The sequence below is a fragment of the Salvelinus alpinus genome, chromosome 32 (assembly GCF_045679555.1).
Source record: "Salvelinus alpinus chromosome 32, SLU_Salpinus.1, whole genome shotgun sequence".
Lineage (NCBI taxonomy): Eukaryota > Metazoa > Chordata > Actinopteri > Salmoniformes > Salmonidae > Salvelinus > Salvelinus alpinus.
Window position 1 is genome coordinate 3197896 of NC_092117.1, and position 209018 is coordinate 3406913.

At 43.9% G+C, this 209018-nt stretch overlaps 2 protein-coding genes and 1 long non-coding RNA gene across 4 annotated transcripts; 2 read left to right on the forward strand and 1 right to left on the reverse strand.

Moving 5' to 3' along the window:
• Window positions 1–894: 894 nt before the first annotated feature.
• ptk7b (protein tyrosine kinase 7b) lies at window positions 895–177803 on the reverse strand. The gene is made up of 20 exons (XM_071379737.1): window positions 177244–177803; window positions 69879–70175; window positions 49503–49605; window positions 46903–47087; window positions 44544–44691; window positions 29971–30101; window positions 17815–18081; window positions 17467–17603; window positions 17174–17309; window positions 16680–16799; window positions 14613–14762; window positions 12998–13142; window positions 11519–11646; window positions 9390–9590; window positions 7641–7799; window positions 7156–7388; window positions 5459–5539; window positions 4905–5056; window positions 3514–3692; window positions 895–2688 (listed from the first exon to the last, which is right to left on the reverse strand). Exons 1-20 carry the CDS (start codon window positions 177362–177364, stop codon window positions 2528–2530), a joined length of 3234 nt encoding a protein of 1077 aa, XP_071235838.1. The 5' UTR covers window positions 177365–177803; the 3' UTR covers window positions 895–2527.
• A 15860-nt stretch (window positions 177804–193663) lies between these two features.
• Window positions 193664–199929, forward strand: LOC139562582 (uncharacterized). The gene is made up of 3 exons (XR_011672409.1): window positions 193664–193771; window positions 198796–198856; window positions 199022–199929. It is a non-coding gene; the product is annotated as an uncharacterized lncRNA (long non-coding RNA).
• A 23-nt stretch (window positions 199930–199952) lies between these two features.
• LOC139562581 (golgin subfamily A member 6-like protein 22) lies at window positions 199953–203022 on the forward strand. 2 transcript variants are annotated; one of them, XM_071380372.1, is made up of 2 exons: window positions 199953–202694; window positions 202840–203022. In XM_071380372.1, exon 1 carries the CDS (start codon window positions 200003–200005, stop codon window positions 202058–202060), a length of 2058 nt encoding a protein of 685 aa, XP_071236473.1. In that variant the 5' UTR covers window positions 199953–200002; the 3' UTR covers window positions 202061–202694; window positions 202840–203022. The 2 variants fall into 2 exon arrangements, with proteins under 2 accessions (XP_071236473.1, XP_071236474.1); XM_071380373.1 differs by having other exon boundaries at window positions 199953–202261; window positions 202576–203022.
• Window positions 203023–209018: the final 5996 nt, after the last annotated feature.

A 209018-nucleotide genomic window follows, 5' to 3' on the forward strand; every position in this document is an offset into this window, starting at 1 on the left:
TGTTCTCAACTAGCCTACCTGGTTAAACAAAGGTGAAATAAATAAATAAAAACATTTGTGACGCTCAACGCGGTCCATGTCCTGTCTCTCAAATCTCCTCATTGGTTTTTAGGAGCATATACCCATGTGGGTGATAGAAAGATGAACTGAAGTCCACACTCCAGTCGGTTGTAGTAATGCACCGTAAAGTTGGTTGCCAACTGCCATATAAAGTCCAAAGAAAAAGAAGCCGGAAGGAAGGAGGAGAGAATTCAGTTTCATCTGAAACTAATTCGGTTTACTGTTTTATTTGTGGATTAATTGTCAGAGTAGAGGATCTTGTGTATTTCAGGTAAAATAACAACCCAATGTTTATATCCCAGGACAAATTAGCTAGCAACAGCAAGCTAGCTAGCTAAATTGCCATAAATGTTTAATGCTTTTCGAGCTGTCCCCAAATAAATATAATTGGTTCAGAGTTTGTTTTGATATTTCAACCTGCGTGGCCTGATCGTGTCTGGTGTGGGGGGGCAAAATCAACATGCGCTCGATGGCGCGCAAGCGGTTTGGTCAGCATGTTACAGTGTTAGCTCTTCAGTATCTCCAATCTCGCCAGTCTACATGGCCCTGTACACATTCAGGTTGGTAAACTGTACAACGCATTTGACACAATGTCTGTGGCACAACTGATATTTTTGCAACACAGTGGAGAGTTTGTCTGCACAAAAATGTTTACACAACCATTGTGTGGTGTCTCCACAATTCTTGTGTAATAATGTTTGTGTAGAAAAACTCTCTGTTGTATCACGTACATGCAAAATGCGTTGTACATCAGTTGTACAACTTGAGTGTGTACGGGGCCAATCAGAGTGAGTTCTATGTTACACAGCAATGAAGACAGCCAAGACTCCTCAGTTTAAAAAAACGTGATCCTTTATTGAGAGCAGCTTGTATACATTGAGGTTACTGTAATTATTAGCTGAAGTGGATAAAAAAAGAGACCTAGGTGTGAGCGCCTAGCATTCGTAAAACAGTTTTGCCCTAAAAACAATATATAAAAACAAGGTCTTAGCAAACAAAAAAGACCATTGCATTTTGATTAGATATTGAGAAAAAAGGAAAGCGGAAAAACAGCTAATAATCCTTCATTTACCAGGCACTTAAGAGTCCCTTGAAGAGCATTGGTGATTCTCTCTCATCCATCTTTGCTCATGGTAATAACACATGTATTACCAAACTGACTGTGTTACTGAGATGTATCGTAAGAGACTGAATACATATGCAACTGCATTAAGTGATCATCAAAGTACCTTTTTACGAAGAAGGAAAAAAATGGGTAAAAAAGACGGGACCTTCATAATAAATAAAGAGGTTCCCGTAGGTACATCCTTCTACAATATGATAGTAATAAAAAGGGATATTTTTAAGTGAAGTTAGTGCATGGTTTCTACATTATGTACACATTGCCTTGTGGGATGGTCCACATTACAACATTGCACAAAATCATTGGACCAGCTAGAAAGAAAAGGGACTTGTGATTGGACCTCTGAAAATACAGCATTGCCGGCCATTTAATAACGACAGACTGATAAAGTGATAACATGGTTATACAGCTAATATGTGGTCTATTATATGGTAATCCCATCAATGATGGTCAACATCGAGCACTTCAGAGTTAAAATGACACTTGTAACACACTCATTAAGAGATTTTTTTTTGTTTAACTCACTCACTCACTCAAAATATTCCTTGGCTATAAATGTGATAGTACATTTGTTCCTGTGAAGTATATAATTAACACAGACAAGTCAATCCACTGAGTTCCCCATACACAATGAGTAACAGACTTTCAAGTTTAAACTCTGTAAAAATCTGGTCCATTGGTGCTTATACTCAGATCTTGCCTCTTCAATAGATATCAGAACAACAGCTCAGACAACAGCGTCAGTGGCACACATTAGAGGCTACAAAATTCCAAGTCTGAAACACACTAGATACAGCTTTCAGGTGGTGAGTCCAGTCCAGCACATACAGAAAGTTCCCCCCAATGGATAAAAGTAGCTTAGGATCTCCTGGATTGGTTGGGGGGACTTTAGAGTTGGTAGATTGAGGTTCAGGTAGGCAAGGAGAGGCACTTTAGTTTTTATGGTTCCTGTGCTGCGCGGTCAAAAAAAAGAGAGGGAGAGCGGTCTCTGGGACAAACCAGCCCTGAGAGACCCATGCCAGGCATGGGCCCACTGGAACCACATGGGCCAAAAGGGACAGCGTCAGCGGGCATGCCTTCCATGCTGCAATTAAGGCAAATGTAAACTCCTGGCACTCGTGTCCTCCTCACATGAAACCATCTACACACACTCAACGGTATGTATCCAATCCATTGGTATAACAAAAGTGTTTTGTTCTTATCCACACGCCCTTTTAAATAATAACTCCTGGTCCCTGAAATGTGTGTGACTCAGAATCCAGAATTTCTGTGTTTATTTTTTTGGGGGGGGGGCGGGGGGAGATGTCACTCCTTGGGGTGGGGGTGGGTTCAGTTGTCCTCCTCTCAGACATTGCTGTCGGAGGACAGATCCCCCAGGGTGTTGACGACCTCGCTGAAGGAGGGACGCTCTTTGAGACTTGGGGCCCAGCAGCGGCACATGAGCTTGTAGACTTTGGAGGGGCAGCCGTCAAGCGCGGGTAACTTCATCTTGCCGGCCTGCAGACCTGGGGAGAGAAGAGTGGAGCAGAGAAACAGGGGAGGTTAGACTTGGGCGACAGAACATACAGGTCAAGGTGATTTGACTCATTCACTCGTTTCTTATGGAACAATGAGTGAAATCATCATAAGAACGGTGTAGAGCCGTTTCTGGTATGGGATTCATAAAAATGATTGGACAGAAAGCCTGCCCCCGGCTTGATAATAACATGATGATACTGTACGTGCCACTTTCTTTGTCAAGGTGACCTATAGTGCAGTGCATCTCAATACAATGTCAACCAAATACAACTTGTTCCCCGAACAGAACCATGAAAATGATTCATCACAGTTGAGACTGAGAATAGCCACTTCAGTATAGCTTGAAGTTACCCCAAGAATAGGAGAGTGGCCATGTCTGAAATCTGTATTAACATACTAGGCTTGTCCATACTGAGAATGCATCATCTAAATGCACAATTGTGTTGTTTCCCTCCATTCGTTCATTTTGGTACAGCGCATCACCTTATCTGATTATAGGCTGTTGTCAAACACATGTGGGTCTGGAAAGACGATTCTCTTCCTCAATTGTGTGCAGCGAATTCATATTGGATGAAAAGCCCAGATGAGTATGACATCTTTGCATTTAAAGCATACTACATTTTTGAAATTTTCACACACTATAAAACATTCTATTTTCTCATACCAAGTCAGCCTACTATGTAATACGCACGTATGGGTATTCGGACAGGCCCAGTACCCTTTGCAAGATTGATATCTGAACAGTGATTGCTCAGCCATTGGAGCACACAGATTGGTGGGCACGGAGTACATTTCTATTGGTTTATACTGACCCTCCAGCACCTCGTCATCACCAAGTTTGGTGTATGGCAGTTCCCCGTGGCTGAACACCTCCCACATGAGCACCCCAAAGGCCCAGACATCTGACTTGGTGGAGAAGTCATCCTCAAACACAGACTCGGCCGGGAGCCAGCGCAGGGGGATCCACGCCTGCCGGTAGTGGTAGTACTCACTGCAGACAGACAGTCGAGACAGAAAGACAAACAAACAGAGAGAGAGAGTGTCAAGATGTTATCATGTACATAATTAAACTATGTTACTATTTTGTCTTGACTTTACACTTAGCAATGGCTGCATAGATCATCCTAGTACACTTTTGCTATACTTTCTTCTCGCATGATAGACCGTAACTACACACGTCATACTATCCAGGTCTGTACCCAAACAATTCGAGCTTCTACTTTTAAAAATCCACCTGTCCAGAAACAAGTCTCTCACAGTTGCCGCTTGCTATAGACCACCCTCTGCCCCCAGCTGTGCCCTGGACACCATATGTGAATTGATTGCCTCCCATCTATCTTCAGAGCTCGTGCTGCTAGGTGACCTAAACTGGAACATGCTTAACACCCCGGCCATCCTACAATCTAAGCTTGATGCCCTCAATCTCACACAAATTATCAATGAACCCACCAGGTACAACCCCAAATCCGTAAACACGGGCACCCTCATAGATATCATCCTAACCAACTTGCCCTCCAAATACACCTCTGCTGTTTTCAACCAAGATCTCAGCGATCATTGCCTGCATCCGTAATGGGTCTGCGGTCAAACGACCACCCCTCATCACTGTCAAACGCTCCCTAAAACACTTCAGCGAGCAGGCCTTTCTAATCGACCTGGCCCGGGTACCCTGGAAGAATATTGACCTCATCCCGTCAGTAGAGGATGCCTGGTTATTCTTTAAAAGTGCATTTCTCACCATCTTAAATAAGCATGCTCCATTCAAAAAATGTAGAACCAGGAACAGATATAGCCATTAGTTCTCTCCAGACCTGACTGCCCTTGACCAGCACAAAAACATCCTGTGGCGTTCTGCATTAGCATCGAATAGCCCCCGTGATATGCAACTTTTCAGGGAAGTTAGGAACAAATATACACAGGCAGTTAGGAAAGCTAAGACAAGCTTTATCCTACCTCATTTGCACATGCTGTATATAGACCTTTTTTACATTTACATTTACATTTAAGTCATTTAGCAGACGCTCTTATCCAGAGCGACTTACAAATTGGTGCATTCACCTTATGTTTACTGTTCTTTTATGTGTCAAACTGCTTTGCTTTATCTTGGCCAGGTCGCAGTTGCAAATGAGAACTTGTTCTCAACTAGCCTAACTGGTTAAATAAAGGTGAAATAAAAAATACAATTGCAGGCCCCATCTCTTACCTGTTGTAAACATCCTTGCTGAGGCTGGGAGCTGAGATTTTGACGCTGCGTTGGCCGCTGATCAGGCAGTTACGGGCGGCCAGGTCTTTATGAACGAAGCGGTGATTGGACATGTGCTCCATCCCATGAGCCACCTGGGCACAGATGGATACCTGCGTAGATGAAGAGAGACCGAGAGAGAGAGAGAGAGAGAGAGAGAGAGAGAGAGAGAGAGAGAGACCGAGAGAGAGAGACCGAGAGAGAGAGAGACAGAGAGAGAGAGAGAAAGAAAGAAAGAGACAGTGACAGAGAGACCGAGGGAGAGAAATGGCATTAGCATATAATACAAAGCTGCTTAACACGGGATGGCCTGAATCAAACAGGTTTTACATAGTAGGGTTTTTTAAAGTTGTCAAAAGAAAAAAGGACTAGTTTGCATCAAAATGCAGACACCTGTGTGCCCTCAAGCTGGAACAGAATGATTCCATTAAAGGAGGCATAATGGCATGTGTCGTGTGCTTGTTTTTCAAATGAAATGAGGAAATTACATCCAAAGTATAGTGAACGCCACTTACTCTGGTCTTGGTGGTGATAGGTTGAGACTTGATTTTCTCATCTTTGCTATTGGAGATTCTCAAGAACTGTTTCAGATCTCCCTATTTCCAAGGAAGTAGAAAGAGAGAAAATCAAAGGTCAAAAACATGTTCACTTTGTAAATGTAGGAAGCATAACAATAAAAAGAACACACTTGGAGGCATGTACCAAATAAAACTTCACAACTTCATCAACGTTGCAAAGACAATTGTTATAGTCTACATGAATATAAAGCATGGATAAGAGTGTTACACTATGCTCTATGGTTATGTAATCGTTCAGCATCTATCATGTAGTGTGTGTGTGTGTGTGTGTTCATTTGCTTGTATATGTGTGTGTGTGTGTGTGTGTGCGCATGTGCCTGCTCACGTGCGTATGTGTGTGCGCTCGCTCATGTGTGCATCTACAGTTGAAGTCGGAAGTTTACATCCACCTTAGCCAAATACATTTAAACTCAGTTTTTCACAATTCTTGACATTTAATCCTAGTAAAAATGCCCTGTATAAGGTCAGATAGGATCACCACTTTATTTTAAGAATGTGACATGTCAGAATAATAGTAGAGAGAATGATTTATTTCAGCTTTTATTTCTTTCATCACATTCCCAGTGGGTCAGAAGTTTACATACACTCAACTAGAATTTGTTAGCATTGCCTTTAAATTGTTTAACTTGGGTCAAATGTTTCGGGAAGACTTCCACAAGCTTCCCACAATAAGTTGGGTGAATTTGGGCCTATTTCTCCTGACAGAGCTGGTGTAACTGAGTCAGGTTTGTAGGCCTCCTTGCTCACACACGCTTTTTTAGTTCTGCCCACAAATTTTCTATGGGATTGAGGTCAGTGCTTTGTGATGGCCACTCCAATACCTTCACTTTGTTGTCCTTAAGCCATTTTGCCACAACTTTGGAAGTATGCTTGGGGTCATTGTCCATTTGGAAGACCCAATTGCAACCAAGCTTTAACTTCCTGACTGATGTTTTGAGATGTTGCTTCAATATATCCACATCATTTTCCTCCCTCATGACGCCATCTATATTGTGAAGTGCACCAGTCCCTCCTGCCACAAAGCACCTCCAGCATATTCACAAGGTTCTTTGCTGTTGTTCTGGGATTGATTTGCACTTTCACACCAAAGTACATTCATCTCTAGGAGACAGAATGCGTCTCCTTCCTGAGCGGTATGATGGCTGCGTGGTCCCATGGTGTTTATACTTGCGTACTATTGTTTGTACAGAACGTGGTACCTTCAGGCGTTTGTAAATTGCTCCCAAGGATGAACCAGACTTGAGGACATCTACAATTTCTTGAAATACATCCACAGGTACACCTCCAATTGCCTATCAGAAGCTTCTAAAGCCATGACATAATTTTCTGGAATTTTCCAAGCTGTTTGAAGGCACAGTCAACTTAGTGTATGTCAACTTCTGACCAACTGGAATTGTGATACAGTGAATTCTAAGTGAAATAATCTGTCTGTAAACAATTGTTGGAAAAATTACTTGTGTCATGCACAAAGTAGATGTCCTAACCGACTTGCCAAAACTATAGTTTGTTAACAAGAAATTTGTGGAGTGGTTGAAACACGAGTTTTAATGACTCCAACCTAAGTGTATGTAAACTTCCGACTTCAACCGTATGTGTGTGTGCGTCTTTCTGCGCACATGTATTTGTGTGTTTACCAGGTCATAATACTCCAGGATCATATAGTGGGGCTCGGCCTCCCTACACAGTCCCAGCAGTCGCACCACATTGCCGTGGCTCAGCTTGGAGAACATGTCGGCCTCACGGCGGAAATCCAGCTGTAGCTGCTCATCCTTGCTCTGCAGGCTCTTCACCAACACCACTGTCTCCTCCTCACCCTCCTCGATGCCCTTCGCCTTGGCCAGCAGCACCTCGCCAAACTCACCCTTCCCTACACACAGGCAGACGCAGGCAGGAAGACAGACGGACAGACAGGTAGGCACGCACACGCACAGGTCAGAGGTTAGACTCAGATATGCCAACATTTTCTTCCAGGTTTAAGAGTAAAGACAAACCTGGTAAATAGAGGTGAAATTAAGTAAGTGTATGAAAATGTGCTCAAGCATTTACTCCAGTTACAGTGCACAGCTGTTCGGCACGCTCTCAATTAGCTTCACTCCTCATACCCGCGTGACCATCTTACCCAGTGTAGTGATGGTGTGTAGGTCTGCCCGGGGGAACTGAAGCTTTTCGTTGGCACTGCTATGGCGTTTCTCTGCTGCCGCCGTGGTGCCCAAGCTGGTCAAAGCCACCTCTTCCTGGATCTCAGCGGTGGTGTGGCCATTCTGCTGTACAGCCCCTCCTGGTGGACATCAACCACATTACACAATGTGCATGTTTGAGATTGACTACATTGCAGTTGGACTGCACAGAATCACCGATGTACAAATCACCTTGCATCCCAAATAACTACTCATTGTGTGGTCAGGATAAGCGATTCTGCACCTCGCCTTGGTCAAAATGATCCCCTGAAACACACCGAATGTTGTGTCATAAAATACCAAAATACCGAAATGTGATGTGAAATCCACAAGAAAATGGGCAGACAGTAATGTGGGCAGATATTGCACAACACAATTCAAACATACTCCAGTTTGATGATTAGAAATATTTAATAACCCTTTTATAATAATGCTAATATTTTGAAATCAGAGAGAAAAGTTCCCTGAGTCTGTAACCCCTACTTTGAGCACTTCAGTGCCAAAACTGAGATTTTTATTTTACCAGGTAAGTTGACTGAGAACACATTCTCATTTACAGCAACAACCTGGGGAATAGTTACAGGGGAGAGGAGGGGGATGAGGGAGCCAATTGTAAACGGGATAATTAGGTGACCATGACACTCACATTGGGAATTTAGCCAGGACACCAGGGTTAACACCCCTATTCTGACAATAAGTGCCATAGGATCTTTAGTGACCACAGAGAGTCAGGACACCCGTTTAACATCACATCCAAAAGACAGCACCCTACACAGGGCAATGTCCCCAATCACTGCCCTAGGGCATTTAGATATTTGTTTTTAGACCAGAGGAAAGGGTGCCTCCTACTGGCCCTCCAAAACCACTTCCAGCAGGATCTGGTCTCCCATCCAGGGACTGACCAGGACCAACCCTGCTTAACTTCAGAAACCAGCCAGCAGTGGGATGCAGAGTGGTATGCTGCCGGCCTTAGATCAGTGTCTGGTTGTACAGATGAGAGGGAACAAATGGAGCCATTATATGTGGATTAACTTCACAAAGATAAGTATTTAGTTTGTAAGGAGAGCACCCCCGTTTTGCTTACTTAATCTTAAAGACTCTTACCAAATTATATAAAACAACTCAAAACCCAGGTATTTGACTATGGTGACTTTTGCACTTTCCTTGCAATGCTCTTGGCAGCCACAAGGTGGTAGCAAGTCAACTGGGTATGAATGAGCTCAAAATGTTCAACATGTACGGACAGAGCATGATGTAGGTATGAGCATTCAGACACACATCAGACTCATAAATAAATGTTTCTTCTGTGACTCACAAAGACACAACTACTTGCCAGACATGTAGCCTACACAAGATTATAGCAAACAGTGAATTTACTCAGAAACCCACCTGGAATTGACGCTTAGTCTGGAAAACCAGACCCTAGGCAACAGTGAATAGGGTCTGGTTTCAACGAGGGACTCTTTTGGCATAGAGGAACTACGTCACTGTCTACGAAGGGGGGGGGGGGGGGGGGGGGGGTCGGGGAGTCTCCTAACAAATCAAGAGGCAGACATGCCAGAACGTCGCGATTCCAAATTTAGCCACTTGTGAAAATTAGCCACTTGTGAAACATGCCCACCCACCCACCCACCCACCAACCAACCCCCCGACCCCCCCCCCACCCCACACCCCTATCCCCCCCGACTCACTGTTAAGACACTCCATCTCGGGCTCCTCTCCCTCCTGGCCCTTCTGCAGCCTCTTGGCGTTGCGTCTCTTCTTGCAGTAGAACATGAGGCCCAGCACCACGATGATGTAGGCCACGGCCGCCCCCACAGACAAACCTATAGTCTGAATCATTTTATAGGGTGCCTTCTCCTCATGGTCCACCAATGTCTGCACCGGTTTCTCTGCCAAAGACAGAGGAGAAAGGACATTATGGTTATTTATTTGATTTATACCAGGTAGGTAGATGAGAGCAAATTCTCTTTGTTTATCAGAATGAGCTGTGTTAATTAAAGTTGAAGTGATAGTTCATCAGATGTTACTTTTATTTATCCATGTAGGTTATTGAGTATACAATCACTTGAACAATAACAGCCTGGTTTGCTGTAACAGAGGAGTGAGTTGTGGGAGTTAAAATTTGGGATTGAGACATATACACAACAGATGGTATTGAACATGGGTAGACACATCTCAGCTTGGTATGTTCTTCAATCTGGTACCCACTGGTACCCACTGCAATCTGGTACCCACTGAGACAATAGTGCTGTGTGTCCATCCAAGTAATATTGAATACACATCATGTGGATCATTAACCCTTTACACTTGTGGGGAATTGGCCTATATGAACAGGGTTCAATTAAAATGTTTCCTACAGAAGAAGTATGAAATGCATGAGCATTGTAGCAATTGAAAGGGAACAGTTTGGAGATTCTGGGAAACCAAATTTAAGGTAACAACATTTCACCTGACACGTTGATTTTATGAGCATTTTACATTTACTGTACTTTTCGCCGCATTTATTGATAACGAAATCTGAAAATAATGTGGATACATTCAGTAACATGATAAGAATATTCCTGGAAAATATGGGGTAGGTGCAACATAAGAAGAAATGTTAAGTGAGAGGACTAGCTGGTGTCTCCAAGTGGCTACACACCTCTCCAAAGTATGCACAGTTGCTAAGTAATTCCAATGCACGTTTATGACTCAAAGAAGAGTCTTCAACTATAAGGTGCTTTTTTGAGCTCTCCTACCTGTGCCGTTGAGGAACTAGAGCAAGCACACATGTAGTTGTTTTGTTTGGAACACAACCCTGTATCCCCGCCATCACACAATTACTGTTGTTGTTTACGCAATCCAAAAACTGATCATTATAAATTGCATTCTGGGTCAGGTGGGCATCATTTGAAAGCTTGTTCTATTGTCAACAAGACCAGCTAAGTTACAAAATACCACCTTACAGTGATAGGCTTTCACAAGGCAATTCAGAGAAACAGATAGTAATTTATTGCGCATTGAAATGAGTCATAGGTGCATTCTGCAGCGTATTAAAAAAAACTATAATAATTTACAGCATTTCCCTCACTCAGACAAAAAAAATATTAAAACGTTTCCCAGTCAGTGGGAGGGATGGGGGCAACTTCTTGTTGCGTGCGGTGCTCAAGTTCAGAACGGCTGTCAGTCAAAACCCCTACAGCGCTGTGAAGAACAGAACCTGAGCTCTGACGTCACGTATGGCATGTTATTGTACAGCCACTGCGTTCCAATTTAGGTGCTTATCAGTGCCCAAATTCAAATTTCAATCCGTATACGGGTACAGTACGAGTGTAAAGGGCTACAGTTCCAAGCTGTCAGTTCCAAGCTTTCTTTTCTTGAATGTTTTTGTTAAGGAAACTCGCACAGAAAAAAACATCCAAAGATTTCACACTCACATCATCCATTTCTAACCAGAGCCTTAGAAACTGGAACAAAACGCTGAATGAAGTCCTCTGTCCTACAATGAACTACTTCTGCGAACTAAACGGTCTGCCTCACTTAACCCCTCGCAGGGAGAGGTTTGAATAATACAAAACCCCATCCTATTTTAAACTACAAGCCCAAGCACAAGGAGGAGCCACAGTGTATGTGAGAAAGGGTTGATTCAATCTAAAGTCTGTCCCCGTCACTTCACCGATGACTCTGGCGAGACAGGTTATTAGAACGCTCAGATGGCTGAGTGGTTAATTACAGTCCTCATCCAGTCCTCGTGATTGCTACACACAGTAACATGGTGGGGGTGGCATCAATTTTGTGTGTATGTGTGTGCATCTGTATGAGAGAGAGAGACACTTACCCACTACGTAGAGCTGTGCCACACGGTCACTGATGCTGCAGCTGTTTCCGGCAATGCAGGTGTATTTGCCTGTGTCGTCCGTGGTGACATCTGTTATCACCAGAGAGCCATTGACCATTAACTGGAACCTGAGAAAGAGAGAGAGAGAGAGAAAAAGAATGATAGAGTTAGAGGGAGAGAGAGAAAGAAGAAATAAAGGAAGAAAGAAAGAAAGAAGAAAGAGCGTGAAATAAAGATTCATTGATTCCCTCCTTCTGAAACACCAGCATTCTGGAGTCGCCTCTTCACTGTTGAAGATGAGACTGGTGTTTTGACAATTACATGACGTTGATGCAAAGAGTCAATATTTGCAGTGTTGACCTTTCTTTTTCAAGACCTCTGCAATCCGCCCTGGCATGCTGTCAATTAACTTCTGGGCCACATTCTGACTGATGGAAGCCCATTCTTGCATAATCAATGCTTGGAGTATGTCAGAATTTGTGGGTTTTTGTTTGTCCACCCGCCTCTTGAGGATTGACCACAAGTTCTCAATGGGATTAAGGTCTGGGGAGTTTCCTGGCCATGGACCCAAAATATCAATGTTTTGTTCCCCGAGCCACTTTTGCCTTATGGCAAGGTGCTCCATCATGCTGGAAAAGGCATTGTTCGTCACCAAACTGTTCCTGGATGGATGGGAGAAGTTGCTCTCGGAGGATGTGTTGGTACCATTCTTTATTCATGGCTGTGTTCTTAGGCAAAATTGTGAGTGAGCCCACTCCCTTGGCTGAGAAGCAACCCCACACATGAATGGTCTCAGGATGCTTTACTGTTGGCATGACACAGGACTGATGGTAGTGCTCACCTTGTCTTCTCCAGACAAGCTTTTTTCTGGATGCCCCAAACAATCAGAAAGGGGATTCATCAGAGAAAACGACTTTACCCCAGTCCTCAGCAGTCCAATCCATGTACCTTTTGCAGAATATCAGTCTGTCCCTGATGTTTTTCCTGGAGAGAAGTGGCTTCTTTGCTGCCCTTCTTGACACCAGGCCATCCTCCAAAAGTCTCTGCCTCACTGTGCGTGCAGATGCACTCACACCTGCCTGCTGCCATTCCTGAGCAAGCTCTGTACTGGTGGTGCCCCGATCCCGCAGCTGAATCAACTTTAGGAGACGGTCCTGGCGCTTGCTGGACTTTCTTGGGCGCCCTGAAGCCTTCTTCACAACAATTGAACCGCTCTCCTTGAAGTTCTTGATGATCCGATAAATGGTTGATTTAGGTGCAATCTTACTGGCATTTGATGTTATTTTAATGGACAATTTTTTTTGCTTTTCTTTCAAAAACAAGGACATTTCTAAGTGACCCCAAACTTTTGAACGATAGTGTATGTTATGTTACAACTTGTGTCAATTACATTCCAGTGTTTTTTTATTCCAGAGCACCACAAAGGAAGACAATGTTGTCGTGTGTGTGATATTATCATCTCTGTGGGTAAAGCCTTACCTTCTCCTGCTGGTGTCCAACACCTTATCCTTGACCATCCACTGGACGCGGGGCTCAGGGTCTGCTGTGGCCTGGCAGTGTAGGATGGCTGTGTGGCCCTGGTACACTGTGGTGTTCTCTGGCTCCAGCTTAAAGCGGATATACACTACACACACACACACACACACACACACACACACACACACACACACACACACACACACACACACACACACACACACACACACACACACACACACACACACACACACACACACACACACACACACACACACACACACACACACACCACAGTTAATATACCACACTCTATCTCTAAACAAAGTTCAGGAAACTGATTTCCTATAGACTCACTGTGGTGACAGTGTTGTAGAGCTGGGACAAGAAACCCGAAAATGATCGACGCCGACCACACAGATAACTTATCGCAGGCATTTTGCTGATATCGTTCGTTGCGATAAGTAGCCTGTACTAGAGAAATGTTACGTTTGAAATGAAATACTTTTGCTGATATGGGCGATTATTAATGGGACAATTGATGGCTACAATCATCAAAGGAGTAGTAGTAGTTTAAATTATAATGATACAAAAAAACTGTGGTGCACATTAATGTTTTAAACTTATCGTTCTATTTATCGTTATCGCATCAATTCAGGCAATTTATAACAATATGGCATTTTTGTCCATATCGAACAGCTAGTTCTACATTGTGGTGGGCCTTCTTTGTGTCAACCACAAGTGTCTTCAACACCTAATGGAGTTTCATTACATGGATGCCAGATGGCCTTCTAATGCACGGATGAATGAAATAGACAACCACATCGACAATGGTCATTAGAAAGCTGATTATAAACAGTGCATCAACTAAAAGAAGAGACAAACAGTAATCAGAAAGGATTGCCATTATGAGGACGGTGAGGAAAATACAAACCTAAACCTAGTGTAAAAAACGCACCCCAGTAGACGAATGTCCGTGACTTTTTTCATTTTTTATTGCAAGGTGCATGACTTAAATGTTTTATTTGATTGAAGTCGAGGTCAGTCGTCAATTAGTTGCTCCAGCCAAAACCAGTTCAATAGCCATCACTAGCAGGCTTCCACCCGGTTACGCAACCCTGCACCTTAGAGGCTGCTGCCCTATATACATAGACTTGGAATCACGGGCCACTTTAATAATGGAACACTAGTCACTTTAATAATGTTTAAAAAAAAATTACATACTGCTTTACTCATCTCATATGTATATACTGTATTCTATTGTTCTGTATTTTAGTCAATGTCACTCCGACATTGCTCAATCTAATATTTATATATTTCTTAATTCCATTATTTTACTTTTAGATTTGTGTGTTTTGTTGTGTATTGTAAGATACTACTGCACTGTTGGAGCTAGGAACACAAGCATTATACCTGCAACAACCCACAATCTGCTAAATATGCGTATGTGACCAATAAAATTGGATTTTGATTTGATTCGAACCAGCACCTGGATCTCCTCGAGACACACTGCTGTGCACAGTCTCTTTTGCTTTTGCAAAGGAAAGTACAAAGTGAACTACAGTTAATCAAACACGCACACTCAAACGCACACACGCACAAAAATACACACGCCTACCTGCCACAGTGAGGCTGACCATGGCTCTGATCTCCCCCTGTAGGCTGTTGGAGGCGATACAGGTGTAGTTCCCTGCGTCGCTGCGCGTCACTTTGGTGAAGTGGAGCTGGCTATTTCTCATCTCCACATGAGGAAGCAGCTCTCCACCATCTGTACGGGGCGACAGAGTGTCAGAGAGGAGCTCAATGGGGGCTGTGAAACTACAATACCGCGATACCCTTCTCCCACTATCGTGCTGTGCCGAGACATACTTGGTTGGCTCGGATATGTTCCTTTAATACGGTCCTTTCCAGTGCAACTGTGGTGGATGTGTAACCAGGCCAGTGCAGTACAGCTTGGCTCAGTCGTGTGAAAAGGTTATGAGTGTAATGGATGTAGGCTTGGACGATATACCATCCGTCTATTGACAATTATTGACAGCCATCGTCGATGGCGCCGACTAATTGACGTGACAGACGATGGTTTGGCCTATTTGAACGATACTGGCGCTGCACAGGAAAAAACGGAGACTCGCAGCGCACAAGTGGCATTCCGACTAATCTATTCCTATTTGCTATAACCTATTTCAATAAATAAGTTATATAGCCTGCAGAAAGCAAGAGAGGAATGTAGGCCAGACAGAGAGAGGAGAATTCCACCAAAGCAGCACAAAAATGTTCAGTCAGAAAATAGTATTTCTCTCTCTCTGTCGGATTCATGGGCATTAGGCTATATCATAAACGTATATATTTAAAAAAAATAAAAAAATAATGGACACTCCTTAACTTGTGTATATCTGTTTAAAAAAACAACCTATATTCCTTTCTCTCTCCATTTGATAGGCTATGACTAAAGGCTACGCTTCATCGTTTCATGCATCCTAATCAAACAAAGAATGCAACGGAGTTCCATCTCAAAAACGTATCTGAATAGCCTAAAAAGGCAAGGTAGCCAAGAGGACTAATAATGTGAGAGAGGGAAAATCCTTGCATGACAGGTTGAAAACCAAATGGCCAATTTCCTATGCTTCTTCTAGGCCTATAATACAAGTTAAAGGCATGAACAGTAAACTGACCTACAAAGGCAAAACACAGTAATTACATAACTTTTTTTACAGCAAAATCTGACTTCAAAGTATTTTTCTGTCTAGACAGACAGCTATTTCTGATACTCAATGATATGTTCTGATCAACTGGATTGTTCTCGTGTCAGGAAACTAAATACCACATTAAATCAGATGATCTACCTGACCATTCCAACAGATCAAAGACTTTTGACCAAATTCGTAGTTGCGTTTGAAGGGCAGAGTAGCATATTTCCCAAATATTCTAGCCTACGAAGTTGTGGCTTTAACAAAGAACAAGAATGAGTCTATAGCCTAAGCCTAGGAATAGGCTGTTCTCAATCACAGCTTTATGAGAGATAGAACAAATAATAGCATTTTTATATTATTTTATGAGGCAAATAAAGCTGTTCTCAATCACAGCTTTATGAGAGATAGAACAAACAATAGCATTTTTATATTATTTATGAGGCAAATAAAGCAATTATTATCCAGTTCTGAAGACGGTAGACTGCTTCTATACAGCCAATAATGTAGGCCCATAACAAATAGGGGTGATAGCATTGTATTTCACAATGTTTCTTGGGTACATAATCACAATAGGACAAACCCTAAATGGATGAAGTAATCTCCTCTAACGTAGGCAATGCAAATGATGGGAAATTATCATATGTAATCTTGTCTTCACTTTTCATTCATCTGATTCTATCTACAATGCATTCCTTCTGTAATGATTCTGTATTCTAACATTATTCATAATCTGATGTTATGAGAAAATTTGATTGTCTATCGTCACAGGACATAGATTTCTATTTATTCTTTCTGTGACCTGTGACAATGGCTTTATCCCAACCCCTGGAAACACACATACACACACCCACGGAGAGCTTGGAACACAGGGCCGGTCTCAGTCCTGCGCCCCTGGAGCAGTTTAAGGGTTAAGTGCCTTCCTCAAGGGCACAATGGCAGGAAATGGCATCTAGGATATTGTGGTCTAGCACTGAGTAGGACCACCCTGCACTCACCTGCTTTGGTCCATTTGATGGTGGGGGTCTCTCTGCCTGTAGCAGAACACTGGATGTTGACCTCCTTGTCCAGCTCCAGGCACTGAGATGGCTGGGGCGTAGGGGTGAACTTCAGTTTCTCTGGGACACACAGATAAAAAGGTCAAACACACCATTACCCACACAGCTAAGAGAGAGTAGCCTGGTCCCAGGTACACCCCATGGTACACTATACAAAGCTATTTTACAGCATGCTCAGACACATGTAAGAACACGCAGATGCACGCACACACGTTCACATGGCTGAACGAAGAATCACAAGGGTATCAGGATCTCAGATCGCCAAAACAAAGACAAGGTAGACAAAGCAAGTCAGGAATTAGACAATCCATGTTGACAACTCTAGAACAGCAGCACCAGAGGGAAATCTAAGGTTAAACTTAACTCAACTGGCTGATCACGTTCACACACACATGCTCTCTCCCACGCGCGCACACCATGTAGTTCCAGCTCACCCAGTACATAGACTCTGGCATTTCCAGACAGCTTGCCTCCCTCTGTCCTGCTCACACAGGCATACATCTGACCATCATACACCTCCACATTATTGATGCGCAGAGTACCATTGGGGAACACTGTAAAGCGTGGGTCCTGATGAAGAAGAGCGGGAGAAGGGTAAGAGAACGGAGAGGAATGGCCTAGATACAGTATTTGTATGTGTGTGTGTGTGTGTGCACGCCTGCATGCCTGTGTGTGTGTGCATACGTGCATGTGTCTGTGTGTGATAGAAAGAGAGAGAGATACTGACCTCAGGCATGACCATAATGCTGTTTCGGTGCCACGTGACCTCAGGCTCAGGGGTAGCCTGAGCGTGGCAATGGAGGTAGCCTGGTCTTCCCTCCTCCAGGTAGCTGTCCTGGGGCTTGGTTACCCACACTGGGGCAGCTGAATCACACACACAAATGAAGAATTATTACTGTAGTAGAAGCCAGCGTCAATCATGCTGAATCCCAAATTGACCCCTTGCTTAGGAACAGAATGGACAAGTAACGACTAAAGCACAACCCTATAATAGGGACCAGAGTTTTGCATGGTCAGGACACACTGCTGGCCCTAGCCATGATGTAATAGGTCAGAAGACGGTGGCCTGACTCACTGGCCACTGTGACGGTCAGCTCCTGGGTCTTGCGGCCCGCCTTGTTTTGGGCCACGCAGGTGTAGGAGCCTGAGTCGCCCTGCTCGGTGGGGCTGAAGACCAGCTCACTGCCCTCCTGGTACACCCGTCCCTCCGTGGGGACGCGCACCCCTTCCCGCTCCCACCATACCTCAGGCTGGGGCTTTCCACGCGGGGCCGTACAGGACACACGCTGCATGGTGTCTGCTGTGAAGACCCGGGACTGTCTGGGGGACATATCCTCGATCTCTGTAATAGGGAGAGAGGGCAAGAGAGAGAGACAGAGAGAGAGAGAGAGAGAGAGAGAGAGAGAGAGAGAGGGCAAGAGAGAGAGAGAGGGCAAGAGAGAGAGAGAGAGAGGGCAAGAGAGAGAGAGAGAGAGAGGGCAAGAGAGAAAGGGCAAGAGAGAGAGGGCGAGAGAGATCTCACCCGCGAGAGAGAGAGAGAGGGCGAGAGAGAGAGAGAGATTGAGAAAGAGAGTATGAGGCATTATTTTGATGCTCAAATTGATTTCCATTTAAACCACTGTAGTCTCAGGAGATAATAATCAAAATGTGTTTCATGCCAATGAAGCAATTTTCGAATAAGAATTTCAGAGGCATTAGCATACTTGTCTTCAGTCTGAAATGCTATTCAGGGACGCCGAAAAGTCTGAAAGTATTCAGACCACTTGCATTTTTCCACATTTTGTTACGTTACAGCATTATTCTAAAATTTATTCAATTATTTCCCCCCCCTCAATCTACACACAAAAAGTGAAAACAGGTTCAGAAATGGTAGCAAATGTATAATATAAATATAAAACAGAATATACCTGTTTATATCTCAAGGATGATCAATTGAAACAAGATGCACCTGAGCTCAATTTCGAGTCTCAAAGCAAAGGGTCCCAATACTTATGTAAATAAGGTATTTCTGTTTTATATTTATAAATAAACTGAGGCAACAGACTTTGTGAAAATGTATATTTGTGTCATTCTCAAACTTTTGTTTTAGGTGTAAATTGAGTGCATTACTTTTGACCAGAACCCTTGTCAAAGGTAGTGCACTATATAGGGAATAGGGTGCCATTTGAAGTAAAGTAATTAGAGTTAAGAGGGAAGAAACGCACCACATTCTTCAGCAGATGAAAGAGAGCTTTGTGTGTGTGTATGCCTGTGTGTATGCCTGTGTGTGTGTGTGTGTGTGTGTGTGTGTGTGTGTGTGTGTGTGTGTGTGTGTGTGTGTGTGTGTGTGTGTGTGTGTGTGTGTGTGTGTGTGTGTGTGTGTGTGTGTGTGTGTGTGTGTGTGTGTGCGTGTGTGTGTGTGTGTGTGTGTGCTGGGGCTGACACAGAGGGACTGTTTAACCTTTTACACTTGTTGGAATTGGCCTATATGGATAGGTGTAAATTGATATGTTTCTTACAGAAGAAATATGAAAAGCATATGCATAACCATGGTAGCAATTGAAAAGGGAACAGTAGTTTTGAGATAATTGGTGAAATGATTAGACCAAACATTCCACTGTTGATTTTATGTGCATTTTACATTGACTTGACTTTTCGCCGCATTTGTTGATAACAAAATCTGTCACATAAGACTATTCCTGGAAAACGTGGGGTTGGTGCAACATAAGCACAGTTCCTAAGTCATTTCAATGCACTTTTATGACTCAAAGAAGAAACTTCAACTCAAAGGTACTTTTTAAGGTACTTTTCTAAGGTACTTTTCCATCACACAATTACAGTTGTTGTTTACGTAATCCAAAAACAGTCTATTATAAATAACAATCTGGGTCAGGTGGGCATGCCTTCAAAGCTTGTTCTTTTGCCAATATGACTAGCTAAGTTATAAAATATGATCTTACAGTGTTAGGCTTTCACAGGGCAATTCAGAGAAACCGATGGCAATTTTGGTGCGCATTGAAAGGAGCCATGGGTGCATTCAGGTGCGTGCCCCACGGATAATTGTCTTCACAACAAACAACAACCCAGGGTATGATGCCATGTCATCTTGTAACTGCAAATTTGGACTCATGGGTGTTTGGCTTGCTTATATGACATCAAAGCGGCATTTATTATAATCCTCAACGTCTCATATTTCAAAATACATAGAGTCCTCTGAATTTACAGCATTTCCCTCACTCAGACAACAAAACATTTGCAAAAGTTGCACAATTACCGGGAGGGATGGGGGTAACTTCTTGTTGCGCGCGGTGCTCAAGTTCAGAACGGTTGTGAAGCTCAGAGCGAGAGTTCTGATGTCATGTATAGCATGTAACTGTATGGCCACTACGTTCCAATTTAGGAGCTTATCAGTGCCCAAATCGGCCATTTTCAACCTGTATACACGTACGAGTGTGAAGGGTTAAACTTGTCCCATAAACGCTGAACCCGGATCGGTGTGACACAATTCCAGTTTAATGCCTTAAGGCAGGGGTTCCCAAACTTTTTCACTCTGGCCTCCCTTCCAGCATTGTAGAACATACAGTTGAAGTCGGAAGTTTACATACACCTTAGCCAAATACATTTAAACTTAGTTTTTCACAATTCTTGACATTTAATCCTAGTAAAACTGCCCTGTATAAGGTCAGGTAGGATCACCACTTTATTTTAAGAATGTGACATGTCAGAATAATAGTAGAGAGAATGATTTATTTCAGCTTTTATTTCTTTCATCACATTCCCAGTGGGTCAGAAGTTTACCTACACTCAATTAGTATTTGGTAGCATTGCCTTTAAATTGTTTAACTTGGGTCAAACGTTTCGGGAAGCCTTCCACAAGCTTCCCACAATAAGTTGGGTGAATTTTGGTCCATTTCTCCTGACAGAGCTGGTGTAACTGAGTCAGGTTTGTAGGCCTCCTTGTTCGCACACGCTTTTTCAGTTCTGCCCACACATTTTCTATAGGATTGAGGTCAGGGCTTTGTGATGGCCACTCCAATACCTTGACTTTGTTGTCCTTAAGCCATTTTGCCATTCAAGTATGCTTGGGGTCATTGTACACTTGGAATACCCAATTGCGACCAAGCTTTAACTTCCTGACTGATGTCTTGAGATGTTTCTTCAATATATCCACATCATTTTCCTCCCTCATGATGCCATCTATTTTGTGAAGTGCACCAGTCTCTCCTGCAGCACCCCCACAACATGATGCTGCCACCCCCGTGCTTCACGATTGGGATGGTGTTCTTTGGCTTTCTTTTTTTCCTCCAAACATAACGATGGTCATTATAGCCAAACAGTTCTATTTTTGTTTCATCAGACCAGAGGACATTTCTCCAAAAAGTACGATCTTTGTCCCCATGTGCAGTTGCAAACCGTAGTCTGGCTTTTTAATGGCGGTTTTGGAGTAGTGGCTTCTTCCTTGCTGAGCTGCCTTTCAGGTTATGTCGATATAGGACTCAACTTACTGTGTATATAGATACTTTTGTACCCGTTTCCTCCAGCATCTTCACACGGTCCTTTGCTGTTGTTATTGGATTGATTTGCACTTTTCGCACTAAAGTACGTTCATCTCTAGGAGACCAAACGCGTCTCCTTCCTGAGCGGTATGACGGCTGCGTGGTCCCATGGTGTTTATACTTGCGTACTATTGTTTGTACAGATGAACGTGGTACCTTCAGGCATTTGGAAATTGCTCCCAAGGATGAACCAGACTTGTGGAGGGCTACACTTTTTTTCTGAGGTCTTGGCTGATTTCTTTTGATTTTCCCATGATGTCAAGCAAAGAGGCACCGAGTTTGAAGGTAGGCCTTGAAATACATCCACAGGTACACCTCCAATTGACTTAAATTATGTCAATTAGCCTATCAGAAGCTTCTAAAGCCATGACATCATTTTCGGGAATTTTCCAAGCTGTTTAAAGGCACAGTCAACTTAGTAAACAACTTTGTAAACTTCTGACCCACTGGAATTGTGACATTGAATTATAAGTGAAATAATCTGTCTGTAAACAATTGTTGGAAAAATTACTTGTGTCATGCACAAAGTAGATGTCCTAACCGACTTGCCAAAACTATAGTTTGTTAACAAGACATTTATGGAGTGGTTGAAAAACGAGTTTTATTGACTCCAACCTAAGTTCCGACTTCAACTGTATTTCAATTCCATTTTAAATCAAATTTTCTTGCAATTATATACATTTCGCCATGTCTAATGTGTGTCAAACATTACAACAAAATCTATGGGCAAAAAAAACCTAGCTAAAAAAACGTTAGCTGACATGGGGCTGATCTGGACATTTCTGACAAGTTATAAATAGTTCTAAGGTATGCAATGACTGACATGATAAGGAAAACGGATTATGCACTATCCAATTTCGAAATTGTACCTTGTGAATTCCACTATTACAACTTTCCAAGAGTAAATTGAAAGCCGGGAATGAGCCCTCTCCCCCCCTGCCTGCCCCACAGTTTGGGAACCACTGCCTTAAAGGATTAGGTGAATTAAGGTATTTAAATGGAGCTTTGGTTCACAAGGGTTAAGACTGCAGAGACCCCCTGTATGAGACCCAGTTAGGGCCCAGGTACAGAAAATGGACTGAAACAGGGAGGTACTACTACTACTACTACTATTTAGGTCATATCTCACCTGCTGTCAACTTGCCACATGCCACCCCATATCTCCCACTAACCGCTCTATTCAAATCAGCCCACATTCTCTTTTCTAACAAAGCCATACATGATAGTGTGTGTGTGTGTGTGTGTGTGTGTGTGTGTGTGTGTGTGTGTGTGTACATGCATGCGAGCTCCTGCGTGTGTGTGTGGCCTCTACAATGAGTCTGAAACAGCTGGAAGGCGGGAGGGAGGAAGGAAGTAGGGGAGGAAACAGCTTCTGAGGGAGGAGAGGAGAGCAGGAAGCAGCACACCGCCTCTGGAGGATATAGCTGGGGAGTATGTCAACAAGGGAATGAGATTATCACAGGAGATATCTGCCCCTAAGTGAAGGAGTGATAAAGTGCAGGAGTGAGAGAGAGGGGTAGAGAAAGAAAGAAAGAAAGAGGGAGGGGCTGACACTGCCATATATCATCCATTCCAACTGGCAGGCAGCTCTGTATACAGTAAGTGGAATGCGATCAGGAGCTCTACAGTTAAGACTCACAAGACTGCCTCTCTTTCTTTCATTACTACTGTGAGCTACTACAGTAGGTGCAGCTCCTAACTGGAAGTCATTAGCTGTGTATTGCCAAACATGCCTCTCAAAGCAGGTCACCAGTTTGATCCTTACCAGGTTAACATAAGCACAGTCCCAAATTGCCCCTACACAGTGCACGACTTTTGACCAGGGATCAATGGGCCCTTCGAGAGCTTGGGACGTTACGGTTCTATCTGCAAAAAGATGATTCTGAGGTAATTGGCTTTACATTTCTGAACCCTCAGTGGTTTGAATGGTGTCAGAAATGTTTATCTTGTATTCTTTTGAACTTAACATGAATTGGGGTATTTAGAGTCCTGTCTAGGTAGAGAACGTAGAACAGAACAAGCCTGTGTCAATCACAAAATTTAAAAAAAAAATGGAGATAGAACCTTATAGTCCCAAGCTCTCGCCTTTTCAAAGGTAGTGCACTATATAGGGAATACGGCTCTGTCTAAAGTAGTGCACTATATAGGGATTAGACTGCCATTTGAGACTCATTATAGTTAAGATGTAAAGAACGCACCACATTCTTCAGCAGATGAAAGGGAGTGTGTGTGCGTGCGTGCCTGTGTGTGTGTGTTTAAACAGAGTGACTGTTTAAACTTGTCCCAAAAACGCTGAACCCGGGTCGGTGTGACACAATTACAGTTTAATGCCTTCAGGGATTAACAACAGATTAGGTGAATTAAGGTATGTAAATGGACTGTGGTTCACTGGGTGAAGACTGCAGAGGCCCCTGTATGGGGCCCAGTTAGGGCCCATGCAAAGTCCCGGGGGCCACAGTAACCGAGGTACACTAGGGACTGGGAGGGGTGTGACACTTGATCCATCATCAGAAAACAAACGTTACCTGGGTCATGTTCATTAGGCCCAAAATGGAAGAAAATGGACTGAAACAGGGAGGTACTACTACCTGGACTTGTCTAATCAGAAACTTTCACTTTAGTTTTCCGTTGCGTTTAAAAACTTTTTCCATTGTGTGCCCTAATGAACACAACTCAGGTTACCTGCTTAATAGATGCATCTCCAGTGAAATGTATGTTTATACACAATTACTAAAATCCATACGAAAGCTGCCAAAGAGCGTGGGGACATGCATACATCCGCTACGACAAGCTCATTGTCCAACCTCCCTCCCAAAATCATGGGAGGAGTAAGAGAGCTAAGCTTCCGGGTCAGTAGCTTCAGCCCAACATTACAAACACACACATACACACACACACACACATACCAACTGACACTCAAGTGCCTGATTGACTGACTCTATTAGCCAAACAATGTTTGTATTTTTATTTTATGTTCTTCTCCATATTATGTCTATTTACGATAAGCTACCCAGGAAAGGGTAGCCCATATTAATAATAGCCTATATGAATATATGTAGTCATTAATGAAATCAATAACATTCATATACTGGCCATCTCTGAAACTCACGAAGATAATTTGATGTTACAGCAGTAGCAATACAAGGATATAACATCTACAGAAAAGACAGGAATGCCTATGGGGGAGGTGTTGCTGTATATGTTCAGAGCCATATTCCTGTAAAGCTTAGAGAGGATCTCATGTCTAATGTTGTTGAAGTGTTGTGGTTGCAAGTTCACCTGCCTCATCTAAAGCCTCTTCTTTTGGGGTGCTGCTATAGGCTACCAAGTGCTGACAGTCAGTATTTTGATAATACGTTTGCAATGCTTGATAATGTGTGTGATGTTAACAGAGAGGTTTATTTTCTGGTTGACCTGAACATTGACTGGTTAGGAACAAGCTGTCCTCTCAAGCTTCTAATTGTGACTAAGGCCTGTAATTTACATTTACATTTTACATTTAAGTCATTTAGCAGACGCTCTTATCCAGAGCGACTTACAAATTGGTGCATTCACCTTATGATATCCAGTGGAACAACCACTTTACAATAGTGCATCTAACTCTTTTAAGGGGGGGGGGGGGGTTAGAAGGATTACTTTATCCTATCCTAGGTATTCCTTAAAGAGGTGGGGTTTCAGGTGTCTCCGGAAGGTGGTGATTGACTCCGCTGACCTGGCGTCGTGAGGGAGTTTGTTCCACCATTGGGGTGCCAGAGCAGCGAACAGTTTTGACTGGGCTGAGCGGGAACTGTACTTCCTCAGAGGTAGGGAGGCGAGCAGGCCAGAGGTGGATGAACGCAGTGCCCTTGTTTGGGTGTAGGGCCTGATCAGAGCCTGAAGGTACGGAGGTGCCGTTCCCCTCACAGCTCCGTAGGCAAGCACCATGGTCTTGTAGCGGATGCGAACTTCAACTGGAAGCCAGTGGAGAGAGCGGAGGAGCGGGGTGACGTGAGAGAACTTGGGAAAGTTGAACACCAGACGGGCTGCGGCGTTCTGGATGAGTTGTAGGGGTTTAATGGCACAGGCAGGGAGCCCAGCCAACAGCGAGTTGCAGTAATCCAGACGGGAGATGACAAGTGCCTGGATTAGGACCTGCGCCGCTTCCTGCGTGAGGCAGGGTCGTACTCTGCGAATGTTGTAGAGCATGAACCTACAGGAACGGGTCACCGCCTTGATGTTAGTTGAGAACGACAGGGTGTTGTCCAGGATCACGCCAAGGTTCTTAGCACTCTGGGACACCAGTGGTGAGAGCACGTGGTGCGGAGACAGATTCTCGCCACGCCACCTGGTAGGAGCGACCTGTCAGGTAGGACGCAATCCAAGCGTGGGCCGCGCCGGAGATGCCCAGCTCGGAGAGGGTGGAGAGGAGGATCTGATGGTTCACAGTATCAAAGGCAGCCGATAGGTCTAGAAGGATGAGAGCAGAGGAGAGAGAGTTAGCTTTAGCAGTGCGGAGCGCCTCCGTGACACAGAGAAGAGCAGTCTCAGTTGAATGACTAGTCTTGAAACATGACTGATTTGGATCAAGAAGGTCATTCTGAGAGAGATAGCAGGAGAGCTGGCCAAGGACGGCACGTTCAAGAGTTTTGGAGAGAAAAGAAAGAAGGGATACTGGTCTGTAGTTGTTGACATCGGAGGGATCGAGTGTAGGTTTTTTCAGAAGGGGTGCAACTCTCGCTCTCTTGAAGACGGAAGGGACGTAGCCAGCGGTCAAGGATGAGTTGATGAGCGAGGTGAGGTAAGGGAGAAGGTCTCCGGAAATGGTCTGGAGAAGAGAGGAGGGGATAGGGTCAAGCGGGCAGGTTGTTGGGCGGCCGGCCGTCACAAGACGCGAGATTTCATCTGGAGAGAGAGGGGAGAAAGAATAATATATAATATAACCCAGGTTATCACTAAACCAACTATAGTGCATACCAACAGTGTTTGATCTGTGACATCCACTTGTATTGATCATATCTTCACAAATGCTGCAGAACTTTGCACCAAAGCAATATCAGTTCCCATTGGCTGTAGTGACCACAACATTGTGGCAATAACAAGGAAAGCCAAAGTGCCAAAAGTTGTACCTAAAGTCATTTATTAAAAAAACATACAAAATGTTTTCTCAGGGCTCTTTTGTTGAAGATGTAAAACATTTACAGTACCAGTCAAAAGTTTGGACATACCTACTCATTCAAGGGTTTCTCTTTATTTTTTACTATTTTCTACATTGTAGAACAATAGTGAAGACATCAACACTATGAAATAACACATATGGAATCATGTAGTAACTTGAAACACGAGTAGCGTACAGACATGGAACACAAACAGAGTCAATAACGCCTAGGGGAAGAACCAAAGGGAGTGGCAGCTATAGGGAAGGTAATCAGGAAGGTGAGCCTGATGAGGCGCTGGTGTGCGTAATGATGGTGACAGGGGTGCGTAACAATAAGCAGACTGGCTACCTCAAGCAACGGAGGGGGAGTATACGTGACGGTACCCCCTCCCTGACGCGCGGCTCCAGCCTCAGGACGCTGACCAGAGGGACAGTCCCAGGGACCAGGAGCGGCCCGATCGCTTCTGCTGAGGTGTGGGAACTTGTCGAGCCAACTGAGGCATGGGAGCCTGACGAACCGGCTGAGGCATGGGAGCCTGACGATCCAACCGAGTCTCGTGAACCTGTCGAGCTAGGTGAGGCAAGGAAGCCTGACAAACTAGATGAGGCAACCTCGGTAACTTCGGCCACGGACAGGTAACGGGCCAACCGAGTCTTGTAAACCTGACGAGCCAGCAGAGGCATGGAAGCCCTACGAGCCAGCCTAGGCATCCCTGGTAGCTCCGATAGCGAAACCCGGACCCAACGTCACCTACCAAAACAAAAACCAAAAACCACTACCTGATGCTCCCCTTTGGTGAGGCGTTATTCTGTAACGTGTACGCTGGGAGTCGGGAAGCAAGTACGGGATGTGTATCGAATAAATTAACATAGAACAAAACAAGAAACACAAGTAGAATACAGACATGGAACAAAAACAGAGTCAATAACATCTAGTGAAAGAACCAAAAAGAGGGAAGGTAATCAGGAAGGTAATCAGGAAGGTGATGGAGTCCAGGTGAGTCTGATGAGGCGCTGGTGCACGTAACGATGGTGACAGGTGTGCGTAATAATAAACAGACTGGCCACCTCGAGCGTCGGAGAGCAACTATAAACAAAGGAGATGATTGTTGACTACAGGAAAAAGATGACAGAGCACACCCCCATTCTCATCGAGGGGCTGTAGTGGAGCAGATTGAGAGCTTCATGTTCCTTGGTGTCCACATCAACAACAAACTAGAATGGTCCAAGCACACCAAGATAGTCGTGAAGAGGGCACGACAAAACCTATTCCCCCTCAGGAGACTGAAAAGATTTGACATGGGTCCTATATAGTCTCGTTGTTATTTTACTGCTGTTCTTTAATTACTTGTTACTTTTATTTCTTATTCTTATTCGTACTGCATTGTTGGTTAGGGGCTCGTATTCGGCGCATGTGACTAATAACATATGATTTGATATGTGACATAACTAAAAAAGTGTTAAACAAATCAAAATATATTTTACATTTGAGATACTTCAAAGTAGCCACCCTTTGCCTTGATGACAGCTTTGCACACTCTTGGCATTCTCTCAACCAGCTTCATGAGGTAGTCACCTGGAATGCATTTCAATTAACAGGTGTACCTTGTTAATTTGTGGAATTGATTTCCTTCTTAATGCATTTGAGCCAATCAGTTGAGTTGTGACATGGTAAATGGTGGCAACTTTGAAGAATCTGAAATATAAAATATATTTTGATTTATTTAACACTTTTTTGGTTACTACATGATTCCATATATGTTATTTCATAGTTGTGACGTCTTCACTATTATTGTACAACGCTGCGACAGAGCCTGGACTCGAACCCAGAATCTCTAGTGGCACAGCTAGCACTGCGATGCAGTGCCTTAAACCACTGCGCCACTCGGGAGGCCTCAGGCATTCTTCTTAACTCTGTTGCCAGAGAGGAAGGAAACAAACCGCTCAGGGATTTCACCATGAGGCCAATGGTGACTTTAAAAAAGTTAGAGTTTAATGGCTGTGATTGGAGAAAACTGAGGATGGATCAACAACATTGTAGTTACTCCACAATACTAACCTAATTGACAGAGTGAAAAGAAGGAAGCCTGTACAGAATACAAATATTACAAAACATGCATCCTGTTTTACATCCTGTCGCAGCGGGCCGCTAGCTGTGCCACTAGAGATTCTGGGTTCGAGTCCAGGCTCTGTCGCAGCGGGCCGCGACCGGGAGGCCCATGGGGCGGCGCACAATTGGCCCAGTGTCGTCCGGGTTAGGGGAGGGTTTGTCCGGCAGGGATATCCTTGTCTCATCGCGCACTTGCGACTCCTGTGGCGGGCCGGGCGCGGTGCACGCTGACACGGTCGCCAGGTGTACGGTGTTTCCTCCGACACATTGGTGCGTCCGGGTTGGATGGGCATTGTGTCACAATACTGCAAAAAATGTGGCAAAGCAATTCATTTTTTGTCCTGAATACAAAGCGTTATGTTTGGGGCAAATGCAATACAACACATTACTGAGTCCCACTCTCCATATTTTCAAGCATAGTGGTGGCTGCATCATGTTATAGGTATGCTTGTAATCGTTAAGGGCTGGGGAGTCTTTGTAGAATAAAAAAGAAATGGAATGGAGCTAAGCACAGGAAAGATTCTAGAGGAAAACCTGGTTCAGTCTGCTTTCTACCAGACACTGGGAGATGAATTCACCATTCAGCAGGACAATAACCTAAAATACAAGACCAAATCTACACTGGAGTTGCATACCAAGAAGACAGTGAATGTTCCTGAGTCGCCGAGTTACAGTTTAGACTTCTATGGCAAGACCTGAAAATGGTTGTCTAGCAAGGATCAACAACCAATTTAACTGAGCTTGAAGAACTTTGAAGAGTAAAAATGGGCAAATGTTGCACAATCCAGGTGTAGAAAACTCTTAGAGCCTTACCCAGAAAGACTCACAGCTGTAGTCGCTGCCAAAGGTGCTGCTACAAAGGGGTGTGAATAATTATGTAAATTAGATATTTCTGTATTTAATTTTCAATACATTTGTAAACATTTCTAAAAACATGTTTTCTCTTTGTCATTATGGGGTATTGTGTGTAGATGGTAAGCATTTATTTTTTAATTTGTAATTTTTTTTATTCAGGCTGTAACACAACAAAATGTGGGTATGAATACTTTCTGAAAAGGCACAGTAGCCATGTTATTTTTGATCGTTTTTGTTATTCATTACTCACTGCATAATTATTCATTGAGCCATTATAATAAAATGTATTAAAAAAAACATTTATCTTCAACTCTGCATTGTTGGAAAAGGACCCGTAAGTTAGCATTTCACTGTTAGTCAACAACTGTTGTTTACGAAGCATGTGACAAATAAAACATTTCATTGATTGATTTGATTCTATCAGTGTATCGGTGTTTTGTTACTTGTCGTGTTTTATGTTTTTGTGTGGATCCCAGGAAGTATAGCTGCTGCTTCGACACTGCCATATATCCTCCATTCCACACATTCAATCAGGTGTGTGTGTGTGTTTACGTCTGCATGTGTGTGTGTGTATCTGCGTGTATGTTAGTGTAGTACCTGCTATGAGGAGGGAGGCCTCCAGCGTGACGTCGGGGCCCCGGGGCCCTCTACCCACACACCTGTAGGAGCCAGTGTTTCTGGGCTTCACCTGGGTGATTATCAGGGTGCCGTTGGTGTACAGGATCACTCTATGGAGAGAGGAGAGGAGAGAAGTCTCAGATGAACATCAATAATGCCATTCACTTGCTGATACTCTCAACCAAACCAGAGTACGAATGCAGAAACTGAAGAAGGTACTTACATTAAAGGACAATTTCACCCCAAAATTGTCCCAAAATGCATCATACAGGGATGATTTCTGTATTTTGAAAATGACATATCTTGAAAACTTGAGTGCTGACAAGCAAAGCATTTTGGGACTATGTCAACAACGGACTAATGAAACAAATACCAAAAGATAGTTTTTGGGTGGAGTTTTCCTTTAATATAATAGGTTTAGCTATGCAAAGACATATTTTGAAAAGGGGATTTTACAGTATGCACTCAGGGTAATACCCTTTTCACACTACCATGCCGACCTGAACCATACTGTGTTGGCTTTGCTGGCTTGGATATTTTCTTTTCAAACGGTCCTTTCCAGCAGGGTTCCAGCTGTGGTGGATTCGTAACCAGGCCAACTCAGAACAGCTTGGCTCGGCTCAGTGCGAAAAGGGTATGTGTCTATTCTATCGGGCCCAGTGTACGCCATGCCACTTTTCTGGCCCCAGGTAGGGAAAGAGGAGTATCGGTGTGTGTGATGGAGCGGATAAAGACTCTTAACTGTCTGACCTTTTGTCAGCTCAAAGTCTGACAGCCAAGGAGCTTCACATCCAATAACAACACAGAGAGCAAGACAGACTGGCACACCATTGTTATCTATTCTTCCCTCATAGCAATATGATACTAGGTTTCACTGGCTAGCTACTAGACGGACTGCCATTTAAAGCTACAGCCTAAGATTGGTATATCTGTTTTTAAACTTTTAAATGAATGATATATAGCCATTGATTCTTGAATATTAGTTTATTTTTTTAAATACCAGAATGTAGCTTTAAAAGAAGTGAAATGTGCAGTGAAAGAAAAATGCTATCGCCAAGGCTAGTGCCATGTAATACACATAGGTGCCATTTTTAGGTCCCACATAGTACATGTATGTAGTATGACTTGCACGTAAATGATTTGTGAAGAATTTATGTTGTGCTTATGCATGCTTCGTGAATTGCCTATAATAAGCCTTTATATTATATACGTTTTTGTTCGTTTAGAGTACATTCGAGTATTACTTTATTGATAGATACAAATGATACAAAAGTAAGGACTATTTTCAACACGGTCTGTAACCTAAAAAAAGTCATCACCCAGCTCCCAATCTACCTGTCTGCATGACTGCCTTGTGGCTTCTCTGGGGAACAGGGATATTTCTACATTATATTCAGGCTTTATTCACTGGTAAGTGGGAAATGAGCTTTGGGAAATGAGCTCTATTTTTGAGCACAGATATGGGGGTGAACGTTCGGGAGGGGGGGGGTGGTGCTGTCGTTCCAAGGAGACATCTTAAAGAACAGGTGAGCATAATGAGACACAGACATTATAGGTTCTCTCCGATAGGGATGTGTACGGCAGTTCCACCGTTCGTTATGATCTTAACTCCAACCCGGAAGGACTCTCGACATTGTTTACGCTGCTCGTTCCGTGGGGAAGCGAATGCTCCTACCACTGTCTCTCCCAAGCATCTTTTACCGGTGTTTGGCTTACTGCCCCACATATTGCTTGTATCCACAGCACTAACTTGCGAGGTGGTAATCTCCCACTCGTTTAGTAAAGTGCATCCAGGGTCCATACGGTGAGCAAGTTCCCCCTGCCTTCTCTCTGTTTATCGTACTGGTGCGTGTGTGATCAAGTGTGTGTTGATTGTGTGTGTTTGCCATTTCACTGGCGGAGCTTGTTTTCGGGAAGGCGGGTGTGGGTTGTGTTTGCGAACTCATTTTTAGCTCACAACAAGCTTGTAGCATGGCTAATACTAGACAGAAAACCACTGCAAAGCTCAATGTGGAAGAGGAATATGACCTGTATCGAGCACTACACTCCACCACCGATCAACAAAACTAGTTCTATAAAGAGCTAATAGATCTGCAGGAAAATAACTTTAAGTCTGTCCTGCTTATTTCTCTCCAATTTTGTGCACACATTTGATTACATCCCTGTTAGTGAGAATTTCTCCTTCGCCAAGATAATCCATCCACCTGACAGGTGTGGCATGTCAAGAACCTGATTAAACAGTATGTTCATTACACATGTGCACCTTGTGCTGGGAACAATTAAAGGCCACTCTAAAATGTGCAGTTTTGTCACACAACATAATGCCACAGATGTTTCAAGTTTTGAGGGAGTGTGCAATTGGCATGCTGACTGCAGGAATGTCCACCAGAGCTGTTGCCAGATAATTAAATGTTTCTATCTATATGAAACTGAGGAGTATTTCTGTCTGTAATAAAGCCCTTTTGTGGGGAAAAACTCATTCTGATTGGTTGGGCCTGGCTCCCCAGTGGGTGTGCCTGGTTCCCAAGTGGGTGGGCCTATGCGCTCACTGCCCATCCATGGCCGCACCCCTGCCCAGTCACGTGAAATCCATAGATTAGGACCTAATGAATTCATTTCAATTGTCTTAATTCCTTACATGAACTGTAACTCAGTAAAATTATTGAAATTGTTTCATGTTGCATTTCAATTTTTGTTCAGTATATGATGTACACAGTCCGCCCCATAAAAAGACTGGTAGCCGACCTTCACGTGTGTAGCTTGTTGCTTATGTTGGCCAATCAAAGCGGCAAAGAGGCTCAATGTGTAGCAAGTCGAGTGAGAGTTCACTAATGCAACGCAAGATGGAAGAAAAAGAAGGAATTGAGAAGGAGATAAGGAAATGAGAAGGAGTAGGCGACAACGAGACACCAACAGGTAGGCTGTTGTTTTATCTGAATAGGTTTGGGGAGAAAGCGCGAAATATGGCCTCAATCAGCCTAGCTAGATACAGCTGGCTTCCTCTTCCTCCATCTGCTCACTCCTTAGCTCGCTCCCATCTCACACATACCACCCCCCTTCGCATAGAGTGCCTGCCTCTCTCCCTCGCGCAGCAGTACCAGTCAAAAGTTTGGACACACTTACTCAGTCAAGGGTTTTTCTTTATTTTTACTATTTTCTACATTGTAGAATAAGAGTGAAGACATCTTAACTATGAAATAACACATATGGAATCATGTGGTAAACCCACAAAGTGTTAAACAAATCAAAATATATTTTATATTTGAGATTCTTCAAAGTAGCCACCCTTTGCCTTGATGACAGGTTTGCACACTCTTGGCATTCTCTCAACCAGCTTCACCTGGAATGCTCTTGAAGGAGTTCCCACATATGTGACCGACCACCTTAAATCTGTCTTATGTAGGGGTAGCTGCTTTTATCCAGTGTTTTTTACATTGGATAAAAGCAGAGACAGAGCTACAAAGTGGTATATCATACACTGCATTTGAGGAACAATGGGAAAGTCATTCTGCTTTGAAAGTTGATAAACTTGTAACTTCCCTTTTGAGAAAATGGCCTTTGAATGTTTTGGTACACACTGGAAAGCTCATCTTTGCCGGATATCCGACAAAAAAATTATGATAATATTTAATTATTTAAAACCCCCATCCCTACTCTCTGATAACACACCATGTCTACACAGACAGACACACAGACACGCAATCATGCACGCATGCACACACACACACACACACACACTTTTCAGCAGCTTAGAACAAACCCTTCTATTTTGGTAGCTTTTATTTTGGTACACCAATGATCTCACCCATGAGGCTAAAATCTTATTTTTTTCTCAACTCTAAACAACCTTGAAAATCCAGTGAGATTCCAGGTTCTCCTGGTTTCAAACATCTGAATCAAATTAACATCAAATATTATTCACATATATCCCCTTCAGCTGTGTCTACCATCCAGGTACAAGGCCAGCAGTCAAAACCCCTACAAGAAAGAAGTGCTCCCCAGATATTACACCAGAAGAGATCAAAAAACCCAGATACCCACAAACACACACAAACCCCTTAGGCTGCTCTAAGACACCGCAGCCTGAGATCCCTGTTCACTTCATTGGAGAGAGCAAGAGATGTGTGTACAGTACAAACACAGCTGAACATATAAGCTGTGTGTGTGTGCGCACATGTGCGCGTGTGCCAAGGTTATTATAGTAAACAAAAACTAATCATAAAAAAAAAAAAATTGCGGGGCCTCCCGAGTGGCGCAGTGGTCTAAGGCACTGCATCGTAGTGCTCAAGGCATTACTACAGACCCAGGTTCAATCCCGGGCTGTGCCACAGCTGATCGCAACTAGGAGACCTATGAGACGGTGCACAATTGGCCCAGCTTCATCCGGGTTAGGGGAGGATTTGTCCCATGGCGCTCTAGCGACTCCTGTTGCCGGCCGGGCGCATGCACGCTGACTTGAACCCTGTGGCACCCACATAGAGACTGCCAGAGGTCCGGACAACATGCCCTCCGATTTGACACACTGAACTCTATCTGAGAAGTAGTTGGTGAACCAGGTGAGGCAGTCATTTGAGAAACCAAGGCTATTGAGTCTGCCGATAAAAATGCGATGATTGACAGAGTTGAAAGCCTTGGCCAGGTCGATGAATACGGCTGCACAGTACTGTCTCTTGTCAATGGTGGTTATGATATTGTTTAGGACCTTGAGCGTGGCTGAGGTGCAGCCATGACGAGCTCGGAAACCAGATTGCATAGCGGAGAAGGTACGGTGGGATTCGAAATGGTCGGTGATCTGTTTGTTAACTTGGCTTTCGAAGATTTTAGAAAGGCAGGGCAAGATGGATATAGGTCTAGAGCAGTTTGGGTCTAGAGTGTATCCCCCTTTGAAGAGGGGGATGCGCCCGGCAGCTTTCCAATCTTTGGGGATCTCAGACGATACGAAAGAAAGGTTGAACAGGCTAGTAATTAGGGGTTGCAACAATTTCGGAAGATAATTTTAGAAAGAGAGGGTCCAGATTGTCTAGCCCAGCTGATTTGCAGGGATCCAGATTTTGCAGCTCTTTCAGAACATCAGCTGTCTGGATTTGGGTGAAGGAGAAGCGCGTGGGGTGGGTGGGGGGGGGCAGATGTTGGCCGGGGTAGGGGTAGCCAGGTGGAAAGCATGGCCAGCCGTAGAAAAATGCTTATTGAAATGATCGATTATCGTAGATTTATCGGTGGTGACAGTGTTACCTAGCCTCAGTGCAATGGGCAGCTGGGACGAGGTGCTCTTATTCTCCATGGACTTTACAGTGTCCCAGAACTTTTTGGAATTAGTGCTACAGGATGCAAATTTCTGTTTGAAAAAGCTAGCCTTAGCGTTCCTAACCGACTGAGTATATTGGTTCCCGACTTTGCATATTACGGGGGCCATTTCGATGCTAATGCGGAATGCTACAGGATGTTTTTGTGCTGGTCAAGGGCAGTCGAGTCTGGGGTGTACCAAGGGCTATATCTGTTCTTAGTTCTAAATTTTTTGAATGGGGCATGCTTATTTAAGATGGCGAGGAAAGCACTTTTAAAGAGCAACCAGGCATCTACTGACGGGATGAGGTCAATATCCTTCCAGGATATCCGGGCCAGGTCGAATAGAAAGGACTGCTCGCTGAACTGCTCGTGTTTTAGGGAGCGTTTTACAGTGATGAGGGGTGGTCGTTTGACCGCGGACCCATCACGCACGCAAGCAACTAGGCAGTGGTCGCTGAAATCCTGGTTGACAACAGCAGAGGTGTATTTAGAGGGCAAGTTGGTCAGGATGATATCTAAGAGGGTGCCCATGGTTACGGATTAGGGCTGTACCTGGTAGGTTCCTTAATAATTTGTGTGAGATTGAGGGCATCTAGCTTAGATTGTAGGACGGCCGGGATGTTAAGCATATCCCAGTTTAGGTCACGTAACAGTACAAACTCTGAAGATAGATGGGGAGGCAATCAATTCACATATGGTGTCCAGGGCACAGATGGGGGCTGAAAGGGGTCTATAACAAGCGGCAATGGTGAGAGAATTGTTTCTGGAAAGGTGGATTTTTAAAAGTAGAAGCTCGAATTGTTTGGGCACAGACCTGGATAGTATGACATAACTCTGCAGGCTATCTCTGCAGTAGATTGCAACTCCGCCCCCTTTGGCAGTTCTATCTTGTAGGAAGATGTTATAGTTAGGGATGGACATTTCTGAATTTTTTGTGGCCTTCCTAAGCCATGATTCAGACATGGCTAGGACATCAGGGTTGGCGGAGTGTGCTAAAGCAGTGACTAAAACAAACTTAGGGAGGAGGCTTAAACTGTTAACATGCATTAAACCAAGGCTTTTACGGTTACAGAAGTCAACAAATGAGAGCCCCTGGGGAATGGGAGTGGTGCTGGGGGCTGCAAGGCCTGGGTTAACCTCTACATCACCAGAGGAACAGAGGAGGAGTAGGATAAGGGTACGCCTAAAGGCTATAAGAACTGGTCGTCTAGTGCGTTCGGAAGAATAGATTCAAGGCATAATGTACAGACAAGGGTATGGTAGGATGTGAGTACAGTGGAGATAAACCTAGGCATTGAGTGACGATGAGAGAGGTTTTGTCTCTAGAGGCACCAGTTAAGCCAGGTGAGGTCAATGCATGTGTGGAGTGGAACAAAAGGGCTATCTAAGGCATATTGGGCAGGGCTGGGGGCTCTACAGTGAAATAAGACAATAATCACTAACCAAAACAGCAATAGACAAGGCATATTGAAATTAGGGAGAGTCATGTGTAGCCGAGTGATCATAAGTTCCAATGAGTAGCACTAGATGAGTCAGGGAGCCAATTCCGTAGTCGCTGCTACGCTAGGCGAAGCTGGAGACACGGCGATTCAGACAGCTAGCGGGCCGAGGCTAGCAGATGGGCATCTGTTGATGTCGCAGCGGAAGAGCCTGTTGAAACCACCTCGGACAGTTACGTCGGCAGACCAGTCGTGATGGATCGACGGGGCTCCGTGTCAGCAGTAAAGGTTCCAGGCCAATTGGCAAAAGAGGTATTGTAGCCCAATAATTGGCTGGTGGATGTTTTTGGCTAGCCGGGAGATGGGCCTAGCTCCAGGCTAACTAGTGCTTGCTTCGGGACAGAGACGTTAGCCATGAGTAGCCACTCGGATTGCAGCTAGCTAGCTGCGATGATCCGGTGTAAAGGTTCAGTGCTTGCAGTAGGAATCCGGAGAAGTGATATAGAAAAAGCAGTCTGATATCCTCTGGGTTGATTTCGCGCTGTGCAGACTGGCAGGAATTTACCAGGTTGAGGCTGGCTGATGTCCGAGTTAACGGCAAGGACGGCTAGCAGTGGCTAACTGACTACTAGCTAGCAGCTAGTTAACTAGCTAGCTTCTGAAGGGGGTTACGGTTCTAAAGTATAAAAATAGCAGATCCGTACCACATTGGGTGAGGCGGGTTTGCAGGAGAGTATATTCAGTCCATAGATGGAAAGTGAGATTAAAATATATATGAAGAAAACGATATATACACGGGACAAGACAAAAACACACGTCCGACTGCTATGCCATCTTGGATAAGTGGGCATGGCAAAGCAAAATGGAGTGATAGCCTTCCTTCTTCAAGATCCTTTTTACCCTGTACAAATCTCCCACTTTACCACCACCAAAGCACCCCCAGACCATCACAGTGCATCCACCATGCTTGACAGATGGCGTCAAGCACTCCTCCAGCATCTTTTAATTTTTTCTGTGTCTCACAAATGTTTCTCTTTGTGATCCGAACACCTCAAACTTAGATTTGTCTGTCCATTTCCAATCTTCCTCTGTCCAGTGTCTGTGTTCTTTTGCCCATCTAAATCTTTTATTTTTATTGGCCAGTCTGAGATATGGCTTTTTCTTTGCAACTCTGCCTAGAAGGCCAGCATCCCGGAGCCGCCTCCTCACTGTTGACGTTGAGACTGGTGTTTTGCGGGTACTATTTAATAAAGCTGCCAGTTGAGGACCTGTGAGGCGTCTGTTTCTCAAACTAGACACTCTAATGTACTTGTCCTCTTGCTCAGTTGTTCACCGGGGCCTCCCACATCTCTTTCTATTCTGGTTAGAGCCAGTTTGCGCTGTTCTGTGAAGGGAGTAGTACACAGCGTTGTAAAAGATCTTCAGTTTCTTGCCAATTTCTCACATGGAATAGCCTTCATTTCTCAAAAAAATAATAGACTGACGAGTTTCAGAAGAAAGTGCTTTGTTTCTGGCCGTTTTGAGCCTGTAATTGAACCCACAAATGCTGATGCTCCACATACTCAACTAGTCTAAAGAAGGACAGTTTTAATGCTTATTAACTCAGCACAAAAGTTTTTAGCTGTGCTAACATAATTGCAAAAGGGTTTTCTAAAGATCAATTAGCCTTTTAAAATAATAAACTTGGAATAGCTAACACAACGTGCCATTGGAACACAGGAGTGATGCTTGCTGATAATGGACCTCTGTACGCCTATGTAGATATTCCGTTAAAATCAGCCGTTTCCAGCTACAATAGTCATTTACAACATTAACAATGTCTACACTGTATTTCTGATCAATTTGATGTTTTTTTTATTTTACCATTATTTTACCAGGTAAGTTGACTGAGAACACGTTCTCATTTGCAGCAACGACCTGGGGAATAGTTACAGGGGAGAGGAGGGGGATGAATGAGCCAATAATGGACAAATATAATTGACATTTCTTTCAAAAACAAGGACATTTCTAAGTGACCCCAAACTTTTGAACGGAAGTGTACTTTAATCTATGGAAGATGGAATTAAAATTGCAGAACTAAAAGTTAAATGAGGACAGGCTACAACACCAAGAAAAAGTATAAGTCATTTCAACCCAGACCAGGCACGCGCTTGCTCCCTGTTACATGCTGACCACACCACTTGCATTACGTGTGTGAGCGTTGCAAAATAAATCTGCATAGCCAGGCGCTAAAATAGAACTTGGTTCTATTTTTGACACTTGATGCGCTGCAAGTCCCGCCTCTCACATCTCATTGGTTTTTAGGAGCATGTACCCACGTTGGTGATTGAAAGATGAACTGAAGAAGAAGAAGACTGAAGGAGGAGAGATTACTAGAAACAAACTAGTTTTACCCTTTTATCTGTGGATTAATTGTCGGAGTAGAGGACCTTGTGCATTTCAGGTAAAAATAACAACCCAATGTTTATATCCCAGGACAAATTAGCTAGAAACGGCAAGCTAGCTCGCGGAATTGTCATGAATGTTTAATGCTTTTCGACCTGTCCCCAAATGAATATAGTTGGTTCAGAGTTTGTTTTGATATTTCAACACGCGTGTCCTGAGCGCTTCTGGTGTGGGTGAACAAAATCAACGTGCGGACGCTTTGGTCAGCATGTTAGGAGTGGGACGATTTTTGGGCGACAAATATGGGGGATCAACATTTATTTCTAGGCAATGTAGTAAACCATAGCCCAGGGTTCCCCAACTGGCAATTTGTGGTTTTATTTGGCCCCCTAAGCCCGCAGCTGTATCTAGTTGATGATCCCTGCTATAGCCTAATCAAATTTATGACGTAAAATTCTGCCCTGTGTTTCTCCGCCCATGCATAGGCTATAGCAGGGATCATCAATTAGATTCAGCCACGGGCTGCCACCCACCCATTTTTTCTTGAGCGGACGGTCAGGAGCCGGAACTTAATTACAAATCATTTGTAGAGTGCAATTTTACCCAAAGAATCCCAAACAGACCAAAATCATTTCAAACCGTGCCTACATTTGTATACGATCACGTGTCTATTATGCGTGGGAACACTTAAGAAAAGATTTCCAAAATTAAAATCACGTGGCGCTGATTTCCAGGTGTTTTTACAGTCTTATGTCCAACAATGAAAACGCAAAAACAATATATAACAATTTTTGCTCAGAAATCTTGGGGTGCCAAATAAAATTGGCTCCAGTTGTGGAACCCTGGGCTACTCTATTTAATTGAGACCACATGCGCACCTGGTCTCGCATGTATGGCTACTGACCTTGAAGCAGCAAGAATGATAAGAGCGGACACTTGCACTTTCTCTTGAGCTACCTTCTGCATATAGAATATACACTGAGTGTACAAAACAGTAGGAACACCTGCTCTTTCCACGACTGACCAGGTGAATCCAGGAGAGCTATGCTCCTTTATTGATGTCACTTGTTAAATCCATTTAATTTAGTTCAACTGAAGGGGAGGAGACAGGTTAAAGAAGGATTGTTAATTGAGACTTGGATTGTGTATGTGTGCCATTTAGAGGGTAAAAGGGCAAGACAAAATATTTAAGTGCCTTTGAACTAGGTATGCTAGTAGGTGCCAAGCTCACCGGTTTGAGTGTGTCAAGAACTGCAACGCTGCTGGGTATTTCAGCTTCAACAGTTTCCTGTGTGTATCAAGAATGGTCCACCACCCAAAGGACAACCAGCCAACTTGACACAACTGTAGGATGCATTGGAGTCAACATGGGACAACATCCCTGTGGAACGCGTTAGACACCTTGTAGAGTCCATGCCCTGACAAATTGAGGCTGTTCTGAGGGCAAAAGGGGGTGCAACTCAATATTAGGAAGATGTTCCCGAATGTTTTGTACACTCACCGTATAGTCTACCATTTAGGAGGACGATTTGCAGGCAGAGACAAATAATTGGGGAATCAATATTTATTGAAAATTAAAAGGTGGAACGCTCGCTCACCACGGTAGCCTATTCACACATTGCACCTCGACTCACGTTGGTTGAGCACCCTCCACTTATTTCCATTGTTGGGTGGACTACTACTACTTTTGTGATTTAAATGTTTTATTATTATTAATTTTTTTTCAGCGTGTGGTGCAGAACCCTCAGCACCCCGACTTCCCGCGGCTATGAGGAGAGGTAACCCACTGGGCACACACTGGTTGAATCAACATTGTTTCCATGTAATTTAAATGAAATTAGGTTGAGCCAACATGGAATAGACGTTGAATTGACGTCTGTGCCCAGTGGGAGGCTACTGAACTTGAAGCAGTGAATTCTGAGTGTGTGAATAATGTGACAAATACATTTGAAGTCGGAAGTTTACATACACTTAGGTTGGAGTCATTAAAACTCCTTTTTCAACCACTCCACAAATGTCTTGTTAACAAACTATAGTTTTGGCAAGTCGGTTAGGACATCTACTTACTTCTACACAAGTAATTTTTCCAACAATTGTTTACAGACAGATTATTTCACTCATAATTCCCTGTATCACAATTCACTGTATCATAGGTCAGAAGTTTACATACACTAAGTTGACTGTGCCTTTAAACAGCTTGGAAAATTCCAGAAAATGATGTCATAGCTTTAGAAGCTTCTGATAGGCTAACTGACATAATTTGAGTCAATTGGAGGTGTACCTGTGGATGTATTTCAAGGCCTACTTTCAAACTCAGTGCCTCTTTCCTTGACATCATGGGAAAATGTAAAGAAATCAGCCAAGACCTCAGAAAAAAGTCTGGTTCATCCTTGGGAGCAACTTCCAAATGCCTGAAGGTACCACATTCATCTGTACAAACAATAGTATGCAAGTATAAACACCATGGGACCACGCAGCCGTCATACCGCTCAGGAAGGAGACGTGTTCTGTCTCCTAGAGATGAACGTACTTTGGTGCGAAAAGTGCAAATCAATCCCGGAACAACAGCAAAGCACCTTGTGAAGATGCTGGAGGAAACAGGTACAAAAGTATCTATATCCACAGTAAAACAAGTCCAATATCGACATAACCTTATAGGCTGCTCAGCAAGGAAGAAGCCACTGCTCCAAAACTGCCATAAAAAAGCCAGACTACGGTTTGCAACTGCACATGGGGAAAAAGATTGTACTTTTTTCCATCGCTACTTTCTGTCCCTAACCCTAACCCTGAAACTAAATAATATCAACAAAAAAAAATTATAAAACATAACTAAATAAAAACCAGTAAAGTGGATCTGAAAACTAACTGAAACTAAACAGAATTTCAATTAAAAATCTTAAAACGAATAGAAAAAAAAGAAAAAAGAATAGAAAACAATATAATATTAAAGTTATTCCCCACTTCAGTCTCACTGCTGAGTCGACATCAGCAGGGTCGCCTAGCCCCATTCTGACAATCTCATTACAAAATAATGCCTGTTGATATCCTACTCCATCTCACCCGTTCAACGCACACAATCGGTTCCTTTAATCAGTTTGCTATAGAAAGAACCAATGACTTAATCACCCCATGTAACAGGCTGCTTTCAGTGCCTATCATGCACTTCATTTGTGCTAGGCTACATTGCCTGAAGGTATACTCAGGTTGCGTCCCAAAAGGCACCATATTCCCTATTTATTGCACTCATTTTGACCAGGGACCATAAGGCTATGGTCCAAAGAAGTACTCTGTATAGGGAATAAGGTGCCATTTGGGACAGCGTCACAGAGAGGTGGATGTTAGACGTAAAATGAATTGGTGAAAATCCATCACAACATCACATGTTGACATAAAACATTCTGTCAGGCTGTTTGTATCCACAAGGCCTCAGGTTTACTAGCCTGGCTGATGTGACTCACCTGTTACACAGCGAGGGAGAGTTGTGACACACTGGTCTGGACAGAAATGTGTTTGTTGGTGCAATATTCATGCAAAAATTGTCTTGAGCTTTGATTGGTTCTCTCAAATGTGAATTTTTCCTGGGGCGATTTGAAAATCCAACAGTTGTTTTTGAAAGGGGGCAGTGCTCTGGGGTTGTCCATGTGGGTGTTTAAGTGAGAAAGACACAGAGGAGAACTAATCAGTAACAAAGCACGGCATCGTGCCGACAATATCAAAACAGCCTTTCCAGAGTTTGGTGTCAGCCAGACTACAGGTTTGCCACCAGTGATGAGGAACCTTTGAAAACTCCTTCAAATCCCGACAACCTGCCCACTCGACCCAATCCCCTTCTCCAGACCATCTCTGGAGACCTTCTCCCATTTTTCACTTCCCTCATCAACTCATCCCTGACTACTGGCTGCGCTCCCCTCCTCAAGAAACCAACACTCTACCCCTCTGACGTAAAAAACGACAGACTAGAAACCCTTTTTTCTTTTCCTTCCAAAACACTTGAGCATGCGGTCTCTGACCAACTCTCTCATTATCTCTCTCAGCACAATTTTCTTGACTCTAACCAGTCAGGCTTCAAGGCGGCTCACTCGACTGAGACTGCTCTCCACTGTGTCACAGAGGCTCTCCGCTCTGCCAAAGCTGACTCTGTCCTCATCCTCCTAGATCTATCTGCTGCCTTCGACACCGTGAACCATCAGATCCTCCTCTCCACCCTCTCAGGGTTGGGCGGATCAGGCTCTGCACACTCCTGGATTGCATCCTACCTGGCAGGTCGCTCCTACCAGGTGGCATAGAGAGAATCTGTGTCTGCACCCGTTGCGCTCACTACTGGTGTACCCCAGGGCTCAGTTCTAGGCCCTCTAGGTCCTCTTTTCTCTTTACACCAAGACACTCGGTTCCGTCATATCCTCACATGGTCTCTTCTATCATTGCTATGCAGATGACACTCAACTACTCTTCTCCTTCCCCATGCTGACACCCAGGTGGCAACACGCATCGCTGCGTGCCTGGCAGACATCTGCGCTTAGATGTCGGCCCCCCAGCTCAAGCTCAACAAAACTAAGCTGCTCTTCCTCCCGGGAAAGGCCTACCCACTCCAAGACCTCTGCATCAAGGTTGACAACTCCACGGTGTCCCCCTCACAGAGTGCAAAGAACCTTGGCATGACCCTGGACAACACCCTGTCATTCTCTGCAAACATCAAAGCAGTGACCCGCTCCTGTAGGTTCATGCTCTACAACATCTTGGCCATCCCACCCTTACGGGAGGGAAGCGTCCGCTCAGCCCAGTCAAAGCTCTTCTCTGTCCTGGCACACCAATGGTGGAACAAGCTTCGCCCTAAAGTCAGGACAATGGAGTCCCTGCCCATCTTTCGAAAACGTCTGAAACCCTACCTCTTTGAAGAGTATTTTAAATAACTCTCACAGCGCCCCCTGGTCAAAAGTAGTACAGAGAAGCAATAGGGTGCCATTTGGGACGCAGACTGAAGAGTATGTTAAATAACTCTCACAGCGCCCCCTGGTCAAAAGTAGTACAGAGAAGCAATAGGGTGCCATTTGGGACGCAGACACTGTACAATTGCATTACACTGCACAGTTCCAGAAATAACATTCCTTAGCATGCAACATTACCCTTCCAATTCATTAAGGCCTGAGCTGTGATAACAAACAAAGAGCTATAGACGCCAACACAGGAGTTCCACCTCACCGGGGTTCCACCTCACTGGGCCTCAAAGAACTCCAGTTACACATACGCCACACAGACAGACAGAGGAGGACAGATCGCCTTGGACAATGGGCTACTTGAAGAGGAGGTGGAGGAAGATCGAGGTTGTGGAGGAGGGGAGGGGGTGGAAGAAGAGACGGAGGAAGAGGTAGAGGGAGAGGAGAGGGGGAATGGAGGGAGAAGGCGTAAACAAGGTGAAAAGGAGGGTAGAGGACGGGTGTCTACCGGGACTTGTTGGTGAGAAGTTCAGTGTCATAGTACCACTCCACAGTGGGCTCTGGGACAGCGGTGAACTGACAGTGGAAGACAGCCTCCTCATTCTTCAGGACAACCTGGTCCCTTGGGGTCACTACTGGCCGGGGGAAACTCTTATCTGAGAGAAAGAGACAGAGAGACACATCACTACATCTGTGGGCATCAGTCCATAAAAACACAACACACACAACGCATGCACGGGCATGCCGCACAGATGCACACGCATCACAGACTCATGCAAAACACCCACACTCACACACGCAAAACACACACACACACACACACATTTCATACCAGGTTTTACTCAACGTTGCTAACAGCAGTGTGAGGTAGGCAGGGGGCCTTCAGGAGGTTCAGGATGTCAACACCTCTCGGCCCCAGGGAGACGTGATGAGGTCAGTAAGCACATTCCATAACTAGGCTCACGGCAAAACCATGACAGGGCATCCACCCCCCCCTACATCACCAGAACCAAACAGGCCATTCTCCCCTATCTTCTCTCCCCTATACCAATAGGTCCTTTGATAAATTAAATTAATCTTGTAATTGTTAGAAAGATTCCAGAATGTCTTCTTTGATTAGTTGACAGACATACTGTAATTAAAGGCAGGCCCAGATTCTAAACCCTGTTTTTAGGCCCTAATGGTCTTATGTCAGTTAGCACAACATTCGTTTAGGGACTGCGGATCGTGTAGCAAGACAATGGGGCCTAACAGGGCATCCTCTCTCCCCTCCTCCACCACCAGAACTTGTCTGCCAGTCAAACACACCCACTCTCCAGGCCCTGTTTTGGGCTGCAGCTGGCTTGGCGGTGCCCAGTGAGGTGTCAGAGTCAGGGTTTACCTCTAAATACCTAGCCACAGCTTAGGTCAGAAAGTGCAGACTGCAGCGCTTTAAATATGATTTTGGACATTCGTGTCTAATGCCCCTAATCCAGGTCTATGGATAAGGCTCTTCAGATTTCACAGCCATAAAGAGATGTGGGTGCCAGAAATCCCATTAGGGTGTTCTAAACAGAGCAAAGCTGAACGCTAACTGGGCAGAGCAGCACACACCTGGGCAGACCTTGATTAGAATACTATTTGAAATGTTTGCTTAAGCCTGCCTTAAGAGTGCCAGGTGGACGGAGTTTGGGCTTTTGGGAATGTTATATTGGTTACATTGCGACAAGCAAGCATTGGAAATGATTTCAAAAATCATTCAAAAATGATTATTTGAACCCAGGTTTGTACTTGTGCCACCCACAATGTGAGCAGGCCATACTGTACTTAGGGACCTGTCCAAAGCTGTCTGTCAACTATTCGCTCATACTGAAGGACTATGGGAGTGCACTGTGCAGCAGGTGGAAACTCAACAATTATCTTTTTTATTTATTTATTTATTCTCTCCATCCAAGTGCTAATCCGGTGTGCGTGCGGTGTGGTGTGTCTATGCGTGCATGCGCGTGTGTGTTTAACAGCACAGGTGGCTAATTGGAGTGGAGATCAGGTTCCTCCCATAGATGTGCTCCTGACTGAGTACTCTATTTTGTGTGGTGATGTACTCCGGGGCACATTTCCACACACACATACTGTGTAATGAGCAAAAATGTATACAGAAACCAGGACAAAAACACAGGGACTCATACTGTGAAATTGTGCTTATTGAAACACAACAGAATCACCAAAAATTGAACAAAACAGTGAAATGGAATTCCGGGCAATAAACTGAGGAAGCTAATGTTTATATGTACAGCACCTTTACAATAACTGGATTTGTGGGATTTATAGTGCGTGTGAGAGAGTGGCTGTGGCTACTTACATAACGGTAGGCCCTGTAGTAATCCCATTACAGGCTCTCTCTTCACACTAACGGTCCACAGCTACACATTCACTGCAGAACAAATCTCATACTGCCGCCAGGCCTCTAACAGGCCTATCAGGTGACTAAACACACCATGACAGGTGTGAAAATATTTAAGAAAAGTGGAAAATATGCTAACACGCCATAACCTTTCCTTTGTTTTTATTAACGTCACACTGTTGCCTGGCTCAACAGAGCAGCAGGCACACATTGTGTGTGTGTGTGTGTGTGTGTGTGTGTGTGTGTGTGTGTGTGTGTGTGTGTGGTTCTTTTGAAGACCATGCTGCAAAGGTAGGAACGAGAAAATGCAACTCAGTAATGGGGCCAGATTGCCAGGGGTACCAAAGTGTGTGCGATGTCAACAAAGAGAACAGGATTATGAAGCAGCATTTACTGAGAAGCGGAGCCCACACACACATATACTAAAACACACACACACACAGGATAAACGTGCACAGACAAAAACGATGCATGCACACACACACACCTATGATGTTGAGGGTGAAGTTGGCGTTGCTGCACACATGGCCGGCTGCATTCTTGGCACAGCAGTAGTACAGGCCGTTGTCGTCGGGGCTGGCGCTCTTGAAGGTGAGGGTGCGCTCTTTGTTGTTGATTTGATGGGTCTTCTCTGTCAACCTCATCCCATCCCGAAACCACTGGCACGTAGGCCTGCGGAGGAAGGAGAATAGAGGAGGCAGATCAGTGGAAAGTAAAATTACGTATTTCATATTACAATACACACACTGTAATATACAGTTGAAGTCGGAAGTTTACGTACACCTTAGCCAAATACAGTTAAACTCAGTTTTTCACAATTCCTGACATTTAATCCTAGTAGAAATTCCCTGTCTTAGGTCAGTTAGGATCACCGCTTTATTTTAAGAATGTGAAATGTCAGAATAATAGTAGAGAGAATGATTATTTCAGCTTTTATTTCTTTCATCACATTCCCAGTGGATCAGAAGTTTGCATACACTCAATTATTATTTGGTAGCATTGCCTTTAAATTGTTTAACTTGGGTCAAATGTTTCGGGTAGCCTTCCACAAGCTTCCCACAATAAGTTGGGTGAATTTTGGTCCATTCCTCCTGACAGAGCTGGTGTAACTGAGTCAGGTTTGTAGGCCTCCTTGCTCGCACACGCTTTTTCAGTACTGCCCACAAATTTTCTGTAGGATTGAGGATTGAGCGGCCTTTCAGGTTATGTCGATATAGGAGTTGTTTTACTGTGGATATAGATACTTTTGTACCCGTTTCCTCCAGCATCTTCACAAGGTCCTTTGCTGTTGTTCTGGGATTGATTTGCACATTTCGCACCAAAGTACGTTCATCTCTAGGAGACAGAACACGTCTCCTTCCTGAGCGGTATGACGGCTGCGTGGTCCCATGGTGTTTATACTTGCATACTATTGTTTGTACAGATGAATGTGGTACCTTCAGGCATTTGGAAATTGCTCCCAAGGATGAACCAGACTTTTTTCTGAGGTCTTGGCTGATTTCTTTAGATTTTCCCATGATGTCAAGCAAAGAGGCACTGAGTTTGAAGGTAGGCCTTGAAATACATCCACAGGTACACCTCCAATTGACTCTAATGATGTCAATTAGCCTATCAGAAGCTTCTAAAGCCATGACATCATTTTCTGGAATTTTCCAAGCTGTTTAAAGGCACAGTCAACTTAGTGTATGTAAACTTCTGACTCACTGGAATTGTGATACAGTGAATTATAAGTGAAATAATCTGTATGTAAACAATTGTTGGAAAAATTACTTGTGTCATGCACAAAGTAGATGTCCTAACCGACTTGCCAAAACTATAGTTTGTTAACAAGACATCTGTGGAGTGGTTGAAAAACGAGTTTTAGTGACTCCAACCTAAGTGTATGTAAACTTCCGACTTCAACTGTAAATACGGTATCAAAGCAAGTACTGTGTAATGACACATAGTATAAATACCGTAAAATGTACTACATCATACTGTAAAAAAGTTAATGATAGCATAAACAGAATGAATGAATGCATTACAGTTAGTGAGGGGAGGGGTTTGTATTTCACAGTATTTTACTGTAATTACAAGGGATTGGTGCAAACAGGTTGGCTGCTTGGTAAAGTGTTTACAGATTATAGAATATTAGTGAATATTTTGTGTTTTATATCACTTGCACTTCTAGAGGCCCTAAACGGGTTCCAAACTGGCAGCGACTACAGAGCAAAACAGACCAAAAGGACATGGCAAAATGTTGAATCATTTTAGGTTTAAAACTTGCTGCCACTCCAACCTGTCCCCTATACATTTCAAAATGATAAAGCACTACAACCACATAGGAGTTAAATTGGTACAGCATTCTTACTCACAGCTGTAACAAATATAGCCTCTTACAAGGCACACCTCAAAATATGTTGATGAGACAGAAACAACAATACCATGAATTCACTAGTGGTGAAAATGTTTTTGGTGATCTAAAGATACGGTACATCACTGTATTCTGTGGGTGGAATTACAGTACCATTCGAAATAAGGCAATTATTTCACCACCCGCAACATTTTCCCACAATGCACCATCATTTACAGTATGCTGCAGTAAAATGTTTCAGAGTATTTTATTGTTGACAATTCCCCAAATGACTGTATAAATTACAGTTTTCCATTATCCGTTTTCCGTTAAAGAGAGTGAGGAGGGCATGAGAAGGTATTTTACAATAAAATATTTACATAAAAATGTTACAATAAAATTTAAAAAAATTCTACAATGTAAATTTGGAATCTGTAATTCCCTGCATCACAAGCGGGAAAAGCATGGTTATGTGCGTGTGTAACAGTTTAGCTTCCGTCCCTCTCCTCACCCCTACCTGGGCTCGAACCAGGGACCCTCTGCACACAACAACAGCAGCCACCCTCGAAGCATCGATACCCATCGCTCCACAAAAGCCACGGCCCCAACATTTTTGATTTAATACATTTTAGAATAAGGCTGTAACGTAACAAAATGTGGAAAAAGTCAAGGGGTCTGAATACTTTCCGAAGCCCTGTACATGCACCCCTTGAATTCTGAATTCAAGGTAAAGGAAGAGAGGCGGAGAGGCTCACCGCGGGTGTCCGTCAATGTGGCACCGCAATGTCACTGGTGCAGAGCTCTCGATCTCTGCCTCCGTGGCTGGCTCCTTCAGGGTCACACCCCCACTTTCCAACCCTGTTAAAGGGGGGAGGGGGAGGGGGAGGGAGAGAGAGAGAGAATGACAGAGAGAGAGAGAGAGAGAGAGAGAGAGAGAGAGAGAGAGAGAGAGAGAGAGAGCACGCATGACAGAGTTAGAGAGCGAGAGAGAGGGAGAGAGAGAGAGAGCAGAAAATAGGGAGAAAGAATGAGAGGGGAAGAGGGAGAAAGCGCAGAGAGAGAAGAGGGAGAGAGGATGAGAGGGACAGGAGGAACATTTCGTTAAGTGGTATTCTTATGCTGCGTCTCTTCTCATGAAACACACTGTAACACAGTATCCAGGCTAACTGTGACGTTGATGGTAGCAGCCACACTGAGAAAAGTTCCTTTGCAGTTTTGACCCAATTCCAAATGGATAAGGAAAATTCAACAAAAATAGCACATATCTGTCATTATATCAGATTAATCCACCATACTGGCATGTATCTATGATGTATGATGAAATGAGACTGGCAGATTCTAGTGAAGCATGACTAAACTTCCCTCACAGCTCTTCTTTTTTTAATTTAACCTTCATCTAACCAGGGGAGTCAGCAGAGATTGACAACGTGAAGCAGTGAGGATCTCCCTCACGGATCCATTCCCACTGAAGTGGAACCAATTGATTTTCATAACGACAGCGCTTATTAGTCTTTGACTGTCCCCTGCTGTGTTGTGTGACAGGCTGCTTCCCAATGGGAACAGGGTTCTGGTCAAAAGGAGTGCACTATATAGGGAATATAGGATGCCATTTGGGATGCAGGCTCTTTATTGGCACCAGGCTAGGCTAATCGTCATTCATATGATGGTATGTACAGTAATACGTGCCTTTATATCTGTCATGCTTAAATGTATGCATTTGATGTAATGAGGAGGAGATTACTGGGCACATCCATTTAGCCAGAGTGCCTGTTCGTTTCTATACAGTCTATGGTTTGTTGGGGCTGCGTGGATTTCTAATCGTGTGTGTGTGTGTGTGTGTGTGTGTGTGTGTGTGTGTGTGTGTGTTAGTAGCAAGGCTCAAGTCACACCCACCTGAGAATACAGCACAGTTCAGCTTTCATTTGGCTGTGTTGGCAAAATGGATAATCCATTTGTCAACTATTTGTAATGTCACAGACTGCTTTCAAAATAGAAACTGACAAACAGATTTTACTGGTAAAACCTTGGATCATTGTTATACTAACTTCCGCGACGCATATAAGGCCCTCCCCCGCCCTCCTTTCGGAAAAGCTGACCACGACTCCATTTTGTTGCTTCCAGCCTACAAACAGAAACTAAAACAGCAAGCTCCCGCGCTCAGGTCTGTTCAACACTGGTCCGACCAATCTGATCCACGCTTCAAGACTGCTTCGATCACGTGGATTGGGATATGTTCCGCATTGCGTCCAACAACAACATTGGCGAATACGCTGATTCGGTGAGCGAGTTCATTAAAAGTGCATTGACGATGTTGTACCCACAGCAACGATTAAAACATTCCTAAACCAGAAACCGTGGATTGATGGCAGCATTCGCGTGAAACTGAAAGCGCGAACCACTGCTTTTAACCAGGGCAAGGTGACCGGAAACATGACCGAATACAAACAGTGTAGCTATTCCCTCCGCAAGGCAATCAAACAAGCTAAGTGCCAGTATAGAGACAAAGTAGAGTCGCAATTCAACAGCTCAGACACAAGAGGTATGTGGCAGGGTCTACAGTCAATCACGGATTACAAAAAAGAAAACCAGCCCCGTCGCGGACCAGGATGTCTTGCTCCCAGACAGACTAAATAACTTTTTGGCTCGCTTTGAGGACAATACAGTGCCACTGACACGGCCCGCTACCAAAACCTGCGGGCTCTTCTTCACTGCAGCCGAGGTGAGTAAAACATTTAAACGTGTTAACCCTCGCAAGGCTGCAGGCCCAGACGGCATTCCCAGCCGCATCCTCAGAGCATGCGCAGACCAGCTGGCTGGTGTGTTTAAGGACATATTCAATCAATCCTTATCCCAGTCTGCTGTTCCCACATACTTCAAGAGGGCCACCATTGTTCCTGTTACCAAGAAAGCTAAGGTAACTGAGCTAAACGACTACCGCCCCGTAGCACTCACTTCCGTCATCATGAAGTGCTTTGAGAGACTAGTCAAGGACCATATCACCTCCACCCTACCTGACACCCTAGACCCACTCCAATTTGCTTACCGACCCAATAGGTCCACAGACGACGCAATCGCAACCACACTGCCCTAACCCATCTGGACAAGAGGAATACCTATGTGAGAATGCTGTTCATCGACTACAGCTCAGCATTTAACACCATAGTACCCTCCAAACTCGTCATCAAGCTCGAGACCCTGGGTCTCGACCCCGCCCTGTGCAACTGGGTCCTGGACTTCCTGACGGGCCGCCCCCAGGTGGTGAGGGTAGGTAACAACATCTCCACCCCGCTGATCCTCAACACTGGGGCCCCACAAGGGTGCGTTCTGAGCCCTCTCCTGTACTCCCTGTTCACCCACGACTGCGTGGCCATGCACGCCTCCAACTCAATCATCAAGTTTGCGGACGACACTACAGTGGTAGGCTTGATTACCAACAACGACGAGACGGCTACAGGGAGGAGGTGAGGGCCCTCGGAGTGTGGTGTCAGGAAAATAACCTCACACTCAACGTCAACAAAACAAAGGAGATGATTGTGGACTTCAGGAAACAGCAGAGGGAGCACCCCCCTATCCACATCGACGGGACAGTAGTGGAGAAGGTGGAAAGTTAAGTTCCTCGGTGTACACATCACGGACAAACTGAATTGGTCCACCCACACAGACAGCGTTGTGAAGAAGGCGCAGCCTCAGGAGGCTGAAGAAATTCGGCTTGTCACCAAAAGCACTCACAAACTTCTAGAGATGCACAATTGAGAGCATCCTGTCGGGCTGTATTTTCAGCGAAAGCATAAGATGCTATTATCTGATGATAGCACAACAGTAAACAAAGAGAGTATAGCATATTTCAACACTGCAGGCACGACACAAAACGCAGAAATAAAATATAAATCATGCCTTACCTTTGACGAGATTCTTTTGTTGGCACTCCAATATGTCCCATAAACATCACAAATGGTACTTTTGTTCGATTAATTCCGTCCATATATATCCAAATTGTCCATTTATTTGGCGCGGTTGATCCAGAAAAAAAACAGCTTCCAATTTGCGCAAAGTCACTACAAAATATCAAAAAAATTACCTCTAAACTTTGCCAAAACATTTCAAACTACTTTTGTAATACAACTTAAGGTATTTGTAAACGTTAATAATCGATCAAATTGAAGACGGGTTCTGTTTTCAATACAGGAGATCTGTTTTCAATACAGGAGATCAACAAACTAACGCTACTTTTCTAGTCTTGCGCAACTCTCAAACAGTACACTTGACGTTACACTGTTTCCAGGTGGCCTCACTTCTTCATTGCACAAAGGAATAACCTCAACCTATTTCCAAAGAGTGGTGACATCCAGTGGAAGCGGTAGGAACTGAAAACAGGGTGATTAGAAATCCAGTATTACAATGAAAACTCATTGAACAGACAGTGACTTAAAAAAATTATAATAATAATGGTTAGTCCTCGGGGTTTTGCCTGCTACATAAGTTCTGTTATACTTACAGACATGATTCAAACAGTTTTAGATACGTCAGAGTGTTTTCTATCAAAATCTACTAATAATATGCATATCTTATATTCTGGGGATGAGTAGAAGGAAGTTGAAATTGGGCACGCTATTTATCCAATAGTGAATTTGCTGCCCCCTATCCTAGAGAAGTTAACATTCACAAGGCCACAGGGCCAGACGGATTACCAGGACACGTACTCAGAGCATGCACTGACCAGCTGGCAAGTGTCTTCACTGACATTTTCATCCTCTCCCTGACCCAGTCTGTAGTACCAACTGTCTAAATGACTAATCGCCCCGTAGCACACACATCTGTTGACATGAAATGCTTTGAAAGGCTGGTCATGGCTCACATCAACACCATCATTCAAGATACCCCGGTTCTATTCCAATACCATCCAAATAGATCCACAGACGACGCAATCTCTATTGCACTCCACTGCCCTCTCCCACCTGGAAAAGAGGAACACCTATGTGAAAATGCTGTTCATTGACTACAGCTCAGCAGCGTTCAACACGATAGTGCCCTCGAAGTTCATCACTAAGCTAAGGACCCTGCCATCCAGGACCTCTATACCTGGCGGTGTCAGACGAAGGGCCTAAAAATTTTCAAAGACTTCAGCCACCCAAGTCATAGACTGTTCTCTCTGCTACTGCAAGGCAAGCGGTTCTAAATCGTTAGTTAAATAGTTAACCAAAAAGCTACCTGGACTATGTGCCATTACCCTTTTTGCAATCACTTTTTTGACTCATCACATACACTGCTACTGTTTATTATCTATCCTGTTGTCTAGTTACTTTATTCCTAGTATATGTACATATCTACCTCAATTACCTCATACCTCTGCATATCGATTTGGTACTGGTACCCTGTGTATATAGCCAAGTTATCGTTACTGATTGTGCATTTATTATAACTTGTATTATTATTATTTTCTATTATGTCTCTATTTTCTGTCTCTCTGCATTGTTGGGAAGGGCCCGTAAGTAAGCATTTCACTGTTGTTTTTGAAGCATTTGATTGAATTAGCTAACCGTGACAGAGCATGCCCTAGTGCTACAGCTCTGTGTGTGTCTTGTGTGTGTGTGTGTGTTTGCAGTATGTCTGATGATGGACTTAGGGATGCTGATTGGCTATGGCTTTCAGTCAAGTCCTCTACTGTGGGTGAGGCTCTCACTATGATCTGGGGCCAGACACAGACAGACCTGTCATTAGGGGTGCTGAGAAGGAGGGATGAGGCAAACCTCCCAACCAAGAGGAAACAGTGGGTCACAAAGGGAGAGAGGAGAAAGTAACAACACCACACAGTCCATAAATACTCATCATATGGCTGCCATGCGTTGTCAGTTTGCTTGGTAATATGACCGAACACCCTCCACCTGTCACCTTCCCTCTATAAAATACATCCGTTACTACAGACAGATATCATCTGACTTTTAAACTCTATTGACAATGAATGCTCAACCAAGACAGGAACCAGAGCAATGAAAAGTGGGGAAAAGAGGAGAAACCTGGCAACCACAAGCCATTAGGAGAAACAAGGCTTTATGAAAGCTAGGAGTCAGGCAGAACGCCAGGTCTGCATCGCTAGTGTTAATAACAGAGATGAATGCTAGGACATTGTTAGGCCAGAGGCTTAGGGTTATTCACGCCTCGGCGCACCAAGGGACCAATATGTGTGTGTATGTATGGGTTTACACTCAACGTGCTGATTTGTTGCCATGGTGAATGGTTTCCCTGATGCAGTCAAACCACAGTAACCTGAGTTACGGGTGGATTTGGTCAGAAAAACAGACATAACTGGCTACTGTATTATGGTCAAATGAAAAACATTTCAGATGGGTATGGACATGATGAATACAGACTCTCCTGCAACTATTCCCCAGGTCGTTGCTGCAAAAGATAATAATGAACAGTTTCTTTCCAAAACACTATATATCCCTTTTCAGAAATGTTGGTAAATTTGCTTTTATTGTTTAAAGAACTTATGAAAGAGATTGCCTACTGGGCACACACTGGTTGAATCAACATATTTTCCACGTCATTTCAATGAAATGATGTTGAACCAACGTGGAATAAACGTTTAACTGACGTCTGTGCCCAGTGGGTGTTGTGTTTTTTTTCCACCATCTATTCATCACATGGGGTTGTTCAATGACAGACATGTATTTGTTTGAAATCTGTCACTTGATGGTTTCATTTCAGAGAGACAAATAATCATTGCCAAACGCTATATATCCGCCTCACTCTCAGAGAAATAAGTAGTACTGCTAGGTTTTACACGGTCAAATGTAACAAATAACTACATAAAGAACACTGTGTTAAGTGATACATTTGTGACATCAGCACAAAAACATTGTTTAAAAAAAATCTAACTGGTAATATGAGATCTATATGTAAAACATGTACATTTGACATTTAGTCATTCAGCAGACGCTCTTATCCAGAGCGACTTACAGTTCATCTTAAGATAGCTAGGTGAGACAACAACATATCACAGTCAAATATACAGTATACGAACATTCCATTCCAGCTAAACAATAGATGTGTAGCTTTTTGCAACAAAAAAAATCATTTTGACGCACACCTAAAATCTCAGAATTTAAAAATCTGAGAACAGCAATATTTTACACAAACACATGAATGTACCCTTAAGCAATATTATGTGGTGAAAAAACACAAAATGTGAAAAATTTGTGGATATGGCATTTTGGAAATAAACTCTTCATATGTTCTTACCAGGTAAGTCAACTTACCTGGTAAAATAAGTGTTAAAAAAGAAGGATAAACATACAGCTTTCTAAACATGAGACGTGAAACTACACTAAACAATATAATGTCTTAAAACATACTGTACGCTATGTATCCATACAATACTTCGATTCCTCACCTTTTCCCAAAAGTTCGATTCCTCACCTTTTCTGTGATGGTTTCATACTCACGAGGTAGCCAATAGGCCTACAACAAGGAAACCATTCGTCCCATCTCACGTTTAATTGGATCCACTTCAAAGTAGTAAACAGATAAGCTAGTTGAAATATTTTGCTCTATGTCATCTGATCCAAACAACAGTTTATTAACGTGGAACAGACGGTTGTAGGCTGCTTCTGTAGCTTATAACGTCGGAATACTTTCACTTCAAATTCCTCGAGTAGACAATATTGCACTTATACACATACAGTGGCAAGAAAAAGTATGTGAACCCTTTGGAATTACCTGGATTTCTGTATAAATTGGTCATCAAATTTGATCTGATCTTCATCTAAGTCACAGCGAGAGACAAATATAGTGTGCTTAAAATAATTACACACAAATTATTGTATTTTTCTTGTCTATATTGTCCATCATTTAAACATTCACAGTACAGTGTAGGCTGGAAAAAGTATGTGAACCCCTAGGCTAATGAGTTCTTCAAAAGATAATTGGAGTCAGGAGTCAGGAGTCAGCTAACCTGGAGTCCAATCAATGAGATGAGATTGGAGATGTTTTGCCCTATAAAAAAACACTCACAAAATTTGAGTTTGCTATTCACAAGAAGCATTGCCTGATGTGAACCATGCCTCGAACAAAAGAGATCTCATAAGACCTAAGACTAAGAATTGCTGACTTGCATAAAGCTGGAAAGGGTAACAAAAGTATCTCTAAAAGCCTTGATGTTTGGGCTCCTGAGGGGCGCAGCGGTCTAAGGCACTGCATCTCAGTGCAAGACGCGTCACTACAGTCCCTGGTTCGAATCCAGGTTGTATCTCATCCAGCCGTGTTTGAGAGTCCCATAGGGCGGCGCGCAATTGGCCCAGCGTCGTCCGGGTTTGGCCGGGGTAGGCCGTCATTGTAAAAAGGAATTTGTTCTTAACTGACTTGCCTAGATAAATAAATAAAAAATAATTAAATGTTCCTCAGTCCATGGTAAGACAAATTGTCTATAAATGGAGAAAGTTCAGCACTGTTGCTACTCTCCCTAGGAGTGGCCGTCCTGCAAAGACGACTGCAAAAGCACAGCGCATTATGCTCAATGAGGTTAAGAAGAATCCTAGAGGTTCAGCTAAAGACTTCCAGAAATCTCTGGAACATGCTAACATCTCTGTTGACGAGTCTATATTCAAAATATTCACAGCGCTACCGGCAAAATATTCTGTGGACAGATGAAACTACAGTTGAGTTGTTTAGGATCAACACACAACACTATGTGGGGAGAAAAAAAGGCACAGCACACCAACATCAAAACCTCATCCCAACTGTACAGCATGGTGGAGGAAGCATTATGGTTTGGGGCTGCTTCGTGGCTGAATGGAAGCAAGTCCGCGCCGTTAGCATACACTACGGTTCAAAAGTTTGAGGTCACTTAGAAATGTCCTTGTTTTTGAAAGAAAAGCATATTTTTTGTCCATTTAAAATAACATCAAATTTATCAGAAATACAGTGTAGACATTGTTAATGTTGTAAATGACTACTGCAGCTGGAAACGGCAGATTTTTTATGGAATATCTACATAGGCGTACAGAGGCCCATTATCAGCAAACATCACTCCTGTGTTCCAATGGCACGTTGTTAGCTAATCCAAATTTAGCATTTTGAAAGGCTAATTGATCATTAGAAAACCCTTTTGCAATGCGAAAAATTGCTAAGAAACTGAAGATCTCGTACAACGCTGTGTATTTCTCCCTTCACAGAACAGCGCAAACTGGCTCTAACCAAACTGACTCTAACCTACTTACGGCAACCACCGTCTTTAAAAACTTTGTGTATGTAAGATAACCTAGACCTACAGCAAATATCACTGCAAAAGTTTAACATTCTGCCATCAGCTCCAAAGACATTTGATCAAGTTCGCTATTGCCTCGGCCTAATTCGAATACTACCTAAGTATACAGCAAATAAGGGTAGTTTTAATGTTTGTTCACGCGCGCACAGTTTCAGGACGGGCGTGATTTATAACGGGAAACATGCGTATGTATGGAGTGCACCAAGTTTATAAATCTCAATATTTTTGTACGTGCGCAGTCTTTTCAGAAATGGCACAAGCAAATATTTAGTGTGAAATTTACGCTATGGTTATAAATGAGGCCCCTGGGCCATATCACATAGAGGCAGGCACTGTCTGGATCATTACACCTGTACACATGGGGGACTTATTTTGACAGCCAACCACAGGAAATGAAAGAGCTTGAGGTGTAGGGGGTCCTGGGAGACTCCGTAATTCTGCTATCAAACACCACAGATGCTGATCTCCCAGGTAGCGCTGAGATGCTGTGGTGCATTGTGGGGAAAAGAAAACATGGAATCCTATTAGGGAGAGAGTCCCGAATGTGACGGTGAGGAGTGTGTGTGTGTGTGTGTGCGCGCGCACGGGCACATTTGGGTGTGTGTGCGGGTGCATGCACATACACCGAAGGTGCTGTGTGGAATGAGTGTTTAAAAATCATAATTTGCAGATTACCCATCTTTCCCACTAGTTCCACATGCCACTGTAATTCCACATCTCGGTACAATCAAGTTCAACCCTACAAACCCTAGGACTAACAAACAAGCTGACAATAGGCTTCCTGTCGCCTCCACTCTTTACCAGTGAGATCAAGTGTTGGCCGGCTTGGACACAAAGGCCTGTTCCAGGGCGCGTTCTCAGAGCATGCGCAGATCACCTGGTATTTTCATGGTAAATTTCAACCTTTCTTTGTCCCAGTCTGGAATCACCACATGTCTTGAGATGAATACAATAATTCCCGTTCCCAATAACTCTAAAACTTCACGCAACAATTATTTAAGCCCTGTAGCACTCACTTCTGTAATCATGAAGTGCTTTGAAAGGCTGGTTATGGCACACATCAACTCCATCATCCCAGACACCCTAGACCCATTCATATTTGCATACCGCCCAAACAGAGCCATAGACGACGCAATCTGCCCTCACCCACCTAGATAAGAGGAATACTACATTTGAAGTCGGAAGTTTACATACACTTAGGTTGGAGTCATTAAAACTAGTTTTCAACCACTCCACAAATTTCTTTTTCACAAAATATTGTTTTGGCAAGTCGGTTAGGACATCTACTTTGTAGATACATATGCTCCAGTATCCCTGCACATTGCAAATATGTGACCGACCGGCTCAAATCGTCTTATGTAGCTACATTTGAAATGTTTTTTTTTTTTTTTTTACATTGGATAAAAGTAGAGAACTACAAAATGGTATGTCATACACTGCAGTTTTGAGGAACAATGGGAAAGTAATTCTGCTTAGAAAGTTGATAAACTTGTAAACTCACTTTTGAGAAAATGGCCTTTGAATGTTTTGGTACCTAGTGAAGAGCTCCTCTTTGTCTACAACCATTCAGCATCGTTCACACCCTCTTAAGCTTTAGCTCCACCCATCTCATTTCGCTCTCGGAGCGTTCAGAGCACACACGTTTATCTCTGTTTACCTCTGGATAACATGAAAACAGCCTAACCAGCTCTGCTGGCACCAATTTCATTATGCTTTTTTGTCGACGTTTACTGACACTGGCCATATTCAACGGGTGTGTGCGTTCATAAATTCATCAGTTATTCTGCACTCTGGCATACTCAGACTGAATTTACGAACGCACCCGAAATGGCTACTTGTGTAGTGGAGTCTTTTGTTAAGACATGTAGCTAGCTAGCTAGCTAGGTAAACAACAAACCTAGCTAGGTAAACAACGATCGTACACATGACATAACGTTAGCTAGCGGGCCAGCCAGCTAACATTAGCTAGTTAAACAACAATGAACATAGTGCCAAATCATGTCGTTAGTACCCTGCATGAATCTGCTGGGAGCTAACCAGCCAGGTTCAATGTTAACTAGCTAACATTAGGCTCTAACTAGCCAAGCAAATGGCTCTGGGATACGAATAATAACATCATACACCTTACGTTAGCTAGGGAACCAGCCAACTAAAGTTAGCTAGCTAGCTAACAGTACACTTTAGCTTAAGACATGTAGCTAGTTAGCTAGCTAGGTAAACAATGAACCTAGCTAGGTAAACAACATGTAAATCATACACGTCATGTAACGTTAGCTAGCGAGCCAGCCAGCTAACATTAGCTAGTTTAACAACAATGAACATAGTGCCAACTCATGACGTTACTATGCCTTGCATGAATCTGCTGGTAGTGGTAGCTAACCAACCAGGTTCAATATTAGCTAGCTACGGCTCTGTGATACGGCTCTGAGATACGAATAATAACATCATACACGTAACATTAGCGAGCGAGCCAGCCAGCCAGCCAGCTAACATTAGGCTCTAACTAGCCAAGCAAGCGGCTCTGGGATACAAATAATAACATCATACACGTAACGTTAGCTAGGGAGCCAGCCAGCTAACGTCAACTAGCTAACAGTACACTTTAGCTTGAAATGAAACCACTTTGTCAAAATTAGAAATGTGTAATATCTGAAAATGTAGCAAGCTAGACTATCTTACCCGTATACATCATCATGCATGATGGACGTGTCTCCCTGTCACGGATGCCATGTCATGGTTGCCCTTAGTTTGAAGATGTAATCCGGAGACAGGTGTTTTCTCCATCTCTTTAGCTATCATCCACTAATTGCACTGATTTCAAAACTCGATCCTCCAGAAAGTGGAGATCAACATTTATGCAGCTCCACTACACATAAAAAAAGCTGTGTTCGACAGGACTACCAACACAGAATGACCAGCTCAAAGACAGAAGCCTTCTATATGGCAGACCAATCTGAACTCCTCTCTCGGGCATGTCCAGCCCACTCATTACCTCAGCCAATCATGGGTAGTGGGAAGGTTGCTGTATTTTTCTGTGGCTTAACCAACTAGGCTCGTAATTTAACAATTTTATTACGATTTACAGATGGCATAAAAGTTTGTTATTAAGGCACATGAAATGTTCCAGAAGGCATTTCTGGCAAAAAAAACACATTTTGATAAAACAAAAAGTTTACATTCAAATGGCTCTCCTGTGAAATAGTGACCCGTGACATACGCCTTGTTTCCTGGGTCACATATGGTATCGGAACTGACCCTGTATATGTAGCTTCTTACTTTCTCGTGTTCTTATTTCTTATTTTTATTTCTCGTCTGTTTTTGCTCTACCTTATGATATTTTTTCTGCCACATTGATATTGGTTGCTTTATTGTTGGGTTTGGAGCTTGCAAGAAAGGCATTTCACTGTACTTGTGCACGTGACATTAAAACGTGGAACCTTGAAACAAAGAGCTAGCAGAGAGGACTAGGCTAAGCCTTCATTAGAAAACACAGGGCTTAATTGTACTCTAAATTACTGCTCTGAACTGAAGGGATTAGAGGAGCCTCCATTGAGTCTGAAATAGATTAGTGCTAGGTTGCATCCCAAATGGCACCCTATTCGCTATACAATGCCCTACTTTTGACCAGGGCCCTGGTCAAACGTAGTGCATAATATAGGGAATAGGGTGCCGTTTGGGAACGCAGTTCCACTCTCCCAGACCCCAGCTGCACTCAACTGTATGGCTGGACAAATGGGGGGAGTGGGTTTCTAGGTCTAAATATACTCATATACAATGCACATATGGATGGTAGACTTACAGTACCAGTCAAAAGTTTGGACACACGTACTTGTCTTTATTTTGACTATTTCTACATTGTAGAATAATAGTGAAGATATCAAAACTATGAAATAACACATACGGAATCATGTAGTGACCAAAAAAGTGTTAAATCTAAATATATTTTATATCTGAGATTGTTCAAAGTAGCCACCCTTTGCCTTGATGACAGCTTCGTAAACTCTTGGCATTCTCTCAACTAGCTTCATGAGGTAGTCACCGGAAATGCATTTCAATTAACAGGTGTGCCTTGTTAAAAGTAAATTTGTGGAATTTCTTACCTCCTTAATGCATTTGAGCCAATCAGTTGTGTTGTGACAAGGTAGTGGTGGTATACAGAAGATAGCCCTATTTGGTAAAAGACCAAGTCTATATTATGGCAAGAACATCTCAAATAAGCAAAGAGAAACGACAGTCCATCATTACTTCAAGACATGAAGGTCGTGCACCCGTATTCATCGACCTGGCCAAGGCTTTCGACTCTGTCAATCACCACATTCTTATTGGCAGACTCGACAGCTTTGGTTTCTCAAATGATTGCCTCGCCTGGTTCACTAACTACTTCTCAGATAAGAGTTCAGTGTGTCAAATCGGAGGGCCTGTTGTCCGGACCTCTGGCAGTCTCTATGGTGGTGCCACAGGGTTCCATACTCGGGCCGACTCTCTTCTATGTATACATCAATGATGTCGCTCTTGCTGCTGGTGATTCTCTGATCCACCTCTACGCAGACGACGCCATTCTGTATACTTCTGGCCCCTCTTTGGACACTGTGTTAACTAACCTCCAGACGAGCTTCAATGCCATACAACTCTCCTTCCGTGGCCTCCAACTGCTCTTAAATGCAAGTAAAACTAAATGCATGCTATTCAATTGATCACTGCCCGCACCTGCCCGCCTGTCCAGCATCACTACTCTGGACGGCTCTGACTTAGAATACGTGGACAACTACAAATACCTAGGTGTCTGGTTAGACTGTAAACTCTCCTTCCAGACTCACATTAAGCATCTCCAATCCAAAATTAAATCTAGAATCGGCTTCCTATATCGCAACAAAGCATCCTTCACTCATGCTGCCAAACATACCCTCGTAAAACTGACCATCCTACCGATCCTCGACTTCGGCGATGTCATCTATAAAATAGCCTCCAACACTCTACTCAACAAATTGGATGCGGTCTATCACAGTGCCATCCGTTTTGTCACCAATAAATGTGTCCTACTGTGTTATTGACTTGTTTATTGTTTACTCCATGTGTAACTCTGTGTTGTTGTATGTGTCAAATTGCTATGCTTTATCTTGGCCAGGTCGCAGTTGCAAATGAGAACAAATGAGAAATTAAAAAAATTGTGTCATGACTCTCCTGTGAATATCTGAATGATCAGGTTACAGTGGGTCCACTCTACAGTGCCATCTCTCTCCTGCAGAAGGGGAGAGGGGTGAAGTTGGCAGTTTTATGATGGTCATAAATACCTGCAGGAACTCTCTCTCTCCCACTCTGCACATGGAAGTTAAAAATATCTTTGTTACAACAGAGAGAGATTTTGTAGGACTGTGACATCCAAGATTGGATATTGAAACAATATTTCTGTAATCCAAACAGTTGGAATGGTACGTGGGTGCTGAAAGAACAATTATGTCAGATCAGTTGGTGTTTTGGGATCTCATTAAGGACAGTTTAACAACATAGCTGTATTTCAGAATGTGTATATTTCCCATCTAAATGTTGTGGAACTTATATGAAACTATCTGTGAGAAACACTCTGAAGTTTGGGGAAATGTTAAAATAATATAGAAGACTAGATATGGTAGGAGACAATCCAGAGAAAAACCAACCAGATTTCTTTTTTTTTGAGAGCCCATGCTCTTACAGTGGAAAGTATTGGGAAATAATAAAATCTACCTCCCAGTATGCAATTCCTATGACTTCCACTGGGTGCCAGCACTCAATGTTCAAGGTTTCAGGCTTGTTTCTTCCAAAACGAGTAAGAATAATGAGTTTTAGTACTGGGACACACTATTGGAAATTCGTGTATGCGCAAGCGATGAAGACGAAAAGCACCTGCTAATATCGTTTTCCTATTGAACATACTTCTTTCCGTATGAAATATTATAGTTTGATAACATTTTAGGGTATCTGAGGAGTCAATAGACTTGTTTTAACCAAGTTTAGCGGAAGATTATTTGATTCCTTTTGCTGCATGTTGAAGGAGTGGATTACTCAAATCGATGGCGCCAACTAAATTTACTTTTTGGGGTATAAAGAAGGATTTTATCTAACAAAAATACACTACATGTTATAGCTGGGACCCTTTGGATGACAAATCAGAGGAAGATTTTCAAAAAGTAAGTGAATATTTAATCGCTATTTGTGAATTTATGAAACCTGTGCCGGTGGAAAAATATTTTGATGTGGGGCGCTGTCCTCAAACAATCGCATGGCATGCTTACGCTGTAATGGCTACTGTAGATCGGACAGTGCAGTTAGATTAACAAGAATTTAAGCCTTCAACCGATATAAGATACTTGTATGTACCTACATGTTTAATATCCATAATTTGTATGATTATTTATTTGAATTGCACGCCCTCCAGTTTCACCGGAAGTTGTGCCGCTAGCGGAACGCCTACCCTTAAGATTATTTATAATAGGCCACGGAAGTCTGGATATACTGCAAAATGGGCCACATCTGTAGGCATATTAGATAATTCTAGTCTGGTGGCTTTCCCTCACTTCCCCTCTCTTATCAAACTGAAATTACTACTATAGTTATCTAATCAGTGTTTTCACCCTGGTATCTGTGTCCATGTAATAACTGACTCTCAGCAGTGCATCAGAGAGGAGTACAGGATATGTTTGTGTAGCTATAGTGAGCAGTGAGGGGAAGAGCAGGGCTGTGCTGGGAAGGGCATCGGTCTCCAGACCCACCAGACCCAAACACCATTAGTCTCTCTATTTGGACCCCCGCCAACCCTCACCCTTGTTCTGGCAGAAGCCTCATCCATCCACCAGCCAAACTCAAAAGGGCCTAAGAGATTAGCCCTCAGAAAGGCCTGTTTGATAGGATGCTCTATCAACACTCTCTTGTCCACAGTGTGTAGGACAAGTGCAAATATACATGCACACCACCATAGACACGCACACTCAGAGACGTGTACATACAGTGCCTTCGGAAAATATTCAGACCCCTTGACCTTTTCCATCTTTTGTTACGTTACAGCCGTATTCTAAAATTTATTCAATAATTTTTCCCCCCCTCATCAATCTACACACTATACCCCATAATGACAAAGCAAAAACAGGTTTCTATACATTTTTACTCATTTATAAAACTCAGTACTTTGTTGAAGCACCCTTGGCAACGATTACAGCCTTGAGTCTTCTTGGGTATGATGCTACAAGCTTTGCACACCTGTATTTGGTGAGTTTCTCCCATTCTTCTCTGCAGATCCTCTCAAGCTCTGTCAGTTTGGATGGGGAGTGTTGCTGCACAGCTATTTTCAGGTCGTTCCAGAGATGTTCGATAGGGTTCAAGTCCGGGCTCTGGCTGGGCCACTCAAGGACATTCAGAGACTTGTCCCGAAGCCACTCCTGCGTTGTCTTAACTGTGTGCTTAGTGTCGTTGTCCTGTTGGAGGGTGAACTTTCGCCCCAGTCTGAGGTCCTGAGCGCTCTGGAGCAAGTTTCCATCAAAGATCTCTCTGTACTTTGCTCTGTTCATCTTTCCCTCGATCCTGACTAGTCTCCCAGTCCCTGCCACTGAAAAACATCCCAACAGCATGATGCTGCCACCACCATGCTTCACTGTAGGGATGGTGCCAGGAGAATCTTGTTTCTCATGGTCTGATAGTCTTTAGGTGCCATTTGGCAAACTCCAAGCGGGCTGTCATGTGCCTTTTACTGATGAGTGGCTTCCATCTGGCCACTCTACCATAAAGGCCTGATTGGTGGAGTGCTGCACAAATGGTTTTCCTTCTGGAAGGTTCTCGCATCTCCCCCGAGGAACTTTAGAGCTCTGTCAGAATGACCATCAGGTTCTTGGTCACCTTGGTCACCACCTTGCTGAGAATGTTCTAGGAAGAGTCATCGTGGTTCTAAACTTCTTCAATATAAGAATGATGGAGGCTGTGTTCTTGGGGACCTTCAATGCTGCAGAAATTTATTGGTAACCTTCCCTAGATCTGTGCTTCGAGACAATCCTGTCTCGGAGTTCTACGGACAATTCCTTCAACCTTGTGGCTTGTTTTTTAATCTGACATGCCCTGTCAACTGTGGGACCTTATATAGACAGGTGTGTGCCTTTCCAAATCATGTCCAATCAATTGAATGTACCACAGGCGGACTCCAATCAAGTTCAAGAAACATCTCAAGGATGATCAATGGAAACAGGATGCACCCGAGCTCAATTGAGTCTCATGACACAAAGGGTCTGAATAGTTATGTAAATAAGGTTGTTCTGCTTTTTATTTTTAATACATTTGGAGAAAAAAAATCTAATAAACCTGTTTTTGCTTTGTAATTATGGGGTGTTGTGTGTAGATTGCTGAGGATTTTTACATTTATTTAATACATTTTAGAATAGGGCTGTAATGTAACAAAATGTGGAAAAAGTCAAGGGGTCTGAATACATTCCGAAGGCCTCCTGAACTACAGAGTAGCCTGTTTGATATAGGGTGAACATGTTCTCGCACACCCCTATGTCAAGGAAAAGTGGACTATATACAACTACCACTCAGAGCGTATGCACATACTGTACATGCATGAGCTCTTACAAAAGTTCATAAATACACTTAATGTACTCTCCTGTCTCTCTCACTCCTGAATTCTCCTGTCTCTCTCACTTGCACATACACCAGTATAGAACTTCAGGTCAGGTACACATATTGAACCTTTTATTTAACTAGGCAAGTCAGTTAAGAGCAAATTCTTATTTACAATGACGGCCTACACCGGCCAAACCCAGACGACGCTGAGCCAATTGTGCCCTGCCCTATGGGACTCTCAATCACGGCCAGTTGTGATACAGCCTGGATTTGAACCAGGATGTCTGTAGTGATGCCTCTAGTACTGAGTTGCAATGCCTTAGACCACTGCGCCACTCGGGAAACCCATAGAAGACCATTTTTAATTAAAATAAAACTTTCACTATATTTAACAATTATTTACACATAAAAGCATTCTTGAGTTCTTTGAATTGACAATCGTGACCTGGAAGATCATCTAGTTTATTCTGGGTTGTGACAACCGGTAGTTCATGTTTAACTTGTTTTTATCTCTGTCAGTGAGTCAGTCTAAGCTTTTATTGCAGCGATAAATCACTTTTAATTAAAGGACATAAAAGCATTTTCCTTCAGGTCAGACGAGGGCCTCAAAAATAATATGTTTCTTTGGGATAACAGGCTGTCCTTCATTAATAGGAGCTGAGCCAAGGTAGAAAACGCCACAGCCTCATTGGCCTGTGTGTGTGTGTGTGTGTGTGTGTGTGTGTGTGTGTGTGTGTGTGTGTGTGTGTGTGTGTGTGTGTGTGTGTGTGTGTGTGTGTGTGTGTGCGCGCACGAGCATGCACGTGTGTTCTGTGTGTTGCTCCACTACTCTGCAATCTAATGCTCATCTGCTGCTTCTGTGCTCAGGAGCTACAGAACAGACCTAGCCCTCACCACACAGTCAAAAAACCACCCAGCCTGGCTTTCTGAAGACTCATAACACGTTGAAGGGAAACAGTGGAATCGTCTGGGCATTGCCTTATCCAGTTGCTTTCTAAAAAGCCATCAGTTGTTTTTAAAGGCCATCATGTGGGAAAAGGGACATACGTTCCGATATATCAACTGAGTTCCTGAGAAACAAAGCCTTTTCACCAGTCCCTTCCTGGAGGGCAGCTGGACAGAGGTCCCTTGGTTTTCATACTGAAACACAAGAGGGGCTACTGTGGTTTGGTTATGTGACAGAAACATAGTGTGACAGGACTGGTTATGTGACAGGACTGTGTGCTCTCTTTCTCTGCGGCCGACATGAGTAAGTCACTTAAGTGTGTTAACCCTCGCAAGGCTGCAGGCCCAGACGACATCCCAAGCCGCGTCCTCAGAGCATGTGCAGACCAGCTGGCAGGTGTTTAAGGACATACTCAATTTATCCATATCCCAGTCTGTTGTGCCCACTTGCTTCAAGATGTCCACCATTGTTCCTGTACCCAAGAAAGCGAAGGTAACTGAACTAAATGACTATCGCCCTGTAGATCTCACTTCTGTCATCATGAAGTGCTTTGAGAGGCTAGTTAAGGGCCTACATCACCTCCACCTTACCTGACAACCTAGACCCACTACAATTCGCATACAGCCCCAACAGATACACAGACGACGCAATCGCCATTGCACTGCACACTGCCCTATCTCACCTGGACGAGAGAAATAACTATGTAAGAATGCTGTTCATCGACTACAGCTCAGCCTTCAACACCACAGTGTCCCCAAGCTCATCATTAAGCTCAGGGCCCTGGGTCTGAACCCCTCCCTGTGCAACTGGGTCCTTGACTTCCTGACGGGCCGACCGCAAGTGGTGAAGGTAGGCAACAACACCTCTGCCAAGCTGATCTTCAACACGGAGGCCCCACAGGGGTGTGTGCCCAGCCCCCGCCTGATGGTGAACTACAGGAGACAGCAGACAGAGCACACCCCATCCACATAGACGGGGCGGCTGTGGAGAGGGTCAAAAGCTTCAAGTTCATCGGCATGCACATCACTGACGACCTGAAATGGTCCCTTCACACAGACAGTGTGGTGAAGATGGCGCAACAGCTCCAAGCAGGCTGGCGTGTGCCTTGTACTGAGGAGTGGCTTCCGTCTGGCCACTCTACCATAAAGGCCTGATTGGTGGAGTGCTGCAGAGATGGTTGCACTGTCAACTATGGGACCTTATATAGACAGGTGTGTGTGTCTTTCCAAATCATATCCAATCAATAGTTATGTGAATAAGGTATCTGTTTTTTATTTGTAATACATTTGCAAACATTTCTAAAAACCTGTCGTTGCTTTGTCATTATGGGGTATTGTGTGTATATTGATGATGAAATTAATGTAATACATTTTTGAATAAGGCTGAAATGTAACAAAATGTGGAAAAAGTCAAGGGGTCTGAATACTTTCCGAATGCACTGTATGTATGTATGTGTATATATATATTGCTCGTTCTGATATTTCTTCATTTCTTTCTCTTTACTTTTTGGATTATGTGCATATTGTTATGTATTATTAGGTATTATTACTACACTGTTGGAGCTAGAAACACAAGCATTTCGCTGCACCTGTGATAACATCTGCAAATCTTTGTACACGACCGATAAACTTTGATTTGTTTTAGTAAGAGATCTCTGAGTACTAAGGGGCCTTAAACGGCAAAGGGTTCGGGACTTTTGGGGCAGTCGAGAAAAACATGAATGAATAATATGTCGAAACAAGACACTGTTAATCTAGAACGTAAATAATGATATGGCTGTAAGGTGAGTTTCACTCCTCCGTAATTTCGACACACAAAGGCCTTTTGAGGGGTTGTGGGAAAAGTGAGTGTTACACAACGGAGAAAAGAAACAAGAAACACATGCTTGGTGGCACACATATCAAGTTTCCTTTTGAATGGGAGGGAAGCAACAAAGAACAAGGTACCTACAAGGTATATAGAAACATTTTCTCATCTCGTACAACCTTACCCGACATTCTATATTGAGGCTTTTATGTGGCTTTTTAATTTAGGTAGACTGCTTTGAGACATAACAATCCACCAGTGTTGCATATCTGAAACTTGTATTAACGTCCATGAGGAAAATCTTGCACATGTTCAGCGCATGGTTAAGGGTCTGTTCAAAAGGGTGCAAACGTTGCAAAACGGTTAGATAGAAATGCTTTTTTTTGTAACAGATATGATTTTCTGTCATGATGACCTGGGCATCATGTCAACTCTATTGATAAAAATGTTATCTGCAGCATTTAACATCTATTCTGAATGTTGCATCTCAAGGAACACAACCCCAAGTGTAGGGGGACATGTATTAACACTCACACTTGATGTTGAAAGAGGCGTTAGTAGAGTGGGCCTCCTCTCCTGTGACCGTGTTGGTGGCCACGCACTCAAAGTTCCCAGCGTCCACTCTCCGGTCCACCGCCGTGAACTTGAGGTTGCTGACCTCGCGGAACCGCCTCTCGGTGTCATCCAGGGGCTGACCGTTGTTTAGCCAGCCATACTGGATGTCTGCTGGGTCGCTGACCTCACAGCGGAGCATGGCACTGCGGCCATGCAATGCATCCTGGGATTTGGGCTCCTTGGTGAACTGGATAGGTGCTGCCTGGATGCAAAGAACTGAGGGAAATAGAGGAGAGGGGGGGAGGGGAGGGACAATGTGGGGAGGGAGAGAGAGATAATGTTGAAATGAGTTTACCACTGACCACAAGAGTAACATTTTTATTGCAGTTTCCATTAGTCACCATTGTACCACAACAACATTTGGTCTTGAGTAATGAAGCCATTAAAGCTTTGATTCGAGTCATTCAAGACATTTAAATGTTGTTTAATAGTAGGTCTTAATCCAGAGAATAAACATTGTCAGGAAACTGACAGCTGAATTGAAAACTGAAATGTACTGCTAAAATGTTGTAAGGATAATGACAGCCAAGAAAAGTAGATTCTTATTCTAGCTTCCGAACGTACTGGACAATTTTATTCAAGCCTTTCTATAAAAAAAAATCTGCAGTACAGGCTTGTCTCCTGAATGAGCTGTGTTTCATTAGAACAGATGGAGAAGGAAAGAGAGACTTCTGACACACATATCTTCTCCTTCCTCACGGTCATGCTCCATCAGCTCACAGACATACAGCTCTCACAAACTGAGACATGATGGCTCGCACACACACATTAACAAGCACACACGCACTTAACTCTCAGCACTATAGAGAAATATTTCCTGCCCTATTTACTAATGTCTCCATGATTTGAGGAGCAGTGAAAAGGATGGGAATAAATACAGGCTTGTCCACAGTTGACCTATATCAAAATGTGACAGACTAAATTTGACCATAGGATAAACAGTGAGAAATAAGGGATGGGGTGGGTTGCATTCAAAGGGCTCTGGTTAAAATAAGTGCACTATGTAGGGAATAGGGTGCCATTTGGGATGCAATGTAGGCCTACACTAAATCATGTCCCACTGAGTGTTGTTATGAGTTTTGACGTCATGGTGTATTATCAAAGTGAAAGGTCCAATGGCAGAGTTGACGTAAACTTAAAATACACCTAGTTGAGTGTGTGTATATGAGTGTGTGTATGGTTTCTCCGTTCATCCAGGACTGGGCTCATGTGGGTTAAAGGGCTTTTGTATTGGTCCAATGCGAGATGATTAAGTAACTTCGCTTATATGTGAATTCTAATTCTGAGCATTCTGGCCACGCACCGGATGCCTTTTTTGCCAATTGTATTTGTGCAAGCCATCGAGACCATTATTCATACTGATCATAATTGCTAGTCATCCCGACATTGTCATACACTGAACAAAAATATAAACGCGACATGTAAAGTGTTGGTCCCATGTTTCATGAGCTGAAATAAAAGACCCCAGAAATGTTCCATACAGTACGCACAAAAGCAAGTTTTCTTTTTAAATGTTGTGTACACGATTTTTAACATACCTGTTAGTGAGCATTTCTCCTTTGCCAAGATAATCCATCCACCTGACAAGCGTGTCATATCAAGAAGCTGATTAAACAGCATGATCATTACACAGGTGAACCTTGTGCTGGGGACAATAAAAGGCCACTCTAAAATGTGCAGTATTGTCACACAACACAATGCCACAGATGTCTCAAGTTTTGACGGAGCGTGCAATTGGCATGCTGACTGCAGGAATGTTCACCAGAGCTTTTGCCAGAGAATTTAATATTCATTTCTCTGGCATAAGCCGCCTCCAACGTCGTTTTAGAGAATTTGGCAGTACGTCCAACAGGCCTCAGGCGAGTGGTTTTGATGATGTCAACGTTGTGAACAGAGTGCCCCATGGTAGCGGTGTGGTTATGGTATGGGTAGGCATAAGCTACGGACAATGAACAGAATTGCATTTTATTGATGGCAATTTTAATGTACAGAGATACTGTGACGAGATCCTGAGGCCCATTGTCATGCCATTCATCCGACGCCATCACATTTACATTTACATTTAAGTCATTTAGCAGACGCTCTTATCCAGAGCGACTTACAAATTGGTGCATTCACCTTATGATATCCAGTGGAACAACCACTTTACAATAGTGCATCTAACTCTTTTAAGGGGGGGGGGGGGTTAGAAGGATTACTTTATCCTATCCTAGGTATTCCTTGAAGAGGTGGGGTTTCAGGTGTCTCCGGAAGGTGGTGATTGACTCCGCTGACCTGGCGTCGTGAGGGAGTTTGTTCCACCATTGGGGTGCCAGAGCAGCGAACAGTTTTGACTGGGCTGAGCGGGAACTGTACTTCCTCAGAGGTAGGGAGGCGAGCAGGCCAGAGGTGGATGAACGCAGTGCCCTTGTTTGGGTGTAGGGCCTGATCAGAGCCTGAAGGTACGGAGGTGCCGTTCCCCTCACAGCTCCGTAGGCAAGCACCTCATGTTTCAGCATGATAACGCATGGTCCAATGTCGCAAGAATCTGTACCTAATTCCTGGAAGCTGAAAATGTCCCAGTTCTTCCATGGCCTGCATACTCACCAGATACAGATGAAGTCGGAAGTTTACATACACTTAGGTTGGAGTCATTAAAACTCGTTTTTCAACCACTTAACAAACTATAGTTTTGGCAAGTCGGTTAGGACATCTACTTTGTGCATGACACAAGTAATTTTTCCAACAATTGTTTATGGACAGATTATTTCACTTATAATTCACTGTATTACAATTCCAGTGGGTCAGAAGTTTACATACACTAAGTTGACTGTGCCTATAAACAGCTTGGATAATTCCAGAAAATTATGTAATGGCTTTAGAAGCTTCTGATAGGCTAATTGACATAATTTGAGTCAATTGGAGGTGTACCTGTGGATGTATTTCAAGGCCTACCTTCAAACTCACTGCCTCTTTGCTTGACATCATGGGAAAATCAAAAGAAATCAGCCAAGACCTCAGAAAAAACATTGTAGACCTCCACAAGTCTGGTTCATCATTGGGAGCAATTTACAAACACTTTAAGGTACCACGTGCATATGTACAAACAATAGTACGCAATTATAAACACCATGGGACCACGCAGCTGTCATACCGCTCAGGAAGGAGACGCGTTCTGTCCTAGAGATGAACGTGCTTTGGTGCGAAAAGTGCAAATCAATCCCAGAACAACAGCAAACGACCGTGTGAAGATGCTGGAGGAAACAAGTACAAAAGTATCTATATCTACAGTAAAACATGTCTTATATCGACATAACCTGAAAGGCCGCTCAGCAAAGAAGAAGCCACTGCTCCAAAACCGCCATAAAAAAGCCAGACTACGGTTTACAACTACACATGGGGACAAAGATCGTATTTTTGGGAGAAATGTCCTCTGGTCTGATGAAACAAAAATTGAACTGTTTGGCCATAATGACCATCGTTATGTTTGGAGGGAAAAATGGGGAAGCTTGCAAGCTGAAGAACACCATTCCAACCGTGAAGCACGGTTGTGGGGGTGCTTTGCTGCAGGAGGGACTGGTGCACTTCACAAAATGGATGGCATCATGGGGGAGGAAAATTATGTGGATATATTGAAGCAACATCTCAAGACATCAGTCAGGAAGTTAAAGCTTGTTCGCAATTGGGTCTTCCAAATGGACAATGACCCCAAGCATACTTCCAAAGTTGTGGCAAAATGGCTTAAGGACAACAAAGTCAAGGAATTGGAGTGGCAATCACAAAGCCCTGACCTCAATCCCATAGAGAATTTGTGGGCAGAACTGAGCGTGTGCGTGTGCGAGCAAGGAGGCCTACAAGCCTGACTCAGTTACACCAACTCTGTCAGGAGGAATGGGCCAAAATGTATCCAATTTATTGTGGGAAGCTTGTGGAAGGCTTCCCGAAACTTTTGAACCAAATTAAACAATTTGAAGGCAATGCTACCAAATTCTAATTGAGTGTATGTAAACTTCTGACCCACTGGGAATGTGATGAAATAAATAAAAGCTGAAATAAATCATTCTCTCTACTATTTATTATTCTGAAATTTCACATTCTTAAAATAAAGTGGTGATCCTAACTGACCTAAGACAGGGAATTTTTACAAGGATTAAATGTCAGAAATTGTGAAAAACTGAGTTTGAATGTATTTGGCTAAGGTGTATGTATACTTCCGACTTCAACTGTATGTCACACATTGAGCATGTTTGGGATGCTCTTGATCTACTGGACGACAGCGTGTTTCAGTTCCCACCAATATCCATCAACTTTGCACAGCCATTAAAAAGCAGTGGGACAACATTCCACAGGCCACAATACACAGCCTGATCAACTCTACGCGAAGGACATGTGTCGCGATGCATGGGTCAAACGGTGGTCACACCAGATACTTGACTTGTTTTCTGATGCACACCCCTATTTTTTTTTTAAGGTCTCTGTGATCTGTATTCCTATGTGAAAACCATAGATTAGGGCCTAATTTATTTCAATTGACTGATTTCCTTTCAACTCCGTAAAATCTTAGAAATTGTTGCATGTTGAGTTTATATTTTTGTTCAGTATATAACAGACTCCTGTTTAAAAGTTACCCCAGCGTGAGCTGCCATGCGGCCTCTGTAATGCTTCTGTCAGGGTTGAAGCCAAGAAGTATCTTTCAGGAGGATTAAATCAAGATGAGCTGAGGTAATCTCCCATCCCATCCCCACCTCCTCACCTGGCCTCCCTCATCTCCCCTCAGTCCGGCCTTTGTCTCCTTGCAGCTGGCCGTGGGAGGCAGAAAAAAAACACAGGTGAGCACTGCCAAGTCCGCTAGTTGGTGGGGGAAGGTGGAAGAAGTGGGAGCACCTAGTAAGGTGATAGGGCTGCTTGACTTACCCTTTATACTGAGTGACTGAAGCAGAGTTAATTTTGTTTATTTTTTATTTAACCAGGTAAGTTGACTGGGAACACATTCTCATTTACAGCAACAACCTCAGGAATAGTTACAGGGGAGAGGAAGGGCGATGAATGAGCCAATTGTAAACTGGGGATGATTAGGTGACTGAGGGCCATATTGGGAAGTTAACACCCCTTCTCTGACGATAAGTGCTATGGGCTCTTTAGTGAACACAGAGAGTCAGGACATCCGTTTAACATCCCATCCAAAAGACAGCTTCCAGAAGCATCTGGTCTCCCATCCAGGGACCAACCAGGACCAACCCTGCTAAGCTTCAGAAGCAAGCCAGCAGTGGGAAGCAGGGTGGTACGCTGCTGGCCCAGTGAGTGAGGGGGTCTCCTCCATAAAAATATAATTAATAGAATTTCAATATAGTCTAGAAATAGAATTGTTATTCTATTATACAGTCGCAGGTGAACGTCTACACACCCCTTGCACAAGCTTCACACTTTGCTGCCTTAAAACTCAATAAAAAAACGGATTTACATTTTTTTTTATCCTACTCCACATTTTAAAAGTGAAAGAAAAATTATACAACATTTCCCCCCCCCCTCTAAAAAAAAAAGAGAATGTATTGACAGTGTATGTCTTCACAGCCTAAAATGAATACTTGGTGGAATCACCTTTGGCAGCCATTACAGCTCAGCTGTGAATAATATTCTACCAACCTTGCACAACTCTAAGGACAAAATACACATATCCATTGTTTTTGTCAAAATTGTTCAAGCTCAGTAAACTTGGTTGGGAATCATTGATGGACAGCAATATTCAAATCAAATCAAATTTAATTTGTCATACGCGCCGAATACAACAGGTGTAGACCTTACCGTGAAATGCTTACTTACAAGCCCTTAACCAACAATGCAGTTCAAGAAATAGAGATAAAATATTTACTAAATAAACAAAAGTATTTTTTTTTAATAAAAAAGTAACACAATAAGATTGCATAACAATAACGAGACTATATACAGGGGGTAAAAACAAAGGGGGTGGATCAATGTAAATAGTCCGGGTGGACATTTTATTAATTGTTCAGCAGTCTTATGGTTTGGGGGTAGAAGCTGTTACGGAGCCATTTGGACCTAGACTTGGCGCTCCGGTACCGCTTGCCGTGCGGTAGCAGAGAGAACAGTCTATGACTGCCAGTATGGGTGACTGGAGTCTATGACAATTTTTGGGGCCTTCCTCTGACACAGCCTAGTATATAAGTCCTGGATGGCAGGAAGCTTGGCCCCAGTGATGTATTGGGCCATATGTACTACCCTCTGTAGCGCCTTGCGGTCGGATGCAGAGCAGTTGCCATACCAAGCTTTGATGCAACCGGTCAGGATGCAATCGATGGTGCAGCTGTAGAACTTTTTGAGGATCTGGGACCCATGCCAAATCTTTCCTGAGGGTGAAAAGGTGTTGTCGTGCCTTCTTCACGACTTTCTTGGTGTGTTTGGACCACGATAGTTTGTTGGTGATGTGGACACCAAGGAACTTGAAACTCTCGACTCGCTCCACTACTGTCCCGTCAATGTTAATGGGGGCTTGTTTGGCCCTCCTTTCCCTGTAGTCCACGATCATCTCCTTTGTCTTGCTCACATTGAGGGAGAGGATGTTGTCCTGGCACCACACTGCCAGGTCTCTGACCTCCTCCCTATAGGCTGTCTCATCATTATCAGTGATCACTGTTGTGTCGTCAGCAAACTTAATGATTGTGTTGGAGTCATGGATGAACAGGGAGTACAAGAGGGGACTAAGCACGCACCCCTGAAGGGCCCCGGTGTTGAGGATGAGCATGGCAAATGTGTTGTTGCCTACCCTTACCACCTGGGGGTGGCCCGTCAGGAAGTCTTGGATCCAGTTGCAGAGGGAGGTGTTTAGTTCCAGGGTCCTTAGCTTAGTGATGAGCTTTGTGGGCACAATGGTGTTGAACGCTGAGCTGTAGTCAATGAACAGCATTCTCACATTGGTGCTAATTTTGTCCAGGTAGGAAAGGGCAATGTGGAGTGCGATTGAGATTGCGTCATCTGTGGATCTGTTGGGGCGGTATTCTAATTGGAGTGGGTCTAGGGTTTCCGGGATGATGGTGTTGATGTGAGCCATGACCAGCTTTTCAAAGCACTTCATGGCTACCAATGTGAGTGCTACGGTGCGATAGTCATTTAGGCAGGTTACCTTCACATTCCTGGGCACAGGGACTATGGTGGTCTGCTCGAAACATGTAGGTATTACAGACTTAATCAGGGAGAGGTTGAAAATGTCAGTGAAGCCACTTGCCAGTTGGTCCACACATGTTCTGAGTACAAGCTAGGGATGTTGCGTTGACCGTGTTACCGCCACACCGGTGGTCACGAGTCATGAAGGCAGTCAAATTCTACATGACCATTTAGTCACGGTAATTAGGCTTCTTCAAGCTCTGATGCTATAGATGGTCATTAGTGGCCTACCAAACTGCCTGGTACTCAGCACTCTGTTGTCCTTCTAATCACTGACATCAATGCAAATGTAAAACGGAAATCTAATCAAACACTGCATGAGAGCACATGAGCTCATGATACGCAACGTTTCTTTAGGCTATGCAATTGCACCAGAAAACAGAGTGATGCCCTCTATTAAAAAGACGAGGATCCCATCAGCTTTCTAAAGGCTAGGCCTACTATATTTATTTCTCAACTTTCCTAATATTAAGCACATTGGTTATATTTACAACAGGAGTATAGCCTACCTGGCTGGCATGAACATAAACCAGGGAAAAGCGTTCTCCATTCGCTATTTAAGTGCATAAATTAATATATTTTTTCTCCCAATGCCCCTGTTTTGATACAGGTGCATGATAATGGTGCATTCTAAATCAAAACAAATGTCACACATACATTATTTAGTATATGTAAAGACAAGATTAAATCATGAATAGTGTGATGGGTGATGGGTGACAATATTATCAATTATGTATTATTACTTTTGAATGATGCCCAGCATAAGAAACAATGGCTTTTTCAAATCATAGTCGCACACCTCATGTAGCCTAGCACATAGGCCTATATTGATAAGGTTTGCATCACAACTAAAGTGGCCAAATAACTTCTTAAAATTAAGCACATTAATCTGCTTTACAAGGGGAGTAGAGCCTAACTGGCATATATAAGCAGCGTGTGAGTTTCAAGTTTGGGGAAGATGTTTGTGAAAATTGGACCTTTATAATAAAAGCATTACATGCATAATTGCATTTGTGGTCACTTTTCATGATGGTGTTTTCCACTAATGGAACATCTGCGCTTATAGCCTAATGCTGCACTTATAATGTGAAGAAATAGCCTAATAGTTCATAAACATTTTAAGATAAACGTTCTGATCTGTTGCGTTAGCCACATTGCATAAAACACTTCTTGTTGATGGTAGTGGTTGTATTCATTTGGGATCTATCGCATCCCACAACTGTCCCAGACTGTGTTTTGAATATTTATTTCTCGCACAGAATATAATAGGTTGACTTTTGTACTATGGGGGAGAGTAGATTGACATAGGCTAGTGCTTTTGCTGTTTGTTAGGTCTACTCATCTTGTTGGCTGATGAAAAGTAAATGTGGACTGTTCTTCCAATATCTTCAATATGCACCTTGGAATTGGATAAGGACGTGCACAATTGCGTCCCCGATATACAGTATATCACAAAAGTGAGAACACCCCTCACATTTTTGTAAATATTTGAGTATATCTTTTCATGTGACAACACTGAAGAAATGACACTTTGCTCCAATGTAAAGTAGTGAGTGTACAGCTTGTATAACAGTGTAAATTTGCTGTCCCCCTCAAAATAACTCAACACACAGCCATTCATGTCTAAACCGCTGGCAACAAAAGTGAGTACACCCCTAAGTGAAAATGTCCAAATTGGGCCCAATTAGCCATTTTCCCTCCCCGGTGTCATGTGACTCGTTAGTGTTACAAGGTCTCAGGTGTGAATGGGGAGCAGGTGTGTTAAATTTGGTGTCATCGCTCTTACACTCCCTCATACTGACTGGTCACTGGAAGTTCAACATGGCACCTCATGGCAAAGAACTCTCTGAGGATCTGAAAAAAAGAATTGTTGCTCTACATAAAGATGGCCTGGGCTATAAGAAGATTGCCAAGACCCTGAAACTGAGCTGCAGCATGGTGGCCAAGACCATACAGCGGTTTAACTGGACAGGTTCCACTCAGAACAGGCCTCGCCATGGTCGACCAAAGAAGTTGAGTGCACGTGCTCAGCGTCATATCCAGAGGTTGTCTTTGGGAAATAGACGTATGAGTGCTGCCAGCATTGCTGCAGAGGTTGAAGGGGTGGGGGGTCAGCCTGTCAGTGCTCAGACCATACGCCGTACACTGCATCAAATTGGTCTGCATGGCTGTCGTCCCAGACGGAAGCCTCTTCTAAAGATGATGCACAAGAAAGCCCGCAAACAGTTTGCTGAAGACAAGCAGACTAAGGACATGGATTACTGGAACCATGTCCTGTGGTCTGATGAGACCAAGATAAACTTATTTGGTTCAGATGGTTGCCGCCACACACGCTTGACACCAGGTGAGGAGTACAAAGACAAGTGTGTCTTGCCTACAGTCAAGCATGGTGGTGGGAGTGTCATGGTCTGGGGCTGCATGAGTCCCATAGGGCGGTGCACAAGTGGCCCAGCGTCGTCCGGGTTAGGGCCGGGGTAAGCCGTCATTGCAAATAAGAATTTGTTCTTAAGTGCCTTGTTGCAAAAAGGATGTATGTTTTGGAATATTTTTTATTCTGTAAAGGCTTCCTTTTCCCTCTGTCATTTAGGTTAGTATTGTGGAGTAACTACAATGTTGTTGATCCATCCTCAGTTCTCATATAACAATTTTACTGATTTAAAATCCCTATTGGTCTCATGGTGAAATCCCTGAGCGGTTTCCTTCCTCTCCAGCAACTGAGTCAGGAAGGACACCTGTATCGTTGTAGTGGCTGGGTGTATTGATACACCATCCAAAGCCTAATTAATAACTTCACCATGCTCAAAGGGATATTCCGTGTCTGCTTTATTTTTAGACATCTACCAATCGGTGTCTTTCTTTGCGAGGCACTGAAAAACATCCCTGGTATTTGTGGTTGAATCTGTGCTTGAAATTCACTATTCGATTGTGGGGTGCAGAGATGGGGTAGTTATTCTATTACTGAACACGGAATGAGTTCTTGCAACTTATGTGATATATTTGTTATTTTTACTCCTGAACTTATTTTGCTTGCCATAACAAAGAGTTTACTACTTATTGACATAAGACATTTCAGCTTAGAATATATATTTTTAAAAAATGTGTAGATTAGTGACCCAAAATCTAGATTAAATACATTTTAAATTCAGGCTGTTACATACTAAAATGTGGAAAAAGGGGTGTGAATACTTTCCGAAGACACGGTATGTGCATGTTTATTGGGAAAAGGGTGTGGCCTTAGGGCCAACAAATGCAAATAGCACAAGTCATTTCCAAGCTGTTGAGCAATGGTGTCAGATAAGAAAAGGGGTACAACACTGGTGTGAGTGGCCAAAGAGCTTTATTTTCATGTCATCTGACCAAAGAATGGGTTCCAATCCAAGTGCCAATGCCGTTTAGCCAACTCCAGGCGTTTACATTTGCTGGATGACATGAAAATAGAGTTCTTTGCCACGCAAAGAGGGTTAGGCGTCGAAATGAGAAAGCATGAGAACCCCATACCATACCTACTGTAAAATATGGATCTTTAATGTTATGGGGCTATTTTGCTTCCACTGGTGCTGGGTCCCTTGTTAAGGTCAACGGAATCATGAACTTTACCCACTACCAGGACATTTTAGACAATAACCCCAAGCACACATCAAAATCTACAAAGAAATGATTCATTGGCCACAAAATCTAAATTTTGCAATGGCCATTTGTCTCCAGACGTGAAACTCATCCTGTGGTTTTCAATAAGCAGTCCATAAGCGTAGACTAAGGATATCAAGGATCTGAAAGGATTCTGTATGGAGGAATGGTCTAAGATCCCTCCCAACTCAAAAATAATTGGAGAAAAGGGCTCTGTGCCGGTATCCTCGCATGGTGAGGTATTAAAATGTATTGAAAACAGAGGTGTCAATCATTTTCACCCCTACCTTTTTGAGAGAAAAAATATATATTACTTGTCAAACAACATCTATTTTGAGCAATTGTATTAGTATTATAAAATAATAAAGTATTTGAATTATACATTTTTTTCTGTAATTTTTCAGTAATTTTTGCTTATCATTGAGCCGGGAGACAGATGCAGGAATGCATAATCGTTTTTTTTATTGCACCCAAATTACGCGGACGAAGACCAAACCAACACTAATCAAAACACAGGGTTGAAACCCAAACAAAAGAGCGAGGAGTACCTCGAATAAATAACACAAGCGCACAATGATTAACACACGGGACGAGACCCGTAATCATCTGAGCAATCCACAATGGCACGAAAGCCAAAACACACAGTACACGTACTCACATTCACCAACGGACATTTTAACAATAATCGATAGCCCAACGGAAACCAAAGGGCACACTTGTACAAATACGAATCAGTGGGGACAGGTGTGTGTAATGAAAGTTCCGGAGGGATCCGTGACAGGTGTCAATAATCTTGGACCCCGTTGTAGATTTGATCAATCATTTTCACACAACAGACCAAATAAATATCCTTTGTTTGAGCCCATAATTGTCCATGTGTCATTATCTAAAGAATGGAGGAGAGAGATGTCTCTGTTTCCACTCAATGTGACATTTCCCTGAGATAACCAAAAGCTTTTTACACCCCTTGACTGGGCCCTTCAAAGAGAGAGAGAGAGCCGGAGAGAGCGACAGAGAGATAAAAGGAGATAGAGGGGATGGCTGTGGCAGGTTTATTTTCTTATACCTACTAAAGTCAAATAAAGGGAGGATGGGGGAGGGGACAGAGAATTTTAAACTATCTGATGAATACCATATTGTAGCCCTCAATTAAACATTATAATCATTTCACTGTATGTACGTTTCCATACATTCCTGTTGACAAAATACCCTTCATTCAAAGATGTGCTTTTGATTTAAAAAAAATGTAAGATTCATTTGTCCATTAATGCAACTTCACCAGAATCAACAAAGGCAAAAACCAAGCCTATAGTATATGGCAATGGAGCCTATTCACAGATGTGACAGACAGGGGCTAATCTGGTGATCTGGTGATACATCTAATCTACAGAGAGATGCAGGCTGCAGGGTTGCAAACTGGCTCAGAGGAGTGTCTCCTGCAGAGAAAGGCCAAGCGCTGATACAAGTCAATTCAAAGAAGCTAAGAAATAATAGGAAAAGGATATGAGAATACACTAACGCACACAACAAAATGAAAAAAAGTCATGCAATATTAACAGATTTCATTGAAATACGCTCATATTCCCAATGTATTTCAATTACTCCCTAAAAATAAGGAAGAGGAAGACGCAGTATGTGAGAGGAGAGAGAGGAGAGAGAGGAGAGAGAGAGAGAGAGAGAGAGAGAGAGAGAGAGAGAGAGAGAGAGAGAGAGAGAGAGAGAGAAACTGCTGAAAAATAAATCCTGCAGAGGGGATTCTCCTCCTGAATATCCCTGCAGTAGGGACCTATTAAACTCAGTTATGCCCCCACTATGTTCCTAGCTCTTTCCAACTAGCTGTCAGGTAATATACGGAGTCTAGTGTTGGAGTGTCAGGATCATGACAGGCAGAAGCAGAGATATGTGGACATCAACCTGCCTTATTTCCTCTCTCAGCCAAACTGTTCCACAGAGAAACGGGTGAATTAAATCACATTCCCTCTTCACAAAACTGCCATATTGTAACAGTACAGAGATGAAAGGGAAACCCAAACGTAGCTGACATGTACAGTAGCTGTGCACAGTCCTCCTACTTGGAGTACTCCAACCATCTACTTGAAAGTGGCAGGAAAAGGATAAATAATCAGATAAGTGAGCGTCTGTTTGATCTTTAAAATGAAAACATCATGCACACAGAGATCCTGGCACACACACAATGCATTGCAGCACTGGGGCAGCCAGTTAGTTCTGCCATGTTGTTTTGGGCTGGGGTTGGCAACCAGTGGCTGGCTGGACAGGGCAGACTTGACTGGCAGTCTGTAATCATGAGTTTTTGCTTTTAGACAGCGTCCCTCTTAATCAGATTTTGTCTTGGTTGAGCCTTCTCAATGAAGGTGAAAGGTCATAGACGTGCAGTGTCTGATGTGTTCTATAGAGGGGAGGTAACAGGCGGAGGCTGTGCTGTCTTATGTTCACTTTAGCGTGAAAACTGAAAAGGCATGACAGCCGTATGGACGAGTCTCAACGGTGTTGTGGCACTTTCTCCTGCCTCCTCTTCCTCTCCCCTCCCAACACGTTCTCTCCTCTCCTCTCCCCACACTCTCTCCCCTCTTCTCCACCCATCCCCTCCTCCCCTCCCCTCCCCCCCCACACTTTCTCCTGCAATCTCTCACCTCCCATCCCCTCCTTCTCCTCTCCTCTATGCAATTCAGTCAGAGAGCCAGACAAAAGACAGGAGAGATGGTATCTGAAACTTTCCCCAGAAGAGTCATTTCAGGCCAGGGTGAGGACAGAGATCAGGACCATGTCTGAGGCAGCTGATAGAGCTTCACAAACACACATGCACACACAAACAGACACGTATACACACACCTAGCAACAATATGATGATTTAGCACCCTCTCAATGAACTACATCTAAATAAGACAGCTACTGTGAAAGAGATAAAACAGGAGATGGTTGTGTACACTCACGTATACACAAACACACTCACGTACACGTACACACACATACTTTACACACCACCACTGTACTGTACAGTGACACACTGGTGTGTCCAAACATGAAGCATTTGTTTAGACAGAGGGACATCATACGTGACGCGTGTCCAAGAGCTGAGAAACAGACAAGTCCATCTGAAACAACCATCGTCCTCCGCACTTCTCCAATGGTGACTGTGAAGATGTGACTGATCATTCAGTCTCACAGTCAATCTCTTCCATACAATCTGTCAGCCCAGCCTCCAACTCCACACAACCCAATTAGAGTGAAACAGCAGCAAGACTCCAGATAACATCAAGGCACTAAACTACACTGAAACACAGACTACAAAACAGAGTAGAGTCTCAAATGATTAATAGCTCCGTCCTGATTGACAGGCATCACTTCAAAACAGAAAGTGAAAGGGAGTATTTTTTTGAAGGGGGGGGCGATAATCAAACACCAATTTTGTAAACGTTCATTTGTGTTAAGGTCATATAATAATCTATTTATTCTCCATATGGGTACTGCGCCGTACAGGTTCACTTTCAAAATGGGAACCAAACTGATCTCGGCGGCCAATGAAAAAAGATGTGCATCTGTACCAGCTTCAGTATGGTATGGTTCAGTATCCTGATGGAAAACCCACGTATCTGTGTCTGTAAATCTAACATGTACTGCGCCTATTTTCAAGTAAACCTCATCAAGGCACCGAGCTGACATCTAGAATGTAAAACCCTTGCGTGTATGTAGATTTATAACATCCTTATAAAGCAGTCGCTTGAGAGGGGGTGAGTGTATGACGCACGCTGTGATGTCATCCCCAGGCAGACTAACACAGTCTAGTCTAAGTGGCCCCATTAACCCAGCAGCACAGGGCTGGCAGCAGCAGTCACAACGCAGTTAAACATTTGATGTCCTAAGCAATTTAGCAAATCACCGCAAATTCCTGCCCGCTTGCTCTGGAGTGGCTGGCTAACGAGATTAGCATTCCAACTAACCGGGAGGTGGAAGGAATGGGAGGTAAAGAGCACATTCTGTGGCTGTGGGTGGAGGGAATGGTAGTGGGGAAGGTAAAACGAATGGTACTGTGAGACAGCTTTCACCATTGAGTAAACATCCATCAGATGTCTTTAGCTTTCTGAAAGCAAATCTCAAGAAGATTTCGACATGACATGGTCAAAATTTGATTTGTTAGAATCCACGATATGAAATATTGACCTACTAACATTGATAAGATAGTAATGCGTATTGGCACACATTGCCAGTACATTACAGTTATCTCTCTTTGTCTCTGACTAATGGCATGGCTGGAAGTATCCCCATTTGTACTCGATAAGAAAGATTGAACACACTACATACTAAAAAAGACAACTAAAATCCCCCACACTCTGTTTCCAAGCATGACGTCTTCATCGCTCGTTCTTTGCGGACTGAGATGTCAAAGGAAAGAAATGGGAATAAGGCAAGAATGAAAGGAAAAACTCCTCTGCCGCCAGAGAAGAAAACGCAACACAGTCCATCCACCGACAGTCTCTAGTGGTTTGTCATCACCTTGTGTGTGAGTGGTGTGTATGTGTGTGCGTGCGTGTCCGCGTTCGTGCGTGCTGCTTGCGTAAGTGCGTGTGGCTTCCCTTTATCAAGCACGGTGATAACAACTGAAGAACAGAGAAAGAGGACACTAATTCCTAAGCCAAAGGCCTATCCATCCCTTCAAGCCATAACACTGAAGGAAAACAGACGTTTGGGAAGATATGGATCGCAATGCTGTAGTTTTCCACTGGCTGCACTGATATCCCAGCGTTCCAAGTGGCATTGGCAGGGGTTCCTCTACAAAAGTTATTGTGTTTTAGTAAAGCAGAACACGGTCACAACCTGGAAAACATTCCATGGCCAACAGAAGAAGACTGAAGACTCAGACGCAAGCTCTGTGGTGAATATGATTTATAGTGGAAAACACGACTCATCCCAGCAAACACAAATCCACCACACGGCGTTGTCTCGATGTTGACTCGAAGTTGTGGGCCCCAGTGACCTATTACAACTTCCGAACAACACTTTGACCACCCCGTAAGTGACTTTGTCACAACACTGGACAAACCCGCAAGAGCACCAGTTAAAATGCACATTTCCAGTGTTGATATATGATTCAGACGAGAAACTTCACCAAATAAAAAGTATAAGTCGGCAAAGTTTTGAGAAGTAATCATCACAGGTGCTTATGTCATCTCTACAAGGAAGTTATTTGGTGAGGCATTTTATGCATTTGAGCGTTGAGAATGAAAGTTAAAAAGAGCGGACACAGACCAACTTTGTCATTATGGTCTAAAAGTCAACTCCAGATTCCATTCTCTACTCAGTCATCTTTACGTCAGCGACAGAGTATGGTCCACCACAGTCTACACAGTATGGTCTGTTCAACCACAGACTGCTCTCAACCTCAAACCAGACCAAACCAGCCCAGGAGAAAAGCTAAAGCGTAAGAGCAGAGGACTGGCCCTCACAGTCCCGACTAGGGCTGTATCTGAAAAAGTTACTTGCCCGCAAAGCCTCTTCTATCCTCGTTTCCTCTAATTCCTCACTTGCCTCTAAAAGCTCATTGGATGAGGAGGTCTGGAGGAGGGACCTTGGATCCTCGCTTTCAATAGGAGAGGGAGGTAACATTTTCAGATACAGCCCAGGTGCTCACTGAGTAGAGACTATCCTTTTAGAGCCGGGACGGGCAACTTTGATGGGGTTGGTGGCCACGAAAAATCTGAACTCATCATGAGGTGCCGTAGTATCGCTGAGGATACTAAATGTATAGTCTCGCTTAGGAGGGACTATCCATTTCGAGCAGGGATGGTCAAATTATACTGTTCTAACTCTCAACAGTAAACTGAGACCACGACTGAGTTCTTTAAAAAAAAAAATATCCGCGGGCCTACAAGGCTGCTAGTTGTCCGTCCCCGATATAGAGGCTATCCAACACCAGGTTCTTTCATTTCTTTTTCATTTCTGTAAGGCAAACTACATTATAAACCCAGATATTCCCCGACATGTTCATTTCAATGTCTCAAATTGAAAAATGATGCTCCAAGGAAGGAGAACCAAACCTTCTGACTGAAATGAGCGCTGGTACAAATACTGCTATGCAAACCCCTCCAGTCCAATTCAATCATTGCTCTTATTGAGCAGGTAATTGCTACATTGAGGGGCTGCACTCTCAAAGGCAGTGCTGCAGCTCCAGTGTTGAAGCATGGCCAGGGTCATTACAATGTACCACCAATTGAGATCACTATCAATTTACTGCCATTTCTCATTGTTCCACTGACAGCAGGGAACGAGCACTAAGACAAACACTAACCAAGACCCCCGGCGGTATCGCTAGGCAACGTTGGCATGGCAACCAAATCCTTCATTCCCTTTTTTCTGTTCACCCGTGGACCATCGTCCAATCTCTCTTTTCCGTTCTCAATGAGACCCGGTGGATCACAGAGCATTCGATTCTGTTCTGTTTCCACTCAATCGTGCAGTAACCGAGTGGTACTGTGGAATAGCTTTCACCATTGAGTAAACATCAAATGAAAATGTTGCTTTTCAAAACTTTACAAAAAAACTTAAGCAGATCCTTTACACAAATAGCAAAGCCCTATTCCACAGATCCTCCCACACCGACATGCTATGGTCTTCGTGACAATAAAATAGAAACACTAATGCCACAGTGTGTGTGTGTGTGTTCCTCTGAGTGAGCTTTAATAGCCACCCAGACTAGCCTCATTACCAAGGCCCACACCAGGGACGTGGACGGGAGCTCCCTCCCAGCCTGGCTGAACCCTGGGGAACGCCATGGGAGATCTATCTAACTATCCAACAGGGCCAGGAGGAAGGGAAGCATGGCATCATTTATAGACTGAGTACTCAAAAGGCGCCTCACACATTGTTGACGCAGGACAACATATGACTTTTGCTTCAGGCAAGCTGACACAAATGAGAAGAGAGGACTTGAAAATCTGCCCAAAAACATGTTAAGCCTGCATTGCAGCCATACAAATACAGAATGCATTCAACCTCCATTCTGTACCTAACATATCAAATAAAAAGTTTATTGGTCGCATACATAGTTTAGCAGGTGTTATAGGGGGTGCAGGGAAATGCTTATGTTACCAGCTCCTAACAATGCAGTAAAATGTAAAACAATTCAAACGTAAGGAAAACAAAAAAACACATGAAATCAAGAATGGTGGGACGAATCTCAAATTGCACCGCTGCAGTAGTCAAATGCAAGATCAACGAATAATAATGATAATAATAATAATAATATGTACAGCAGTAGATACAGTGCATTCGGAAAGTATTCAGACCCCTCGACTTTTTCCACATTTTGTTATGTTACAGCCGTATTCATTTTTTCCCTCAGCAATCTACACACAATACCCCATAATGACGAAGTATAAAAACAACAGGTTTTTATAATTTTTTGCAAATGTATTACAAATAAAAAACAGAACTATCTTATTTACATAAGTATTCAGACCCTTTGCTATGAGACTCGAAATTGAGCTCAGGTGCATCATGTTTCCATTGATCATCCTTGAGATGTTTCTACAACTTGATTGGAGTCCATCTGTGGTAAATGCAATTGTTTGGGACATGATTTGGAAAGGCACACACCTGTCTATATAATGTCCCACAGTTGACAGTGCATGTCAGAGCAAAAACCAAGCCATGAGGTCAAAGGAAATTTCTGTAGAGCTCCGAGACAGGATTGTCTCGAGGCACAGATCTGGGGGAGGGTAGCAAAAAAATGTCTGCAAGCATTGAAGGTCCCCAAGAACACAGTGGCCTCCATCATTCTTAAATGGAAGAAGTTTGGAACCACCAAGACTCTTCCTAGAGCTGGCTGCCCGGCCAAACTGAGCAATCAGGGGAGAAGGGCCTTGGCCAGGGAAGTGACCAAGAACCCAATGGTCACTCTGACAGAGCTCCAGAGTTCCTCTGTGGAGATGGAAGAGCATTCCAGAAGGACAACCATCTCTGCAGCACTCCACCAATCAGGCCTTTATGGTAGAGTGGCAAGATGGAAGACACTCCGCAGTAAAAGGAACATGACAGCCCACTTGGAGTTTCCCAAAAGGCACCTAAAAGACTATCAGACCATGAGTAACAAGATTCTCTGGTCTAATGAAACCAAGATTGAACAATTTGGCTGAATGCCAAGCGCCACGTCTGAATGAAACCTGGCACCATCCCTACGGTGAAGCATGGGTGGCAGCATCATGCTGTGGGGATGTTTTTCAGTGGCAGGGACTGGGAGACTAGTCAGGATCGGGGGGAAATATGAACAGAGCAAAGTACTGAGAGATCCTTGATGAAAACCTGCTCCAGAGCGCTCAGGACCTCAGACTGGGACGAAGGTTCACCTTCCAACAGGACAACGACCCTAAGCACACAGTCAATACAACGCAGGAGTGGCTTCCGGACAAGTCTCTGAATGTCCTTGAGTGGCCCAGCTAGAGCCCGGACTTGAACCCAATAAAACATCTCTGGAGAGACCTGAAAATAGCTGTGCAGCAACGCTCCCCATCCAAGCTGACAGAGCTTGAGAGGATCTGCAGAGAAGAATGGGAGAAACTCCCCAAATATAGGTGTGCCAAGCTTGTAACGTCATTCCCAAAAAGACTCGAGGCTGTAATCGCTGCCAAAGGTGCTTCAACAAAGTACTGAGTAAAGGGTCTGAATACTTATGTAAATGTGATAGTTTAAAAAATATATAAATTAGCAAAAATGTATAAAAACCTGTTTTTGCTTTGTCATTATGGGGTATTGTGTGTAGACTGAAAAATGGGGAGGGAAAACAATTGAATCATTATGGGGGGAATAAACGATTTAATACATTTTAGAATAAGGCCGTAAATTCCCCCCACCCAAAATGTTTACCTTTATTTAACTAGACTAAGTCCTTTAAGAACAAATTCTTATTTTCAATGACGGCCTAGGAACAGTGGGTTAACTGCCTTGTTCAGGGGGCAGAACGACAGATTTTTACCTTGTCAGCTCAGGGATTCGATCTAGCAACCTTTCGGTTACAACTCCAACGCTCTAACCACTAGGCTACCTAATATGTTATGATATTTTTTTTTATATGTACAGAGGTCCTAACATTTTAAATCAAATAGCTAAACGATCCATGATATGAACATATTAAAACCATATATTAGTTTAGCAGACCGATCCTATTGGCCTTCCTTTAACACTGCCTGTACCACCCTCTGGAGAGCCATGGATAATGCTATTCTGGAGAACCCAGTGGCATTTGCAATGTTCCTGTTGCAAGTGACTGACCCGCCAAGGGTACCGTGCAGCATGAGAGATATAGGAGAGACGTGAGGGGCGTCATCGCTCATCGTCCTACCTCACTCTCTCTCTCTATCCCTCTCCACTTCCCCTCATAAGTCTGTCACAGCCTATCTAAAATAGAGATGTCGGTGCACAGCCAGCTCTCAACGGTTTTCAACACCCACTCATAAAAGGCTGAGTGCTGAGACAACGGCAGCCTAATGCATCCCACTAGAGTGCCACGCAACACAGACAGTAGCCCTGGAAAAACAGAACATGAGCTATCCGGGAGGGGAATGCAGGGACAGGAGGTTATACAACCCAGTATGGAGCACCAGGCGTCGGCGGAGGAGGAAAAGAGAAAGAGGAGGAGAAAAACATGCCCGTGCTCCATTCGCAGACAGTATCTGATCCTGGTCATGAAAGAGGGCTGTGGTGTTATTACACATGGTACCTGACAGTCAGTGAGTGTGTGTGTGTGTGTGTCTGCACAGTGTTATTAAAGAACCCATTACCTCCGGTCTATCTGTGTGTGTGTGTGTGTGTGTGTGTGTGTGTGTGTGTGTGTGTGTGTGTGTGTGTGTGTGTGTGTGTGTGTGTATATATATATATATAAATAATTATAGTGAATATAGAGCCAATTATTAGATTAGGCTGGATTAGCATTCACTCAGGTACAGTAGAGCTGGTTTGTCGTTGCCATCCGTCTCTTTCTCCTCCCGAAGTCGGAGGAAAACATGGCCTACAGGACTATTTGGGTCATGTTCATTTGGCTCCAAATGGAAGAAAACGGACTACAAAAACGCAAATGTTCCTTTTCCATTGCAAAGCATAAAAGAAATGTAATCCCAGCAAACAGTGGGTGTCCTAAGGACATTCGGCGACGTTCCCATTAGGTCCCTTAAGGATTTTGTCACAACGTTCTCTCACTGATGTTCTTTGGGACGTTCTTTGGGCATTGTGTCCTAATCCCCTGTAGGTTTTTTATAGTTCCCGGTTTGTCCCGGGGACGTTTTTAGGACATTGTGTCATGGTCCCCTGGATGTTTATGTCACGTGATGGTCCCAGGTGTCCCAAACCATTATAAGTAAAGTAATTAAATAGTATCAGGGTTTTAAAGGTAAGTGGTACGCTGTTAAGCTAAAATAGTGTAAAAATCTTTACTCTATGACAATATGATTACATTTTACCTGATCACTTAGTACTGACCACATGCACTGCTAATTTAATTATCAGTATTTAAATATTCTCTCATTGCTTTCATTGACTTATTTCAGCTATTTGAGTTTGAGTTTTTAGTATAGTTGTCTGATGTTGGTGAGGCACATTATTCTGTTTTAATGTTTCTTCTGAATCCCTACAATAAATATAATCCTTTTTTTTTCTGTGTTTTTTTTAAAACAGAACTGAGACTTACTTTGAAGTGCAAAGTGTAGGAATAAGCCCACAGGTGAAATCAGTCATTGAACATTTATTTGATTCAATCAGGTGACGTCCGAGGGACAAACCAGGAACTAGACAAAAACCTCCACGGGACCATGACACAACGTCCCAAAAACGTCCTTAAGACGTCTTCGGGGACGTCCCCGGGACAAACTGGGAACTACACCAAACCTCCATGAGAACAATACACAATGTCCCAAGAACATTTTGTGATGATCCGCGGACGTCCAAAACGACTCATTATGGTTTACAGGGATGCCCTAATGAACACGACCCGGGTGTTTATATCTCAAAGAGAGGACGGTTCTACACACACAATGTCCACACTGTCAAAATCTACTACAAGTCGTTTACATGATAAAGTGTTAACAGCTCAGACTAAAGCGAAGGTTACATAACTTCACAGATTTCATATCAGACTGAAAATAAAAGGCACAGTAATCAACATTCCAATATTTTTCCAGAATTGGGAGCCAGAGATGGAAGATTAGGAGACTGTACAACAGAAGAGATCAGCATTCTGTGACCATGCAAACAGTGCCCATTAAACAGACAGTTATTCCAGACCAAGTGGCTCAGAATCCTTCCCCTACAGAGATACTGTAGACTTTAATAAGTAATACGACAGCTCTGAGATGAAGCAGAGGGAGGGAGAGGATAGGGGGTATTGGAAGGGAAGGAGAGGGAGAGGGATGAAGGGGATAGATAGGAGGGGGAGGATGCCTTCACGTCTCCTGCCTCTGAAATAGAGTTGGGCAATATGGAAAAAAATCCATATCACGATAACGATAAATTGAACGCCAAGTTTATAACATTAATGTGTACCAGAGTTCGATTTTTTTTTATATATTACCCTTACAACTACAGCTACTAATTTTAATGTTGAAGCTATCAATTGTCACATAAATAATATTAGCAAACCTATTTAAGGTCCACTGTATTTACACTGTATTTACATCCTACCATACCTTTGTCTGTACATTATACCTTGAAGCTATTTTATCGCCACCAGAATCCTGCTCCTTTTACTCTTTGTTCCGGACGTCCTAGACGACCAATTCTCATAGCTTTAAGCCGTACCCTTATCCTACTCCTCCTCTGTTCCTCTGAATCCAGGCCCTGCAGTGCCTAGCTCCACTCCTATTCCCCAGGCGCTCTCTGTTGATGACTTCTGTAACCGTAATAGCCTTGGTTTCATGCATGTTAACATTAGAAGCCTCCTCCCTAAGTGTGTTTTATTCACTGCTTTAGCACACTCCGCCAACCCGGATGTCCTAGCCGTGTCTGAATCCTGGCTTAGGAAGACCACCCAAAACTCTGAAATCTCCATCCCTAACTTCAACATTTTCAGACAAGATAGAACTGCCAAAGGGGGCGGTGTTGCAATCTACTGCAGAGATAGCCTGCAGAGTTCTGTCCTACTATCCAGGTCTGTACCCAAACAATTTGAACTTCTACTTTTAAAAATCCACCTCTCTAAAAACAAGTCTCTCACCGTTGCCACCTGCTATAGACCACCATCTGCCCCCAGCTGTGCTCTAGACACCATATGTGAACTGATTGCCCCCCATCTATCTTCAGAGCTCGTGCTGCTAGGTGACCTAAACTGGGACATGCTTAACACCCCAGCCATCCTACAATCTAAGCTTGATGCCCTCAATCTCACACAAATGATCAATGAACCTACCAGGTACAACCCCAAAGCCGTAAACACGGGCATCCTCATAGATATCATCCTAACCAACTTGCCCTCTTAAATACACCTCTGCTGTTTTCCCCTCTGCCCCATTCAAGAAATTTAGAACCAGGAACAGATATAGCCCTTGGTTCTCTCCAGACCTGACTGCCCTTAACCAACAGAAAAACATCCTATGGCGTTCTGCATTAGCATCGAACAACCCCCATGATATGCAACTTTTCAGGGAAGTTAGAAACCAATATACACAGGCAGTTAGAAAAGCCAAGGCTAGCTTTTTCAAGCAGAGATGTGCTTCCTGCAACACAAACTCAAAAAAGTTCTGGGACACTGTAAAGTCCATGGAGAATAAGAGCACCTCCTCCCAGCTGCCCACTGCACTGAGGATAGGAAACTCTGTCACCACCGATAAATCCACTATAATTGAGAATTTCAAAAAGCATTTTTCTACGGCTGGCCATGCTTTCCACCTGGCTACCTCTACCCCGGTCAACAGCACTGCACCCCCCACAGCAAATCGCCCAAGCCATCCCCATTTCTCCTTCTCCCAAATCCAGTCAGCTGATGTTCTGAAAGAGCTGCAAAATCTGGACCCCTACATATCAGCTGGGCTAGACAATCTGGACCCTTTCTTTCTAAAATGATCTGCCAAAATTGTTGCAACCCCTATTACTAGCCTGTTCAACCTCTCTTTCGTGTCATCTGAGATTCCCAAAGATTGGAAAGCAGCTGCGGTCATCCACCTCTTCAAAGGGGGGGACACTCTTGACCCAAACTGCTACAGACCTATATCTATCCTACCCTGCCTGTCTAAGGTCTTCGAAAGCCAAGTCAACAAACAGATTACCGACCATTTCGAATCCCACCGCAACTTGTCAGCTATGCAATCTGGTTTTAGAGCTGGTCATGGGTGCACGTCAGCCACGCTCAAGGTCCTAAACGATATCTTAACCGCCATCGATAAGAAACAATACTGTGCAGCCGTATTCATTGACCTGGCAAAGGCTTTCGACTCTGTCAATCACCACATCCTCATAGGCAGAATCAATAGCATTGGTGTCTCAAATGATTGCCTCGCCTGGTTCACCAACTACTTCTCTGATAGAGTTCAGTGTGTCAAATCGGAAGGCATGTTGTCCGGGCCTCTGGCAGTCTATGGGGATTCCACAGGGTTCAATTCTTGGGCCAACTCTCTTCTCTGCATACATCAATGATGTCGCTCTTGCTGTCGCTCTCGCTCTTGCTGCTGGTGAGTCTCTGATCCACCTCTACGCAGACGACACCATTCTGTATACTTCTGGCCCTTCTTTGGACACTGTGTTAACAACCCTCCAGACGAGCTTCAATGCCATACAACTCTCCTACCAGACTCACATCAAACATCTCCAATCCAAAGTTACATCTAGAATTGGATTCCTATTTCGCAACAAAGCATCCTTCACTCATGCTGCCAAACATACCCTCGTAAAATTGACCATCCTACCGATCCTCGACTTCAGCGATGTCATTTACAAAATAGCCTCCAATACCCTACTCAATAAATTGGATGCAGTCTATCACAGTGCCATTCGTTTTGTCACCAAATCCCCACATACTACCCACCACTGCGACCTGTACGGTCTCGTTGGCTGGCCCTCGCTTCATACTCGTCGCCAAACCCACTGGCTCCAGGCCATCTACAAGACCCTGCTAGGTAAAGTCCCCCCTTATCTCAGCTCGCTGGTCACCATAGCAGCACCCAGCTGTAGCACGCGCTCCAGCAGGTATATATCTCTCTGGTCACCCCCAAAACCAATTCTTCCTTTGGCCGCCTCTCCTTCCAGTTCTCTGCTGCCAATGACTGGAACAAACTACAAAAATCTCTGAAACTGGAAACACTTATCTCCCTCACTAGCTTTAAGCACCAGCTGTCAGAGCAGCTCACAGATTACTGCACCTATACATAGCCCATCTATAATTCAGCCCAAACAACTACCTCTTCCCCTACTGTATTTATTTATTTATTTTGCTCCTTTGCACCCCAGTATTTCTATTTCTACTTTGCACATTCTTCCACTGCAAATCTACCATTCCAGTGTTTTACTTGCTTTATTGTATTTACTTCGCCACCATGGCCTTTTTTTGCCTTTACCTCCCTTATCACCTCATTTGCTCACATTGTATATAGACTTATTTTTCTTCTGTATTATTGACTGTATGTTTGTTTTACTCCATGTGTAACTCTGTGTTGTTGTATGTGTCGAACTGCTTTGCTTTATCTTGGCCAGGTCGCAATTGTAAATGAGAACTTGTTCTCAACTTGCCTACCTGGTTAAATAAATGTGAAATAAAATAAATGAAATTAATTAATTTTAAACTTCAATTATCTTTAGCAAGGCCCTATAGGTTATTTATCATAATGAACAATAACATCAAAATATCCACAATACTATTAACTGGTTTGGTTTTGTCAGTGTCGTTAATTTTAGGTTTATCGTACCAGCTCTACTCTGAAATACAATCTGTGAGGATTAGTACTGCCAACGGTTTAAACAGCGAGTGAAGGAAGATGAGAGGAAAGACACAGCATCAAGAAGCAGAGACAGAGTGGTGTGACCTGTGATCAGCTCTGCCAAACTAACCGTCAGCTAGGGACACTACGGGCTGCTGGGATCAGGCACTAGAACAATAAGTCGTGAGAATGGCAGAAGATGCTATTCGCATCAGTGGTGGTGATAACTGATGCTCCCCTCAGTGGTGTTGTTTGGCAGCAGATGGACTATGAATATCCTTGGCTGCCTGTCCTGGTCCTGGCCTCAAATTTGTTCTTTCTGTCTCTCTAGGTCTGTCCCTTTCCCCTCGCTCTCTGCAGGCTGACATGGCTCATGTGTGCACCTGGGCTCCGGACAGATCTGTGTGCCAACAGCGAGATGTGTGAAGCAGGTCGAAAGGCGGACGGAAAGAAGGAAGAAGAGAGGAGGAAGAACATAGAGAATAGCAAAGCAGAGAGAAAGAATGAAGGAGGAGAAAGATCAGCGGAGAAATGTAGAGAACAGTAAAAAGGGTAAAGAGAAGGTCAGAAGGGGAGGAAGAGGAGAGGACTAGAGGTATGTAACTGGGGAAGAGAGGAGTCTGAATTCCTCATTTCCTTCATTCTGCTGCCAGCGAATCTTTTGCCTCAGAGAGACATTTGGGCTTTTCGGGGATGAGGGGGAGGGCGGGGTGTCTGTAATACCCATTACTCTGGCACTATCTTAAAGGATAGGGGAGACTGGAGGAGGCTGGGTAGGTTGGGGGGGGGGGGGGGGGGGGCTTGGGAGGATAAAAACATCCCCAGCCTGTACGCTTGTCTATTCCAGTACAGCCTTATTTTAAGTCAATCCAAAGTCAGACTATTGCCATCCACATCAAACAAACACCTAACATGTCTTCAGTTGCATAATTTTAAAAAACAGTGAGATAATAACTTCAATTCCTGTGAGCGCACCACTATTAGCTCGCTGATCTAGTGCCAGAGACAGGTTGGGAGTGAAAGGATGGCTGAATGGGCGTGGGTTTTGTCAGGCAGATGGAGCTCTTTGGAAAGGTTAACTGTAGGGTTTGCACACACAAACTCACACACACTCGCACAAGCACACTCGGCTCTGGGCCAGATATTCCTCCACTCAAGCTGCAGGAGCCTCCGTGGTGAAATATGTTCCGCCATTCCGCTAATGCATAAGAGCCTCATACCGTAACCTGAATATGACAGATCAACCAACTTCTCCTGCACAGACACTGTTGACATACAAACGACACCAACACACCTCCCCCTTTCAACTAGGCCTTACACATCACTATGGTAACAATCCGGCAGGAAAACAGCCCCACCCCCTTGCCTCCTCGTTATCAGTCTGGAGCGTTTCCTTAAAAACCCTCTCTAACCCCTGTGGCATAAGCAACGTTCAACAACCCAATGGAATTATTGAAGTGATCAGAAGGCAATATTCATTGTTTTCCTGAGAATGAATGCTCACTCCCGGCATCCCTGCGTACTGCCCAGTACACCACTGGGGCCGATCTCCCTGCCATCCGGGACCGCTATACCAGGCGATGTCAGAGGAAGGCCCTAAAAATTGTCAAAGACTCCAGCCACCCAAGTCATAGACTGTTCTCTCTGCTACCACACGGCAAGTGTTACCGACGCACCAAGTCTGGAACCAACAGGACCCTGAACAGCTTCTACCCCCAAGCCATAAGACTGCTAAATAGTTAACCAAATAGCTACCAAACTATCTGCATTGACCTTTCTTGACTCATCACATACGCTGCTGCTATTGTTTACCATCTGACACTTTATTCCTAGTTAAATGTACAGTACATATCTACCTCAATGACCTATTACCCCTGCACATCGACTCGGTACTGGTACCGCTTGTAAATAGCCAAGATATCGTGACGCATTGTGTATTTATTGTCACTTTTATTATAACGCATTTGACTTTTCTATTATTTCTCTATTTTCTTTCTCTCTGCATTGTTGGGAAGTCAGTCCACACCTGTTGTTTATGAGGAATAAAATGTTATTTTATTTGAGCGGGCCTGTTAGGGGAGCATGGTCGTAGTGGGGCTCAATAAATAAACAAGACGTGGCATTCAATATACAGACCCGGGGGGGTGGGAAGGAAAGGGAGGCGCTCAAGTGTTTTCCCATCCTCATTTTCTATTAGGAATCCAGGGTCGTTCATTCCACCAAACAGAAGAAAACCGACTACTACAGGGACAGACTTGTCCGATATGAAACGCTCATTTTGTACTTCTCATTGCAAAACGCTGCCTGCCCTAATGAACACAACCCGGGAGGAAAACACGGGTAGCCTCTGATGAGTGTGGGCCTGTGGAGATTTAAGGCTGATGTCTCTGTCACACCCACACACACACACACACACACACACACGTAGATGCTGCCTCTGGCTGGACCAAATCAAACAAACCTGGAGGCCAGACATTTTCCAGGCAGCTCTGCGGTCATACAATGCAGGCTCTCTTCCTAGAAGAGCCTGGCTGGATCCGGTGAGTAAGCAGCACTGTGCAGTCATAAAAGCGTAATTACCCAGAACCCCCTGCTCTCTAAACCTGAGTGGGGCTCTACAGGCATGATAATGACTTCCTGTCCAATGAGAGGATGAAGATTGGGCAACAGGGGTAAAAGTGCTGTAGGGCTGTTAAGGTGAGAGTACGTGGACTGAGAAGTCCACAAGAAGTCCTCTGCTCCAGCCTCTCCAACCGCTGTATGTGTATGTCTCTTTCTGGGGGTTGGAGTAAGTTTCTATTGGACATTGGACAATAAATGCATCTTCTTCTTCTTCTTATACTCAACGACCAACTAGTGAACAGTTAAGGATTCCTCAACATAACACGTAACGCTTTGTTAGTGTGTGTATGCATCGTTATACATCTTGTGTAAGCGGTGAACTCAGCAATTCTGTAAAGTGCTTTTTTGTAGGTAACTTGATAGTGCTAATGCTGACAAATATTCTGATGAGGGCCTTTCAGAGATCATTAGGTAAACGCAGTAAACGCATGTCAGCAAGTGCTATAATAACGTGTGTGAGAAACCTACGGAGGATAAAAAGATAGGTGCCGGGGCCAGACTGCGACCTAATGAATGTGGCCAGGCCTCCAGTGTAACAGATAGGAGCTGGGTGTACGCTATGACTTCCTTGATTCACAGCATACACCTCGTCAAGCAACCTCCCATGAAAAGATCCAAACGGGAGTAAAGCATGGGGAAACACAAGGAACTAATTGTGCATTTTAAGAGAATTAAAGCTGACATCAAAAGCCTTCTATTGTGTGTGTGTGTTTGGGGGGGGGGGGGGGTGTTCACGTGTGTGTTTGTGAGCATCTGGCAATAGCTTTCCTACAGTATGTAGAAGAGAGGAATCCCTCTTTGTGAAAGAAAAAAAAACAGAATACACAGTAGCAACACTTCTGCTTCTTCGCTGTTCTCCAACGAATTTGAAGACATCTAATAGAACCCCCAAAAAAATCCTGGTTTATTCGTGGGAACGGCACTTTTAAGATGTGATGCATATTATTTTGGTAACCAAAGTACTGATTTATGATGCATGTGATATTTCCAGGTTATCAAGTCATTTGAATACAGATCTATGGCCACAGACGGACCCCCATTTGTGAATGCCTCTGTGCGATGGCATCTCTTTGATTAGAATAAAGAGTATCTAACGTTTGCTTTGAAACTCGATGAATGACGGACAGAGAGAGGAGGGAGGGAGAGAGCGAGAGTGATAGCGAGAGAGGCATCAGTCGGACCCTAAAGACCCTCTTTATCCCTACCAGGCATCTCAAATGAATAGTTGATATACTCTCCCATTCATTATCGCTATGACATTTGTACCCTCACGGGTGCACCTCAGCCACGCTCAAGGTACTAAACGATATCATAACCGCCATCGATAAAAGACATTACTGTGCAGCCGTCTTCATCGACCTGGCCAAGGCTTTCGACTCTGTCAATCACCATATTCTTATCGGCAGACTCAACAGCCTTGGTTTCTCTAATGACTGCCTTGCCTGGTTCACCAACTACTTTGCAGACAGTTCAGTGTGTGAAATCGGAGGGCCTGTTGTCCGGTCCTCTATGGGGGTACCACAGGGTTCAATTCTCGGGCCGACTCTTTTCTCTGTATATATCAATGATATTGCTCTTGCTGCGGGCGATTCCCTGATCCACCTCTACGCAGACGACACCATTCTGTATACTTCTGGCCTTTTCTTGGACACTGTGCTATCTAACCTCCAAACGAGCTTCAATGCCATACAACACTCCTTCCGTGCGCTCCAACTGCTCTTAAACGCTAGTAAAACCAAATGCATGCTTTTCAACCGTTCGCTGCCTGCAACCGCCCACCCAACTAGCATCACCACCCTGGACGGTTCCGACCTAGAATATGTGGACATCTATAAATACCTAGGTGTCTGGCTAGACTGTAAACTCTCCTTCCAGACTCATATTAAACATCTCCAATCCAAAATCAAATCAAGAATCGGCTTTCTATTTCGCAACAAAGCCTCCTTCACTCACGCCGCCAAACTTACCCTAGTAAAACTGACTATCCTACCGATCCTCGACTTCGGCGATGTCATCTACAAAATAGCTTCCAATACTCTACTCAGCAAACTATATGCAGTTTATCATAGTGCCATCCGTTTTGTTACTAAAACACCTTATACCACCCACCACTGCGACCTGTATGCTCTAGTCGGCTGGCCCTCGCTACATATTCGTCGCCAGACCCACTGGCTCCAGGTCATCTATAAGTCCATGCTAGGTAAAGCTCCGCCTTATCTCAGTTCACTGGTCACGATAACAACACCCACCCGTAGCACGCGCTCCAGCAGGTATATCTCACTGATCATCCCCAAAGCCAACACCTCATTTGGCCGCCTTTCCTTCCAGTTCTCTGCTGCCTGTGACTGGAACGAATTGCAAAAATCGCTGAAGTTGGAGACTTTTATTTCCCTCACCAACTTTAAACATCTGCTATCTGAGCAGCTAACCGATCGCTGCAGCTGTACATAGTCCATCTGTAAAATAGCCCACCCAATTTACCTACCTCACCCCCATACTGTTTTTATTTATTTACTTTTCTGCTCTTTTGCACACCAGTATCTCTACTTGCACATGATCATCTGATGATTTATCACTCCAGTGTTAATCTGCTAAATTGTAATTATTCGCTCCTATGGCCTATTTATTGCCTACCTCCTCATGCCTTTTGCACACAATGTATATAGACTCTTTTTTTCCTACTGACTTGTTTATTGTTTACTCCATGTGTAACTCTGTGTTGTTGTCTGTTCACACTGCTATGCTTTATCTTGGCCAGGTCGCAGTTGTAAATGAGAACTTGTTCTCAACTAGCCTACCTGGTTAAATAAAGGTGAAATAAAAATATAAAAATGTATTAGTCAATCATCATTCATCCCCCAGCAAGTGGGTGCTCCCTATAACAGAGAGCGGAGTGGAGGTTAAATGAGAGATGCAGGAATCCCGCTGATTGTACTCATGTTAAATGAGAAAACAGTAGGGAAAAAGTTCAAGATGTAGATCGGCACGACTGATAAACAACAGGGTTAACTCAAAGTCAAGCGCTTGCATTTTTATCTGGAAGAAAATGCACCTTCTGTTCCACCTGTCAAATCATTAATGTGCCATTACTCAAGGCATATGTCATGTCTTGTCACTTGTTATGTTTTTCCCCCCAGCCATAGATCAGACATAGGTAATAGAATCTCTAGAAGAGACATGCCCATTTCAGCATAGAGTACATTTCATGATGGGTGGATCGGTTGCCATATTGAGTGTACCCTATTTCCTCTGAAACATTTACAAAAGCTCATTTAGTGGAAGAACTGTGCAGATGCTAACTTTGGTCATTTTTATGCGAACACATTTCCCCCCAAAAACTCTTAAATATAAGCTCTGAAATAAGATTCAAAGATGCCTGCAGAAGGAATGGGGTGTCAGCTATGACATGGCAATATTCAGTTAAAAATCCTTTGTATATTGAACTACAGTAAGTGAAGTGGATTTACACACGGTAATGGAATTACGGTAACAGAATTACATCATCTGTCCCTGATCTGTACAACACATAAATAAATATGGGTATTAAAGTCATTCTCCTCATGTTTCACACGTTTGGACATCGCACCGCAGCTCAGCAGAGCACAGTAGAATAGTAGGGTAGAGTAGAGTTCAGGACAGTAGAGTACATGACAGTACAGTACAGCTCATTCAAGTAGAGTATAGATCAGTACAATATACTGTATTCTACTCTACCTTACTTTTCTTTACAGTAGTACGGTGCAGTACAGTATTGTATTGAGGGGTTGGAACCAAAATTATTTTCCAAACGTTTCGTTTTCAACAGAACCATCATTTTTTTGGTTCCGTTCCACTGTTCCCGATCAGCAAAATAATGTTCTAACTGGTTCAAACCCCCAAAAAGTTATGGTTTATATTGTTGCTGATGGTCATTAGTAGTCATTAGTAGCCTATCAAACTTGCTAACTGCACTCTATTGTCCCTCTAATCACTCTGACATCAATGTAAACGAAAGTCTAATTAAATACTTCATGAGAGCCCATGAGCTCATGTTGCTCAACATCTCTATAGGCTATGCAATTGCGGGAGAAAACAGAGTGATGGCCGCTAATAAAAAGAGGAGGATCCTTTCAGCTTTCTATAGGCTAGGCCTACTATATTTATTTCTCAACTTTCCTAATATTAAGCACATTGGTTATATTTACAACAGCAGTATAACCTACCTGGCTGGCATGAACATAAACCAGGGAAAAGCGTTCTCCATTCGCTATTTAAGTGCATAAATTACATATATTTTTTCTCCCAATGCCCCTGTTTTGATACAGGTGCATGATAATGGTGCATTCTAAATGAAAACAAAATGTCACACATACATTATTTAGTATATGTAAAGACAAGATTAAATCAAGAATAGTCTGATGGGTGACAATACTAGCCTATCACTGATGGGTGACAATACCAGCCTATCACTTATGAATTATATGGGGCGGCAGGTAGCCTAGTGGTTAGAGCGTAGAGCGTTGGACTAGTAACCGAAAAGTTGCAAGATCTGATGCTGTCTGGTCAAAAGGAGTATGGCATCAGATACATGTGCTACATATAGTAAGACAGAGGAGATCTGTTTCACTCGCTAGTTTCAGCAGAGAGGAAGAGAGTTGCAAGCGAGAGGTCTCACTCTCTTTAAAAATCTGCCCTGAATAAGCCCAATGCCTTTCTATGGGCATAATATGCAGACCTAAGCTTGTCGCCTGCATTCACGCCTTTGGGACAACGACTCTCATTATTAGGGCGGAGACATGAGCATCTCGTCATTATATACAGATCTCTTCAGCCACTTGCAATTTAGAAAGGAAAGTTGACGGGTGCACAGTGCACTGTTCGGATGCTGGCTTCTCCTAAGGTAAATGTATGTTTTGCCAAAATTATACAATTACTATAAATAAAATCATTCAAAAGACTTGTCAGTGAAAAGCATCTAAAATGTGTGAAGATAATGTGTCTTGAGTATACTTTTAAATGTTGAGACAAGAACAAGGGTATTTGGTGTTTTATTAGGATCCCCATTAGCTGTTGCGAAAGCAGCAGCTACTCTTCCTGGGGCTCACACAAAACATGACGCACGACATATTACAGAACATTAATGAACAAGGGAGGGTTGTGTCTCTCTACAGAATGCATGCTCTCAGCTCTCCAGAATGTGCACTGCTGTCTCCCGCCAAATTATTGCACATTCATTGTTTCATTGTGTGAATGATTTGCCCTTTGTTAATTTTGATCAATTCCCCATTAGATTTGCAAATCAGTAGGTCTAGTAAATGTACCGTCAATCTCTGTCATTTGGTTAGATTCATTTATGTTAATGCATGCATTACAGTCATTTGCCGTTCTCATTCACGGAGTGGAAACGTTGTTTGCACAGTTAACAACTTGCTACACTTGTGAAAAACACGTTTTGGTTGGTTTAATCGCCATCATTTAAGAGTTTGGTAAATGTTTTCATTGTCTTTTGTTTGGAGTGCACCTTTTAGCAACGAGCATGTGTCTGGTTTTTCTGTCCTGATAACATTGAGGGAGCGCACGCACCTGAGCACGCCAACCTCCTGAGGTGATACAATGTTGCACTTCACAAGCAATAGCTCAAGTCAAGACTGATAGAAAGGGAGGCAGACAGGCAGAGTAGAGAGATTAATGGGATTGAAAGAACCTTTCATCAGGATATTTTCTACTGTTTTTATTAGTCGGCTTTAGGCCTATGTATTTTACCTAGTTGATGATGGATGTTATAAGCCTACTGCTGCATTGGCCTATAGGCTATTTCTGAGTTCCATGACCTCATTTCTATTGCTGCCAATGGATCACGGAGTATCAATGTGTACATATGGCAAAGGCTGGTGCTCTTGCATTAGTTGAATTTGACCTTTTAGATTTTTATAATTTTAATTCAGGTTTGTATGATTAAATACGTGACAGTAATTTTGAGAAACAAAAACGATATTATTGAAACTAAACTGTTCAAGGAAAAATGCACACATTGTCATAACTTGGTACGCAGATACTGTTGGTAGAAATAGTATGATAAATTGTGGACTAGGATCTTTATTATTATAACACCCATTAACAAGCGCGTGAACACAGGAGGACCTGTGATAAAAACGGACCGGCCTATTGAAATCAAATGCCCGTCCAACTCCTTCGTTCTTGGCGCCGGCCCAGGTACTGTATTGTACTGTACTCTACTCACTGTACTGTACTTCAGTGGTTCCCAAACTGTGGGGTGCGTCACCCAGAGAGGTCAATTTCAAAATTGGGTAGTGCATCATAAGTTTTCCTCTTGTCAGTCATTGCATACCTTAGAGGGCTATTTATAACTTGTCAGAAATGTCCAGATCAACTAGCCCATGTTAGATACGTTTTTTTAAGCTAGGTTTGTTAGCCCATAGATTTTGTTGTCATGTTTAAGTCAGTCAAATATCACATGAACACACATTAGACATGGCAAAATGTATAGAGAAAATGTTCTCTGCATCCCAGGACAAAATGTGTAGAATTGCAGGAAATAAGCTTTAAACCTGCAAAATGTTCTCTGCACCAACAAGAGGGGTGTGAACAGAGAAATAGAAATAGACGTGGCACGTGCTCACAGGGGGGGGGGGGGGTGTTCCCCAATGCTGGATGGGGGGCCTGAGTGAAAATGTTTGGGAACCCCTGCACTACTGCACTATATAAACATATGTCAGATTTGGTCCAGTTAGGTCCATCTGTGGACATTAACATCAAGGCCAGGGTGGTGGACTGACCAAATTTCAACGTCCATGGATATCCGGTGTCGGTTAAAGTAAATGGAAAGAGAGTGGGCTCATTGGTAGGTGTCAATAAGAGCTGATGTTAACTGGGGAGGGGGGGGGGAGAGAGAGAGAGAAAGAGAGAGAGAAAGAGGTTGTTCAGATTGACTGTTTTAACACTCTTGGTTTGATTACCGGATGACAGAAAGACAAAGAAACCAGTTATCAGCTGAACATAACAGTGTGCCAGTTGAATGGATCACAGTAGCAGGTGACCCAACTGTTGTTTGTGACTATTATGATTTCCCATTATTGCCAATTCAGTTACAGATTTTTGGGTAATTCCGTTACCAATTTGGTAATGGAATTACGAGTTTTAATCGCTTAATAATTAATAAATTAAACTGATATCGTAAAATCACTATAATTGGTAGGTCTACCATTACTTGTTACTTCTGTGAACTTTCATTATCCTCCCTCAAGAATAAATTTGAAAATATCTTTAAAATATGTGGGTTTTTGGTAATGGAATTACAAGGCACAAGGCAATATTTCTTACATTTACAGAAGGTAAACAATTTCTCCAAAATGAAATATAATTCTTGATATTAGTTGGCAGCGGTCTTTACTGTGTTTTGATGTATTTCTGATACCTTTCGAGACTGTCTTGTAGATGTTTTCGAAGACCCCTTTTCCATCTGTTTATGCAGAAATCAAAGCCTTTAATTATGCCACTTTTTTATGGAAAATGGTTAAAAAATGTATCTATGCCTTCATTTCCCCAAACATAGACTCGTAGCTTTCATTTGATACCCAAATTGATATGCTCCTATTAACTTTACATGTTGATGCTTATGGGTCATTTTTCGATGGAAATGCCCCATGGTCTGAGGAGCTTTGCATGTTCTAGTTATTCTATTTCTAAGTGCACAGCTGAACATGGTCAAGGTGACTATGCGTTAATCATAATCACTCCAGAAGGCACATAGCCCTAGTCTCTAGGTTAAGGATCTGGCCTGTGTAAGAAAAGAGCTTTGTCCCTGGTCTGTGTCTGCTGGTTAGACAAGCCCCGGCAGCAGTGTTGGTTGTTTCAGCAGAGACCAGATTATGTCTCACATGAAATGTTTGGTCTCGCTACAGTGTCCACAGCCTGAGTGTTTGTCCAGGTATTATTGCGCCTGATATTGACCTATAAGCTAACACAGACAGCATGGAGATCAGTGATAGGACAGGACGAGAGATGTCAGACTTCCTGTGGGAAGGATAACGAATCACAGAGCACAATGGGTTGGTGTGGTGTGTGTGTGGTTAGTGTGATTAGACCAATGGCATGACCTCTATGATCAAACAAGATAAAGGGTCCGTTCTATCAATGTTCAACAGGTTTTCACCTTCTCCTTTTTCATCCACTTGTAACAGTGCTCTAATCCAGGGATGGGCAACTTTAACTGGGATGGGGGCCACAAAATTCTGCTCGTCGTGAGAGGCTACATTTTAGACTGTAGCAAGACCAAACAAACCCATTCTCAAAACCCACACTGGGTTCTCTGGTACTGAAGCTACCCTAGTAACAAAAAGGTAGTCACCATCAACCTTCAAAACAGAAGGAACACACGTTTTTGCCAACTTTTCACATAACAGCTGTTCAAAGTCAACCAACCTAATCACAGTTACACTCAGTTTTACAAAGAAAACGGGTTCACATAAGGTAATATAAATGTTGGACCACTATAAAACAAATCTCCCTGTAGAATTATGATGAAGAGGACTGGTGGAAAACCATGTTGGATTAGCCTCCAAGATTAAGTTTCTCCCCTAATGTCTTTCCAAGCAGTTATCCTTGACTGTATGGAGTCTTAACAGGAGTGTACAGGTCCCTATGGTCATTCCAGTCATCATCCTTCATAACAGAGTTAGACTCCCCTCTGTGGCAAACCTGACATCCCATCCCTACATCTGGTCAACAAACTGCCTGGCCCCAACCCACACCATAATGAGCACATTTTCTTTCTTTCTTTCTTTCTTTCTTTCTTTCTTTCTTTCTTTCTTTCTTTCTTTCTTTCTTTCTTTCTTTCTTTCTTTCTTTCTTTCTTTCTTTCTTTCTTTCTTTCTTTCTTTCTTTCTTTCTTTCTTTCTTTCTTTCTTTCTTTCTTTCTTTCTGTGTGTGTGTGTGTGTGAGTGTATATGTGCCTCCGTGCATGTGCTTGCATGCGTAACAAGGCTACAAGCGTGCCCTTCGGCTCCACTCTCTTTTTCATCGCCATTGTTTGGCGACTGCTGGCAAATCGGAGGATTCTCTTTGGGGATGTTTCACGGCTTCCACGGCTAAGAGTGAGTCTGGAACCATCTGGAGGCCTGCTTCTCTACATGACTGGGATAATGAGGAAAGCTCTGGAGGGATTCTCAGATTCTGACTAGGGTAGTGTGGTGGTGGGGTAACTTACTGAAGCTAGCTCCCCCACTCCCCTGGAGGGCCACAGAGGGCAGGACACAAAGGAGAAGTCCTTCAGTATGGTTCATAAAAGCCAAGGACTCCTCTCCAGGAGAGAGTGAAGTCTCAAGTCTTCCATCTGAGCACATAATGAAAGAGAGCGATGTTTCCCCACTTAGAGACAGGAAGGAAGGAACTACGCCTCTGACAATGACTTCCTGCTCTCTGTAGACGGAGGAGCTGAGTGCAATTGCTTGAGTGGCAAATGATGCCAAGTCATGTAGCCCTTTCCTGCAGCCGATGACCAAAAGCAGCCCCTTTACTGGAATGTTATTCAAATTTTTTATAATTTGGTCATTAATAAAGACTATTTTATTAGATGAAAGTTCAATGTTTCTATGGCTAACAGTGTTGTTAAATTTCAGTCTTCTGTGATGTACAGTACCAGTCAAAAGTTTGGACACACCTACTCATTCAAGGGTTTTTCTTTATTTTTACTATTTTCTACTTAGTAGAACGCCCCCATTCTCATCGACGGGGCTGTAGTGGAGCGGGTCGAGAGGTTCAAGATCCTTGGTGTCCACATCAGCAACAAACTATCATGGTTCAAACACACCAAGATGGTCGTGAAGAGGGAACCACAATGCCCCTCAGGAGACTGAAAAGATTTGGCATGGGTCCCCAGATCCTTAAAACGTTCTACAGCTGCACCATCGAGAGCATCCTGATCGGTTGCATCACCGCCTGGTATGGCAACTGCTTCGCATCAGACCGTAAGGCGCTACAGAGGGTAGTGTGTACGGCCCAGTACGTCACCAAGCTTCCTGCCATTCAGGACCTATATACTAGGCGGTGTCAGAGGAAGGCCCGAAAAATTGTCAAAGACTTCAGTCACCAAAGTCATAGACTGTTCTCTCTGCTACCGCACGACAAGCGGTACCAGAGCTCCAAGTCTAGGTCCAAAAGGCTCCGTAACAGCTTCTACTCCCAAGCCATAAGACTGCTGAACAATTAATCAAATGGCCACCCAGACTATTTACATTGACATAAAACTAGAAGTGTCATTTTATATCTAAATATGGTACAGGTCTCATCTTTTCTTTTATGTGTGTGAGGTGTATACTTTTGTTTAAAAGTAGATTTGTTTAAGACTGCCAAGAAGCACTCAGTGTGACCCTGGTGTTGCCCTTAAAATGTTCTGAGTGCCAATAAAAAAAATAAAAAAACATTTCAAATCACTACAATATTCTGCACTGTGCTCGTCTGGGTAATCTCAAATAAACATTTTAATCTGCGGACCAAATTCCTTAATCCCTTCCTATAGCTACAGTATATACTAGGATTGACTGCGTTTTCCTAAGTCGTTAAATTCGACTTGGTCACCATACAAAAACCCCCGTAATGATTTCCTTTCCTTTCCTTTCCTCTCAATGTAAATGGCATTGCTAACCACTGAGGCCTAACGGACACAAAGGTCCCCCCCTGAAAGCCCAGTGCCACTCAAGACACAGGGGGAGACACCTCACAGCATGAGGTCACGGGCTCCATAAGAGCTAACGTAATGACACCTTCACACACAGTGACACACACAGGGTCACACCCACAGTGAGACACAGGCAGACAGAGACACACAGAGTCCCTATTATTCGGGTTAAGGCCGCTAATTGCCACCAGTTCGTTGGGGGGTGAATACTGGGGAGGACATGGCAGCAGCTGTTGTGATGAGCATCCGCTCTAAGGTAAAGAGAGGAAGAAGAGAGAAAGCGGAGAGAGAAAGGTCTCATGCTGTGCCGTCTCTATGCTGCCAACCAATTCACTGTGTCTGAGCCTGGGCCTATTTCCCAGAACGCCCCCCCCTCCTCTTGTAGAAGGGATCCAGCCTTTGTCAAATTAACGTTGAAAGTTGACTTTGATTTTTTTTTTTTAATAGCTAACCCTGCGCTTTCCCTAACCTTAACCTAATTCTCTTAACCTACTACGTTCATTCTCCCATTCTGCTGCGTAAGTTCTCCTAACATGCTACGAAAAGTCAAATCTGATGTTAATTAGACAAAAAGCCATGACCTCTTTAAAACGGGATTGGACAATACTGCTTCCTGTCTGAGAACACCATCTCCTCTCGTCTCCCTGGAAGACCATCATTGGGTCACCAGCCCCAGATCATTGGACCACCAGCCCCAATAACAACTATTAGAATGATCCCGGCACGTTGACTTTAATTAAGGGCACGAAAAAGGCACCTTGTTTCTTGGAGTGTATCCTAAATGGTACCAAATTCCCTTTATCGTGGACTTTGTTTGCCCAGAGCCTTATGAGGGATAATAGGGTAAAGGGTGCCATTTCAAAAGGTTCAGCCCAAAAGTAGTGCCCTATATAGGGAATAGGGTGCCATTTCAGATACAATCCGTTAGGCTTGGAGACCATGGAAATACAGTGTGTAAACTCACCTTTGATGGGGACAGCAGCATCAGTGACAACCGCATGGGTAGGGATGACATGGGGAGAATGAAGAGAAAATAAAAAAAAGAGTACATTAGCCACAGGCTCAACATAAACTAATTGTACACATTGACTACAAAACAGAGAAGAGGATATTTCAGCCAGCAATACTTCAGCTTGAGTGTAACCTTGGGGCAACATGAGACATTTCACTTTTCTATTTCACATGCTTTCATTTCATGTTGTGTCTCACATCTCACACACAATAGATCACGTTGATAACAGTGAGATATCGCTACTGGTGCAGAAACCCCACACATCTGAGAAGGAGAGATAAATCAATCCGGGTTCTTTTCGTCACTCGTAAAAGTTGCCTAAAATTGGATGGCCATGATGGATTTATGATACAGAACTTACTGGGAGGTGGTGGAAACTAACGTGAACTCCAGCACCCAATCACGTGGGCATGAAGTCAAAAAAGAGGCTTCTGGGTAGTGCTGTCATCCAGCACAGAGCATCTAAGGTCACTGCAGACATCCTCTCTCTCTCTCTCTCAAAGGAATGAACCACATTCTCTAAAAAGGCCCCTGAGCAGACCAGTATAAATAATTTTGTTCCTCCCTTACTCTCTCTCCATCCATCTTCCCACTGTGTTGGGCCTTTTTGGCTCAGTGTGTATGACACACGGGAGACGGAAAAAAGAAATAAACAAATGGTACATTGAAAATGGGAAGAGGTAGGAATCCATCTTGCTCCACCGAGAGAGCCGACCTTTGCCATAGCGGGAGCCCGCCACCCATACCTCACCGACATGCTCTGAACACATTGCTCTATTGGCTGTAAAATAGACACAGTGGCCTATTTATAAAAGGATTACGGGAAGAAAGAAAGACGGCGGGAGAGAGCTCCGTCTCTGCCAGCACTCTTAGCCTCAGGGGGAGGAACCATTAAGCGGTACAATACAACACATACAATGAGTGTACAAAACATTAGGAACACCTGCTCTTTCCGTGACATAGCCTGACCAGGTGAAAGCTATAATCCCTTATTTATGTCACTTCTTAAATCCACTTCAAATCAGCGTCGAGGAGACAGGTTAAAGAAGGATTTTTAAGGCTTGAGACAATTGAAACATGGATTGTATGCGTGTGCTGTTCAGAGGGTGAATGGGCAAGACAAAAGATTGAACAGGGTATGGTAGTAGGTGCCAGGAGTGTGTCAAGAACTGCAACGCTGCCGGGCTTTTCACGCTAAACCGTTTCCCATGTGTATCAAGAATGGACCACCACCCAAACGACATCCAGCCAACTTGACAGAACTGTGGGAAGCATTGGAGTCAACATGGGCCAGCATCCATGTGGAATGTTTTCGACACCATGCCCCGATGAACTGAGGGTGTTCTGAAGGTGTTCTTAATGTTTTGTACATTCAGTGTATACATTATGTAGCCTGCCATGGTAAGGAGGAGCCAACCTAAACCAGCTTGTCTGTGTGTGTGTGTGTGTGTGTGTGTGTGTGTGTTTTGGAGCCATGGGACAGTGTATGCGTTTCTGCTCATCTGAGCACTTTGTGACGGGGCAAATGGAAAAGCACAAAGTAAGATAAGTCCAATATGGCTGCCGGGTGCCATGTGTCAGGGCAGTGTCAATGTGCTCAGGAGGAGGAGCTGCTTTCAGGTGGGATTTGGGAAGATTAGTCCACCTACAGACACATACGGTACACACTCAGACAGACAAACAGGGCTTAACATTAACTCACACAAACAGGGCTTAATGATAATTTTTTCAGCCACTTGTCTTTCGGAAAAGTAGGACAGATTTTTTTTCAAAAGCTCATGTCACCCAAAAAATGGTCTGTAGACAATGGGCAAAAATGTAAATAGAGTTGTATGATGCAAGGAACCACTTTATAAAATCAAATTTATTAGCATTATTAGGCCTATTAGCATAAAGAGAATCAGACAAAATACAACACTGCCCCTTTAAAGTTCTCCTGGAGGAAGGTTGCACAACCTTTATAGCCTATAAATTATTACAACATTACAATTATAACCAAAAATTATAACCAAAAACCAAAAATAATTTCCTCATTCAATGAATCAGGGATCAAAATGGCTAAAGTAGGCAACTTCAAACAAGACACACACACACACACACACACACACACACACACACACACACGTGTTCGTGAGAGTCTCATCTTTCCATAGAGGAGTCATACTAGTTTGTAGGCCAAACCGTCAGGACTACAGACGATTTTGTGAGAAGACCGATTTTGGGGATGTCTCATGGTCTGACAAACACCCCTCTAGGTCTGTCACCTTTCACTGCAGATGGGAAGTGTGACATCGGCGGATGTGATGGATTGAGACGCATCCAACAAAAATATTAAAAAAAGATCTCTAGCTTAACCGATTTTTATGGGGATTTTTGTATTATGTTAATTTACACGGGGGTGCAAACATCAACTCTATTGGGTTAAGGCTGTCCTGGAGGAAGGTTGCCCAACCTTTTATAGCCTATAAATTATAGCAACATTACAATTACAAACAAAAACGTTGTGTCTTTATAAAATCATTAACTCATTCAATGAATCAGGAATCAAATGGCTAAAGTACACAACTTCAAAGGAAGGTACAAACAACCGACACCCACAAAACCAAACCAACCGTCCTATTCAGACTCCTACTGAGCAGGAATGGTAAAGGAAAACAGCTGAATCTGGCCTAATACACTATTGAGTCTATTGAGTGGCCGGAAGAGGAAGAGGAGTCTAACGTGTTCGGAAGCGAATTCAGCAAACATTTTAAGTATTGAGGGTTCACTCAAACATCGTTTTAAGCTTTGTTTTACTAATGACAGTTACAGCTGATTTCGGGATTGCATATCGATTTGCTCTCCTTAAATATAAGTCATCTGATTTACTTGTTTCAGTCTCTGAATTGTTTAATCAAACTTCACGCTGCCAGCTCCTGATATCAGGGCATAACAACTACAATCTGTCACCAGAATTAGCCTAGTGCGCATGTGCGCCCAGCTGGTGCACATACGCACTAGGCCTGAGCTCGTTTTCCCCGGTTTTCCATAGGTTTTCCCCGGTTTCCCTAGAACTATGCTAGTTTTCATCCTCATTGCCAAACTTAAAAAACAATGCACCCTCAACTTCAAAACTTCTTTGCTAGTTATACAATCACGGAACTAAGAAATTAGCTGGAAAGAAACGTACATTTTGTATTGTTTTATTGTTTTGTTGAATAGTCATGATAGTCATAATTATTTGATATATCTGTCATAAGATGACAGTGGCGAAGGATATCATTGTTTCTTAACGCGGATCCAAGTTCAGTTTTGAGATCCACCGGCAAATTGGCGAAGGTTTAGCTGGACATTTCTGACTGGTCTTGGAACTGTGACTATGGGTAGCCTCTACCCACTTGGCTCAATGGGATATGTAGTGATTTTGCCAATACAGCCAGATACAGTGGCTTGCGAAAGCATTCACCCCCCTTGGCATTTTTCCTATTTTGTTGCCTTACAACCTGGAATTAAAATAGATTTTTGGGGGGGTTGTATCATTTGATTTACACAACATGCCTACCACTTTGAAGATGCAAAATAGTTTTTATTGTGAAACAAACAAGAAATAAGACAAAAAAACTGAAAACTTGAGCGTGCATAACTATGCACCCCTCCAAAGTCAATACTTTGTAGGGCCACCTTACAGCTGCAAGTCTCTTGGGGTATGTCTCTATAAGTTTGGCACATCTAGCCACTGGGATTTTTGAGCATTCTTCAAGGCATAACTGCTCCAGCTCCTTCAAGTTGGATTGGTTGCGCTGGTGTACAGCAATCTTTAAGTCATACCACAGATTCTCAATTGGATTGAGGTCTGGGCTTTGACTAGGCCATTCCAAGACATTTACATGTGTCCCCTTAAACCAATTAAGTGTTGCTTTACCAGTATGCTTAGAGTCATTGTTCTGCTGGAAGGTGAACCTCTGTCAAAGTCTCAAATCTCTGGAAGACTGAAAACAGGTTTCCCTCAAGAATTTCCCTGTATTTAGAGCCATCCATCATTCTTTCAATTCTGAACAGTTTCCCAGTCCCTGCCGATGAAAAACATCCCCACAGCATGATGCTGCCACCACCATGCTTCACTGTGGGGATGGTGTTCTCGGGGTGATGACAGGTGTTGGGTTTGCGCCAAACATAGTGTTTTCCTTGACAGACAAAAAGCTCAATTTTAGTCTCATCTGACCAGAGTACTTTCTTCCATACATTTGCGGAATCTCCCACATTCCTTTTGTCGAACATCAAACGTGTTCGCTTATTTTTTTCTTTAAGCAAGCTCTGTGGAGTGTACGGCTTAAAGTGGTCCTATGGACAGATACTTCAATCTCTGCTGTGGAGCTTTGCAGTTCCTTCAGGGTTATCTTTGGTCTCTTTGTTGCTTCTCTGATTAATGCCCTCCTTGCCTGGTCTGTGAGTTTTGGTGGGCAGCCCTCTCTTGGCAGGTTTGTTGTGGTGCCATATTCTTACAATTGTTTTATAATAAATGTAATGGTGCTCCGTGGGATGTTCAAAGTTTCTGATCTTTTTTTATAACCCAACCTTGATCTGTACTTCTCCACAACTCTGTCCCTGACCTGTTTGGAGAGCTCCTTGGTCTTCATGGTGCCCCTTGCTTAGTGGTGTTGCAGACTCTGGGGCATTTCAGAACAGATGCATATATACTGAGATCATGTGGCAGGTCATGTGACACTTAGATTGCACACAGGTGGATTAATTATGTGACTTCTGAAGGTAATTGGTTGCACCAGATCTTATTTAGGGGCTTCATAGCAAAGACCACAGTACATATGCACACACCACTTTTCCGTAAAAAAAAGTTTTTTTAATTTCACTTCACCAATTTGGACATTTTTGTGTATGTCCATTACATGAAACTTTAAAAAAAAATCTATTTAAATTACAGGTTCTAATGCAACAAAATAGAAAAAACACCATGGGGGATGAATACTTTTGCAAGGCACTGTATGTACACAGTCTTGTACCCTTAACCTTTTTTCAACTGACTATCGTATTTGTTAATTAACTCTGACTTAATTAATATAATGAATAATCTAGGAATGTCATGAGTTAATTGACATGAGAAACCTCGAGAAAATAGCAACTCTACAGATCGCAATGACTACAATGAATGAATAAATTACTTCCGGACAATAAGGGTCCGCGGACCTCCTCCTCACTCTATATGCCTTTTGCTAACCACAATTCGCTCCCACTGCAATGCAGCCTTGGTAACCAGGAGGGGCTCTATACAGACACAGTGGCCCAGGGGCCGTATGTCCTGATCTAGGATCAGGCCACCCCTATCCATGAAAACGTATTCATTGTGATCAACAACAACAAAAAAACAGATCCTAAATCAGGTCTCCTACTCTGAGACGCTTGATACGGCTCCAGCTTCCTAACCTAACATGGATGGAGAGAAAACTAATTTGGGTCCCACATCCTGCATTTATCTTTAACGATCTTCAATGAAGATGGCTAATAAATCTTGCATGCCTGGGGCTACATTAAGTGCAAAGGAATACACCCACAGTAGCATTATCTCCAGTCCCCTCTCCCCCAGAACCCCAGCCCTATCAGTGGCACAAAGAGAAGCTTTCCTTTACCACATCAATGAAAAGACCTGCCCGCTTCCTTAGATAGACAATGATTTAATGTTGAGTAGACACTCTCAGATGACAGGAGGTTGGGAAACAGTTGTCTTTGCCTAAATCTTATAAGCCAGGGATGGTTTACCTTATGATAAAATAAAGGTTAAAGCTAAACTAAAAAAAACTTTCCCAAGCCACATCTCGAAGGTCAAATTGGCAAAGGATAAAATAATATGGTAGATTGTAGTGCTGGGAAAAAAAGATACCATCCTGATCCACACCATGTCTAATTTGCAGCCCCCTGGCCCTCCTCTCTCGTTTCTAGTGCAGTCTCACCTCTCTCTCCATCTGGCTAAACCCAGACCCTTAGGGCCAGCTGTGTGTGCATGCAAATATTGTGTGTCCCATGTGGCTCAGTTGGTAGAGCATGGCACTTGCAATGCCAGGGTTGTGGGTTTGATACCCATGGGGGACCAGTACAAAAAAAGTATGACAAAATGTAAGCTTTAAGTTGCTCTGGATAACCATGATTGTAAATGTGGGGTGGGGGTATAATAGCCCCCTCTAGGTCTGAAACAGAGCTCACGCCTCTGGGTAAGTATAGACAGGCAGTGAGGCTCCATGTCCGGAAGGCTTTTTTAACACATTGCACATTGTTTGTTTCCATTATCTTTTTAATCAGTGGGTATTGATCCATTTTTCTAGGCACCTCCTTGGGCCTTAGTTTACACTTGAAATGATGGATACCTAGAAATCTCCCTTAAGCAGAGTGATACAAGAGAGAGAACACACAGGACCTTTAAGACCGTAGCTGCAGGCCTACAGGTCAGTAATGGCCAGATTAAATGTGGGTTTATGGGGGAAGGGGGTCTTCTTCCATCTTTTAATTCGGGATGAAGGGAATAGGTTCTGAGATCAGAAAAGATATGCAAAGCGAAAAATACAGAAAGTACTAATGCCTACATTTTACAAAAGAGAAAATGTAACTGCTTTTTTGGTGTGTAATTGCACAAGCCTACCTTAGAGAGCAGCATGTGCAGTATGTATGTGTGGATGTCAGAGAGGAAGAGGAGGAGAGATGGATTGGGGGTAGGGCACAAGGAGACACCCAGCTCATCCATCCCTTCTCTGTCTCCATCTGGCTCTCGTCCTGACTACATCTTGTAGCAGCATGGTTCCCAAGGCAACCAGGGAGGATGGGGTTCATCCTTTCTCCAACATGATACCCTTCACAGGGAGACGGTTACTCTTCAGTCAGTGGTTACGGATTGCCAACGGGACAGTATTTTGTGACATTCATTCATTTTTACAAACGTTGGCCTCATGACAATTTGTCATACATCTATTACAATTATGCGCTAAGATCATCTAATTTTGTATGTGCAGGAAAGTCCTCCGTTGATTCTCATTTCAGAAAGGAAACCCCACGTACGCGTATGTTTAACTGTTTATTAGAAAAGATTGCAATGCATGGTCTTGGTGTTAGGCTCTGCTCCTTCAGGGTAGCTCACTGCCAGAGCGAAAAGCCATATAAAGATGAGAAAATAACTACAGACAGTGAGCAAAATATGCTACACCAAATCCACTGAAGGAAGAAACACAGAACCCAGACAGGTGGAGGCTGGGGTGGTGGTGGGACATCAGAAAACAGCAAGCGAGTAACAGCTAGTTACAGCAGCAATGGCAATGGAAGCAAGAGACACCAGCGCATGCTTGCGCGTGGCATCTTGCATTGAGGAAGCATGTGTAGAACTGGTCAACTTAAATAGACCGCATGTAAGTACAGTGTGAATTCAAGTGGTGCAATATCCGCTCATGCAATCGGCTGATGCCACTACACTTGGGGTTTCCTTTCTGAACCGGCTTCGCTTTATTAGAATTCACAGACAGCAGCTCTTTCTCAAACACACGCAGGCAGGCACGGAAGCACGTATGCATGCACACAGGCACACAAGACATCTTCAATCACAGAGCCCTATAAAATATCAGTCAACCCCATGATGTTTACCCTCAAAATTCACAAACCCATTACTGGACCGTTACTCTTCCTTGACAACAAAACAGTAACATCAAATCTAATGGTGTCTGTCTGACCTGGATAAGCCTCGACTGGAGAGTCAAGACAGTGGGTGGATTCATCCCAAATGGCACCCTATTCCCGGTATAGTGCACTACGTTTGACCAGAGCCGTGTGACCCTTGGTCAAAAGTAGTGCACTATACCGGGAATAGGGTGCCATTTGGGAAGCATACAGTCTTTTTGACTTGAGTATTTTCACTTGAGCGAACGCAAAAGCAATAGCAGAGGCGGTTGGCTTTAAAGTGTTTACCCCCTAAAGCCAAAACACTGTTCTAAGAGGCTATGGGATTGAGGCTATGGAGTTAGTGAGGGGCCAAAAGTGAGACGGTAACATGTTAGAATAATCTTAAAGATACCTCTAAAAAAAGCCACTAAAAGTGACCTAAACCTCTAGGCAATTCAGCCAATCCCTCTGGATATTAGAGCAGTGGTAAATCACCAGCATTTCCCTGGACAATAAAGTAGATGGGGTCAGGGCGAGGATCTCCTTCCAGAAAGACATCAGGGACTGTAACATACTCTGTTTCACGGAATCATGGCTCGCTCCAGATATACTGTCCCCATACATATGACCAGCAGGGTTTTCTGTACATTGCACAGACAGGAATAAAGAACTCTCCGGGAAAAAGACGGAGGTGTATGTTTCATGATTAACTACTCATGGTGTGATTGTGGTAATGCACAGGAACTCAAGTCCTTCTGTTCACCCGACATAGAATCCTTCATAATAAATGCAGACGCATTACCTCCCGAGAGAATTATCTTCGGTTATCGTCACAGCTGTGTATATTCCCCCTCATGCCGATACCAAGACGGCTCTAAAGGAACTACACTGGACTTTGTGCAAACTGGAAACCGCATATCCTGAGGCCGCATTTATTGTGGCTGGGGACTTTAAAAAATCGAAGGGAAAAGCTGCCAAAGTTTTATTAACACGTCACCTGCTCCAATTGCGCTTCAAAAACTCTCAACCTTTGCTAATCTCCTTTCCTGGACAGCTACAAGGCCCCCGCCCTTCCTTCGGCAAATCAGATCACGCCTCCATCCTGCTCCTGCCTTCCTATAGGCAGAAACTCAAACAGGAAGTACCCATGGTAATGACTGTTCAACGCTGGTCTGACCAATTGGAATCCATGCTTCAAGATTGTTTTGATCATGCGGACTGGGATATATTTCAGGTTGCCTCTGATAATAACATTGACACAGTGACTGAGTTCATCAAGAAGTGTATAGGAGATGTTATTCCTACTGTGATGATTAAAACCTATCCAAACCAAAAACCGTGGATAGATGGCAGCATTCACGCAAACCTGAAAGTGCGAACCACAGCATTTAACCACGGCAAGTTGACTGGGAATATGGTTGAGTACAAACAGTCCAGTTATGTCCTCTGTAACGCAATCAAACAGGGAAAACGTAAGTACAGACAAAATGGAATTGCAATTCAGTGGCTCAGACACGATGCGTACAGGGCCTTCGGAAAGTTCTCAGACCCCTTGACTTTTTCCACATTTTGTTACATTATAGCCTTATTCTAAAATATATTAAAACGTTTTTTCCTCATCAATCTTCACACAATACCCCATGATGACAAAGCAAAAACTGGTTTGTAGAAATGCTTGCTAATTTATAAAAATAAATAAAAGTCATATCACATTTACATAAGTATTCAGACCCTTTACTCAGTACTTTGTTGAAGCACCCTTGGCAGTGAATACAGCCTTGAGTCTTCTTGGGTATGATGCTACAAGCTTGGCACACCTGTATTTGGGGAGTTTCTCCCATTCTTCTCTGTAGATCCTCTCAAGCTCTGTCAGGTTGGATGGGAAGCATCGCTGCATAGCTATTTTCAGGTCTCTCCAGAGATGTTCGATCGGGTGGCCCTGTCTGAGCCACTCAAGGACATTCAGAGACTTCGGAAAGTATTCACTTTTTCCCCCAAAAATGTACGTTACAGCCGTATTATAAAATAAAAACATGTCTTCATCAATCTACACACAATACCCCATAATGACAAAGCAAAAACAGGTTTTTAGAATTTTTTGCAAATTGAATAAAAACAAAAAACAGAAATACCATAAGTATTCAGGCCCTTGGCTATGAGACATGACATTGACTCGAGGCTGTAATCGCTGCCAAAGGGGCTTCAACAAAGTACTGAGTAAAGGGTCAGAATTCTTATGTAAAATGTGATATTTCTGGAGGGGTTTTGTTATAAATTTGCAAACATTTAAAAAAAAAAAACAGTTTTTGCTTCGTCGTTATGGGGTATTGTGTGTAGATTTCTGAGGGGAAAAAACGATTTAATACATTTTAGAATAAGGCTGTAACGTAACACAACACGGAAAAAGTCAAGGGGTCTGAATACTTTCCGAATGCACTGTATACTATATATTCTATCCATATACTGTCCATATTCTCTATACATCCCATCACCTATATACTTTATATATTTATTTATACTCCGGACTCCGACATTGCTTGTCTTAATATTTCTATATTTCTTCATTCCATTCTTTTCCTTTTTCGATTTGTGTGTATTGTTGTGTATCCCATAGGGCGGAGCACAATTGGCCCAGCGTTGCCCGGGTTAGGGTCATTGTAAATAAGAATTTATTTTTTAACTGACTTGCCTAGTTAAATAAAGGTTAAATAAATAAATATTACTGCACTGTTGGAGCTAGGAACACAAGCATTTCTCTACACCTGCAATAACATCTGCTAAATATGTGTATGCGACCAATACAATTTGATACTATAACCTCTCTGTGGGTGACTTCTATATTCATGCCTTATTAAGCCCAATACCCAACAAGCATATTGAGGGGAGGGGGGGGGTCAAAACAACCTTTAATATTTATCTTCACACAGTGCATTGAGTGCAATGCAATAGACCCGCGCATCAGGAGATACTTTACGGCTAAATCAGGCTAACTGACATTTACTGGGGGAGTTATTTAGATGGTATCGGAGAATTCTGTGTGTGTGTGTGTGTGTGTGTGTGTGTGTGTGTGTGTGTGAGCCCATCCAGGGAGAGATGGGCTCAGACACCTCCCTGCATGGGGGTGTCAGTTATCACAGAGGCTGCCATGCTCTGCTAATCTCTGGCCCTAAATAGGTTCTGAACCCCAGCCAGGATTCCCAAGCCAGGACTCCCAGGCCAGCTAGTGTTCCGGGAGACAGACAGGGAGACAAAGGTAGGCATTCACAGGGAAAGCTACTGACCCGTCAACCCTACTCCAACTGAGTGGGTGGGGAAAGGGGGGGGGGGGGGGGGACTAGCCTCTATCCCACCACTACCACCAACCGGCAACCAGCCACTGTTACACAAGAATCAATGTCAGACACATAGATGCAGTACACCAATGGGCTATATCTCAACCATGGAGGTCGTGAACTGCCTTCAGGGGGGTGGATGGACCGGAGCTAACAACATGTGGGGTTAACATGCATCCTCCCCAGAAATCACAAACCTGGAATTTCACCACTGTAAAGACAAACAGACACCATTGTCATTCTCTCATGATGAAATTGCGTGCTTTTCCCCATGTTTTCTCCAGCACGGAAGGGATGTACGATGCAGTCAAGTGTGTTATCCGTATGTGAATGGGAACAACTCTTGACAGCTGTGCAAAAGACGGTGGGCAGGTGATTTATTGCACATTGTATGAAATATCTGTTAAATTGTCTGTTAAAATAAAAGTGTAGCATGAAACATCATATTACAACAATTCCTAGTTTCAGTACAGGTGTCTTCTTTACCCATTCAAATTCCAGTACTGCGAGTACAAAGACAATTATTTTCCCTAGATGAGACCCAACACTTCCACATTAACATTTTAAATGCAGTAACAGCTTAAAATATGTGAACTGCTGCCTTCCCAAGTGGAGATGAAGTAGATTCCCTGAAGGGGAGACTGGTGTACGAATAACTGGGTCGGAAAACTACAGGAGTAGTACTACAGTACGCCAACACTCCCCAAATGTTCCTCTAACGACTTATCTGTTGAACATACTGCATAATTCTCCTTGATACAACGGTTACTCCTCTTTGATGTTTTAATTAAATGTAGATGGGAGGGGATGAAACCTGAAGAAGGCCGAGTCCACAGTATGGATGAGGAATTCCTTTCAGCTTTTTCAATCATCCCAGGGCCTACGAGTGTGATGACAGTGAGGAGCCGGAGCCCGAGCATAGATGGACAGAGTTAGAATAGAGGGCGGGATGGAGGTAAGGGGGGGTGGGGGCTCCAGGGATTAGTTCTGCCAAATTAAGTGATGGCTCATTCACATGCTGAAGTAATTTTGTCTGTGTCAGTTCCTAATTCACAGCGTGCCGGTTGGGAGGGATGTGAGCCCCCCCACATCCCCCTACTACCCCCCATTTCCAACTGAATCCCCCTGCTCACCTCTCCACCACCCTGGCCTAGCCTGGCCCCTTTCCACTCAACTAGCAGCCAGACATGCATAGTAGTGGGCTTGCACACATGCTCCTCTGTAGAACTTCACAGGTTGGAGTTTTGTCTCTTCCAACCCCCCCTAACGTTACCACCGCCAACTCAGAGTTTCTGACCCCCCACAGCTCCCCCAAGCTGGTTCTAACCCAGCAGCCAGGAAGGCTTCTATGCCCCTGGCATGACCCCCCAATACCAATCTAGCCTGTTGTTGTTTTCTATACTCTACCTCCTGAGAGAAGGAGAAGCAGTGATTGAGGACCTGGTCCGGTGTTTCTTACCCAAGGTCCTGTAGGCCTTAGTCCAGCAAGCTTTAATAGGGCCTCTAGTCTTTTTACAGAACAATAAAAAGTCAGGCATGGGATCAAGCAGCTCATTGCTCAAATGAGGCAATTAAACTGAGTTGAGGCTAAACGCTAACACCTGTCGAGTATTTCCTCAGAGAGAGAGAGAGAGAGAGAGAGCGAGAGCGAGAGACTGACAATTCAGTTCAGAAACAGTTTGAGTGTTGCAGCGACGACAAACACCACTGGTCCGTACCTATAGCCTGAACCATTTCCCCTCCATGGCAAGAGACAAGACCACACAAAAGTTATTGGACCTGACAGCTTTGGGGACCTGCCGGTCTCCTTCAGCACTAGGTACGCGACACGGACAGGCAATCGTCCCCACAACACTATACACCACTTTCTTCCCTTGCCCTTCCTTCTCCCCTCTGGTGGAGCGCTGGTCGTCGCTAACAGCTCTAGCCCCATTCTTGTGTTCGCCAAGCTGCCAAACACAATGTCTCTTTTCAAAGGCGACGCCAGGATAAAAAAAAAAGGAGCGCTAATTGTCTTGACAAGAAAAGGAAACCTCCCACCACGGCTGTCCCATTTCCCCTGGCAATTAGAGGCCAGACACCCAGCACTGTAGGAGCGAGCTACACCGTGAGGACCACATTTAGCTCCATGTGAGCGAGCTGCACCGTGAGGACCACATTTAGCTCCATGTGAGCGAGCTGCACCGTGAGAGCCACATTTAGCTCCATGTGAGCGAGATGCACCGTGAGAGCCACATTTAGCTCCATGTGAACGAGCTGCACCGTGAGAGCCACAATTAGCTCCACGTGAGCGAGCTGCGTCGTGAGGACAACATTCCCCTGTCACAAGTTAGATGCATTTAGTGTAAACCAGCACGCCATGTATCGCAATCTATACAGATATATTCCTCCGCTCTAACAGTGGTTAGTAAAGGGGGGAAAAGTGGCGTTTTTCAAAGCATTGCACCGCTCCTTTATATAAGTAGCATTGATTAGTGAGTGAGCTCCCTAGGGAGAACTACAGGTGTCCCAGTGAGAACCACGGGAAGAAATGGTGAGGGAGGGGGAGAAAGGTAGAAACAGGCAGAGATGCATGTGTGGATGAACAGAGTTGGGAAGAGAGGGAAGAGAGAGAGTGAACGATACATAGAGAAAAGGTCAGGAATGGGCATATACCAGATGCAGGGGGGTTGATGAACAGAGAAAGGTAAAAGGTAAAGACGTACAAAGCTGGGGTCAAAGAGGTCATATCCTTGGAGGACATTTGCTAACCTTTGCGGCGAAACAGAACATTGGTGATGTCTAAAGGACGCATTACCATTAAACAAACCAAAGAGTACACAGAGAGCAAAGCACTACAAACTGAAACAGAATCCAAACACTGTGTTAAACGCACCCACAAACATATGGCCCTGATGAGCAACCAGGAAACACAATTCATACCAAGGTCAACAAAAGTGTTTACCCTCTAGTTCTGAAGCTTTTTGGTGAAACTCAAGCTTCTGAACACTGTGTCAAAGCTACACTGCCAGTCTTACAACAGCCATTTTGCATTGAGGCAGTGGTGGGCCGTCAGGGCCTGCAAGGCCTTCTCTGCTGGCCTAAACATCATCAGAATATAATTTTAATTATATTATATAAATATATTTTATATAATTATATAATATAAATATATTTTCCCACAAATATGTATTAAATTATTCCCCAGAGTAAGAGTTATACTCTTCATTTCATAGCTTTCCTCTTGGTTGCACTGCTTCCAGCCCCAGGTTGAGATTTGGAGGGCTGGTCTTTATGTTAGATCTTTTATCCAATCATATTCAGCCATCATGTGTTGCCAGGGGTCTAAAATCTGCTCTTAGGCCTTCAGAATCAACAGTGCAGGCGCTTGTAGCTTAAAGTGAATGGAAATTAAAATTTTGTGTCAACCAATCAGCTTTAGAGTTGGCTATTGTACGCCTGCTGGCTGGCTCCAGTGTTACACAGGAGCCAGCTAGCAGGCGTAGGGCGTCCACGTCTTTTGATTGGATTACCAATATTGAGAGGCAGGTCCTATGGGCAGGTCTATGCAGATCTAGGAAACTGAATTTGATAAACGAATTAATTCGCGTACTACCTAAACTGTTTTTTGAACCCACAATGGCGGAAGGAGGAGAAGATATCGATTTGGTCGAGGATATAATTATAACGCCATTCTCAAGACGAACTTTTCAAGAAAAGTTAGACATTGTAAGGAGAGGTCGCCCGACGCCACAAAGCCTGTCACAGGCGGGAAAGGGGTTCGTTCGTTCGCCACTTTCAAAGTTTCAACTATGAGCGCTGTCAATGGCTCACAGGCTCCGAGAAGCACTGCAAACTGTACTGCTGGGAATGCCTATTATTTGCAAGTGATCGATTTGGTGTTTGGAGCCACACTGGCTTTGCAAACTTGAGTTGTCTAACCAAGGCAGCAACGAGACACCAAAGTACGCCTGGGCACTTACAAGCAATGGTGCTTTTGAAAACGTTTGGGGACACCAGAGTGGAGCTACAGCTCTCACTCGTCCTGCGTTATGTGACGGACACGGGAGTCAAGGAGCGATTTATCCGGTTTGAAGATGTGACAAGCGGCAAGCGAGCTGATGACATTGCCGCTCTTATTTTCCGTTTCTTGGAGGAAAATGAATGTAGTCTGGATAAAGTTGTGGCACAGTGTTTTGATGGCGCAGCAGTCATGGCATCTGGACTCAATGGGGTGCAGGCTAAAGTTAAGGAGAGGGCACCGATGGCCTTATTCATTCACTGCTATGCACATCGACTAAATTTAGTACTGACTCAAGGAGCCTCAAAGCTTAAAGAATGCAAGGTCTTCTTTGCCAACCTCAATGGCCTTGCAGCATTTTTCTCACGATCCCCTAAGCGCACGCAACTGTCTAATAATCAGTCTTTGGTGAGTAGGCATACAATGCATGTTATTTTTTATTAAATGTGTATGTATGTTTCGCATTTTATTTCGTTAATATTAAATAGCCTATATATTAACAAAATAAAATGGCAAATAGCCTATGTTGCAAATTATTTGTTTTCTTTTATTTTCAGTGAATAGTTATGTGTCTTTATCATCACGGTGAAACTGCTTTGGGTGCGACAATGCGCTGTTTAGTGAACACACTGTATTTAGTTTTTTGGGGGACTTAAAGCTCAAAGTTTGTGGACCAGAAATGGATAGAAGAAGAATATTAATATAACTCTGTTGCACTCGACTATGTTCTTGCCTATTAGTTGAACTGTACTGTATTGTACTCTTCCCCTGCAATTCTCTGAAAAAAATGTCAATTTCAAGGTGACGCAACGCCTGGTTATACTGCGTTTCTGTCTAAATGTATAGTGTCTAGAGCCATGGCATCTAAATGATGGTAATAACAGGTGGATTAATTCGGGTGGGACTGTGTAGGACCTCACTGAAGGCCCAGGCGCCAGGCCCACGGCACGCTACTGCATTGAGGTATGCAATTTCATAATAGCTTTCTACCATGCTCTGGCTAACCTAAATACCTGCATGTAATTGGACAGAAACTCTCATGAATGTTGAGTGTGTTTGGCAGTGTTGAATTTCTGTTACTGTGGGGGAATTATCTTGGATTTGTGAAGCAGTTCAAGGGAAGTGGTTGTGCTAACCACTTCTCTTGAACTGCGTCACAAATCCAATATTATTGCATTCATTGAGTGGTTGGTTACTAACCAAGGGCATCAAATGTCAGAATAATAGTAGAGTGATTCATTTCAGCTTTTATTTCTTTCATCACATTCCCAGCGGGTCAGAAGTTCACATACCCTCAATTAGTATTTGATAGCATTGCCTTGAAATTGTTTAACTTGGGTCAAACGTGTCGGGTAGGCTTCCACAAGCTTCCCACAATAAGTTGGGTGAATTTTGGCCCATTCCTCCTGACAGAGCTGGTGTAACTGAGTCAGGTTTGTAGGCCTCCTTGCTCGCACACGCTTTTTCAGTTCTGCCCACAAATTTTCTATGGGATTGAGGTCAGGGCTTTGTGATGGACACTCCAATACCTTGACTTTGTTGTCCTTAAGACATTTTGACACAACTTTGGAAGTATGCTTGGGGTCATTGTCCATTTGGAAGACCCATTTGCGACCAAGCTTTAACTTCCTGACTGATGTCTTGATATGTTGCTTCAATATATCCACATAATTTTCCTCCCTCATGATGCCATCTATTTTGAGAAGTGTACCAGTCCCTCCTGCAGCAAAGCACCCCCACAACATGATGCTGCCACAGCCCCGTGCTTCATGGTTGTGATGGTGTTCTTCAGCTTGCAAGCCTCATCCTTTTTCCTCTAAACATAACGATGGTCATTATGGCCAAACAGTTCCATTTTTGTTTCATCAGACCAGAGGACATTTCTCCAAAAAGTACTATCTTTGTCCCCATGTGCAGTTGTAAACCGTAGTCTGGCTTCTTTATGGCGGTTTTGGAGCAGTGGCTTCTTCCTTGCAGAGCGGCCTTTCAGGTTATGTCGATATAGGACTTGTTTTACTGTGGATATAGATACTTTTGTACCAGTTTCCTCCAGAATTTTCACAAGGTCGTTTGCTGTTGTTCTGGGATTGATTTGCACTTTTCGCACTGAATTTAGTACCTTCAGGCGTTTGGAAATTGCTCCCAAGGATGAACCAGACATGTGGAGGACTACAATTTTTTTTCTGAGGTCTTGGCTGATTTCTTTTGATTTTCCCATGATGTCAAGCAAAGAGGCACTGAGTTTGATGGTATGCCTTGAAATACATCCACAGGTACACATCCATTTGACTCAGATTATGTCAATTAGCCTATCAGAAGCTTCTAAAGCCATGACACCATTTTTTTTTCTTTCCCCAAGCTGTTTAAAGGCACAGTCAAATTAGTGTATGTAGACTTCTGACCCACTGGAATTGTGATACAGTGAATTATAAGTGTAATTATCTGTCCGTAAACAATTGTTGGAAAAATTACTTGTGTCATGCACAAAGTAGATGTCCTAACTGACTTGTCAAAACTATAGTTTGTTTACAAGAAATTTGTGGAGTGGTTGAAAAACGAGTTAATGACTCTGTATGTAAACTTCCGACTTCAACTGTAAATGGCTCCTAGCCCACGTGAATAAGGCAAATTACTGTCGCTAACACTAAAACAAAATAACATAAACATGAAATCGAATGGTTTTTATCAAACTGAAACTGAATAAAAACTAGTAAATCAAGTCTGAAAACAAACTGAAGCTAATAGAATATCACTATACTAAAATAACCTTCATATACACACACAGAAACACACCGTTTCTGTGATTAGAGAGGGAAAATTATCTCTAATTATTTCCTGTTGCACACAATTTTGTGCAGGTCATGCACACCGGGAATAAGTGCATGTCTGTTACATTCCCATGCATTAGCTTTGAGGGGAGGGGATAAGGGTGAAGGAGTTTCCGCCCACACACCAATCCACTCAATCCATGCACACACACAAATTCACGCACACACATGCAAGCACACACATTGAAACCTCCCCCCACACACACACAAACTCACCATGCACACAGAGGGAGTTTGTTCGTGAGATTAAACTTGGAGGGAATTGAGTGACAAAACCACCTATTATTGGCTCATTTGTATGTGCATCACAGCCTCCCTTTGTATTGAAATAAGATGTGTTGGGGCGTGCTCCACTGCCCGCTCAATGAGAAGGTGACAGCCCAACCCCCCTCCACTCGTCCTTCAATGAGCTCTCCATCCAATGCAGCTCTGCAAATAGCCCTGCTCACATTAGCATGGAGAAAAGGCCCTTTAGAGAAGTGGGCTACACACACACCAATGTGTACGCATGCACACACACTCAAAATGTAGAGGGGGCTACACAAACACACAAACTCACACTGAAGTAGTTACTCTGCGGCCGCAGCTGATGTTGTGGCAGACCCAAGGAAAGTCAGAGGACTTTCTGCCTGTGGGAGTGTGGTTTCTTGAGTCGTGCTCATTAGAGCTTGCAACAGAAAATGAAAATGTGTGTTTCTTACTGGACAAGTCCAGGTAGTCCATCCCTGTTTCATTCCGTTTTCTTCCGTTTGGTGCTTAATGAACATGACTCTGGCCTGCAAATTTATTTATAATATAATTCTTTTGACCTATTTTTCCCCAATTTCTTCATATCCAAATTGGTAGTTACAGTCTTGTCCCATCACTGCTACTCGCCGCACAAGGACAATTTTCTTTTTAGGTCAACCAAGTGTCGTCGGTTCTTTTGACCAATCGATTAGTCAACATTTTAAAACGTGTATTTTTCCATATGTTGACACATCCTATGTGATTTAACTCAAACAACTATATTCACGGAGCTTGTCTGTCGCGTTAAGCACTCTTTGATTAAATAATTAAGACACAGAAATGACTAGAGCGAGTCCGATCAGCAATTAATTTGATTGTGCCAGGGCCGGCTCAAACTTGCTGCGCTGTGTTAAAAAAGAAAAAGACAGCGAGTGACTGTGTGACGAGCACAGTTCTGACGGAAGCCTGGAGGTTTTTATTCTAGGCGTGAAGATACAGTATTTCAACATCTTCAGGTGATAGGGTGTTGTAACTTTAATGTGTTACAGAGTTAATGTTTAAGTTAATTCATTGAGCTGTATCTAAAGATATTTCTTTACAGTTATTTACATATGTAATTGTATTGGTTAGTATTGAATTACGCTTTTGACTGCAAGTTCCAGAATGCCTTGCGACAGGAAGTAGAGAGTGAACGTGCTAGTTAAGTGCAATTAACGGGTGATTACGTTTGGCTCCTTTGCGCTAGCATCTTAGCATTGCTTTGTAGAATCTAAAGTTGTTAAATGTAATGTGATCAAGAATTATTACTAAAAGAAGCTTTCATATCAAACCCGACGTCCCGAGTCATTACTTTGAAGATAGTTATTCTATATTTTGGTGCCGAAACCCGGGAATATGAGCTGCGACGAAGAAGTGGCTGAAATGGCTGAGGAAGAACGTCGGAATGAAACCGAAAGAATGAGACGAAAGCGGGGTACCATTCGAGGTGCCACAACACGGATTTTGAATCAGATTGACGTGGAAATATCCCAGTCAAATCTGGATACCGATCACTTGAGTACATTGTTGGAATTGCTGTTAGCTAAGGAGAACAGTTTGTTTGAACTTGATGGTGGAATTGAACAGTTAACCCCATTGGACGGATTGGAGGCAGAGATTGCATGCACGGAGGATTACAAAGAGCGCGTTATCATGCTTAAGAGCCGTGCACAACGAGTGATAAAGAAAAACCAGGATCTCAATCCACTACCAGCACGGGTGAGTGACGCTAACTCAAACAGATCACAGAGACAATCAGTAAGGCTACCAAAGTTGATTATTGAGAAATTCTATGGAGATGTCAGTATGTGGCAGGAGTTTTGGAGTCAGTATGAGACTGCTATTCACAACAATGATTCACTGTGTAATAAAGAGAAGTTTACCTATCTGAAAACATATCTCACTGGACCAGCTGCAAAGGCAGTAGCAGGACTGATGTTAACAGACAGTAACTATGATGATGCAATCGCTCTGCTCAAGAGCAGATTTGGAAGGAAAGATCTTGTGATAAGTGCTCATATGTCAAAGCTGCTGAATCTCACTCCTGTGAAGAAATCCTCTGATCTAAATGCATTGAGGCAGCTATATGATGAATGTGAAACTCAGATTAGGAGCTTGGAATCACTGGGTGTAGTGTCAGAAACCTATGGAAGCCTACTATGCCCAATCTTACTGCAGATGATTCCAGAGGACATAGCTCTTGACTATAGTCGTCAGAGGGGAGTAGATGATGAATGGAAAGTGTCTGAGATTGTCAGTTTCCTACAGAAGGAGGTTCAGAGCAGGGAGAGAGCGCTACAAATGACAAGATCATGCAACCAACAGAAAGAGAGCAAACCATGGAACAAGTCATGCTTCTCCAATGAAATGAAAACAAAAAGACTCTGCTGCAGCACTGCATACAGCCAGCCAGAAGGAACAAAACTGTCTATTCTGTGACAGTGCAGACCACAAATCAGAAAACTGCCCTGACCACAATATTGCTACACGCAAAGAGAAACTGAAGAAAATGGGAAGATGCTTTGTATGTTTAGGACAGAAACACATAGCAAAATTCTGTAAAGTCAAAGATGTGTCATGTGCAACATGTGGAAGCAGACATCACATTGCTGTGTGTACCGGTAAGAGGAGTGAGGTGCAACCCCCTACTGTTTCTGTAGATGCTGTTGTTTCCTCAGTTATTCCCCATTCAGTGAAGATGAAACCAGATGGACAGAACACTGTGTTGCTACAAACGGCAAAGGCATGGGTAGAAGGCCCATCGGGCAGGAAGATAGCTCGTTGCTTACTAGATGGAGGCAGTCAGAGAAGCTTCATACATGAAAACCTTGTGAAGGGCTTGAAGCTACCAGTAATCAGACAAGAGGCACTCACTCTTCACACGTTTGGCTCCTCTGCCCCAGCAACGTCCCAACGCAACACAGTGAAAGTCATCTTGGAGAATGTCTGGGACAAACAGCAGAGAATAGAGATAGAGGCAATTGAAACCCCACAAGTGTGCACAGCTGTGATGAAGGTTCCTGGTGAACAGATTCGACATGAGCTCAATAGAAAGGGACTGCAGCTCGCAGACTTTCCAGGAGATGACAATGATCCTGAACTCTCTGTCCTGATAGGAGCAGACTACTACTGGCAGATAGTATCAGGCAGAGTGGAGCGACTGACGGAGACGCTGGTTGCTTTAGAGAGCACCTTTGGATGGTCGGTGCAGGGACCCGTGTCCATGTCAAGTGTCGCCGAGGCAACTTGCATGTTCATCCCACTTGATGAAGACACACTAGTCTCCAAACAACTGCATGCATTCTGGGAGCTTGAGTCTCTGGGTATTATAAGCGAGAAAACACAGAACCCAGAGGAAACCGAGGCTCTACAGAGGTTCGAGGAAACAACCACCTTCAAAGATGGGCGATACCACGTGGAGTTGCCATGGAAACGAGAAATGCCAGAACTCAAAGACAACTATAGAATCGCCAAGAAACGGTTTGAAGGTCTGAAGAAAAGACTGAAGAAGGATGTGACGTTGTACAGCAGATACAATGAAGTGGTAGAGGACTACTTACAACAGGATATGGCAGAGGACGTGCCCAAGGACAACGCATCAAGTGCAGACAACGTAAAATACTACTTACCTCGCCATGCAGTACTCCGAGAAGATAGGGTGACAACAAAACTGAGAGTGGTGTTTGATGCCTCGTCCCATGAAGATGGCTGTCCATCCCTCAATGACTGTCTACTCACAGGACCGAACCTGAATCCGGATCTGCTCAGCGTTCTGATAAAGTTCAGACTACATGAGATCGCATTCATGGCAGACATCAAGAAAGCTTTCCTGCAGATATCCCTAGCAGAGAGAGACAGAGACGCCGTGAGATTTCTATGGCTCACAGGCCCACCAAGGGGAGAAAATGAAAAGGAGCTGCGTGTGCTGAGGATGAAAAGAGTGGTATTTGGAGCTTCTCCAAGTCCATTTTTGCTGACAGCTACAATCAGGAAGCACCTGAAACAATATGAAACAGAACAACCAGAAGTTGTAGAGATACTGAGAGAGTCACTCTATGTAGATGATTTCATTGCAAGTTCACGCAATGTTGAAGAGGCTTACCTTGTGACAACAACTGCAAAGCGAATGTTGTCGATTGCAGGCATGGACCACTGCAAATGGATGACCAACTCTCCTGAATTGAAAACAAAATGGGAGGAGAGTACGACAACTGACCACCCGTTGACGCTAGAAACACAAGAATTAGTGTTGAAGCTTTTAGGTTTAGTATGGAGACCGGAAACAGATGACTTTGTGTTTGACCTCAGGCCGCTACTGAGCATTCTAAAGCAAAAGGAAAACACAAAGAGAAGTGTTCTGCAGTCGTCTGCACGTATCTTCGACCCTCTTGGTTTCCTGACACCCTTCACCATCAGGATCAAGTGCATGTTCCAGGAAATGTGGGAGAGGGGACTCAGCTGGGACGAAGAATTACCACCTGATCTGACACGAGAATGGCAACAGTGGTGTTCAGAACTACCCCAGTTACACCAGCTCACCATACCAAGGTGGTACAGAACAGACATGCGGCCACATAATAGCCACACTCTGAAACTACACGTGTTCTGTGATGCAAGTGAAAGGGCTTACAGTGCAGTAGCTTACTTGCAAGGTGAATCACAAGACCGGGAAACAACAAGTCTAGTCGCATCCAAGTCCAGGGTAGCCCCACTCAAGAAAATGACGCTGCCACGCCTGGAGCTCATGGGAGCTGTGATTGGAGTGAGACTCGCAAACAACTTGATGACCACACTGAAAATGGAAGAAAAACAGATCAAAATGTGGACAGACTCGATGATCGTGCTGCATTGGATTTGCAGCTCAGCTCAGAAATGGAAACAGTTTGTTGCGAACAGAGTGACGGAGATCCAGTCCTTGACCAATCCAGAGTCATGGTCACATATTGAAGGGAAAACTAATCCAGCTGACCTCCCTACAAGAGGACAAACTGTTCGAAACTTGATACAGAGCGAGCTATGGTGGAATGGACCCAGAATTCTGATATCACCCAATCAGTCCGAAGAGACTGATGATAACAAAGTTCCGGAAGAGGTGAATATAGAACTCAAGTCCAGTTGCCAGGTTACTGTACAACTCGCAGTAAACAGGACAGACATCCCTGAACCTGTGTTGGAGCTTGAAAGGTACAGCAAACTGAAAAGAGTGTTCAGAGTCACCGCCTGGATAAAGAGATTCATAGCCAATGCTCGTACAACCATAAAGATACAAGGTGAACTGACTGCTGACGAACTGTTCGATGCAGAAAAGTACTGTATTAAGGTAACACAACAACAGAGTTTTGGACAGGAGATCAAACTACTGAAGGCAGGAAAAAGCCTAAACAATGACTGTAAAATCAGAGAACTGAAACCGTTCCTGGACGAACACGAACTACTCAGTGTAGGAGGAAGACTGCAACAGTCCAGCTTCACATTCAGAGAGCAGCACCCATGGGTTCTGCCCAACAAGTACAGATACTCAGAAATGCTGATACAGTACCACCATGAGCAGGTGATGCATTCTGGAGCAAGAGACACTCTAGTACAAATCAGGGAGCGATACTGGATCTTGCGTGCTAGGCAGCTAGTCAAGAGTACAGTGGCAAGATGTATAGTGTGCAAAAGATTCAAGGCAAGGGCCGGACAGCAGGTCACTGCGCCTTTACCAAAAGACAGAATAACTGAATCGCCACCATTTGAAGTCACAGGTGTGGATTTTGCAGGACCGCTCTATGTGAAAGAAAATGGGTCTGTGAAGAAGTCATACATTGCACTGTTCACTTGTGCTGTAACCAGAGCAGTGCATTTGGAACTGGTCTCAGATCAGTCAACAGAGAAATTCCTTTTAGCTCTAAAAAGATTAATCTCAAGGAGAGGATTATGCAAGGTAATCTACTCAGACAATGCAAAAACGTTCAAGAGAGCTGATCAGGACTTGAAAGAGCTGTGGAAGGCAATCGAAGAGCCCCAACTCTTGGCTTTCTTCTCAGAAAGGGGCATCACCTGGAGGTTCATCGCCGAGCGAGCAGCCTGGTGGGGCGGATTCTGGGAAAGACTTGTCAGGTCAGTGAAAACATGCCTGCGAAAGGTTCTTGGGAGAGCTTCACTCAACTTTGAAGAGATGTGCACAGTCCTGACAGAGGTTGAAGCTATTCTAAATTCTAGGCCTCTGACCTTCGTGCACAATGAAGTGGATGAACCACAACCCCTGACCCCAGCACACTTCCTGGTGGGTAAACGACTAACCTCTTTGCCTCCAAAGCCATTTCCAGCTGACACTCAGCACCCAACGCTAAACAAGGAGGACATGACACGCAGATGGAAGTACAGGCAGAGACTTGTGACCAGTTTCTGGAACAGTTGGCGAAGAGACTACTTGCTGGATCTAAAGTCAGCACACCGCTGTGATACACCACAGCCCACCCCACTGAAAGCGGGTGACGTTGTACTCATTGGAGAAGATAACACACCCAGACAAACCTGGAAACTAGGAAAGATTGAGGAACTGTTTCCAGGCCGAGATGGCCTAGTTAGATCATGTTCAGTTCGTACTGCTTCAGGGACTTTGTTGAGGAGACCTATTCAGTTGATATACTGCCTAGAGATCTAGATGAACACAGTTGTTCATCGGGGGGGGAGGATGTTGTAACTTTAATGTGTTACAGAGTTAATGTTTAAGTTAATTCATTGAGCTGTATCTAAAGATATTTCTTTACAGTTATTTACATATGTAATTGTATTGGTTAGTATTGAATTACGCTTTTGACTGCAAGTTCCAGAATGCCTTGCGACAGGAAGTAGAGAGTGAACGTGCTAGTTAAGTGCAATTAACGGGTGATTACGTTTGGCTCCTTTGCGCTAGCATCTTAGCATTGCTTTGTAGAATCTAAAGTTGTTAAATGTAACGTGATCAAGAATTATTACTAAAAGAAGCTTTCATATCAAACCCGACGTCCCGAGTCATTACTTTGAAGATAGTTATTCTATATAGGGTCACACTGATAGCTCGAGCTTGCTTCCAAAGTTTCAAACCATACCAAACCATCTTTGGTATAGTGTCGCCATAATACTTGAATTGAGGTGTGATCATAAATCATTAGTGTCACGCCCTGATCTGTTTCAACTGTCCTTCTGCTCATCTCCACCCCCTTCCAGGTGTCGCCCATCTTCCCCATTATCCCCTCTGAACTTATACCTGTGTTTTCTGTCCGTCTGTTGCCAGTTCGTCTTCTTTGTTCAAGCCTACCAGCATTTTATCTCAGCTCCTGTTTTTCCACTAGTCTCTCTTTTTCTCGTCCTCCTGGTTTTTGACCTTTGCCTGTCCTGACCCTTAACCTCCCGCCTGACCACTGCCCGTCCCTGACCCTGAGCCTGCCTGCCATTTACCTTGGCCTCTGTTCTGGATTATCGACCCCTGCCTGCCTAGACCTGCCGTTTGCCTGCCCCTGTGGTTACAATAAACATTGTTACTTCACACAGTCTGCACTTGGGTCTTGATTCCTGATACATAAGGATATTTTAGCGATCCGCAGTACATCCTAAATGGCCCCGGCCTTCAGATTTGAGCTAAACAGTGCAATTGCACTTGAGGTGCGTTTTAAGGATTTGGGTCAGTTTGGGTCAGTTGTATGCTGCCTTACGATTAATTAACAGCAAGGGTTGCATTTAATAGGCTCAATATTTTTTTGCTGATGCATTTGGCAATATTCAATTCATACGCACAAAACATATAAACAAAAGCATTCACTGTGAAAGTTGATAGGCTACATGTAGGCCTTTCATATATAGCTTATGCGCAGCACTTACTTCAATTTATCCAATCAGTTATTGCTTTCTTGCGCAAACCGCGAGCAACATCTCTCAAACGCAGACATTTCTCTCAAAAAAACAGGGATGTCGATTCGCACAGGACTGGTATTATCAGAGGACCTTGGAGTTTGCCAAAAAGCAGTAGGGTATGGCTGGAATTGTTACTCTCCTGCCATGTAACAATTACTGAAATGGCAGATTCGGACGGGACAAAAATGATAGATGTGGTGTTTTGTGCACATAATGACATTACCCAACCTCCCCCAGTAAAACGAATCCCGTCCAAATAGGACACAATAGGGCCTGGCCTACAGCATATCATAATCATGACATCGTGACACGTGTGACAGGAAAATGGATGCAGAGGACGTGACAAATAAACTCGAAACGGGGGAATGTTTACTGGTTGCTCAGGAGGTAAAGGAGAAGACAGATGACTAGTTGTGAAAAATACTGGAGATCAAGAAAAAGAAGGTAAGGAACAAGAGCTGCGTGCATTTTACGTGTGCCAAACAGGTCCTGTATTGATTACAACATCATTTTTCTGACCGTTCGGAACAATGTAAACAACACTAAATAGCTAATTAGCGTACCAGAGAATCTGTTTTAATGTTTTTTTTGCGAAGCCTTTATTACAGCAAAGACTTAAAAACAGTCGCATTCATTCGTGAATGCAATTTTTACGAAATGGAACGGTTTATTTGCCGTTTAAGAAAATTATTCAAAGCTCACATTATTTTATTTTAAAACTAAAATGCTTGATTGCATTTCAAACCATGAATGTCTCGTATGCTGTGTAATGACATTAACTAATTAATGATTTATTGATACAGTAGCCTATATAAGTATTGAAATACAGGCCAAAGTAAATGATCGTATTAAGACTAAACAGGATGCGCTCTTAGGCCTACAGCTCCGATGGTGGTTATACAAGGCTGCTATACTAAGCCTACTAATGATAAAGACATTACCTATGATCATAATAACAAGAACAAAATAAAAGGATTGTTATTATTATTATTATAATAAATAAAACATTTCGGACAATTTGGAACAGTGAAAACAACACTAAATCAATTATAAGTAATACCAGAAAGGCTGTTCTAAAGGGGAAAAAGTATAAAGCCTTTATTACAGCAAAGCAAAGTTTAAAAACAGCCGAATTAGTGAAATTGTATACTTGACATGTTGTTGTGTGAAGGTTGGTGCTCACGGAATCAGTAGGCTATTAAACAAACACTCAAACAGACAACAATAGCAGGATCGGTCTTATTTCTGTAGATATATTGACGATTTATAAAGCCAGGCACATTTAACAGTTAGGCTATTCATTACAGACCTGATTCATTTTGGGATTCCTCTCTCCTCACTTTTCTTAAACAATAAGGCAAGGAATGTTTTCTCCTCTCCTCATTCTGCTGCTGCCTCTGCCGCATTATGCTGGTTAACGTTGATATTATGCACATAGCAACATGGGTCTAGGAAAAGGCGCCAATTCAACAGCGCGCTGATGTGTTTCAGAAGCGCGGACAGCGACCGCTATCCAACACGGGAGAGCACATTTGTTATAAAAAATAGTTTTTATTAGTGTTGCACCATTGTTCTTATGTAATATATTCATATACAATTTCAGTAGCGCATGGCTTAGAGTGATGGACTGTGCCATCCCCACGGCCTCCACACTATATTAGTCCACTCAGACAGGTGTCTTGTATACCATGATATTTATCTTACATTTTTTTGCTTGCTTGCTACTGAAATCTCGGTCGACCAACAGCCTATCGACCAAACAATCGACCAGTCGACTAAATGGGGTCAGCCCTTTAAGAAATACATAAGTAAAGACCCCTGCCAACTAATATCAACACTTATATTTAGTTTTGGCTACATTTTTCTGCCTTTATGTAAGTTTAAGTAACATTGTCTTGTGCCTTGCAATTCCGTTACCAAAAACCCACATATCTTTAAGATATTTTCTCTTTTCTCTCCCTCGTGTGGAGGGAGGATAATGAAAGTTCACAGAAGTGTTTTTACTGATATACACTGCTCAAAAAAATAAAGGGAACACTAAAATAACACATCCTAGATCTGAATGAAATATTCTTATTAAATACTTTTTTCTTTACATAGTTGAATGTGCTGACAACAAAATCACACAAAAATTATCAATGGAAATCAAATGTATCAACCCATGGAGGTCTTGATTTGGAGTCACACTCAAAATTAAAGTGGAAAACCACACTACAGGCTGATCCAACTTTGATGTAATGTCCTTAAAACAAGTCAAAATGAGGCTCAGTAGTGTGTGTGGCCTCCACGTGCCTGTATGACCTCCCTACAACGCCTGGGCATGCTCCTGATGAGGTGGCGGATGGTCTCCTGAGGGATCTCCTCCCAGACCTGGACTAAAGCATCCGCCAACTCCTGGACAGTCTGTGGTGCAACGTGGCGTTGGTGGATGGAGCGAGACATGATGTCCCAGATGTGCTCAATTGGATTCAGGTCTGGGGAACGGGCGGGCCAGTCCATAGCATCAATGCCTTCCTCTTGCAGGAACTGCTTACACACTCCAGCCACATGAGGTCTAGCATTGTCTAGCATTAGGAGGAACCCAGGGCCAACCGCACCAGCATATGGTCTTACAAGGGGTCTGAGGATCTCATCTCGGTACCTAATGGCAGTCAGGCTACCTCTGGCGAGCCCATGGAGGGCTGTGCGGCCCCCCAAAGAAATGCCACCCCACACCATGACTGACCCACCGCCAAACTGGTCATGCTGGAGGATGTTGCAGGCAGCAGAACGTTCTCCACGGCGTCTCCAGACTGTCACGTCTGTCACATGTGCTCAGTGTGAACCTGCTTTCATCTGTGAAGAGCACAAGGCGCCAGTGTTCTCTGGCAAATGCCAAACGTCCTGCACGGTGTTGGGCTGTAAGCACAACCCCCACCTGTGGACGTCGGGCCCTCATACCACCCTCATGGAGTCTGTTTCTGACCGTTTGAGCAGACACATGCACATTTGTGGCCTGCTGGAGGTCATTTTGCAGGGCTCTGGCAGTGCTCCTCCTTGCACAAAGGCGGAGGTAGCGGTCCTGCTGCTGGGTTGTTGCCCTCCTACGGCCTCCTCCACGTCTCCTGATGTACTGGCCTGTCTCCTGGTAGCGCCTCCATGCTCTGGACACTACGCTGACAGACACAGCAAACCTTCTTGCCACAGCTCGCATTGATGTGCCATCCTGGATGAGCTGCACTACCTGAGCCACTTGTGTGGGTTGTAGACTCCGTCTCATGCTACCACTAGAGTGAAAGCACCGCCAGCATTCAAAAGTGACCAAAACATCAGCCAGGAAGCATAGGAACTGAGAAGTGGTCTGTGGTCACCACCTGCAGAACCACTCCTTTATTGGGGGTGTCTTGCTAATTGCCTATAATTTCCACCTTTTGTCTATTCCATTTGCACAACAGCATGTGACATTTATTGTCAATCAGTGTTGCTTCCTAAGTGGACAGTTTGATTTCACAGAAGTGTGATTGACTTGGAGTTACATTGTGTTGTTTAAGTGTTCCCTTTATTTTTTTGAGCAGTGTACATTCTGTTTATGAATGACTAAGTGATTAAAATTAAAAATCCCATTTCCAAATCAATTCAATTTCTGCAATTGAATTGGCTACAATGGGAAATCCTAGAAGTAACAAACCACAATTGGGCTCACAAGTTTGGACATCACAGTACAGTACAGCACAGTAGAGTACGGTGAAGAAAAGTAGGGTATAGTTCAGAACAGTACAAAGTAGAGCATACTAGTGTTGAGTACACTACATTGTACTGTGCTGTACTAGGGTGACATTTGGGGCACAGACATGGTAATGAGCCTATACAGTATCCATCTCAGCAACTCAGATCCATCAATGACACAGCTAAAGTAGATTAGACTCCCATCCATCACATGACATCACACAGTGTCAACAGACCTTCTGCTCTCTTTCACATCTTTCTTTCCACTATCTCTCTCCCGCTCTTTCTCCCTCTCACACATTGAACTGATAGAGACAGAGGCAGAGACCAAGAACAGGTAGAGAGAGAGAAAGAGGAATACACAGAGGGAAACACACAGAGAGAGACAGACAGAGGGAGACAGAGAGAGACAGACAGAGAAAGAACTCAGCCCAAAGTGGATGAGAACCATTATAAAGCTAGCCTGTAGTCAAGTCAGTAACAAGGGGCCACTTTACTTCGGTCTCAGTACAACTCCCATTTTCCAAACAGAATCCTACAAAGCCGCCCAAAAACTCCTCTTCACCCCAAGGCATCCTTGTAACATAATAGCCATTTGCCATCTTCTCTTCCTCTCATTTTCTTTATCTTATCTCCCTCTCTCTCCCTTGTTGATACTGTGGCAGCAACAAGCTCACAGTTCAGGACAAAAAGGCTGCTCCTCTTTCGTCCAAAAGGGGACACTTTCCACCCGGGCCTGCTATTTATCACATCAGTTTCTCTCTTTCGTCTCGCCTTCACCTGTTGTTCCTTCACATTGAAATGCCTCATTTACGTTGTCTGTCAAAGAAGATTGACTGTCAAGTCGATAAGACCGTGTAAAACATTGTCACGGGTCGAAGGTGACCTGCAGCATTATTTTTGTGCGTTCCTAACAAGTGAAGACACCCTGGCTTATACGCGGTCAGTCACCCAGGTTTATACAATCTAGCCTAAAAAGAGGCTGTGGTTTTCTGTGGGAAATGAATGGTCAGGTGGAAGGGAAGGTACGCATGACAAGGTTGGCTTTGACTGAGTTTCAACCGACAAACAGAAAGAGAGAGGGACTGCGAGAGAGAGAGAGAGAGGGACTGCGAGAAAGAGAGAGAGAGGGACTGCGAGAAAGAGAGAGAGAGGGACAGAGAGAGAGAGAGAGAGACAGAGACAGAGAGAGACAGAGACAGAGAGAGACAGAGACAGAGAGAGACAGAGACAGAGAGAGACAGAGACAGAGAGAGACAGAGACAGAGAGAGACAGAGACAGAGAGAGACAGAGACAGAGAGAGACAGAGACAGAGAGAGACAGAGACAGAGAGAGACAGAGACAGACAGAGAGACAGAGAGACAGAGACAGACAGAGAGACAGAGAGACAGAGAGACAGAGAGACAGAGAGACAGAGAGACAGAGAGACAGAGAGACAGAGAGACAGAGAGACAGAGACAGAGACAGAGACAGAGACAGAGACAGAGACAGAGACAGAGACAGAGACAGAGAGAGAGAGAGAGAGAGAGAGAGAGAGAGAGAGAGAGAGAGAGAGAGAGAGAGAGAGAGAGAGAGAGAGAGAGAGAGAGAGGCCAAGGATGACCATCATGTCAACAGAGTTTGGGTTGTGAAACGAAATGTATTTTACAGCTGAGATCGCCATTCGAAAGTCCATCACCGAAAAATTAACGCATGAATTTATACCTCAAAGCATATAAACAAACCACTGGATTGCAACAGTCAAGACAATAGCAGGAAGAAAACCATGCCAAATGTTTGGAAAAAGTTACATTTTGTTAGGGTTTCATCTCCAGTTGAATATACAACATAATTACAACATTGTTGAAGGCTGTTGGGATGGAGTTTCCTGTGTGAATTGATATAGTGGGGATAAGCAGATAATGACCTTGTAACAAGATTGCTTGATCCGAGATGAGAAGGAATCCCATTATACGCAAAACCCAGTGTTTCTGGGTCGAAGGTTAAAACAAAATGCCCTGAGTCGGTGACCCTAAATGTCAGACCTCTAACTCGGACTGACATCTTTAGCACTTGGGGTCAGTTTAACTACTCAGACATTGACTCGTAGCCCTTTCTGAGCACGGAGGGCCAGAAAACACTTTCCCTAATCTAGGCCAACAAAGACACACAGATCTGATCCAAGCCCAGAACCTGAGGGTCCGCAAACTGTAGCTAGAGACAGCCAGCCGGAGTCTTTAGAGATATTGGAGTTTAGAGTGTCTTATGGGTTGTTCCTGTGTCAATGTGCATGCTGTCATTTCAATGATCCACAGTTCTACCCCTTACAGAGTAGACCACTGACGCTCAACAAGGGAACATGCCTTTCCGGGGCTTCTTCTACGATCCATATTCCCTGCCGTCTCTCTGAGCAGCTTTCTCTCTTTCTCTCTGTAGTTCTCTCTCACTCGATCTCTCTCTCTCTCCCTCCCCCTCTCTCTCTCTCTCCCTCCACCTCTCTTCAGAAGTGTATGAAAGGCACACCTCTTGAAAGATCTAAGTGTTTCAATCAACCAACAACTTACACGCTAAGGCAAACAAGCAGAGCAGAAAAATATGCAGGCTGTCCCGAAGCGGAAGAGAAGCAAACGTTTTCAGGCCGAAGAGGCCTCGCTTCATTTGGGTTAGCACCGTTCAGTGTTTCACTGGTGTGCGGCCAAGTGTAACAGCACACTTGAGCGTTTGTACCCCCCAACATACCTTCAAATCGCTACAGATCTCTTTTCCACCAAGCCACCTGCTCTCATCTTGACTTATAAAGTTCTAGGAAACGACATTATGATTGACTGCCATAAGAGGACCAAGGGGCAGTTGGGATACCGCTGAATGATGGTTTTGTGTTTTGGGAGGAGGATAACAAGGTTAGACGTTAAATGCTCTACAAAAGTGTCCTGTAAAGATGATACTTTAATCAACGATGACACTTTATCAAGCCCTCGTCATCATATATACGGTAGGGCAATGTTTTATGGGTGTAGTGATGATTCATCACTGCACTGGTTTCTGCTGTTTGAGGTCTGAGGGAAACCTCACTAATTAAGCTTTTCTTTGAAAACCGAAACGCTATTGGAAAATGTACATTCTCGAGTCAGTTATGATTTCTTTTATGTATTTTCCTAATATATATTTTTTTAAATAATAATTTGGGATCTGGCCTGTTCTTTATGACTTAAAATAATGTTTTGGCAATGCTAAAATTAGCTAAGGTAAAAAAAGATTTGCACCAAATGAAAAGCATATGGGCTTGCATTTAGTCATAGCCTCTTTTCCTCCGTTCTTGCTAACAACAACTACTTGTTCTCCACTGACATTCTTCCAGGAAAGCCACGAATAATCTCGCCGCACAGCTAAGAATGAATTACCTCAGGAACTTGCCACCAAAGAGCAGCCCGGGATCATAACAGACCTCGAAAGAACATCAGACACACAACAAAAAGGAGTATCTCTTTGCAGCGCTTGAGAGGGATGGAAAGTCCATGAACACAGTTAAGTCATAAAGCAGAAGCTTTCAGAAATAGGGATTCACCTTGGGACCAGTAAGCTGCTGGAATCCACACAACACAATATTAAACTACACCAACAAATTACATCAGATGCCGGCAAATAAATAACTAGACAAACAAAATGCGTATAAAGCCGCAATACAGAGGCCGTCAAGTGGAACTAATCCCATTGGGTAATCTGAATGACAGGACGACTTAATAGAAACATGTATTTAGCTTCACCCCAGATATACTGTTACGTTAATCCAATCTATAAAGCCTCTTCACGCATTACATCGGAAGACTGACAATTCCCGCAGAGAAAACACGGATTCTTAGTTGAATTCCTTCTATGGGCAAAGGGCATTATTAACAGACCCTCTGCTTGCCAGGCTATCTCTTTGAAAATAGTGATTCATGCAATGATTCTAGAGGTGAGTTTCGTCTCAGGATTTGTTTCCAGGAGTTTCATACCAGTGAGATCAATGATGTAAGAATAAGAAGGAATGAGACATCTTTCAAATAGGCGGACTACAAAAAGGACAGCTCAAACAAAAACCAGAGCCAGGCAATATAACAAGTTGCCTGAAAGTTTTGTGGAAGCTGAAATCCTGATCAAAATACCCATTATGCACCTCTTCCCACAAGGTGAGTTGTTGGTGTCAGAAGTAGGATCAAAGTGCTTCCACATGGTAGGAAAGAGCTGTGGTGGGAACGCTCTGTACAAACACACTCATCTCTGAGCTCTATCAGACAAAGGCCCCGGGTCTCTCACATCTCCTGATCCACACAGAAAATCAGATTATGATCAGAGGATCGCTGCACAGTACGCTGAAGCCAGATAGAGATGACAGATCTGAGGCAGGAATGGAATGAAGATTCTACTCATTAATCTACTGTATACAATAATCTACTGTATATACTCGGAGTCGATACTCACATAATAATAAAGAATTTCCCTTGACCACGGGCCACAAATTGAGGAAAACAAACATTCTTTACCATTGACCCCCACTGTAAAAAGGTCAACTTCGTCACTGATTTTTTAGTTATACATAAATAACACAAAAAAAGCTGCTGTGTTGTTCAATGTACATGTAACTAGGTCAAAAACCCAACCTACGGTTCGCTTTGCTCCCACTTAGGGAAATAGAGACTGCTAGAGGAGGCCTGTGGCTTCAGGCTATTCGGCGTGGGAGAGTGGGAAATTGTGGAGACCCGGTGTCTAAGTAGGCTACACGTAGCTATGTGTGTGTAAAACATTTAATAACAGGTAAGACATTTAACTTGTTTCGTATCGTATGTTTGTAAATCCACTCAGTATTTGCATCTGTATACTCTGTTTGTGTGTGTTGTTGGTATTGGTTAGCTTAACGTTCCGGCTGGTAGCTAACTAGCACTCACTAATGTGGCTGCTAGCACCATCATGAAAAGGGGCATGAGGGAAGCCCTACAATATTACGTTTTTCTAAGTAGTGAGAACGCTCGGGAGCAGGCTATTTTTGACTTAAACAAGTAGACAACAAGAAAATTGTTTTTGCTGTGAGCCAATGGGGTAACCAAGGTGACCATGGGTGTTTTTTCCCCAAGGCGGGTGGGGCCTCAACATTCTATTTAACACTGACTAGGACTTCACAGTACATTCTAAAGAATTGTCCACATCAATACAAAAGTTGTGTGATGAAATTGCTGAGGTAGGTAGTTGTGGTACCACCGCCATGAAGCATCTCTCTAGAAAATCCATCTAGGTACCAATTCCCTAAACAGATAACCTTTTCAGCTACCACTTCTGGTAGAAATGTTGTTACCCATAATTCTTCATCTAGCTTTTAAACCTTGCCATAGTTCCGCTTGGGAGCTCACACTTGTAGTTGCATCAGACATCTCCCTCTCCCACCACGTATCAAGACGTAATGCTTACAACAGACCATCTGGTGTGAAACATGAGTGTCTCTGACTCCTTCAGGGTTGACCCCAGGCCTGTTACTCACCTCCCTCCCTAGTGGTCTTATTTCCTGCTGACCAACTGAAATGGGTCACCACAGAGGGCAGCCCCTAGTGATAGACATGCATAGCTGGCTAGCTAGCCAGAACCAAATCTTGTGCTGGCTAAGTGTTGCCCAACTCTAGGCTCAAGTCTCCCAAAGTGTTTACCAGAATATACAAAACCACAATCCATGTCGTATTATGGAGGCCGGAAGCCTTCAACTGCGAGCAATAACTCTCTCCAGTCCAAAGACCCTACGTTTCGTTGGACAAACCAAGCGACAGGAAGCCAGCGGTAGTAAAAGTTACTTTGAAATACTCTCTCCGGCCCAAACCTCCGTGATTAACTCAGGTTACCAGCTGGAACATGAACAAGATGAAGAGGTTCATCTCTTGACATCGAGTCATAAATCCGAGATTGAAACAAATCTGTGACTAGTGAATTGTGGGTTTCGCAGAAGATGTACTTGAGACTACCCTCATTTTGGGGCTGTTCTGTGGTTCCAAAAGGCCTCATAACCTTCTCTAAGTTGTGGTCTGGGTTCCTTTACATTTTAAGTAACATTTTTGAGGTCAGCTCAAGAGGGGCTTGCATGGTTGTTCCCCCCCATCATCATTTAAGTGTATGACAGCACTAGGATAGCATGAGGTGCTTGTTGAGTGATGGTTTGATCAGGAATGACTACAGACCGCAGTGATAGTTGATGTTGGAGCCTTGCCAAGAGTTCCGCTTGCTTTGTGAGCCTATGTCTTCCTCTTAACCAAACTAACCAGGAGCTCCATGTAACATTAGAGAACACAAGACTCGCTGAGTTTAGTACCACAGAACATGTCTGGGAAAGGGGACGTGCTACTTGCACCAGGAGACTGTAATAAGAAAAGTATGTTATATTAGAAGTCGTCCTGTCATAGCTGGTTGCCCCCACCTTCATGAGGTAAGTACCGTCAAGTAAGCCTAATTCAGGTAAGTAAACAGCTACACATCCATCGTATTACCATTTATATAAGTGTAATAAGTGTGTTTTATTTATTTTATATAAGTTATATAAAATGTTATAAATTGAAACACTTATTTTTGTTCTTGAGATTACATATAAAATAGCTGAAAAATAACACCAAATGCTAATACAATGAAGGCATTGCTTTGAACTCGGTTACCCCAAAAGGAAAATGTTTATTGAAGTAAATTGATGTATTTTTACCGAGGGAAGCAGACAGTAGTAACTATGGCCTAATAGCTTGTGGAAAACTACAAGCCATTCTGTGGCTTGACACATATTGCCGTGTTCAGCATATTCATTGAACATTTCTCAGCATTTCCTTCCATTTGGGAAAACACTCATGGAAGAAATGCTGCAATTTCCACTCAAGCGGTTTTGCACTTAAAGGGGCAGTGCAGTCAAAAACGTGATTTGCATGTGTTTTATATATATTTCCACACTTTGAGGTTGGAATAGTACTGTGAAATTGGTGAGAGGGGCTATAGGAGGATGGGCTCATTGTAATGGCTGGAATGGAATAAATGGATGGAATGGAGTCAAACATGTGGTTTCCTTTTGTTTGATACCATTCAATTGAATCTATTCTAGCCACTACAATGAGCCTGTCCTCCTATAGCTCCTCCCACCAGCCTTATCTGCCGTGGCCCCCAAACTGCAGAACGAGCAATGAGGAAGTCTATTGCTGGTGCAGAAAAGTTTCTCAAAACCAAGTGAAATTGATAAAATGTGTCCACTCTTTAAATTAGTCCTTAAATCGCCCAGGAGAAGGAATTGGCACTCCATGGAAAATGTCAAATTCAAACAAGACACAAGACTGAACCAAAAGCAGTAGTCTGGTGGTAAACCGGGTGGTTCGAGTCCTGAGTGCTGATTGTCTGAAAAGCGTGGTATATCAGACATTCTAAACTGGGGTGGTTAAAAAACGCTGAATACTGATTGGCTGACAGCCGTGGTATATCAGACCATATACCAACGGTATGACAAAACTTTTTTTTTTATTGCTCTAATTACGTTGGTAACCAGTTTATAATAGCAATAAGGCACCTCACGGGTTTTGGTATATGGCCAATATACCCCGGCTAAGGGTTGAATCCATACCAAACCCCCTCGTGCCTTATTGATTAATTATAAACTGGGTGGTTCGAGCCCTGAATGCTGATTGGCTGACAGCCGTGGTATATCAGTTTATAATAGCAATAAGGCACCTCAGGGGTTTGTGGTATGATGTACCACATCATTTTCTACGAAATGTAAATTGAAAAAAGGTCAAATGAAATGAAGTGCAGCTAGTTTGCAGTCTTTTCAACTTCAGTTTGAAGTGATTGTGTTAGCTGTGCTGTTGGCTAGCTCCTCTGGACAACAGTGTCCTGACAAGTCAGTACATTTTCAGTGCCAGGTGAAATCCCGCCTCATTAGCTCATTGTTATGGATGTATCCAAATGAAATGTCACTAGAAAACAGCTTAAACAAATGCAAATGAAGCTACTTTGCTGTTATTCTGGCTGCACTTTTAATTCTGGCTAGCTAGCAAGGAAGGGATAAGAATGTTGCCAGCCAGTATGGCAATGGAACATTTAGAACGAACGACTGGTTAGCGTCCATAGATACAGAACAAAAAGACTGAGCGACAGGGTCACATCTCTAGCAACCGAACCGATAGAAAGAACGACCAGCCGACTTGGGTAGCAACCCTAGATTTGTGTCGAGATTATATCTTGTGGAAGGATGAAATAGTATGAATAAATTCATCACAATAAAAATGTTAATTAAAATGTGTCAATCATTACTTGAATATGTTGGTAACCCGTTGTATAAAAGTGATAATGCCCTCAAACACCAGCTTCTCGAGCATTATCACTGAAGTATACCATGGGTATGACAAAATAGTACTATTTACTGGTCTAATTACGTTGGTAGAACATCAAAGGAAAAGGCAGTCACTGTTCCTGAGTCAGTCAGAGTGTCCTTTGGTTCCTGCGTCTCTCTTTTCATGCCTGTTACTCTGCCTCTCCATGTTCAAAGAGCACGAGGGGATGACAAAGAGAGAGAGACAGAGAGAGAGGGATAGGGAAAGAGGGAGCGAGAGAGAGAGAGAGCAGATAGATGACAGGAAGCGGCTCGTCCTCTGAACAGAGAGAGAGAGATACACCCAGGGCTCATGTGTCACCTGACCTCATTTTAAGACGGACATGCCGGGTTGTGGAGAAGGCAGGGGTGTACTCTTTCACTCCCCATTTTCTTTTCTTCCTCAAAACGATAGGGAAAAAAAGAACGGCCCACACAAATCAGAGTGAAATGTCTTCCTGGAAACCATCCGCAGAGATGAAAGCACTGTGGTGAAGTCACTCGACAAAAACGCAACATTCAGGAATACAGAGCTCCTCCATTACTGAAAACTGGCATGATGTATTCCTCACAGCTTAACATCTAAAGAAACGGTGTATGTGTGTGTGTGTGTGCGTGCGTGTGTTAGGGATGGGAGATATATCGTGAATAACGGTATCCCAGTACGGATCCACATACCGGTATGGATTTTTACAATAGAGTATATAACAATATTTTAATACAGTGCTAAAATAAAAAGTGATATAAAATTGGACTACTTCAATGTCATGTTTGTCCTAGTTTGATTGAGTATAAAACCATCAGAATGGAGAAAGCCACTTAAAAATCACTCGGATGCCTTGCCTAGCCAACTACCGTGCCTCTAAGCAAAGGCCGAGTCTGAGGCTCTGCATTTGACCACGGAACTAGGGTTAAAGTTATACCACGAGGAGGCATCCCCAACCATTTGTGAACGGTAAGAGGTCTGGAGAGAGGGGGGAAGGAAGAGGGGATGAATAAAAGAGGAGAGTAAATGTGTGTGAAAGGGAGATCGTACGTACTGTATAAACTTCAACGTATACTCCAGGGTACCATACTGACCCACTTCTAATGCAAACACAGGGAGCCATGGCTGCATTAGTGTCTGCCCCAACACCAACACTGTCAGGGCAGATGCACTCCAGGACAAGCACAACACACACACACACACACACACACTGAGACAAAGAGACCGACAATACCCATCAAATCAAATCTTATTTGCCACATGCTTCGTAGGCAACAGGTGTAGGCTAACAGTGAAATGCTTACTTACGGGTCCTTTTCCAACAACGCAGAGTTAAAGATAAGATAGAAGAAAAAAAAACATGAATACAAATGCAGAGAAACACACACAAGCGTTAACATAAACATAAGCAGAGACATTCTTTCCTATGACATCACGGTGTGTGTGTGTGTGTGCCTGTGTGTGTCCTGCAGTGAAACCCCGTATGGAGAGCGTGTGGCGCTCCATCAACACAGGAAGTCAACAGCAAAACAGCTGCAGACGTCCCACTACCACCGGCTGCCTTCCACGGCCTTCCACGGAACAACCCCAGCAGTGCGGTCCTCCTGACCACACACACACACAGCCTAGCCTGGGTCCCTGACCACCCGACCGCACAGGAACCGCTGTATCACGACCTTGGTTGCAGATTCTGTTCCTGTCGGGGGAACAGTGGTAAAAGGCAGGACGTGGGGGGCTGGCAGGCCGCACAGCTATGTGCCCACTGATGCAACATCAACAGGAAAACCAACAAAAACATACATTTCCTCTGCTGGCCTGGCACATAAGGCGGAGCGGAGCCCATTGTCGGTCAGACACAACACTGACGTTGGCCTTACTATATATATGTCATCACCATGGTAGATAAGGAGAGGAAACAAGGCCTGAATGTGTTCCCTGATCAGCAAGGCTGTGTTAGCCTGCACCTGCATGGACGGACCATTGTTTGTGTGCTGCCCTCTGGGATGCAGGCCCAGGCGCAACCAATGAACAGCACCACTGGGATGTAAGGAGAGGAGGGATCGTATAGGACAAACAGGAAACAGGTTGACATGGCAAGGTCGTGTTAATTAGAAAAACGTTTTAAAATGTTTTGCAACAGAAACATTTCATGTGCATTTCTTATTGGATAAGCCCGGGGTTCCCTCCCTGTTTCAGTCCGTTTTCATCTATTTGGTGCCGAAAAAACACGATGTCGTTACATGGGCCCGCCTTTGACCTCTCAGCCATGCTGTGGAGAGCCAATCACAGAGGAGGGTTTGTGTAAGAGCAGGCTTTGGCTGGCTGGTTTCATCTCCTGTCGTGGGCCCTGCAGTCAGAAGCTGTGGTTGTTGGACCAGGCCCTGTCAGAGTTAGCCAGAGAAGCCAGGCCACAGCTCTCAGAGCAGAGGGGAGCAAAACAAGAGGCTCCATAGCGTCAATAAAGACTGGAGAGAGACGGCGGATGTTTTTGGAGAGAGGCAACTTTACAAAAGCAGCCCAGATGGAATTCTGCTGACTTTAATAACAGAACAGAACAGAACACAAGGTCATTTCAGCACACATCACATTAGAAGGAAAAAATAACCACCTCCAAACACTAAGCAATGAGTTGGTGGTGTTGGGTTTTTAAAAATAAGTTACTCCTCACGCAAAACATTTGTATTATTCAACCGCTGCGCCACGATTCCTCTGTGGGAACAAAGCAAGTTGGACACAGCCACGGTTGGGATGAAGACAAAGCACAGAGGGAGAGCAAAAGAGAGAGGGGTAAGTGAGGGGGATGGACGGAGAGGGCGATACAGTAGACATAGCCTGAAACGATCCAACAAATGGAGTCATAAGAGGAAGGGATAGAGGAGAGAGAGAGGGAATGAGAAATGGAGGGATAGACGGAGAGAGAGGTACAGTAAGCAAAGGCAAAATTGGTCCAGCAAAGGAAGTAATCAGAAGTCTATCAGAAATGAGGGAGGAGAAAAAACAGAGGGGGAGAGTATGTAGCAGAGTCTCGTATGTAGCAGCGCAGAGGGAAAAGTGTGAGATCAGACAAGAAGGTTGGTTTGTTTAATATATTTTTATTTTTATTTTACCCCGTTTCTCCCCAATTTCGTGGTATCAATTGGTAGTTACAGTCTTGTCTCATCGCTGCAACTCCCGTACGGACTCGGGAGAAGCGAAGGTCGTGCGTCCTCCGAAACACAACCCAACCCAGCCGCACTGCTTCTTGACACAATGCCCACTTAACCCAGAAGCCAACCGCACCAATGTGTCGGAGGAAACACTGTGCACCTGGCGACCGTGTCAGCGTGCACTGCGGCCAGCCCGCCACAGGAGTCGCTAATTCGCGATGGGACAAGGAAACACGGACGACGCTGGGCCAATTGTGCGCCGCCCCATGGGTCTCCCGGTCGCAGCCGGCTGCGACAGAGCCTGGACTCGCACCCAGAATCTCTAGTGGCACAGCTAGCACTGCGATGTAGTTCCTTAGACCACTGTGCCACTCGGGAGGCCTGGTTTGTTTAATTAATGCAATTGAAGCGGCGGGGAGAATGATTCGCTGCTTGTTATCGAGCTCCTCGCTCCGCTTGTGTAATTACTGCCCACTGAAACAGGACAATGCTGTATATTATGGGCTAATGCCGCTAGCTAAAGCAGAATTGCGTATAACCAGACCATACTCTAATAAATCTAAAATGGCCCGTCCGGCGAAGGAAAGGCGCACTGTGTGAAAAAGTATGTTTTCCTATAGTTTTTTTCAGGTTTTCACTCTCAGAATGTATTTTTTTATAGAAAGACAGTCTAATGCTTATACCACATCATGAGACAATTGTTTAGGTCTGGGAAAAATAAAAATACAAATTGGGGGAGGGTGTAGTTTCCCTTTAATTCAATTGTGCACTTAGCAAGAGACTGTTTTTCTAGCTGTGTTTCTATACTGTACTACAATGCGGGCCTACAGTGTAGGCTACGTGTAATGGTAGAGTTTGCAAAACAAATGCCCTCCCAATTGATACAAATCTTCATTAAATAATTTTGCCAGGTAGGCCTCCTTTAATTAATTAGGAAGGTTTTTTGGGGAAAGCATTTAGAAATGTTCATTCAAACAGCGGATGATGATTGAATTGTGCATCGCAAAGATCCAACCAAGACCTGACCACATTTTTTCAACAACTGGATTGCATACCCAATGTTGCCTTTACTGGTATATATCATAAGTGTAATGGTCTTTCCTACCTACCGGCTCCATGAGACAATCAGCTGCACGCTCTTGCTGCGAATGCTGCCTGACATTCCGCTGGAACAAGCTACGTGTGCTGCACGCATGTGAATATATTTGATGTGCTTTGCGATTGTGTAAGCTACTTTGTGCATGATTTCTCTACTGAACTACATAATTGATAAGCCGTATACTAGGGATGCACGATATATCGGTGAACATATCGGTGAACATATCGGAATCGGACGATATTAGTTAAAAATAGCCAACATCGGTATAGGCCGATGTCGAGTTTAACGCCCGATGTACAAAACCGATGTTAATGCTGACTTGCATACCTATTTAATGAAGGGACATGAAGTAACGCAAAAACATTGCACTATACATGCAACACAGCATTCCTAAACTAGCCCACAATGTCTGCTGTGTGGATCGAGCAGTCAACAAGTCAAAATTTCAGCGAGACAACTCAAAGGGGAAATCCATGAAAGCCAAGATAATGGAATGAATTGCCCTTGACAATCAACCGTTTTCTGTCTTGGGTGATGTTGGCTTTCGCCGACTGGTCGAGCACCGGTTAACACTACCAAGTGCGATATTTATCCGATGTTGCCCTATCCGAGTTTCACAGTAATAGCGTCAATGCTATTAGCTTCACAACATACATACTATGGAACGCCGTTTGAGTCTTTGCGTGTCAAAAAAGATACAGTAGCACTGTTAAAGCTGTACAAAAAAGTCAGCAAACAAGCAAACACTGGCCACGAATGATGTGTTTACAATACCGCGTTGGTAATAAAGCCTCATTTGTTCGACCGCAACTTCCGGAGTAGCTAGCTTTAGCTTGTTACCTAGCAAGCACCAATACAACCAGCCTGAAAACAATGACCAGTAAAAACTGCAGTCATTTTCATTATTCTTAGTAATGACTTAGGAATCCTTGTGAGTAAATATTAGCTAGGTTGCCACTTGTTGTTCGCCTATTGAAATTGAACTTCAGTTCATGAAAATAAATAGCTAGACAGCTACTTAACCCTGTTGCCCAAAGCTAACATTATAAGCAGCCAGCTAGCTTTATCTGACTAGTGAGGTTCAACCGGACCAGGTTATGTGTTGTGAAGCTAGCCACAATAAGGATTAGGCACAATAGTGGAATTGCGGTGTGCCTTCAAGATAAAAGTATGTCATTGACAGTGATACAAATTAATACAAATAGTAGAATTATGCCATACTTTTATTTTGAAGGGTAACTGCAAAGTCCACTATTGTGGCTAATCCTTATTGTGGCTAGCTTCACATAGATGGTTCCGACCAACATTAATCAAATAAGAACTGTCTTATAAATTAGGGTTATTTTAGATGATGACACCTAGCTATATAGTTAGCTAGCTAACTATAGCTACTGAAACAGATTATGTTGTATTATTTGACACTTCAAAGTGTTATTTGACGTGTATCTTTTTTGACACGCAAAGACCCAAACGGCGTTCCATAGAAATCCTGGTTGAGAATGAAATGACTGAACAAATGAACAGCACAGAAAGTAAGTGAAAGAAATAGGTTTTGATTATGTTTTACTGGTTATGGGGACAAATGTAAATGCCAACAAATTAATTTTTTGGTCAGTGTGGTGTGTGTGTGTGTAACCTATATTTAACAAGGCAAGTCAGTTAAGAACAAATTCTTATTTACAATGACGGACCAGCCAAATCTGGGCCAATTGTGCGCCGCCCTATGGGACTCCCAATCACGACCGGATGTGATACAGCCTGGATTCGAACCAGGGACTGTAGTGACGCCTCTTGCACTGATGCCTTAGACCGCTGCGTCCATGTGTGTGTGTGTGTTAACTATTTAACTGTACTAGAATGCTTAAAATGCCTCCATTTTTTTATATTGGTTATCGATAGCGTTTTTTTTTGGCAAGGACAATATTGGATATCGGTATCGGCCAAAAATGTTATATCAGTGCATCACTACCGTATACCTCCACTACACTACTTTGACACGCATCAGTGGGGATTAAGAAGTGAATGCAATGCTCACTGACAAAAAGTGGGTGTACGGCATATACCCTCCAATACACCACTGGATGGGGACATGTAACAATTAAACACTGCTAGCGCCAGGCCAGTGAGGCCACATTGAGATCACAGGTCAACAGAGCTGCAGTAGCATTGGACTGTCTTTCCATAGGCTAATAAATAAATCCATACACAAATCAGCCTGCCTGTTAGAAAACAATTACAAAGCAGGGTAGCAAGCAGTCAGCCTCTGCAGTGTGTGCAGAGAGCCAGAAAGAGAGAGAGAAGGAGAGAAAAAGAGAAAAGATAATAGGGAGCAAGACTGACAGGGGATTCGGTTGTTCATTTCAGAAACAGTTCGACAACTTCTGACTGACATTTTAACACATCTTTCTTTAGGCAGAGAGAGAGAGAGAGTTGGAAAGAGAGAGTTGTGAAAAACAGAAAATTGTCAAAGCCAGCACGCTTAGAGTAAGAATGAGCGGCTTGTAGTTACGCTAGCTGAGCGTAGTCACTGTAGGGGGCTGTGAAACTCTCTCTGTCTCTCTCCCTCTCTTCTGTCAAACCTCACATTCCACAGGCACTGACTCCTCTCTCTGCATGTTTCATTCCATTTCCTTCATCCCACCTTCAGAACGACAGTAACAATAAGATTTAGCCAGAAAATGTATGCCAGCAACTGGCTTTGTTTCCCAAAGTCAACATTGTTAAAGGATCACCTGACATACCAAAAACACATACAGTCAGAAGGTTTAAACTCCCCAAACTTCTCTCATTTAAAGGAATGAAAACAGTGAGAACGGGGGGACTACAGTAACGCTTCCTCCAAATCCACAATCCTATGTACACTGAATCATGGTTTCCCAGTGCCAAAGATGCATACACACAAAAGCCCCCTTTTGAAACTCTGAGAACTGCAAACTTCTAACTTCTAGAATAAATATATTTTTAAGAAATTCCTCTTTGCAAGGAGCTGCTGCTCAAAAGCTGCAACCGTGCTTTTCCAAAGTCTGTAAGAACACTGGAGCTACTGTGGCTTTTGGTTCTGGTCCAATATGTATGAGGAGAGGAGCTTCAAGAGCACGAGGGGTGCGTCCCAAATGGCCCCCTGTTCCCTATTTATCGCACTACATAGGGCACCTTTTGGGACAGAGATCAGAAAGCTCTAAACATTCATATGTACTCTGTGCCAACGGTGCAGAGACCCTTGAACGGAGTCCTCCTTTACACTCTATCCTATAGTAATCCCCAGCTCCACAGTGGGCGGCTGGGGGCGAGCCTGTGCGTGTGGGGTTGAGCGTAGGCTTGGGCGATATCCAGATTGTCATACATTCATACCGACCTTGTACCATCCTGGGATATTATGTAATACCGGCACTGAACACAAGGGGCGTTATTTTCAACCCCCGATGAGCCTCTGTAATGCTAACACGCACATGTCAAATCCCATAGAAAATGCTAGCTAAATGCTAATGAGTGCATTGCAAAACAAACTATTTGCAAGCAGGGGATGGAACCGGTTCAGGGACCAGAACTGGAAACCCAAAAATAAATACATTTTTTGAGGAACAGAATCATAACCTGGAACGAAAGTGATCTATACTGTTCCGGAACAGAACTGTTTTTTTTTTTTAAGCATGGGAACTGGTTAATAATGTTCTTTTATATTCTGAGCAATTTTTTCAGTCACGCAAAAAACGCAACAAAGCAATCTATGCAAAGCCCTCACTTTGTCACTCAGAAACGTTTTCCAGTGTCTGACTGTCAGCTAAAAATTTTGCCAGTGCATATGTAGGCTACCTGCCTCTCCCCCTCCAAAGCATAGGCTACTGTTGCCTACTGACGTTACAAGTGTGATTCAGAAATTAGGGAAAGATTTTTTTTAACTACAGAAGAACGGATTAACTTTTTCAATGCTAGGTAAGGATACTATATGTATCACGTTCCACATTGGATTTATTAACTACAAAAATGTAAGATGTTTTTTTATTTCTGGTGCCGCTCTGCACACACAAGCTTGTCCAAAGTTAAGCCAACTCTCAGAAGTTCAAAGACATTCAAACTTCCTCCATAGAAGCCACTCCTCTGTAGGTATAATTCTGTGGACCTAATTCAGATAATGCAAATCATAACAACATGCCCAGCGCTTCAATCAAAGCATCCTCCTCCACCCTCTCTTGCTCTCTCTACACTTGTCTGTCCATCACGCATGTAAACAAATATACTCGATACCTTGCCCGCTTCATAGCCAGCTGCTCTATCCGCACTGATTGGTGAAGTAATTTAACATTGAGCTAAATGTAAAAAAATATATATTTCAGAGGTTTAAAAAAAGAACAGAAAGGAACGCAATTAACCAGTACTTTTGTGGGTTCGGAACGGTTCATAACATTATTTTGCAGGTTGGAACAGTGGAATGGAACTAAAAAATTAATGGTTCTGTTCAGAACGAAACAATTGGAAAATAATTTTGGTTTCAACCTCTGTTTGCAGGACAGACATGCTACTAATAGTTTGCTGCACGCACCAAACAAATATCAGACAGCAAGGCTCTTGATGCAAGAGGATTCCTGCAGTCAGCATGCCAATTGCATGCTCCCTCAAAACTTGAGACATCTGTGGCATTGTGTTTTTGACAAAACTGCACATTTTAGAGCGGCCATCTATTGGTCCCAGGACAAGGTGCATCTGTGTAATGATCATGCTGTTTAAATCAGCTTCTTGATATGCCACACCTGTCAGGTGGATGGATTATCTTGGAGAAAGGAGACATGTTCACTAACAGGGTTGTAAACAAATTTGTGCATAACCTTTTACAGAAATACGCTTTTTTGTGCTCATGGAACATTTCTGGGGTCTTTTATTTCAGCTCATGAAACGTGAAACGAAATGTGACCAATACTTTACATGTTGCCTTTGTAATTTTTTGTTCAGTTTAGTTGTAAAGACATCTAGCTGGCAGTTAGTTGTGAATTCCATACTGTAACTAGATCACCTGGCTTATGTTCCACAACAGTCAGTGACTCACATGGCTCCGTTCTCTCATTGTTGTGTGCTTGTAAACAAACACTGTGTGACTGGGTACTACCGGTAAGCATCATAATGAAAAATGATGTAAAAGCTGAAATGAAGCTACCAAGGTTCAAGCTACAAGGTGAAATGTAGCTACAAATTTAAACATTTATTCAAAACTTCTTAGAAATTGTTTCAACGGTATTGTTGGTATTGAAAAACCATCCCGTGACTATTTCCAAATACCCTGGTATACAGTATATATAGTATATATAGTATACCACCCAAGCCTAATTGAGGGTTAGGGTACAGCACTGCAGGCTGCCATAGGGACAACTCAAGGACAGTAAAAGCAACAGTAAAAACACTACAGGGAATACTATAGTGCCGCTGTAAATAAAACAGGATTAGAGTGGAGGAGCAGAGGAGCAATTGAGCGCCGAATCATGTCAGCCATGCTACTGAGCTATTGCTACGATTAGTTCATTCACCCTAGGAGGGAGGGAGGAAATGAAGGAGGGAGGGGGTTAATGGCTGGGATTATGCAACACTTCATTTGTCCCCTCCTCTTTCCCGCCCTTCACACGGGGTGAGGCCAAATTAGGCAATACGTGCATTTTAAATCAACTCCATTTGAAGCTCTCTCTGCAGTGTACTTCCTGGCCTAACACCTGGGCTGTAGGGAAAAAGGTCTAATGTGATGGATTTACAGGGGATGTATGTGTTTACGTGGCGTTAAACAATACTAGCTATACTTGGATCAAACCACGTTTTGTAGATAGGGATCCTGAATCCCATGTGATGTGTAGAGTGAACACCCGAGTATAGAGGGAAAATGTGAATCTAGATAGATGCGCCAAACAATGTCTCTGAATATGAGAATAAGAACACACATTGGTTGATTTCGCATCATTGTCACTTTGACATCAAGTGAAGGCATTCGATGCTCATCTGCACTTAAGTCACTGAAACTCGCCCTGAATGGGACACCTGGAATTAAAACGGCTGCGTCTGCACTATTCAAATTAAGTATTGAGGTGTGAAGTGTACATTACAAATGATGGGAAAAAATTCTCAAAGTCAAGTACGGTTTACAATAGAAAACTTTACGCGTGAAACAGACAGAGCCCAATAGAGTGTCTGCTATGAGAAGGTGGTACTGGTGGTGGGAGTGGATGTTGGGATGGGGGGGTCTAATTATATACTCCCCCAGACCAGACGTGAGATATGGCTGGCAGCAACCCAGGCAGGGGCCCTGGGGAATGAATCTGTTCAGTGTCAGTTTGCACCAGGCCTAGGTGACAGGCCTGAGACAACCAGGGTTATCAGCCAACCAGGGGCCCCGGTCGGGCCCCTCTCCAACATTAAGCCTCTCCACAGCCACCTCTTCCAGCACACACACACACCCTAACATTTTCAAGCTACTGTATATCAAATAAAATCTCACAGGCTGACCACAACGCTCGTGTCGCGTGCGCGAGCGATGCAAAATAAATTTTGAAATGTATGTTATTCAATTATTGCACCCACACTGCTCGCGCGCACCAACGAGCGTCTGCGTTGCCAAGGGCTAAAATAGAAGTTCTTTCTATTTCTGACGCAGATCGCGTTGCAAGTCCTGCCTCTCCCATCTCCTCATTGGTTTATAGAAGCAGGTACCCACGTGCCATCTCCTCATTGGTTATACCCACGTGGGTGACGGAAAAACAAACGAGGTCAGTGGCGGTAACGCACCCAATTCATGAAAGTTGCCAATCGCAATATAAAGTCAAGAGAAGAAAAAGCCTGGAAGGAAGAGAGATGACTAGAAACGATTCGGTTGATATCCCAGGACAAATTAGCTAGCAACAGCAAGCTAGCTAAATAGGACAAATTAGCTAGCAAGTGCAAGCTAACTAGCTAAATTGCCATAAATGTCTAATGCTTTTCGACCTGTCCCCAAATTAATATAATTGGTTCAGAGTTCGTTTTGATATTTTAACCTGCGTGTCGTGATCACGTTTGGTGTGGGGGGACAAAATAAATTTATGTACGATGGCGCACGCGCGCAGCCGGTTTGGGTTCCGTGTTATTGGTCACATACACCTGTTTAGCAGATGTAGCGAAATGCTTGTGCTTCTATTTCCGACAGTGCAGTAATGTCTAACAAGTAATCATTTTTTTTATTTAACCATTATTTAACTAGGCGAGTCCGTTAAAGAACAAATTATTATTTGTGAAATGCTTACTTACAACTCGTTCTCATTCTGAAAAATAAGGTAGGCCACTTGATTTCAACATCTGAACAAAGTGGACAGGCTAGCACGCTGATCAAACAGTTGGAGACGAACGGAAGGGTATGTTCATAACAATTCAACTGTAATACACTACCGGTCAAAGGTTTAAGAATACCTATTCATTCAAGGGTTCTTCTTAATTTTTACTATTTTCTACATTGTAGAACAATGGTGAAGACATCAAAACTATGAAATAAAACATATGGAATCATGTAGTAACCAAAAAAGCGTTAAACAAATCAAAATATATTTTATATTTGACATTCTTCAAATAGCCACCATTTGCCTTGATAATAGTTTTGTACACTCTTGGCATTCTCTCAACCAGCTTCATGAGGTGGTCCCGTGTGGCCCCGTGTGGCTCAGTTGGTAGAGCATGGAGCTTGCAACGCCAGGGTTGTGGGTTCATTCCCCACGGGGGGACCAGGATGAATATGTATGAACTTTCCAATTTGTAAGTCGCTCTGGATAAGAGCGTCAGCTAAATGACTTAAATGTAAATGTAATGAGGTGTCACCTGGAATGCATTTCAATTAACAGGTGTGCCTTCTTAAAAAGTACATTTGTGGAATTTCTTTCCTTCTTAATGCGTTTGAGCCAATCAGTTGTGTTGTGACAAGGTAGGGGGTATACAGAAGATAGCCCGATTTGTTAGAAGACCAGGTCCATATTATGTCAAGAAAAGCTCAAATAAGCAAAGAGAAATGACAGTCCATTATTACTTTAAGACATGAAAGTCAGTCAATGTGGAAAATGTCAAGAACTTTGAATGTTTTTTCAAGTGCAGTTGCAAAAACCATCTAGTGCTATGATGAAACTGGCTCTCATGAGGACCACCACAGGAATGGAGGACCCAGAGTTATCTCTGCTGCAGAGGATAAGTTCATTAGAGTTACCACCCTCAGAAATTGCTTCCCAAATAAATGCTTCACAGAGTTCAAGTAACAGACACATCTCAACATCAACTGTTCAGAGGAGACTGAAATCAGGCCTTCATGGTCGAATTGCTGCAAAGAAACACCTACTAAAGGACACCAATAATAAGAAGAGACTTGCCAAGAAGGGCCAAGAAACACGAGCAATGGAAATTAGACCGGTGGAAATTTGTCCTTTGGTCTGGAGTCTAAATTTGAGATTTTTGGTGTGGGTGAACGGATGATCTACGCATGTGTATTTCCCACCGCAAAGCTCGGAGAAGGAGGTGTTATGGTGTGGGGTTGCTTGCTGGTCACACAGTCTGTGATTTATCTAGAATTCAAGGCACATTTAACCAGCATGGCTACCACAGCATTCTGCAGCGATATGCCATCCTATCTGGTTTGGGCTTAGTGGGACTATCATTTATTTTTCAATAGGACAATGACCCAACACAACTCTCGGCTGTGTAAGGACTATTTGACCAAGAAGGAGAGTGATGGTGCTGCATCAGATGACCTGGCCTCCACAATCACCCGACCTCAACCCAATTGAGATGGTTTGGGATGAGTCAGACCGCAAAGTGACGGAAAAGCAGCCAACATGTGCTCAGTATATGTGCTCAAGACCGTTGGAAAAGCATTCCAGGTGAAGCTGGATGAGAGAATGCCAAGAGTGTGCAAAGCCATCAAGGCAAAGGGTGGCTATTTGAAGAATCTCAAAGATAAATATATTTTGCTTTGTTTAACACTTTTTTGGTTACTACATGATTCCATAGGTGTTATTTCATAATTTTGATGTCTTCACTATTATTATACAATGTAAAAAATAGTAAAAATAAAGAAAAACCATTGAATGAGTAGGTGTTCTAAAACTTTAGACCGGTAGTGTACCTCGTTAGCTATCAAATAGACCAAAATTGTCTAGACTTCAAATATAAAGATTAGCTGGCTACTCACCAGCACGTGGGCTTGTGCTTGGGAGATTGTTTATGAGACCTAGCTGTGTTCATTTTCTATGCCTGCTACAAGAAGTTGGTAATTCTAAGTGAATGCGCATGGTTCTGGTTAAATTTGTAACGGGCATTTTCATAAACGGACTTGAAAGCCATATCTGTTATTATTGCAAAAAAAAGCCGTTTAATATATTTTGATGAAATAATTAAATTATTAGTGGGTCTTATGATTGCGGAAGGCTTATATTTAGCCTTGGTGTAATTTCACAAAGCCTGAAATTAGATTATTGCCATATGTTCCCATGTATTTTACAACGAAGCTCATTTAGAAAATAGAAAAAAAAACATTTAACAAAATGCAGATATACAGTGCATTCGGAAAGTATTCAGACCCCTTGACTTTTCCCACATTTTGTTACATTACAGCCTTATTCTAAAATTGATTAAATCATTTTTCCCCTCAGCAATCTACACACAAAACTCCATAATGATTTTTAATTTTTTTTATAATAACTGAAAACATTTACATAAGTATTCAGACCCTTCACTCAGTACATCGTTAAAGCACCTTTGGCAGCGATTACAGCCTCGAGTCTTCTTGGGTATAACGCTACAAGCTTGGCACACCAGTATTTGGGGAGTTTCTCACATTCTTCTCTGCAGATCCTCGCTAGCTCTGTCAGGTTGGATGGGGAGCGTCACTGCACAGCTATTTTCAGGTCTTTCCAGAGATGTTCGATCGGGTTCAAGTCCCTGCTCTGGCTGGGCCACTCAAGGACATTCAGAAACTTGTCCCAAAGCCAGTCCTCATTGTCTTCAAATCTGTTTTGATGAGATGTTCAGGAGTCTTATGGCTTGGGGGTAGAAGCTGTTTAGAAGCCTCTTGGACCTAGACCCGGTGCTCCGTTACCGCTTGCCGTGCGGTAGCAGAGAGAACAGTCTATGACTTGGGTGACAGGAGTCTTTGGCAATTCTTAGGGTCTTAGGGACCTCTATACCGCCTGGTATAGAGGTCCTGGATGGCAGGAAGCTTGGCCCCAGTGATGTACTGGGCCGTACGCACTACCCTCTGTATTGCCTTGCGGTCGTAGGCTGAGCAGTTGCCATACCAGGCAGTGATGCAACCATTCTGGATGCTCTCGATGGTGCAGCTGTAGAACCTTTTGAGGATCTGAGGACCCAAGCCAAATCTTTTCAGTCTCCTGAGGGGGAATAGGTTTTGCTGTGCCCTCTTCACGACTGTATTGGTGTGCTTGGACCATGTTAGTTTGTTGGTAATGTGGACAACAAGGAACTTGAAGCGCTCAACCTGCTCCACTACAGCCCCGTCCATGAGAATGGGGGCGTGCTCGGTCCTCTTTTTCCTGTAACCCACATTCATCTACGTTGTCTTGATCACGTTGAGGGAGAGGTTATTGTCCTGGCACCACACGGCCAGGTCTCTGACCTCCTCCCTATATGCTGTCTCGTCGTTGTTGGTGATCAGGCCTACCACTGTTGTGTCATCGGCAAACTTAATGATGGTGTTGGAGTCGTGCCTGGCCATGCAGTCATGAGTGAAAAGGGAGTACAGGAGGGAACTGAACACGAACCCCTGAGGGGCCCCCGTGTTGAGGATCAGCATGGCGGATGTTACCTACCCTGAAGAGGGAGGTGTTTAGTCCCAGGGTCCTTAACTTATTGATGAGATTTGAGGACACTATGGTGTTGAACGCTGAGCTGTAGTCAGTGGATAGCATTCTCACATAGAGGTTCCTTTTGTCCAGGTGTGAAAGGATGGTGTGGAGTGCAATAGAAATTGCATCATCTGTGGATAGAGGGTCTAGGGTTTCTGCGATAATGGTGTTGATGTGAGCAGTGACCAGCCTTTCAAAGCACTTCATGGCTACAGACGTGAGTGCTACGGGTCAGTAGTCATTTAGGCAGGTTACCTTAGTGTTCTTTGGCACAGGGACTATGGTGGTCTACTTGAAACATGTTGGTATTACAGACTCAGACAGGGAGAGGTTGAAAATGTCAGTGAAGTCACTTGCCAGTTGGTCAGCGCATGCTCAGAATACACGTCCTGGTAATCCATCTGGCCCTCAGCCTTGTGATTGTTGACCTGTTTAAAGGTCGTACTTACATCAGCTACGGAGAGCGTGATCACACAGTCGTCCGGAACAGCTGATGCTCTCATGCACGCTTCAGTGTTACTTGCCTCGAAGCGGGCATAGAAGTAATTTAGTGCGTCTGGTAGGCTTGTCACTGGACAGCTCGCGGCTGTGCTTCCTTTTGTAATCTGAAATAGTTTGCAAGTCCTGCCACATCCGACAAGCGTCGGAGCCGGTGTAGTACGATTCAATCTTAATCCTGTATTGAAGCTTTGCCTGTTTGATGGTTCGTTAGAGGGCATAGCGGGATTTCATATAAGCTTCTGGGTTAGAGCCCAGCTCCTTGAAAGCAGCAGCTCTACCTTTTAGCTCAGTGCGGATGTTGTCTGTAATCCATGGCTTCTGGTTGGGGTATGTACGTATGGTCACGGTGGGGACAACATCATCAATGCACTTATTGATGAAGCCAGTGACTGATGCCATCGGAAGAATCCCGTAACATATTCCAGTCTGTACTAGCAAAACAGTCCTGTAGCTTAGCATCTGTTTCATCTGACCAATTTCTCATTGACCAGGTCACTGGTGCTTCCTGCTTTAGTTTGTAAGCAGGAATCAGGAGGATAGAATTATGGTCAGATTTGCCAAATGGAGGGCGAGGGAGAGCTTTGTACCCGTCTGTGTGTGAAGTAAAGGTGGTGGAGTTTTTTCCCTTCTGGTTGCACATTTAACATGCTGGTAGAGATTAGGTAAAACGGATGAGTTTTCCTGCATTAAAGTCCCCGGCCACTAGGAGCGCTGCCTCTGGGTGAGTGTTTTCCTGTTTATTTATGGCCGTATACAGCTCAATGAGTGCAGTCTTAGTGCCAGCATCGGTTTGTGGTGGTATGTAGACAGCTACAAAAAAATACAGATGAAAACTGTTGGTAAATATTGTGGGCAAAACCTTGAGACTTCCTTAGATTACGTGCACCAGCTGTTGTTTACAAATATACATAGACCGCCACCCCTTGTCTTACCAGAGGCCGCTGTTCTATCCTGACGAAAAAGCTTAAAACCCGCCAGCTCTATATTATTCATGTCGTTGTTCAGCCACGACTCAGTGAAACATAAGGTATTACCGTTTTTAATCTTGGCTGAGTGCTTAGGGTCGTTGTCCTGTTGGAAGGTGAACCGTCACCCCAGTCTGAGGTCCTCATTGCTTTGGAGTAGGTTTTCATCAAGGATCTCTCTGTACTTTGCTCCGTTCATCTTTCCCTTGATCCAGTCCCTGCCGCTGAAAAACATCCCCACAGCATGATGCTGCCACCAACATGCTTCACCGTAGGGATGGTGCCAGGTTTCCTCCAGACATGGCGCTTGGCATTCAGGCCAAAGAGTTCAATCTTGGTTTCATCATACCAGAAAATCTTGTTTCTCATGGTCTGAGAGTCTTTAGTTGCCTTTTGGCAAACTCCAAGCGGGCTATCATGTGCCTTTTACTGAGGAGTGGCTTCAGTCTGGCCTGATTGGTGGAGTGCTGCAGAGATCGTTGTCCTTCTGGAAGGTTCTCCCAGCTCCACAGAGGAACTCTGTCAGAGTGACCATCGGGTTCTTCGTCACCTCCCTGACCAAGGCCCTTCTCTCCCGATTGCTCAGTTCGGCCGGGCGACCAGCTCTAGGAAGAGTCTTGGTGTTTCCAAACTTCTTCAATTTAAAAAGGCCATTGTGGCCATTGATTTCGTGGGGACCATCAAAGCTGCTGCAGAAAAGTTTAGGTACCCTTCCCCAGATCTGTGCCTCGACACAATGTTGTCTCGGAGCTCTACGGACAATTCCTTTAACCTCATGGCTTGGTTTTTGCTCTGACATGCACTGTCAACTGTGACACCTTGTATAGACGTGTGTGCCTTTCCTAATCATGTCCAATCAATTGAATTTACCACAGGTGGACTCTAATCAAGTTGTAGAAACATCTCAAGGATGATCAATGGAAACAGGATGCACCTGAGCTCAATTTCGAGTCTTATAAAAAAAGGTTCTGAATTCTTATGTAAATGTAATATTTCAGTAAAAAAAATGTATACATTTGCTAAAATTGCTTTGTCATTATGGGGTATTTTATGTAGATTGATGAGGAGAAAAAAACAATTGTATCAATTTTAGAATAAGGCTGTAATGTAACAAAATGTGGGAAACGGGGTTTGAATACTTTCTGAACGCACTGTATATCATGAATCATACAAAAGCTTGAAAAAAAAGGGATATGATTTTTAGGCCATATCGCCCAGCCCTATGATGAAGTGAGTGTGGAATCTGCACATACCATCTGTGTGAACGAGTCAGATTACAGTTCCAAAAACTGTAAACAAATGAGGTAAACATTTTCAGATGAATGACCAGAAAAGGCTGAAACTTGGCAAAATGGACAGAGGAGACTGGAGTGTGTTGAGAAGTTCCTTGTGGACTGATGAAAAGGTTGGAACAGGAAGAATTCTATGTGTAAGCTTTGATGCAGTTTATCAACCTTTCATTGTCAAATCAAAGCTATGAAAGTTATTTTCAATAAAAGGAAAATTATTGAGTAAGAATTTTCGCTCTAGGCAAGATATAACAACCTGGTCTCAGAGCATTTTGAATTATTCTGTATGTAAATCTGAGTGCCACATTTAATATGATATGTTATGTTTGGTATGGTTACATAAGACAGATGGTTACTTAAGGCAAAAACGAAAGTAGGGTGGCTGGGTCAGGGTGGATGGGTTGTCAGTTCAAATATCATCATAGACAACTTTATCAAATTAGCAACTTTTCAACTACTCACTACTTTTAACCTACTTTGCAACTACACTTAGCATGTCAGCTAACCCTTCTCAAAACCCTAACCTTAACCCTTAACCCTTTACCTAACCCTTCCCCTAACCTTAAACCCCTTAACATAACTCCTAAACTTAACCCTAACCCCTATCTAACATTAGCAAGTTAGCTAACGTTAGCCACCTAGTTTTGCAAAATCGTAACATATTGTACGTTTTCCAATTCCATAACTTATAATACGAATTGTAATTCGTAACATATCATACGAAATGGGTGATGGTCATCCACAAATGAATACATAACATACGAAACGTAACATATCATACTAAATGTGTGTCTCGGATTTACATACAGAATAATATGAAATGCTGTGAGACCAGGTTGGATATAGTTTACTGCTGTCGCAAACTGAAATGATGTAGAGGAAACGTTGGATGTGCTGGGTCAGGTCTGACATTTCATGGGGAATGTAATGGTCTTCCTACACAGGCCACTCTGGTCATAAGGGTCATGTTGATAAAAGGGTAAAGAGTGTTTGCAGGGGCCTCTGTCTTTGGCCTGTTTATTGACTGGAGACTGCAGGACCACATCAGTGTTTGAGGCCCCTGGCCTCCAAAGACACACATGCACAAGAACACACACACAACAGGGAGGAGCCTAACCTTTGATATTCTGAGGTAAAAAATGACATTCCCCTTATACCGTCTATACTACCATACAATAAGGCCAAAACAATGGAACCCTTGAGGCCACAGATCTCAGTGTGTAATAACATGAGCATTATGTAGCCTAGTTTGATTAGTTCCCTCAAAAGCAGCATACACGAACGATTGTGTTTACCGTCATGCTCTTCTATTCTTGTAGGGACCAAAAGGATAGTAAAACAAGGAAGATTCTCCCTCGTGGGGACATTTCCCACATCCCCATGAAGACAAAGGCTATTTTAAATTTAGGGGTTAGGTTTAGGGTTACAATTAGGATTAGGTTAAGGGGTTAGTGGTTAGGTTTAGAAGTTAGGTTTAGGGTTTGGGTCAAGGTAAATAGGATTATGAATGGAAATTTATTTTAGGTCCCCACGAGGATAGAAGAACAAGAAGTGTGTGTGTGTGTGCATATGTGTGCCTCTTTAAAAAGATCATGGGTAGATTGTTTAAACAAATAGTTTATAGGGAAAGGAGATACCTAGTCAGTTGCACAACTGAATGCATTCAGCCAAAAATGTGTCTTCCGCATTTAACCCCACACCTCTTAATCAGAGAGGTGCGCGGGGCTGTCTTAGTCAACCTCATCTGCGCCCGGGGAGCAGTTGTTGTTCGGGGGTTATCTGCCTTGCTCAAGGGTAGAGCAGCAGATTTTTCCACCTTGTCAGCTCGGGAATTCAAACCAGCAACCATTTGGTTACTGGCCCAATGCTGTTAACCGCTAGGCATTTAAGAGCTTTAAGCGGTACACAATAAAGCAATACTATGTAGTGGAGACACCAGACCCCCCCCCTCTAACCCTCTCTCCTACCATCTGCTCCAACCCAGTCTCCAGTCTCCAGCCTCCAGACCTAGAACCTGATCCAGTACAAACGTTCTAGATTACCACATGGATCCTCTAATCATGGCAGCGGAACCACTTCAGTGGAAACGATAAACCACCGATAAACCAACCAGATTTTCATGACTCCTCTCTGCTGCACAGACCATGTCTGGTTCCTGTATACAACCCTGTGGCAGAGCTTGCTTTGTTGAATAGGAAATCTAAACAACTGTATACTGTGGAAAACCACTGTTACTTGTTATACTGGGGCACTATATTGTTTTTTTGGGGGGGTAATCAACATGGGAAAAACATTTTGTGCCAGGTTTCATAACCATAGTATTAAACAATATTACGTCTATTTATATGGTAATAACATACATCCATGGTTTAAATCATCCAGTACTGCTGTAAGAAAGATGTGCTGCCTCTTCAAAAGTGAGGAGAAACTGTATAAGGATTGGTCTGAACCACAGATCCTCTCCAGCCACCCATTTGCATTAGATCAAAGACAGGCCTGGGAGGAATAGCTTGCATTGCGTGAGGATGGTAACTAAACACTTCAAGTCCATCTCGCTCTCTATCTCCACCCAGCTCCTACTCCAGTCATCTTGTGAAATTAAAGACCCAGTACAGTCAAAAATGTGATTTCCCTGTGTTTTATATTTCCACACAAGGAGGTTGGAATAATACTGTGAAATTGTGAAAATAATGATAATGCCCTTTTAGTGTAAGAGCTGTTTGAAAAGACCGCCTGAAATTTCAGCCTGTTTTGGTGCGATAAGAGTTTTGGCCTGCCTGGTGTCATCACTAGGCGGTAAATTAGTTAATAGAGCAATAAGAAAGAGAGTTTCAATCCGCTCTGCCAACAACAGCACATGTTCAGTTTTCCCCTCCCTACTCAGACCACTCAGTCATTTCTAGCAAAATTCTTGCTTGAGAAATTTCTCCTTGCTAAGAAGCTATGATTTTTGTATATTTTTGACCATTTTAATTCAAAACAATCACAGTAAAGTATTTAATTGTCACCCAGAAATGATTTGATATTGAGATAAAAACAGCTGCATTGGGCATTTAAAATGACAGATTTGCAGAGAAATATGCTTTGATGATGAAGTAGTCTTTTCCTGGGAATGTAAAAACCCAGGGAGTGGGAAGAAAAACAAGTAGGGATAACATGGGGCTGTGGGGCACACATTACACACTAGTAAGCTACATTTACATTATGGATGTTTAACTTTATAAGTGGCTTTCATCTAAGCTGAGAGTGCTGCTTCAAGAGCCCTTCACTTTTCAGCTTCAAATGGATACAAGATCGAGATAAAGAATCCAAACGAAAGCCAGGGGATAGGCTTTGCAGATAGGCCAACTGCGTTTATAGGGCAAAAACGTACATTTCATAGAGACAAAACATTACGATAAACAGGGGCGAACCCCTAAGAAACAGAACTAGCATAGCATCCCTTATCAACACGAGTTGTTTTCCTAAGGCCCTATAAAATCCGCAAAACAGATAATGCGGAAGGAATTAAGCAATCCAGAAAAAAAATGGAATTTAACAATTAAAAAATATATATATATTGAATTTAAGTCGGGAATCAACTAAATGTAAAGAACAGTTATTAATTTGCAGAAGTTTATCATAAGACATGAACAGAATGCGTCAGTGATTCGTATTTCCTGCATCTTTTTAAAGAGGAACGAGGGGGGGGGGGGGGGGTCTCATTGCCTCTTTACAAAGTTGCAGGAAATACGAATCACTGAAGCATTCTGTTCATGTCTTATGATAAAACTTGGGTCTGGTCCAACTCGAGGTGTCTCCCCAAAAATGGACCCCCATCCCCAATGTAAAAAATATTTCCACATCTCTCTCCGTTTGCTGTACAAAAAAATTGCACCGCCTCCACCCTCATAAAATGTACTCATAAATAATGATTACCACCAGAAATTACAATAACTGTAGCAACCCTGTGATTATAAACATGGATATCGACTTGACCACTTCAGCATGGTTTTGTGGCACAGTCGATGCCATGCAGGGCCCTAGCACTACACAGCTGAATTAAATAACCAACTCATCTTCAACCTTTGATTATTTGAATCAGCTGTGTAGTGCTAGGGCAAAAAACTAATTGTGCACACAGCGGGGAACAAGTTTGAACAAGTTTGGGGAACCCTGGGCTAGGGTCCTCAGAATTCGTTTTTCCCCACAAAAGGGCTTTATTACAGACAGAAATACTCCTTAGTTCCATCAGCTGTCCAGGTGGCTGGTCTCAGACAATCCCGCAGGTGAAGAAGCCGGATGTGGAGGTCCTGGGCTGGCGTGGTTACACGTGGTCTGTGGTTGTGAGGCCGGTTGGACGTACTGCCAAATTCTCTAAACCAACGTTGGATGTGGCTTATGGTAGAGAAATTAACATTAAATTATCTGACAACAGCTCTGGTGGAAATGAATGCAGTCAGCGTGTCAATTCCACACTCCCTCAAAACTTGAGACATCTGTGGCATTGTGTTGTGTGACAAAACTGCACATTTTAGAGTGGCCTTTTATTGTTCCCAGCACAAGGTGCACCTGTGTAATGATCATGCTGTTTAATCAGCTTCTTGATATGCCACACCTGTCAGGTGGATTATTATCTTGGCAAATGAGAAATGCTCACTAACAGGGATGTAAACAAATTTTTGCATAACATTTTAGAGAAATAAGCTTTTTGTGCGTATGGAAAAATTCTGGGATCTTCTGTTTCAGCTCGTGAAACATGGGACCAACACTTTTATATTTTTGTTCAGTATATATAAAATATATGCAACAAATGTACCACCAACAGCCAATGAACCACACACAACCAATCTGCAAACCGATTACTGACTTTGAGATCTTCATAGTGGTTTGCGTTGTCAATACCACAATGAAATAGAGTATGTAAATCTCGACAAACAGAAAATACATCTCGCCCTACTCAGTATCAAAGGCCTGGCTTAACAATCGCTGAATGTCAATCAACTTTTTGGTGTTTTGTAACAGATGTCTCTCTCCATTCATCAAATGGCAGGTATGCCGTTTGGATGCTGGAATTATATTAGAGTGGAGGGGGAAGAACGTGCGCAGGTAGCCTACAGGAGACTTTGGAAGTAGTGTAATCAGATTAAAACATTATAACTGGTTGTGTTTATGCCACACATAAAAGGTAATACAGTGTAAAAATGTAATGACAAACATTTAGGCTATATTGAAGCCTTACGTTCGAGGTTGAGTAGTAGCGGCTCGGGAACGGAAAGGAGGCAGAACAAGCGTTAAGCTTTCCTGAATAACTGGACCTGTTGGGAGCATAGGTGATGAATCACCTATTCTGATTCAAACGGAATGGATGAAATTAAACATTCAAATAACAGGGCTTTTCGCCATTATTCAAATTAAAAATGTTCCCAGCCTAGAGTAGAATTCTACTCAATTGTACTCACTTGAAAACAATAATGCAATATTCATTGCATTATGGTGATGTAGGCTAATCTAGGTAGAATAATAGTATTGTCCACAAGGCCATACAAATTGGATTAACTGTATAACAGATTTTTTTTTATTTTGTGAGGTGAGCCAGCAAAAAAAAAAAATCATACTAATAATATTACAAAAAATGTGGTACCCCTTGTAATAATACAAAACAACCTTTGTACAACACCTAGCAACCTCACCAAGAGATTTCAGCCTTTTGTTATTCCTACTTGACACCAATGTGGGAAACCTCAGGACAAGGAAGTCAATCCGGGTCACTGGTGTGAAAGGCAAACACCCAATTGTGCCAATAGGGATAACCCACTTGGTAGGAATTGTATAATGGCTCATTAGCAAGGATTATGACAGTATAATGGTTTTGGATTGACAGTCACCCCTAGGGACCAGTAGGCTTGGGTGATATACCATTTATACCATCTAAGATGTGGAAAATAAATTATATCCAGCTCATGGCTCCAGCTATGCATTTGTTTTGCTAACTTGCTAGCTAAGTGGCTAGACGTTACGATACATCAAAGACATTCAATCCCCTCCTGGATCAAGATCCCTGTTGCCTAAATAGTTTTGTGCATCATTTTTTATTTAATTTAACCTTTTCCACATGCGAGTTCCAAATATATCTAACGGTCGCCCCAGCGCGAGTTGTTTTATGCACTTGATGTCAAAATGCACTCACTGTTCCAAAGCGTGATTGTTACGCAACACGACAGTTAACACGCGCTGCCTGCTAATTATCTGTAGTCTGTTTCAACTTGTCATTTCAAATGATCTTCTAACAAGTTGTACTTTCTAACAACAGTTTCAATTGAGGGCCTCCCGAGTGGCGTAGTGGTCTAGCTGTGCCACTAGAGATTCTGGGTTCGAGTCAATTACATTTGTATGGCCTAAACAAGAGCTTTTTGAGCTGCGTGTCTCATGTCTTGGCTGTCTTGACTTTCATGCGCAATGAGGCACCTGGCCTCTCCACTGCCTTTCCGCTATTCCTTTATGTTCTTGTGGATTTATACAGGAAATTGGTGCAGATTGAATGATTTTATGTGTGGTACGATTGTTAGTTAAGATCTGGACCAACAATCCACCTACCACTATTGTCACTATGGATAGAGGGCAGGATAGAGTTGACTGTATAGTAAGCGAAAAAGAAAAGGGTAGTGCATAAGGGAAGTACCAAAACACCTTGATAGGAGGCGCATGCAAGGAGATGAGGACATTTGGCTATATGGAATAAATTACATAGTAAAACCTGCAAAATGGAGACTGTAAACCAGGGGGAAAATGCACTACCCTACAATGTGTCCAATATAAATATATATATTTAAATCACACAACCCTCCACAAAGCAACAAAAGAAAGTTTGACAACTCTACCCTATTTTGGACCAGCCCCATCCCCTCAGATATTCAAAACTCCTTGCACACAGAACACCCAGCTGGTGATGGTGATATAACTGAGTAGAACAATCCTTCTACACCAGACTGACAACATTACCTACATCCTTCATTCCTATACATTTCAAAGCAATAAAATGCCCCCCCCCCCCCCCCCCCATGTGTGCTACCATCACATGTGCGCTACAAAAACACCACTAAACAACAGCCTCTTGCTAGGTGTGCACTGGTATTAAGGGAAACGTAAACCTGGAAAATCAAAACGGAGGGGGAAAAAACAAATTTCTGAGAGAAAAAACCCAGAATCAGGCAAAAAATCTAACATTTTATAAGGCCCTATTTTCCCCTTCTAATCTCAGTTTTATTCTAGTATGTATGTATGTGTGTATGTGTGTGTGTATGTGTGTGTGTATGTGTGTGTGGTCGCGCGCGTGTGGCATGGTACCTCCTTGATCATGTGCATGAGGGACATTACTGAAGCGTGTTAGAATGTGATCTGGTTGTGAGTGTACCTGGCTCTGGTCTATTCATCTCCCTAACAGAACAGACAGCCATTCCCTTCAGAGGCCTAGTGCAGAGGGTGGAGTGGAGGGGAGTGGAGACAGAGGGGCGGTCGTGCTCTCAACTTCAGCAGAGTGAATTTTTCTAAAGGAACGCATACACCTGGAAGGAATACACGTGATGCAGCCAACTACATTTCATTTCATCTCATTTGATAGGCAGAGATCAAAACATACCCTAAATATGACATGAGAGTTAAGAGTTAATGGGCAGGATAAGAACATTCCTTTCACAAAACTAGGAAGGATCAATGGCTTTTTCTTGGCTTTGTAACACCCTGCAGAGGTTATGAACTTTTGAGTCTTTATCAACTGGTTGGAAGGATTCTGATCTTTTTTCTATCCCTCTTGTTTTCTTCGTTCTTCGTTTAATTGGCACCGACCCCCCCAAAGCTGTACCCCATAGCATACACATGGCTGGAGCTAAGAAAAGCATGGCAAGTTGGCCAAGAAGACAGACCTGCAAAAATAGCAACTATCTGAATGAATATGCTAATAAGCCAATATGAAAGCCTATCTTGACTGTGTCTTTGAGGAATTTAGTAGAATCGTGTGCATCATGCACAGTGCATGCATACCAACATGGAGGAGAACAACTGTCTTTTCCAGTGTTGGATACAATATAATTTTGTAACCCCATATTTTCCATTTACAATAAGGTTAGGCCTATACCATCAAGAGTACACAGTTAACAAGATCAATATCAGAGTAATAAGCACTTAGGCGCAATGACACCATAGTATTAGATGAGATATGTGTTGCAAATAAAGCAATGATACATTCTTCTCAGCAGGTAAACTACTTTCAATCTTTAGGTAGGCTATGTTACAATGTTGCATATGCCCGGTGTGAGCCTTTTAAAGTCGAGTGTGAACCTCAACATTTCAACTTTATTTTCTTCAGATAGAAATGGTGGCGTACTTTTACAGACTGCAAGATGACAGCCAGATGTAGGTAAACGTAAAGAAACGGGTAGCGTTTGGCATCGAAACAATGACAAAGTTCCGAACAAATATCGGTTGACTGTGATGCCTTGATCATGGAGCACAATGTATGGAACCAGAAGTATATTATTATGCATTTGTCGAACTAACCCATTTATAGATGCAAACTACCTTTAGCGCCTATTGATGAAGGTATATTCTTTCCGGGGTACTTTTGTTAAGGGTTTGGTCTAAACATTTGCTCTAAATGTTGTTTTTTTTACAAAAAGTTAATTACTACACACATTTATAGGGTTCGCATGTTACAGTGCTTGTATGTTACAGCGCTTGTTTAAGGAAGATAGACAGAAGACAGAGGAGACCACCTGTGCCAATTATCTATTTAGCGTGCTCCGAACACCTGTGTGTAAGCGTAACTGGGGAGGAAGTATAGTTTGTCAACTGAAGGAACACACAGCATAAGGATCTGTGCAAATCTGCTACCATAACCACGGGAAGTAGTTTGGGGGTGGGGGTGCTGCGATTTTTGGACCGACATGGGGAGGGATGCAGAAGCAAAAACATTGCACGCACTGAAGACATCTATATTGGTCTGCTAATACAGGACTAGTAAAGGCCCAGTGCACTACTTTTGTGAGAGAAAAAAAATCAACTAAATGTATTTGAGTGTTTACCAGCATCTGTAACTTGAGTCTGATAATAATCTGTACAAAACATTTAATCTGATAATACTTGCTTGATATACACTTTTCCTGTTTCTTGAAATACTTGCAACTTATTTCTATGGTGGGGGTGCAACTCATTTCTATGTGAAAACTCAAATGATCTATTCATTCCTTTTCCATTTTAGTAGATGCTCTTTTCCAGAGCAACTTACAGTGAGTAGCGAGTGCATACCTATGGGAATCGAACCCACAACCTAAGCATTGCAAGCGCCATGCTCTACCAACTGAGCCACATCACCACGTCATCACAAACCACTTGATGTCTTAATGTACTCAATTACTGTATTGTGCGTTGTTTTTCTTCATGGTTATGGAAAGTCTACAGGTACAAACCTAGATGACCAGATGACAGTAATGAACATTTACATGAAGTGGTTTGTAAGGATGGTCAATTAATACTGCACAAGAAGTGGTTGTTTTCCATGACATTTGATCAAGAAAAATATTTAATTTGATGTGGATGTTTTTGCCCATAACGTTACACCTTTTGATGTAAATGTTTGAGCACAGGGTTTTGTTCTTTCTGGATTCCATTAGAATGACAATTGCAGAGAAAGGGACAGGGCAACAACTCTTACAATTCCAACTATTGAATCCTGCAAGACACTGTTCTTAAATTCACTACGGTTGGTCTAATCCTGGATGCTGATTGGTTAAAACCGCATTCCAGCCGGTGTCTATTCCACAAGATAACCACCGACTAAAGCTATGACGTTGAAATGCCTATTTACTCTGTTCCATCTCACTGCGCAATCCACTGTCTCATCAGCCCAGCCAGGCAATTTATAAACTTGATCTCGACTTTAAAAAGCATCATCTCCCATTTCTTTTAGACTAGATTTGTATAAACCTTGCCGTCTGTCTCTCCGACATTTGCAACATTATTTCAAAATTGAAATTCGATCTCCAGCTGTCCCATAGTAAAGAACATCCCTGGAGTCGGGAAGAGAGACAGGCAGGCAAGGCAGCTTTTCTCAGCCAGTCGAAATCATAAATTATCTGGCATCATTGTTATGGATATATACAAGGAAATTTCAATATAAAACAGGTAAAACAAAACAAAATGCAGCTAGTTTGATGTCTTTCCAACTTCAGTTTAAAGTGATTGTGGTAGGTGTGTTGTTGGCTAGCTCTGAACAACAGTGTCCTGGCAAGAAAGAACATGGTCTATGCCAGGCGAAATTGCGCATCATTAGCTCATTATTATGGATGTATCCCAAAGTAAATGTCACTAGAAAACAGCTTAAACAAACACAAATACAGCTACTTTGCTGTTATTCTGGCTGAACTGTTTGACGTGACTGTAAGTTAGCCATAGTTGGCTAGCTAGCAAGCAAGGGATAAGAACGTTGCCAGCCAGTATGGTAATGGTACATTTAGAAAGAACGACTGGGTAGCGTCCATAGATAGAAAACAGAAAGACTGAACGACTTGGTCGCGTGTCTGGCAACCGAACCAATAGAACGAACGACCAGTCGTAGCAACCCTAGATTTGTGGCAGGACTATATCTTGTGGAAGGATGAAATAGTATGAATAAGTTCATCAAAAAAAGTTATGAAAATATGTCAATCATTATTTAAATATGTTGGTAACCTGTTGTATAAAAGTGATAATGCCCTCGAAGCCGGTGTTTGGAGGATATATTGGCACGGTTTGCAGGCCCGAGACGAACAACACCCGTGACAATATATCCTCCAAATACAACTACTTTTTTTGCCAAAGCAGACATGCTGTGGGAAAAAATTGCCGCCCTACAGATGTCTATATATGTCCCTAATACTAGTAAAGGCTGGTGCACTACTTTTGTACTAATATATATATATATATTTATTTATTTTCCTTCTTCTGGGTGTGCTGAAGCACCCCTACTTCCCAGGGCTATGTCTGCTACAGTATCTTTTTATTGTTAAGATTATTTCTGGCTGAGAGAAGGGGCATATCAGCATGTTTCGAAAACCGTTTTGCAAACGATTATTAACATTTCTAAACATTAACACACAGCGTCGGATTGTAGTTCACAGGCAGCCAACCGTGGGCAGTTATCTACCGAAAACCCTATGAAGAAGCTAATGTCAAACTTGATCTAGAGAAACTGTATCACAACCGGCCGTGATTGGGAGTCCCATAGGGCGGCGCACAATTGGCCCAGCGTCTTCAGAGTTTGGCCGGTGTAGGCCATCATTGTAAATAAGAATTTGTTCTTAACTGACTTGCCTAATTAAATAAAAGGTTAAATACAATTTACAAAAAATGGCAAATAATGTATAGAAACCCCGCGCTTGAATTCCTTAGCTCGGACAATACTTTATAAGCTAATAGGCTGTTCGTGTGCAGACTACAGTGAATGCCTTGCGAGTTTATAGCTTACCTTTCATGCAAATAATGCCAATTGAGAGGAAAGTAGCCACCGGTGGCTTTCTGGTGTTGGTAACCTCAGAGTTTGTATTGCCTTCTCGCCGTTGTCGGTCATTCTTCGTAGATAGTTCCATGATTGTAAGCTACTTGGTACTAGAGACTGTAGCGACAAAAGGAAAACAAGGAACTCCGCACGTCTGCGCCAAAAGAGCACAACCTATGCAGGTCGAGCGGAAGGTATGGAAGGTATGACAACCTACTTCAACCACCTCTCCGGGAATACGAAGAGGGAAGACAACCACGTAAAAGGGCACTGTTTAGATATGACTGAATAGTTAGATAAATTTGGAAAACAAGTTTGCCATATATCCCATGTTCTTGTAGTCTGTGCAAATACTAGATTAATATTCCCAATCTTTTGGTTGATTTCGTACTCCACCTCTCTCTTATGAGCCGTCCACCTAGAAATCCGATCAAAAGACCTGGTCAGTCCTGAACCCACATGAGTCTCCGGTGCCTGGAACTCGTCTTTTTCTCCTACAACGCGCACTCTTACTCACTCCCATTGCTGTCGCTTCCGGTATCTAGGCTGGTAATCGCATGCTAGGGATAAATAATACAATGCTGCTTCCCTCTGGTTGAAAGTAGTCAGGAGAGATTTGTTCAACGTGTTTTAAATAACTTAATTGTTATGGAAACACTATAACTCCACTGCAAATTATTCAAAATAACCTAAGATAATGGGTAATTTCCTAAATGTACAGTTTGTATAGCCTAACTAATTATTTATATTTCTCAGCCAGGCGCAATTCAAAACAAGTATTGGTCACATACACGTGTTTAGCAGATGTTATTGCGTGTGTAGTGAAATGCTTGTTACCTTGTTACCTTTATCCATCCTGGACTTTGGCGATCAAAGGGTCAAGTTTACACTGAAAGTCTGTCCACTCGTGGACACTTCTGTAATAACACGTTCATTACTAGCCTACAAGTTAGGAAAGGCATAAGAATATAATCTTCTTGATTGGCATTCATCTCATGAATAGACCTTGTGAATAAAGGAAAAGCCAGCCACATCGCCGACACCAACGCCTCGCTTCTAGCTAAACACCTAAACACCTTCTTCGCCTGCTTTGAGTATAACAACATGAGCCGCCAACATGGGTCCCCAGCACTCACGAGGACTATGTGCTCCTGATCTCTGTGGCCAATGTGAGTAAGACATGTATGCGGGTTAAGACTAGCAAGGCTGCCGGCCCAGACAGCATCCCAAGCGGCATCCTCAGAGCATGTGCAGACCAGCTGGCTGGAGTGTTTACAGCCTTCTCTCACTAACCCAGTCTGTTGTCCCCACTTGATTCAAGATGTCTACCATCGTTCCTGTACCCAAGAAAGCGAAGGTAACTGAACTAAATGTCTATTCCCCGTAGCACTTATTTCTGTAATCATGAAGTGCTTTGAGAGGCTAGTTACGGTCTGAAACCCTCCCTGTGCAACTGGGTCCTGGACTTCCTGACAGGCCGACCCCAAGTGGTGAAGATAGGCAACAACTCGTCCGCCATGCTGATCCTCAACACAGGGGCCCACATGAGTGCGTGCTCAGCCCCCTCCTGTTCATCCATGACTGTGTGGCCATGCACGTCTCCAACTCAATCATGAAGTTTGCTGACGACACAACAGTGGTAGGCCTGATTACCAACAACAACGAGACAGCTTAACAGGAAGGAGGTGAATGCCGTGGCGGAGTGGTGAAAGGAAAATAACCTCTCCCTCAACGTCAACAAAACGAAGGAGCTGATTGTGGACAACAGGAGACAGCAGAGAGAGCACTCCCCCACCCACATAGACGGGGCCGCTGTGGAGAAGGTAAAAAGTCTCAAGTTTCTCGGCGCACACATCACTGACGACCTGAAATGGTCCCTTCACACAGACAGTGTGGTGAAGAAGGCACAACAGCGCCTCTTCAACCTCAGGAGGCTGAAGAAATTTGTCTTGGCCGCTAAGACCCTCACAAATTTATACAGAGCATCCTGTCGGGCAGTATCACCGCTTGGTACGTCAACTGCACCGTCAGAGACCGCAGGGCTCTCCAGAGGGTAGTGTGGACAGCCCATCGCATCATCTGGGGCACACTGCCTATCCTCCAGGACATCTACTGCAACCGGTGTCACAGAAATGCCAAGAACATCGTCAAGGACTCCAGCCACCCGAGCCACGGCCTGTTCACCCCGCTACCTTCTAGGAGGCGTAGACAGTACAGGTGCATCAAAGCGGGGACTGAGAGACTGATAAACAGATTCTATCTCCAGGCCATCAGAATGTTTAATAGTCACCACTAGCTGGTCTCCGCCCAGTATCCTGCCCTGAACCTCAGACACTGTCACTAGCCGGCAACCACCCGGTACTCTACCCTGCACCTTAGATCCCGCTGCCCTATGTACATATAGTCAACATTGGTCACTTTAATCATGTTTACACACTATTTAACACACTTTATACAGTATATACTGTGTTCTGGTCATGGCTCATGCTGTAAATACCGCTATACTCACCTTTTCTATTAACATATTGTTCATAATGTCTATACACACCATTCACATATATATTACTTATATCCTTGAAGCTAATTTCCTGAAATTCCATACATTTTCCTATGGGGTTTGTACTGTCTATTTATATAATGTTTTCTCGACATAGCTCATTCTAATATTTCTACTACTGTACATGGCATTTTAGTTACACTGTTTATACTCACCGCATATTTATTTATATACTGGATTCCTGACATAGCTCACTCTAATATATCTACTGCTATACATATCATGCCTAGGATATCTTGTGTAAATTCATCCGGTGTAGGTACGTATGGATTGCATTCGGACTACTGTTACAGTGCTATTTGGGTTGGTATTGGATTTTTTTCCCGACATTTCTTGATTTCTTGTCCATTTTTATCTATTTTATTATTTGTGTACCTAACTTTTTTCTGTATTGTTAGGAGCTAGTAAAATAAGCATGTCGCTGCATCCGCTATAACATCTCAAATCAAATCAAATTGTATTGGTCGCGTAACATATTTTGCAGATGTAATCGCAGGTGCAGCTGAATGCTTATGTTTCTATCTCAAACAGTGAAGTTTCCCTAACAATACAAAACAATTCACACAAATCCCTCAAATAAAAATGAAGACATTAAGAAGTATCAGAACGAGCAATGTCAGAGCTCGGAATACGAATATATATACAGTTGAAGTCGGAAGTTTACATACAGTTAGGTTGGAGTCATTAAAACTTGTATTCAACCACTCCGCAAATTTCTTGTTAACAAACTATAGTTTTGGCATGTCGGTTAGGACATCTACTTTGTACATGACACAAGTCATTTTTTTTTAAATTGTTTACAGACAGATTATTTCACTTATAATTCACTGTATCACAATTCCAGTGGGTCAGAAGTTTACATACACTAAGTTGAATGTGCCTTTAAACAGCTTGGAAAATTCCAGAAAATGATGTCATGGCTTTAGAAGCTTCTGATAGGCTAATTGACATCTTTTGAGTCAATTGGAGGTGTACCTGTGGATGTATGTGGATGAAAATCAAAAGAAATCAGCCAAGACCTCAGAAAAAACAATCTAGACCTCCACAAGTCTGGTTTATCCTTGGGGGCAATTTCCAAATGCCTGAAGGTACCACGTTCATCTGTACAAACAATAGTACGCAAGTATAAACACCATGGGACCACGCAGCCGTCATACCGCTCAGGAAGGAGACACGTTCTGTCTCCTAGAGATGAACATACTTTGGTGCGAAAAGTGCCAATCAATGCCAGAATAACAGCAAAGGACCTTGTGAAGATACTGGAGGAAACGGGTACTGCCACTGCTCCAAAACCGCCATTAAAAAAAGCCCGATTACGGTTTGAAACTGCACACGGGGACAAAGATCATACTTTTTGGAGAAATGTCCCCTGGTCTGATTAAAAAAAAATAGAACTGTTCGGCCATAATGACCAACGTGATGTTTGGAGGAAAAAGGGGAAGGCTTGCAAGCCGAAATTCACCATCACAACTGTGAAGCATGGTGGTGGCATCATCATGTTGTGGGGGTACTTTGCTGCAGGAGGGCCTGGTGCACTTCTTAAAATAGATGGCATCATGAGCTAGGGAAATGATGTGGATATATTGAAGTAACATCTCAAGACATCAGTCAGGAAGTTAAAGCTTGGTCGCAAATGGGTCTTCCAAATGGACAATGACCCCAAGCATACTTCCAAAGTTGTGGCAAAATGTCTTAAGGACAACAAAGTCAAGGTATTGGAGTGGCCATCACAAAGCCCTGACCTCAATCCTATAGAAAATTTGGGGGCAGAACTGAAAAAGCGTGTACGAGCAAGGAGGCCTACAAACCTGACACAGTTACACCAACTCTGTCAGGAGGAATGGGCCAAAATTCACCCAACTTATTGTGGGAAGCTTGTGGAAGGCTACCCGAAACATTTGACCCAAGTTAAACAATTTAAAGGCTATGCTAACAAATACTAATTGAGTGTATGTAATCTTCTGACCCACTGGTAATGTGATGAAAGAAATAAAAGCTTAAATAAATCATTCTCTCTACTATTATTCTGACATTTCACATTCTTAAAATAAAGTGGTTATCCTAACTGACCTGAGACAGGGAATTTTTACTTGGATTAAATGTCAGGATTTGTGAAAAACGAAGTTTAAATGTATTAGGCTAAGGTATGTAAAATTCCGACTTCAACTGTACATAGGCGTAGAGGCCCATTATCAGCAACCATCACTCCTGTGTTCCAATAACACATTGTGTTAGCTAATCCAAGTTTATAATTTTAAAAGGCTAATTGATCATTAGAAAACCCTTTTGCAATTATGTTAGCACAGCTGAAAACTGTTGTTCTGATTAAAGAAGCAATAAAACTGGCCTTCTTTAGACTGGTTGAGTACCTGGAACATCAGCATTTGTGGGTTTGATTACAGGCTCAAAATGGCCAGAAACAAAGACCTTTCTTCTGAAACTCGTCAGTCTATTCTTGTTCTGAGAAATTAAGGCTATTCCATGCGAGAAATTGCCAAGAAACTGAAGATCTCGTGTAACGCTGTGTATTAATCCCTTCACAGAACAGCACAAACTTTCTTGGTGCGTGGTGTAGGCACTGGTGGTAATGGGCTGGAGACACGCACCACAAGGCTAGTGCGTGGAGGAGGAACAGGGCTCTGGAGACGCACAGGAAGCCTGGTGCGTGGTGTAGGCACTGGTGGTACTGGGCTGGGGCGGGGAGGTGGCGCCGGAAATACCGGACCGTGCAGGCGTACTGGCTCCCTTGAGCACTGAGCCTGCCCAACCTTACCTGGTTGTATGCTCCCCGTCGCCTGACCAGTGCGGGGAGGTGGAATAACCCGCACCGGGCTATGTAGGCGAACCGGGGACACCATGCGTAAGGCTGGTGCCATGTAAGCCGGCCCGAGGAGACGCACTGGTGGCCAGATGCGTTGGGCCGGCTTCATGACATCCGGCTCAATCCTCAATCTAGATCTACCAGTGCGGGGAGGTGGAATAACCCGCACCGGGCTATGAACACGTACAGGAGACACCATGCGCTCTACTGCGTAACACGGTGTCTGCCCGTACTCTCGCTCTCCATGGTAAGTACAGGGAGTATGCGCAGGTCTCCTACCTGACTTCGCCACACTCCCTTTCAGCCTCCCCCCTAAGAAATGTTTGGGTTGTACTCACGGGCTTCCAGCCTTGCTTCCGTGCTGCCTCCTCATATCGCCTACTCTCGGCTTTAGCTGCCTCCAGCTCTTCACGAGGGAGGCGATATTCTCCCGGTTGTGCCCAAGGTCCCTTTCCATCTAATATCTCCTCCCATGTCCATGAATCCTGTGTAGGTGGGTCCTGTTGCTGTTTCACATGCTGCTTGGTCCTTAGGTGGGTAATTCTGTCACGATCGTCGTAGTGAGGAGAAGAAGTGGACCAAGGCGCAGCGTGTGAGAAATACATCTTCCTTTTATTGTATGAAGACGTAACACGAAACGAAACACTCTTACCACAAAACTAACAAAACAAAACAAACGACCGTGAAGCTATAAACGAAAGTGCACACACAAGCTACTAACGTTCAACATAGACAATTACCCACATAAACCTAGTGCCTATGGCTGCCTTAAATATGGCTCCCAATCAGAGACAATTAATGACATCTGTCTCTGATTGAGAACCATTCAGGCAACCATAGACACAGCTAGACACCTATACTAAACACAAACCCATCTACTCTATTTAACCCCCTAAACCATACAACCACCTTAGACACTACAAAAACACATACATTCCCCATGTCACACCCTGACCTAACTAAAATAATAAAGAAAACAAAGAATACTAAGGCCAGGGTGTGACAGCTACCATCAAAAATATCACCAAAGCAGCCAGAATAATTACAGAGAGCAACGTGAAATACCTAAATACTCATCATAAAACATTTATGAAAAATACATGGTGTACAGCAAATGAAAGATAAACATCTTGTGAATCCAGCCAATATTTCCGATTTTTTTAAGTGTTTTACAGCGAAAACACAATATAGCATTATATTAGCTTACCACAATAGCCAAACACACAACCGCATTCATTCACCGCAAAGATAGCATTCGCAAAAACCAGCAAAAGATATAAAATTAATCACTAACCTTGACCAACTTCATCAGATGACAGTCTTATAACATCATGCTACACAATACATATATGTTTTGTTCGAAAATGTGCATATTTAGAGGTACAAATCTTGGTTTTACATTGTGAATACGTAGCCAAAATGCACAAAATTCTCCGGAGATATTTTGGACAGTCACCTAATCTAATCAAAGAACTCATCATAAACTTTACTAAAAAATACATGTTGGAGAGCAAATGAAAGATACACTAGTTCTTAATGCAATCGCCGTGTTAGATTTTTTAAAATAACTTTACCATAACAAACAGCTTACGTTATAGCGAGACAGCGCTCGCAAAAAGGAAAGAAAATAGGACTAAACATTTTCCACAGAAATACGAAATAACATCATAAATGGTTCTTACTTTTGCTGAGCTTCCATCAGAATCTTGTACAAGGAGTCCTTTGTCCAGAATAAATCTTTGTTTGGTTTTAGAATGTCCTCTTCTCCTGTCGAATTAGCAACATTAGCTAGCCATGTGGCGCGAACATGCCCAAATTCTCCTGACGCAAAGAAAGGAAAATTCCAAAACTCGCAATAAACGTTGAATAAACTGATACAACACGGTTGAAAAAAACTACTTTATGATTTTTTTTATCACATCTATCAAATAAAATCAGAGCCGGAGACATCCACCGTCTATACCGAACGCTTTTCAGAAGCCAATGCTGATGTCCTTCCCGCGCCTAGGTAGAGAAAGGAAATTGTGGTCACGTCATTCCAAGAGCTCTTGTTCGACCTCAGATCAAGCTAGACACCCCATTCTACCTTCCACTGCCTGTTGACATCTAGTGGAAGGCGTATGCAGTGCATGCAAATCCATAGAAATTAGGCAATTGAATAGGCAGGCACTGGAACAGAGCATCGTTATCAGATTTTTCACTTCCTATCTGGAAGTTTGCTGCCAAATGAGTTCTGTTTTACTCACAGATATAATTCAAACAGTTTTAGAAACTTGAGAGTGTTTTCTATCCAATAGTAATAATAATATGCATATTGTACGATCTAAAATAGAGTGCGAGGCCGTTTAAATTGGGCACGATTTTTTCCAAAGTGGAAATAGCGCCCCCCTATTGATGATATTTATTACCCATACACATGTAATTGTTTTAAGAAAGTAATATCAATGACCATCAAGCTTTTAAGTAATAAAAATGTGTCTGTCATCATACAGATTGGGGTGGATAAAGGGGTGATCAAGCAGCGCTCCACCTACTCCATTCTTTGTCCCGTCTCCCCGACACTGCCAGCTTTCCCCTGGTACAACCTCCATAGGTACATCGCCAACAGCCAATCGGAGCCTGACCAGCATGCTGCCGGCACCCAGAAGGACCCATCTAAGAAACACTCAATCTTTCCCCCTCTGGACACACAGAGCTGCACCTCCCCTGATAAATGGCCTCCTTCTCAGTTCAAGATGTCACACCCACACGCTTCACACCGATTTGCTGTCCCATCCCACCCCCTGGCTTCCGGCCCTCCTGCCCGGATGAGACAGACCCATCCGCACGTCCACCCCAGGTCCTCATTGACTGGCCAGGAAAAGGTTAATGATGAGGTCAACAGGCCAGAGATTGCATCGCCTGAGGAATTGTCTGAGGAAGTTCAACGGAGAGGCGCAGAAATTGCGAATATGTATAAAGCACAGCTGAAAGAGAGGATGGCCCAAAAGAGAAAGGAAGAGATTCTGAAGAAAAGGGTAAACAACGATGACAAGAACGATGACACTGAGGCCTCCTGCTCCTCTGCAGTAAAACAATCCAATACCCCTGCCACAGCCCCCGAGCGCCCGGCCAGCCCAGACGCCACGCCAGTGGCCGCCCGAGAGGACACTCAGGGGGACACCCAGCAGGACCTGGCAGAGGTTGTGAATGTGCTCAAGAGGCAATCATCTGATCTATACCTGCCTGACGACGTTTGTGAGGAGTCACTCACATGGAAGTCCATTTACGAGGAGCTGTGCCCGCTCGCTCACAGGGTGAACACAGAAGCTGACTACATCAAGGCGCTCCGCGTCATCACTGAGAAGGCTGTGACTCCCTCGTGCTCGTCTGAGGATGATGTGTCTCAGAGTGTGAGTGAGGTCACAAGTCAGGAGGGGAGTAGTGAAAGTGAGGAGAGCATGAGTGGACAACAGCAGAGATGTCTACACAGGGAACCTTATGGTGAGAGGGACAGGAAGGAGATTGATAGTGGTAAAATGGAAGGGAGATATGCAACCGCCAATGCATTGTCTATGATGGCATCAGAACATTTCAGGCATCCCTGTGATTGGCAGATAGCAGGTTGATTGGCATGTCGGACCCCGCGAACACTGGTAAGTACAACACAACCCACTAATAGCCTACCACATAACACACCGCTGTCTGTGCGGGTCGCTACACAGCCCCCCCACCACAAAGTCCCTCGTCCCCGAGGGAACAAACAAAGTCTCTGAAGCGACCCGGAGGTCTCCTTTGCCTGCCTGGCCGTGATGGTCGTGGAGTGTCCAGATGTGAAACGGGGCTCCATCCGTGGCAGGGGGCTGCCCCTCTGAGACCCAGGGGATGAAGGAAGGGATATGGGGGACAAGGAAGCGGGAACAGGGAATACAGTCCGTGGCTCCGGGGAACCACGCAGTGACACAGGGAGGGAGACAGGGGGAGTGGGCTGTCTGGAGCCTTGTCTGCGGCACCTGGGGGTGGGTGCCTGGAGAATGTCATTGCCAGAGAGGGGAATTGTGGAGGTCCCTGGGGTTTGGGGAGCAGAGGCCCCTCTGTATGGGGCTAACCTGTCCCGGTGCAGTGCCACCTTTCTCCCCCTGGGAGGAAGCTGCACACGGTAAACAACCTCCCCTACCCTCTCCAGGACGCTGCAGGGTCCCACCCAGTGACTGTCCAACTTGGGGCATCTGCCTTTTTTCCTTAGGGGGCTGTAGACCCAGACCAGCTCCCAGCCACAAAGTGCCTTCCCCGGGTGTGCACGTCATAGTTCCTTTTCTGCCTCACAACTGCATTCACCGGATCTCTCTCCTCAGCATGAGGAGGGCAGGCGTGCAGGAGGTGGAGTCTTGGACGGCGGAGCGGCATGCCATGAGGACCATAGGCAGGTGCTTGTCCCAGTCACAATGGTGTTTGGCAGAGACGATGGCCAGCTGCTGTTCAAGCGTTTTGTTGAAGCGCTCCACAAGGCCATCACTTGGATGGAGAGGATGGAGAGGAGTAGTGCGGGTTTTGTGCATACCCAGCCTCTCACACATGGTGGTAAACACACAGGACTCAAAGTTTCTGTCTTGGTCGCTGTGGATGGACTCTGCAGCTCCAAACCTGCTGAACATCCTCGCCGTCAGGGCGTTGACGATGGTCTCTGACTCCTGGTCAGGCAGAGCATAGGCCTCGGGCCATTTTGTGAAATAGTCCATGGCCGTGAGCACCCAGCGGTTTCCACTGTCTGTGGTGGGGAACGGCCCAACTACATCCACTCCCACCCTCTCCATGGTAGCCCCCACTGGGAACTGTTGGAGCTGAGCATGAGAGCGGCCTGGGGGGCCCTTTCTCGCTGTGCAGTTATCACAGCGGCGGCAAAAGTCTTCCACATCCCTCTTGTGCTGCCCCCAGTAAAAGCCCTGACGGAGGCAGCGCAGTGTTTTTGTGACCCCAAAGTGTCCAGTCCCCACCCACCCATGAGTACTCTGGAGCACAGCCTCCCGCAATGCTTTTGGAACCACCACCTGCCACCTCTCCTCTCCCGTAGCTGACTCCTTCCATGCCCACTGTAGCACGCCATCAGTCAGCCGCAGTCGCTCAAACTTTGACCACTACCATTTGGTCGCGAGTAAGAGCGCTGTCACCTCTTTCCAAGGTGGCCTCACCTGCACCTCTACCCACACTAACACTGGCTGTAGGTCTGTGTCCCGTCCCTGCTGCTGCCCCCATTCAGCCACGTCGACAGTCTGCAGCTCACAGCAGACAGGCCCGCTCGCCCGACACACTGTGGCACAGACCCCCTCCTCTGCACACAGCTCTCTCTCCCGTTCCTCTCTCCGCTCACAGTGGCGGCAGCCGTCTACAGTACAGGGCGTTGGAGTGGCGTGCCCCTGCCCTGTGCACCACTGTAAAGTCATACGGCTGAAGCTCCTCCAACCAGCGTGCCACCTGCCCCTCTGGCTCTCTGAAAGACATGAGCCACTGGAGAGCAGAGTGGTCAGTCCTTACAGTAAAGGGCAGGCCACCCAGGTAATACTTGAAGTGTTTTACGGAAGCCGCAACAGCCAAGAGCTCCCGCCGGGTGACACAGTAGCGGCGCTCATGTTTGTCAAATGTTTTGCTGAAGTACGCCACCACTCTCTCCCCCTCTGGCCCCACCTGGGCCAGCACCCCACTGTTAAAGGAATTTAATTCCTATGTTTATCAACCAATTCAATTAAAACACTCTGCCCATACATAAGAATTTGTAAGATACTTATCAGCATAAAATGGACAGAAACCAGTCTTAAAATCAATCAATCAATAGCGTTTATTCTCGAGAGTACTGATCATAATACATTTTACATCAGGTTATATAATAAAGATGATGTCATAGGTTTTAATGTCCATCCTCCTCTCGGATACAATGGCAGTATAGTTAGCGTTCTCATTACTGTCTGCCACCTGTTAAACTATCTGCAACCAACCCAAGGTCTTTCCCCTCCCTGGGTAGATACATCATTCAAGCCTGTTTGAAGATAAACCCATTCTTTCTAACAAGGAACATATTACACTCAGCATTATGATTATAATAAGTTTCATTCATACAGTAACATCTAAGTCAAATGTATACATATTTTAGTCATTTATTCATAAAAATCCCATAACACCCACCCATGCCCACATTGCTCGCGTCTGTGTCCAGGATAAAGGGCAAGGTGAGGTCAGGGGGGGTGAGCACGGGGGCCTCGATCAGTGCACGTTTGAGGGTGTTGAAGGCCTCCTCACACTCCACTGTCCAAGTGAAAGCCTTGTCCTTCGGCAGCAGGCGGTTCAGGGGAGCAGCGACGCCTGAGAAGCCCTGTACAAACCTCCTGTAATACGAGGCCAGGCCCAGGAAGCTCTTCAGCTGACGCTGGTCGGTGGGGGTGGGCCAGTCTCGGACAGCCCCCACCTTGTCCTCCATGGTGCTGATCCCTTCCGTCCCCACTCGGTGGCCCAAGAAGGACACCGCTCTCCTCATGAAGTGGCACTTGTCGGGGTGGAGCTTCAGACCTGCGGCAGCCACCCGCTCCAGCACATGCCGTTGCGCCACCAGGGCTGACTGGAAGGAGCTGCCATGGGCCAGGATGTCATCAAGGTACACCAGACACTGCTGTCGGGGGATGCCATCCAGCACCCTGTCAATCAAACGCTCAAAAGTAGCTGGAGCGTTGCACAGGCCGAAGCACAGGACCTTGAACTGCCAGTGTCCTCTGTTAGTGGAGAACCCAGTTTTGGCTCTGGCCTCTGGGGAGAGGGGCACCTGCCAGTAGCAACTGCTGAGGTCTAGTGAGGAGAACCAGGAGGACCCCCTAACCAGGTCCAGCGACTCATCGATACGTGGTATGGGGTATGAGTCCTTCCTGGTTACCTCATTCAGCCGCCTGTAGTCCGCACAACCTCAGCTTGCCCCCCATCTTTGGAACCACGATGACTGGTTCCAACACAGCCTTGTCTGCCGCCTCCTGGCGTGCCAGCGGGATACGGCGGGGACGCATCTTGATGGGTCGAGCATCACCTGTGTCGATCTCATGCTGCAGCAGATGAGTCTGACCCACCTCTTCCTCACTCAGCGCAAAGCTGTCTCTGAATTCAAACAGCCACTGCCACAACCGTTCCTGCTGCTCGGGGTCAAGACCAACACAGTTCCTCCCCCATATCTCCCTCACTGTAGACAGTGTCCTCTCCTCTCCCATCTGGGGTAGCTGGGCTGGGGGTGTGTGGCCCGGGCTCACAGAGGGCTTTGTCGTGGAGGTAGCTGGGAGAATGTAACACACAGCCGTAGGTGACAGGGGGGCTGGGGAAAAGGCACACACAGATGTGGGGGGGTGGCGGCAGCCATGAGTCTCTGCTGCTTTAACTGTTGGAGTAAAGGGTATGTTGGGTTGAGTGAATGTGACATTAGGGAGGGCCATAGTGACTGCCGGCCCTCCCTGGAAGCTCAGTGTGCCCCCATTTAGGTCTAACTGGCAGCCTGTGCTCCTAAGAAAGTCCAACCCCAGTATGCAAGGGTCCTGCACAGCCGCCACCTACACAGGATGACGCACAGACCTGCCCCCTACTGTCAGAGTCATTATTCCCTTCCCTTTCATGTGTGCCAGCTCACCTGTGACTGTGCGGAGCTGCACAGTTGTGGGCTCACACTGAGTCCAACCTGGCACAATATCTGGCCTCACCAGGGTTACTGTGGACCCAGTGCAGCAGGGCAGAGCAGGGCACCCCCTCCACATGCCCCCCTGCACGGAGGGGGCCATGTGAGCATGTGCCCCAGATTCCTCGTCCCACCGGGTTGACGTCACCCCTTCGGTCCGCCAACCAGAATCCACGCGAAGCACAGTTGACGAAGGACTCATGCTGGCTTCAGCCGCCATCACTCTAACGTCCTCCCTCAAGCGGCCTCTGGGCTCCGATGCCCTGGCGATCTCTTCAGCCAGCTCCTCCGACGTCCATGCACACGCACCTCCTTGGCCATAATTGTCCCCTACCTCCACCTTCACTTTCGGGTTTCCTCAAAGCATTGTCAACCCCCGTTCTCACCTACGGTAGCTAGCCATAGAAGTCCGCTAGCTAGCTGGCTAACTTTTATCAACGTTTTTACTTCTGACACCAATGTAATGACCTGACTAGATCATAAAGGAACAATTGTCCAGAAAGAGGGTTGAGTTTACGAATTGACGGTTTATTAACCCAACTTTACACAGGCTACTGTTTGGCCGTAGCCCACGCCAAATAAACGAAAGATGCCCCACAAGCCAACCGTGACCTTCTCTTGTGAAGCCCAGACGTAAGAGAGAGAACAATGGCTAAACCTGGTCTTAACTTCCAATGCTCCATCCCCCTGCCCAACCCCCCTCCACGCCACTCCGCCAACCACCAGGATGACCAGCATCAGAACATTCCAAGCATCCCCGTGATTGGCAGATAGCAGGTTGATTGGCATGTCGGACCCCGCGAACACTGGCAAGTACAACACAACCCACTAATAGCCTACCACATAACATACCGCTGTCTGTGCGGGTCGCTACAATACTATTTAGCTACCTACATTGATTGATTAATATTCTTATGTAGTGATGTAACCTCCACAAACTACTGGTGTATTCATTAGTCGGATTCCGTTGCAAACGTTTTTGTGTTGCAGTTTGCAACGGAAAGTTTACTCCAAACATAAAACGCTTTGCAAGGACACATTCAGGTAAGTCCCTCCCCGTTTTAGTTCAGTTTGGTTCCTAGAAAGTAAATGGCTTCTGTTGACAAAACGTTTGCAACAGAAAATGTTTTGCTGCAAATCAGACTAATGAATACACCTCTGGACTAATGGCTCTTTCAATGTGTTCTGCTAAACAGGTTGGACACCACAGGACGACAAGAACCTGTTATTCTGGGAATGGAAGTACGGCAAGGGTACTCCCTCTATCCCCTTTGACAGCGTACCCTTCATGTTTATCGGACACAAACTTATGGGATGCCACAGGGGCCAGGGAAAGTGTGGATTCAAGAAGAGGCTGTCAGGATTTGGCCAGGATTGTTCAGGTTTTGGTCACTAGATGCCCCCATTGCGCCTTTTTGAACCTTTTGTTTTTCCCTTGTTCTAGTTATTATTTGCACCTGTGCCTCATTTCCTTGTAGGTATTTAAACCCTTAGTGTTCCTCAGTTCTTTGCTCTGTGTTTGTATGTTAGCACCCAGCCCCAGCCATGCTGTGAACATTTATTTCTCTAGTTGGATTTTCCTGAGGTACTCTGGTTTTGTTCTTGTTTATTTTTGATTATTCTTTTGAGGTTTGTTTTTCCCTGCTGTTCTTACCACTTTGTGGATTTTCATTGTATCTTGGAGGATATTCATTTTTTCTCTTGGCATTACTTTTGACGTTGTGGATTTATATTTTTTGCCTGAAGATCTTTTTCCTTTATTAAACCACCGTCTCTAGTACTGCTGTGTCTGCCTCATCTTCTGGGTTCTGCCAACTATTAGTGACTGTTTCTCACACCGGGTCCTGACAGAGGCAGGAACTTGAGGATCAAAGGGTGCTACTATTTATGATATTCTGAAATGGCTTTTAAGTGTTCCATGTAGCTACAGATTGTTACACCAGATAATGTGATCTAACAAAATATTTTTGGTATCCATTACTGGGAGTTACAGGTTAGATACCGTTTGGTGTAGCACAGAGAATTTTCCACCAACCATATATTGGCAATGCTGTCTTCATCCTTAAGTCTTTGGTTAGATCACATTATCAGGTGTAACAATCTGTAGCTAGGATGTATTTTGCATCTAAACCTGAATCGAATTCATTAGGGCACACTATGGAAAAGCGTTAAAAAGCATTGTGCAACTGAAAACGTAAAGGAGCTTTTCTTATTGGAGTAGAGGTTGTCCCTCCCTATTTCATTACATGTTCTTCCATATGGTGCCTAATGAATACGACCCTGGTTCCATCAATGCTTCTAGGTGGTTGACCAATCTCAACAACCACAACCAATCTCAACAATTCCATTCTTACCTACCACTAATTTTCTCCAACATCCTCAAAGTTCTACAGCTGCACCAATGAGAGCATCCTGACTGGCTGCATCACAGCTTGGTATGGCATCAGCTTTGTATCCGCAAGGCGCTACAGAGGGTAGTGCGTACGGCCCAGTACATCACTGGAGCAGTGCTACCTGCCATCCAGGACTTCTATACCAGGCGGTGTCAAAAGAAGCCCCTAAAATGATCAGACTCCAGCCACCCATGCCATAGACTGTTCTCTCTGCTACAGCACGGCAAGCGGTACCAATGCAACAAGTCTTGAACCAACAGGACTTTGAACCGTGTCTACCCCCAAGCCTTAAGACTGCTAAATAGTTAATCAAATAGCTACCCAGACTATCTGCATTGACCCTTTTTGCACTAACTCTTTTGACTCATCACATACGCTGCCGCTACTGTTTATTATCTATCCTGTTGCCTAGTCACTTTACCCCTACCTATATGTACATATCTACCTCAATAACCTCGTACCCTTGCACACACGGTTGAGGAGGGTTATGTCTATTTCCATCAAACAAGCTCTCCAGACAAACCCAGCCTCGGTGCAGTGGAAGATACAGTATTTCCTCAAAATACCCAGTGTCACTGACCACAAGGGCCATCCTATTGGAAAGGTATTACTATACTATGACCATGGGATCTATTGCATTGGACTCTCTTTAGGCTACATAACTAGTGTCTATATGTCTGTTCGGTAGACAGATGTAATAAAACCTTGATCTCTTAAAATTCCCTGTGGAATACAGGTATCTGACCCTGTAACAGTGGTTAGGGGTATTTTCTCCCTACTTAACAAAAGCCACTCACTCCTCGTTCCCTCAGGGTGCAGATCAGATGGACGACAGGGTCAAAGGTTACATCCGAGCGTTGGTGCAGCAGGGGGTGAGGAAGGTGAAGGAGGTAAAGAACCAGATGGTCCAGTACGTGTGGACGGAGCTGTACCGAGACACGACCCCGCCGCCGCTGAGGCGCTTCTTCCCCACAGAGAAAACCATCCATGCCGTCATGGCTCAGGTCATCGCAGAGGAACACTACAGCAACATAGACCTGGTCAACCTGCTGGTGAGAAGGCTGTGCTGCACTCCATCATTCCCACCTATTCATCAGATATTTGGATTGTCTTCTGAGATAAGGCCATTGGGGCTTGTGGTGTTAGCTGTATGTTTTCAATGCAATTTATGAACAGTTTGTATGCACATTTTACTGACTATTGTTTCATTAGTCTACTTTTTGATATAGTCCCAAAACATTCTGCATGTCAACATTCATGCTTTCAGTATATATTGCTTTCAGTCTCCTGATGCCCAAAATTAAGCAAGTGAATATGTTGGGTAAGGATAAACCGACAGTTGTGCTGAGCACATGAGACATTGATACGTTATATTCTTCTAGAATCAATGAGTAAATATCAAGAATTGAAATGACAATTGAATAGTTTCCAAAATCCCAGTCTGTAGCTTTCAGTTTGGATGATTGTGTGTCAGTGCCTGTTTCTGTGCATGATAGAAAGACACTTGACAAGGCTTTATTATACAATTCAGGAACGCACATGCAGAGTTTTCCACGGATTCAAGAAAAATGAAAATGCACAACAGCTTTGTGGTACGTTATCCTTACATGGGAAGAGCAGAGAGCCACTGAAAATGTTGTCATCAGACCAGAGCCTGGAGTCTTTCCAGAGACTCCTTTCACCACCAACAAGGCTGTGTTTACTAATTGATCTTTTCACATCAGATCTTTTTCAGAACTGATCTGATTGGTCAAAAGACCAATTAGTGAAAAAAAGATCAGATCTAGGCTGCCTGTCTAAACGCAGCCAGAGTCACTAATTTGGATACATAGTCATTGCCTCCATTGCAATTTTAGTAATTTAGCAGACGTTCTCATCCAGAGTGACTTACATGAGCAATTAGGGTAAAGTGCCTTGCTCAAAGGGCACAGACAGATTTTTCACCTAGTCGGCTGATTCTAACCAGAAACCTTTCTATTACTGGCCCAACGCTCTTAACCGCTAGGCTACCTTGGCTGGGCCTGGCTGCAAGTGGGTGAGCCCTCCAAGGCCCACCCAATGGCTGCACCCCTGTACAGTCATGTGAAATCCATAGATTAGGGACTAATGAATTAATTTCAATTGACCTCCTTATATGGACTGTAACTCAGTAAATTCTTTGAAGTTGCGTTCATATTGGCCTTCCGTTGGCGCAGCGGTCTAAAGCACTGCATCTCAGTGCAAGAGGCGTCACTACAGTCCCTGGTTTGATTCCAGGCTGTATCACATTCGGCTGTGATTGGGAGTCCCATAGGGTGACAATTGTAAAAATTCTGTAATGTTGCAATAATGCATTCATGCAGGAGGAAATGCAATGATTGCGCTAGTGCATATGCGTGAAAGTGGTCTGCACATTATCCCCGGAGATGCCAAACTCGGGCAAAGTGTCCCCCATATGACGTCACAGTGATGTCATAATGAGTGGAGAAAAAACACCTGCATCAGAGACAGTGCAAAGGTTTTCATACTCTGCCACATCCTGAAGAGTTACCTTGTTGTACATTTACTACTGGAATCTACATTGAATTTACAACATGTACAGTTTTTCTTATGAATACATTACATTTACATTTAAGTCATTTAGCAGACGCTCTTATCCAGAGCGACTTACAAATTGGTGCATTCACCTTATGATATCCAGTGGAACAACCACTTTACAATAGTGCATCTAACTCTTTTAAGGGGGGGGGGGTTAGAAGGATTACTTTATCCTATCCTAGGTATTCCTTAAAGAGGTGGGGTTTCAGGTGTCTCCGGAAGGTGGTGATTGACTCCGCTGACCTGGCGTCGTGAGGGAGTTTGTTCCACCATTGGGGTGCCAGAGTAGCGAACAGTTTTGACTGGGCTGAGCGGGAACTGTACTTCCTCAGAGGTAGGGAGGCGAGCAGGCCAGAGGTGGATGAACGCAGTGCCCTTGTTTGGGTGTAGGGCCTGATCAGAGCCTGAAGGTACGGAGGTGCCGTTCCCCTCACAGCTCCGTAGGCAAGCACCATGGTCTTGTAGCGGATGCGAGCTTCAACTGGAAGCCAGTGGAGAGAGCGGAGGAGCGGGGTGACGTGAGAGAACTTGGGAAAGTTGAACACCAGACGGGCTGCGGCGTTCTGGATGAGTTGTAGGGGTTTAATGGCACAGGCAGGGAGCCCAGCCAACAGCGAGTTGCAGTAATCCAGACGGGAGATGACAAGTGCCTGGATTAGGACCTGCGCCGCTTCCTGCGTGAGGCAGGGTCGTACTCTGCGAATGTTGTAGAGCATGAACCTACAGGAACGGGTCACCGCCTTGATGTTAGTTGAGAACGACAGGGTGTTGTCCAGGATCACGCCAAGGTTCTTAGCACTCTGGGAGGAGGACACAATGGAGTTGTCAACCGTGATGGCGAGATCATGGAACGGGCAGTCCTTCCCCGGGAGGAAGAGCAGCTCCGTCTTGCCGAGGTTCAGCTTGAGGTGGTGATCCGTCATCCACACTGATATGTCTGCCAGACATGCAGAGATGCGATTCACCACCTGGTTATCAGAGGGGGGAAAGGAGAAGATTAATTGTGTGTCGTCTGCATAGCAATGATAGGAGAGACCATGTGAGGATATGACAGAGCCAAGTGACTTGGTGTATAGCGAGAATATGAGAGGGCCTAGAACAGAGCCCTGGGGGACACCAGTGGTGAGAGCACGTGGTGCGGAGACAGATTCTCGCCACGCCACCTGGTAGGAGCGACCTGTCAGGTAGGACGCAATCCAAGCGTGGGCCGTGCCGGAGATGCCCAGCTCGGAGAGGGTGGAGAGGAGGATCTGATGGTTCACAGTATCAAAGGCAGCCGATAGGTCTAGAAGGATGAGAGCAGAGGAGAGAGAGTTAGCTTTAGCAGTGCGGAGCGCCTCCGTGACACAGAGAAGAGCAGTCTCAGTTGAATGACTAGTCTTGAAATCTGACTGATTTGGATCAAGAAGGTCATTCTGAGAGAGATAGCAGGAGAGCTGGCCAAGGACGGCACGTTCAAGAGTTTTGGAGAGAAAAGAAAGAAGGGATACTGGTCTGTAGTTGTTGACATCGGAGGGATCGAGTGTAGGTTTTTTCAGAAGGGGTGCAACTCTCGCTCTCTTGAAGACGGAAGGGACGTAGCCAGCGGTCAAGGATGAGTTGATGAGCGAGGTGAGGTAAGGGAGAAGGTCTCCGGAAATGGTCTGGAGAAGAGAGGAGGGGATAGGGTCAAGCGGGCAGGTTGTTGGGCGGCCGGCCGTCACAAGACGCGAGATTTCATCTGGAGAGAGAGGGGAGAAAGAGGACAAAGCACAGGGTAGGGCAGTGTGAGCAGAACCAGCGGTGTCGTTTGACTTAGCAAACGAGGATCGGATGTCGTCGACCTTCTTTTCAAAATGGTTGACGAAGTCATCAGCAGAGAGGGAGGAGGGGGGAGGAGGGGGAGGAGGATTCAGGAGGGAGGAGAAGGTGGCAAAGAGCTTCCTAGGGTTAGAGGCAGATGCTTGGAATTTAGAGTGGTAGAAATTGGCTTTAGCAGCAGAGACAGAAGAGGAGAATGTAGAGAGGAGGGAGTGAAAGGATGCCAGGTTCGCAGGGAGGCGAGTTTTCCTCCATTTCCGCTCGGCTGCCCGGAGCCCTGTTCTGTGAGCTCGCAATGAGTCGTCGAGCCACGGAGCAGGAGGGGAGGACCGAGCCGGCCTGGAGGATAGGGGACATAGAGAGTCAAAGGATGCAGAAAGGGAGGAGAGGAGGGTTGAGGAGGCAGAATCAGGAGATAGGTTGGAGAAGGTTTGAGCAGAGGGAAGAGATGATAGGATGGAAGAGGAGAGAGTAGCGGGGGAGAGAGAGCGAAGGTTGGGACGGCGCGATACCATCCGAGTAGGGGCAGTGTGGGAAGTGTTGGATGAGAGCGAGAGGGAAAAGGATACAAGGTAGTGGTCGGAGACTTGGAGGGGAGTTGCAATGAGATTAGTGGAAGAACAGCATCTAGTAAAGATGAGGTCAAGCGTATTGCCTGCCTTGTGAGTAGGGGGGGAAGGTGAGAGGGTGAGGTCAAAAGAGGAGAGGAGTGGAAAGAAGGAGGCAGAGAGGAATGAGTCAAAGGTAGACGTGGGGAGGTTAAAGTCACCCAGAACTGTGAGAGGTGAGCCATCCTCAGGAAAGGAACTTATCAGGGCGTCAAGCTCATTGATGAACTCTCCAAGGGAACCTGGAGGGCGATAAATGATAAGGATGTTAAGCTTGAAAGGGCTGGTAACTGTGACAGCATGGAATTCAAAGGAGGCGATAGACAGATGGGTCAGGGGAGAAAGAGAGAATGTCCACTTGGGAGAGATGAGGATCCCAGTGCCACCACCCCGCTGACCAGAAGCTCTCGGGGTGTGCGAGAACACGTGGGCAGACGAGGAGAGAGCAGTATATAGAATACATTTCTTTGTTGTTGTCCCATAATTTTCACTTAGCAAAAATGAGTTAATGTCAACGCAAAATTGATTGTGAGGACGAACAAAGGTATTTTTTACATAGTCCTATGTGCCATGGTCAAAAGTAGTAAACTATGTAGGGAATAGGGTCCCATCAGAGGACAACCACTCATGATGCATCATGTACAGTATCTGTGAAGTGATACACATTGCTACAGTGTGGTTTTTACTATGTTTATGAGCTGACTAGTACTAAATATACTGTATTTCAAACATAGAAATGGATAAATTGGTTTATAGGCCTATGTGGCTCTGGTGTTTGCTGTCTGTCAGGGTGGGTGTGGTCTCCCATGGCACCACATTACATCACAATTGTGATGTCATAAATGATTGTATTCTGATATGATGACAGCCTAAATGGTTTGACATAGCGTTACTCTCATATTACGGCAACACTTACAAGTTCAATTCAGGGTCAAAATCATTTCTATATTTTGGATGGTTATTTTTGAAGTGATTGGTGGTAAGTAGTTGTGACCACTTGTGATTTAGTGTGAAAAGGCCTACTTTGTGACACAATTTAATTTAGATGATTTAAATAATAATATTTTGAAGCCATATTGTATCTTTTTCAGGATTACTGTAATTGAAGGAACTATGGGAAAGTTCTCCTTCCCAAGGCTCATCATAAGAATGGTTAGAATCTCTTTTCTCTCACCACCCTCATAGTCAAAACTCCAGTGATTTAAAATCATCACTTTGACATATAGGCCTATGAGCTTTTCTAGAATTGAAAATAACAAACTTGTATCACGATAACCTCATTACTGACTGCATGTTTGTCATCATTTTCATTTCTAGCCATGGGCAAAGCGGACTGCACAGGACGATTTCTGCACAGAAACTACTGAACTCCACAGGCCCAGAACACACCAGCCTCACAACTCCTCACAACTCCCCAGCCTTAATGTAAGTCCCATCTGCAGGCTAAATCTACGACCCACTAAAGTGGTCCAGACTAATCATGTATGGCCAATCAGTGTAAACTTTGTACTAACTACGGCTTGATCTAGTGTCAACATTATACCTTATTGATATTGTATATCAATGAAATACAATGGAAGGCACATAATAATCCAATGAGTAAAATAAAATATACCATGTTCTATTCTCAATATCCCTACTGCCCTAAAGGTGTGTAGGCAGGGCAAGGAGAACACCGATTCAACCCAGAAGAAGAGGAAAAAGAAGAGGCTAAATGAGAAGGGAACCCAGGTTGAACTAGGCATGCGGGAGGATATCCATGACCTTGACCTCGCCCATTGGAGATTGGCTAGAGAGACATGGAGAACTGAGCGAGGAAACATGAGGGAGATTAAGGCGCTGTATGGAGAAATATTTAGGCTGCACCAACTCTTGGAGGAGGTAACAAGAGCAGTTTTCTTTAATCAGACTTTCATATAAGTAGATATACTGTAGTTGCTTTAGATGTTCCCAATCCTGATACACAGAAATGAGATCTAAATAGATAGAATAGTGAAATAAGAAGGCAAGAAAAAAACGGAACACTGGAAGTATTCAGAGGAAGGTCTGCATTCTGCACTGGTAGTATTCTCAGGAAGGTCTGCATTCTGCACTGGTAGTATTCTTAAGAAGGTCTGCATTCTGCAATGGTAGTATTCTTAGGAAGGTCTGCATTCTTAGACAAAAGTTGAAAAAGAATGGAAGAATTTCTGAATTGGAATGATTCCAAAAGTTCATTTTCCTAATAGGCTAATATACAGTAATAAAACATGTTTTCTCTATGATATTTATTACCCATACACATGTAATTGTTTTAAGATGGTAATAACAATCACCATCAAGCTTTTAAGTAATACAAATGTGTCTGTCATCATACAGATTGGGGTGGATAAAGGGGTGATCAAGCAGCGCTCCACCTCCTCCATTCTTTGTCCCGTCTCCCCAACACTGCCAGCTTTCCCCTGGTACAACCTCCATAGGTACATCGCCAACAGCCAATCGGAGCCTGACCAGCATGCTGCCGGCACCCAGAAGGACCCATCTAAGAAACACTCAATCTTTCCCCCTCTGGACACACAGAGCTGCACCTCCCCTGATAAATGGCCTCATTCTCAGTTCAAGAAGTCACACCCACACGCTTCACACCGATTTGCTGTCCCATCCCACCCCCTGGCTTCCGGCCCTCCTGCCCGGATGAGACAGACCCATCCGCACGTCCACCCCAGGTCCTCATTGACTGGCCAGGAAAAGGTTAAGGATGAGGTCAACAGGCCAGAGATTGCATCGCCTGAGGAATTGTCTGAGGAAGTTCAACGGAGAGGCGCAGAAATTGCGAATATGTATAAGGCACAGCTGAAAGAGAGGATGGCCCAAAAGAGAAAGGAAGAGATTCTGAAGAAAAGGGTAAACAACGATGACAAGAACGATGACACTGAGGCCTCCTGCTCCTCTGCAGTAGAACAATCCAATACCCCTGCCACAGCCCCCGAGCGCCCGGCCAGCCCAGACGCCACGCCAGTGGCCGCCCGAGAGGACACTCAGGGGGAAACCCAGCAGGACCTGGCAGAGGTTGTGAATGTGCTCAAGAGGCAATCATCTGATCTATACCTGCCTGACGACGTTTGTGAGGAGTCACTCACATGGAAGTCCATTTACGAGGAGCTGTGCCCGCTCGCTCACAGGGTGAACACAGAAGCTGACTACATCAAGGCGCTCCGCGTCATCACTGAGAAGGCTGTGACTCCCTCGTGCTCGTCTGAGGATGATGTGTCTCAGAGTGTGAGTGAGGTCACAAGTCAGGAGGGGAGTAGTGAAAGTGAGGAGAGCATGAGTGGACAACAGCAGAGATGTCTACACAGGGAACCTTATGGTGAGAGGGACAGGAAGGAGATTGATAGTGGTAAAATGGAAGGGAGATATGCAACCGCCAATGCATTGTCTATGATGGCAAGCCGAGGGAAAGAAGAGCTTAATGCCATGAGCTACGCAGACAGGATCAAATATTTCAAGGACGAGGCTAAGAGAAATGAAGAGATGATGAAGATTGAAAGGAGGAAGGAAAAAGCCAGGGACGAAGAGCTCAAAAAGTGGGAAAAGAGACAGAAGAAATTGAAGAAATTGAATGAGGAGGAAAGGAAAAGGACAGAAAATATGGAAAAAAACAAGTTAGAAGAGCAGAGGAAAAGGGAGAAGGCAGAGATGAAACTAAAGATCGAACATCAGAAAAAGAGACAAGAGGAAGAGAAAAAAAGAGAGAAAAAAGAAACAAACAAGCAGGAGATGCAACAGAAGGCCCGTGCAAAAGAAGAGAAAAAGAGGGCAGAGGAAGAGAAAAAGATGGAGAAAAAGAGGGCAGAGATGTTGAAAAAGATTGAGAAACAGAGGATGGAGGAGGAGAGGAACAGGGAAAAGGAGAGAATGAAGGTGTTGGAGATGCAGCAAAAGGCACGAGAGAAAGAAGAGAAGAGGAGGAAAGAGGAACAGAAAAGGAGATTGAAGATACAGCAGGAACAAGAGAAGGAGGAACAGAAAAGGCAGACAAGGATACGGGACGAGGATAAGAAGAGAGCAGAGCTTCAAAGAATAAAAGATCACGAGGCCAGGTTCAAGATGGAGATGGAGAAACTGTATGAGAGAGAAGAGAGGAATGCACAGATTGAAAGAGAAAAGAGGCGTGCGCTGTGTCAGAAAAAAGGGCAGACACAGAGAGCAAAACAGGTGGTGGCATACGAGGTCACAGCGTCTACATCTGACGCCTCTGTGCGGAGGGAAGAGAGGGAGCAGCGTCCAGAGACCGCTCACACACAGTCTGCGAAGAGGAGAACAAGGAAGAAGCAGAAGAAAGCGGCGGACGAGGCATTGACAACTTTTGAGTAGATGACAAAAGAAAATACTAACAAAAAAAATGAGAAAATAAGCAAAAGGAGGAAAATATTATAAGGAAGCCAGGCATGAGGGTGAAGAGGAGGAAACATGAGAGAGGAGGAAGGGAGACCAGAGTGGTTTATCAGGAGGTCAGTAGAAGATACAGAATTCAAGTTCTGATGGACAGAATCAGGAAGGACCATGGGATAAAAGGTAAATGAGATTAGCAGTAAAGAGCTGAGTGGATCAAAAGAAAGTAATGGAAAACACAAGGGGGGAGGCAAGATAAACAGAGACCCAGAAAAAAGAGGTGAAAACATTTTATAAGAGTAAAAGAGAGGAGATTGAACTAGAATTCCGATGGACATATGGCCAAAATAACTATCTAAATAACTAAGGATGAGCAGAAAAGGAGAAGACCAAGAGCACAGGAAAAAGAGCCAACAGACATGTCAAAAAGAACTGAAGTCTGCCTCTTCTACTTCTCTTTTAAAGTTGCTTTGGTTTCCTTTTGTCCTCTTTCCAAGCCTGTTCAAGTCTGAGATAGATGAAAAGAGCAGCCAAAGAAACAGATCTGTTGAAGCATCAATAGGAAAGGATGTAAGGGAGGGAGGCAGGAAGAGGAAAACACAGAAGAGCAGATGAGGTAAGTGCTTGGGCTTGTGATGAGAGGATAGGGGCTCCAGAACTGGGGTTCATGATTGACAATTCTCAGACAAATGTATTACTGTGAATCCCATTTGTTCAATAACTGTTTGATTCATTCCTGACAGGATATAATTGTTTTACAGGAGCACTCTATGTTCTGCTTCCATGTGGATTGACAGCATTGCTTTCATGAGCTGCTGGAGGACACCATGGAGGAAGAGGGTTTATGATAGGCAGTTTGCCATGGCCCTAAATGGGCTTTTGGATGTTAATTCTTCCTGCTTTATATCATACAACTTTACAATAAAAATGAATTGCAAGCATCAGCCTTTTCTGTTTGATTGTGATCAGTGCAGTAGTAATAAGATTGGTGTAAACCCAATGAATATTCTGGCAGTAGTGTTCAGTTGGTATAAAATAGTGTGATAAGAAATGATCAACATCTTATGAAAACAATATGGAAATAGAAATATCAAAAGAAGTGTTGCATTTACTTAGTAATAGCTATTTCTCCCTCATAGAGAATGGTGTCCTTGTTGTGATCAGTCCATCGACAAATGCATGTATGCGCGCACACACCCCCACAGAGAGTTAGTCATGATTTCCCTGAGTCATCAGACTCTGGTGAAGGTTTCTTTGCATCTTGAGCAGTCTGTGTTGTATCCTTGCCGGACTCATCTATAACAATATCGAAGGCCGCCTCTTCTTCTACCCTCTTCACTTTCTCCCCTTTCGCTGCAAGGATTTCCTCAATGTTCCTTTAGGGAAAAAAACATGAATAATAAATAAAAATATTCAGGAATAATACTCGTCTTAAGGAGGCTACACACTTCATGCAAACAGAGCGAAGGAGCATCGTATATAGTTTGTTCCAAAACTCAAGTACCTACAACTGTGTGAGAAAATGATGCTGCATTTGCGTGAAGGGTGTAGGGCCCTTTAGTCCACACAAACGTTACAGCCTATTAATACGGGATTCACTTATGACTGCAGTTCCATTTCTCTTCTGTGCAAATCACTATCAATAGGGATAATACATATCCTTGTGGCCAAAAGTTCTGAGAATGACACAAATATTAATTTCCACAAAGTTTGCTGCTTCAGTGTCTTTAGATATTTTTGTCAGATGTTACTATGGAATACTGAAGTATAATTACAAGCATTTCATAAGTGTCAAAGACTTTTATTGACAATTACATGAAGTTGATGCAAAGAGTCAATAGTGGCAGTGTTGACCCTTCTTTTCAAGACCTCTGCAATCTGCCCTGGCATGCTGTCAATTAACTTCTGGGCCACATCCTGACTGATGGCAGCCCATTCTTGCATAATCAATGCTTGGAGTTTGTCAGAATTTGTGGGTTTTTGTTTGTCCACCCGCCTCTTGAGGATTGACCACAAGTTCTCAATGGGATTAAGGTCTGGGGAGTTTCCTGGCCATGGACCCAAAATATCGATGTTTTGTTCCCCGAGCCACTTAGTTATCACTTTTGCCTTATGGCAAGGTTGTCCATTATGCTGGAAAAGGTATTGTTTGTCAGCAAACTGTTCCTGGATGGTTGGGAGAAGTTGCTCTCGAAGGATGTGTTGGTACCATTCTTTACTCATGGCTGTGCTCTTAGGCAAAATTGTGAGTGAGCCCACTCCCTTGGCTGAGAAGCAACCCCACACATGAATGGTCTCAGGATGCTTTAGTGTTGGCATGACACAGGACTGATGGTAGCGCTCACCTTGTGACTCATGTACAAAAACACTGCAACATAAACAAGTTACAACGTGTGAAATCGCCTCTATTCCATTCATACCGTAAAGGACCAAACTACATCTCCCATAATGCAACGCCAGCACCAGCCGGCAGCTCATCTAACCGTCTGCATCACAGAAAGGCATGCTAGCTAGCAACAGCAGCACTTTTAGCACTCTGTCAACTATATTAATAACAACAATAAAACTCTGAAAGTTACATGTTTCAATAGTCTCACACTCCCTTATAACAATATATACAGCATTAACCTTGGGATGTTTTATTTATTTCACGTTATGGACTTCTACAAAGGAGTAATCAGCAACACATACCTTTGTCTCACTGTTTTCTCGGACTGAGGAGAACGGGAGCTACGGGTAGTACCAGGGTGTTAGTAGGTGACACAAGCACCCAGATGAAATAAAATACATGTAATGAAACAAAACCCGAAGATGTTAACATCATTCAGCTACTGTAGCTGCCTACCTAACATCAACAGGCAGCACCAGTAGCGCAACAATTAAAAATAGACACCAAAAGTAAAGTTCCTGGCGATCATAGCGATCTGACTCCCCCCTTCTGTCTAAACTTGGAATATTCCTGTTCGCGGGCTTTGGCCACTGACCCTAGGCTGTCATTGTAAATAAGAATTTGTTCTTAACTGACTTGCCTAGTTAAATAAAAGTTAAATACAAATAAAAATCCATCACACTCCTACTCTGAGATGTTTTGTGGATACGGGCCCTGAGTACCAGTGTTTTGATCACCTCACCAACCAAATCTTGATTGCCAAATCATGCTATGACTGTCACTGTAGATACATGATGTGAAAAAGAACTGATCTTCCATTTAAAATCTCATCCATTACCTTGCATGTGTAAACCAAGTGGTAATGCTTTGACTGAATCTTCCCAATGGAATCGCTGCAGACGTGATTTGTGGTAGAGAATTGTTTATCTAGAGGTACATCTCTTCGATACTGCCTGAAAGCAACTGGCTAAATCGGACCACTGCTGTGTCTTGACTGTGAAGAGGACCATTGACTGGTCCCTGATGCAAGCGGTTGTACGTGCAGTAGTCTTGTCCTTGATAACTGAGTCCATGATCTCGACAAAGTATAACTTCTATGCCAGTGGCAAAATATACGATTTGTAACCCGAATTGTATTCTGTTGAAACATTGACGAAAATTGCTACAAAAAGATTTTAAATTCGGTACCGTCAAGCGTCTGTTGTCCTCAACGTGGTTGAGTCGCAATCTAATAACGTGTAAGAAAATGGTTGATTAGTTTCGAATAGAAGCCAATCGTTTGTTTCCATTTTAGTGACGGATCTCGCGTTACATCAATGAGAAACCACAATTTGAAGAAGGCGGGTCACGTGAACCAATTAAATAATCGCAAACATTACCGCTTTAGTTTAGCTAGCGACATTTTTGAATGTTTATATGACTCTTTATATGCATTGGTAGCAGATTATAAACAAAAAAGAGCGACGAAGCTGTCTTTGAAACAATTGAAGAGGTCAATAAGCATATCTCACACGTCGAAGAGTCAACCTGTGTGAAATATATTTCTTACCGTGTGGACAAGCGATTCAATGACCAAGGTAAACTAGCTATGGACGTTAGCCAAAGAGTGTGCTGCCTGTAGGAAACGTGCATTGATCAAGCTGCAGACAGTGCAAACAATCACCAGAGTGACATGGCTATCTTTCAGCAGTTCCATACTATAATGACCTGATTAGATCATAAAGGAACAATTGTTCAGACAGAGGGTTGAGTTTACGAATTGACGGTTTATTAACCCAACTTTACACAGGCTACTGTTTGGCCGTAACCCACGCCAAATAAACGAAAGATACCCCACAAGCCAACCGTGACCTTCTCTTGTGAAGCCCAGACGTAAGAGAGAGAACAATGGCTAAACCTGGTCTTAACTTCCAATGCTCCATCCCCCTGCCCAACCCCCCTCCACGCCACTCCGCCAACCACCAGGATGCCCGGCATCAGAACATTCCAGGCATCCCCGTGATTGGCAGATAGCAGGTTGATTGGCATGTCGGACCCCGCGAACACTGGTAAGTACAACACAACCCACTAATAGCCTACCACATAACACACCGCTGTCTGTGCGGGTCGCTACACAGCCCCCCCACCACAAAGTCCCTCGTCCCCGTGGGAACAAACAAAGTCTCTGAAGCGACCCGGAGGTCTCCTTTGCCTGCCTGGCCGTGATGGTCGTGGAGTGTCCAGATGTGAAACGGGGCTCCATCCGTGGCAGGGGGCTGCCCCTCTGAGACCCAGGGGATGAAGGAAGGGATATGGGGGACAAGGAAGCGGGAACAGGGAATACAGTCCGTGGCTCCGGGGAACCACGCAGTGACACAGGGAGGGAGACAGGGGGAGTGGGCTGTCTGGAGCCTTGTCTGCGGCACCTGGGGGTGGGTGCCTGGAGAATGTCATTGCCAGAGAGGGGAATTGTGGAGGTCCCTGGGGTTTGGGGAGCAGAGGCCCCTCTGTATGGGGCTAACCTGTCCCGGTGCAGTGCCACCTTTCTCCCCCTGGGAGGAAGCTGCACACGGTAAACAACCTCCCCTACCCTCTCCAGGACGCTGCAGGGTCCCACCCAGTGACTGTCCAACTTGGGGCATCTGCCTTTTTTCCTTAGGGGGCTGTAGACCCAGACCAGCTCCCCAGCCACAAAGTGCCTTCCCCGGGTGTGCACGTCATAGTTCCTTTTCTGCCTCACACCTGCATTCACCAGCTGCTCTCTGGCGAAGGTGTGGGCTGTCTCCAGGCGGTCCTGGAGTCTCCGGGCATACTCCGGCCCCGGGGGAACATGAGGGCTATCCAGGGGCCGACCAAACGCCATCTCCGCAGGGGTGCGGATCTCTCTCCTCAGCATGAGGAGGGCAGGCGTGCAGGAGGTGGAGTCTTGGACGGCGGAGCGGCATGCCATGAGGACCATAGGCAGGTGCTTGTCCCAGTCACAATGGTGTTTGGCAGAGACGATGGCCAGCTGCTGTCCAAGCGTTTTGTTGAAGCGCTCCACAAGGCCATCACTTGGATGGAGAGGAGTAGTGCGGGTTTTGTGCATACCCAGCCTCTCACACATGGTGGTAAACACACAGGACTCAAAGTTTCTGCCTTGGTCGCTGTGGATGGACTCTGCAGCTCCAAACCTGCTGAACATCCTCGCCGTCAGGGCGTTGACGATGGTCTCTGACTCCTGGTCAGGCAGAGCATAGGCCTCGGGCCATTTTGTGAAATAGTCCATGGCCGTGAGCACCCAGCGGTTTCCACTGTCTGTGGTGGGGAACGGCCCAACTACATCCACTCCCACCCTCTCCATGGGAGCCCCCACTGGGAACTGTTGGAGCTGAGCATGAGAGCGGCCTGGGGGGCCCTTTCTCGCTGTGCAGTTATCACAGCGGCGGCAAAAGTCTTCCACATCCCTCTTGTGCTGCCCCCAGTAAAAGCCCTAACGGAGGCAGCGCAGTGTTTTTGTGACCCCAAAGTGTCCAGTCCCCACCCCCCCATGAGTACTCTGGAGCACAGCCTCCCGCAATGCTTTTGGAACCACCACCTGCCACCTCTCCTCTCCCGTAGCTGACTCCTTCCATGCCCGCTGTAGCACGCCATCAGTCAGCCGCAGTCGCTCAAACTTTGACCACTACCATTTGGTCGCGAGTAAGAGCGCTGTAACCTCTTCCCAAGGTGGCCTCACCTGCGCCTCTACCCACACTAGCACTGGCTGTAGGTCTGTGTCCCGTCCCTGCTGCTGCCCCCATTCAGCCACGTCGACAGTCTGCAGCTCACAGCAGACAGGCCCGCTCGCCCGACACACTGTGGCACAGACCCCCTCCTCTGCACACAGCTCTCTCTCCCGTCCCTCTCTCCGCTCACAGTGGCGGCAGCCGTCTACAGTACAGGGCGTTGGAGTGGCGTGCCCCTGCCCTGTGCACCACTGTAAAGTCATACGGCTGAAGCTCCTCCAACCAGCGTGCCACCTGCCCCTCTGGCTCTCTGAAAGACATGAGCCACTGGAGAGCAGAGTGGTCAGTCCTTACAGTAAAGGGCAGGCCACCCAGGTAGTACTTGAAGTGTTTTACGGAAGCCGCAACAGCCAAGAGCTCCCGCCGGGTGACACAGTAGCGGCGCTCATGTTTGTCAAATGTTTTGCTGAAGTACGCCACCACTCTCTCCCCCTCTGGCCCCACCTGGGCCAGCACCCCACTGTTAAAGGAATTTAATTCCTATGTTTATCAACCAATTCAATTAAAACACTCTGCCCATACATAAGAATTTGTAAGATACTTATCAGCATAAAATGGACAGAAACCAGTCTTAAAATCAATCAATCAATAGCGTTTATTCTCGAGAGTACTGATCATAATACATTTTACATCAGGTTATATAATAAAGATGATGTCATAGGTTTTAATGTCCATCCTCCTCTCGGATACAATGGCAGTATAGTTAGCGTTCTCATTACTGTCTGCCACCTGTTAAACTATCTGCAACCAACCCAAGGTCTTTCCCCTCCCTGGGTAGATACATCATTCAAGCCTGTCTGAAGAT

Bases quoted from the DNA above. Each gene is read 5' to 3' on its own strand.
- LOC139562581 (XM_071380372.1), top strand. From the start codon at position 200,003: ATGGTAATAACAATCACCATCAAGCTTTTAAGTAATACAAATGTGTCT.
- ptk7b (XM_071379737.1), bottom strand. From the start codon at position 177,364: ATGGAACTATCTACGAAGAATGACCGACAACGGCGAGAAGGCAATACA. The intron at 14,763-16,679 runs GTGAGTGCAGGG...CGCCCCGTACAG, and splicing joins CATCAAATGGACCAAAGCAG to ATGGTGGAGAGCTGCTTCCT. The intron at 5,057-5,458 runs GTAAGTGGCGTT...TCATCTACGCAG, and splicing joins CTATCACCACCAAGACCAGA to GTATCCATCTGTGCCCAGGT.